Genomic DNA, 247,888 nt, shown 5'->3' on the forward strand with positions numbered 1-247,888 from the left:
TCCCCGTTCACAATGTATATCTAAAACCGATATGGTTAGGGTTCCGCTTATTATCCTCGATCCTTATCAGTGAGATCAGTCATCGGTCCTCGTGGTGAAGGATGATATCAGAAAATCATCAATCTGGGCCCTGCTCGGCTGCTGCATCCCTGGTACTGACTGTTGTCCTCTCCGCTCGCTTTAAATTGATCTCCTTTGATGGTTTCCAAAAAAAAAAAAAAAAAAGAAGCAGATTAGTTCTTATTGTTATGGAATCACTGGTGATGGTTAGGATGCTGGTGTTGAGGTCAGCACTGCTCCACCTCCCGCAGTCCTCCAGCCAGAATCAGGGCGGGGAAACAAACAGCCTCAACGCAGACATGTGCGGTTCCTCCGCAGCTCTAGTCCGTCCGACCTCCGAGCTGAGACCACCGGCAGAAGACCAGGCTCCACCTCCCCCCACAACAGCAGCCTGAAGGACGGGGTACAGGGCACAATAGCAGCAGTCCGGGTCTCACACTCTGTTCCCTGTGCTCGGTTCCCGTTATCCGGTTGTCCTACAGCGCCTCTGCAAACTGCGTAAAGGTGGACAATTTGAGAGCGCTGATATGAAACCTTCAAAATAAGAGAGGCAACCTACGATTAAATTCATGAACCCTAAATACAAAGCCACTCAGAATATTAAAATGGTAAACCCATATAAGCTGTACTGTAACATTCATTTTCATTATTTATTTCAAAAAAGCAAAACGAAATAACGTATTGAATTTTTGATCCTTCTATATATCTGCATCGCATTTGTACAAACCAACCGAGCGCCTAAGCCCCAAGGATGTTATTTGCAAAATAGAAATAACAACTAAAATAATACTAATAATAATAATAATAATAATAATAATAATAATAATAAAAATGGTAAGAGTATTTTTGAGTATATAAATACATTATGCACATAAATGTAACTGATGCGAACTTTTCAGCCATAAACATATGCATACATACACACACACACACACACACACACACACACACACACACAGAGAGATAGTGAGAACCAAAAAAAAAGAAAAAAATAACTGGTATTTTATTTTTTAAAAATGGATTATCATTGCTATTGTCATCTTTCCCCCAGCCACTCCACCCTACAATGTACAGGTTAATGTCATATTATTAATAATACTAGTGATAGTGAAATAATAACAATAAAAATAGCAATACTAAAAAATGATCATAATATAAACAAAGATAACAGCAAATGACAACATTTAAAGTGATCCTAAACAACAGAGGCAATCATAATAACCAGAATCATGTGCAAATGACAGCAAGGGAGATTGTGGAATAAGCATCTGTGCCATAAAAGAAATCAAATATATATATATATATAATTTTTTTTTTTTTTTTTGTAAAAATATATCAATGTTAAATTTAAATGTTATATATTAAATCATAAGATTACATCTAAATGCTAAATTTACTTCACTTAATTATGTATCTCTCTTTCTTTGTTTGGTGTTTATTCTTTTCATTTGTAATATTTCTCAAACCTCTGTGACATCAGTAATTTCCCCCTGGATAATTAAAATATTTCTGATTCTGACGCTGAATATAACCTTTTAATATTCAATACCTTTACAGTTTGAAAAAAGTTAGCCATTTGTTATTAGAATTCTGTTCTTTTGTAAAACAATATTTATTGACGCATTTAGATTTTTATCTGATAAGAACAATGCACATCTATGTAAGCAACAATAAATGTAAATATGACAAATCATAGCAAAATGCTATTTTGCATCTGCAGTGGTCCCATGGCAGGAAAGAAACAAACTTAGCACAAATAATAAAACAAGACAATAAATCCCAATGAAAACATTACAGTACATAAAGTAGTTAAAAGTCAGGGGAACAATAGATCATAATGAACACTTTGCAAAACAGTAGACGTACGCGTTATTGTCTTAACTGTAAGTTAAAGCTATCAACAGTGACACACATTCTCGACTTAATGATTCCAAAAAAATATTGGTTTTGCATCATTTATTTATCGTAAAATTCTGACAAATGAAAATAATTTTTGTCTTGCAATCTTTATACTTTGAGTGCTTCAGACTAATTCAGCTCATCCTTAGTCATTAGAACCTGCTCTTTAATTCATTCTTATTATTTTTACACATAAACCACAATCCCCTAGGCTTTAAACTGTTTAATATTCGTCCACGCTGTATGAATATGTTGTCCTTTTAACACTCTTTTGTGAGCTATTTCTTTTAAGTATGTTGGTCGAAACTTCTTTGAATGGATGGAATAAAATGATCATATTTCAGGATGAAAAAAAAAAGCTTTCAATCAAAAATTTCAACTTAAGAAAAATAAAAATCCAGCTCTCCTATTTTTCTCTAATTAACACTTCAAGCCACAGTTGGTATAGAGAGCCTTTAATTTACATAATTTAGCATATATGTACTGTGCTGGCTTGAGCACAGTCAATTACATATGGGGCGCAGATTCTAACGTTGCACATGCTAAAATAAACAGCCACTTTTTGCAACATTTAGCACCGAACCATGTTTAAAATACGTGTCATTTTTTAATGCTACCTTTGACCAGATTTACTGCAATACTAAAATTGTTCATATTCTTCTCTTGTAAAAATATGTCACTGGTAATTCTAAATCTAAATGTTAAATCTAAATGTTAAATGGTAAAGGTGCACTGTAACTTTTGGCCACTAGGGGCGTTAGAAGGGTATCTTTCACTCAAGCGTCCCTCGTGGCCACAAGCGCCGCAGCACGGTCGTAAAAATCAAGCCGGGAAATGCCCGTAAAGTTGCGACATCACGTTGGGAACTATATATATCCGAGCGTGTGGTCACGTGACTGTCGTAAAGTGAAACGTTCTCCAGGCATTCTCCAGGTCACATGAGCTGGCCAAAGATGGCCCGTCTCTCCAAACTTACATGGTTGGTATTTCAAGAAGGTAGAAGCATTGATACTGTCAAGCGCTGTATATTGGCCTGAGGAATCATTTAAAATAACTCATATGTGTCAACAGGTCAGAAAGCCCGCAGTGTGCCTTTAAATCTAATAATACAATTTTACATTTAGCATTTAGATTTAACATTTACATTTAAATGTAACTTTTAGATTTAACATTTAGATTTAATATTTAACGTTTAAGTTTAGATTTAACATCAACATATTTTTACGAGAAAAGTAAATATCACAAATTTCACAAATATTGCTGTAATCTGGTGTAGTTTGTATTAAATCTAAATGTTAAATTTGAATTCTAAATGTTAAATGTAAATATTAAATCTAAATCTTAATATTAAATCTAATAATTAAGAACATTTTCCGTTTAGATTTAACATTCATATTTAAATGTAACATTTATATTTAACAATTAGGTTTTGATTTGACATTTAGATTTAAACATGACATGTTTTAAATCCAATTAACGTTTAAGTTTAGATTTAACATCAACATGTTTTTACAAGAAAAGTAAATATCACAAATATTGCTGTGAATCTGGTGAAAAGTGACGTAAAAACGATTTTTAAACGTGGTTTGTCGCTAAATGATGCAAAAAGTAGCGAACTTAACTTTTCACTCGCCCCATAATTACGCACTATTGCATTGTTATATTTTGAAAGCACACACCGGATACAGATTTGTGTCATGTGCCCCAACTTCACAACACCTCCTGAACATAAAGGTGGTGCAAGGAGAGAGAGAGAGAGAGAGAGAGAGAGAGAGAGAGAGAGAGAGAGAGACTTCACTGCAGATGACGCTAGGAGAGATTTATTTATTTAAAAACATTTATTTGTGTGGACGGCCCTTGTGACGTGTGTGTGTGTGGGTGTGTGTTATTGTCACTTGTGCTGTGCGCGCACCTTTACGCGCTCTCCAAGTCGCACTTATAAACCCGCCTCTCACAGTCACAATCCCGTTGGAGGCTTCAGGACGCGTCAGTCGCAGTGCGAGTCCTCTTTATTGACGTCATGACGTCATTCAAACTCTGCCTGCTGCTGTGTCATAGGTGAGCTCCACCCGCGTGTGCCAAAGTATTAGCAGGGATGGCAAAAGTAAAAAGTATAGATACTTGAATAAAAAATAACTCTGGTAAAAGTATTGAAGTTCCTCCCTTACTTGAGTAAAAGTAAGAAAAAAATGCAAACTCACTCATTGTAGATCAAATTTGAAAATAAAATGTTTCAATATTCTCCTCCAGCTTCGCAATTGTTGGTTTGCGTCTTTTTACGTTGTGACGTCATCTTCAAAGGTCTCAATAGTAACAAGCTATTTATTTATTTATTTATTTTATTTTTTTTAATTGTAAGGAGTAGAAGAGAGCGCTAGCCCAATCACGTTTGTTTAAGTGAGACATAAAAAATAAAAAAAAAATACTACAAAACAAATGTATATCTGTATTTAGATATTCAACTTCATTTTTCACACCTGTTTTTATTTAATTACTTGTTTAACTAACTAAAACTGAGGGTAAAAAAAGGTGAAATCTGAAAAACAAAATTAAAAAAAACAAAAATTACATTTCAAGAAGTAGAATAACCCTGACACACACTCATTCACTTTACTGTATATAGCAGAGTTTCTCAAATTGGGGTACGTGTACCCCTAAGGGTACGTGATGGCACTACAGGAGCAACTTAACAAATGAGCGCATTAAAAATATGGGGTTTTATAATGTTTATTTATTTAGTTCACAACGATAATACCACTAAATATTACCAGCAATTCACAAAACGACAATAAAGAATAACCAAATAAAAGAAAAATATACTGAATGATAAAAAGAACAGACAACCAACAACAAAATGACACCAAAAACACACACTATGAGATTAAAATACTTACTATTACCCAGCAACACACAAAACGACAACAACGACACGTTGCTACAAGTTACACAAACATAACAGAGAAACATTGACAATGACATAAGAAACCACACACAAAAACAAAATACACAAAATTAAACCAAAAACACACACATTGACACAGAAAACCCACAAAATGATGATAGAAATGATCATGATTGGAAAAATAACTGAAAAAAACAATGATAATTCTCCTGGTCCTACATAAGGAGGGAAATGACCATAAATGATAAAAACTATAGAAATAATTCTATTCATGAGGCACTAAATCCTGCTTCTTTCCACTTATTTACAAAATGAGACGTGTGTTATCACTCATTCATTCCATCATTATGATCTATAGTTCTTTTTTCATTGTATTCTGAGCTAAATGTGGTAGTTGGACATAAGGGGGTACTTGGATTCAGAAATGGGGTACTTGAGCCCAAAAAGTTTGAGAACCACTGGTATACACTATACTACTATATACTCTATTTGTTTTTACTTGTTTATGGGTTCGATGACAATAAATGTGGTTAGTTTGAAAGCAGTTCTGTGACTGCAAGTCTTCTTACTTAGATGTTCAAAGCTACACAAAACCTGTTTTTGGTGTCTATCTATTTTGCCCCCCCGGAGTGATCCGTTCCATTTCTACACTCAACAGTTAATGAGTAAATTTTTTTTTTTTTTTTTTTTTTTTTTTTTTTTGGGGGGGGGGGTTAAAATGATAAACAGATATTGTGAAACTACAATAATAATAATAATAATAATAATAATAATAATAATGATAATAACGAAATGACCAGACAACAATTAAATGCATCACACCATAGCCGACCAACTACACTCCAAAACAATGAAATAAAATGAGTGACTATATGAACACAACTAAAATCCACCTAGAACTAAGAGGGAAAAGGATCAGCATTACTGTATAAACAACATATTAAAAATAAAATAAAAGTGTGACACTAACCTGTGAAATGATCTTAAGTTAAGCTACGTCCACTATGCATTGGCTGTGAGACCCTTATTGATTTCACCTGGCAGCAGGGAGGAGGAAGTGGGAGGAGCCAATTGTACTAATTACAATCATCATAGAAATCATCTTTAAACGGTTCAATAAATAACAGCATTTATGATATTTTGAAAGATGGAATATTCTTTGCTAATCTTACTTGCTTTTTTCCCCCCTTCCTAATCTTTTTTAAAAAATAAATAAATAAATAAAAATCCCCTGTGGATTTAAATCAAACAAAACACTTCACATTTGACGTGTTTACATTTCTATGTTTATTTCTGTCAGATGGAGGAAAAAACAGTGGAGGAGTGACACCCTGAGGATGCAAACAGTATTATATTAGTATCCAACAAATTTCACTCTTAACTGTAAATATGTACATTTTTCTTTCTTCATGAATATGTTCAACAGGACCAAATGGGAACTTTATAAATCTGGACAAAGATCTGAATTTTAATAAGGAATCTGTTGAAGGAGTCAAATGGACTTAGATCATCAAACATCCATTGGGATTAGTTAGTTTAGGTTTGTTTTAAATTGTTTTGTAGACACTGAGGTACAGCAATGCAACATGAACACGTTAGACAGCTCAAACACAAGAAGAACACTTTAAAAACTTCACAACTGTAACTGAAAGTGCTTTCGTGCAGGGATAAATAGAGATATTCTAACTACTGCCCAACTCATTTAAAAAGGAGATCGCTGTAGGCACAAAACCAAACTCTGTCTAAGGTTTGCCCTTTGGTAGAAAAGTGTCAATAAGTGCCTAGTAATAGCAATAGTAATGGTAATAGTAGTAGTAATAGTAGCTCCAGGAGGAGTGTGTTAAAGTTTGAGCTGACGATTTTCAAGATTTGGCCAATTTTCTATGAACACAAAATGGAGAGTATCTCGATACCAAATAACACAATAAAAAATAAAGCATGCGTCTCATTGACTTTTTTGATCGAGAGGCCAAAACAGAAGTTTGTGATAAATTCCAAACATTTTAGATTTTTTTTTTTCACCCCCCATATTAAATTGTCTTTGCTCTGTAGGAGTCGAGAGTTTAACAACTGAGTCACATTTGACGCAAATCAAAGTTTGTATGTGCAAATGGGAGAATTTTAAAAGGAAATTAAATTTCAAAAGGTTTTGGCCAAATTGCAAGTCATCAAAAATCTATAGATAACTTTTGATGTCCCACTTCTCGAGATGATCTCCAAGGATTTTGAGCCCGTCAGTGAAACGCCCTAGGAGGAGTGTGTTAAAATACTTTTGCACCATATTAAATTATCTTCACTCTGTAGGGGGCGCTAACGTGTCAATGTCCGTTTTTGCGCCTTGAGCTGGTTTAGGTCTGGGAGTTTAACAACTGAGTCACATTTGACGCAAATCGGAGTTTGTATGTGGAAATGGGGGCATTTTCCAAAAATTGAATATTTTGTCATTTTTGCCCGAAATTCACAGCTCCGCCCTGCAAACACCGTAACAGTGATCAAAAATCCATGGATAGCTTTCGGTGTCCCACTTCTCTTGATGATCTCCAGCGAGTTTGAACCCCGTCAGTAAAACGCCCTCGGAGAAATGCGTTAAAATACAACGCGAGCGAAAATAGCAATTTTCAATTTTCAATTCAAGATTTGGCGTGGTTTTAATATTTTTTACTTGCCCTGTCATGGTCTACTTCTGTGTCAATTTTCATGATTCTACGATGACATTTTTTTTTTGCCAATTCCTATCTCGTAATGCCTTTTTGGCTGGTGCGTCAAATTTTTGAAATTTTTGGAAATAGCCAGAAATTAGAGAAGCCCACGATTGAATTTTGTTTGAATTTTTGAGACTCTACATAACGGTTCAGTGGGTGAAAAGTAGGTGAGTTGGTTCAAACACTGGGACAAAAAGAAAGAAAGAATAATGATCCAATCCAATAACAATGTTGCCGCAACAATGCAAGTGGGAACGCGCAAGGATTGCCAACTCCTTTGGCAGTATGCGGTTATTGTCAGTTTTCCTAAAAGTTAATGACCTAATCGAGCATTCTGAGGCTTGCAAAAGCAGCTTAATTTGCCTAAAACATTAAATGACATTAAAAGTAAGAGTTAGCGTTTCAAAAATTACATATCACCGTCACACTGAGGAGCAGAACATTTTGATATCTGAATGGTGTATTTTTGATAGAATCTCAGCTATTACTTGAATAATAAAATCATGGTAAAAGATGACAATCCAACGACCAACAAACCCTAAACTTACATCATGTTCTATTAAACTTTTCAACATCATACATTTCAAACTAAACCTTTGTGCCACGATTAGAAGAGAAATAATACTTTATTCATCAAAAATAGCAAAACTCTAACTTCATCTATTCTGACCAAACAGAAATCACTTGAAGTTCTGGTCATTTATGCAAATACGGAACAAACAGCGTTCTGTTTTGGCTCAGTACGGGACGCACCATTTAATGGGCAAATAAGGAACGATTCTGTATTTTAAGGGACGGGTGGCACTGGCAACCCTACGTACGAGTCCAACAAACATGTGAACCAAAGCGAGTTCCTCTCGCTTTGAGAGCACACGACATTAGCCGGTCTGATTTGAGATCCAACAATTGATTTCATCAAGGTCTAAGGCCTCAGACAAGATGGGGTCGTCAGCACAATCATCCTGTAGCAGCACCAGTTGAGAGAATGGAAATAGGGCTTCATCTGAGGGAGTGGTCTGGGGGAGCAGAGCAGCAGGACTGGGCATCACTTCTTGGTTTGGTTTTTGGGCAAATAGCGGAACCATGCTCAGCTCAGGGCTTGTGGGAGGAGAACAAGTCGGCGGCTGTGGAACGGGGCTGAGAAAAAGCACTGGTGGGAGGGAAGCATGGGGAGTTTGACTCGGATGGTTCTTGGGACAAACTTGTGATGCTGCGGCTGTGTTTTGCGTCAGTGAATGCAGACTTGTCAAAGACGTGTCCCCGAAAAGGAAAGCGTCATCGGTTGACTGTGACGGGGTTTGGTTTGACTCAGATTGGAAGTGAGCAGATGTAGTAGAAGCAGAAACCAGACGTTGATCTGTGAATATGGAGTGAGGAGCTGTGGAGTAGATAGCTGAAGGGAAGGCCCCGTCGCTGGATGTGGACCCTCGAAGGCAACAGTTCGGCTCGTGATCCTTCAAAATCCTCTCGTATTTCTCCATTTCTCTTTTCAGCTCAGCGATCTCATTCTGAAGTGTGGAGTTGGATCGCTCCAAGGTTTGGAGTTCCTAAAATAAAGAGGAGGCAGAAAAATGTAAATAAACATAGATCGAAAAAAATGAGCGAGATTCAAGATTAACATCAGTGGAGATTTAACGGTCAAACAGGCTTGGGGTCAATTACATTTTTCAGTTACAAGTATGATTTCAATTACCCATGTTCAATTACAATTACAGTGACTAGCATTTTTCCAATCACAATTGAATTACAATTATTTTTTATCCTCAGACAGTCTATTTCAATTACGTTCTCAATTACTGAAGTTTAATTACAATTAATCACAATTACTGAGCCTGAAATAAACAACCTAATTAAAGTTAACCTTCCTCTTGTGTTAGCTTTCTGTTAGCATCTCAAATGATAACGGGTTCTAAATCAGCTAAAAACAAATATCTATGATCTAATTTCTTTCCTATCTATTGGTTACCTTGTTAGGCTTCCTAATCAATGAAAATATAGGTTTTAATATTTTTGGTGTGGGTGTCTGAGCCTTTTATGTGTCAGTATACCCCTCAATTTTTATTTTTTCAAATAATAAAACGTGGGAAAGCTTGATATGTAACATACGTTAATAATTGTTACCTACATATGTGTAGAACTGTACAAAAAACTATAACATGGTTCCCCACTTTAATGTTATTAAACCACCACCACCACATTAAAACCATCAAGAAAAAGTTTAGTTGGACAGGCAATTTTTGTTAAATTTACATTTTTCCATGTTATTTATACATTTAAAAAAACAAATGTTACCATTTTTTTTTTTTTTTTTTAATGTGAGACTAATTACAATCATAAAATCATACTTCTTATGTGTTAAAATGTAAAACTTCATTAAAACATTGATTTAAGACATTTTAATGACAATGAAGGCCTTATTTTTAAATTCAGGAATTTAATGCTTTTTAAGACTTTTTAAGGGTCCACTGGAACCCTGATGTTACATTTTGGGTTCATTATTACATTGTGGGACAAGCAAAATATTTTTCCCTTAATCGTGTAAACATTTTATTACATCATAGAGTGAGTCAATGATTTATGAATTATACACTGTTAAAGCCTTTTGGAGAACTCTGACATTTACTAAATCTTGACATTTTTGTAATTTTTTTTGCAAATTACTCTAATAGTGTACACAACATTACTGAATTGAACTGAATTAAATAAACATGATCTTTAAAAAAATTCAACAAAGAAAAGAGTCGCTGGTAAGAATAATTCACAGACCAAATTTGAAAAAAGTTGATTTTGAAGGGATTTTTAATTCTTCTCTATGGAATTGAATATGTATTTTTTTTTTTTTTTTTTTTTTTTTACATTCATGATCAACATTATCATGAATTAAAAGTCCTGCGTCAAGGGTACAGGGTTAACAACAATCACAAATGTAAGGGTATATGTAAGATATATTATGAATTGTAATTTGCTTGTGTTAGATAGATTATGAATATTAATGTACATTGATACAACTAAATATATTACCAAAACCAACAACAAGCAAACCACACAAAAATGATGTTAATCATGCAGACATGTTACAGTGGCAGACAGCATTCTACAGATAAGTTGGTACATTTAAATGATAATGATGCTCAATTCTTTGTCATCATTATCACGTATACCGGATTTTAACTTGGAAATGCATCATGCAAAAAAATAAGTGAGAAAATACAGGACATCATGCTAAGAAAAGTGCTACAAAATAGACAGAAGAAAAGCCACAATTACACTAATATAATGCACCAAAAGCCACAATATAGCATCATTTTTGCAAAGTTTTCTGGTGGGGGGACATGCCCCCCGACCCCCCTAGGTACCGCGCGTCATTGCCGTGCATCACCGGCAATTTGCAGCGAGTTTTAGCCTTTTACTTAATTTTTTAAGCCTACTACTACCTCTTTTTTTTTTTTTTCTGGACATCTCTGAGAAACCCAAAGGAGAACTGAAATATTTCAACAATGCAAGATCAGCGTGAAATGTATGGGCTTTTGAGGAGAAGGTATGAGAATCTAGTTCTGTGCTGATCAGTGCAGAAATAAAGCGGTTAATCCAGACAGGAACTGCCAAAACACGTCCCACAAATGGAGTGTCTAACATTTGTTTATTGCAGTGATAAAACTTCATCCTACAGCTTTAGTCAAATTAAATTCAAGACTTTTTAAGACTTTTTTTATTCCCACTAGAAACCAAATTTATCACCAACTTCACAATAAATATAATTCCACATCAATTACATAGGGTTAGGGTCATTTTACTAGTGTCTAGTGCAGACGTGCAACTGGCGGCCCCCCAAAGTAAACACACAAAAATACACAAAATGACAGTAAAATACACAAAAAAAACAGACAAAAACACATGATGACAAAAAAACAAAAAAAATAAAAAATTGCCAGAAATCTATAAAACAAAAACCAAAATCCCAAAAATAAAAGCCATTAAATTTTTTTTTTTTTGTTTTGTTTTTGTTGGACAGGCAATTTTTGTTACATTTACATTTTTCCATGTTATTTATACATTTAAAAAAACAAATGTTACCATTTTTTTTTTTTTAAATGTGAGACTAATTACAATCATAAAATCATACTTCTTATGTGTTAAAATGTAAAACTTGATTAAAACATTGATTTAAGACATTTTAATGACAATTAAGGCCTTATTTTTAAATTCAGGAATTTAATGCTTTTTAAGACTTTTTAAGGGTCCACTGGAACCCTGCTGTTACATTTTGGGTTCATTATTACATTGTGGGACAAGCAAAATATTTTTCCCTTAATCGTGTAAACATTTTATTACATCATAGAGTGAGTCAATGATTTATGGATTATACACTGTTAAAGCCTTTTGGAGAACTCTGACATTTACTAAATCTTGACATTTTTGTAATTTTTTTTGCAAATTACTCTAATAGTGTACACAACATTACTGAATTGAACTGAAATGTTACCATTTTTTTTTTTTGTTTTTTAAATGTGAGACTAATTACAATGATAAAATCAGTGTACTGCGACGTGTAGCCCAAGATGTAAGAGTAATTAACAGTATTTAGATCAGGTGTACAGTGGAGTGATATGATCCGTAAGACGTCCAAGTGCTGTTGTTGTGTTGCTGTATATCAGCACTCTTGGAATGTCTGTCGTTCAATCAAATCCCTTGGTGGGGACAAACTGTTGTAGCACTGTGAAGACACACACCTTTCTTTCACTAACCAGTAATTTACCGAACCGGTTACAACAGCTAGCGTGTCAACAACGGTTATGGTTTCATTCTTATAATGTGTCACCTTCAAGAACAAATTATATGTCTTCTACTCACACTGATATAATAGTATTAAAGTATAAAGTATTAAAAACCTAAAGCCATCAGTCAAAGACTATTGTATGACTCTAATATGCATTAAAAGTGCTGTGAGGATCTAATGTGATACGATGAAAAACAAACCTGGCAGAGCAAAATTAATTAAAACAAAATTAAATTAAATTAAATTGCAACATATAAGCATAAAATAATTTGATTTTTTTTTTTTTTATAATTATAATTTGTTCCAGACATGTCAAAACAAATACACGTACAAATAGAAAAATAAATAAATAAATATATAGAATATTTAATAGTTTTTCCATAAATAAATCTTTTCTAAATAAATCTAGATAAATAGTTAAATCTATTTTTTTTTTTACAAGTATACATCTAAAAACTTTAATGAATGCACACGCCCCAATCTATATATATATATATATATATATATATATATACAGTATATATATATATACATATATACATACACACACACACACGTATAACATCTATATCAAGTAGGGATGTAACGATTCACTCAACTCCCGATACGATTCGATTCGCGATACTGGGTTCAACGATACGATTCTCTCACGATTTATTTTACAAAATGGGACTGTAGACAAATTTTTTTATTGGGAAAAAAACTAGAAAATGCTGTATTATTTTATTTTTATTTTTCATTGTCAAAAGAATTCCTTGATAAACTATTCAAAACAATGCAATTTAACTATAAATAAATCTTGAATGAAATAAATAAAGGAATAATACAAATGAAAATGAAGCCTATTAATTTAAATTCTGGTTCTATAATAAACAATGCAAAACTGCATAATAGTTCTTTTTCTTTTAAAAGTGCAACTGAAAATGTATTTTGTGCCTTAACAAAAAAAATCGTGATTGCACTGATTTACGTCATATTAGTTTGGACCAGCAGAGGGCGCTGGTAACACAGTGGTCGGTTGGCATGCAGATATCTTGCAGTGAAGAAGAGAAGCTATGCTAGCAGACAGAGCTAATAGAAAAACGTGACTTTTACAGATATTCAAGTAATATTACAGATATTCTTTTGGTGCTAAAGGGGTAATGAATCATTTATTAACATATTTAAGAGTAGAAGGCGGCCAGAAAGAAAGTATTAGCAGACTCTGCCCACCGCCAAACTTGTAGATAGAAAAAGTACTGCGATTCAATTTTCAGAAAATCGATATCAACCGTGATACCTATGAATCAATTTTTAACTGCCTTACGATTAATCGTTACATCCCTAATATCAAGTATAACACGTTTAAAGATGAATGCACAATCAACCACTCTTTCATTGTCCCACCCATCCTAACTTCCTCTCCCCTGTTCCTTTCCCCCCATTCAGGTGTGTAACACTGTCCTCTTTTTATAAAATCTTCCCTTCTAATAAAGATTTTAATTTAAATGAATGTTTCCTTTTGTGTCATTGCAATAATAAAACATGCATAATAAATAAAAACATGTTTAACAGATTTAGAACATGATAGATGGAATATTGACCCCCTATATAAACATACATATATCAGGTTTGGAGTCAATTATATTTTTCAATTACAAATAGCATCTCTTATGATGAGGGGTCAGTTGGACCCATGTCTTAAATCAGCTGTAATATACTCTAAAAAATATTATCTATCATCCAATTTGTTTCTCATCTATTGGTAACCTTGTTAGGCTTCCTAATCAATGAAAATTTTGGTATTAATGTCTTTGGTGTGGGCGACTGAGACTTTTTTCTTGCTGTATACCCCTCAGTTTCAATTTAAAAAAGATAAAATGATACTCAAAAAGAAATGAAATGTAGTGGGAAAAGTTGATACGAAACATATTTTAATAATTATTAACGACATATGTGTAAGACATAGAACTGTATCATGATTCCCCAGTTTTGCGTTTTTATTAAATTGTAGTTTTTATAGAATTTTCACACCAAATAAGATTAAAAAGTCAATTATCTGAACTCAATTACGATTACAACAGCAACAGATATTTTCAATTACAGTTCCAATTATAACTACAACTGCAAGCAGTTATGAAAGGGGGCCAAGCCTTCCCGCGCGACTCGACCCCCAGGTTTCGCGGAGCCCGTGGAAGTACGTCACGAAGGATGACGGGCTCGGGACGAGCGTCAGGACACAGGCCAACGTGCCATTTGCTGTGAACAGGTGGATATGAAGTTTTGGAAGATGTTATTTAAAGTGTGAAAGTGACGAGCCAAAATGCGTTTGCACCCATTATAGCGCCACCTAGTGGTGCATTTTTTGGTATGGGTGATCTGTGTGCTCTTCTATAGTAAACCTGTAAATTTCACAGCCCTCAACATATTACTTAAGCTGAAATAAGGGTTTGTTTGTTTATGTGTTATGATGTAATAAGCCATGCTCACTTTGACCAATCGCGAATAAATTTGAGATAAGACCTCAGGAGGCACCCAAGATCATACCCACCAAATGTGGTAAAAATTGGTATTGCCATTTAAGAGATACAAATATTCCATTATTGCAGCGCCCCCTAGTGGCGTAATTTATTAAAGTTTTGCTGATACCCTTACAGTCACATGCCAACCAAGGATCTCAGATTTGGTGTTGTTAGCATTTATTTTGACCGAGATATGCAACAGTTAATCATTTTTATAGCTAGCTAGAAAACTTTACTCAATAATTATTCAGGCATATTTTGAGCCAACAACATTATTTTATCAACTTTAGATCAAGTCCAAATGAAGACTCTACGTGCCAAGTTTCATGCTAATTGGACAAAACCCCAGAGGAATTTGAAAAAGTAGGTTTTTAATATGTCGTGACTTACAAGAAGCAATATGCTGTGGGAGTGGGCGTGGCCTATGTCAGAAGATGCGACTCTATGTAGGGAACATGTGAATATGAATTTTTTGAAGATGTGAATTAAATTGTGAAAGTTAGAGGCCAAAATGCTTTTGCAAATATAGCGCCACCTAGTGGCACAATTTTTGGTATGGGTGGTCTGTGTGGTCTTCTATATCTACCCTGTAAATTTCACTGCCTTCAACATAATAATTCAACAGAAATAAATGTTTGTTTATTTATGTGTTATGATGTAATAAGCCACGCCCACTTTGACCAATCGCGAATAAATTTGAGATCTCACCTCAGGAGGGACCCAAGATCATACCCACCAAATCTGGTAAAAATTGGTCTTGCCATTTAAGAGATATGTATATTCGTTATTTGTAGCGCCCCCTAGTGTCCTACATTTTTCAAATTTGGCGCATACCCTCACAGTCACATGCCAACTAAGGACTTCAGATTTGGTGATGTTAGCATTTATTTTGACCGAGATATGCGCCAGTTCGCATTTTTATAGCTAGCTAGAAAACTTTACTCGTGAATAGTTTGCGCATAATTTACCAGAACAAACTCATTTTGATAACTGTATATCATGTTCAACTGAAGACTCTATGTGCCAAGTTTCACACTGATTGGACAAAACCACAAGGAGGAGATCGAAAAAGTAGGTTTTCCAGTTTTTGCGATTTTGCTCTGAGAAAAGTTCAGGCGGAAATGGGCGTGGCCTAGCCCAGGTGATTCAGTGCTATTCAAGGAATCTGTGGATATGAAGGTTTTAAATTTGCAACAAACGGTGTGGGAGTTATTGGCCAAAACGCGTTGACCTTTGTTATAGCGCCACCTGCTGGCGGACATATGTGAATTTTTGCGTCCAAGGTACGCGGGGTGGTCTGGACCCAACCCCCAAAGGACATCGCCCTACCTTGTACGGTTTAGCCTGCAGCACCACTTTTACCGGGGAAACATAATAAATAATAAAAATCCTTACGATTACAATAGGGTTCCTAGCACCGCTGGTCCTAGGAACCGCGTATGTAATTCCTGGCCATAATTGTAATTTAAAATAAAATATGCGATTAAAATTATAATTGACCCCAACCCTAATATTGATATATATATGTTGTATGTTATTTATCTTCAATTTTTAGATAAAATCATGTCTGTGTCAGAAAGGAAAAATGCACAGCGGGACCTGCGACGCTCCCTAGTAGCGCGTCCACCATGTATTGTGAATGTAAACCTGCCGCTTTCAACGCGTTTGGTGTGAACGCACCATTAGCTGAACATGTTAAAGGTTGAATGGTCAAAATCGGGATAAAAGTAACAAATTAACGGTATAAAAGGGATAGCATAAATATCGGGAACTTTCTGCATTTTTTTGATAGCTTGTTTGTCAAATTACTACAGTTTTATGCCTCCTGCCTCCTCACTAATAAAATACCTCTGCTGAAAATAGCTGACATTACCAACTAAAGCCATAAAGGCAGAGGAATGGTGTGTACTTCTATGGCTGTCTTATCTTAACTATGAGTGGTAACAACAGTGTGTCCTCACAAGATAAGGAAGGCCAGTGTTTGTGTGAGAGAGAGCGGTTGGGGAGGGTGAGAGGAAATAGCAGTGCAGAGCGTAAGCCCTTCTCCTAAGGCAGAGTATTTACAAGAAACAGCCCTGTGCCACACACACACACACACACACACACACACACACACACACACACACACACACACACACACACACACACACACACACACACACAGGTGACAAAGTGAATGTGTGAGACCTCGTGCAGCTCATCTGCTCTCTCCGTCTGCTTTCTGCGACTCTTCCTCGCTGCGTCTCTGTTCTTGTCTCGTCTCTTCTGTGGACAAACAACAAAAACGCACACAGTGGTACACATTGTGTGACGTTAGTGTAGGTGGGGGCCATTGAGCATGACCAGTTCACTGATGTTGCGTTATGCTGGACTATTTCACCAGGTCATGAGAGAACAGCATGTGGCATCTTACGGTAATTACTAAAGCAGTCCAACAAACATCAAAGTGTTCCACACTGAACTGATCCACAAAGTAAAACACAATTAATGCAGCTTAACAAACACACACACAGTCAATGCAATGGGTTTTTTTTTTTTTGTCATCATACTGGCAGAGTAGCCAGACTGAGCAGTTTGAAGCAGCTTTAATGTTGAATAGAATCAAGGATTACAATATTAAATCCCTATTTATTAGACCTGCAATGAATTAAGTTTCCAGCTCAAGTAAATATCTAATGAGTCTGAATTGATTTGTATTGTTGGATTTACGCTGTGCAAATCTATTAGGATTATTATTTTATTTTTCAATTTAAAAAAAAAAAAAAAAAAAATCTACTATTTTTATTATAATTTCTTTATTTTTCTGTGTTAATGAAATGTATTGATACCCACATAATGACATAATGGTGTTTATTAAAATTGGGTATCATTAAAAAAATGGCAGTTTTTGAGTGATTTCACTGGTATTAATTGTAATACTTAATGAAATGAAAATAGTTTTGAACTATTTTGGAGAACATCGTGTTATCCTGATTGGTACTGTTAATAATATTACCTGCTGTCCAAAGTAGCACCCCCAAGAATAAGGACTGGTGAGTTATCAAAATTAAATAGAATGGAAAAATATATTTCAAACTTTTGTTAAATAATTAGCCATTAAGGATTTTTTTATTTTATTTTGGGGGGGGGGGGGGGGGGGGGTGCTAAAATAAAAATATGAAATAGTGATAATTTGAGATTCACGAACATTAAAAGTAAAACCTTTAAAAAGTTGTAAGGATAACAATGACCGATAAAGTTAAATGTTCATAAGTAGGAACATTCATTAACAAGTATTATCGTCTTTTCGGTCCTATTTTGAACAGTTTTAAATAACTTAACATCCCTCCTCAACTATTCCCCACCCCTTCCATTGTCCTACCCTGACTCCCTCTTCCCTGTTCCTTTCCCCCTCTTTTAATATTCCCCCTTTAATCAAGTTATTCTTTCTTAATAAATTGTCTTCTCTATCCACAGCATATTTCTCTAAATTTGCAGCACTCAATTGATTTGAGTTCTGGACCAAGTGATGATAAGTCGAGACCCACAAATTGTTTAATACTATCATAACATGTTGCTCTTAGATGACATAAATCCATCATATTACCACAGTTCAACATCAAACCAAATGTTTATAATAACAATCATAATGCATTGGATTTTATATAGTGCTTTTCATTGACAAGCATTATTCTTTCACTCCACACACAGTGGTGGTAAGCTACTATTATAGCCACAGCTGCCCTGGGACTGAATGACAGAGGCGAGGCTGATAGTGCACCATCGGTGCCTCTGACTCACTCACACACCACATTCATAATAGGCAATGTGGGTAAAGTGCCTTGCCAAAGAAAACCACGAGAATGATTTGGCTAGAGCGGGATTCAAACCCCAAACCCTTCGGTTGTTGGACGACCCACTCTACCACTGATCCACGGTCAGCTTTTTATGCTGAGAAAACTCCTGGTTTCCTGTTTATTTGAGTGGGACAGTGTGTACTAATGGACAGCCAAAGTTATAAATACATCGGATTTAGCTCAACGCTCATTTGGCTAAACATACACAACTATATATTACAATACACAGCGATAGTGTTGTGCAAAACACAAAGACAGCAGACATAATCAGAGAATACGTTATATAAATACAATTATCCTATTTAAATGCTGGATTAAAATGCCTCAGCCTGTTCACTATAACAAGATACACACACACGCTAGTGCATGAAGAATAAATGGTAAGAATACACATATTTAAATGTACATAAATGGGGAACGTACAAATAAATTTGGTATTATTATTAATATTATTTGGTCACTCCCTGCTCTCTAATGTTTTGTATGTGCAATAGTTTAAAACTATGAAAACTAATTTAAAAAAAAGAATACACATATTTAGTGATCACCACACTTTCATTCACAACAACAAAGATTGCACCACATAAAAAAATTAAATATTATATTTTGAATGTTTTTTTTTTTGTAAATAATGAAAGAAGATGGAGTGTTACTCACAGGTCCATGGTGCAGGTCGCCGTTCACTGGAGACTCTGTCACGGTCTCCATACAGAGAGGGGACATGTCTCATGTGGACTATCCGTCTGCAGCAGGACCCAGGACACCCACACCAACACACCGAGTCTCCATCCTGCGCTGATGACGCAACACTGCTCAGCTTCTTTCACTTTCTCTTTATTTTAAAGCGCTCATTTCAGGTCAAAGAGAAGGGGGCTGTGCTGCCTTCAGGGGCCGTCAGTTATTTTCACATTGGACTGATTTTTTTTTTTTTTTTACCCGGAGAGAAAAAAGTCAATAAAATAAAATTCAAGCATTTCTAGAAGTGTTTTCGCTGTTATCACGCATAGTAGCTGACATATCTGTGAGACACATGTGTGAATATAAGTCATTTCCGATTATCTGTGAACGTGCCTCAGGGCAGGAAACCTGTTTGCACTCCTGACCTTATAAATAAACATGTTTCCAAACATGTAGGGAAGTTCTACTGTGTGTATTCCAAGAAATTTAGGAGGAGGATGGTTTATGCAACTGAGGAAGAAGAAACATTGCCAAATCATTAACATTTTAGCAGGCAGTACTTTTTTTAGCAACTCTTTTTTCCACCTTTCTTTCATTCCTTTTTGGCATTGTTAACATTAGTTGGTTTTGAATTCTTTATCAATTTGAGTGTATGTATGTATTTATGTTACTCGAAAAACATGGAGGTAGATTTGTGTCTTTATTATTCAATCTGAAAAAAAAAAAAAAAATTCAATTAAAAAAAGTTTAATACATGTTTTCAAGCAAAGAAAAAGTGTTAAAATAATTGCACTTGAAGACTTTTTTTTCTTTGATTAATTGATTTTGTAGATCCTTGCTTGTTCTATAATCTTTATTTCTGATCAAATAATTGTAATTCAAGTGTCACAGATGTATGGAGGTAGATTTGTGTCTTAACTATTAAATCTTTAAAAAGTAACTTTAATTTAAAAAACACATTTTCAATCAAAAACATTTTTTTTTTAATCAAAAAAGAAATATTTTCAAGCAAAGAAAAAAAGTTTACATATGCAAAAAAAAAAAAATTTGAGGCCCAAATAATTGCATTTCAAAAGTTTTTTTTTTTCTTAATTGAATTTTTTTTTTTCTTTGATTAAAATTATTTATTTTTTGATTGAAGTCATCTTTTTTGTATTTGGGTCATATTATGTGTAGTACATTTGTGTCCTTATTATTCAATTTTTAAAAAAAAGTTTTAAAAAAAATGGCAATCAAAGAAAAAAATGTCAATCAAAAGAATATTTTCAATTCAAGAAAAAAAAAAGCGTCTATTTTTGTTTTAACCCTTTTTTTCTGTGATTAAAAATATTTATTTTTGAGTGGAGTAAAACATTTTTGATTGAAAAGGTTGTTTTTTTATTAAAGTGATTTTTTTTTAATTTTTTTATTGAATAATAAAGACACAAATCTACAGCCTTAGAAAAAGAACATTTTTAGGCCTATCTGCATTTTCCATGTCGCTCTCATGTCGGCCACACGGAAGCGCTGTGAGTTCTTTCCACGCCATGCACTAGCCACACCTTTAAATGAGCTACAGCCAATCACTGATTAGCAACGCTAGTAACCAGCCAATCAACAGTCGTCTTACTCATCGTGTCCAATCAGCGCTGTTCTTACTGCGGAAATTCGGAATGTGGCTTCTTCCTGCATTACGTATTTCCCCTCAGATGGAATGCGTCTTTTGCCTTTAATTGCAGTTAATGGACGTTAGATATCTTAGAAACACACGTTGACAACTACAAGTGTGGATATTTATTTATACTAAAGCAGAGCCTGACGGTGTCGTGATGGGTTTACTTACCATTCTGAAACAGATGAAGCAGAAGGAGCGGGAGATTAGGCTGCTCATCTTGTATCCTTTTAACTCAGTGTTAGCCTGATTCAAAGCAATGTTAATGTGATAAAACGCTAATATTTGTCAGGAATAATAATATATAATAAGTGCCACCTGTGTTTGTAGTTCATTTGTGCTGTGTCACGTGTGGTGGTCGGTTTTTCTTTGATGTGCTGCGTTCAGGGGCCTGGATAACGCTGGGAAAACTACAATAGTGAAAAAGTTTAATGGGGAAGACGTGAGCACCATTTCTCCCACTTTGGGCTTCAACATTCAAACGCTGGAACATCGAGGGTAAACACTGCAATACACACCCGAACATGTTAGCCTGTCTGTTGAAAACACGTGTGGAGATTTCCTACACAAATTCAGATGTTTATATTTCCTACATTTAATGCAGCTACATCTGTGATACTTGAATTACAATTAATTATTTGATCAGATATATATTTTAAATTACATACATTTTCTTCTTATTTTAATTTTAAATATTTGTATGTTGTGTGTTTGATTTTAATTCTGTGTATTTGTTTTGTACATTTTGTTCACTTTATTTATACGTGTATTAGGGCTGGGAACAAAATCGATTTATCGAATTTGTAGCTAAAAACAAGTTTGAGTTTAAAAATTTGAGTTACCGTAGCGTGATGTGAGCTGCACTTTTGACAATAAATCTTTATTTTGTGATTATTCTATGCATTTTAACTCTTGAGGACAATCACAACAATAAAGTTGCACTTTTGACAATATGTCTGATGTCTGCAGTCATTTTTAAATGCATTGGAGAGGGAAAAAAATAATTGAAAATCGAAATATTAGTTTTTTAGCCAAAATCAATTAGCCCTGACATGTGTATATGTTTGTCTATATATATATGCATTCGTGATAAGTTTTGTTTTATTTAATGGGTATCATATCTATTGCGCTGCATGACTATTTGTTAAACACTACTGTTGCTACTATTCTATTACTATCATTGCCACTGTTGTTGACTTTTTTTTGGTTTATCCTTTATCCTGTTGTTTTTTAGGCACGTAATTACTGTACCAAATGTGGAAATGTTTGTTAATTGAGTGCCAAAAATGTGGAGTTTTGTAAAGATTATAGAATGAGCAAGCGTCTACACATCCTCATTTACTATACAAAAGGTGAAGAGCAGGAATATCATCCATGATGTCACTAGTAGGTTGTGTTTGGACTCTTGCAGATATAAACTGAACATTTGGGATGTAGGCGGTCAGAAGTCTCTGCGCTCGTACTGGAGGAACTACTTTGAGAGCACAGACGGGCTGGTGTGGGTGGTGGACAGTGCAGACAGACTCAGACTGGAGGACTGTCGACAGGAGCTGAACTCACTGCTGCTGGAGGAGGTACAGAGAACCACGCCAACAGCCGCCATAAACATTAACACTTGTGCGCGGACAGTTTCTACATCGTTTTCTTCCTGTTTGTGCAGAGACTGGCTGGAGCCACGCTGCTGGTTTTTGCCAATAAACAGGATTTACCTGGAGCGCTGACGAAAGAAGCTATACAAGAGGTGAGATGCAAAAACAAAAAAAAAAGGAAATGTTCTGGGGGGATTTTCAGTTGTGCATGAGCATCATTTCATGTGCGTGCAGGCGTTGGCCCTGGATGAGATCAAGAGTCATCACTGGAGCATCGTTGGCTGCAGTGCAGTGACGGGAGAGAACCTGCTAGTGGGTGTGGACTGGATCCTGGATGACATCTCAGCCAGGATTTTCTCTTGCGACTGAGGCTCCAAACACACAGAACGACATTAGATCGCCCTGTGTGAATTGGTTATTTAAATAAAAGAAATGGTGTGTGCTACTTTGCCTTCATTCCTTAACTGTCCACTGAACCAAATATAGAAACCAGTTTAAGTGTTTTTCACTGCTTTTAAGATATTCCTTAACATTTTATTCGTATATATTTAATCTGTGCTAAATCAACATTAATAGGAATAAGTGCATGGCAGTATGTTAAGGCTTTGAAAATATCTGGATTAACCATTTGTGGTCACCTTACATTAAGCAGCATTGTTTGCTTTTCATGGTTTCAGATGGTCATTAGTAGTTCTTTCAAATAAACAGACTGCTAGTATTTACTGTTCTTTAATCTGTACTTTCACTTCTGGAAGGATTTAAGTACCAACATGTTCTTCACTTAAACTATGGTCATTTACACTTCAGATTTAGCATATTAAATATTAGAAATAGTTTTATGAATTTAATCACTGTACAATTTGCACAGGGTTTTAACAGCTTGGGTCACCATTTCAAGACTTTTCCATTTAAATTTAATACAAACTTCACAGTCAACATAACAGGGGAGAGGCCACATTACATAAAGGTTTTTTTTTTTAGTGCAGATGTGCAACTGGTTGCCCCTAAAGTAAACAATCAAAATTCCAGGGAAATATGAATATATACAATAAAATTTTAAGAAAAATCTTCTGATAGGTAATTTTCCCATGTTGTTGATGCATTAAAAGATAAATGTCTTAATTTGAAAGGTGAGACTTAACTCTTTGGAAACATTTATCTTAGAATTTTATTGACAAGACCTTATTTTTACTTCCATGTAAGAACAGGTTAAGATTAAAAAAAAAAAAAAAAATTCAACCCACTGGCTTTTCATTGAACATATTTTATTTTGTTTACTCAATGTGAAAAGAAAGACAAAAATGACAAAGAAACTTCTAGAACTTAGACACAATCACCATAATAAGCAGATCAATTTGCTGGATCAGCGATTGATGTTTTTAAACTGTAAAAGAAAAAACAACATCTTAAAACATTACATTCTTACATTAAATTTATTTTTTAATCAGCTTTTTAAGATCAGAGGGGTACCAATCAGTCATGAATCTTCAGACTGGGGCGGTAATAATACACTCATCACGTCTAAAAATATAGAAGCTAACATCAAACACTGCACAAATACTCACCAACACAAAGAGTTGTAGTTTAATCCCATCGTTCCCTGAAGGTGAAAATTAAAACAAGTTACATAAAAACAGCGAAGAACCTTGTGCATTATTGTTATAAAGTGGATCAGTAGTGGAACACAAGTCATTACGTTGGCCAGTCCTTCATAAAGCTTCAGAAGATCACCTTACACCTGTGTTAGACATAGCAGCAGGGTTCTCAGTGTCTCACCGAGCCAATAAAAGAGCGGCCAAGGCAGGAGACAAATCTCCGACTAGAACAAACAGTCATCATCTCCCAGTGCGTGTCAATATACCCCATTAACACCGCTCCCAGTGAAGTCACTGATATACATACCGTTAGACCAGCTCAAGAGGTTGTGATGTCACTACAATGTTTCAGCTCCTGTAAGAAAACGAGACTGTTAGTTCAGATTGATGGAAAAAAGAACTGAATGTTTTCATAGGTATTTATCAGAGGGGTACCAATCAGTCATGAATTTTCAGACTGGGGCGGTAATAAGAAACTCATCACAGCATTTATATACTATGCACATGTTTCAGTTACAGATTAAATACTCACCAATCAGAGGCAGTGATGTCACACTGTAACAAAAATAAAAAGGTGGCTTAGAAAATATCCCAAGGATACACGTTCTAAAAAGGTTCTGAGATGTCGTCAGAGGGGGATACCAATCAGTCATGAATTTTCTGACTGGGGCGGTATTGGACAGTCATCAATGTAACATTAATGGCAAGGGGAACTTAATTTTTTGTTTTTTTAAACTTACCTACATTGTATTTTTAGTCACACCATGGATCAGATCCATCCTAGAACAAGAGATACACTGTTAACCATCTGAAGTATATAGCATAAAGCTAAACTTTCATCTAAAATAAACTCCACTCTTTCCATTCAGACAGTTGGTAACCCCAACAAGTTATCCTCTTGTTGCCAAGGCAACACCAGTGGGTTCACCTTTTCAGGTTCTGGCGTTGACACGAAGCATAAGACGTTTGCGGGAGTCATCATAAAGGAAACTAATGATTGCGCAGTGGCTGATTAAAAGCCTGCTGTACGTTTTAGGACACGATCTGGTCTCAGAGTCGTCGGGAAAACCTCCCGTCATTGGTCAGACGAAATGCTCTTTAAATGACACAGCATCAGACTTCAAAATAAAAGTCATTGGATTCAACTGCCTAGGGACGTAAAACACGACAAGATGAACTTTGAAGAAACTGGAAATACACACGTCAATATGTACAGCTTAGGATATAAGTCAATTGAAAGTGGTCATTTGTCAAATTTGAAGATATTAGTGCTTAATACATTAGTTTAACTGTATTTATTAAAATACATTATCTCAACTTTAAAAAAAAAAAAAAGGTGAAACTGTTTTTCATTTTACTTTGTAGTAAATGTACTACTTCTTGTACTTTCAAAATAAAAAACCATCTCACATTTTATGGCCAGAGGCTGTTATAAGTCTGATGACCTGTATTTTGAAGCTTTAGACCTGACCTTGATGGGGTTCAAACACATACTTAATGTCATGTTGAACTTGTCTTTTATTTTGAAAGAAACTTATCTTTAGACAGACATGCTTTGAAATTCATGTTCCACATGGGTTGTGATTTAATAGCTGTGGCATAATGTGGGTCCCGGGGGTGAGACCAGTGAAAAGCTTTGTCCTAAAATGTACACCGTACTGGTGTAACGTAAAAGTTCACTCACCTCCATGACAGATTTCATCCTTTAGTGAAACGTCTCACTACTGCAGTCGCCTGAAACACAAAAACCAACGTTTAAGGCACAAATCTTCCCTCGCGCTCTGCATTAAAGCGTGAACATTCACTGATGTCAGATAATGATAATTTCTCAGCAGGTGCTCAGACGAACGAGATTCCAAAATTATCTCATCATTATCAGGACGTCATTGACGGACAAGATGCGTCAGGGAGGACTCGTCACCTTTTTCTAATGCGGCACGAGAACAGGTTTCAACGCATCCCAGGACAACACCTGAAAAGTAAACAGTTTCCATTAGAAAAAGTGTTTATCTATTAATGACTAATATATTTCATTAGGCTACATTAACAGTGGCTCAGTTGTTCGTGTCGTTTCACATTGAATCAAAGTGAGCTAAGTTCATCATCATTGCCACTGCTGATGTTCATAGTGGGAACTCACCGAGGCTGAAGAGTCCATGACGTACTCCCACAGACCCTGCAGAGACCACCAGGTGTTAGACTAGATCACCACCACATGTGGTCACATGATAGTGACTCATGTTTGATCAGGGCTTTGGTGACAAGCTGCCATGAGACATTAGTCGTCCAGGTGTATAAAGGGTGCTAACCCATGTCATCCTCTCAAACAAACCACTACAGCCAGGGTTGGGGGTCATTTTAACAAGTTTATATAATTCACCCTGTAAGTCATAAAAATTTCACATTATAACTTAATGCGAAACTGGGTAACCACGTTATAGTTGCACATATGACATTTTCATTAATTAGTTATGCTATTTAATACCTTTTATATTTTATGTTGCCTTTTAAAAATCTGACAACACCAGATTAAAATGAGCCTCTTTTGGCTCATTTACAGCTGAGCATGTTTATTAATGTGCATCGTCTTTTTTAAATATCAATAAATATAAATGTTTCACATCAAGCTTCTACATTTTATTAATACACAAAATTGATATCTAGGGGTATACTGACAAAAAAGGTAAGATCATTTTTATTGATTAGAAGCTTAACAAAGCAACCAATAGATAAGAAATTAGATGATAAATATTTGTTTTTTTAGATTGTTTTAGAACCTGTTTTCATAAGAAATGTGAACAGAAAGCCAACACAAGTGCCAAGTTCACTAGTATTTTAAATTGACTTCAAGGACACTAAATCGTAACAAATGCTGGTCACTGATATTAACCAAACATGGGTAATTGTAATTAAAAAAGTAATTAACCCCCAACCCTGCCTATACTTCTCCTTAAAATTATTCTATACTTACAGAGTTACTTCCTCATGCCTCTCATACTGTCACCTAGAGGAAAAAAAAAAAAAAAAAAAACCATGTTAGCCACGTGATGTGCTTTTGATTTAGAATAAAAATAAATAGCGGGGTATCAGATTTAAAGTTGCATCACTATTTTCAGGCATATGCTTGTCATTAAATAATCATCATATCTGCACCCAAAAAAAAATAAAAGCTACACAATTGCTTACAACATCGATGCTCACCAGTTAGGATCAGTCACTGTCGTTAATCGCAGAGCGACGGTTACGCCTGTTGTAGAAAATGTTTCATTAGCAAAAATAGGTTTCCTCAAGGACAAAAACAAATAAAAATGCTCAACAATGCTGCTCAGAATCTGGTAAAGGAGTTTCTTCAAAGGCTGATTCAGTAAGAGAGAGTTCCTAGATCATCACTGCAGCATTAGAACCATCTACATACAGACATGGAGTTATAGATGGACCAGCGTCACAGTGAAATGTTCATGTAGACAGATTAACATAGCAGTGAGTGCAGACTTTAGAAGTAGCAACTGGATGAAATCTTAAATTAGGAAGGAACTTACAAAGCTGTTCAGTAACGAGACATAAACGGACAAATTATGGCTTTGTCAGGTAGTTTAATCATTTCTAAAACACTTACAGGATTAACTGATGGATTCAAGGAAATCTACATTTATTATGCACCGACTGTTAAACATTGGGGTTGTGAAATGATGTGGGGTCACCCGGAATTGAAATGGGGTTGTCTGAAATGTCTAGTATAACTTTCCATTATTTATCTCACAAATATAATTATAGTTCAAATAAAATATGAGCTTTGGTATTTGTCACTTACGCACAAATCCTGTATATGAAAAAAACCACTAATTCTAGAGAAACAATGTTTAATGTAACACTTTAAAAAAAACCATTTGTTTGTATTAAAAGTGATGTTAAACAACGATAAATAAACCAACCTAAAACAAAATAAGCACATTGATATTTTATTGAATCCAACCACAACTATTTTTATTTTTGGAAAGTAACCCATTAAAACAATTTATTGTGTGGAAGGTGGAACAATCATTGATATCATCCCATATTAGGTTAATAAGTGAATTAAGCTTTTGTCAAATACATCTGTAATGAGTCAGTTCACTAAAATATTAATGTCATTTATTGACTAAAACTAGACAAACTGAAGTAGTGCTGATTACTAAAACCAAGTTGCATTTTTAGTCAATATACCTAAAAAATAAAATTTTATCTGAAATAAACAGTTTAACCCCCCTGATCAAATTTAAAAGCTAATTTAATGTGGACACTTTATTTACCTCATGTGGGGTCCACCATCTGCATACCTGAAAGAAAAATAATCAAAGAAAACAGCTTGAGTTTTAAAAAAAATAGCTTCAGAGATGCATTATAAATAAACACTCTGCTACTCAGAATATAAATATTTAAGCTTCCACAAAAGGTTCATTCAGTGAGAGAGTTCAATGTATGCATCACAGTAGCATAACACTAAACTATAAATAACTACTAAACAGCTGCACGATCTTACCTTTGCAGGGCATTTTAAGGCATTTCACCATCTGATAAAAGAATAAAATACACCAAAGATGTTAGCATGCTAACCGTGCACACGTGCTCAACTGAGGCAAAGTGCTAAACATGGCTATTAATAATAATAATAATACTTTTACATCTCTCATCAGAATAAAAAGGTGCAGTCACAGTCATTCAGTACAGGTCTGTGAGTTTATCATCACTGAGAGACGCTGCTGAGAGCAGACATGCTACTGGCGGCCATGACAGCAACACGTGTGTGAGAAAATATCCAGTGCTACACCAAGAACACGTGTTGTAGAACAGGTTGCAGCGAGAATTTCACCAAAATGGAAAGTTTAAAAGAAGGATGGTTGAAGATTGTGTTCATCTAGAACCCCTGAGTCTAAGACGCATCGGAGCTAAAGCTAACAAACTACTTTAATATCTACATGAATAATAACACAGTTCTGCAAAACATTAAATTCAAACACGTGTCTATATGTCCTAGTTCGCATTAAAGGCTTAAGTTTGCAGCACTAACAGTAGCTCAAATGTGTGAATAGGTCTTACCTCGAAGAGAGAGAAAGAGGAAGCGGAAGATGGACGCGGTGCATCGCCTTTTTATGTCCGACTGGAACGCTCCTCCCACCGGCACGGCCCACCAAGAACCTCCGGAACAAAAACTTTATTTATTCCTAAATAAAAAAATAATAATAATTATAACATAAATACAATTATTATTATTATTATTATTATTATTGATTTTTAGTATTTATTTATTTGTGAACCGTTAACTAAAAAAACTGATAAACGGATTTTGACCAAATCTTCAGGAAATATCCGATATAAAATAAAGGAAAAATTGATTAAGTTTTGCGGATGATCCGGATCATTATACTGATTCTGAATCAGTTTAAAAAAAAAAAAAACAACTAAAATCCTCATCAATTAACATTGGCAAAATTCAATAAATTCATATTTCATTTCATAATCGACCGATGATGATGAAATTTGACTTACACACGTAGAGTTGGTTACTCTATCACCCGACTGAGTTTCACCCTGATCAAATAGGGCACCAGTGTCAAACTCAAGGCCAGGGGGTCAAATCTGGCCCTTTGGAGAATCCAATTCGGGCCACAGGGGAAAGTTAAAATGACAGAGAAAACACGAAACATTGTGTAAATAAAATTTAACACTTGCAGGGGCTCACAGTTTTCCCGGTGCTTATATCAAATGATTGCAGTCATTTGGAATGTGGAATGATTTCCTTAAATTTTCCTTAATTTATGACATATTTACTGAATAAAAATTGGTCACAAAATAAATGAAATTTAAAAGAGAAAACCCTGCAGGGACTGATATCTGTCACTTATTACCTGGTTATTGTCGGCACCGTACATAACCTATTTTATGTATCATTTATGCATTGTGTAAAGTGCAAACTTGGGGATAATAATGCTGAAATTGCACGTTTTCCCACCAAAAATCTGCGGCCCACTTAAAATTGAAATACTTGGTATTTGGAGTCGCTTCCTAGTAAGGAGTTAATACGAATGCCTTGCATGTGTTAATGACTCTATAGCACATCCACACACAGAGTAAACTGAATTTCACTGTTTTTTTATTTCAAATATTGCTTCAGTTTGGGCAAATGTCACGTCTTCTGCGCCCGCTTGCCTCGATACACAGCTGCTTTTTAAATAATCAAACCCAACATAAATAAAAGAAAGATACCAAGGGTGGAGGGCAGCTTAGTGGTGCAGTTAATTTCAGTATAATCACATTAAAATGAAATGTTGTTAGTTTTAATTTAACAGTAGAAAACACAGACGCCCTCTGTCCTGTTCCTTCAGGTTGATGAACAACCTTCACCAGAACACACACACACACACACACTCACTGATCAGTGATCATCACCATTCACTCCGACTCTTCCATTTGGTTGCACATCAACACATTGTCGGTCTCACAGCGCCAAACCAAAGGAAGCAAAGATCATTAGTGCTACGAGCTCAGAAACAGTGACAAAGCAGTAATAATCTGACAGTAACAACGAAAAGAAAAGAAGAAGTCAACACATTCATGTCTGTTTCAGAGACTTTTGCAATTTAAAATTCAAATCAACACCAAGGTTAGGCCATGATGCAGGGGTGGACTGGCCATCGTCAACCCGAAGTGGGCCGGTCCTCTACAGTTTTACAGTATGTTTGTTTTTTATGAGCGAGTGGAGGCAGATATGTTAGCAGGGGGCCAAAAATGGTCCAAAAGTGGCAAAAATGTGGCAAGACAAGAGGGAAAAGTGACTAAAATGGGCCAAAAGCAGTCAAGAGTGGGCAAAGAGTGGGCAAAAAATGGGCAAATAAAGAGGAACCAGGTGGGAGATAATGGCAAAGGGTCACTTAAATGGGGAAAATGTGGCAAACAATAGAGAAAAAGCACCAAATGTGGCAAACAGGAGTGAAAAAGGGCAAAAAATGTGGAACAGAAAGAGGCAAAATGTAGGGAAAAAAGAAAACAAGTCGTATTTATTGGGCAAAAGTTATCTTATTTGGATGAAATGTGGCCAAAAAAAATTAAAGAAAGGACAAAAATTGGATAAAAGTGTCAAAATAACTTGCAAAAATTGACAAAAATAGGAAAAAAGGGTTTTTTTATTGGCTAAAGGAAGCTATAATCTGAAAAAAAAAAAAGTCAGAACTTTTTGAAAAGGGGCCAAAATGGGACAAATGAAGTTGCAAAATGACCTAAAAAGAAAATAGGTAAAAAAGTTTCCTCCTTTTAAGGTTTTCTGGGGGAATAATAATTATAATGAAGACATAAGAAGCCACATGTTGAGCATCACTGACTTAACAACAGCTTCTACGTGGTGTCCTCTGATAATGTAGTGGACTGGATAGAAGATGCCAGTGTTGATTTTTTGTCCCAGTCCACCCCTGCCGTGATGCGATCAGGTTGTAAACAGTTCAGTGACAAAAGAGGAAGAAAAACACAAACATATGTTCATTTCTTGAAGTGTTTAAATAATAAAACTGTTTAATTTTATTGTCCATGTCTTCTTCCAATTCTACCGAAACTCAGCCAGCACCGCGCTGTGCTCCAGCTTCTTCTTGGACGATGGCGATGATGGTGATGATGAGGATGGTGTGGAGGAGGTGAAAGGTGTGAGTGTGACACTGTAGAGGTTAGTGATGAAGGCCTCCCAGCCACGACGAAACGCCTGTTGGGAAAGATGGGAGAACTCACATAAGACGTGCACAGTTATACAGTGTATTCGGCTTCTGAATAAATTCAAAGGAAAATGGCTGCAAAGTTACAATTGTAACTGCGGAAAGGCTCCTTATATTCCTATAAATTAGACATTGTTTTCACTGCTCAAGAGGTTTACTTTTTGGTCTTTAATTTACCCAATATCTTCACCACCTAGAACATTCTTTAATCCGCTGAGAGCCAAAGTTCACAAAAATCATATGTTGCAGCTGATTTTTATTCTTTATTTATTTTCTATTAACATGATATTGTATTTTTATTTCATTTTCAAAATTTTGACTTTAAAGGTGCAGTCTGCAACTCTTATAAAAGTGACTTTTTACCATATTTGCTAAAGCTGTCACTATGTAAGGACAGATTTACATCAAACAAGTAGTTTGTGTAAAAAACAGACTCATTGAGTCCCCCCTGCTGCTCCTGCTGCCTTTGGCAGATTGCCAGAATGCACCGGGACGGAGCAAAAAGAACCAATCAGAGCCAGGATTGTGTTTGATGGACTGTCTGACAGCTGTTGCTCACAGGCCCCACCCCTTTCCCGAAGCTAGAGCGCCATCTTTTTTACAGTGTATGGCCTGGAGGAGTAGAAGATGGAATTGGTGACTTTTCTGCTTGAAAGGTGTTTACTGCTGCTTACATTATGTTTTAATTGTAATTGTTACACTAGAACACTGTAGTGCATGTGTTGTTTGTGTGCGCAGCAGCCTCTGTGTGGGCTGCTGTAAGTGACACTGTGTTGTTGCTGCTGCTGCTGAGGTGTGTGCACATAGAGAGAGAGAAGCGCTGCAGTAATATGCTTTTAACAGAGCATGTTATATTACTGTGATGTAGCTGTCGGACTAACGTTAGCTTGTTAGCTCCTCTGAGGGAGGGACTTTGGAAAGTTTGGAGGCAGGGAAATAGAGCAGCGGGGAGGGAGGGGGGAGAGAGGGACCTGAGAGTTGCGGACTGCACCTTTAATCTCATTTTTGACTTCAATCTCAACCTTATATTTCAACTTTAATCTCAACATTTCAACTTAATTCTTGATTTGCCCAAAAATATTTTCTCCATCAAAATTGGCCGCTTCCGTAGTTTACACCTTTATGAAAGATTACATTTTTTTTTTTTTTTTTTTAATTTTCTGACTTTCATCAAACATCCCACTACTTTTTTTATTTTATTTTAATTTTATTTTTTAATGTAATTATACATTCACATGATCAATCAGTTATTTTTTCTATTTATTTTTGAATGATCTGTTAATGCAACACTAATGTGCTTTCTTATGCTTGGATTTAAAAAAAATAAAATATTATTTAAAAAGACTGAAAAAATGCATAAACACAGAGGTGACAGATTCATTAACTGAATTCCAACTGGAAATCACTAATTCTATAATGATCTATTATTATATACTGTGCTAAGCAGCAGGTACAGGATGTATGGAGTGACTCTAAAGGAGTTGTGGATGAAAATGTGAAATGTCCCTGCAGCACTGATTAACATCAGTGGAATGTTTTCATGGTGTGTGCTATGTCGCTTCGCTGATCAAAGGACATGATATGAAAGGCTGGAGAATGTCACGTACATGAGAGAGAGAGAGAGAGAGAGAGAGAGAGAGAGAGCAGCTGATCTTTACAGCACATGATTCATCTGAAGGAACAGGCTGGGAAAAAAAAGAAGTCCGTCCCAGATTATTTTTTCTTCCAGCTCATTCATTCATTGTGACGTGGAGGAAAATGCTCAATGTGCTGCTGACACGCACCGGTGCCCTCTGGACCTTGGCTAAAGTGGAAGTCCATTTAGGTGATGTGATAGTTTCCATGGTAACTAATCACCATGGTGTGCATTACTGGAGGAAGGACTTTAGCCCTTTGTTGAGCAAATGGAGCGGTGGTTACGTAACCGCCAGGGCTTTAAAGTTTAACCAGGTGAGGATCAGTGTGGAATTTATATAAATACAAGAAGTTATCGATAAACCAAGCCAGGGGTTCTCAACCTTGGGGTCGCCAGATACCTTCAAGAAACTAAGAATATTTTTTTTAACAATTTGAGCATATTTTTGCTTATTCTTTCCCTTTTTCTGCATCGACACCAAACTTGCCATATTTGAACCTTTTTTCTTCACTTTTTCTTGCCATATTTTTGCTCCTTTTAATGCATTTCTGCCACTTCTCCATTAAATTCCAATGCCTTTCTGCACATCTTTTCAACTTTTCAAGACATATTTGCCACTTTTAAACTATTCCCACTTTTCCCTCCTAATGTTGCATATGTTGACCCATTATTGTAACTTTTAACCTCTTTTTTACCATATTTCATGCTTATTTCTTTGCCAATTTAACAACATTCATGATTTGTCATGCCCATTATTTGTCAGTTTAAACTAATTGTTCCAGTATTGACACTTTTACTTTGAGCCCCTTTTGCCACTTTTTCCCATTTCACCACCTTTTCCACCATTTTTTGCAACTTTTAATCCATTTTATTTCTGTTTAAAACAAGAATTTACATCTTTAAGATGACTATATACTATGGTGCAAATAATTATACACTTCCTGGATAACAAAGGATATTAATCAGATCAATAAATTAATGTGTTTATCACACAGAACACATAGAACAATGGACCATCATTTTACTGACTTTATGGATGAGCCCCAAAATCTCTCCCCTTTATTCCCCCTTATAGATGACCCTGTCTCCACATGACTGTTCTTCAATGTTCATGTCTGTGTTCAACCACCTTCAGATACAGTGGTGGTCCCCGATTGCTGGAACCTTTATTATGGGGGTCCCTGGCCAAAAAGGTTGAGAACCACTGAACTAAGGCAACTGTTTTCCTCACCTTTTTGTAATTCTTCCTCTTTGCCATCTTCATGCCCTCCTCCTGCTCCCTCGTGGCCCTCCTCTCCTCCTCTCCTTCCTCATCTCGTACTCGCTTCTTGTCTCTGATCAGAACTTGGTCGTCTTCCTCCTCCCGAACATGAAAGTGGACAACCTGAGGCTCCTTTCCTACTTGCTGTACCTTCTCACATTCGTCCCCCAAACTCTTCACAGTCTCCACCTGAATCTTCACCATCACACCATCCTCTTCCTCCTTCTGCTTCCTCCTGGAGCTTCTCCTCCACCTGCTGCTGAGCCGGCTAGGCTTCCTGTGCAGGAGAGTCTCGCCGTCATCTTCCATCATGCCTTCATTGAACACAAACATCTCAACTTCTTCTCGTTCCTCAGCCTTGGAATTGTTGGCCACAGTTGAAGATGCGTTGGTTACGTTCTCCTTGTTGTCCACACTTTCTCCTCCATTCTTTCGCCCGTCCTCCCTGGCACACTCCGGCTCATCCAGGCGACCGTAGAAGCCGCTAGATTTGTCCAGAAATTTTGGAGCCCGGATGGAACTTCGTACCGAGCTCTTCCTGGAGTTGCGGCCGATTGTCATTTTCTTTTTTGCTTTATTGAGTTGCCACAAGTATGCTCTTCTCTTTTTTGGTTCCCTCTGAGAAGATGGGTGAGAGAGATTAATGCCAATTATTCTTCATTCTCACGTTACAAAATCACAAAAGCTTCCTATGGAACATAATCTGACATAAAAGACTGCATCACATTTTAAACCCTGAGCAACCTTGTCAAGATGTGCTCGTGACATTTATCCAAGACCAAGACTTGCCCAAGACTTTTGGGAGTCGAGACCAAGTCAAGACCAAGACCAAGACCGAGACAACTCAAGACCGAGGCCATAAACATCTATTTAAAAAACCATGACAAAAAATAAACAAAATAAAATAAAAATAATAAATAAATAAAAATAAAAATAAAAAAACCATGACAAGGTTGAACAGTTAAAGAACATTCTCTCTTTAGTTTTAGTTTCGTCAAAATACATTTGACAGACAAAAAAAACGGTAACGCATGAATCGAAAATATTTAGCGATTTACCAAATTCTTCTCCTCATTATCACATTACTAGAGATGAAGAATAGCAGAAATTAGTGCTGGTCTTGACAAAAAAAAAAAAAAAAAAATAACAGAGTTCGGGCACTCCGAGGCTGAGACAAGACCTTTAGAATCTGGTCTTAAGTACTACAACACTAAGATCTACTACTATGGCTGGTATTTATTATGCCATACATGTCCCTTATGCATGACCTTAGATGTTATTGAATAGAAAACATCTTTCGTCCTCACCGACAAATGCAGATGTAATTATCAGGGTAGGAGTCAGAGTCACTGTTATCTACTGCTGGACACAATGTTCCTGTAGCCAAATACAAACAGAGTTAAGCAGCAGGGACAGAACACAGTGACTACAGATTGATTTACCGTGAGTGTGACAAAAACAATAACAACAAGGGTGAGACCAGATACGTATGCTGTGTGCTTAAAAAACACGTGAGGAGTTGGATTTAAATTCCTCAGATTAAAGATGTCACAGTGATTAGGAAAACATCTTAAGCAACATCTTTTTTTACTCAGTCATTTTTCAGTTATGTAAGAAGAAGGAAAAACTCCAGCCAGACAAAATGAGTGGCTTAAAGCACGGTCATATCGCCCATGTATAATCTACAACTTTCTGTAATCTTATAGAAGCCCTGAAGCATGATAAAATAACACTTTAAATTCATTTGGACAAACAGATAACTCAGTGTTTATAGATTGTCAGTAAATGATTTGTTTTCTATAATTTGATCTCGGTGATACAGAATCAGAATCAGTAATACTTTATTCATTACAGGGGGAAATTACTTATGTCACAGAAAGAAAGAAAGAAAACATACATAACTAAGTAAAAAACTTAATTACATAAGGATTAAATACAAGTGTACACATTACAGTAGAAAATACCAATCAAATCAAGTTGAGTGGCTTTTGAGAAGCGATAACCTCTCATTGGTCAAAGCCACTAAACTTTTATATCATCTGAACTAAATCATTTTAATAAAATAAATAAATAAATACATCCTATATTCACATATGTTTCCTGAGTGCAGTCAAGTCCTCTACTCATAGAAGAACAAGTGTGCCAGATTCAGGACCTTCTTCACTACTACTTATAAATTACCTGGAATAATGAACTTAAAGAAAAATGAACAAACTATGAACACGGCGAGCAAAAAAAACAGACCAAACCTTGAGTCATTTAAATGGATACCAGATCAGAAATGCATTACAGAAGTGGAACTAACACACACACACACACACACACACACACACAGGATGTAGAAAAGTATGAGAAGCTCCAGATCTTACCGAGCTCCCAGTAGATGCTTGGCTCCCTCTGGCAGAGTGAATGAATGAATGAATGAGTGAGAGAGTGAGTGAGAACAGAGCTCTACATACTGTAACTCCACTAAACACACAGCGTCACACAGCAGCCCAACCCCAACCCCAACCTGCTGCACGTCTGTCGTCACCAAGGACACACACACACACACACACACACACACACGTGAGCTATAAAAGACCCAGAGTACCTGGAGAAAATTCTCTTAAGCATGAGAAGAACCTGCAAACTTCACAAAGCCACATATCTTGATACTGGAAGTCGCAACGAAACAAGCAAAAACCAGTAAGAAGTTAAAAGTGAAAACAGTAAAAGTTAAATTACAGATTGGTGGAAATCACAGTTTGTTTGATGGTTCATAGAGGTGAGACGATACACGGAGTTTATGATACGATATGATAGACCAGTGGTTCTTAAACTTTTTTGTGTATTCCCCACTTTGAACAAAGGTGAACTTTCAAGCTCCTCCTGTGCCCATTGCCCCCCCCCCCCCCCCAAATAATCCCTACAAAGAACACATTTTCAAACTTAATCAACTAACAGGGAACAATTAACATGTTTTTTTTTAATGAAATCAAAAACTTACTTAAAATAATCTCCTGCATGAAAAACTAATTTAAAAGTGTGGTAGTCAAAAATACAGGAAATAACGAAACATTGTTTGCAATCTGTGCCAAAAAGCTTAAGAAAACAAAAAAGGAAATTTATTTTTTATGTCAAGTTTGTTTGTTGTTCCATTCCACTTCATATGCCGACGTAAATCAATATTTTTGCACTTTAGTTCCACATTACATTTTGTTCCCAGTCACATATCTAATGCACTTTAATAATTTAAATGCCCTTGTCATTTCTGCTAAATTTTAAGGCTTCTTCTTATTGATTTAATTGTGTGTAGGCGTTTTGTTTTGTGTGAATGATCTTTATTGTCAATAAGAAAGGCATTTAAAGGTGCAGTCCGCAACTCTTATGAAAGTGACTTTTTGTCATATTTGCTAAAGCTGTCACTATGTAAGGACAGATTTACATGAAACTAGTAGTTTGTGTGAAAACCCCCCCCCCGCTGCTCCTGCAGCCTTTGGCAGATTGCCAGAATGCACTGTGACCGAGCAAAAAGAACAAATCAGAGCCAGAATTGTGTTTGATGGGCTGTCTGACTGCTGTTGCTCACAGGCCCCACCCCTTCCCCGGAGCTAGCGCGGTAATATGCTTTTAACAGAGCATGTTATATTACTGTGATTTTGCTGTCGAGCTAACGTTAGCTTGCTAGCTCCTCTGAGGGAGGGACTTTGGAAAGTTTGGAGGCAGGGCAAGAGAGCAGCAGGGAGAGAGGGATCTGAGAGTTGTGAACTGCACCTTTAAGAAGATTGGCATCAAATTGAAAGTGTCCTCCTGTTTGTCACGCCCCACCTGTCATACCTCCACACACTTTGAGAAGCACTGCGTTCGCCGATAATGAGCTTGCATTAACATACATACAATATTTTTGGAAATGGAAAAATAGACCCAAAAATTTACAGTTGGAAAAATAACCTTGCTTTAACTTCACTTTAACTCTGGACCAATTTACATACTTGTTCTAGGTCTTTAAATTCAATAAGAATATAAAAGTAAAAACAAACCACAAGAATATTGTGTGTAGTAGATCAAGAGGATTTTTTTTTTTTTTTAAATCTGCCACCTCCCACTCCCCCCATACCCTTAATGATACATTACAATTGATGTAAATATGATGTAAAAACACTTTGGAATAACGGCATTAGGCAATGGCGGAGGGAGAGGATAAGGGCCAGCGAGAGGTGTTTCCTCACGTGCGACAACTTTCGAGTTGATTGTGATTTATAAACGGAAAAAGGCGTGGGACGTACGTGCGCCCTTGTTTATAAATCGTAAAAAAAAAAAATTGAACGCACTTCCTGGTTTTTATCGTATGCCAGCTGAAGTGTGCTTACCTAGGCACACTTTTCTAAATGAGGCCCCTGGAGGTGAAGTAGAGACATGCAGTGTCGTTGCAAATGTAGCATCTTTGTTGTTACATGGAGCGAGTTTGCAGATTAGCAAGGCAAGGCAAGGCAAATTTATTTGTATAGCGCATTTCATACTCAAGGCAACTCAATGTGCTTTACATGATAAAACATTCAATTGTTTAAAATCAATAAGAACATTTAAAAGTAGTAGTAGTAACTCTTTCTGGTGTCACTGGAAACTTTTGCAGATGTTATAAATTTTTGGTTTTACCACCAAGCACCAATTTAAGACTGGGATACACTGTGCGATTTTTTCAACCGTTGCACTCAGCTCCAGCTCAAACTGTGCGACTCAGACGCAGAGCCCCAATGTGCGCAGCTCACGATGCATGTTCTCACACTGTACGGACCGACTCTCTGACACAATCTGACTGCTCACACTGTACGCTCATACACGACACGTCGGGGTCTTGTTTCCGTAAATGCAATGTACAAATTAGAAGAAGAAGAACCCTGAAGCGTAAACATTAAAACGGACGAAGAAGAAAAACCCAGAAGTGGAGAGACAAGAGCTTTACAAAAGAAAAGGTGGTGATGTGATGGACCAGGAGCTGGCTAGACAGAAGTGGGCACGACAGTCCGTCAATTTTACAGCGGTCCTACGATGTTCACGCATGCGCAGTGTGAGCGTTTACGGTAAGCCGGTCCGTCGCACTGCTTCAGTTGTGCGATACCCTCACGACCTGCGATTGCTGATCGAGAGCTGGTCGTGAGGTGCTAATCGCTTCTCGTGACCCCGTGTATACTACACGATGCACGACCTAGCAGAGACTCGCACGATCCCAAAAAATAGTCGCACGAGTCGAAAATCGGCTCAAAATGGGCCAAAAATCGCACAGTGTATGCCTGCCTTTAAAGGAATAAATGTAAAAAAAAACATATCTAGGAAAAAACGAACTATTTACCAGGTTTATAAAAACAAAAAACCAATTGGTAAAGTACGAGAATTTATTTCCTGATGAGAATAATATTAGGTTTATGTTTAACGCTGTAAAAAAACAGACTAAGGACTTTACACTGTATGTCTACACTGATAAGCAGGTACACCCTCTCCAAGGTGAAATAAATGTGGCTGGTCACTGAGCGTTGCCTCATTGTTTGGACAGTAAACACTCCATCTGGGTGGGAGCTGTGAAACTATGCATGTTGGGTAACTACCTTAGGGCCTGTTTTTCCTAACTCAGGATGCGAGGCACTCACTCACTGTGCAATGATCTGCATGTACACAAACATACTGCTGTGATCATACTTCACCCTCCAAAACCACACAAACAACACGCTCTGACGTGTGTTAATGTGTTAATCACGACTGAAAGTGTGACTGTGCAGCTGAGGTTGAAAACAGACGGAAAGAAACTCACGAGAAGACCCGTGTACAAGTTTGTGCATGTGTGTGTGAATATTTGGGATATAATACGATGTGCGTTGACTTCTATGACTTCAGTCTTTATGTGGCAAACTCACACCTCCATACATAGTCACACAGTCAGGGGTTTTCATGCAGAGAGGGCGTGAAAAGCTCTCAATCACACACCTGTACACGGCAGAGCTGAGCTGTGGTTGCTAATCACAGTCAGGATAAGTCATGTTCTGATGATGAAGACGATGATAAGCAGGTAAAAGAGAGGAATTCACTTTTGGTGCTTGAAGAGACGACTAAAAACCTGTCAGGTGTAGTGAGTGTGACTGTATTCAGGCAGCTGTGATGTGTGAGTGGACAGTCAGACAGAGAACAGATGTGCGGCTGAAACGTTTGATTCTCTAAAGTCAGCAGTTTTGGAAGAGTTCAGATCATGATCTGAAAGATGTTGCAGTAGAAAATGTCACACTGTGAGGACAATCTCTGGTTACTGTTCAGTTTCCTCCACATCGGACACCAGATTCAAAACTCGCAGATCTCATCCAACTCAAAAATTGTCCGCTTCCAGCGAGATCCTTTTTGTCTTCTTTTAGAAGACACTTGTGAAGGCACTAAGGAACAGTTGTCTGAATAAATGAAACCTTGACATACTATTAAAAAAAAGAATACAAAAAGAATGTTGCTGAAATTATGACACGAAAGTAAAGAAAACGTTCAAGGAAACATCAAAGGATACGTCAAAGGAAACATCAAAGCGATGAGCAGACACCTCTTTCCGAAGCAACAGTTGTCTGAATAAATGAAACATTAACATACTATTCAAAACTGTCCAAATGATATATAGAGCAAGCCATGGTGCACTTCCAAAATGGTGCAGAAATGATTTTTAGAGAGAGAAGGGGAATATAATTCAAGAGGAAGACTACATTTCAAGATGCAACACGCCAGAACAACAAGAATGAAAGAATAACAAGAGCAGGGGTTAAATTATGGAACATCTTAAAGGATTAAATAAAACAAAGCAGCAATATAAACCATTTTAAAAAGCTTTTCATGTCATATATCACGAGTAAGTATAAGAAAGAACAACAATTTTACCTAGGACAGCAATAATACAGAATATGTATATAATGGTATAAAATATATTAATATTTACTCAATAAACATAAAAGGTATATATTGTGATAGAGTATATTAATAATTGACATACTGCCACTCTATATTTAGTTTTATTTAAAATTATATTGATTACATTTGTGTAGTAGTGTATTAAATGATAAAATAATAATTATGTACATATATAGATGTGTGTGTGTGTACGACATAAATTCATATATGCTTGATGTGCATGGATATATATATATATATAATAATATATTGAATGTGTATTGTAAAAATAGTAAAATTAGTTTCCTAGTTATTTTTCAACCTACACCCTTTCGGCTGACAGTTGGACAATTGAGTGTTTGTTCTGGGGTTTTTTTTCTATGAAGAACGCCAAAATGAATTCAAAATTCAAATTCAAACATTAGGAGCAGTATTTATGCTTTTTAAAATCTGTTATTTTTTCTAAAAAAAAAAAGTTATTCTATGTGTTTGTTTTAATCCTTTCCCTGGTACTGTATGAGTTCTGTTTTACCCTTATGCAGCTTCTTTTTTTTTAATTTTTTTTTTTAATTGAAGCAATTTTTTTTTAATTTAACAATAAAGATACAAATCTGCCTCCATTTTCTTTTACTGTGTCTGCAAAAACAGTACTTGTTTTGTTGGTGATGGACAAAAAAATTGTGAAATTACAAGATAAGACATCAAACTGTTTCTGTCAGTTTATTTTTAAGGTTGGGTAGATGTATTTACAATGTAAAGAACAATATTACAGGAATAAATACATGATAGACCAGGAGCAAATATAACCACAGGCACTCATTACATTGAAGCAGGCATGAGCTGTTTTTACAGGCATTCAAGAACATCTGAGGAGTTATATCATTATTTTAAATATCATTACCATATTTCTACTTTAAAAAATAAATACAGGGAAGTACAGCTACATACAGTAAGTTAATAAACACTATAATTAATGAAACGCTCTAGCTGTGAAATACCTATCAGCATCAAGAGTTCCTCATTGATACATCGTGAAAATAAAAAATAAGTAAATAAATAATTGGTAATTATTTACCGATTTGAAAAAACCAGTTTGCATTAACTCCAATAGAGCGTCAACAACATTAGTTATGAAGCTGTGCACTCCTGTGTGCAACAGTTTACCTTGTCAGGATTAAAAAAACAAAACAAAAAAAAAAAACAACTAAACAGTACATCTTTATTGTCGTCGTCATGCTTCTATTTACACTAGAAAGACAGAATTGACTGTAATCCTACAGAGTCGTACCTTTGATGTAAAGACAAAGATGTGGGACTTGGAAAAAGATCTGTACACACTTGGCCATGCATAAGTAGTCATCCACAGAGCTGCTGTGATAAATAAGGGTAGTGATATCCACTAGATTTTACTGAAGAGAATTAGGGCCACTGGAAAAAAACCACAGTTCAATATTTTTTTTTATTATTATTAACTAGTTGCAGTGCCCATAGGAGGAAGTGTGTATTGCTATTTACAGGATTCAGTTTAATATTGGCGCACGCACACACACACACACACACACACACACACACACACACACACACACACACACACACACACACACACACACACACACACACACACACACACACACACACACACACACACACACACACACACACACACACACACACACACACACACACACACACACACACACACACACACACACACACACACACACACAGAACAGGCTTCATTGGGGCATGAAGCAGCAGAGCTTCACTAATGATGCGCTGATCATTATAAAGTTCATTTTTTCACTCAATGTCCTGAATAGTGGAGGTAAAACAGCTGTTGAATTAACCGCTGGCTTTGATTGACCAAAGTACGGACGTCTATCTTCTTTCTCCGCTGCTCTCTCTTCTGCAAAAGTGTGTTACTGTCGAACTGCTGCTTCAAAACTACAATCAAAATTAAAGCTGCAAGCAGCGTTGAATGGGCCCTCACAACCACACGCATGTCAGCACATGGCGCACTGTAATATAAGCTACATATATAGTGAAAGCCTATTTTTATTATTATTATTATTATTATTACTCACCTATACGTTATAAACATTACTCACTGAGGACACCTGCTGGTCAATATCTATGGGTTTTTATTTTATTTTTAGAATATTAGACCCACTTTAGTTGTTTTTAAAAGCCCTTTGTGCATTCACTCCTGTAAATTCTACGCAGCTTTCCAATTTATCCTGAGTTACCATGACTACCTGCTAGGCTTGAGCGGTATCCAAATTTTGATGCCAGTACACCGCCTTCCTTTTTTACCGCGGTATACAATATTCTTTTTTTTGCAGCCAGCACTCACTTAAACAGCTGTTGCTGCACATTTAATCATGTTTCGTCAATAAATAAATTCTATTTGATATTTAATCTTTATCTTCTATATAAGTTCTTTGCATTTTTTTTAAAAACGGTATTGAAACTGATACCGTTGCTCTTTCATGACACCGCGGTAAACAGTAATACTGTATTACCGCCCAAGCCTACTACCTGCCAACATTGAGCTGTTTGAACTTATCCTGAGTTACCATGACTACCTGTCAACATTGAGTTGTTCTGCAAAGCTGCAATTAAGACAATTTTATGAAATAATTAATGAACGGTATCATTCCAGTTCAAACAAATCCAACGTTGCACAACCAAGCAGCAGCCATGTTGAAAGTCTCAGGTCAATCTGAGCCTGATTCGCAAAGGGAGTGGTGACCTAGTGGTTAAGGATGCTGGGCTTGTAATCGGAGGGTTGCCGGTTCAAGCCTCACCTGGGCCATCACTGTGGGATGTTGAGCAAGTCCCTTAACCCCAAACTGCTCCCCAGGTGCCGCAAAAATGGCTGCCCACTGCTCCTCAGGAATGGGTTAAATGCAGAGGACGAATTCCATGTATGTAACAACATTACATGGCCAATTAAAGGCGAAAGCCCCGATTTAATTTTAAGATATTTGAGGAACAGACACAGACATTGATTAAAGATAGAATACTGACTTTAAACTCAAAATTCTGACCTTAAATTCAGAATTCTGAGTTTAAAGTCAGAATTCTGACTGTTTTCCTCATTATTTTGACGTTAATCTGATAATTCTGACTTTTTTCATCAGAAATGTGACTTTTCCCCTCATAATTCTGGCTTGAATCTCAGAATTCTGACCTTAAACTCCGAATTCAGACTTTAAATTCACAATTCTGACTTTTTCTCAGAACATTAATAATAAAAAAAAAGAAAATTAGGCCTTGGGTTTGTTTTTTTTCAGTGACCATAATCCTTTTCTGTATTCTGTATGATTCCATGAATGCTTTGTGTAACAGTGCATAAGTTAGAAAAAAACTGAAATGTACCTGTAGCGTCACTGGAAGCTTCTAAAATATATAAACTAGCGCCTCCATCAGCTGAACTATCATAATACTACAAGAGTCGAGTCAAATTTACCGAAGACAAAATAAAAACATCCTCAGATGACTCAGTCATACCAAGCGATAAGCAGGCAGTTGAACTCGGTTTCACAGCGTCATCATCACCATTATCAGCAGCAGCAGCAGCTCACACCTCCACCGCAGGATCAGAACCCAGTCCCTGAGCCTGGAGCGCGTCCTCCCGCTTCATCTTTGGCTTCTCTGTCCGAGTGTGCCACACCAGCACCTGTGAACACACGTAAACACACCGTCCATGCACATCAAGCACGTTAGAAAAGCTCAATCTCGATTGCGTGCGTACTTTAGTGCAGTCGTCTGCTTTGGGCTCCAGTTCGTCCATGGTGACCAAACCCTTGAGAAAGCTGCTTTCCAGGAACCCCATGGGAGCCTCTCCGTCAAAACAAGCCTCTGGGTTGGTCAGCACCAGCCTAAGCGACACGGCGAAGCCGGCCATGTCCATGGGAAAAGGGCGACTGGGGCGCCAGCCGGTGTGGAAACGAACCACCTTCAAAGGATTAAAAAAAAAAAAAAAAAGGAAATAATATGTTATGGGAGGGCAGGGAGAACTCAACCAAAACTCATATCTGGATATTTTTTTATGATACAAATGTTGATATTTTTAACTCAATACAGTTTGACCAGAAAGACAATTCTGGGTTAAATTTTCTGATACAAAATGCCACACAGGCACATTTATTAACAAACAGCTGCACAATATGCAACACTTTTGGCTTTTTCTCCAGTAAGGGACAGCGCCCTCTGCTGGTCCAAACAAATGTCTGACGTAAATCAGTGCAATGACGGTTTTTTTCTTTTAAGTCCAATTGTTTAGGCACAAAATACATCCCTAGTACACTATGAATAATATGAAATACTTGTATGATATGATTTGTAATGTGTGATTGTATTAAAAACAAACAAAAAAGAAAAAAGGTCCCATTTTCAATATTGCCAAAATAGAAAAGTTGATATATTTTGAATCTCAATATATTGCCCAGCTCTATGTTAACGTTTCATTTAGTCAGACAACTTTTTTTTTTTAGAAAATTTACTTTGATCTCCTGACATGTTTCGACTGCGCACTGTCAGTCTTCCTCAGAGGCATGGGAGCGTCGCGGCCAACCTGAGAGAACTCTGAAGTTGGCCACGCCCAGAAAGACACATAAAGCAGTGTTTTTCACTTGAATTGTCTAGTAATTGATAATAAAATATTGATTAAAATTCTATTTGTTTTTTTAATTATTAATAATAATAATAATAATATATTATTATACTTGATGAATAACAATGGGAAAAAAGTGGAAAAAATTAAAGAAAATGGAGGGAATATATATATATATATATATATGTATATATATATATATATATATATATCTTTGCCACACACAATCTCAAACAAAAATACAGGTATTCTATATTTTCACTTTCTCAAAAAACAAATGCAGTATAAAAATATGTGAGCTGGCGCATTGCATCACTTTGTGCACTAATCATGGCTACTTAGTGTTTGTAATACAGTATAACAAACATGATCCAAAACTAATCCTAGAGAAGAAAAGTCTCTAGGGTCGCCAGAAAGTTATGATATAAAAATGGGGTCACGACCCGAAAACGGTTCGGAACCACAGTCATAAGGATACATCAAAGCGATCAGTAGATGCCTCTGAGGAAGACAGACAGCTGGCAGTCGAAACATATCAGGAGATCAAAGTAAATTTCAAAGTAAAATCCCTGAAAAAGGTTGTCTGAATAAATTAAACCATAATATAATTTTTTTCAAGTGAACTTGCTGGAATTAAAAAAAAGAAATGTTTTCTCACTACAACCACAAATAAAAAAAAAAACAAGCACATGTTGATCCAGCATTACCTTTCCTCCTTCAACCACAGGCCTCTCATACTTCATCCCTCCGACCAGCCCCACGGGCCACACCGACACCCTCTGAGTGTTCCTCATCTGTAACACAACACCTTTCACTGTAGCTTCCAGCAAAAAACACACACACACACACACACACACACACACACACACACACACACACACACACACACACACACACACACACACACACACACACACACACACACACACACACACACACACACACACACACACACACACACACACACACACACACACACACACACACGGAATAGTAGTCACCTCTGTGAACAACTGCACGCTGTACGTGTTGTCGTCATCAGCGAAGTAAACCACACCCTGCTGGCCGTCCTCCCCAGGCGGGGCCCGTCTGTCCTCTCTGAGCCACCGTAGCCCCTCGTTTCTCTGCTCCACTCCGCGAGGCTTCAGCCAGCTGGGGTCGCCCTGAGGTGTGTGGGAGAGAGAGCTCAGAATACATCCTGTTCCTGTCTGTCTCTGCTTTTAGCTCTACTACTACAGTGTCTGTCGGAAGTATGTATTCATATAGTGGGAGGGGCTTATGTAGAGTTGTCAATTATGGCCAAATGAGTTTGTATTTGAAGGTTGAATGTACAAAGAGGTGTACATACTCTGTATTGTTATAAAGGGGTTTATTAGTCACAACTCTCTCTCTAAACGGCTCTGTGTGTATACCGTGTAGTAAGAACAGGCCAGCACTCTCGCACACATGCACGCGCATTAGCCGTGCGTGTGTGCGTGTCTCGCTACATGTCAGATGGAGGAGGAAGTGGACTCCGTGACCAGTACAAAGTTATATTCCTCTGTCTGAAGAACCAGAGAGTGGATATGAATATGGTCGGCTATTGGCCGTCAGCACAGCCGCCGCGCACAGTCATGGAGACGAAGAAGGATATGGACTCCGTGACCCGTGATTTAAAGGAAGTTTGGGCTCACGAGAATAACCGGTGACCCGGAACCGGAAGTAGCACGCTCAATACCGAGAGGGAGCTGTAATCTTGGAATGAAAATGAATGTTTTGAACATTTCGCAATACCAAATTACTCCAAAATAACGGATGCACACGCTTGGGGTATTTGGAAGCCGTTGACAAAGTTTCAAGTCAAACAGCCACTGAGCCGGGGAGATATTCACTCCACAAACACACACACACACACACGCACGAATACAGAACTTTCTTGCTTTTAGAGGTAGATTCCATATCCATTCCAAACACAGTTAAATCAAATGGCACCAGTTGATACAAAGTTACTCTAAGATTGCTCAGAGATACAGCAGAAATGAAATTTCCAGAATTTTAAAATTCCATTCCTACATTTTTGTGATTCAAAATGATTTCTTAAGTTATGTTTGCTTTCCAAAATTCTCATATTTTGGGATGAATTAAATAAATTATATTATTATATAATTATAATAATAAAATTATAATTGTCATGGCGTACTTAATAATTAATTACAATTATGGCGAAACAAGAATTGCAATTTCAAAAATGTGTTAATGTCATAATCGTAAATCAATTGTAATTAAGTTTAGATAATTAGTAATTGCCATGGAATGTTATAAAATGTGTCAATTGTAATTTAACGCTAAACAGGGAAACCACGTTACAGTTCTATGTACAGTATGTACAGATATGTAGTTAACAATTATTAAAATATGTTTCATATCAAGCTTTCCCTCATTTTACCCATAAAAAAACATTGAAATCGAGAGGTATACTGTTCATATCCCCACACCAAAAATATAAAAACTTATATTTCTATTGATTAGGAAGCCTAATAAGAAATGAGATGATAGATAAATGTTTTTATTGTATTTTACAGCTGATTTGGGAGCTGTTATCATAAGAGATGCTAACACAACAGGAAGGTTCACTTTTATTATATTATTTATTTCAGGCTCGATAATTGTGATTAATTGTAATTTAACTTCAGCAATTGGGAATGGAATTGTGATTTCCTTTTGAGGATTAAAAATAATTGTAATTTAATTGTAATTGGGAATAAATGCTGATCAACATAATCGTAATTGAATTGTGTTTGAACATGGATAATTGGAAATGTAATTGTAACTGAAAAATGTCATTGACCAGTATAATCATAGATATTTATATATTCTGAATGAAAAACAGCCCAAAAAACTAGAAAATGTAAAACATGAGTAAGTTGATCATAATAAATATTATGTTTTGAAAAATAAATGTTTTTCTGATGCAATGGTTATTGCATTTTTATGTTAATATAATAATAATAATATAAACTATAAAAAGTTGTAGTGGGATTGCTCAGGGATACGGCAGAAATGAAAGACAAGAAAAACAATAAGCCAATGAAAATTAATAAAAGTATTTTTTGGGATTTCAAGAGACTGTCACCCAAAAACCAATGCATATATGTGACTAATCATTAGTGATGTGAACAGTCTATGTTCATAGCTCAAAGCTGATAAAATTACAGAGAGATTAGACATATGCAAAGTAGTTTATTGAAGGCCTAAACATGTTAGAGCCTCAAACATGCCAGCCCCTCAAAACCCAATTTTGAGGGGCTGGCATGTCCACCAGATGAGATGTATAACAGACCTGTTTGTAGATTCTGAGAGAGTAGGTGGAGCTGTATTAATATACCAAATTTCACTTTTCTATGTGGTGTCATTTTTGAGATATTGGAAGCTGAAAATGGAAAAAAAAAAAAAAAAAAAAAAAACACAAATTGACATCACCCTCACTAAATTGTCTATGTCTCAAATAGTTTTCATCCCATCAAACTAAAAATGTACAGTGGACCTATTGAATGATCACAGAACAATTGGTAAGAATTTCAGACCGAAGTACGCGGGATGTCCTGAAAAATGATTGAAATGACATGGAATGACCCACACATGTTCCTCACTAAAGTAACCTAAAACACCTCTTGGTCAGTGACCCACCTCCTGGAGTTTGCGGTCCTTTGCAGTGAGAAAGTGCAGGTGTGTGTAGACGAGGCCACTCTTCTTCAGCAGGTCCGTCACTAGAGCCGTTTTGCGTGGCGAGTCCTCCACCACGATCCAGTGCAGCTGAGGAACATGGAGGAAGGTCTGCATCAGCCGAGTCAGCTCGGCCTTCTGCACCAGCCTGCACAGAGACGGAGAGGGTTAGGGTGTGTGTGTGTGTGTGTGTGTGTGTGTGTGATGATCAGGTTTACCTTGCATATGTAGGGGTGATGACAAAGATGGTGGGCAGGAAGGGCGCGGCAGGATTCTTCTCAGGTTGCTTGGTTGCCTCTAACTTTCTGGTCTGCTCCTGAAGGCTGTGCAGCTCTCCTCGCAGCCGGGAGATGATCCGGTCTTTAGGCATGTCGTGTTCTGTGCAGTCGCAGCGCTGGCCTTTGTGACACAAACACAAGTTTAGAGATTCAGTTTCCAAAAACTACAAAAATAAATGATCGCTTGTTTTACACTGTTGCATTTACCGACGAGTGGAGATTTCTTAATATAAACTACTGTAAAAGATCTGTTAAAGTTCCTGTGGAGCAGTGGTTTTTAACCATTTCAGTCCACAACCCCCAAAATAAAGGTGCCAGAGACCGGGGACCCCCACTGGTTGAACACAGACATGAACATTGAAGAACAGTGATGTGGAGACAGGGCCATCTATAAGGGAGAATAAAGGGGAGAGCTATTGGGGTCCATCCATAAAGTCAAAAAAATGATGGTCCATTGTTTTATGAATCTGTGATAACCACATTTATTTATTGATATGATTAATATCTACTGTTATCCAAGAAGTTTATTATTATTTGCACCATAGTATATAGTCATCTTAGAGATACAAATCATTGTTTTAATCACAAATAAAATGGGTTAAAAGTGACCCAGAATGGTGGAAAAAGGTGGTGAAATGTGAATTTAAAAACCACAGAAATTGGTTAAAGGTTGAAAATTTGAGCGACCAAAAATAGACAGAAAAAGTGGTAAAAAGAGTTCAAAGTGTCAATATTGGAACAATTAGTTTAAAGTGGCAAATAATGGGAATGACAAATCGTGAGTGTAGTTAAATTGGTTAATGTGACATTAGGTGGGAAAAGTGGTGGAAAGGGTTTAAATATGCTGAAAATGTCTTCAAAGAGGAGTAAAATGTGCAGAAAAGGCATTAAAATTTGATGAAGTGACAGAAATGAGAGTGCTGTAGCAAAAATGCACTCAAAGGAGCAAAAATATGGCAAGAAAACGTGATGAAAAAATGTGAAAATACAGCAAGTTTGGTGAAGTTGCAGAAAAAGAGTTAAAAAAAATGGCTCAAATATTCTTAGTTTATTAAAGGCATCTATCTTAAAGGCATCTGGAAAACCCCTCCCACCCCAAGGTTGAGAACCCCTACGGTGAAGGTAGCATCGATACCAGGGCATACGTAGATTCAGTTTACAATCAAGACATGAATCAAGATATGAAGGCGTCTCACCTGTGCAAACTATTGATTGGTTTGTGATTTATTAAGGAAAAAAACTTTCAGGTGCGCATAATTACTTTTATAAAAACAGAATATGTTTTGGCTCAGCACGTTTTCAGACACACCTTTAAAGCATGGATCCTTACATTTCCTCATAAATGAGGCATCAGATCTGTGTGCATTAGTGGACTGACCATCTGGCATACCGGGCATTGTCCCCAGTGGGCCGTCAACCCCAAGTGGGCCGGTCTGGTCCGCTATGTTTTTTTGTTTGATTTTATTTGACAATCAAGTAGAGGCAGATATGTTAACAGGTGGCCAAAAATGGTCCAAAAGTGGCAACGGCAAAGAAAGAGTGACTAAAATGTGCCAAAAACATTCAAGAATGGCCCAAAAATGGGCAAATAAAGAGGAACCAGGTGGTATGTAATGGCTAAAGGTAGCTTAAATGGGCAAAATGTGGCAAACAATAGTAAAAAACGGCAAAAATGTGGAACAAAAAGAGGCAAAATGTAGTGTAAACATTTATTGGGCAAAAGTTAGCTTATTTGGATGAAAAGTGGCCCAAAAAATCAAATAAAAGGACAAAATTTGGATAAAAGTGTCAAAAGAAACTTGCAAAATTTGACAAAAAACAGGAAAAAGGGGTATTTATTAGCAAAGGGTAGCTAAAGTCTGAAAAAAGTGTCAGAACTAGGGATGTAACGATTAATCGTAAGGCAGTTAAAAATCGATTCATAGGTATCACGGTTGATATCGATTTTCTGAAAATTGAATAGCAGTACTTTTTTTAACCAGCAGAGGGCGCTATCCACAAGTGTAGGCGGTGGGCGGAGTCTGCTAATACTTTCTTTCTGGCCGCCTTTTACTCTTAAATATGTTAATAAATGATTCATTACCCCTTAAGCACCGAAAGAATATCTGTAATATTACTTGAATATCTGTAAAAGTCATGTTTTTCTATTAGCTCTGTCTGCTAGCATAGCTTCTCTTCTTCACTGCAAGATATCTGCATGCCAAACGACCACTGTGTTACCAGCGCCCTCTGCTGGTCCAAACAAATATGACGTAAATCAGTGTAATCACGGTTTTTTTTTTTTTTTTTTTTAAAGTCCAATTGTTAAGGCACAAAATACATTTTCAGTTGCACTTTTAAAAGGAAAAGAACTATTATGCAGTTTTGCATTGTTTATTATAGAACCAGAATTTAAATTAATAGGCTTCATTTTCATTTGTATTATAACTTTATTTATTTCATTCAAGATTTATTTTTAGTTAAATTGCATTGTTTTGAATTGTTTATCAAGGAATTCTTTTGACAATGAAAAATAAAAGGAAAATAGTACAGTATGTTCTAGTTTTTTTCCCAAAAAAAAAATTGTTTACAGTCCCATTTTGTAAAATAAATCGTGAGAGAATCGTATCGTGAACACAGTATCGTGAATCGAATCGTATCGGGAGTTGGGTGAATCGTTACATCCCTAGTCAGAACTTTTTGAAAAGGGGCCAAAATTGGACAAAGGAAGTTGCGAAATGGAAATAGGTAAAAAGGGGTTCAAAAGTTTTCCCCCTTTTAAGGTTTTTTTTGGGGGGAATAATAATTACAGTAAAGACATAAAAAGCCACATGTTGAGCATCACTGACTTAATAACAGCTGCTACATGGTGTCCTCTGATAATGTAGTGTGTGTGTGTGTGTGTGTGTCACACTCACCGAGCTGCATCAGGGCGTAGATGAGGCCCATCAGGGACACCATGAAGTACAGCACAAACACAGTCTTCAGCTTTAACCGCATCCTGGTCGCCATGGCAACACCTGCGGAGAAACGCAAACATCTGCCGTTGATGACCCTGACACGATGACACCGCTCATTAATTAACACAAGTGTAACAGGCTTATTATTATTATTATTAAAGGCTCTAACGTGTACCATAAGTAGTAATAATACACATGCGGATAGTGAAGCACTACAATGCTAATTTTATGACAGTTTGCAGATGATGAAGATGACGAAGGTAAAGCTAAGCTACGTTTAGCCCCGACGGACAGTAAAACCAGTTGAACCAGTTCTCACACTGACCAGTGACGTAGGACACACGGAGAGCAGCAGAGGAGAGGAGCTCAGAGCTTCAGGTCACTTCGGACGAAAACCATCCATCCATTCATTCATTCATGACATCATTTATCTCTACATTCATTCAGAGCAGCTAGGTCACTATGCCGAGCAACAACTTCCGGTATCGGTGCAACCTTCTCAGGTCTCCCTCAAAAACATTGATAAATAAACAGTTCCACTAATGTATGACATTATCTTGGTTGTCAATAATGTGTATTGTGTTTTTTGATAAGTCAATGTAAAATTTATTTATGTGGTTGATATTTGTAGATCTTTTTTTTTTTTTTTTTTTTTTTTAAAAAAAAAAAGAAAAAAGGACGAATTCATTGAGAAATTGTTATTATTTTGGCCTGATTGGGAGGTTTGTTCTTCTCTATTAAACAACATATTGCACCAATATGTTTCTTAATAAAATGTTTCAAAATAGGTTATTCTTTTTTTTTTTTTTTTCATCAAATTTAAAAAAAAAAAATCTAAATAAGCAAATCTTAATAGATCAGTACAACGACTAGAATCTTATGGGCAGGTGGACATGTGGATGTTATGTAAGTAGGTACTGTAGGTATATGCATGCTTGTTTTTTTGGTTTTGGTTTATATTGGTGTGTATTTTGTTGCTTATTTATTAATGTTGTGCCGATACCGATACTAGTATCGGTAGGAGTCCCGATTATACACTAAGGCTGGCATCGTTATCGGCAAGTTACTAACTATAACCCCCCCCCGGTTCCATTTATAGCATCAAACTTTTCTTCAAACTACTATCGATAGTCTGCCAAACAGAAGAATAAGCCGCCGAACACCAACAAAGAAGTAGCCAACAAAAGTGTTTGCGTTTACCACGTAACTCGGTGGTGCCCTCCTCCTCACCCAGAGGTCAAGGGCCGCTCTGCTCCCTCATTGGGCGTCTGGGTCTCACCCTCTCCCTCTCGCAGTGGTGAGGGCATTAATCGGTATCGGCCGATACTACACAACTGGATGTTGGTATCGACATCGGGACCAAAAAAGGGCATTGAAAAAACACTGGTATTTATATATATGTATGTACATTAATTTGCTTAAATTTTAAGCTTCCTTCTGCTCCTTCTCAAACATTGCTGGCCGAGTTCTATTTAGTCCAGGCTACCGGACTCATGTTGTTGTTGTGTACACTAGCTAAAATTACTATTCCTCTGTTATTCATGAACGAATCGGGCTGAAATCTGGTAGGTATAATCTATGGATGTGTACACATCAATGCTCAGAGCCCGATTTTTAATTTGGGGCCCAGGGGGGCCCCAAAAGAAGAAAAAAAGAAATATATGTGGAATTATTTGCGGGCTAAATATTACAACAGTTGGTGGTACCGAATCATTGGCACATACCAATATATAAACGGAGACCATTACCCCGTGTGTATCACGGGAACGCCAGGGGGACCCCAGGGGCCCCTTTTTTCAAATCACTACTCCTCCGTTAGTTCTTGTGTGATTGGAATACAGTTTGGTATGAATACTCTATGAATGAATATGATGAGACACTCAAAGCCCTTTTTTGAAATGGGGCCCGGGGGACCACCCCCCATTTCCATTTATTTCCAAGTTTATGGGTACATAGTTGTGTGATATATCATTTCAAAGGTAATTCAACGTAGATTATGATTATGCCTCACACAATTCGATTAGTGGACTGGGCAATTTTCATTAAAGTTGTTTTCTCATTTATTTGTGAGTCAAATATTGCGACAGTTGGTGGTACCGAATCATTGACACATACCGATATATGAATGGGGCCCATTAGTACGTATGTGCCACGCGGGCCGCATTTTTCAAATGACTGTAATTTGACATGGACATTCTATGAGTGGATGTCAGGAGCCTCTTGGAGACCTTTTTGAAAGGGGGGTGGGGACAGGGGCCCACCCCTTTTCCGGTAGTTTTGAAAGTTTTATCGGAACATAGTCGGGTGATATATCGTTTAAAAGGCAATTCAACGTACATTACGATTTTACGTCGCACAACGTCATTTCACTGAAGTCTCGAGAACGTGGTACGTGCTATTCGGCACAGAGCCATTCCGTGGGCCCGGCTGTAGTTTATCAGAACTTGTTTTGTAAAGTGAGCAATGATTGCTCTATATTGTTTTTTAATGTTTGAGATAAATCAATAAATCCAAATCCAATTCTGTTAATGTGTGTATTTGCTTTTCATATTATTCTACTGTCAACTCAAGGAGTGAAAAATACAACCAAACCTCAGAATTGGCCACTCGGGTAAAATTCCAAACAAGGCTTCATAAATTTTGAGGCACATAAAACCCCCTTATATTAGTTCTAAGACTTCCTTGGTACATTTTACCCTCATAATGTTGATCTTATATTAATTGTGAAACTGTTGAGCATTATATTTTTTTACATGTGAGGTGAGCACACACTTTTTGGATTTATTCATTAGAGGACTGGATTTCTGGTTTAGCATCACTTGAGCTTGGTCAGATTAACTTTGGTTTAAAAATGACGAATAAACATTGAGATTTTTTTGTACAACTCCACTTTAATTTAGGCAGTTTTTTCCATTGATACATGTAAATATTTAAAAAAGGTGACCATGTTTTCCTATGAAATGTTGTCTTTTGAGTGACCTGCTTTATTTTTCTCTAGTTCTTGATGTGTTGTTGATCAGTTTTTGTACATTTGTTTAAAAAAAAAAAAAAAAATTCACCTTTTTTTTTTTTTTCTATCTCCTCTAATGACACTTACAAACTCTGACCAATTGAAGTTGTTCACAGTTTCATACATGGGGTTATAAAGACACACCAGTCCATTAAAAGTGATCACAAAAAAGTGAAGAAAATCCACATGAGAATTTATTGAAAAGTCAAATAACTTTCCTTTATTGGTAACATACAAATAAAACACTAACAAAGCAGAATGACTCAGTTTTCCCTTTCATTGTCATTAATGGTTGGGGGTTCAACATCACTCTCAACCACGGAGTTATCTTTCTTTTCTTCACCATATTTATAAAGTGTTTCACCTGTAAAAGGCTAAGAAATGAGGATAGAAAAACCACAGCTTATATATATGTATTTATATATGTACAGAAGGGGAGGATTTGTATCTGGTAGATCACTATTGGGTTTCCATTGAACTTATTACAATACCACATCAAACAAAGCGCCTTTCTTTGAATCAAAGCAGTGAGCAGATGCTAGGTCAGCTTTAAAAATCACCCTTACATTTTACTTCCTTTGTGTGCTTTTAAAACTGCCACATAAAAACAACAACTATCTCCAAGATCTCAACATTACTTAACAATTTAGTGTTTGTAATCCTAAGTGAGTCGAATAAAGCCGTCTGATCACTAGAGGGGAGAAAAAAAGTTTTGATCTTTGATTCACCTGAATGTCAGTTCTGTCCAGCATTCTATTGTAATGTAGCCAATGATAAACCTCAGCTGAAGTTCAGCACTAGTAGAAGATTAACTGTTTTCTTCACCAAACAAGCAGAAAACAAACATTTTCTCACAGCCGAGCTTGGGTTTTTGTGGTTAGCCAGTCAGGGAATTGTGTTTGTTGTGCAACAGTTTATTTCAGTAGTTTGATTGGATGAGAGTCCATCTGCTTCACGTTCCACTTCAACAAAGCAACGACCAACATCAAACTTTCACATCCTGCCTCAATACCACTGAGCTGAAACAAACCAGTTCAACAGAACCAGTTTGTAGTGGAGATGGTGATTGGAACAAAGGTACAAACCTAATGGAATAAGAATAATCACCATTGAAGATATTGATGATTACCCCCCAGAAAACTAATTTCAGACACTTATTACTCATAAAATTCAACACTCCATCAATGGTCTGATACTAAATTCACATTTTTCGTAGCTCTCGTGACATTTTTTAAAATACTTTTATCACTCAGTCAGCAAACAGTGGAGAAATCTAAAGAAAGATTAAAAACAATTTAAGAAAACTTATTTTAAGTGAATTTCATACAATATCGCTCAACTTAAACCTCAGCAAATTTGTTGTGTAACCTGATTACGCCTCAGATTATTGTACAAACTAATATCCTAATGAGGATGTTTTTCAAAAAAAAAAAAAAAAAAGAACAAAAAAAACCACACACATTTAATCAAAATAAAACGTTTTAGTTACATTTCAAATATGAGACGAGGCCCACCCACGTTTGATAATAGCACCTCAAATAGAAAGAAAGGTCACAGTAAATTCACAAACGTAAACTTTTATCTGAGAAATGGAATTGGTTCATCCTTAAAATCTTTAAACACAAAAATGATGATGCATTTATCATCACACAGCTTGATAAAACAAAAGGTGGAAGTATTTCAAATCTGTTTTTGATGCATTTTCAATTAGTAGGAAGGTATTGTACTGGAAAACTACTTATAAAGTAACTTATCACCATTTTTTTTTTTTTTTTTTTGGCATGCAAGTGCAGTTTGACGCTTTACATTATTTATTACACACAACTGTGCAATCCATTAGATGCATGAAGAATCCCCACAGGCACACTCAGACTGTTGAAATGAGCATCGGAATCATTTCCCTTCTTTTAAAAATTATGTTTTTTTTTTGTTTTGTACTTTTTTGCTGTTTTACTTACATTCTTCCCATTTACTTATTTCATTTTAGCTGAACCTTTGTGTTTACAGAGGACGTACAGTTTAAAGAACTGGAATGGACATGGAAAATGAGCCATTTTTCGAAATAAAATTATCAGCAACGTGTTAAAGGCCAGCGATAACTGGAGAAATTACACTTTAGAATGTGTCGTATGTGTCCAGAATCCTCTGAACTGGAGCAAAGTCCAGTACATTTTTGGCAATTCTCAATCATGCAGCTATGCAGAGGACCTGGTTACAGGCTCGTAAATAAAACAGCAAATAATAGAATTAATAAAACTTAGACATTAAAGATAGAGTACAGCAAACCTGCAGGATCAGAGCTGGACGAGATGAGTACATTAGTCGGGGGGATTTCAAGATTTCAAGGCTCCCTAAAACACTGAAAATCAGAACAAACAAATGAAGGAACAACATCAAAACAGCCATGTGCAATTTCTCAAATGAAAACAATGGTTTCAAACTGGCACCTCTGACACTGAGGGAGGAGGTAAGGCTTTTCTGAGATGGTGCAAATTTGAACTTCTTGATTATGTCATTGAGAAAAAAGTTACCACTGACATCTTTTCCATTTAACATATTTGGGTTTTGTATGTAAAGAGGGTGTAATGATAGTGACTGTAACCAAGTAACAGAGCATCAAAAAATATGTACAGAAGATGGTGGTCTGGTTAGAAATAATCTACAGGTGTAAATAACACACGTTTTTGTTTAGGACTCAATTCTACCATGATTTAATCACTTTGGACTGGAGGTAGGACTTCTAATGGTGCAGCAGCGGCCAACGGCTAGACACCAAACCGTAGATTGGGGAGCTTGAATCAAATGAAAACCCAAAAGCTATGGTTCGTAACTGGGAACCATTAGCTGTGTAGAAGAATAGAAAAAGAAGAAAAAATTTTGAATGGTGGCTCGTGAAGTTAAAAAACACTAAAACGGGAGCTGTGTGTGAAAGCTCATGCTGCGTTTGTAGCAGAAACACACAAACAGAAACACATCTCAATTTCTAATGCAACGTTGCTCTCTGCGGCTACGACTCCTCCACTGGTTCTTTTCTTTTTTTTTTTTCTTTTAGTTTTTTTTTTTTGTTAACGATGGTCGGCACAAGCTTTCATACACAGATGGAGGAAAAAGTCGCTGGCGTCCTCGTCACTATTTCTTTAACCAATCAGGCGCCAGATGGGCAACGTGCCATCAGTGGCAGCAGCCCCCACAGTGCCCGCCCCCGTGGGTGTGCCCCACAGAGGCCTCGCCGTGTTTGGTCCGCCTGCTGAGGATCTCGTAGGAGCAGTCGTCGCCGCAGCAACCAGACATGCTCGGTGAGGTCTCATCGATCTCAAACCTAAAGGTGGGAACGAGAAGAAGAAGAGGAACGACAAAACTGTCAGAGCACAGCGTTCCACACAAGCAGTATTTATAGTCTTCTAGTAAAACCAACTTTATGACAATTAATAAAATAAGGAAAGTCTGAATGTTTTTTAAACCACAGGAACCATTAAAGGAACCGAGCTGCAGGGAAAAGGTCTAAACTTAACACATTTTGTAATAAATAAATATTGTCTGTAGAGCTTTGGATCAGGGTGCGTGCGTGCGTGTGTGTAATTAAAGAATGACTGCAGCTGTGTTTTACTGTTCTTTGAGACTGAATAATTGCAGAGGAAAGAATGGGAAGAGAAGGATATCAGAGGGAACTGGAAACAGTAGTTCAACGGTTGAGGTGAAACTGCAAAATTTTAATGGTAAAGATGGTTTTTTTTAAAAAAAATAATAAAACAACTGTTAAATTTATCATATTGTCAGGTCATAGAGCGCTTGTGTAAACGCAAACAGGAACCTGATTAGTGAAAGGAGAACTGGGATCATGAATGATTTAATGTTAACGAGGAAAAAAGATGGGAAAAAAATGGAATTTACGTCCTGAAAACAAAAAAAAAAAAACAAAAACAAAAAATCAATCTGACGGAAAACGCAATATCACACATTTACACGCTATTTTTCACCAGAAAAAGGGAGATTGAAAGTCTTTAAAGTGTGACAAATGGACAGATGTGTCCATAATTCGATTAAAAACCTTGCGGACTAATAATAATGTTATCCTGTGTTTGAAAATGCACGTAGAGCAAATCTGAAGTGTGTTTTTAATGGGTTGTGACGAACAAGCGGTTCAGATTATTATAAATGCATTCAAATCTGAAAAGGCTCTGGTACAAAGACAGGTTTAGCTGATGGTGTATTAGCTTTAGTGGAGGTCATTTTACTTGGTGACACGTGACGCTGAAGCATCTCCAACCACACGCGTCTGAAGGGTTTCGTGAGTGTTTTTTTTTTTATGTTAATTGGTTGGCTGAGGGTCTAGCATTGTGGCTAACTTTGCTCTATTAACGCTATTTAGCACGATTTTGGGAAGTTTCATGCCCGTGTAAAGCAAATTCCAAATTCCACGCGTCCACTGGTGCTATATTTTCCATGAAACTAGTACTTTTTTTTGCCCCGCAAATTTGTTTTTTTCGCCTCTAGCAGGTGCAGTTCTGACTCTACCCGGGAGGGATCCGCTCACACCTCGTTTGGCCCGATCTGAGCACTTTTGGAAAACCGATGGGACAAGCACTATCAACACTGGAGCCACTTTCACACTGCTATCTCCCATAAACACACTACATGGAGGCGGCACCCTTCGCACGCAGGCGTGGTTCCAGCGCCTCTAATTGACACGCCCCCAGCGTTTAAGAGCAGAGAGAAGTGCTTCTTTTTATATAATTTTATATACTAAGCGATTTTTTTCATCTTTCAAATTTGGTTTCTGTGGTGTGACAAACTCATAACACAAATTTATTTCTGCTTTACACAAACTTTAATAGCCCGTTAAGTCATCTAAACTGGGAAAGAGGATGGAACGGAAAGAAAAGCGTGAAATGGATTCTGGGAAGCTGTGAAAGGGAAAATAGGAGGTCCTGTGAATGAATGCATGTGGTCAGCAGTAGGGAGGATACTTACTGTAAAGCGTCTCTGAAAAACTGGTACGCCCCGTGGTTGTGTTTGAAAACTGTGAGCATCACTTTCTTCATCTGTGTGCTGACAAAGAGGTTTTTCATGGGTTAACAGGAGTCAGGGAGGGCACGACAGACGGCTTTTCAGGAGATTTTCTGTTGTTGTGTTCACAATTTTACAACAAGTTGAACATGAGGGAAAAAGACTCAACTTCTCAACATGATGAGAGGATATCTCAGCACATGACCTACTGTCTCACAAGTTCAAAAGATAACAGCTCGAACAATTATTTACGTTTTAAAGCTAGGGTAAACGATTTTCTCCAGATACGCTTTTTAAGTTTTTGGTTGAAAGTGTCTTTATGTCCTGACAGAAATTAAGATCTTATGTGCTGTGAAAAAGGAGCGAAGAAAATCTGTCAACTGTAGCAACTGTGTTTTTACCTGTTAGCAATGAGCTGTAATATCTGGATGAGAAACTTGCCGAGGCCTTTCCTCCTCACTCTGCTCTCTAACTGCACCTCGTAGCTGCACGGACGTGAAAACCCCCCCCCCACACAAAATTACAAATGAAAAATCGGCCTGAAACTTCAAAACCTGAACTCTCACCAATATAAAACCTCCTCTCCACATTCTACATCAAATCTGAAGTGGGAGAACGCCACGGGGGCGGAGTCTGCGTCGCGAGCTAGCAGGTACCACGCCCTCTCGTCGTTCATCTCGTCCCTCTTTTCTCGCTCCTTCCAGCCCCACTCGCTCTGCTCGTACCTGCGAGAAGCAGAGGAAAGACTGCGACGTCAGCTTCCTTGTGTCATGGTATGTTTTTAAACCAAACTAAAAACGTTATCACGGACCAGCACACCATGTTCTCCCACTGCCAGACAATGCGAGTTTGACACAGAAATTACAATTACGTCTTCAATTATCCATGTTCAGTTACAACTCAATTATAATTACGTTGACCAACATTGTTTCCAATTAAAATTATGAATTCCCCTTAAAGTAAATTACAATTAACCACAATTACTGAGCCTGAAATAAATAACGCCAAAAAAATTTAATCTTCGTATTTGTGTTAGCATACCTTATGATAACAAATCAGTTTTGATAGATGTATTAATTCAGCTGTAAAATACACAAAACATATATGTAAGCCATAGCTCTAACATTTTCACCCCAGTTTAACTGTACTTATCATATTTGAACTAGTTTTTAGGGTCTTATGATAGCCAAATTTTTCCATTTTTACAATTACAAAGTCTAACTACCGTATTAACCCAGACTCTTGTCCGTGAAGTGAACATATATAGAGAAGACTGAACTTCCTCCTTACAGTGACTGCATGTTGGCTCTGGTAAGTTCAAAGGCCCACTCCACCGACAGCGGGTTGAGCGTGGTCACCCTCTTACACTCTATCTGAAGGTTGAGCCTGGATGGGAGAAGAGAACGAGGTCAGAGTGTGTGTGTGTGTGTGTGTGTGTGTGTGTGTGTGTGTGTGTGTGTGTGCCAAAGTTGACCTTCATTTCAAACAGTGGCATGTGTGTTTAAAGGGAAGACGTTAATGAAGCTTTTTATCAGCTGACCAAGCCTACGTACCCGTTTCTGTCGTACTTTTTGAAGGCTGGGAAAGTGGTCAGAGGGTCATCGAGCTGGGGGAGGGAAACACAAAAAAAAAAATAATAATAATGTTTCCATTAGAACCCACTGAGACAACATACGGTAGGTGCACAGATCATGCCACATGTAGACCACATCAAAGAACTGCAATACAATGTCAATTTGTTTGAGGGATTTACATCAGCTGGTCCACTTTAGCCACTTGATTAATTGCTATGAGTGTCAGTATAATCATGATCACAATCTAAAGCAGTGGTTCTCAACCTTTTCAGCCTGCGACCCCCAAAATAAAGGTGCCAGTGACCCCCGCTGTAGCTGAAGGTGGTTGAACACAGACATGAAGAAAATGATGGTCCATTGTTTTATGAATATGTAATATCGATAGGGATGTAACGATTCACTGAACTCTCAATACGATTTGATTCAGGATACTGAATTCGCGATACGATTCTCTCACGATTTATTTTACAAAATGAGAATGTAGAAAAATGACTGAAAAATATTCCTTTATTTTTTGGGGGGAAAAAACTATATATATATAAAAAAAAAGGTACTGTTTTCCTTTTATTTTTCATTGTCAAAAGAATCACTTGATAAACTATTCAAAACAATGCAATTTAACTAAAAATAAATCTTGAATGAAATAAATAAAGGAATAATACAAATGAAGAAGAAGCCTATTAATTTAAATTCTAGTTCTATAGTAAACAATGCAAAACTGCATAATAGTTCCTTTTCTTTTTAAAAGTGCAACTGATTTATTTTGTGCCTTAACAATTGGACTTAAAAAAAAATTCACTGTATTTAGGTCAGATATTTGTTTGGACCAGCAGAGGGCGCTGGTAACCTAGTGGTCGGTTGGCATGCAGCTATTCGGTGTGAAGAAGAGATGCTATGCTAGCAGACAGAGCTAATATAAAAACGTGACTTCTACAGATATTCAAGTAATATTACAGATATTTTTAGGTGCTAAAGGTGGAAGGAATCATTTATGAATATGTTTAAATGTAGAAGGCGGCCAGAAAGAAAGTATTAGCAGATTCCGCTCCGCCGCCAACACTTCTGGATGAGGATAAATATATACTGCGATTCAATTTTCACAGTGTCGATGTGAATCTTGATACCTATGAATCGATTTTTAACTGCCTTACGATTAATCGTTACATCCCTAAATATCGACATTTATTTATTTATCTGAATAATATCCACTGTTATCCAGGAAGTTTATTATTATTTACGCCATGGTATTTAGTCATCTTAAAGATGTAAATCCTTGTTTTTGAAATGAAAAAAAAAATGGGTTAAAAGTGTCCAAAAATTGAGGAAACGGTGGTGAATATGGGATTTTAAACAGCACAGAAATTGGTTAATAGTTGCAAATTAGAGTGGCCAAAAAAATGCAGAAAGTGTCCATGTAATTTAAAAAGTAGGAACAATTAGTTTAAACTGGAATAAATGGGCATAACAAATAGTGGATGTGGTTAAATAGGCAAAAGAAAAAGTGAAATAAGGTGAAAAGAGGTTAAAAGTGACAATAATGGTCAACATATGCGACAATTAGGGGTGTTGAAAAAAATTCGGTGATATATCGCGATATTTCATCACACGATTCTCGGATCGATTCAAAATGCATCCATTTGGATTTTTTTTTTTTTTTTGTTTAATGTAACTGCCAAAAACTTGTTTTTTTTTTTTTTTTTAATAAAATCTGAAAACTTTCTGCATTTATTTGTTGTTCTAGACATAAACCTCAGTTAAGTTGCACTAAAGTCATGTTGCACTAAAGTCAAAGTTGGTTTAAAAGCCACAGGCTGATTATGTGTTATTTTTTTATTTTAAGTTGTTGGCACATGGCATGTTAAAGCCAATGTTTTGAATGTAAAATATGGTAATAAAATGTATACCTAATGTTCTCACGAAGGTATACAAATTCACAGATTAGTTGTTTCTGAAGTCATATATATATACAGTATGTATATATATATATATATATGACATACATATATGTCATATATACATATATGTATATAAAAAAAAATCACAACAATCGCCTTATACTTTAATATCGAGATATATCGTATCGCCAGATGCCAGGCAATACACATCCCCAGTAACAATAGGTAATAAAAGTGGTGGAAGGTGCCAAATATGATATTAAATATTAAATATTAAATGGAAACTAATGTAGCAAAAATATGGCAAGAAAAGGTGATGAAAATAGGTTAAAATATGGCAAGTTTGGTGTAGTTGCAAAAAAAATAAAATGGTAAAAATAAGCGAAAATGGGCTCAAATTGTTCAAAAAAATATTTCTTAGTTTCTCGAAGGCATTTAGTGACCCCCTCCCAGCGATTTCAAATGGGATTCAACTCCTGACCCCAGGGTTGACAACCCCTGGTTTTGAGGACTAAATAAAACAGAAATAGGAGCAAACATTGGGTGTTTTTTTTTGGGCTGTAGGTGGCGAGTGTAGGCTGTAGTGCTGCATCAGCTGCTTTCCCTGATGTTTGGCTATTTTCTGACATGTTCTTTTGCTTTCTTTGTTCTCTCCAAAGTGCTGACCTACATTAGCTACATCTCACCGCTAAAAAAAACACTGATGGATGCTGTGGAAACACTTTTTCTCAGCTGATTACAGCACAAACCTTCAGGACGATACAGACTGAGCAAGGATAAAGTAATGAATGCCCCGTGTGTTACTTTTTTTAACAATAATACAAATCCTAATCATAGACATATATATGTGTGCCTGTGTCTATATATAAAAATGTTACAGTTCTATGTACATTTCTACACATGTCAACAATTATTAAAAAATGTTTCATATCAAGCTTTCCCACATTTTACCATTAAAAAAAAAAAAAAAAAATCTAGTGGTAAACTGGCACAAAAAGGCTCAGACACCCTCACCAAAAATATTAAAACCTATATTTTTATTGATTAGGAAGCCTAATAAGGTAACCAATAGATAGAAAAGAAATGAGATGATAGATGTTTGTTTTTAGTGTATTTTACAGCTGATTTAGGACCAGTTATCAGAAGAGATGCTAACAGAAAGCTAACACAAGTTAACTTTTATTAGCTTATTTATTTCAAGCTCAGTAATTGTAATTGATGGAATCAAAATGTAGTAATTGAGAATGTAATTGTTAATTGACTTTCTGAGGATAGAAAAATGATTGTAATTTAATTGTAATTGGAAAAAAATGCTGGTCGCTGTAGTTGTAAGTGAATTGTAATTTACCCTGGTTCACACGTATGTCTTTTTTCGGGGCAAATGTGAGTGAAAAGGCTCTGTCGATTGTTAGCTCACTGGTTCATCAGCAGCTACTGACGGTCACTGACCTTGTTGGCTGCGTCCACCTTAGCGCACACTGCGTCCATGGCCGCCCTCTCCTCCAGACGTCGGGCTTTCTTCTCCTTCGCTTTGTTGGACTTCCTCTGCACAGGGAATAATAAACTGATGTAAGCCACTTAAACATGAAAATGACAAAAGAGGACAGAAAGGGAAAAACAAAGACAGAAAACAGATGGCTCGGAGTCAGAATTTCACCCAGACATGCTATTAATGCCAGCAGTGACACATAGATGCAGAACGGTTAATTCACAAGACCAGAGCGCAATCGGAATCCATTATTTTTTTCCTGTCTTTTTAATCCATTCCCCTCCTGCTCTTCAATAAAACTGATTCTTATGGATCTTTTTCCTTCTCTATTTCCTATGCTTGGGTGCTAATATCCCTCTATCTTCAGCTCAAAGGATTTCAGCTGATCAAAGGGTGTAATTTCAGCTGATGGAAGAGGAAACAGACACATCCTAAGAAAATGGGCCGTCACAGAACAATGAGCAAAGACAGGATTGTAGCTGGTTTAACACAGTTTCAATTTAATGCAAAAAAGAAAAGAAAATGTGATTAAATGTGCCTACGAGCTTGAAGAGGAGCAGTGGTAAACCATCCCTTACTCCCTTTAACACCTCCTCACGGTTACAGGGGGATAAAATCAGCTGTAGATGAGGATTATCTACATACAGGTGTTCTGATTTCCTTTTCCAGCAGTAAAACCTTTACAACCAGGTTTTCAGTGAGTACAGAGTCTTATTCAGTGACCAGTGGTTCTCAACCTTTCCAGCCCACGACCCCCAAAATAAAGGTGCCAGAGACCGGGGACCCCCCAACTGTACCCGAAGGTGGTTTAACACAGACATGAACATTGAAGAACAGTCATGTGGACACAGGGTCATCTATAAGGGGGGGTAAAGCTTTTTGGGGTCAGTAAAATGATGGTCCATTGTTCTATGAATCTGTGATAACCACATTTATTTATTTATCTGAATAATATCCACTGTTATCCAGGAAGTTTATTATTATTTGTGCCATAGTTTATAGTCATTTTAAAGATGTAAATCCTATTTTTTTTTTTTTTTTTTTTAAAAATCAGAAATAAAATGGGTTAAAGGTGACCAAAAATTGAGGAAAAGGTTGTGAAATGGGATTTTAAAAACCACAGAAATTGGTTAAAAGGTGCAAATTAGAGTGGCCAAAAACAGACAGAAAAAATGGTTAAAAAGGGCTCAAAGTGTCAATATTGGCTTAAAAGTGGCAGAAATGGAGGGAGTTGGGGTTGGGGTAATGTCATTTAAAAAGTAGGAACAATTAGTTTAAACTGGGAAATAATGGACATGATCAATAGTGAATGTGATTAAAATTGGCAAAAATAGGCATGAAATATGGTGAAAAGAGGATAAAAGTGACAATAATGGGTGGAAAAAGCAGTGGAAATGGTTTAAAAGTGTGGAAAATGTACAGAAAAGGCATTGAAATTTGATGAAGTGGCAGGAATGAGAGTAATGTTACAGAAATGCATTAAAAGGAGCAAAAAATATAGCAAGAAAACATGACGAAAATAGGTTAAAATATGGCAAGTTTGATGTAGTTGCAGAAAAAAGGTAAAAATATGCAAAAATGGGCTCAAATTGTTCAAAAAAAATTCTTAGTTTCTTGAAGGCATCTGGCGACCCCCTCTTAGTGTCTCGCGGCCCCAAATGGTGTCCTGACCCCAAGGTTGATATCCCCTGTTGTACATAGTGGCGTGCTTTGTTTGGACTGCCGTAGACTGTGGCAGATTCCAAACCCATTGACTAAAAGTTGAAGTCAATGCAGGAAAAAAAAACGGGGCTAATGCATTAATGAGAACATTGTTTATCTGACATCATCTCTTTCTAGTTTACACCTTAAAATTCAAACATAAGTGAAGTTGTTGTGAGTAAAAAAAAAAATGGACTTTGATATTTGCCACTCATTAAAAAATGCAAAGCAGTCGACTCACAACAAGTCTATTCATTTCTGATCTAACTTGTTTTCCTTAATAAATCTGAATTAATACTAACAAGCTGCGTGAGTTTCTATACGCAGACCTCATTTGCAGCAGAATTATCCTCTCTGCACTCGAATATACCAGCATGACACGTGACCTGAACTTAAAAACATCCGATCAGGTGGTTAATAATCACACATTATACAGAAGCATGACTCTGATCAGCTACATGAGATTCTCTCATATTTGGGAAACACTGCGTCAGGGAGGTTCATTTGATCCAAGCGGCTTTTGCGACCATCATTACGCAGAGGGGTTTTTATTTATGCTGTAGTGTGGGGATTTCAGTATTGAGGCTGATTGTCTCATTAAGCTGGTTTGATGTCCTGTGCAAGCATCAACAATGATGCAGCCGTTAATCACAAAAAAGCGACAGCGAGCAGCATGCTGTGCAGAAAGAGATCACACCGTAGTCATCACCTTTGAAAGACAAAGTTTAATAACAATTTAGTAATCACGTGCAGTCAATTAAGCGTGTCATTTTGGTGGGCTACAAAATTTATGCAGGGAAATTAGTCATTTGGACAATATTGTGCCCCTAGTTTGCACTTGTATGTATACATAAAATACTAAATATGTAAGAAACAGACAATACCCAACCAATAAGTGACAGATAACAGCCTCAACAGGATCTTCCCTATACAATTCCTAGATTTTGTAAACAATTTATATTCAATTAAGGGAAATATATTGTAATAATTTGAGGAAATATGATTTTGTACAAATTTTGAGTTTTTTTTCAACTGTTTAACATTAAAAATGAGTTTCATTTACAAAATGATTCATGCTTTCTGTCATTTTTACTTTCTCCTGAAGGCCGAATTGGATGCTGTAAAGGGCCGGATTTCATGAGTTTGACACATGTGGTATACAGAAATAACAAACATTCATGCACAGCACAAATACACATATGAATGTACATTTAATGATTAAACTTATTGTGGGGCCCCAATTGTAAAAGTTGTACATGTCAAAATAAACAGCAACTTTTGGCAATAAACCACATTTAAAAAGGTATTTCAATCTTTTATTGTTACTTTGACCAGATTTACAGCAATACTTGTGAAATTAGTGTTTTTTTTCCTCATAAAATGTCAATGTAAAATCTAAATGTCACGGGTGAAACCAAATATTTAGCTAATATGCAAATTCACCGAAATGAGCTTTTATGTTGGTACTTCCTGTGAATTTGCACATTAGATAAATATTTAGTTTCACCCACTACATTTATATTTAACAGTAATATTTAGATTTCATATTTAAGATTTAGATTTACCGTGAACCTTTCTCACGAAAAAAGATACAAATTTTACAAATATTGCTGTAAATATAGGTCATAAGTTTTTTCTAAATGTGGTTTGTTGCTAAATGCAGCAACTCCATACACATGAACAAAATAAGTGTAAAATCAGTTATTAGATGACCCATCATGTTGTTGTACAATAAATATTCAGGCCTGGTTAGGTTATGCAGGGCTGGCTCTGGGCATAGGCGAACCAGGCGGGCAATCTGCTGGAGGGACGCAAAAAATTAATCCTTAAAGTGAAATTTAAAAAAATAAATAAATAAAACATATGCATAATACATTTCAACCCATTCTTCACATTCCCTTGACATGTTTTCTTTTAAACAAATAATAAAAAAGAACAGAAAAGCCCAATATGAAAAATCTATGTGCTTTATCTACTCTCTCCTGGAGCACCATACTACCTAGAGCTGGTCCTGAGGTTATGGTGCATGTTTCAGATTGTTTGTAAAGAAAGGAGTGGGACCAAGCAACAGAAATCCAACCCTGAATATTATTTCTTTTATATCACTTTTATAGCCAACTTTCTGTGTTGTTAAACTCGTGTGTTCATGTATTTATTGGGCAGATGAAGTGGTGGAATGCAGAGCAAGTTGACCTCACAGCATTAAAGCTGTACCACGCACTAACTTGGTCTTGGATCAACACGTGGGTCGGTTTATCTCGGGTGAAAGTGGGGTGATTTCAGGGTCTGTCTGCCAGGGTCTGGCAGCTTTTAGGAGTGCAGGGCCTGGACGGTGCTCCTGGTAACAATTTTACCAACATGATCCCAGCGATCACCTGGCAGCAGCATCCTAGTGTAGCCTGTCTGTGCACATCTTTTAGCTGCAGTGGGTCACACCATTGACTGTGCAGGCATTCCTGAGAGGCTAAAGCAGCTAGCATGCTAACAATGTCAGCTCACAGAAGTTACAGCAGCGGAGGAGGACAATGCAGGCTGCGGGCTTGACGTGCCACAGACGGCTAACGCACCGTGCTAACACACCGCATCCATCCTCAACCCGTCCACAGCTACAAACCCCCCTCCTTTAACCACACAGAGGTTCGCTGGAGCACTCACCCCCATGTTGAAACCTTGGTCCTTACTATCCCCAGCCGAAACACGCCTCTATTGTCCCGGTACCGAGCCGTGTTTTGTTCGGTGACGGCAGCCCCTGAGCCCGAGCACCGTGACAACAGGGCTAGCTAGCTGTAGCACAACCCTGCGGCGGAGAGAGGAGCGACAGCCCGGTGTGAAACACGAAGAATGTGTGAAGAAACGTCTCCTTAAAGTCCACAGTGACTCAGTTGGCGCCAAGACCGAGAGCAGCCTTCATCAGCTTCCTCTTCTTCACCACACAGCCCGACCGTGGAGCCTTCACGGACCACTCCGCAGCTCGGAAATGTGACCTCCAGTCCAAACCATTCCCAAAGGAAAATACACAGAACATTACAGGCGAAAAATAGATAACAAACCAAAGATTTCTGGTTGTTTAGAACTGTTCTGAAATTGGGCCCGGGTTTTATTATGCAGAACACCCCCGGAAATGTTCATGTTTAAAACATTTGACAACTATGTCGGGCGGAAAACTATGGAGCGCAGATTGTAAAATTGCGCTTGCTAAAATTAACATCTTTTTGCAACACTTAGCACCAAACCAGGTTTAAAAAACACGTGTGATTTTTTAAAATGTTACTTTTGACCAGGTTTACGGCAATATTTGTGAAATTTGTCATATTTACTTTATTGTACAGAAATATGTCAATGTTAAATCAAAGTCTAAATGTTAAATCTAAATGTCGTGGGTGAAACTTTATATTTAGCTAATATGCAAATTCCCTGAAAGTACCAACATAAGAGCTCATTTCGGTCAATTTGCATATTTGCTATATATTTAGTTACGCTTGTGACATTTAGATTTAACATAAAGATTTAGATTTAACATTAAGATTTACATTAAACGCTTAGGTTTAGATTAAACATTTAGCATTAAGATTTAACACTTTACATTTGACATTGACATTATATTTTCACAAGAAAAAAAATATCACAAATTTCACAAGTATTGCTGTAAATTTGGTCAAAAGTAAGATAAAAAAAAAAATCACGTTTTTAAGATGTGGTTTATTGCATAATGTTGCAAAAATGTGCAACTTTACAATTGGCGCCCCATAGAACACAATTAAATTAAATACATATTTTTTTTACAGTATCTTTCCAAAAAATAAACAATATATTTATGGAAAGGTTTATGATTAGATAAACATAGTCTGAATGTTTTTAGGTAGTTTTGGGGGTGAGAATAATTATTTATTACTATGATATTAAGGTCATTTATTTACAGCTACAGTATGAAACAGTTGTGTTTAGGGCTACAGAATGAAATGGTTATGAAATTGACCTGTTTTAGACCAATTTTAGTCGCTGCAGGATAATTCATAAAAATGAATAGAAACTAAATAAAATGTGCCAGTTATTGCTAAATAAATTCATACTTCGTTATTTGTTTTTTCCACCAAGGACGATGAAGCCATGACTTTAAAAATGAGGAATAAGGCAAAATAGGTTATGATAAAACTTAACATAAGGGGTCAGTTTTAAAGTGGTCCGTGTCTTTTTATTTAGTATTAGTATTTTTCCATTAAAGTTATGGCAGCGGTGGGATTCGAACCCACGCCTCCGAAGAGACTGGAGCCTTAATCCAGCGCCTTAGACCGCTCGGCCACGCTACCCATGAAATCGAACGTGGCGTCATAAGATAACAACTTTTACAGTTATTTCACAGAGCATCTATAATATTGCAACAAATGTAACTAACTAGGGTTACCTCACTATACGAAGCATTGCATGATACATTGTTCACGATACCGATATTTCTACTTTGCTGCTGTTCTACGATAATCAAAATATTGCAAGAACAGCAAATTATATATTCCAGTACCTGTCTTAAAGATGTTTTTTTTTTTTTTAAATGCTGCAGTTTCACATCATTTTAACATCAATTAACTCAGACTGAGATGAAACAACGCACAACAAAAAGTGCATAGATATACTGTATATTGAGCAGCAGCATATTGACAGTCAAATGACAGGCTAAAGTGCACAATTTTAGCTGAAAAACTAGATTAAGTTATTGCAAGTATTTTCTTTTAATTGAAAAAGTGAAAATAAATTTCCAGACTGGGAAAAAAGTGCAACTGCAAAGCTTTAACAAAGAATGATAAATCCTCTGTGGGATCAATAAAATAAGAAAGTGTCTATTCGTAAGGTTGCCGTACGGACAACCCCCGGTGCTATTGGCACGGTTACCAAAGTACAAGTACGTAGCTTCTTAGGTTTAGGCTTAGGTTATAACCCAATATCGCAACAATTTTTAGGGTTAGTAGGTTTAGGGTAAGGTTTAGTCTTAGTCACGCGACCTAAACCGGCCAATGACTGACCGATCACGTGACCTAAACTGGCCAACTACGGATAGAATGTCGGTATAAGGATACGGCAACCGTACGGATAGCCACTGCCATAAAATAACATGTCCAACCAAATATGAATCCCTCAGCATTTTTTAAAAGAGAACCTTGCATTAGAAAATAAAACTCACACAAACTTCACGTCTAAGAAAAAGAGGTTGTAGCGGGGGTCTATTGTAAAGAGAGACCATATCCTCCACATCTGTAAACCTTTTCCGCAAAAAAAAATCGACTTTCCGATTTCAATTTATTAAAAATCCCTGTCAATAAATAATCCAATTTCGATTTTATATCGATTAATCGTGCAGCCTTATCAGACATGCCGAAAAAAAACAGCCATGTTTTGTCAAATAATCTCGGGAAGTCATCTTGGATTGTGACAGGCTGAAATGACTGATGTGAACCGTGAAATCAATCTTTGACTCAATTATGGTTGACTGAAAATAAATAACTGGCAGCGGTGGGATTCGAACCCACGCCCCCGAAGAGACTGGAGCCTTAATCCAGCGCCTTAGACCGCTCGGCCACGCTACCGACTGGCTCAATGACCACTAGGTGGGAGTATAGTGATACTTTTTCTCTGAAAAAAAAAGTCCCCAGTCGTAGTAATATTAATAGTAGTAGTAGTAGTAATGGTAGTATCAGTACTTGCAATAGTATTAACAATAATAGTAGTAGTGGTGGTGGTAGTAATAGTAGTAGCAGTAGTAGTAATAGTATTAATAGCAGTAGTAATAGTAGTAGTAGTAATAATGGTCGTATCAGTAGTTGTAATAGTATTAATAATAGTAGTAGTATTAATAGTAGTAGTAATAATGGTCGTATCAGTAGTTGTAATAGTATAAACAATAATAGTAGTAGTATTAATAGTAGTAGTAGTAATAATGGTCGTATCAGTAGTTGTAATAGTATTAATAGTAGTAGTAATAATGGTCGTATCAGTAGTTGTAATAGTATAAACAATAATAGTAGTAGTATTAATAGTAGTAGTAGTAATAATGGTCGTATCAGTAGTTGTAATAGTATTAACAATAATAGTAGTAGTGGTGGTAGCAATAGTAGTATCAGTAGTAGTAATAGTATTAATAGCAGTAGTAATAGTAGTACTAATAGTAGTAGTAGTAATAATGGTCGTATCAGTAGTTGTAATAGTATTAATACCAGTAGTGGTGGTAGTAATAGTAGTATCAGAAACGGTAGTACCAGTAGTAGTACTAGTATTACTAATAGTAGTAGTGGTAGTATTAGTAGTATCAGTAATGGTAGAATCAGTAATAGTAATATTAGTAGTAGTAACAATGGTCGTATCAGTAGGAGTAATATTAATAGTAGTAGCAGTAGTAGTAGTAGTAACAGTAGTAGTGGTAATCATAGTAGTAATGCTAGTAGTAGTAGTAGTAGTATCAGAAGTAATAATAGAAGTAGTAATAGTAGTGGTAGCACCAGTATTAATATTAGCAGTAATATGAATAATAATGGTAGTAGTAATCTAAGTGGTAGCCTAAAGAGCAGAAGAACAACTCAGAATTCTCTTCAAAAGATGCCACTGTGCGGACAAGTCACTCAATAGCACCTTCATGTGGTACACAGTGGTATTACAAGCTGAATTTCTCTGTGATAAATATTCATCCATCTCTTTATCCTCGGAGAGCATGCTGACTCACAGAAGCCTGTCAAAAAATAACTCTGGGCACAAGGCGGGGTGCACCCTAACTAGGTTACCAGTTCGTCCCAGGGCTAACACACTGAGACAACGACCCAAACACTCACTTCACAGAATGCTATTCATACACATCTTCAGTGTGTGATGAAAGTGACAGAATGGGATTCAACACACCATAGGATACATGTGATTGAACACTCTGCATCACCTGGGATCAGGGCCATTAAATCACAAAGGATGGATAGAAAGTCAGGAGTAAAGATGAGAAAGGAGAAAAAGGAGAAGTATGAGAGGCACAGGACGCAGCAGACAAAATAGGAAGGAAGGAGACAGGTGGAGAGCAGAATAGAGGGGGAGGGGGTGAGGAAACAAGTGGAAACAGGACTGAGCTGAGGAGAGAAGGAGCCTCACTGTTCAGAGAGACTGAAGACAACTGAGCGAGAGAAGGTAAGGAGAAGAGAGAGCACTGAAGTGACACATGGAAAGAAAAGGAGGATTTGAAGGAGAATGAAAAGAGGAAGGTATAGAGTCGAGAGAGAGAGAAGACTCAGCATTTGTTCATTAGTGAGGATGTGTTAGAAGACACAGGATTGATGAGGAAAAGAAGAAGGGAGGAAGAGGAAGAAGAGGAGGAGGCGGCAATGGGGGGGAGCTAGAAGTGAGTGAGGCTAAACTAATGGGGGAGGGGAGGAATTTGCACATTTACACACGTACACACACACACACACACACGGTGTTGAAAACCACAGGAAAAAGAAAAAGACGTAATAGAAAGGAATGAGGAGAGAGCGGGAGGAGAACAGGTAGAAAAGAAAGGGAAGGACGATGAGCAAGGAGGAGGAAAAAAAAAGGACATAGAACCAGCAACCATAGGAGGTTCTCCAGAGGTCAAACACAGCACATCAGCACATTGCCAAAAGTATTGGGACACAGGTTTAGGTTTGATACATGGCTTAAACCTAAAGGTCACACTGGTTTCGGAGTGTGTCTGTGTTTGATGGTACTCAACGGTGCAAGTCATGCACTGATGTTGGATGAGAAGGCCTGGTTCCCAGTCTCAGTCATACCAGTATTATAGAAAACCATTTGAGCATACATTTGACATCAACCACAGTAAAGCTCTACCTGTACTCAAAATCTGGAGTATGTGTACTCAATTGTGCTTTACTAGTGCGCGAGTAGACGACATAAGAGTCACTACTAGTGAGCCTTATATGCTAATGAACAAGAAAAAGCTAATTCAGGCTTTCCATTGGCTTTCAAAAATATTACAACCAATCAAGGAGTTGTTTTAGCTATAATCACTCCGACTTCATTTTTATGAGGTCTACTAGTACGACTGGTGAATCTTATGGCTTTACTAGTACAACTATGAAACTAAAAACAGTCTACTAGTACTACTAGTGAGATTTTGAGTGTACTAGTAGTACACATCATTAATTTGGAACAGTAGTAAAGGCGTTTGGCACACTTGTAGACTTTACTAGTAAAGCATAATCATCTACTTATAGACAAGTGTGTTATTAGTAGTACTACTGGAGCTTTGAGTTTTTACTAGTAACATATTGTAAGTCTGTTATTACTACTAGTTACGCAAAATTGTCCACTAGTCGACGATTTAGCTAAGGTTTACTCTCACACTAGTGTGTCATAAACCTTCAGTAATAGAACAATTTTAGCGTTTACTAGTATAGTACAACTATGAAAAATCGCTTTAGTAGTACTAATAAAGCTAAAAGATTCCCCAGTAGCACTAGTAAGGAAAGACAAACATTAGATAAACATAGTAGAGTGAATGCAAATAAAGTAGGAGGGATTATAACTGCATTTAGCACCCTGATTGGTTGTAATGTTTTCAAAAGCCAATGGAAAACTTGGATTGGCCTTTCCCCGCCCCCTTTTTAGCATATCATTTACTAGTTTACTATCTTACTTTTGCCTCGCTAGCAGTGTTGGGAACGTTACTTTAAAAAAGTAATTAGCTATAGTTACTCACTACTTGTTCCAAAAAGTAACTGAGTTAGAAATTGAATTACTCCATAATAAAAGTAACTCATTACCAAGGAAAGTAACTATTTGCGTTACTGTTGCTATATGTCAAATAATTCAGATTATATAGATACGTGTGTCGTTGTGAGGTGCTTCATTAAATTTGAGTTTCTTACAACGGATGTGGACAAAGTCTTCACTCCTGGATATAATGAACACTTCACATACACGTTCTTGCATTTGACCACAATTAATTTAAAGTAGTGTTTGTATCGTCACCTTAAAAATGACAACTTTTCATCGGAATGCTCCACGCTCGCCATCTCTGCTGCTTCATCAAATCTGCTGTGTGTGTGTGTGTGCGTGTATGTGTGTGTGTGTGTCGCGTGTGCTGCCACGTCGCCTTAGCCTATCATAATCGCTCACCTTGTTTTTAACCCACCTCCTCACTACAGCTGAGTAAGAAGCCAGGGATGTAAATACCTTTCAAGCAGAAAAGTCACCAATTCCATCTTCTACTCCACCAGACCATACACTGTAAAAAAGACGGCATTACAGCCCTGGGAAAGGGGTGGGGCCTGTGAGCAACAGCTGTCAGACAGCCCGTCAGACACAATCCTGGCTCTGATTGGTTCTTTTTGCTCGGTCTCGTTGCATTCTAGCAATCTGCCAAAGGCTGCAGGAGCAGCAGGGGGGACTCAATGAGTCTGTTATTTCCACACAAACTACTAGTTTGATGTAAAGCTGTCCTTACATAGTGACAGCTTCAACAAATATGACAAAAAGTCACTTTTATAAGAGTTGCAGACTGCACCTTTAACTATGGCTGATATCTGTATCACTGATATATCTTTTGATTTACTGATTCAGTTACTAAATAGGATTTGTCCTATTGCTTCAATTTTGTCTTGATAGTGCTCAAACAAATTGAACAAATACCTAAAATGATTGTAAAACCAATGCTGTCACACTTAAATCCACAGAGATCGTGAGAGTCTGTTTACTTAGGATTTATTTTATACACATGTGGCCATGGAGAATATAGGGCCACCCTAGAATAACTCTTTGCGGGATTGAATTACAATACCTTTGTAACACACACACACACACACACACACACACACACACACACACACACACACACACACACACACACACACACACACACACACACACACACACACACACACACACACACACACACACACAGTTCAGTTGTTGGCCTTTTCTCCTGCACACACACCTGTACAAGTCTGGGCAGCTGGCCTGAGAACAGATGCATGGTTGATAGATCCCTCCGCGCACACTGGCAAGTAGTCCCTGGTATATGGGATTTTTGAAAAATCCCTTATTAAGATTGTCTAATAAATAAAGATCACAGATCTCTACTAGGTAGGAAAGGTGTATCAACAATTATAAACGTTTTGGACAATTTTGTACTCCCAACATTGAGTATTTTAGCTGAGGCAACTGGACTTGAAGTTGAGGGATGTTCTCTTTCTGTTACGAAACTATCAGGCACTAGTGCAGAGAAGGGCATTTTTTTTAATTTATTTATTTATTTTTTAAATCACAAACGTGTTTGTATCATGATCGCGATGACACATTATCAACATCCATGTTAGCTTTTAGAATAACCGGTGCATTAATACAGGAAAAATCAAAGGGTTTGTAGGTTTTTGTTGTCACTTTATATATTTTTGGAGTCATTTTGTATATTTTGCTCTCATTTTGTGTATTTTTGTTGTCATTTAATGTATTTGACGAGTCTTCCTGTCTCTTTGTTGTTGTTGTTTTTTTTTTAGTTTATTTCTGTATTTTTTTGTTTTGTTTTTAATTCGTTTATTTGGGCATTTTTGTTGTTTTGTTGAGTGTTCACTTTGGGGGCCGCACAAAAATAGACAGGGCCACATGAGGCCCATGGGCCCCCAGTTCCCCATGTGTGCGCTAGTACAACAAGCCTACAAAAATGTAGATTGACGAACTTGCACATAAACCTGAAGAAATGAAAGACACATTTGAGATGAATGAGCAGCTGTGAGCAAAGCCTTCTACTTCAGAATAAGGAAAATTAAACCAAAACGAATGCCAATTTATCCATGTGAAGCTCCCTGTAGCAACAAAAGCTCTTGTTTCTCCAAGAGTAAGTCCATTTTGCATTAATGTCCATAATGCTTGTGGTGCAGTCACCTCCACGTGTGCCAGATGTGGACATACTGCTTAGCTACTGGTGTAAGAACACGTGATATTTGCTTTGATAATGTTTTAACTATTTGAGGGCAACAACAATACAAATGTAAATGCAGGTAAAGCTTATGACTTTAAGATGACTTTGTTGTAATTTGCGCAGTAAAAATTAAGATGAATTGAATTGAAGTTAACAGTCGATCACGCACTAGTTTTTGTTAAACAGCAGGTTGGAAGAGTCCCTGTAGCGGATGCCCACGTCCTATCAGTGTGGGTGTAGTTCGCCTCGCCGGCTCTCTCTCTCTCTCTCTCTCTCTCTCCTGGCTGCTTCCATCGCTCCGTGCGGTTCACTTCATTGTATCGACTGTGCTCATCAATTAGGCATCGAATTAACCGCTTTTTTGGGGCGCAGTGCTGATCCGCAGGCGGCCTGAGGGGGATTAAAGGCCGCGGACGGAAGCTCGGAGAAGTTTGGAGCTCCGTGAAGCAGATTAAAAACTACCCTCAGGTACCGAGCTGCTCTTATCTGCACTTCCAACTGTTCGCGTTACTGATGTAACGCGGGGCGAGCTAAGGCTAACATTAGCATCCCTGCAAACAACTGGGCTCAGGCTCACTTTGGACTCCCAAGGACAAAAGGGAATATATTGTCATATTTCAGCCAATTTATCATTAATTGACTTACATTAGTAGTGTGGCAACATGCCGGTAGTTTGGGGGGTCCCGAATTAGTCCACTAAGTGGAGTTATTGAGCACTCGGAGCGAGTTTTCATCCCACGCAGCAGCAGCAGCAGCAGCAGCAGCGATACTATGAGCCAGCGTGGACTCAACAAAAGATGGAAAGTCACTCCCAGCTTTGCTCACATTGAATTCAAGTTTAACGCTTTAATAATCGGATCAGGTCCCCTCCGAGGCTCAATAATACACTTTGTTACAAGTTTACCCAGTAAAAGTGACGTAAGGGATACAATTAATAGCATGTCCAGAGGCAGATAGACTGAGGAATGGAATGACGAGAAAGGCTTTCCATATGGAGGCTGATGGAGCAGCAGGGGTTTGTGTGTGTGTGTGTGTGTGTTAACTCCCCATAGTCGATCGAGGCTATCGCGATCGAGGCTACTCCCCTTAACAAACTCTACCAAAGTGCTCCTCTTTTCCCGACTGTTTGCTAAACCCCCTTTTTTTTCATTTTTAAATACTATGTTGTTGTTTCCGATCAGTGTGTGTATGGTGTGTTTTACATGGAGGTTACAGTGGGCCGGATAATGTAGTTTTGAACGGGCATCGTCAGACAAAGACCCCCAGAGAGCCTCGGACACTTGTATTGTCTGCTCGGTAGTTTTAGTAGTAGATGTGCTTTAATCTGCCAGGCCCCTCCCCACACACACGCGCACTCACGCACGTAGACACACAGTGATGAATCGTGGGTGATATAAGTTGATGCAGCTCGTTCACATGAGTACACGCTTTGTTGTGGCTTCAGGTTCAACTTCGCTAAGTGAGAATGGAGAAGTTGGGAAGGGGGGGGGGGGGGGGTTGGCGGTTAATGCAAATGAGCTTTGCACCGTAATGTCTGCCGGGCCTTTGTTTTGGGGGCTCATGTGTTGTGGAGTTTGTCCTGGGCTGACCGTCTGTTCTCCTGCTGTTTGCAGTGAGACCGATCATTATTACACAGTCACACACTGATACTCATGCTCATGCTCGTTTCTCAGCTACATGTTTGTCAATGTGGACCAGTTTAACAGGCTCTGCAGCTCCCAACATCCATGAATGATGCTGCTGCACTGTAGTAGTCCTTTATAAGCAAAAAAAAAAATTAGGTCTTTTTAATGGGAATTTTCCAGCATGCTTCTGGAACCACAGTTTTAATTCCCAGTACTGGCGTGGATCTCTCTGACTCATGCTGTGTTCGAAATGGCACACTAGCGTACTATACACTACATACTCAATGGAGTATATACTGTCTACTACAGGGGTCTCCAACCCTTCTGAAACTGTACGTGAGCCACTTCATAGGTACTAGGGATGTAACGATTCACTCAATTCATTATACGATTTTCTCACGATTTATTTTACAAAATGAGACTGTAGACAAATGACTGAAAAATATTCCTTTATTTTTATTGGGGGGAAAAAACGAGAAAATACCGTACTATTTTCCTTTATCTTTCATTGTCAAAAGAATCGCTTGATAAACTATTCAAAACAATGCAATTTAACTAAAAATGAACCCTGAATGAAATAAATAATACACATGAAGAAGTAGCTTAATAATTTTAATTCTGGCTCTACAGTAAACTATGCAAAACTGCATACTAGTTTATCTTTTTAAAATTGCAAATGAAAATGTATTTTGTGCCTTAATAATTGGACTTTTAAACAAAAACAGTCAGTGTACTGTATTTACATCAGATATTTGGTTGGACCAGCAGAGGGCGCTGGTAATCCAGTGTTAGGTTGGCATGCAGCTATTCTCGCAGTGAAGAAGAGATGCTATGCGCTGGCAGACAGAGCTAATAGAAAAACCTGACTTTTACAGATATTAAAGTAATATTACATATATTCTTTCAGTGCTAAAGGAGTAAGGAATCATTTATGAACATGTTTAAGAGTAGTAGGTGATTGGGCTCGCCGCCTACGCTTCTGGACAGATAAATTATCTTTGACATGACGAGTGCTGTTGTTTGTATCAGGCATTTTCTTCCACGCTATTTGTTTACAATGAGCTGACCAATTGTGGCAAGGTCAGGACTAACATCACTCTCTAGGTTGCCAGTTTGTAATTCCAAACAAATGCATGGCTGGATAGATTACTGGAAATGCGCCCTGCAGTTTTGATGCGCGCAATGCACAGCAGTACCAGTAACACGCAAGTGGGGTTGCCAGGTTGGGGGCCCTACGCAGCCGCTTAGTCTGCATATAGGCTGGGCCGGCCATGCCTGGCGGCGACGCTCACGTCACGTGTGAGTGATGTAGTTCAAACAAGAGAATTATTATTAGATAGCGCCCTCTGCTGTTTAAAAAAGTACTGCGATTCAGTTTTCAGAGTACCAATATGAATCGTGACACCTATTAATCAATTAATAACTGCCTTACGATTAATCTTTACATCCCTAATAGGTACTGTATAGTCCAAAGGGCTACCAGTTTGAAAAGCTCTTCCTAAATACCAAATGTTCATGGTTTTACTTTAATTAGAAGATGTGACAGTTGGCAGTGGAAACGGAAACATGTCAGGAGATCAAAGTAAACTTCAAAGAAAGTTTCCTGAAAAAAGTTGTCTGAATAATGAAACCCTAGCATATCTTTTTTCCACATTTTTTCCATTTCAAGGTTTCCCCATTTCCGTGTCGCATCTGAGTAACATTGCACATTAACGTTTTATTTTTTTTAGTTGAATTTACTGTTATTAAGCTTCCCAAAATCGTACCAAACAGGCTAAATAGTGTTAATAGAGTCAACTACTGTTATTAATGTTACATTTTATTGCTGGAATTATTACCAGTACTATTGCTCAATATATATATATATAATATATACATTTTCTTGTAATTTATCTAAACAGGATTATTTTATAGTGTAGGGATCATTTTATCACACTTCTGGCAATATGAGACAATAATCAGCTCCATTTTACCAAGGAGACCATATTTACTTACTTTTGAAGTAATCACATTGAATTTGCATGGTATTTGAAAAACAATAATTCCACTTTAAATTCCACTCTTTGTTTTGTATTTGTAGATGAATCCTTATGGAACCAATGTTGGAGCCTGCTTTTCCACCAATGAAAAAGCAAATGAAATTATGGAGAGGGTACTAATGATATGAAGGGGATACACATGATTTGACAAAAATGCAAAAGGGGGTACAACAGGACATAAAAGATTGGGAAAATAATGTAATTGCAATTTTTTTTCCTCAATATCACGTTTTAATGCAATTTTTTTTTCAAGGGCCTCTTGTCATGTATTTTTCAATGAACTCAAGCAATAAATCAATCTGTTTCATAATAAACTATTTCAGATTTTTTTCAACTCTAAATAAATTTAAAATATAAAATTTAAAGCACAGATTACAACAATAAAGCAAACAAATCTGTGGTCTTACCTCATATCTAACTAACTTCACATTTCATGAAACATGTAAACATGTGGACTGCACTTCTTTAACACTGAACGTAACAGGACAGTACAAGACAGGACCAAAATAAAAAACAAAAATGTAAAAAATAAATAAATAAATAAATAAAATGCAGCCTTTGCCATCACAAAATCGCATTTTTTGATATCGTGATAATATTGCAAATGCAATTAATCATTCAGCTCTTGGAACCACTGACCTACGTGATCATTAAAGTGAGACATTTGGGGACTTCCTTCATTACTGGCTTTCAAAGCTTAAAATTAATATCTGCTGACTAAATCTGTGTTGAGTGACCTGTATGAATAAATCTTTATTTCAGAGCAAAAAACTCAAGCGTTGTAGCAAATGATTCAGAATCTGTGTGCGTAACGATGTGATCAGACTGGAAGTAACCTCTGTTTGTCATTTGAGCTTTTGCCTCACTGATAAGAACATTTTAATGAACTGAACCTAACAAAAGGAACACTGAGTGAATCACTCAAAGTCCTGATGATGATGATGATGATGACTAAGGCTTTATGTAGACACACATCAGGTCAGCAGAAGTGATGATCATCAGTGATTGCAATGGGGCCCAAAATCAAGCTACCAATATAAAAATCTACATTTGTCCCAATGACAGATTTCAATTTCACAAAGCTGTTGACATGGTTGCAGGTCATTTTGATTGGGAGAGATTCTCAGCAGTGAGGCTGTGCAGGGACTCATGGTGCAATAATGAGGGCAAGACAGAGGTAGCTCAGAGCTGTTGACTGTGAAATAGTCACTGTGCAGAAAATGAGCGTTTGGAAATTAAACCCAGCTCTAGAGTAATAATGGGATTGCATCCCAGTATCTCCATTTGTCAAAGTGTGAGCACGGTTGGAAGGTTTAAGAAATAATAAATATCAGGAATCAGGCAGCGCGGCAGTGAAATGAGGGAATCACTCACAGGGCTACTGGGAGGTTAATGGCCATTATGTTGCTGCATGGTACGGGAACCGCAGATTGAGGATCGTCTCTGTGTGTGTGTGTGTGTATCTTGCAGACATGCCCTCAGTGATGGAGCGCTCCGGGGCCGGCGTCCTGTCCAGGAGCAGAGCCAAAACTGTAACCAACGGCAACAGCCAACCTCATTCTGAGGAGGAGAGCAGTGATGAAGAGCACGCTCACGGTAACACACACACATGCATGCACAGGTGAAAGTAATGGATTACAAGTACTCACGTTACTGTAATTGATTTTCTTTTAGGAGTACTTGTTTTTTTTTAAAATATATTTCTAAATCAGCAATTTTATTTGTACTTACGTATGTTTTAAAAAAAAGTAATTTGTTACATTTCTACACCCAACCAATACCATGTAAATCACTATTTTATTGTTTTAAAATGACCAACGGATATTGGGAAACTACAAAAGATGAAATGACCATACAATCAAATGCATGACATCATAGCCAACCAACCAGATTAAACGTAATGCACAGCGCCAAAACAGCATTGAATGCTTGTTATTTTCTCAGTTTTAGAGTTAATAAATGTAGCTATCAGAATCAGAAATACTTTAATAATCCCAGGGGGAAATGGTTCTTGTTACAGCTCCAGATATACAACGTATAATACTATATAATATATATACTAACATAGTATACTTAGAGCCTGAGAATTTTTAAATTTTGAATTGAATTCACTGGTGTTATTTTATTTGAAGAAAAAATAAAAAAAATGTACATTTTGTGGAAGTTCCAGTTGTGCAACATTTTGTAATTCCTTTTATTTAACTGAGCTACTTTTTACTTGTATTTGATTATTTTATGTATGACTTACTTGTACTTGAGTACAATTTTAATCAAGTAACAGTACTTGTACTTGAGTATGATATATCAGTACTCTTTACACCTCTGCATGCACACACACTAAGGTGTGCCGTTCTAGTTTAGGAGGTGGTTCTTATGTACATAAAGGGTCCCGGGTCCCTGCATAAACACCGTCCATGCTGCTAGGTTGCATTGCTGCAGAGCTTCCCCCCTCCCTCTTTCCTTCCCATTCTCCTCCTTATCCTCCTCATCCTCGGCCCACATCTCTCCACCATCTCTTTCATCTTCTGACTTTCTGGTGATCTTTTAAGGAAATGGTTTCCAGCCTCAGCACTTCAGGAAAACCACAGTCACGGTTTCTGTCTTCTATACTGCTCGCCCTCCTGGCTCCTTCCACTCCTTTTATACATCTTCTCATATTTCTCCTCCTCACTTCCTGTCCTCTGTCCCCGAGGAAACTCTAATCCATCTCTTCCTCCTTCTGCCCCGCTTGCCTTTCTCTGCAGTACGCTATTGTCACGTCTCTTGCATCTCTTTCATCTCTCAGCATTAATTACTGAATGTACTTCATCTACTGTTGCTTTTTCCTGTTTTATTCCACCAGAATAAAATTATGAATGCCAAAAACAAAGGAAATATTGTTAAGAATTAAAATTATGAATGGTTTTAAATGTGCGTTAGGGAAAATGTAGAATTAGTCCCTGTAAAATGTAGGGATCTGTCATTTCCAATGTTCCCTGAGGCTGAATACCAGAGGTTCCCAACCCTTTTCAGGTCGTGACCCCATTTTGATATCACAAATGTCCAATGACCCCAGAGCCTTTTTTTTTTCTTTCCTTCTCCTAGAACACGTTTTTGATCAAGTTTATTAAAGTGTAATACAAATACAGAGTAGCCACCTCAGATATTTTTATACTGCATTTTATTGGAACTACATTTATATTTGAGAAAGTTTAGGGTGCAATTATTTGATATTTATGGTGTGATGTGTAAAAAAAAAAAAGTAAAAGTATATTTTTTATTAATTTTTTTTTACCTAATATATTTTTTTACTCACAATTACTAGACATTTCAGATGACCTCATTTATTTCCAAGCGATTGCACACAGGGTCCCGACCCCAAGGTTAACCCCCCCCCCAAAAAAAAAAAAAATCATGATCACAATTACATTTCGATTAGTTGTGCTGCATACTGTGTGCACTCTGGAACTCCTTCCTAAGTCATATTTGTAGCTGCAGTGACTTCCCATCTTTCAAATCACTTCTTAAAACTCACCCCTTCCACTCAGTTTTAACACTTAACCATTTACTCATTCATACTGGTTTCCTGCCTCTTCTTTACTGATGGTTTTTCTGATTTATATTTCTTTGTTTTAATCACCATTTTTGCTATTATTATTTCAACTTGTAAAGTGTATTTAAGTTTCTTGAACAGCGCTTTTGATTAAAATGTATTATTATTATTATTATTGTTAATAATAATATTATTATTATTGTGTTCAGGAAGCAGAGACTCACATTCACCTGATTTTTCTCCTTACAGACAGCATGATCAGAGTGGGCGGAGACTACCAGGCTCAGATCCCAGAGTTCAAACCAGGTAAGCTGATAGGAGAGATGAAGATAGCAGTGAGGACTTAAAACTGCAAACCAGCAGGAAAAACACTGACATGAAGAAGAGACAAATATGATATAAAAATCAAACTAGTGGAGTTATTACATCACAAAACTTTAAGTGAAGACGAGGGATACATTTGTCCTGTAGAGCAGAGCAGAAAGCATGGTGAGCTAATGGTTGAATGTTGTTCTGTGTTTCCAGACAGCCCTGCTCGCTACAATGAAAAGGATCAAAGGAGCATGTTGGTGTGGTGCCCAAACGGTCAGCTCTCCGACGCCATGTGTAAGCTCCACACTACAGTGCTTTTTTTACATTGTCACTTATCCATTTAAGGGACCAACGCTGCTATAATAGGATGACCAGTAAAACATGGGGATCAAACTGCTGGTATAAATAATGAAAATCACTTTTTGTTTAATTAAATTAAATCAAAGCAAAGTATTTAATAACTATTTACTTTTAAGCTTTTCTTTTTGTGGACCTCTGGGAAGAGACCAGTGCTGCAAGTGACCCCGACCAGTAGATTCCTGTATTTAACACTTTTTTTTTATTTATTTATTTATTTTTTTTATAATTTTATTTATGAAATGCAAGTCACAGATATAACTGTATACAAAAGCGTACAATTTCTTTTCTTTTTATACAATTGAACAATTTGGACAAAAAAGACAAAAACTTGATCCAAACAAAACAAAGAAAGCCCCGCCCTCCCCTCACCCCAAACCCCTGAGCCTCTTAAATAATTACCGTGCAAATATGACTAAAAAATAGATATGAAAAAGTACATACACATATATACACTTAGCTCTGCACAGCACATACACCCCCACATATACACATGTCCACACATATTTAAGTGCACATGTGCAGCTACACATCTACACATGAACCATGCATGTGCGCATCCTCATACCTGCCTGAATAGCTGTCAACAACAGTACAGAATGAATATCGATGGCTGCCCACTCCCTGGTTGTTGATGCGGAACCGCCATGCTGGCATATTTTATAATGAATATGTGCTGGGGGGGTCATCTGCCACCAGTGGACCGACACGTTTATTAGCCCAGATGAATGATGAAATAATACCATTTATGGCTGTGAAAAACGATTTCGGAAGAAACACCGGGAGGCATTGAAAAACATACAAATATCTCGGTAGTACATTCATTTTAATTATTTGTATCCTACCTGCTAAAGATAATGGCAGATAGTCCCATTTTTGTAAATCTGATTTAACTGCAGCTGTCAATGAGGTCAAATTCCTCTCACGCATAGTTCGTATAGAGTGTGTAATTGTAATGCCAAGGTAGTTAAATCCTGTGATGGCTGGTTTGAAAGGAATAGACGAGGGAGGTATGTCTTTGGCTGACTGGTTTATTGGGAAGTATTCACTTTTAGAGATGTTGTTTATATCCAGATATGCGACCGAAAGAGTTCAACAGTGTCAGGATATGAGGAATGCTTTTCAGAGGATTTTTGACATATAAAAGCAAGTCATCTGCATATAATGAGACCCGATGTTCTATGCCCCATCTTTCAATACCCTCAAATCCTGCTCTCCTCTTCAGAGCATCCGACAACGGCTCAATCGCCAGTGCAAACAGCAGTGGGGATAACGGGCACCCGAAAAAGTGAAAACGGCGTAGAGCGTTGATTATTTGTGCAGACTGAAGCATAAGGAGAAGAGTAAAGTAGTTTGACCCATGAGATAAGATTACTATTAAACCCAAACTGTTGCAGGGTAAAGAAAAGATATTCCCACTCCACCCTGTCAAATGCTTTCTCGGCGTCGAGAGATATTATGGCCTCTGGGACATTGGAGGGGGATGGTGAGAGGATGACGTTAAGGAGCGTTCTTATGTTAGAATATGAATGTCTTCCTCTTATAAATCCTGTCTGGTCATCTGAAATGATCAGGGGCATGACGGACTCTAATCGACGAGCTAATAGTTTTGCGAGTATTTTAACATCTACTGGAAGGAGTGATATTGGGCGGTAGGATGCACAGTTTAGTGGGTCTTTACCCTTCTTGAAAATTAAGGAGATGGAAGCTTGCATTAATGTGGGTGGCAGGGTGCCTTGTTGAAATGAATAAATAAACATGTCGAGTAAAAGTGGATCTAACTGATCTGAGAATTTTTTAAAGAATTCGACCGGGTATCCGTCAGGACCAGGTGATTTGCCACTGTTCATTAACTGTATCTCTTCCTTGATTTCGGACAGAGCGATAGCAGTGTCTAGTTTCAGATTATTTTCAGGTGAGACCTTGGGTAGGTCTAAATTTTCAAAAAAATTATTTAGTTGATTTCTATCCGTGTGAGATTCTGATGTGTATAGCTGGGAAAAGAATGACCTAAAAGTACTATTTATTTTGTCTATTGAGTCTGTCAGTACTCTATCTGGGTTAAAGTGTACATTTTTCCTGATCAATATAGCTGTACCCCTTGTTTTCACATTAAATTGAGAATGAAAACATTTGTCAATCCAAGGCCTATTTAATTTTCTGTGATCTGCGTTACATAGATGAGTCTCTTGAAGAAACATTATGTCGGCATTGAGGTTTTTGATATGGGTCATAATTTTCGTACGTTTGATCGCAGCGTTTAGCCCACCAGTATTTAGTGAAATGATCCTCACAGCCCGTCCACTAGCAGCACCCCCATTGACTACACTAGCCATGATCCAGCATCCAGCAGTAGATTGGTAGGTCAACTCCAGGGAGCAAGCAGCCAGAGGTGCATGTGAACCTCTGCACAGAGACAGCACAACATGAGATGAAGACAAACAAAAAACAAAATTCTAAGTAAACAGTTTCAGGTAAAGAGGTTCTTCCCCACCCCCCTTCCCCATCTCTCTGACCTTCCCTTTCTGTGTCATCTTTCCTCTTCTTCTGTCTGTCTCAGCTCTGCTGCTTCTTTATACTGTTTGAAACCCCCAAAGTCCTTTTGTACAACGCGTAGATAGAGATGGGAGAGGTTTTGAATGCTCAGTATAAATCAATAGCAACAATGAATTGAAAATTAAATAAAGTAAATAATGAAAAGAAAAATAAACAAGTAAAATTTAAAATAATAATAGTAAAGTAAAATAAATAAATAAAATAATCTTGTGCAATGTACGTATAAACATTTGAGAGGTATTGAATACCTGAAGCGATTAAATAGTCACAACATGGTGAAAACAAAGTAAAGCAAATTAAAAATACTAATAACAAAAAATAAAAATAATAATAATAAGAGATACTGAAATACAATACATTAAACACTTGGATTTGAAAATTAAATGGTCAATTGTAGTCACAATTCCTTCCTCATTATATACATAGAAAAATTATAGTAGTTTCCCACCATGTAGTAATTTAACAGCACAACATCATCCTATGAACTATTATCCGGCTACACATCAGAACAGTCAAACAGTGAGGCTTCAGGCCTGAGCTCCACAATGTCCAACACGACTCCAAACCTCTCCAAGCAAACAAGATAACCAAGTATATTGTCCAAATAGAGTAAAAAATAAATAAACACTGACTGGTGCTAAGGCACAAAAGGTTCCCGTTTGAAACAAGCAGCTTACCGATGTGTAATGTTAATTTTGCCCCCTCTTGTAAGGAGGCTAGGTTACCTTAGCCCACATCAACGGCCGGTGAGTTAGCACCTAAGCTAATTAGGCCTCGAGGTTTGTTGATAATCGGCCACGAAGACTGAGGCCTCCTCTGGAGATGAGAATCTCCTCCTCGCTCCGTTCTCTAGGGTAATCTGCAGTCGGGCCGGGAAAAGGAGTGCATGCTGAAGGTTGAGATTGTAGAGCTGGGCCATCACCACACGGTATTTAGCCCGTTCCTCGGCGACCTCTGGCGTGTAATCCTCGAAGATCTGAATTGGTGACCCCCGGCACTGGAGCTTCCCTCGGCTTTTACGGGCCTCTCGGATGATCAATTCCCTGGTCTGATAGCGATGGAGACGGACTATCACCGGTCTCGGTCGGGAGCCTGGTTGTGGTTTGGCGGTGAGCGTCCTGTGGGCCCTGTCCAACTCAGGAGGAGACTGTAGAATCTGGTCACCAAATATCTCTGCCAGAACGTCAGCGAAGAAACTTGTGGGTCTGGGGCCCTCGATGGATTCATGCAAGCCGATTATTCTGATGTTATTTCTGCGGCTGCGGCCCTCCAAATCAATAGCCTTAGCCGTTAGCTTGGTGTTGTTAGCCTCAAGTGCCACACACTTCTCCTCCAGTGCCTGGATCCGCTGGTCTTGCAGCTCGACATGGGATTCTAAAGAGTCTATACGTTGACCCTGCTCTGTCATCGTTGACTGTATTTTTTCAAGTCTCATTTCCAAAGCGGCAAATGAGGCTTTAAAGTCGGCTGCGAGGCTTGCTCTGTGGGCCTCCAGCATGGCGGCTATGCTAGTTAGCGCTGTGTCGCTATTAGTCGCAGAGGCATCCGCCTCTGTCTTTTTTGCCGACTTTGTAGCTTTCGACATCTCTCTGGGCTGGTTTAGGTTTAGATAATAGTTGTAACCCTCGAAGCTGGTTGGGGGTTTTAAGGAAAAAGTAGATTTTCAAAGTTGTAGCTGCGGGAGACAGAGACGACACACCCTATCCCATGTTCACCCAAACCGGAAGTCCATTTAACACTTTTTTAAAGTTTGTATTAAAGATGAGTGATGTTGTTGGTCATAGAATGTTATAAGTGTGTACGAAAAAAATCGATTCGCCGATATATCTCAATATTTCACCATTACCATATCAATCCAAAAAATGTCAAATTCAAAACAAGTTTTTTAATTAAAAAAAAAAAAAAAAAAAAAAAACTAATTTAATTGCGCTAACATAGGCATAGCATGTAAACGCCCAGTCAGTAGGTGTCAGTGATCCACATCAGACCTTGTTAAACTACCTCACTCAATGTATTTTAGCTTGGACATTGATTGCACTTTGATTTCATAAAACATACTTTTTTTTAAAAAACTTTTTCTTTTTTTAACCCCTTTACTATCTGGCTCCTACCAGTGTTTCCAAATAATCAAAATAACAGCGTTTATGTTTAATTAAATCAAAGCAAAGTATTTATTAACTGTATTTACTTTTAGTCAAAAGAAAATGCTTATTAACACTTTTTTATTAAAGTTATTTAATTTTAGTATCTGTTTTTTTAGCAATATTGAAAAATGTGCTGCTGTTTGAGTTAATAAAACCAAATAAGGCACTTTTTCCATTACTAAAGTTGAATAATTATTCCTATTTTGCACTGATGATGTTTATTTGTGGAATACACCCAGTGAAGCATCACATAAAAGAAGCCATAACCGGTTCGTTCAATGTAGATGTTATATATTATGTGCTCACCTTGTGGACTGATGACTTTCCCAGCTTCATGTGTTTAATTTCCTTTTCCAAACTATTTCTCTCTCCTCAGTGGACGAGTACATCCTGATGGCCAAAGAAAAACATGGTTACAACATGGAGCAGGTACAGGACACACACGCGCATGCACACACGCACGCATACCTGATGTGATCATGAAGTGACCCTGCGTCTCCTTCAGGCTCTGGGCATGTTACTGTGGCACAAACACGACGTGGAACGCTCTCTGGCCGACCTCGCCAACTTCACCCCGTTCCCAGACGAGTGGACGGTTGAGGACAAAGTGCTGTTCGAGCAGGCGTTCAGCTTCCACGGAAAAAGCTTCCATCGCATCCAGCAGATGGTGCGACACCGCAGTAGACGCTTGAACACACACACACACACACACACACACACACACACACTGTTTCCAAACAGCAGCTTCAAAGCTTTTTTTTTTTTTTTTTTTAAATCTTTTGTTTTTTGCCTCCAGCTTCCAGATAAACAGATCTCCAGCCTGGTGAAGTACTACTACGGCTGGAAAAAGACCCGGACCAGGACCTCCGTCATGGACCGACAGGCCAGGAGGCTGATTAACAAGAGAGAGAAAGATGACAGGTTTGAAATGCCATGAAATTCAATTTAGGCAAAACTGAGGTTAAGTCAAAGGTTTGGATTAAGACATTAGCTGCATTTCCATTACTCTTGGAAATTCACAAAATCTAAATAGCGCAATAAAAACTGGTAATGGAAACACCTGAATCAAAAAAAACATATCGCTTCAACGTTTTTCATATGTTTCAACAGTAGCTGGGTTTCCATTACAAAGTTTTGCAAAATAAAAGCGACTTTTCTAAATGTCATCCCGCGAGACTTTGCGGCAGAAAGACGGACGCTCAGAATCTCTGCATTCCTTTGTTGTTTTATTTTAAAGTATAATGCTGAGAAATGTCTCGTTCTCTTCTTTTTACACACCGCGCCATGTTTTGTCGGAGAGAAGTGGTCATGTGACCAGGCACCTCACAACATGTGACCATGTGCGTCACACTCTGTGATGTGTATTTGTGGAAAAAGTGTTTCCATTGCGCTTTTGCGACACGTTTCAATATCGAAACGCTTTTTTAAAAAATTCAGTTGTTTCCATTACCAGTTTTTATTGTGCCATTTAGATTTTGCGCGTTTACAAGGGTAATGAAAACGCAGCTATTGAAATGTATCACAAAAGTGATGTGGAAACACTTTTTCTGCAATTACATGTCACATAACATGTACAGTATATAGAAGAGGAGGTCGAGACAGTTCTTAGCATTATACTAAAATGATTAACTGTAATGGAAACACAGCTAATGAGTCAGATGGATTGTTACGTTAATTTAAAAATGTCTGGCATATTGTGTCCTGAAAATGAACACGCTCGAGTTGTAAATGAGACAGGAACTATTTAGCCTTTTTTTTTAAAATTATTTTTAATCTGATTTATTCATGCATCAATTTTAATTTTTGAACTGAGCGTGTTTCCTCGTTTCCCACAGTAACGATGAGCTGGAGGAAGCAGAACCAGGCAGTGACAGTGACTTTGACATGGAGTCAAAGAAGGAGGTGAGCCGCTGTCATGCTGTTTATGGCAGGGGTTCTCAACCTTGGGGTCACGAGACACTGGGAGGGGGCCTTTAAGAAACTAAGAAAACTTTTTTTTTTAATAATTTGAGCCCATTTTTCCTATTTTTATCCTATTTCTGCAACAACACAAAACATACCATATTTTAACCTTTTATAAGCATTTTTGCTCAATTGCTCCCATTTCTTCATCAAAGTTTAATGCCTTTCCTGCACATTTTTTCCTCCCACTTTTAAGACATCTTCGGCACTTATAAACCCTTACCACCACTTTTCCCACCCAATGTCACGTGTTTACACCCATATTGTCATTTTTCACATTTCACCATATTTCATGCTTATTCTTGCCAATTTAACCACGGCCATGATTTGTCATGCCCATTATTTGCCAGTTTAAACTAATTTTTACCACTCTCACTCATTTGGAACAATTTCTGTGGTTTTTAAAATCCCATTTTACCACTGTTAACACTATTTTTGGTCACTTTGCACCCATTTTATTTCTGATTAAAAATTATTTACATCTTTAAAATGATTATATACAATGCTGCAAATAATAATAATAAACGTATACAGTGGATACTAATGTGGTTATCACAGATTGATGAAAGGTTGAGAACCACTGGTTTATGAGGCCTGGGCTTCACTGTGACTAATGATCGTCTTTGTCTGCTCAGGCTGTGAAGCAGAACCCCAGCAGTGCCAGCAACGACAAAGCTGTCCAGAGTCGCTTTGGCCCCGTGAAGAAAGAGAGCATTGGGGCTCAGTACAGACACCACCCACTGCGGGCCCGTCGCAGACCCCCCAAAGGCATGCACCTGGAGCAACGAGACATCAAATCGCTGTCTGCCTCCCATGATGCCGGAGTACTCAGTATCCGTCAGCTGGACACACAACTGGTTTCTCTGAAAAGACAGGTATAGACTGGTCTCATATTGATGCCTTCAAGAAACTAGGATTTTTTTTTTTAACAATTTGAGGCCTTTTTTGCTTATTTTTAACATTTTTCTGCAACTACACCAAACTTGCCATATTTTTCCATCACTTTTTTGCCATATTTTTGCTCCTTTTAATGCATTTTTGCTACATTACTTCCAATTCTGACACTTCATCAAATTTTTCAACATATTTCATGCTCATTTTTGCCAATTTAACCTCATCCATGATTTTTCATGCCCATTATTTGCCAGTTTAAACTAATTGTTCCTTCTGTTTAATTTAAATTACCCCCCGGCCCCTGATTTCTGACACTTTTAAGCCAATATTGTCACTTTGAACCCTTTTTACCATTTTTCCTGTCTGTTTTTGGCCACTTTATATTGCAACTTAACCAATTTCTGTGTTTTTTTTAAAAAAATTCCATTTCCCCACCCTTTTCCACCATTTTTGGTCACTTTTAACATATTTCATTTCTGAGTAAAACATCTTATATGACTATATACTCTGGTGCAAATCATGATAATCTTCCTGGATAAAACTTTAAATTATTATTCAGATACATAGATAAATGTGGTTATCACAGATTCGTAGAACAATGGATCATCATTTTACTTGACAGTACAGTAAGCAGCATCTTTCCTTTCCTCCTCCCAGGTGCAGTCTATCAAACAGAACAACAGCATTCTGAAACAGAGCCTCAATGAAGGCATGGACTCGTTCAGACCCACCGAGGTAAAGTCAGAGTCTGATTTGCATTTCTAGTGTGTTCCGTCTTCGCTTTTTTACTCCTTAGACAGCCTTTCACTCCTGCTGGGACTCAGATTAGTCCTAATCTGCTCTTTGCTCTGCCTCCTCTTCGTTTCCCGCTAACCTCTCTGACTTTTATCTCTCCGTCCAGCCTGCTCCAAAGATGAACTCCCGCTGGACCACAGAGGAGCAGCTGCTGGCTGTGCAGGGTGAGTAAAGGGCTGAGACATCACCTCCACACCTGTCCTACAAAGTGGCTTCACACTCCTCCATACGTGCAAAAACACTAGATGTTTGCAGCCAATTATAAATAAAGCAGTGAAACAGTTAGTAGGAGGCAGGAAAAGTTTCAGATCTTTTAGAATTCTTTGTCACAAAACAATTATGAGATTTTTAACAAGAGAAAGAGACCAGTTAGTGCAGGGGTGTCTAACTCATTTCAGCTGGGGGGGTCAAAGAGGGATAAGTTTGATGTCAGAGGTGGGGAATCAAACAATTTCCACATTAGTGCTACTTTGCATTTCCATGAATAAATGATATTTAAGTATTAGGCTGCTGTACGTGAGCTGTATTGTTCAGTTTCGTTCAAACCAAACGGGGCACTACTTTTTTTTTTTTTCGCTCAATACGTTCAACGTTAATAAAAAGTATCCAAGCAAAAAGTTCTCCATGCATTATCCTGCAATTGATAAAATGAAAGAAGTGTAATTTATTGGCGCACTATATTGACTACGCATATTGCCAAAATTTCAAAGCTTAAGTTCTCGTGGAAATGAGCCAAATGTTTGACCCCCCTTTGCGACCCTACTGAGGTATCCACAATTATATTATTTGATCATTTACACAATGATTCATATATTTTCAGTCATTTATACTTTTCCCTGCAGTCCGATTTGGATGTTTTAAAGGGCCGGATTTGGCCCCTGGGCCTTGAGTTTGACACATGTAATTTAGTGGGTCATGGGAATGAAGTTCTTATTATGGTTAGATGCAACCTGTGTGCTTTTGTGTCATACAGTTGTGTTGAGGGAAGAAAGCTGCAGCTGTTAAAGTGTGTGAGTGTAGCAGGTCTAAACTAGAGCAGGTGTTTCCTGTAAAAACAAGCAGCGCTGCTCACACCCCCTGCCTTTGTGCCTCTGAGCTACGACACACAGAGGAGATTTTAAACTGCACTCTCTTTTGTAGCAATCCGTCGCTACGGTAAAGACTTCACCGCCATTGCTGAGGTGATTGGGACCAAGACTCCAGCCCAGGTGAGCATTTCATCTCCACTTTCTCTCTTATCCACCGTATCAACATTAGACCTGTGTTTCTTAGATTACACTGTGGGCCACATGCTGCCCCAAAGAAGTAAATGTACAAAATGACAGAAAAATGCACAAAACAAAGGCAATAGTACATAAAATAATCACAACATGGCAGGAAAATACACAAAAAGACAAGAAAAACACTACAACAAAAATGAACAAAACGACAACAGCAATACACAAAATTACTCCAAATAACAGAAAACAACAAAAATACAGAAAATGACAAAAGTGCACAAAAAGACAAGAAAAACACAAAAATGACAGTAGCGGTAGTACAAACCCACAGTGCTAACAAACACACTGTGAGAAAAGCAAAACAACCACAGAAATACTTAAAAATTACACCACAAATACACAATGTGACATTTTACAGGGAAAAATACACATAAGGAAAACAGAAACACACAAAATGCCTCATGCAATGCAAGACAACAACAAACATACACAGAATGACAAAAAAAACACACAATTACTGTTAAAACTCTTTGTTCTTTCCTGTGGTAATATCCTGTACATAATGTAGCCCTTCGATCAAACAAACACATTGTTGTGGCCCTCGCTGTGATATAAGTCGCCCACCTCTTCTCTACAACCCTGAACTCAGCTTGAATTCCTCTCTTATTCATTCTGTCTTTACGATCAGGTGAGCTCGTTCTTTGTGAGCTATCGGCGGCGCTTCAACCTGGACGAGGTGCTGAGGGAGTGGGCGGCCGAGCAGGTGGCCACGAACAGAGAGCAGAGGAGGAGCAGCGAGGAGATCACAGCCACAGAGGGAGGAGCTCAGGAGGACGAGGTGAGAGCAGACCAACGCTCAACTCCAATATCATTCAGGGAAAAAAAAAAACAAGTCCTACTAGAAGGGTCTTTGATTACAGGAAGTTATCCATGTGCTAGGGTCTGTTCTGTTTTCAACATTCTTAGATTATTTGTGTTTTAAGCACATTGTCATCAGATTTAATCCTGTGGAAGGGTGACCATATCACTCAATGTTTTCTTGAATATACCTTGTGACAGCAAAATACAATACAGTAGTCCCTCGCTATAACGTGGTTCACCTTTCGCAGCCTCTGTGTTTCGCTGATTTTTTTTTTTTACAATGCAATTTTGGATGCATTTCTTTTTATAGCGTATGAATGCGTATTGTGTTCTGCGTCCTGATTGGCTAATGGTGCGTTCACCCACCAACGACACATCCAACTCGGTGAGTTTCACTTACTGCTGAAGCGAGGAGCTGCACTCCTTTTTCTCCTCTCATAAACATAAACCACCAGTGAAAAAAGCCGGTGTGATTAGCGGCTAATGCTATCCTAGCTCAGTGCTACAGAGAGAACTTTTACCTGTTACTACCACCTCCTCGCTGATTCTCCTCCACGCCTAATCCTTCCCAGTCCGGTCCTGGTTATAAAGGTTGTGCCATACAGCTCCAGGTGGTCACACACAGCTTCTACTCCATGGTTGAATGGGTGAACAGACCGGTGTCCATGTTGACGTCATCATCAACAAAGACTCTGATTGCGTTCGCCATCAATGTCTGATCGCTAGCAGTGTGACTCTGAAGTGCTGTGTGTTTAAAAATAGGTTTATGTTTTAAAATATACAAAGGTTTTAACTTTAAGAGTGTTTAAACAAGAGAGAAATGTTAATTCATTTCTGAGAAAAGTGTATAGAGTGTGTGGTGAGGGGTTTTACAGCCTTAAAACATGTATAATAATTGTAAAAAATACAGCTGACTACTTCGCGGATTTCGCCTATTGCGGGTTATTTTTAGAACGTAACCCCCGCGATAAATGAGGGCCTACTGTATAGTAACAATCTGTCCTAGAAAAATCTCATATACAGTACACCGTCACAAAATCTCTCAATCATTGAAACAATGTGAGAAACATTGCCTCCTAGACATTAAAACTATAACAACAGAACAGTAACTAATCATTAAATATACACTTCAATCCACCACTATTTGGTCTCTTTCTCTTTTCCTCGTGTGTATAAACTGTCACGTGTGAGTAAAATTACAGTAATGAACCATAAAGAGCAACACTGAGGCTGTGTTCGAAATGGCATACTTCGCACTATACACTGCAAACTCAATGAGTATATGCTGTCTACTGTATACTATAAGTATGATAAGGAGCATTACGATGACGACTGAAGTATACAGAACTTCAAAGTAAAACTAAAAACCCTAAGGACGCTGAGGCTAAATATATCTGTTAAATGTTCTGAAAGCATTTTAAGCGAGAAATTGATCAAGTAAAATGTCAACATGTGGTCATTTGATCCATAAAACTCACGGAAACACATTTCAGGGATTTTCAGAGACCTGACATTGTGCTACTGGCAACTTCAAAACAAGAGCCCTATTTACAAAAGCATCACCTAATGGAAGACAAGAAGAGATGCTTTTGTTTTGAAAGGGAATGTTTGACTTTTAGCTCAAAGCTGGTCACAGGACGATTTTAAAATTCTGCTCGCAATGTGGTGAGTATGACTAGTGTGCCCACCATGCATACTTTAAAAATGTCCAAATATAGTATATACTGTACATCTGGGCATTTCTGGTGTTTTCCATCATCCCATACGATCTAATGTGAACGAACTACATATTAATTTTGACATCAGACTTAGGATAAGTAATACGTTAGGATGTCATTGTGAACACAGTCTCAGGATCACTTTCTATGCAATGAAGACTCATGGTGTTGTTTCAAGTTATTTTCTTATAAGGTTTTTCTTAACAGATTGAACCGTTATGAATAAAATGCACATTTGTAATAACATACTGTAATTTCCGGAATATAAGCCGCTACTTTTTTCTCACGCTTTGAACCCTGCGGCTTAAACAATGACGCGGCTACATTTTGGCTTTTTTCCGGTTTTATAAGCTTCATGTCGCCACAAAATTGAGCTCTGTCACATTAGACCAGGTGGAACAAGGAAATCGTTAACATTAAATCATTGTTGCTCGCACTGAATCATTCTGATCACTCATTTTGTCCTGATGCACACTGCCTCGTCATAGCAACACGTCATTTCCCTGCAGCCTAACGAGTACAGCAGCCCGCCTACCTGCCCGTTCTGATTGGCCGAGTTGTCACCCTCATCAGCCAATAGAGTGTGGCCTATGTTCTGCTGCGGCATTTGTGTGGATTTTTCTTTGAAAATTGCTAAATTATTGTAATGTGGCCAATAAAACAGTGCACTTTATAACCTGGTATAAAGTCTTAGTTTAGATGAGTAAGTTGTAACAAAATGTCTCCCTTCTTTAGGTCAAAATGGAAGACTCTCCTTCAGATTCACCTGAAGGTTCTTCTCCTCCCTCCTCCTCTTCCTCCCAAGCTCCTTCCTCCTCTCTGTCCCAGCCCCCTCCTCTGCTGCGTCCAGCGCCTCCATCAGCACCACCCAGTCTCCTCCGCCAGCCCCCTCCTCTACAGACACGCCCACTCCAGAACCGAGCGGCCCACAACCATCCGCCGCCTCCGCTCATCCGGCCTGCGGTCAACTCCTCCTCGTCCTCCTCCACTGGGAGCTCCAGCCTCAGAGGGTCTCCTCCCAGCTCTGCCTCGGGGCAGATGCCACCGTCACTGGTCGGGCTTAAAGTGGAGCAGACCAACTCACACTGATGCACACACACACAGTAGTGTGAGGAGTCACAGACACACACACACACACACACACACACACACACAATGCTGTCCTCCCTGCTCACATTTGACACCTCATGACCTACTGTGACCCTCCCACGGCCCCCTTTACTGTTCAAACAAACGCCTACCTCCACACACACAAAGATGTTCAACTAAGCAAACCCACCCTCTGGTCTCCATGGCAACAGCTGAACATCTGGATAGGAGAGGCTAAAACACACACATACACACTTGCTTCCTATAAATAAACTATGTATACTGTAGGTTCCACTGGGGCAGGTTTTTAGTAATATAAACAGTGAAATACCTTAAACCCTCAAATAAGGCAAAATAATAGTTTGGATTTGGAGTTACGAGTGTCAATAATGCTAAGAAGGATTATCGTTAGCCATGTATTTCTAATAATTACTGGAGTGTTCCCTTGTTTTGCCCCTCTACCTAAAGGCAGACACAGACTGTAGTATTTACATCATGAGCGACTAAGCATAAAGATTCCAAAACGTGTGGAGGATTGATCAAGAAAAACCTTCTGCCAAAGTCTTACTGCTTTAAATATGTCTTTATCAGAGTTGGAACAGTCACTGGTGAGCGTCAGAGAATATTAACGTAGAAAAGGAGAAAAACAGTGTAAACGGTTGAAGTTTGACTTTAGTGAAGGCAGCTGTCGGATGGAAATGATTTGCTATATCGTCAGCCAATGAACTGTCAGGATAGGCTGCGTCTTCTCAGCGGTGTTACTGGTTTCTCCTCCTACCGTGACTGAAAGGTTCTAGCTATTGTTTTTCTCTGTGTGTGCGAGCGTTATTATTGCCACCTTGTCTAATAACTGTTGAGACGAACGGTTCTTTTTGGAGAATCACCACAAACTGTATTCTGAGTGTGGATAGAGGCTTCATCACTGCAGCTTTAAATGACTCGCCTTGTGGTTTGTTTGTTTGTTTTTTCCTCCTTCCTTTTGTTCTGCCAGTGTGTACAGTAATGAAGATTTGTTTACATTGTGAGAACTGAAAAGTTGTGTTTGACACACGTTTTCTTAGAATAAAGTGTTGACCAAATATTCTGACGTCTGTCTTTTTTATGGCCTAAATTTCTCACCCAATCAGATGACTCCCCCTTTAAGGGGTGCCGATGGTCAAGTTACGCACGCTAACACAGACGGCAACCGTTTGCCACATTTAGCAACAAACCATATTTAAAAATAACTTCTCTCGTAAAAACATGTCAATGTTAAATCTAAATGTTACATCTAAATATAAATATTAAATCTAAATGATTACTAATACTTCAGGTGATAGCTACAGTAAATATTTAGTTTCACTTGTGAGATATTTAAATGTAACATTTAATATTTAGATTTAACATGGTCATTACATTTTACAAGAAAAGTAAATATCACAAATTTCACAAATAATGCTGTAAATCTGGTCAAAATTAACATTTAAAAATTCCCATACGTTTTTGCAGGTTCTCCTGTCCATAGCCTAGTGGAACAGAGCACAGCTTTCAAATTAATCTTAGTATTAAAGCACAGGTTTATATTAATTTCCTTAAACTTGATGATTGGTTAATTTTCTGACAAGACTTTCTGATTATTTCAGGCAGATATGAAGACCTAAGGATGCTCGAAGTCTAACTGAGTTAATATAAAAACTATCCAGGGGTCATTTTGTGTTTTAGACTAGAGGTCAATAGAGGTCAATTAGATTTTTTTACCCACAATTTACAGCTTTCAACAAACTAGCTACTCATTGGCTGCAGTCGCCCTGTTGATAGTTTTTAGATTGTGTTAAATGAACTAAAGCATTAATACAGAAAAGTATCAAAGGTTTTTCCTTTTGTTGTCTTTTTGTGTGTGTGTGTGTGTGTGTGTGTGTGTTTCCGGCTTCTATTTGTGTAATTTTCACTATGTAATTTGGTGTTTGGAGTCCTTACGTACACGCGTTGTTTTATGCACTCTTGTTGACATTTTGCATGTTTTGGAAGTTACATTTTTATATTTTCTAGTTGTACTGTTCTAACCCCTTCATTCCAGCCTGAGTAAGATGTGAAGGTTTCCACAAAAATCCAAGATTTTCACTGAGATCTCCTTCAACACCCAACATGAGAACCATAAAGCATTTACACACAAATCTGTTCCAGGCTCAGTTCAGTCGTACTTGAGAGTAAAGTGTATCTTTATAAATCACATCCATTAGCCAGAGGTTTCAAAGTTCAACTAAAAAAAAAAAAAATAGTAACTCTTCATCTGCCGTCAACTTTACGTTTAAAAAAAAATAAATAAATAAGCCTTGTGCAATCCACTTGTTCTAAAACATTTCTCATCTGTAAATATAAATACCAAAAAATAAGAAACCTTTTAAACACTTTGGATAGAAATGGATTACACACTTTACAGGCTTGATATTACCTCACACATGCAGACAACAGGATCTATTTATTTAGGTTTAAATGTGCACATTATTCCAAAAAACTCCTTTTGTACTTTTAAATCTATTTCATACTTACTAGGAATGTTCGATTTTAGCTTTTTGCAGATATTGTCTAACACTACATTTCCGATATCAACCGATACCAGTATTTTTTCCGGCTGAAAAAGTGTCACATCAGCAACACATTGGTTTTTTCAATACAAATACACTTCAAAGCCAATATCAGCCGATAGATTCAGCCATTCTTAGTTAATATTTTCTCTCTATTTGGTAAATATAACTGGTTTTGTTCCTCGTAGATTAAAACTTTAGTGGCTCATTCCAACTCTCCACATGCTTTGTGAAGAATCTGATATTTAAAGTATTTCTAACAAGTTTCTTTCTTCTGACACATTAATAACTTGTCACTATATCTAAAAAAGAAAGTTGTTAAAAAGCTGGGACTAACCTGTGATGAGTGCATGGGTTCACAAGCAGAGAAGACCAGGATGGAGGTGATTAATCACAGGTGTTCTGCATGTGATTAATCACACCTGTTTTAATTGTTCTAGGGAGCAGAAGCTATCGAGAGTGAAAACTGTACAAACTGAACCCGTACCTCAGTGGTTCCCAACCTTTTCTGGGTCTTGACCCCAATTTTCTGGAAATGCCCGAGACATTTTTTTTTTCCTCTATAAATGGGTTTTTGATCGCGTTTGTGACAAGATGCGCCGCCTCTGATATTTTTATTTATTTACATTTGATTTGAACTATATTTATATTTCAGAAAGTGTAGAACACAGTTGTTAGAGATGTTTTAATTTGGAAATAATCAGTATTTATATCAATCGCAAGACATTTCAGGTGACCTTATTTCTAGGGGTGTCCCGATTCGATATCAGCCAGAAAATGCATATTGGATTTTATCGGAGCGCTCCGATAAGTTTTTGTCCCCGCCCCCAGTAGTTCCCACCATATACTGACAGTAAAAAAATAACTGACGTAAACTTGAATTGCTGACTATTGTTCTCTGTTTGAGTGACATCACTTAATCAAGCCTTTTCTAACATTCCACACTACTAAATGAGTAATAAAAGTATGTATGCGCCGGCCAATAATCAAAGTTGTATCGGGACATCCCTACTTACTTAAAATCCAGGCGACCCCACATGGGGTCACAACCCCAAGGTTGAAAAACCCTGGCTTACCTGATCGAGAGACTTTTCACGCCTTCTTTGACCGACGAGTGACTGTGCAGAAAAGAAGCTGGTTTCTGATGCTGGACTACTCTCACACTTACACTGCATCTTTCCTCTGTATAACAAAGAACACAAACAACTAAAACCTGAGGGTTAATTAATAACTCTTATATTACATGCTATGATTCATTATATAATTAGTGTATTTGTCAGATGCTTGCGTCAATAAATGAACATAAACTTAGGTTACTTTTCTGACGTTTGTAAAACTGCTGTTATAGGACAGGAGCGTTCTTATTTATACATAAACCTGAAATCAACACAGTAAATAATAATAATAATAAAAAAAGTTTTTAACATTCCTATTACCCTTGGGGTCAATTTGATCCCATTCTATGTTTATCAATCAAAAAATACAAGTCGACTTTTCTTTTCTTTTGCTGGTTACAATTAAGCAAAAAAGTTATCACAATATTTATTCAATGTGCTCAACACATATTGCACGCGTTAGTGTTCCTCTGGGGTCAATTTGACCCCAAGCTGTTTTAGTGGTGTTAAACTTGTCCGTCTGTGTTTATTTACGGGTTATTTACATGTTCAACAAATACACAAAAGTGCCTGATACAAAAACTTGGTTAATAATTTTCTAGAGGCAACTATCCCTGGGGTCAGATTGACCCCAGGGATAAAATGTGTAATATTTGAGGATAATGGGAGGGTTGAATCAATAAACATGGACGATCAATCCTTCATCTCCTATAATGGACTTTAGAAGCAGGCAATCATTATATCATTGTTTTTATTACTATCATTGTAATTTTTCATCATTTTGTCTTTGCACAAAGAGAAAAAAAAAAAAAATTACATTTTTTTAGGGGATGATCACCCCTCCCAACCCCCCAAAAAGCCCACCACTACAGTTACAGTTTGCTCAAAACACATTTAAAATCAATGTAAATTACAGCAATGTAAAACGAAATAATGTCAAAATAAAATCAACCCTGAAAGAGATAATATAACAGCAACAGCCAGAATAATAATAATTAGAATCCAATACCCAGCACCTTAATACAATGATCAACTTTAAAAGGAAAATTTTGACAAAAGTAAAAACAAAGAGAACTAAAACGAGAGCGTGTCGTCTTGAGAATGAAAAAAAAAAGGGTTTGGTTGTGACCCTTGTGTTTGTTGTTGTTTTTCTCTCTTCTTCTTCTTCTGCGTCGACCAAAATTAGAGCATCCATCAAGATGATGACGAGGAGGAGGAGGGGCTTGTTCAGCTTGTGGCCAAGCACAAGCTCTGATTGGAGAACAGCTGGAGGAAAAAGGTCATTTATCGCTTTCTCTCAGTTTAAAACGACTTTTTAAAAACAAGGCCTTTAAAACATTAAAACAAACAAAATAAAAAGGGCGAGGGTGAACATGAACGAGCAGTCATCACCACCACCACCATTAAATGTAGTTAAACACATCAAGAGCTGCTGCACCTGGAAGGAGGAGGATGGTGTGTGTGTGTGTGTGTGTGTGTGTGGGGGGGGGGGGGGGGGGGGGGGGGGGAGCTGAAGGTGCAAGACACACCAAAATAAAAGAAAAGAAAAAAGGCAGCAATGATTTGACTTTTCTCCCCCTTTCTGCTGTGCCCCCCCACCCCACCCCACCCCCTCCCACATCTGTACAAACCCCCGAAAACTTTAACGACACAAAAATATACTATCGAATCGAAAGTAGAAGAAAATAATTCACCATTCGTCGTCGTCGTCGTCAACTGTTTGTTGTTGTTTTTTTTCCAGTGATCTTTGTGTAAATATACACACACAAACAATGTTTGTTAGAACACGTTTTTTTTTAGTTGTGTGTTTGCTCTTTGGGATGGGGACGTATTGACATTCTGGCTATGAAGGCGTGCTGCCAACTTTTCTTAGGGGGAGGGGGCGGGGTTTCAGGGGAGGGGTTCGTGCTCACAATGTGACAAAAACAAAAGGCAACGTAAAAATTGAGTAGCAGTGTCACCTGCTGCCCAGAGTCCCTTCCTCGGTTACCAGTACGACGCTCTGTTTCCAGTGCACAACTCTGCAAAACTAAAAAAAAAAAAAAAATAAAAGGCTAAAATTTGAAAGTGCAGACTTTGAATCGAAGCCGACAGGTTCGATGATGTCACCGAGGCTGTTTTGGCTGCTAATTTTTGAGGAATAAAAAATAAAGAGGAAGTGAGTTTTAACTGTGACATCACTGTGTGTATGTTTGTGTGCGGGGGGGAGGGAGGGGGGGGAGTTGGTTCATCTAAAGTCCGTCATTTGCATGTCTTCGTGTGTCAGTTGGTTTCAACATTTCCAGTCCTGTATCCGTTGGAGTCCGTTTCACGTTCAAAAGGAGAATCACAAGTTACTCAAAAAGGCTCAGAACTTCAATCTAAGCTTTCCATCCACTTCTTTTTAACGTGTGTGCCCTCCCCCCCTTCCCCCCCCCCCCAACTGACCACAAACGTCCCAAAGAAGCCCCTGGCAGCAGAACAGTGCAGAGAGACTGAATAAATAGCAGGAGGACATGACGGGAGTGGTTTAAAAAGTGATCAAACTGTGACTCCTGAAAACCAGAGAGAGAAGATCAGACATGCAGAAGAAGAGTGGAACGTCTAAGTAGAACATGACAGAAAAAAAATTAAAAAAATAAAAACCCAGCAGGGTCGAGTGTGGACTCCGGTCTGTGGGTACTTCAGAAGTCACAGGAAGTGAGTGTCTCTAATGGCGGGGGCCGAGTCCTAAACTTATTGAGCAAAAACTTCCAGAAAATCGTTTTCTAGTGTTCCCAGAACTGGGCAGTCCGACCCTCGGTCTGCGTGACAATCATGTTAAAGTGATCCCCTAACCCCTTCAGCTGACCCCCAACCCACCTACAGCACCATCCTCGCCCCCCCTCCCCCCCTCCACCCTCATCGAGGCTTCTCACAGTTTGAGCTCGTTGGCGATCTTTGAGGCAATGTTCTTGAAGGCGATGGACGTGCCCGAGATCCGCTTGAAGCGCACGCCGTTGAGGGAGAGGCGCGGCAGCTTGCATACCTCCATCTCCCACTGGACGAAGTCGTCCCCCGCCGGAATGCCGGACATGCACAGCAGCATGTAGCGCTCACGCAGCTCGTACTCGCAGCTGTTGGAGTCGAGTACTTTGCGGATCTCGCGCATCATCTCCATGGGCTCCATTGACGAGGTGGTCTTCATGGACCAGGTGAAGCGCAGCGAGCGCGGCTTGGCCGAGTCCTTCTGGCTGGCGATGGCTGGAGGAGTGCCCGTACCACCTGGACAAAGAGAACCACCTGTGACTGAATGATTGTGTCTGGAGCTACACTATAATACACTTCTATCACAGCGGGGGCCACAGAGCTGCACGTGTGCATTTGATTGAAGGGCCACATGTTGAATGATCAACATTCATGTCAGCATTTAGAATCAGGACCAATCTGAGCGCTAACACAGGAAACAACACAAGGTTGTTATAATAATAATAATTCATTCTCTGAATGTTTGTTGTTATCTTACTTGTTATGATTGCATTGTGTGCATTTATGTTGTCCTTTTGTGTATTTTTCCTGTAAAATGTATTCTTTTTGGAGTCAGTATTTATGTTGTCATCTTTTTTAAAAAGAAGTTTTTTAGTATTTCTCTTGTTTTTGCTTGTTTGTTAGTACTGTGGGTTTGCAGTTATTTTTTTTTTTCATTTTCTGTGTACTTTAGCCTTTATTTTCTTTAACTTTGTGTATTTTTTTGTCAATTTGTGTATTACTGTTGTCGGTTTGTTCAGTTTTGTGTGGTTTTTAAAGTATTTACTGTATTTTCCGACAATGTTGTAATCCTATTTTTTTTTTAATATATTCTTGCTTTTTTCTGCCATTTTGTGCATTTACTTTGGGAGCCGCATTAAAATTACACCAAGGGCCGCATGTGGCCCCCAGGCCGCCAGTTGCCCATGTCTGCTGTTATATGAGACTTTGAAGCAAGTGATACAATCTAATGTCATATTGTGAATTTATGTTGTTCATTTTGCATTTTTTGGAGTAATTTTTGTGCATTTCTGTTGTTTTTTTTGCTTGTTTGTTAGTTATTGTGGGTTTGCCGAGTAGTTTTTCTGGTCTTTTTCTGGTACTTTAGTGATTTTCTGTAATTATTTTTAATATATTTTTTTTTTTATTAATTTTGTGTATTACTGCTGTCATTTTGTCGATTTATGTCGTAGTTTTGGGAGTATTTTCTGTGTTTTTCTCGTCTTTTACTTTATTTTCCTTCACTGTTGTAATTCTTTGTATTTTTTAATGTATTCTGGCTTTTTTTTCTGTCATTTTGTACGTTTACTTTGGGGGCCACATAAAATTAGACCGTGGCCTTGCTTTGAGGTGTCCCTACAGGACCTGTATCACAGATATGCACTGAATGTCTATTCTTTTTTTCTGTTTTTACATGTACTAGAAGCTTAATTTTTTTTTATGGACCCCAGGAAGACTAACAACCACCATGGAGGAAGCTAATGGGCATCCAATGAACAAATAAACATAAGCACAGCCACAACATGATGGAAAGTGATGACATAACTGTGGAGGGCGTGATCTATGAAGTAAGGAGTATGTGGAACAAACTAAAAGTATCTGCCTCCAAATTGATCCGATAAGCAGGAAATAATTCTGTTGTGTGGTTGGAAAGTCTAAATACTTCCTGCTGCCTAGAAAACTGCGATCCAGAGGCTGCCACATTAACAACTGTCAGAGCCAAATGGGCAGACAGATCTTAAATCCACAACCAGCCACTTTCTTTTCCCCGTCAGCGCTGAGATTACACACATGAATCTATTCTCATCATTCATTGGACAGGTGGGTTTTTATTGTGGACATGTCTGTGGCTCTCGTTGCACTTTGACTCTTGGCAGGTGTAAAGCACAATCACCTATTGGACCACACCTTATTTTATATTCTCACAGTTGTCCATAGATATTGAGTGTTCACCACACTCTAGAACAGCCTGAACGATGTTTTATTTTGGAAAATGACCGGATTCTCTCTGCTACACCTGTCTATCCCTCACTCTTGACGCATGTCAAGGGGCCTTCCTCCAGAAAAACAAGCTCAGGGCTCCCACTGATTTAGCGTAATGGTTGTATTTTTAATGCACTTTATATTTGTTTTTGTGGCATATCTTATGTTGAAGGCATGTTTAACCATGACGCTGCAAATAAAGTTGTATACACAGTGGATCCATTCATTTATTATTATATTTAGAAAATGACAGGTTTTTTTTTTTTTGCCACATCTTAAAGGGCGGTCTGAGAAAATATTGTCCGACATCAAACCGATCCAGTAAAAACGATAGTGAAAATGTGAATTATTGTGTAAATTACAAAAGAATCCAGTTGTAGAAACTCAGTTTTTTAGGGGCTCGCATTTTCACACTTTTGTTTATATCACATGAATGCTGTCATATTTAATGTCAAATTGTGCGAAAAAAAACTCTTTATTTTGGCACAAATCTTACAATTTCTCAAACAATTCCACAAATTTACTCAGGGTTCCTATAGCTTTAGTCAAATTAAATTCAAGACTTTTTTAATTGCCATTTAAAATTAAATTTAAGACCAAATTCACAGTAAACATAATGGGGGGATGCCACATCAATTACATCGGGTTAGGGTAATTGTTTTCCAGTGTCTAGTGCAGCCCCCCAAAGTAAACACACAATATTACAGTAAAATACACAACAACAACAAAAACCAGACTGAAATAATCTAAATCACTCCAAAAACACAAGATGACTACAAAAATAGCTGGAAATCTATAAAACAACAAATATAAAAACCATTAGGAATTTTTTTTGCTGGACGGGCAATTTTTGTTAAAACATAAAATTATACTTGTGTGTTAAAATTTAAGACATTGGTAACAAAATCTAATTTTTTAGGGGAATTGGATGTAAAAATTGTTCTCTGACGTCATGACGTCACTGCCTTCTATAGAATTTCTCTGGAAAGCAATCTGATTCTATATTTAGTTTGATATTTCCTTCCAACTTAGATTCTAATTTTACGGTTACTATAAATAGTATCCGGTTAGTTGCTGTGGGCCATTGAGCAAAGCCCTTACCATAACTGCTTCTTAGTGCTGCAGCTTCAAGGGGTTAAACAAAGAAGACAGTATCAGGATAAAGAGGACCAGTAGTTTACTTTGGAGTTATACACATCAGTGAGTTGGAAAAACTGAAAAGTTTAAGTTGACTTTCCTACATTTTAAGTTGGAGGTGAGATCAGGAAGTGGAATTCCCTACCTGTTGATATCAGAGGGATTGACAACATTGTACCATTTAAAAAAAAAACGACTTAAACTTGGGTTAAAATCATCACATTATAACCATAACTAAATACCTGTACCTCAATTTGATTATTTTGCACCACCGTATCTTACTCATGAAATGATTTATAGAAAATGTTGATTTCAGAACAATTACAGTATTAAGTCCATGTAAATGAAACCAATTGTGTTGAACTTATTAACTTAAGTTCAAATAACTTCATTTAGGTTTTACCAATTCAAAAAAAAAAATCATTTAAGTTGGTAAAGCCATTTTCTTTTCAGTTCAGGATAACAAAGTACTATAATGGAATTATTTTACATTATAACAAAGGGAGAAAATGAAAACTTGAGCCTGGACTTACCAGTATTACCAGATCCTGGTGAGGAGTTGTTCTCATCATTGTTGGAAGAGGACGAAAGAACGCCACCAGATGTCTTCTCCGATTTATCAGCCGTGCCGCTCAGTACAGATCTACACGTGTCCACAAGAGGATGGAGGACGAGACAAGAGGACAGAAAGGGACGGTCATAGGAAGGTGAGCGTAAAGGACGGTGGAGACGAGGAGGAGGAGGAGGACAGATGAAGGAGAGGAGGAGCAGAGAGACAGGGTGAGAAATATGAGCATTGAGAGATTCATTCAAAAAGCAGAGACACAAAGGGGGAAATGGAGTGGAGAGAAAGAGGGAAATAATGAGGTTGTGGAAATGAATGAAAACAAAGAGATATATAGATATATATATATTTTTAAAGCAGCCAGATGTGCATCTCAGATGACAAATCAGTGAGTGTGTGTGTGTGTGTGTTCCTGATTATTGGCACACAAACACACACATGTGGGTGCTTGATTATCCTCTCACACTAACGTACTATCACCACCATGCAGGTCTGCATTCACACCGTCATTCAAACCGCTAAGCAGCTAACATTCACTGGTAATGATGCCAACCCCTGATTGGTTTAAATCCCCACCACCATCACCATCAATTACAGTCTTAATTCAGCTTCCCCCTCCCAGTCATTCACACCAAGCTCAGATCATCTACTGATTGGTCCCAGGCTAGTGATTGAAAGGCGGTTCTGGCAGAGCCAAGGTAAGGGTTTGGACTTTGGGCTGTTCTGTATTCTCACCTGCTCCCCTCATCCTGACCCTCTGACTCAAACGGACTCCTCGAGAAAAACCAACACAAGTTTAGTAACTTTTCAATGACTTGGGGGGGTGGGGGTGGGGTGGGGGTTCTATAGGTTCTTCAACAAAAAGCGAATCAGCCAGGTGAGCACAGTGTCGCTGCTCGCCATGCCGCCCTCAAACCTTCCAATCCACCCACTCAGTGACTTCAACTTCACAATTGCACGTCAACTATACATTTTAAGTACGTGGCCTTCTGACGGTACGCACTAGAATGAACTGCTGCAGCAGCTGCTTCAGGTTTTACCAGTTCACCCAGTGCAAACACTGATTCATAGATGACGCAGACACTATGTGAGGTTGGGTTAGTCGACAAAATTAGACGTTAGAAGTTTCCATCTTAAAAGGATTGAATGTGAAAAGCATCTTTAACACATTTATTACTGTTATTTATTTAATAATTGTACAAGCTTTAAGCTATATTGCATTAGTATATTTGTCTTTTAAGCTCTAAAATATAGTGGAAAAGACTACATATCTATTTAGGATGTGCATTACAACATCACGATACAATATATTTCAATATATAACAAAAATATGATAAATACTGTGATACTGCATATCGGTAATTACAATTTTTCCCTTTACAAGTACAATATACTATGAAATAAAATACATTTATTTGCTTTTAAATGTGTGAGAACAAGTAAATGTTAAATAACTCATTCAAGTACCGATATCAGTCTAAAAAAAACAAGCGATATCTTTATCAAACAAATGATATTTGCTCAGTATGTTTAATGACAATAAAGTGAGGTAGTTTAACAAGGTCTGATGTGGTTCACTGACACCTTGTGACCGGGCGTTTACTGCATAAGTTGGCGCAATTAAAAGGGTTTTTCCTTAAAAAAACACGATTTAAAAAAATCGACTTGGACATATTTTGGATTGATATGATAATCGCGTGGTGAAACATTGCGATATATCGCCAAAACGATTTTTTCTTACACCCTTAATATCTATGTATCTAAGCATGTTTATACGACAATGCGGTACTCTCGACAACCGTCATGAAGTAGCAACGTCATATGATCTAATAATAATAAATATGATTTATTCAAACTACAGGACACCAGTAGTGCTGTAATGAACAGTTAGTGCTGAAGTCATAAACAAGATTAGACCATAGACTATCTGGCTGAATGATGACGTAAAACTGTATGTATTCAGGTTAATGGGAATCGTGTAGTGGAATGCTTCACACCAGGAATGGGATGGATCGGAACAGAATGGTTCGACATGGTGAGGGCGAGTCCTGTGCCAAGGGAATGGTTAGGAGCAACAATGATCCCAGTACTGTTAAAAGCCGAGTTAGTAACACTGGACCTACACACAGACTCATGTCACTCAGTCAAACACACACGCACACACACACACACACACACATCTGATACTGTCGCTGTTAGAATAATGTTTTAAACACACATTCTACTCATATAAAGGCAGACATGAAGGTGAACATATCAAAGCAAGAAGAGCACTGACAGGAACCTGGCACACATGCAGACAGCAGGATGACAATAATACACATTATATACACACACATGAACTCAAATGTATATGCTCTTAATCTCAGACAGTCATCCCTGTGCTCACATTTCCTAGAACATGATAGAAATGACATCCTGGAACAAATGCATGGTTAAACATAGCACTGGATTGTGGAGAGAGATATGAGATGGGGGAAGAAAAAAAACGTCACAAATCATAATAAAAAGAGAAAGTGATGTTCAATGTGAACCCATCGATGCCATTTTGCATGCCCCTTGGACAACTTGGCTCAATATGAGGACATGCAGAATGGCTGAGAGCAGAGGGAAAGGGTGACATCAAGGATCGATGACTTGACACCTCAGGTTGTTATTTAGCCCCGCCACAGCCCATAACACATTTCAGATAAAATGATAATCATCAACTTTTGTACTCCAAAATCATAAATCTCAACCACCTATTTTGAAACAATGAAGACAAAACTGAAAGAAAAACACCTGACTTGAACCTCATTACAACACTGTGGCAAAGAAACATCTACAATTTCTCACCACCAGGTGGAGCAATAGTCCACACCAGGGAGGAAAACTGCTCAACCAGCTGGTGTTAAAAAAACAACAATAATGGCCTAAAAACAGTCAATGGTTGGAATCAGGGTTGGGGTCAATTACATTTTTCAATTACAATTATGTCTTCCATTACGTATGTTTAATTACAACTTGATTACGATGAGCGGCATTTTTCCAATTACAATTAAAATTTCAATTATTATTTCTCCAGTGAAAGTCATTTTTTTTACAATTGCATCCTCAATTACTTACTTTTTCAATTACAATTAATAACAATTACTGAGCCTTTGATAAATAACCCCACAAAACGTGACTTTCCTCTTGTGTTAGCTTGCTGTTAGCATCTCTTATGATAACGGGTCATGTCTTAAATCAGCTGTAAAATACACAAAAAAATATGATCATCTAATTTGTTTGTCATCTATTGGTTACGTTGTTAAGCTTTCTTATTCACCAAAATATTGGTTTTATTATTTTTGATGTGGACGTCTGAGCCTTTGTCAGTATACCCCTCGATTTAACGTATGTGTAAACCATGGAACTATAACAAGCTGGCGTTTAATTCGATTGTAAATGACAGTTTTTTTAATAGAATTTTCATGCCAATTACAGTCATTTATCTGAACTCAATTACAATCAATTATGATTACAACAACCCTAACCCTAAAATTGCACAATTATAATTATAATTCACCCCAACCCTGGTTGGAACACTTAAGTGTTAAATGTACATTAATGAAAGAAGTGTTGAAATTATTGTCCGTTTTTTCCCCATATTTAAAGAAAATGTGTCAAAGAATCTTTCAAACGTTTACTTTTATCAAAGGAAATGGAGCTGAATATGGAGTGTGTTTTTGTGCACGTGCGTGCGTTCACAGCGTAATGGTCTTTTCCAGTCAGAGAAGGTCAAAGCCATCCAGGTGTGTAGCCGCTGCTGTTAGAGAGCCAGTGCCAGACTGAGAACAGAGCAATGAATGAAGAAAACAGAAAGAGTGCAGCCCCCGTCCCTGCCTCCGTCCACAACCTAACCCGCTTCAGCGCATTCAGATCAGGGAACTCAGGTTTTCATGACCCAATTGATGAAAGCAGAAAGGTGAGATGGGTAATGGTTTAAATTGTTAGCTTGGGTAATTGTTAGCAATGTAAATATCTTTCAGGGTTTATGATATCTACAACTATAATAACTAAATCAGGACTCGCTGCCTTGAATGACCCGATTATTATCATCTGCTGTATCTCAGATTAGGAAAACTGGTTACACAAATTAGGTGTACGAACTCCTAGCAGGTTGACAGGCTTGACCTCATTTGAAGGACGCTGCAGCTCGCACACGATCTAAGTGCTAAATAAATGAGAGGAATGATTTGGAGGGTGAGGATGAGGTGATGGGAGGGACCACGAGGAAGAGGGATGAGATGTTATTGTAGTGCGTGATGGAAAAAAAGTGAGTGGGTTAGATGAGTGGGTGGTTGGGTGAGGGAGGGGAGGGGAGTTAGTAAAAATAAAATAAAATAAAATAAAAGTAGAAAAAATGGGCCAAAACACGGCACTCAAAATCAAAAAGGGGTTCAAAATAAGGGGCCGGATCACAGAAATTGAGGAGAGAAAATAAGGCTCCAGGCACAAAAGAAATATTTAAAAAAAAATAAATAAATAAAAAAAGCTGCACAATACACCAAATAAGGGAAGAAGTATATATATATGTGAAATATATATAAAGAAGAGAATATATGACATAAATCAAGGGGTTATATTTAACGTTGGGTATGTTGCCTACCTTCTGGGAAACCTGAACGAGAGATTTCTACAAAAACAAAAAGAGGGATAAAGAAAGAAAGAGAAAAAAAGTAACGTATGTGTAATACAACAAATGCGCCACAGCACACACACACACACACACACACACACACACACACACACACTATTCTCCGAGTCCCCTGCTAACTCCACTCTCACTTTGGGGTCAAACAGCAGACAAAAACCAAAACTAAGAAACAGTATCTGCTTCGGTGTTGACTCAGGCAAGAATAAATGAATGATATTTTAGAGTACGTTTAAAGCCCCTCCTCCCCCCACAAACATTAAAAACACATGCACAGCAGCCTGTGGTCCCCCTGAAAAGAAGATCTGCAAGGTGAAAAGTTCAGTTGTGTACCATAAAAAGAAAGAAGGAGAACAAACCACTTCCTATACGCTGACATACAAAGATGAACGCTAAAGTGCAGGTTAATCTTTAACACGCTCGCATTCACGCACGCGTAGCGTAACGGGACAGATGAGATATCACTCTCCGGCTGTAAAGTTATACGACACAAAACACACAACTCTGATATGTGTGTGTTTTAAAGCATACTGTGCAGATGCTACATCATCTCTATCTCCGCCACTCGTACTTCCCACAACACCAAGCTGTGTGTGCTTCAAGGTGTCTTAGCTCGAGGTATTTATAGTTGGGGGGTGATATCTCCATTGTAACCATGGATACTGTCGCCACGGAGCTACACTATCTCTGAGTGGGAGGCCTGGAGAGTGACTGTGCCTGTACTTCCGCCACACACACACACGCAAACACACACACTCCTTATCATTTTCAAGTTCCGTCTTTTTTATGATGACATAATAAACACCAATGTTCTCCCTAATAACTGGTATTGAAAACGAACCACAGTCCAATACTTACCTGATATTTACTCCATTCACATCACTTCCAGAACTGTGAACTTTAAACCACGTTGTGGACCTCTGCTCATACATCTTGCACTAGTCACTGGGCCTCAACAGCTTATTTACTTATTCAGTCTGCGTCAGTGGCATTAAAACCCGTCTCAGGTGTTGGTTCGTTTTCTTTGATTACGCATTATGGAGGTTAAGTGTGACCACTTTACTTCCTGGACTGTACCACTCCCAGGCTGACGTAGAATATTTAAAAGTTAGTTTTACTTAAAGCTGCTACTCCCAATATTTTTTCTGTTAGATAAAATCACATTGTATGTCTCAAAAATAATTTACTCTCTTCCCCCCAAAGTGCAAAAATGTCTACAAACGGAGTTATTATTTTAATCTAGTTATTATTATTTGTTTGTTTTTTTTAATTATATAACTTAAATTTTGTCGCCTTATTTTTATATTAAATATCAGTATGCCGTGTTTAATTTTTATTCTGTGTTGTTTATTTACTTTTAACTTATTTTGCAAATTTTATTTACTTTATACGTGTATACGTACATATATCTATGAGTATGTGGGTGTCTATATACATATATATGCAGACATTCTAATTTTGTGAGACCCTTTTTTTTTACCCCTTTTTGATTTCATAAGAATCTATTGCTCTGCTTGACTATTTGTGTAACACTATTGTTGCTATTATTCCCACTACTACCAGTACTATCACTGATACCGTTATTGACTTTTTTGGTTTATCCTTGATTTTGTCGTTTTACACGTTTTCACTATCAATTTTACATCTTTTTTGGAGCAATTTATGAATCTATCTGATAAAAATAATCTAGTGTGGCAGCTTTACGCTGGGAAACGCTGGTTTCATTCCTACAATGCTTCATTTCAAAGAAACCAGATTCATGATACACATTTTAACGTTAATTCTTTCTTTCTTCTTTGTTTAAGGTTTATTCTTTTTATTTGTAATGTTTGCTTGAGCGGCTGTAAGGAGATTAATTTCCCCCTGGGATGAAAAAAAGAATTCTGATAGTGATTGTGTGTCAATAGGAAATCGTTATTGGTGCCTCGCCAAAAGCATATATGTCTAATTTGTTTTTTCTTCTTCTAATCATGTAAAGATAAATGAACAAATCACAAAATCCTTCATATAAGGTTAGTAATGATCTTCAGTTATAGGCTTGGCACGCATTAGGAATTCTGACTATTTCAGAAACCATTTTTAGTTCCAGGTTTATAGAAAGTTTACAATGAACACAAGAACATCTGTTGACTTGGTCAGGCCTTCCATTAAATCTCTGAATTGCAGATAAGACTCTTTGAATTACTTCCTGATTACTGACTGAAAAGTTACCGATTCCAGCTTTGTTGGGAATATTACACGAGAAATTTCTGTGACCTACTTAAAAAGCTGTTTTTGTTAGTGTAACATTGAGTACTTCCAAACATGCTGAGTGCCAAATGGCACACAGAATGCACAAAGTGTACAAAAAAAAAAAAAAAACTCATGCTTTTGTTTGGACAAACATTCATCAATCCCGACTCATTACTCGCCAAAATGTTTTACCTAAGATCAGAGCTTAGGTCCTGTGATCATGTTTCTGTTTCTAACTTAACTACAATTGTCACATCTCTGCAAAAACCTAGGATCAAATAGTGAAAATTATCATTGCGCGTTGTATTCACTGAAATGGGAGACATCGACGATCACCCTGAGAAAAAGGATAGAAGGTATAAAAATAAACAGTGTTGGCTTTCATTAGCACCAGGTGCCCGCGACTTGTTAAACTGCCACAACCTGAACTTTAAAACTGAAATGAAAACTAGGCCAGACATGAAACCACGACCAAAATTACTCCTCCGTCACTGCTGAGTGAAGCTAAATTATAGAGAAGACGCAGCCGTTCCCTTCCTCTTCTATTTGACTCTCAGCAGAGGCACAAATCAGCAGGAGTTTGGTGATAGAAGAGACCAAACCCTTCAAACCAGCAATGATAAGAACCATAGAGCCTGAAGAAATGGGGACATAATGGACCAGTGACATAAACCCAGTCATCTTCTGCTTCAGAATAAAACCTCAACAGCTTTAATTACCACAGGGAAAGCGATATAATGAATAGACATTCATCTACGCACCAAATAGAGCCTATTTACATTCACATGTGTTTTTCTAATACTCACTTGCGAACAAACTTTGATGTGAACTTGCTGAAAATCCCTGTAGCTCCATGTGTCCTCCGGGCCTGGCTGTTGCCGTGCGACAGCGATGGGGATGCGGGCCCGCCGGGGTAGGCGGAGCCTTGCTGGTCCCTGGCACCCCGCTGCTGGCCTGAGTGGAACGTGTTGCGGATGCCCACCCCTCTGGAGAAGTTGGTACGGTCCGACACGGCAGCGCTGCTGATGTTGTGAGCAGATGGGGAGGCGCCGGGTGCTCGTTGTGCTGGGGCGCTACAGAGAGTGAAAGATAGAAACAAGAGCCAAAATGGAGGGAAGAATAGTGAGAAGAAGAAAAATAAAGAGGATAAAGAGCGGTAGAAGAGTTGGAACAATGTGGAGGAAAAAACATGAACGTTGGAAGGTGTGACGAGAGGTGGTGGTGGCGAGAAGGTGCAAATAAGACATGAATTTAAGGTGATAGAAAAGGGACAGTGGATGAAAAAGTGCAACGACAAAGGGAGACATGAAGCAGACAGAAGCAGGAGTGTAGGAGGTGTAGAGACGAATAAACAGCGAAGGGAGTAAAAAAAAAAAAAAAAGAAAAGAAAAAAAGATGGGGGTGGAAAGACAGACCAACGTAAAGTTAAAGACAAACAATAGCAGTTTACTTTAGAATGGTATAATCTGTTCACGGCCAGAATGTCTTCACGTCATCCCTAAACTCAGCCAAGACAGTTTGTTGGTCCACATCAGGTCAATGACACGTGTGTTTACAGTTAATTTTCCTTGGATTAAGAGAAAATTATCCCAAACCTCTTCATATGTGTCTGGAAAATCTGTACTTGCGTTGTATCTCTCATCTCTCAATAAAACCCCTGTAGGTCATTCTAAACATTAAAAAAATAACAGGCCGTACACAGCCGAGTGTAACACATAACAGTAGTCTATAGCAGAAATTTTCAACCTTGGGGTCAGGACCCCATTTGGGGACACTGGAAGGGGGTATCCAGATGCTTTCACGAAACTAAGAAAATTATTTTTAACAATTTGAGCCCATTTTTGTTTATTTTTTACTCCTTTTCTGCTACTACACCAAACTTGCCATATCTTAACCTGTTTTCATCACTTTTTCTTGCCATATGCTCCTTTTAATGCATTTTTTGCTACATTACTTACAGTATTTGTGCCACTTCAACCATTTTTAATGCCTTTCCTGCACATTTTTTTTACACTTCGACATTTTTGGCACTTATAAACCTTTTCCACCACTGTTCCCACCTGATGTCACGTAGATTGACCCTTTTAACCTCTTTTCACCGTATTCCATGCTTAATTGATACATGATATGTCATGCCCATTATTTGCCGGGGGAAACTAATTGTTCCAATATTGACACTTGGAAGCCTTTTTGCAACTCTAATTTCCAACTTTTAACCAATTTCTGTGGTTTTTAAATTCCCATTTCACCAACTCACACAATTTGTCACATTTGGTGATTTTTTTTCTGATTAAAACAAGGATTTACATCTTTAAGATGACTATATATTATGGCCCAAGTAATAATAAAATTCCTGGATCACAGTGGATATTATTCAGATAATTAAATAAATGTGTTTATCACAGATTCATAGAACAATGGACCATCATTTTGTTGACTTTATGGATGGGTCCCACAAATCTCTCCCCTTTATTCCCACTTATAGATGGCTCTGTCTCCACATGACTGTTCTTCAATGTTCATGTGGGGGTCCCCAGTCTCTGGCACCTTTGTTTTGGGGGTTGTGAGCTGAAAAGGTTGAGAACCACTGGTCTATGGAAAAGTGATGCACCCCAAACAGCCTTTTCGATAAGTTGAATTAATTGGAGGTAACAGTGGTAGTAAGCCTTTATGTAAACAGGTAAGCATTTAAAAACAAGCTTTTAATCCTAAAACCAACCCGATCAAAACAAATCTGACACTTTTCAGTTTAGATAAAAAGGAAAAGGTGTATTGAATGACCACAAACATGCTTATCAACTATATCTCTGCTACAGTGAAGTGCATCACTGCGTTTCACTGTTGCTGTGGGAAACAAACAGTATAAGTTTTGATCCGTCATGAGATTGTAACCAATTGGGTTCATACTTTTGTGGTCATTAATGTTGTCAGTAAATTGGAGAAGATTTGGATGAAAAGTATTCAAGATAAATTAATTCAGATTTAAAAGTTTGGTGCTAGAGAACATAATGTATTCAACAAATAAACAAAGTGCCTGACACAAAAACTTGGTCAACAGTTTTCCGGAAATTATTTCCTGGAGGCAAATATTCCTAAGATTGAACCCAAGGGTAAAACGTGTGAGTAATTTTTGAGGATAATAGGAGGGTTAATATCATCACGTTTTTTTTTAACAAAACAGCCATTATCAATTGTAAATTCTGAATGCTGCTACTTGCAGTTTTTTCTAAAGCAGTGAAAGTCTGCAATGACTGAAAAGAATTACCTGAGAATGCGTTTCTAAGAAAACTTCTATTATTAGTAGTAGTACACATACAGTAGGGGAAGTAAAGCTGGGTTCTCAAATAGGAGAATGTATACCCTTGGGACTCCAAAGGGGAAGTAACATTTTAAAATATGATATAAACTTTATAAAAGAAAAACAAAACAAAGCTGGAATCTTTTTATTGTCCACAGACAACATGAATTCACATTGGCGTTTCTCCACCTAAATTCATCTGCTTATTTTGAGAATAAACTTTTCTATGGCATCACTGAGAAGGTAGATATTACTATTAAAACGCAGAAGGCACACGTTGAGTTGTGATTAAAGGTGCATAATAATATTGATCAATGTCTAAGTGTTGAGGTACCTTCTCTCCAGTGTTCCCAACTAGATTCTGAACATCCCAATATCACAGTTAAAAGGATGCATGCAACAGAATGAGACTTTTTGCGTGAAACAAACAAGCACATACAGCCAGAGGGCCACCTTGACATTAACGCAGCTGGAGTTTCTGACATTTGGACAGGGTTTTTTTTTTTTTTTTTCCACCTTGTATACAACCATGACAGAAAGGACATTTGCTTATCTTTGTGCAAGCTTTAGCTAGCGTTTAAAAAACAACTGAGGGTTATATTAAAAAATCTATACAGGTATGTGTAGGTAAAAGGCAGGGTTGGGTTCAAATATAATTGTAATCGCGTAATTGATAATTACAATTATGATGTCATCGTAATTGTGATTGAGTTCATACAATTGACTTAGTAATTGTAATCAGCAAGGGAATTCCTTAAAATCGGTTATTTATAATTTAATTAAATGCAAACGATGGGGAACCATGTACTGTAGTTAACAGTTTCATATCAACTTTTCCAACTACCCGTCAGTTCTTTTAAGGATCATTTCACCATTTCTAAAAAAAATAAAGAAATACATCCAGGGGTATACTGACAAAAAAAAAAAAGGCACAGCAAAAATATTAATACCAATATTTTCATGGGTAAGGAAGCCCAACAAGGTAACCAAGTGATGAAAAACAAATCGCATGATAGATAATATAAAGAAATATCATTTAAACTTTATTTTACAGCTGATTTAAGACATGGGTCAAAACTGACCTGTTGTCATAAGACAGGGGTATCAAACTCATTTTAGTTAACGGACCAAAAATGGAGCAGTTTGATCTCAAGTGGGCAGCGGATTGTAGATGTAAAAATAATCACTTTTAACATTAACATACATGAGTTTGCACTTTTCCGTGTAACTGATATGAACAGTTTGTAAGACACCAATAATATTAATGCAATAAATGATAGATATCAGTCCAATGACAGAGACAGATATGTCCACTTCAAATTTTGTGGGAAGATTTTTGAGAAATTGCAGAATTTCAGAAAAACAAAATGGAGGGTTTTTGGTAATGAATGAATAACGGAGCAAATAGCGAGCCCTTGCAAATATCCCCACGTTTGAATGAATTTATGAATTTAAAAGATATCTACAACTGAATTATATGGTGATTTACACAAACACTAATGCGTTCTCTGTCATTTTGTTTTCTCCTGGGGGCCGATTTGAATGCTAAGAAGGGCCGGATTTGGCCCCCTGATAATGTTATGTAATTGACTTTTAGGGAAAAATAATAATTGTAAATTTAATTGTATTTGGGAAAAATGCTGGTCACCGTAATCGTAATTGAACATGTATAATTGAAGATGTAATTGCAATTGAAATAATGCATGTAATTGACCCCAACCCTGTTGATGGAAATATCGAAGTAGCTCCTGAAACATAAACAAACAGCTCGTCGACACACATGGTTTATCACCAAAGTTTAAGAATTAAGAGTTAACAGCAAACAGCTTTAGTCTTATTTTGAAGGAGAGCCATGGTAGGAACCACAAAGCTGACTTGCTTTCTGTCTTAACAGAATGTGTCAATCATTTTGAAATGACTTTTTAAGCTGCCAAAAAAAAAAAAAAAAAAAGCCTCTGTAAAAGCTGCTTCCCATGTGTTTCCCTGAAGTCAATCACTCCTGATTTACAAGTGTCTCTTGTCTGAGTAAAGTGTTTCTCTCTGAGCAGAACACAAACCTGAAGGAGGAAAACCCTTCCCCAGTAACGCAGAAACCTGCTCGTCCTGTTCCTGGGTTGACAGTTCAGCTTTGGTCCAGGGGGAGCAGCATGTGCGCTTTGAAACCTCACCGTGATTGGCCAACAACAAGTGATGTCATTGTTTTCACACTTACGAAACCTTTTCTAAAGAGCGCTCCTTGTCTTCTGGCTGTTGCCAAGCAAGTTTATGATTGTTAGTTAGCATTCTGGGGACATTTTGCTTTGGTGGCATTTTCTTAAATGTAAGTATATGAATGTAGGCGGCCTACCAATTATTTATCATCCATAGGATTAAAATAATCTGCTACAATAGTACATCAAGACCCTAAAACTTCATTGAATTGACTAAAACAATTAAATAAAGCTCATGGATTAATAGGTACTACAAATTGATTTATAATAGTATGAGAAACAAGGCAGAAGTTGACTTTTTAATGAGGTTTATTGTTCTAACAGCAGTGTGTGATTTATTCATCTTTGCTCATTTCAGCAAGGACAGAATTGAGCTCTGAGTGGAGTGTGAGTTTTGGAATGTGTGTGTTTGTGTGTGTGCGCGTGTGTGTGTCAGACTTGCCTGGGCCTTGGTGCGTGCAGGTCAGAGGGACATGGATGATTGGATGAGGACAAGGACTTGTGATGGCGGGGACGCGAGGAGGAGGAGGAGGAAGAGGAGAGGACGGCAGCGGCCGAAGCAGTGGAGGCGCGGGAGCCCGGAGTGTTTAGGCTGGGAGGGAGGATGAGGAGGGAGAGGTGGGAGGGAGGGAGGGTGCCCCGCCCGACACATACACGCACATATGCCAACACAACGTGAGCAACGCGGGACAAACACACACACACACACACACACAAACAAACAAAAATCACGTTCGCACAAACACAGCGGGCGGGGTTTGTGTGTGGGTGGGCAGGGAGGTGAGGTGTATGGTTAGAAGCAGCACTTATCAAACACAGTCAGGGGGAGGGGAGGGGAGGGGAGGGGTGGAGAGAGAGAGGGAGAGAAAAAAAAAGAGAATGGAGAGACACATAGGAGGAAGAAGAAGAAAAAGTACGCGCAAAGAGATAAAAAAAACAACCAGTTCTGCTTTCTGTGGTTTATTGGCACAAGATAAAAACCACAATGAAAAGCAGTCGCCAAAGAGGCAAAGCAGACCAACTATAACACACACACGCACACAATTCAATCTATATCATCACCTTGATCACTGGGTGGCGGCGGAGCAGGTGGGCGGGTTGGAGGCGGCCTGTTCACTTTTTGCTCGCTTTGGGTGAACTGTGTGCGCGCGTGTGTGTGTGTGTTTAATTCCAAATTACATTTACATTAGGAATTAAGTGTTTACAAGGTCAGTTTAAAGAGGATTCAACTTTTATTCTGTATTAAAGAGGAATTAAAGCTCCCATGTAAACTTGTGTCTCAAAGTGTTTCTCCAGGCATAACTCAATGCTGGTGCGTTGCTTTTTCCCCCAATTTATTCATTTAAATATATGAAAACACAATAGTTATCACTCTACACATTCCACAAAAAACTTAAATGTCCCTGACGTCCCACCTTCAAACACAACCTCATTTGGCCATCTCACTTTTATATAGCAATAAACACCTTAGTGTTCCTCTGGGGTCAATTTTACCCCAAGCTGTTTTAGCTGTTAAACTGTCTGTGTGTGACCCATGTGTGACCTTACATCCCTAGACCTGCAAATATCACTCAGGTCAGATTGACCCCAAAGGTAGAATTTGTCAGTAATATTTGAGAACATCATGAGGGTTAAATAAGCTTTTTGGAATATGTGCAAAAAAGTTTTCAGAGTGTCTTTGAATTTTTATTCTTGTAAAAAGCTAAAGTATCATTAGTATTTTGCCTCCTATTGATGTAAACTATAGATTTGTTTAATTATTGCCTACGAGACATTGAACTGCATGTTTTCAAAGGATACAGATGAAATATTTTAAAGCTAATTATTTTACATCTGATTTTACGCACATTTAAGACACAATCTCCACACCACTGTACATCTTAAAAGTGCTGAAATAAAAATAAAAATTAGAAACTGATTCATAGACTGACACGATGAAGATTTATGGAACACGTGTTTGAGTGACGTTTGCTTATATATGTACAATGATCTTGTTATTATAATACTATGATAGCTGTGAGTAGTGTGTACTTTACTGCACTTGTGTTACTCTGTAAAACCCTAATCATTGTAATGAGCACCACTTCAGAAAATCCTCTCTTTGGCTCACCTTGCATATATTAAACATAATGGATTATTATGTAATAATAATGTTTGCAACCCCCTTAAAAACTTATAACAGAATTTCTGGATGGTTGCACATTTTTGGAAAAAGTTATTTCACACGCATATATGCACTAATTTGAAAATAAACTAATACTAGTGAGCACAGTCAATTGACCCTTTAAAGAATATGCATGAAATCAAAACAGTGTTGTTTAGGTATTTTCCAAAATGTGCAAATGTTAATTCCAGCAAGGTCATTTTGTCTTGTTTTTTGAAATAACAATGTTATGGTTTCATTGATTCAAACAACTTTTTTCAGGAAATTTACTTTGATCTCCTGCTATGTTTCGACTGCCAACTGTCAGTCTTCCTCAGAGGCATCTAAGTACTGATTGCATTGATGTATCCTTACGTGTTTTTTCCAAGGAAAGCATCAAGCAAGTAAATTTCCTGAAAAAAGTTGTAGAACAAATGAAACCTGAACGTATTATTTGTAAATGTTGATTTATGACAAAATATAAAGTTTACAAAAGGCGGTGTGGTTGCTTTTCAGAGCGCACAAGTGGATATTATTTTGAAGTCTATGTATAAAAACTTTAATGAGTTCTTTTCGACAGCTACTGCTAATCAACAGGGTTACTGCAGGGCCTCTCGGCACAGCACATTACTACAGCCTAAACTGGACTATGCACAGACGCACACGACTCTCACACGCACTCACACGCACTCAGAGGAAATCAAAGCGAGGGCCAGCGGAGAGTGGTACCAGAGGCAGAGAGATATCTCAACAGAGAGCGCAAGACTGAGCAATGAAAGGACATTTACAGAGGTTGGCCCACAGCTGCAAAATTATACAGGAAACAGAGCTGAGAGCTAAACACACCATTTCTGACAGGGATAAGCAACGCTGGTGATGGAACAAATAACTGAATTCACCGGACAACCGGTGTGTAGCAAGACCGAGGGCCTAGCCATGTATGTTTAAACTTGTACACGTGTACGTGCGCGGCCAGCGTGTGCACGGATATTCCTGTGCATGAGTAAGCCTATTATGAGGCTTGTACAAGGGCCATATAGTGCAACTAAGAGTTAATATTCCATCACAAGTCTTTCTAATCTCCTTAGAGAGAGAGAGAGAGAAGGAAAGGGAAAAGAAAAAAGAGAGATTAATATACAGACAGGAAGGCGGGGAAAGAAGGCAGGAATTAAGCAAAGAAAAGAGGTGCCGAGGAATTGTGAGTGACCACGAATCCACAGGGAGGAAAAACTCAGATGCAGATAAACGAGCAAATTAGGTAAATTAGAAAAGAAAGGTGGGGTGGAAAGGAATAAACAGAGCTGGTGGGTGGGTGGGGGGGGGGATACAACAAAGTACAAAGCCCAAACTTCAAAGCATTAATGATGATCACACAAAGTCACTTTTAAAAATCAAAGCAAATGACAACAACTAAGTTAGCAGAGCCTAGCATCGCTAACAGACCCACATAACAAAAAAAACAAAAAGCAATGATGTCTTCAATGACCACTTCATGACCATTGCAGTGTTCACTGGTGAAGAAACTCAGACCAGTCTACATTAAGAGAACATTACTGGAGTTAATGCTGTAGGTTTAGTGCAACCACGTTGGGAATGAAGGGTCATCTGACACTTATGCATGAACAGGTCACAAAGCAATATATGAAACATTGCAACATATTAAGGATTAATGGCTGGCTTCATGTTTAATGCTCAGAAAAAGCACAAAGAGCGTATGGCTAGTAAAGCATGAGTAATGCAGTTGTATGTGAGGATGGGATGACACTCACGGGAATCAATGGATGGTAAATGTTTAGGAAAATTTTAACTTTGAGAAGGAGATTACGCAACTTTTTAACAGCTTTTAGCCTCATTGAATTGCTATTAATTTAATGTGACTCAGCACAAAACGGTGAGCTACGAAGATAAACTGAAACTGTGTCTATGCAGGTGTGCATGTTAAATCAAGCCGTCTGTGCTCTCCATCAGACCATCGAGGGTAATCTGTAATCTACTGGATGGAGGGTTTGGCCTAAATTCCCTGCGAGTCTGATTTCCACGTCCAGGAGTTGCTCGCCCCACCCTGGAGAGAGACGGCCGAAGGTCTGCCTCAGCCAGCTGGCAGAGCTTCTTCAGAGTACCAGCCAATGTCTGGGATTCAGTGCCTGACACAGATGTGAGACCGCTTCATTCAGAGATCGTAATAGATGAGCTTGCGTAATGACCGGTTTGGGTTTATGGCCCCAAAAATGCACCTGTGGGAGTTTTTTATGTGAATGTATTGGCCCTTGGTTGTTCTGTTCCCTCTCAAGAGCAAACGTGTACCTGTCCTTGCCGTTCTGTATGCCCTGGCCCAGCGTGGACCTCTCAGTGAGTGGAGAATTTCGACTGCGACCAGTACCAGTGGACAGGATGCTATTCTGAGAGTCAAAGGGAACAAAATGAATGTATAGATTACAGAGGGCCACAGGTTAAACATAAAAAACCATTTACAATGGGTAATCATTCAAGACCACATCTATTAAGTATGTCAACTTCTGAGAGAAAGAACTACAAACACTTTGTATATATATATATATATATATATATATATATATATATATATATATATATATATATATATATATATATATAAAATTTTTAGGATTATTCTTTTTCAAATTAACTGTGTTCTATACTTCCACCTTCTGAAATACAAAACTCGTTAAATTAAAATGTTAAATAATTAAAAATATCTGAGCTGGTGCATCTTCTTGTAGTCGTAAAAAATAATTCTAGAAAAAAATTCTGGGGTCGCCAGAAATTTGCAATATCAAAATGGAGTCACGACCCAAAAAAGGCTGGGAACCACTGAATTAAGTCGTTACATTCCTATGATAAATGTGTGATTTGGATGGTCAACACTGGTATGAGCCTGCTAATAAAGTTATAATATCATTTTGTATTTTTTGTTGTTACTTGTTGAGCAAGTGTAACAAGCCTAAATATCTGCTCTAATTGTAAATATGGATTAAATGCTCATTGTGACGGATTGTGTGTGGTTGCATAAAGGTTGATAACAGCCTGTTGCCCACAGCGAAAAAGTTTGGGTTTCTGTGCAGGTTTGACATCACTTTGACTTTGTTTTTGAAAACCGGTGATGTGACGATCACAATCAACATAGAAGTGTTGTGGAAGGGTGTTGGGTCTCACGGTGGAAGGCGTGGCGCTCTTCTTGCGGTCAGAGGTGACGAGAGGGCTGGCTGACACCTTGGTTGTAGAACTGCCTGATGAGCTCTTCCTCCCAGAATCATCCCCTGCAGAGCGGTTGTCTGCCTGTCCTCCCCTCTTAGAGTAGGAAGAACCTGGAAAATAAAGCGAGGGACACACCATCACTTAAGAATACTAATCCTTTGGCATCATCCACAACATTTTTTTCTCCTTTGTAAAGCGTCATTGATTTGTGTTTTGTAAAAAGCGCTATACAAAGCTGATGTATTATCAATATTCCAATAAAAAAAAAAACTCTCTTAGCATTCTCACATAAATCATTCACACCATCCTCCATAATGTCTTTTTTATTTTTTAGGCCCAGAATCAACCTTTAAAAACTCTTTAATCTGATAATTTCCATCTCCTCATAACTAAGTTGAAACCCATCAGTCTCACCCTGATCTCTGCGGTTTTGAGGCTTCTGGTTGGACGACACACTGCGTTGTACCTTAGGGGAGCAAGATTGGGATGGGGGGTGAAAAGAGAACAATTACAGCTGTATTCTTGATGTCAAAGAGTTTGAAATAGTAGAAATCAAAAAACAATGGATGTGTTCAAAATAGCATACTAACGTACTACTCATTCTTAGTTTGACGTCAAAATGACTATGTAGTGCGTTGACATTAGATAGCATGCACAGATTGAGTATGTGAGAAATACCAAGATATACACTATATCGGGACATGTTTTAAGTATGCACTTTTTAAGTATATAATAGTCATACTCCCCCATGATGCATTGCGAACGGAATGTAAAATCGTCCTGGGAAAGGCTTCAAGCTTAAAATCAAACCTCCCCTTTTCAAAATAAAGAGCGTCTCTTCTTGTCTTGAGATCTTGTTTTGAACTTAACCGGAGGTTTTGTCAGTAGCACAATGGCAGGTCTGCAAAAATCTCCAAAATGTCGGAATGGAATACGTTTCCGCAAGTTTTATGGATCAAATGACCACATGTTGGTCACTTGCTCGCTTAAAATGTTTCGAGAACTTTCAAAAATAGCGAATCAACAGAGAAATTTAGCCTCAGTGTGTTTCAGGTTTTTGTATCTTTTGAAACTTGGAAGTATACTTCAATGCGAACGGTCACCATCCTACTCATACTTATAGTATATAGTAGACAGAATATACTCATTGAGTTTGTGTATAGTACGTTAGTGTGCCATTTGGAACACAGCCAAGGTTTGTGGTTAAAAATGAAGAAACTAAAAAATGTCTAGTTTTATAGTCCGAGGGTATTTCCATGTTGCCAAGTTGGTTATCTTGGAGTGGAGAAACCTCCCTATGCATGAGCAGAGAAGCATTTTGTTGTCATTATACCTTGTGAGGCGGGGATGGGGCATTAATGTTGCTTACATCACTTCCTGGACGGGGCTTGATGCCGCCTTCATCCAGCTGCGGGGGAAAAAACACAACAGGACGTTTATACAAGACTCACGATGGTTCTTGCTGACAAGTAAGACCACATGGCGTGTCTTAAAGTTTAGAGAAAGCAAATGTGTACCTCAGAATTCCTATAGTCCAGAAGCAGGTATGTGGCCATCACATCATTGTACTTCTGGTTCACCAATGAGTCCGAGATCTCCTCCTGAGAGAATCCCATCTGCAGCATAATGTCTGCGCGAGCACAGCCAGCTTATAATTAGAATGATAAAGTGACTGTGTGCACACAGTTATCCTGAAGATCAATCATACTCCTTCCCCTGCCAAAAAAAAAAAAAAAAACCCAGCCATCTGCGCCGAACCGTGTTTCCGTGCCTACCTGTCCTCCTGGGGTCTTTATAATCTGGCTGAGGTTCGATGTAGGGTTTCAGTTCTTCGTCTTCGTGACCCACATTCATCCACCGGTCCCTCATAATCTGCTGCTGGGACGAAACCACAGAGAGAGACAGAAGCAGAATTAAAAAAGAAAGAAAAACTTCATTATGAGAGACGCTTTCCTTTTCTTCCTATTAAAGTCAAAAAGTTTCAATCAAAATTCCTACAAATAAAAATTACACTTGCCCCAAAATGTAAATTTTAGAAAAACAGGTGAATACCAATCTAAACAAGTGTAATATTGTATGCTTGAATATGTTTTACACTCTTTCTGGCAGACTAACAAGAGCAAGGATGGGCAACACTATCATAGTGGGGGTCACAAAAATGTGATTGTATATGATCTGAGGGCCACAACATCAACATTCATGCCAACATTTAGAATAATGACCAATCTGAGCATTAATACAGGGGGGGAAAAAGGATTTTGTCTTTTATTTGTCTGTAGTTTTGATGTTTTGTCAGTTTTTAGTCATTGTGTGTGTTTTTGGGGTCCTTATGTGTGTTTTTTGTTTTTGTTCTTGGTGTAAATTTTGTGTATCCTCTGTCAAATTCTGCATTTTTGTTGTCGATTTGTGCATTTCTGGGGTCACTTTCTGCATTCATCTTGTTGTTTTCTGTATTTTCCTGTCATTTTGTGTAATTTTGTTAACAGACAGTTTGTGTGTCTTTGGAGCTATTCTGTAAAATGTTGTTTTGTGTGTTTTTGTAGTCATTTTGTTTAAGTGGTTGTTGTGTCTGTCTTTGTCGTCATTTCATGTTTTATAAGTAATTTTGTGTATTTTTCTTTTTTGTGTGTGTGTGTGTGTGTTTTTGTGTACTTTGTACATGTTGGGCTTCATATTCATTCCAACTTCTGGAATTACTATTTTTGGGGATTTAATTCGGGGGGTGCAAAAAATTAGACTGAGGGCCACATGTGTCCCCCGGGCCACTAGTTGCCCATGTCTGAACAAGGGGGTCTTCATTTTCACAGAAAACCAACCTTCTTCGTTTCGTTGAGGTTAATTTAGTTGCTCCAATTTCAAACCTCCAACTAGCAAGTGTTTACCATGCCTTTAAAAAGCTTTTACACTCCAGCAACAAACTCACATATAGCTGCTGAAACTGCACCAGGTGTACAGTCCTGTGTTCTACACATGGACTTGTGACTGAGAAGAAAAAAAAAAGGCTGGAATTGTGCAACTTTTTGATCATCGAATTCTACATGAAAACGGGTGCAAACCGTGGCCTTGCAGCAGTTGATAGAGTTTGTGTGTGGAACAATGTACCTCGAGGCTGCCTCTTTTGGAAGGGTTCAAGATGAGGAACTTTTTGAGCAAGTTCTCGCAGTCAGTGGACATGTAGAAAGGAATCCTGTATTTTCCACGCAGCACACGCTCTCTCAGTTCCTGAGTTTGGACAACAGGTTATATGGTCAACTTTTGGCTCAAAGTATTGATACACAACACAAAGGGAACACTTGGTTTAAGTCTAACAATACCTTTTGCAAATGTACACTATTTAGCGGTAAAAAATAAATATAACAGATGTATGCAGTGATTTTACTGTCCTTCATTCTGGTGTGGGTTAAATAAACCGAGCCGAGATATTCTAATGTCTTAATTACAAAAGTAAATTTAACCTGCGGGAAAGTATGCTGAGCAATTAGAGGATAAGATTGTCAAAAAGCCACAATTCAAATACAACAGCCACACTAAATAACATTAATATCAGCAAAACAGATTAAATTAGCCAGATTTTATTAGATTTTTTTTAAATTTTTTTTAATTATTCAGTCAATTATTCAGACTTGGCCGCTAGTGAATACAATGGACCTGTTTATCTACAGACAGGCTGTGATAGAAGGTTACTATAATTAACCTTATAAGCTGGCTCCTACAAAATAAATCTTAATTAAAAAAAAAAAAAAAGCATTCAGGCACTGAATGTTGAGACTTTTGCAATGTGCAGAGTTTTTGATAAATCTTTAAAAATAATAATATTTTTTTAGTCTTGGTCTTTAACATTGGTTAGATTCAATCAACGAGAAAGATCTTTTAATATGACCCCAGTCAAGAATAGGAGTCTGTACAATGCCAAACACTGAAAAGTAAGAAGAGCTTTTCACATCTGATATCTTCATATCTAATGTTAGATCCTAAAATGTCTGCAGTAAAACAATGAGTCATATGGCGACAGACTGAATGCATGCTGTAAGCTGCAAGAACTTAGTGTTCATTTAGAAAGAGAACGGACCAATTATTGGTCCCACTCAATAACTATAAAAGAACTCATTCCTGAGTTCATTTTTATCCTGTGGCCCTTGGTTCAAAAGCAGCGATAACTGCCAACATCTACCTACGCAACAGACAAATGCACACACTCCCCTTCCCGACCTTGAGGTTTTGTCCATCGAAGGGCAGCGATCCGCTGACCAGCGTGTAGAGGATGACTCCCAGGCTCCAGACGTCCACCTCAGGCCCATCGTACTTTTTCCCCTGGAAGAGCTCTGGGGCTGCGTAGGGCGGAGAGCCGCAGAACGTGTCCAGTTTGTTCCCCAGTGTAAACTCGTTGCTAAAGCCAAAATCCGCTATCTTGATGTTCATGTCTGCGTCCAGCAGCAGGTTCTCTGCCTGCAGAGCGACAGCAGAAGAAATAAAGGAAAATTATTAGACAACAATATTAAAGAACATGTCAACTTAGTTAAATCCACCAAAAACTTAAGATTAGTTATTTGATAAAATCTAAAATTATATTTTTACATTTTTAATTAAACATTTAAAATTAAAAAATATTTTTTTTTTTAAATGTACATCACTTTGAATAATATCACATAAATAGTTAAACAGTGCAGGAAGAGGCAGAAAACTCAAAAAGCTTAAATAATATCAAATATATTAATAATAACTAATTTGTAAAGCACTTTACATTTAGTAATCTCAAAATTCTACAGAGACAAGGGCAGAAAAAAAAATCAACAGATAAAAGCAATAATAAAATCAACAGCGAATAAAATCAATCAAACATATTTTAGCAGAAAGCTTTTTAAAAAGCTCACTTTCTCATATATAACTGTAGTTAAAATAAAATGCGGTATAAAAATATCTGAGCTGGTGCTTATTGTTACTTTGTGCACTGACACTGGCTACTCTATATTTGTAACAGTATAACAAAAAGGATCAAAAAACTAATTTTAGAGAAATAAAAAATCTCTTGGGGCGCCAGAAATTAGTGATATAAAAATGGGGTCAAGACAAGAAAAAGGTCGGGAACCACTGCCCTTGTGTGTGTGACTACGTTTTCACTTGGCAAACCTGTTATTTCACTGTAAACACACAAAAAATAGGAGCAACAAAGCAAAAAGCAAGGTTGAAAAGCATAAATTCTGAAGCTTGAAAGATCATTTGAAGATGTTTACTATTGTATTTTACAGTCAGCTGTTTGTAATCCTCATTCTCAGGTGAGGAAAAGGTCATGAGCAATGACAGAAGCCTCAAACAGTAGCACACATTGGGATAAGTGAGCCACCAGTGTTTTTTCTCTGCATGCGTTTGTATCTTTAGGCCAGTGAGTAAGGAGGCTGCGGTTGCCTAGCAACAAGTGCGCCGTCATTTTCAATCGCATTGAATACTTTGTAGCTTTGCGAGTGAGCAAACGCGAGTGCATATTTGGTACAATGCTGGCATGATGTCTAATCATGAATCTACACGGAGGAATAAGAATAATCATCATCTGCTACATTAGGACTTTGCATGGATGCCAAAAACACAAAACTCAACTCTGGCTAGAACATTTTAAAAGAAATCCTACAATAATTACACTATATTTTACCGAGATAGAAGCTGTTCTGTTCTATACCATGCTATTGTTACCTGTTAAAGTTATTCTCATCACATTTTGCTATTGCACTGTGCACAAACTGCAGTGGTTTTTGCCTTATGACCCCTAAATCACAAGTGCTTAGGATTAAAGAGACAAATAGTAACCATCACTATGAGAAGTGTAAGTCTAGCATTTTCTAAAAAATAAAAATAAACATGTCATGAAATGATGAATGACAGCTAAAATGTGTTTGTAAAGAGAAAAAAAAAAAAGGGTCAAAAACAATGAGGTGGAAAAACAGGTTTGCCAATGGAAGCCGTGTTTATTCAGTAATCATGATAATGTGTTGTCTATAGGTCAGCCAGCTGGCACAATAAGAGGATTTTTAACTCTGCATAATACTAAAAAACCCAAATTTAACAGACTTTTCAATCTGGCTTTTTGCATGTCAGTACGAATAAATGTGAATAATAAACTAAATAAAGTATGCAGAGAGAAGATCCAACAGAAAACACACCTAGAGACATACAGTACATACATATATACAAACACTACCATCCTATTTGTATGCATGTAACAGGCTAGTAAACTGCAGCACTGCAATATAATTTATGTGATTAACCTCGGGGTTACCAGTTTGTGGGTGGGATTTCATTTCAAAAGGTTAAATCGCATGAAGATTAGTGTAGAGGGTTGGGGAGTAAGGTGCAGAAAGAGAGTACGGTGGGGGCTTTGTGTAATTCAATAACGTGTGTGTGCGTTCTCACCTTGAGGTCTCTGTGTACTATACACTTCTGATGGCAATACTGCACTGCTGACACAATCTAAAGAGTGAGAAATCAAGAGAGCAAAAGAAAAAACGGATAAATATAAGAGAGGAAGAAGATAACAGTCAGTAAGTTGATACAGCTGGAGAAAAAGAAGACACTGAGCTTCTTTTAGGGATTTTTATTTGGGAATAATATGCTAGATCTAAGCTGTTGCTGTTTCTTTTTTTTTTTTACAGAATACCTAATAAACCCAAAGGAATAATAATTGCTAATTAACATCATGCATAACAAAAAGCATCTTCCTCTCAATACAAACCTGTCTGAATTTGGCACGGGCCTCTTTCTCCTTCATCCTGCCGTGGGCCACCAAGTAATCAAAGACCTCTCCTGAGAGACAACAGAAGCAAGGGGGAGTAAGAGCTAAAACCTGATACTAGCCTTAGTCAGGGAAAAATGGGTCAAACACTGCAATGCTAGTTTTTATATCAACTATTAATGAACACAAGGGTTGAAAATTAGCTTTGGTTGCATGAAGCGCATCAGACTCAAGCTTTGCCATTAAATTGTACTATGTGCTTTGTCTTCATTGACAAAAATTAAGTCAAAAATATGTTAAGTTTGAAGAAAACCTTAAAAAAAAAAAAAAGGCTTTATTCAAAACCAAAAATAAAAACTTTTGCTAACGGAGTAGGAAAATTTGATGATTACAAGATGTACACTTTGCCTGCCCTTTATTTCACTAGGAAAATGGTGTATGGAGAGGCTTAGGACAGGTGTGTCAAACTCATTTTAGTTCAGGGGCCAAATACGGAGCAGTTCATCTCAAGTGGGCCAGAGGTTTTAGGGTGGGAAAAAAAGAGAATACGTAATAATTATTGTGCTCTAGTTTGCACTTCTACATATAAATAAATTATAAAATATGTACAGCACTGATAATATGAACGCAATACGTGACAGAATTCAGTCCCTGCAGGATCTTCAGTTTTATTTGATTTGATTTTGGGGCCAATTTTTATGTAATTTGGGAAATTTTTCCAGAATCATTTGAAGAAAATGGCAGGATTTTGTAAAAATTTTGAGTTCTTTTTAACAATTTCAGATTAAAAATGACTGCCGTCATGTGATATAAGCATGGGGAAAATGTGAGCCCTGCTTATATTGTGGCGTTTCACTGAATTTGTGTATTAATTTGAAGATATCTACAACTGAATTAGTTGGTAATTTACACAATGATTGATGGTTTCTCTTTTTTTTTTGCTTTCGTTTAGGAGGTAAGCTGAATAAATGTAAGGTCGTCCTTGTACACAATGTGCAATGCTTCATGTGGCGAGATCTCCCAGGGACAACACTTACCTCCACTAGCGTACTCCATTACCAGGTACAAAGTCTTCTCTGTCTCTATCACCTCAAAAAGCTTGACTGCAGGTGGAGAGAGAAACATGGAGGAGGTGAAAAGAGAAGCGAGGTGGAACAAAACGACAAGTGACGAAAAATCACAAATACGTCCGTGTGTTGAATGTAAAACATGATGGTTCTCATTGAGCGATCTGATGTTACGGCGTGACTCACCTATGTTGGGATGATTCAACATCTTCATGATCCTCACCTCTCGAAAGAGCTGAGAAGCAAACCACAGTCACAGACGGTGGTGAATATTTTTGTGTGTGCCTACATATGTGCCAGCTCATGAGATGGAGAAATAACTAAATATATATAAAATCCTCTAAGTGTTCCAGCTTCTTATTTATATAAGAGTGAAGTGTTTGTCGTGGGTGAAAACTCACTGAAAATACACACATTGTGGATCAATTTTAATGCAAAGGAAACAAAACCGCATTTTGCTGTACCAGCAAGGACTATGAAAAAAAACAGACTATATTTATACTTATTTCCATGTCTTTTAAGCAGGGTTGGCTTCAATTATAATTGCAATTGAGTAATTGATCATTACAATTGTGGCGTGATTATAATTGTAATTGAAAAAAATGTGTTGCTGTCATAGTCATAATTACATTGTAATTGAGTTTAGAAAATTGACTTTGTAATTGCCATGAAATGTATATAAAAATTATCAATTACAATTTAATGCAAAACTGTGGACCCATGTTACAGCTCTATGTACAGTTCTACACATATGTAGTTTTATTATTAAAATGTGTTTCATATCAAGCTTTTCCACATTAAATTGAAATCGAGAGGTATACAGACACAAAAAATACTCAGATTCCCACACCAAAAATATTAAAACCTATATTTTCATTGATTAGGAAACTTAACACGGGAATTAAAAGATAGGAAAGAAATTAGATGATAGATATTTGTTTAAATGCATTTTACAGCTGATATAGAACACGTTATCTTGACACAAAGCTAACACAAGAGGAAGGTTAACTTTTATTAGGTTATTTATTTCAGGCTCAGTAATTGTGATTAATTGTAATTGAACATGGGTAATAGAAAACGTAATTGTAACTGAAAAATGTAATTGACCCCAACCCTGCTATTAAGTACAACTAGTATTTATTAGCATTAACGAACATTGTGCTTTATTGAATTATTACTTCATCCACTGTTTTGCACTCTGTTGTAATTGAACTGTAAGGGATGAGATACGCTGTATTCAGCAGTAAAGAAAAAACCATTAAACCACTGGCACTGGGTATGTACGACAGTTGGTCTCAACACCCCCAATGAATCCATTGCATTTACATTGGATTTGCATTTACACAAGCCTTTAAGTTACCTCATTTGCATATTCACAAATGTAAATTCTGTGTGCATTTGTTCCGTGTACATGCAGCCATAGTTGGAGTTTGCGTGTAAGTGGACAGACCCCACCCTGCCACCATCAAAAGAAGTAATTGCAGCTTGTTTCCTGTAATTAAAACTCTCCCTAAAAACTAGACCACTTCACAGGGTCAGAGAGAGAGAGAGAGAGAGAGAGAGAGAGAGAGAGAGAGAGAGAGAGAGAGAGAGAGAGAGAGAGAGAGAGAGAGAGAGAGAGAGAGAGAGAGTGCACGCAAGGAAATGATGTGTTTAGTGCCAAAAAAATGACTTCTGAGGAAAGGAAAAGGGAAAGGAGGAAAAGACGTACAAATTTTCTCCCTGCATGAATGTGTGTGTTTGCATGTGTAATGTGTAGACACTCACCTTCTGCAAACTGGATGAGTTTAGCTGTGTCTTATCTATAATCTTTACAGCCACCTAAAAAAAACAAAAAAAAAACAATGACAGGTCCACTTATCTAAAACACTGAGCATTCATTTATTACACTTTGAGTTTGACTGCCTGTTCACACTAAACTTCCTTTGATGGCACGGCAGAAAGACGACACACACACATGCACACGCTCAACGGAACGTTACAATCTTGCAGCATTAAGTGACAAAAACGCAATCGCAGCAGGTGACGGTTGCATAACGGTACAAAATACAGTGGGAAAGACAAAAAGAGCTGAAGCAGAGTTTTTAGCCACGCTTTAATGAGGTCTAGAAGTGTCAAAAGGAAGAAGGACATGAACAAAAATAAATGACAACCTGAAAATAAAGGTGCACTAAGAAGGGACACTGAAAAGATGAGATGGAAGCAGAGGAACCCAAATGATCCCTTAACAATGAAACAGATTGAGTGGACCACTTTTGAAACACAAACAAACATTTTTCTTTCAGTCCTTTTCTGGTCGTGCTTGTCTGACTCTTTCGTGTCCTCTGACGAGCCCTTGTTTTCTCTGAGTGTGTATGAGTGCAAGCCAGAGTGTCACATGGAGTGTTATCAGGGTGTCAGGCACAGAGCTGTCACACATTGACAGAGCCTGCCCACCCAATCCAAAGGAAATCAGACAGAGACTCAGTGCGCACGCAGCCAATCTCTTAAAGGGAACTGACTGCTTTATTACATCACATCCTGTCTGCACTGAGCCACTTAGTTTCAGCCTTCCGTATTCCTACAGACAATGGTGTTTTAATCTCCTGTAGCAGATGTAGCATCTCTAAAGCCATGCAATCCAAACATGAGATATCTTTAACTGTCAGTAAACAGGGACCAGATTAACATTAGGCCAAGCACTGATGATCCTTTCAATCACACATTTAGGTCAATTACAGCACATCTACTTCATCTAGAGCAGGAATGGGCAACTCTATCACAGCGGGGGCCACAAACGATTGTATCTAATCCGAGGGCCACACGATCAATATTCATGTCAGCATTTAGAATAATGACCAATCAGAGAATAATTACGGGGGGGAAAAGGGTCTTATGGTTTTGATGTTTTGTCAGTTTGTGTGTTCAGTCATTGTGTGTTGTTTGAGTCATTGTGTGTTTTTGTTATTTTTTGTATTCTTTGTCTAATTTTGTGTATTTTTCTGCATTTTTGTCTTTGAGTACTGTAATGTCCTGTCATTTTGTTTGTCTGTATTCTGTAATGTGTTGTTTTGTGTGTTTTTGTAGTGGTTGTTGTGTCTTTCCTTGTTGTCATTTTATGTTTCATAAGTCATTTTGGAATTTTCTCTGTACTTTGTGCATTTGTGTACTTTGTGTATTAAGTTGGGCTTGATATTCCCTCCAATTTCTTGACTTACATTTTTGGGAATTTGCTTTGGGGGCTGCAAAAATTTAGACTGATGGCCACATGTTGCCCTCCCAACCGGCATGTTGCCCATGTCTGGTCTAGAGTGGCTTTACAATCTTGATGTCAACGAGAGAATTAGTGGACCCAGTGAAAGTCCAGCATGCGATGCAATCCTACCTCTTTTCCAGTGAGGACGTGTCGTGCCAGTTTGACTTTAGCAAAGTTTCCTTTGCCGATGGTTTTCAGTAACCGATAGTTTCCGATGTGCGGCTGTTCGTCTGAAGTGGTTGTGGCGACGGAGTTCCGACATCGCGGCATGCTGGAGCGGCTAGACGACTTGGGCTCCTGGAGAAGGAGGGACAGGCAGAGAGAGCAGTGTGTCAGTGGATCAGGACCAGATGATACGAAGGGAAAATGTTAGGGGGAAAATGACAAAGCAAAACTCAAACAAGTTGGCAAGGACTTAAAAAAAACTGTATGTACTGGACATAATGTTGCAGAATAGCACATTCTATGGTAGGGCAACAAAGTATTTTTTCTCCATTCTTATTTTCACATTTTTAACTGCTTTGCCCAAATAATTTGTAATTGTTTTGGTCTTGAAATCAATAAAAAAAAACAGTTACTGTAGAGTTGAGTTCTGAAATAAAAAAAAAAATGCAACACTAGGGCAAGGATTGGACGTTTTGCATGACTGAACAGAGCTCAATGACAAGGCAGAATAAATGGTTGGTGCTCAATGTTAAATAGAGAACTGGGTCGTGATAAAGTCACCAACAGATTGGAGCGAGTGCACAGCCAAACCTAATTTACCTGTAAAATTAAAAGGCAACTATATACTCTACCCCATCTTATTAGAAAAAGAAACGGTAATAACAGAGCTGTGCTGAGGTAACAGAGTGGAGCTATTGAAAAATGTATTACAACATTATTAAGTAGTAAGATGCTGTTGGTCAATTTTTTTAACTTAATTTTTTCTTAATTGAATCTACATATCTTGTGAAGTCTCATATATACTATCCTTGTTTTTACCCAGTATTATCTGGTATAATAACTACTGATGGGAGACTGATTGAAAAATTTGGGTGTGTCACAGTCGGATGGAAGGACAATTGCTTTCTGAAAATATCACTCAGATGTCAGACAACAACATCAAACAGACAAATATGGTGCCTGCCTGTATGATCATTAATAATAATAGGCAAACAATCTAAAACACGGTTACTGTGAACCAGCAGGGGAGAATTATTCTTTAAACAAATTAATATATTGCTAGCTCCATGGTTTTTCACCTGAAAACTTGTTTAAGATTACCTCGACCCCCTGTTCTTCCAGAACAATATACCTATACAGTAGCTACTTAATGACTAACTAGTAAGTATCTTGCCAAATGACAAATCTATCCAAGTTAATAAGAAAACACTGCCAGGAAAATACCTTTATGCAAAAAAACTGTGTACACATGCAGGCTGATCTAATCTGCAACACTAATCCAGTGACCACAGTTCAGGTCTACTGTGATTAATCTAAAGGTCAGGATTTATCATCATCAACCACCGTAGTACTAATATTAGGTTCATATTTAGTTTATGCCTAAATTTACTTAACACTAAGTTAACAATTTTAGTTATTTGGCAAATGACAACCACCATTGTAGAGATTCTAACTACTCACCAGATGACTCTTAACCCGGATGTGTATGATGACGTTATCAGTATTTTAAAGGTAACATAAAGGTAATGGGCTAAGGTTCATCTGATGCAACACATGCCCAATAAAGAATAGATAGCAACACCTTGCTATACTGAAAAGGGCTGTATGAAATCACTCAACATTGGGTAACAACTCAAGAAAAAGGTCAAATAAAAAGCTAAGTAAGTACCAGACATGCAAACTTAGGAGATGGACGAGTGGCTCAGAGTCTTGGAAGAAGTCTGGCTCCAGGGTGACGAGCCACAAACGCACAAATAGTAAAACACAAATGCACATGTGCAAGATTAATGCGTGCAGACACGTGCAAACCCAAAGCCACAAACTACACGCCTCTTAGAGATCTGATACTGTCAGTAGAGACATTCACACAGTAGGTGCCGAGTAAAGGGGGGCTCATAGTGTCTCCTTTTGTTCTTTTCTCCGAACACTTGTCTGTCATTTTGAGTCCCTAATTATCTCCCTGTACCTCAAACAAATTAGAGGCTCGCTCAGAATCATAATTTACACTTGGACCGCAGTTTAATTTACACTTTCCACTTTCCTGTCTGACAGGAAGCAGCACGTGAAGCTGGGAAAAACCATCTCTGCTCCCCGGACCATCAGCACTGGATCTCCTCAGGGCTGTGTTCTTTCTCCTCTGCTCTTCTCCCTGTACACCAACAGCTGCACCTCCTCTCACCAGTCGCTCAAACTCCTGAAGTTTGCAGATGACACGACCATCATCGGTCTCATCTCTGATGGAGACGAGCCTGACTACAGGTGGGAGACAGACCGGCTGGTGTCCTGTTGCAGCCAGAACAACCTGGAGCTCAACGCTTTAAAGACAGTGGAGATGATAGCAGACTTCAGGAAGAACCCAGCCCCCCTCACCCCCCTCACCCTGGGAGACTCTACAGTGAGCTCTGTGGAGTACTTCTGCTTCCTGGGGACCATCATCACTCAGGACCTCAAGTGGGAGCTGAACATCAGCTCCCTTATCAAAAAAGCTCAGCAGAGGATGTACTTCCTGCGGCAGCTGAAGAAGTTCAGTCTGCCAACAAAGATGATGGTGAACTTCTACAGCTCCATCATCCAGTCCATCCTCTGCTCCTCCATCACCATCTGGTATATATATATTTATTTATATTTATCCTATTTATACTTTATTCTCTATCTATCCTTTATTTATCCCTCATCCTTTATATTTATCATTATTATTATTATTATTATTGTTGCTGGGTTGTTCTTTGTTTTTTTTCTTTTTTTTTTTTTGTTGTATGTTTTGTGCACCAACTACCAAGACAAATTCCTTGTACTGTCCTTAAAACTGTACATGGCCATTAAAAACATTTCTGATTCTGATTTCTGATTCTGATTTTTAAAATCATGGTTATCATCATTGCAAAGAGAGAAAAAAAGCCATGATTGCTCTACTGGGTTTGTAAGCATCATCCTCCAGAGATGGTTCACTCAAACAGATGTTGAACATCTCCACAGCTCCTGATGCTGATAGCACTGACATGGGCCAACATAAAGTGCAGTATAACAGCCAGAGCGGGTCTAAACAAAATGAATTTTATAGCAAGAGCAACAGCTTTAAATCCAGAGGACATGAAAAGGGCCTTAAACAGTCTTGGGAGAAAGATCAAAGACAGGATTTTTAGTTTTGGAACATGTGGGAGAGAGATACAAACATCTTATGTGGACAGTTTTTAAGACAAAGACTACATGTGAGTGAACGATGCCATTTCTAGATGAATGGACTCAAGCATCCTCACTGAGGTCCATGTGTCTTAAGTGCTGCGGTTCCTAATTATCATGCCTAAAACTCACATTTTTGCTCTAACACTGAACGTCTTAGAAGTGCAATATATATTGTTTCACATAAAGCATGCACAATTATGTTGTGGTCAGAATGTACTTACAGGCCTATACATTGGCAATTAGAGAAAAGATAAAATTAGCTTAAATACCAGTGAACTACAGGAAAAACTTTGATTCCCTTTTAGCATTTTTTTTTATTTAGTAAAAAACATATTCATTATATGAACATAGCGCCAGTAACAATACAAGTTAACTCTTCTGTTTGCCCATTTATAAACATATTTGGTACAAAGTAGGACAGCTTGGTTGGGTATTTACTATTTATTCGCACAGAAAGACCTGGTGGTTAAGCCACAATCCCCAAATTAGCAAATTCTGAAAGTTAAGGGCGTCTCCCATAGGATCCTGTACCCACCCTATTTATGAATCTAATAAATAGATTGATAAAATACGCAGTTAAGTGCAGGAATTGCCTTTGACTGTTGGAACTGGAAAGAACCATTTCTCCTATAGGCTGGCACCAACAAAGATGCAGTTGTTTTAATGCATGGCATCGTCAGATGTACATAATCTCTATTTGTTCTACTGACATAACCACAAATGTTCAGTAAAAGCTTATTAACAGAATTTCCCATGGTAACTACTTCAAATGCTGCAACCTGAACGTGAAGGTGTGAAGTAGGTTAATTCAAATACAGAAAAAAAGACACAGCTGTCCAAAAATGAACAACTTTTCATCAGCAAAAGCTAAAAATAACTTTAGCTCGGGACGTTCCGGATACACCCTGTCCCCCCACCCTTCGAAATCATTTCCGCCCACATTACAGATTTTTTTCATATATTAAGATAAGAAAATAATGAAGCATCTCCCATCACAATGGCCATTTCAAACAAATCCTTTCTAGAAACAAATCAATAGAATTGAGCAGCAAACTCTGGTATGCACACTGGCTTTAGTCACTTCCACGGCTAAGGATAAAGAGAAGCTCTTATGTCCCTGTTCTTGATTCTTTTACACATCTGTCAGCATCAAATTTAAGTCTCCTAAGAATAGCAAGCTGCACTCAGGTTTTCTCATGTCGCTCAATAAGGCAATTTATCAACTGTAACTGGCATTATAAACTGGCCAGTACAAATGGAGCCTGCATCCGCTGAGTTCTTTCTTTCCCTTGTCCACAGCCCCTGGCTCTTTAGTCTTCTTCCTACCCTATCCTCTTTCATGTCCGACTATATTTATCTTCTAATTCTTTCTTCATTTTGGGCAGCTGCAGGCCAAGCGAACCCCCTCCCCCAGACACACACACACGCACGCACGCACGCACACTAACCCCTCTGTTTTAATTTTAGATGTGTTAGAAGACAATAAATGACATCATTGTTTTGTTCTTAGTCGTTTGTTGAGAATGACTCATTATTGCATACTTGATAGTGCCAACATACAGTTTAGAAGTGTCCCAATAATATTCCTATGCCAGGAAAAAAAATGTTTTATAAGTTGTCAATTGGTAAAATGAATAAAGAAAGTTCAAACAACTAAGGCTGTAATGATTAACAAGGAAATGGCGTTTGTTTTCAAGTTTGCTATCCACCAGATACCTTGGGTTGTTAATTTGCTGTAAAAAAAAAAAAAATTCAATTTTGGTGTCAATTTTGAAAAACAAACCTGGAATTAGACTAAATAGAGTATATTGTTTGTTTTTGTACAATGATTTATAATATATAAAAAAAATACCTTAAAATAAGAGCGGTGCTTCAGGAAAGGAAGGAGCACATTTTAAAATAAACAGCTACAGGTTAGCCTATAAGTGGATAAAATGTCCGATACCGATTATTATAAAAAATTGATTATTGGTGGATTCTTAGTCATCAATGAACGTTTAATGCAAAGGTATCAACAACAACAGTAATTGCATGTACTAAAGCAAAGAAATTAATCTAATGCAGTACCGGTTACGTTTTGAGACAAGGCTCATTATCTGCAACCCTTACTAATCTCAGCATTAGGAGGAAGCCACTCAGTGCCTTATGGAATTTTAAATGCTTCAAGTCAGGATATTACATCCATCACCTACAAAATGAGCGCAGCAAATGGCAGTCAAGAGATACTAGGTACTAACATACAGATAATATACTGAAGTTTAACTTGTCCTACTGTACAAACAATAGTCATCAAACACACAAACAAGTCATATTTCGCCTCTGTTTTTTATTATCACTGTAATAAACAAAACAAAACATTGCATGAGTGAACCTAAAATAGAATGATGAAGCCAGAAGGCGTGTTTCACCAATTCAACGAGCAGAAGTAAGAAAGCATGATCAGCCTGAAACAAACTGTACCAAAAAAAAAAACATTTTTTATAAGATGCCAACATTTAAAACATATACTCATGGATGCTGCAGCAATAACTCAAACTGGGTCAAAGTTGTCTTTTTTTCTAGTGCTGCATGTACATTGCTCTTTTTTGGAAAACACAGCAAACTAGCTAATATACAGCATGAGTACATCTACCCTAGCCTAACAAACTCACCATAGCATATGAGGTCAAGTGAATTTGAGCAAGGCCCCTACTTTAGCAAGGTGGTGTCACACTGGGTCTCAGATTGCTGTGAATGTACTATTGTGAGTGAGAAGTGTGTTCGCTTGAACTGGATTAACAGACCGCCTTGTGTCTGTGTGTCTGTGTGTCTGTGTGTGTGTGTTTCAAATCAATTCAGTGCTGTTTGCTGTGCTACTGTCACAGTAAGGACACATTGCATAGCACTTCCTTGTGTGCCCTTCTTTTGCTGCTACGCAACTTCAAGGGTGTGAGCGGTCCATGAGAGGGACTGGTGTAAACAGGTTGGGGAAGCTCTGACAACACCATTACAACCTTTATATAGCTTTTTAAAAAAAGAAGAGATGCCATATTCAGAACGTCTGGCTTCATCTTCAGACTTGAACATTTTCAGTTAACGCCGACACAACTTTGAGAGTACACAAAATGTATGATGCAATTGCTAGACAAGCTGAAGTTATACAGTATCTACAATACATTAAAATCAGTTTTTCTTTTTAAAAATGAACTTAAGTAAATGAGGTCAAGCTATAACATTAGGGAATTAAAAGAGAATTTAGGAATAATCAGGAAAGTTCACCATTTCTGCTGAACACTGGACGTCATCTGTCTTTTGACGTTGGCCTCCTTACTGCTCGTTTACCCTCAACATTTTGATCCCTCAAGAGGTCTAACCGGATTTCAGTCAGTTAACAGTGACTCGGCCTGAGCGGAAGATTTACTCCAACAGATGCTGCTCATCCTCAGTATGCAAATAGTAAATGAACACAGCAAATAAACAGCATGGAACAACTTATTAATTCAACTCAATTCCGCTACCGGTTCATATTATGAAATACAGTGTAGCTACTGGTAAAACCTTGAATTTTTATGATTAATATTACAGGGTTCTCACCAGGAATAATTCACATCGTAAGGGGGGGTCCGTAAAATTTTGAAATTTCTAACTCTCTGATGGCCAAATTTTGTGAAGTTAAGCTTAAGTTGTTGTTTGTGACTGCTTTACTTTAAAGCCAAAAGTTATTTGTTGTGTTGGTAAAGGGTCATGATGAATGGAGTTAGAGAGTTACTCACGCTTGGTATAGGTCCTCCACAAATAACTACTTAATAAAAACACTGTATAGACAAGAAACAACATTTTATTGAATTTTATTTAAAAGACTGATACCAAGACACACTTTTTAAATTTAAAGGGCCCATGTTACGCTAAATCAACTTTTCTGTGCTTTAAACATCCTCAAAGTGCTATTTGGGCATCATAAAACACATGCCCAAAGTGTTTTTTTCATTGATTCCCTCAATCGTTAGTTAGAGGGTGATTTGCTCCTTTCTTACTGCAGGGCGAGCCCAAACACCTCGCTCCAATTTGATGACAAATTTGACGCGGCACTGAGCTGGAGAAGCCGCGCCTCCAGGAAGCTCTCTGCCGTGATTGACATGTAAACAAACACGCCCACCAAGGTGAGCATTTCAGCGTCCTTCGCACAGTGTTATGTATGTATTTTCTATAGTCTATCGATGTACCGGTGAACGCCCCGCCCCCACACTCCGTCTTGTGTTTATAAAGCAGAATGAGCTTAGCTACGGAGTGGGTGGGAGGAAGGTGGGCTGTCCTCTGGCCCTACGTCACCATGCGGGGAGGATGAAGTCAGTGTCCCGTCTATAGACACAACCACTCATGAATATGCATAAATAGGCTGCAAATCAGCCTGTTTGTGTAGAGTTGATCAGAAAGTGACTTTTCAGAGGCTAAAACTCTGGAAAACAGGCGAGTTTGGGAAAATAAACCTCAAATACTATGTTTTTGGGGTTCTTAGAACAAATGGAGAAGGGTGAAAAATAGCATGACATGGGACCTTTAAATGAGGTATTACGTGGGACCCGCAGTAATATCGGGACTAATGTGCAACAAATATTACAACGGCATAGATTAAAAAAGGAAAAAACCACAAAAAAGCCTGTTTCAACCAGGGTAGGGGGCACCATCACATCGTAGGGGATCAAAATCACACCGTACGGGGCCCCTACGCTCAACAGAAACCTGAATATTGAAGTATAATATTAAAGTTTATCTTCCTTAAAACACAATGTCACCAAAAACAAAGCAAAAATGATCAGATATAACTTGTATCTGTACTGTACTATTGATTTCATTTATTTCTTTGCCTAATTTTTTTCCCTACAAAATAAACATCATCTACAGTACATCTGATCATTTATCATTTCAGGCAGGTAAGATCACAAAAGATCTTAGCATCATAATAATGACAAATGGCTTGACTCAGACTTAGAAAACACTGAAAGAAGTCCCCACTCCTTCACCTGGATGACGTCAGCTCCTTACAATAGGCCAAGTTTAGCTGCCACTTCTCGTCTGAACTGGAAAGGCCCGTTTTACCAAGCTCGTATCAGACACAATCCGACCAACACAAAAGCACTGGATTTTTACAGCATTGTTTATGCAAACACACTGACCAACCCAGCTTGTCCCACACCTTAGTGTCCAAGGACTTCCACCAACTTACAACTAAAAATACAAATTAAATCCAATTATCTTCAAGTATTTAAGTGTGAGAACGAGAAAAAGAAAAGAGGAACTAAGTGTGTGCATTTGTGTGTGAAGCATGCAAGCTCAAATCTGAGCGAGTAACCGTGTGTGTGTGTGTGCATGGCAGGTTCTCTGTTGCTAGGGCCTGGCGAGCTTTGTCTCTCTGTTCATCTGCCTAGTGACAGGTCTGGTCTAAGGAGAAAGGCATAATTTATGGGTTCCTGGATGTAACTACGATGTGCATGTACGTGTGCATGTGTGTGTGAGGCACTATGATGACTCATTCAAGCATGATTTAAGATGTGCAAAAAGGTAAGCATTAGATGTAATGTCAAAATGTGCTCCTTTGTCCACACACTCACATTAAGGGCTTCTTTCTCGTCTATATTACATTTTTAGCTTAGTGGCTCGCCGCAAAATGCTAGCTTTTTATATTTAGTTCTTCAGTGTCAGATGAAATGTATCAAACTGATATGCCACACTCATATATTCCAATTCTGTTTGCTTCGCTGCTCTTGGTTTTGATCTTCGCGCTGTCAACAGAAAGAGATCAGGAAGTTGCACGATATTAGGAATCTACATTATGACTGCAGATTTGTGATTCAATCAGAACAACTAGATTAATTCCTGCCTCTGTAATATGCAAGATTCCAAGATAAAACGTGTGATAAGATAGAAATACAGTAATATAATAAAGAAATATCAAAAACCAATGAGATGAATAGGAAATATTGAGTGAATCTTGTGGCATGTTTTACAGATCTCTTAGGTAAAACCACTGACTTTCAAAAATCAAAAAGAAAAAAAAGTAAGAGGGCAAACTACAGGCTAATTACAATCAACATCTTTTATTTAGGGCCTCCGATTTCTTGTGGTAGCAGACGGAACAGACGGAAAAAAGGAATTACCTTTATATAACAGAGAAAGAAATCTGATCCGTTTTTTCTTCTCTATTTCAAATCAGGCCCCAACATGACACAGAAGTGACTCATATGCATGTTTTGGGACAATATCACATGCTATATGATTGATTGTCCAGAGAATCTGACAAACACGAGCCATTCAGCCATTAATCGCGTTCAAAATCTCTGCTACCTGTTATGGTTAGAGTAGTGACAATGTTATCCAGTGACTGAAAACAAATTTACTACAATGAAGATCAACATCTGACTTTTTTTGTCCTAGTAAGTAAGTAAGATCTCATCTAAATGATTATGGTGATTAGTAGGGGTGCCTCGATCCGATATCAATATCGGTCCAATATTAGCCTGAAAAAGAATATCGGATTCAAATTTCCAGATTCTCCAATTTCTTATTTTTATTTCCCCAACCAATTAATTTTTTTTATTTATTTTATTCAATTGTAGAATACTGTACCAATTAACCAATTGGTTAATAATAAATGGGTCAGTTTTTCTTATACCTACTGTTGCTGACTATTGTTCTCTGATTGAGTAACATCACTTGATCAAGCCTTTTCTAACATTCCACACTACAAATCAAGTAACAACTATTTTTTTATTAAAAAAAAAAAAAAAAAAAAAAAAGTATGTATGATTCATGCTGATATTGGATCAATATTGGTATATCGGAAATGGAAAAGTTCCTAGTAACTAGTACATTTCTAAATTAGCTAAGCATGAATGTAATGAAACTCAATCAAAGTTGACAGAGAGGACAGCACTAGGGTTGGGTACTGAAACGCAGTACCAATAAGGCACCGGTTTGGACGTAAACTGTACTAACCAGACCAAATAAGAACGAACATTTCGGTGCACCGCCCACCCGGTTGTTGATGGTGACGTCAGTGCCACTACTCATCAGATTCAGCACACCTGTTGCTCATAACTGATAGCGAGTGGATAAAAGGCCACATGAAATTTACTTACAAGCCGAACAATGCACCTTCTTTGATAACCTAAGTTTTAACACCAGATATAGAAGGCACAGTTTTGCATTCACACAGGCTGAGCTTATACAGCCTTACAGGCTAGCTCAGGGGTCTGCTGCAACCTGTGGCTCTTTGACTCTTTTCCAATGACTCCCTATAGCTTTAAAAAACTATTGAAATAAAGCGTTATTTTCTTTTTTACAGAAGCTATTAATGTTTAATGACAAATAAAATCATGATATAACAATAATCATCTCCAGTATTATATTGTTTGATACAGTATTGTTTTATTTGATATTATTTAAATTGTGTTGTTTATTTATTCTTTCCACATGTTACTTGTAAATATATTATTTAAGATAATATTGTGTTTTAAGAACCCCATTTAAGCACCGGAACCGTTCACAAAATGCAGAGTAGGCACCGGTATACAACCCTAGACAGCACTGGTGGTCAGATTAGGTGCTCTGGATGCATTTGATTCTGAGTTGGCTGAGTAAAAAACAAGCCAGTTCCTTTTTGTACTGCTGTTGATGGATTTAAACAAACGTCAATATTTAGATAGAGGGTGCTTTTTGAGTCATTGTCCCTTTCTATTTCCTCGCTCAGATTTCTTTATTTATTAATTTTTTAATGCAACACCACTGAATCATTAACCATCTAAAGGATTATTATTCCTAGGCCTAGTGTTTCTCTTGTGACTGTAGGGCTTTTTATAACAAACTAAACCAACAGCTTCACTAATAGTCAATAAACATCAAGTGGCAAACCCACTAATCACAACTTTCCACTTTAAGCCTTTTAATTACAGAAGCAGCTTTAGCTGATACATGTATTATCAACTAATAACTTCAACTCCTGTTTACTTATATAACATTATTATTAAATATCTACCAGCATGATGAAAACCGACTAACAGGCAGGAATCCAGTCACCTCCCAAACCCAGGAGTCTGATTTTCCTAAATGCCAACCTGCTGTACAGACGTTTAACCAATGTTTGGATTGGCTGTTCTACACTTTTGTGCAGTGGTTTTCATTTAGAATGTTAAAAGCATGAATATGGTTTATAAATAATTCACAAAGTCTATCGTATTCACCTTCTACTTAACTGACAGTTTTCCCAAGGAGCACATGTGCTCCTCAAGTCAAATTCATTACTCAAAATAAATAAAGGGAACACAAACAACTCATCATTGATCTGAATGAATGAAATATTTTAGGTGAAAAATCTTCATTCATTACATAGTTGAATGATCAACAGAAATCAAAATCATGATCCCATGGAGGTCTGGATTCAGAATCATACTCCAAATAAAAGCGGAAAAATCTGATCACAGAATGATGCAACTCCTGTGGAAATTCCTCAAGACAAGTCAAAATGAGTAGTGTGTGTGTGGCCTCCACCTGCCTGTTTGTACTCCCTGGAATGCCTAGACATACTCCTAATGAGACGATGGGAGATGTCCACATGGTCCTTAGTTAAAATAAATATATATATATATATATATATATATAAAAATAAAGGTTTATTGACCATTATAAATCAAACAAATCAATTAATGTTTTTCCTACATTTTGGCTTATGACCGAGGGTAACCTAGAGCTGAACAAAATTTATTTCAACACGATCAACAAATTTCCACTTCTAAAACAAATACAAATGTATAATTTCCTCCCATTTCAAAGTTAATAAATCTATTAGTTTTCTTTATCAGAAATGAAAAAGGCGATGAACTAAGAACTGTAAACATTTTTCCCATCTAAATACATTTGTGTCCACTATCGTGTTAATAACCAAAAACAAAACTAATACAAAAATTAGATATATCACTGAACATGTTGAAAAAGTTTGGGTATCAGTACCAGTCCATGGACCACTTAGTACCAGGCCATGCACTTGCCAAAACTTCCGGTCCATGTAAAGAAACGACCAGTAATCAATCACAGGTTCAATGCAGAGGTGCGGTGCATGCAAAAAAACCCTTTCTGCATCCACCAACTCCCATCTAAGGACAGAAATGTCCAATATTATATAAAAAAAAGTGTATGGAAGCGCACCTCACTCTGCTCTTGACTCAGAAAAACTGTTTAAAAGTGGTCCATTGCTTTAGCTCACTAATATGTTTACAAGTGCGCCCTTGATTACCACTGGCTGCATTGACCGCACGCGCGCGCGCGCGCACACACACACACACACACACACACACACACACACACACACACACACACACACACACACACACACACACACACACACACACACACACACACACACACACACACACACACACACACACACACACACACACACACACACACACACACACACACACACACACACACACACACACACACACACACCCTCTGTCAGACAAGTTTTTCTGGTTGAGTTGGTGTCACAATAAAAGCGGTTGTCATATTCAGATCAGTTCCTTAAACTAACAGCCCTCACAAATTCATTGGAAAGCATGGCAACACGTCCATTCAAAGCCACTTAACATATCTGCCATTTCACACCATTAAAAAGATGTCACAAGTCACTCCTCTATATTTGACAGGTCTGCTTTGATACGTGCCAGGCAACTGTTCTTGATAATGGAGTGGTAGGCGGTCCTGGCCAGTAACTTTACCCATCCACCCCCACACACTTCTACGACCATTAACTCGACGCTTAGCTCCCTCTTTATGTGAAAATATTATGCTAATTTCAGTCTAGATAGCCTAAGATAAACATGTATACACCAAAGTAAATACCAGTTCTTCTGATACATCGCAAATTTTAGAAAATATCTACAGAACAAAGGACTGCATATTCACATCAAAATCCACACACAAGTCTCTGCTGAGCAATGCAGACTCATGTGAATGCTAAGCCCGGTTCCTACTGTTTGGTGCCACTTTGTCTTGTATGGTGAGACCTGACACCAAAGGCTTGCTATAGATGGCCTTTAAACCAACCGTGTTTGTGTGGAAGAAGCCACTGTTGACCTTTACCCTACAAACACAGTCAACAGTTTTCAATAACCCTAAATTTTATGTTTCAACCCTAAATTCTTAATGAGGGATTCCGACGAGTTTGGCTACGGTTGGTCGACTGCAGGTCACACAGCGTTGGAGGATTTATGTTGATGGTTTTATGATCACAATAATACTGACTGCTTAAATAGCAATATACATTTCACAATAAGTGTTTGAAGTAGGATGCAGATAAAAACAAAACTCCATGTGGTTTGTTGCTGAAAATAATCCCTACAAAGTAGGTGTGCTGACATGATGTCATCTGGCTAAAACGCAACCAACAGATTAACTATTTATTTAATTTTCTGCCTCACCGAAATTAGGAGAAAGTTGGTTATTAATGTAGGCTACACCTTTCATACCTGTGGGCTGAAAACGCACCTCACTTTACACACAGCTCAGTTCTACAGGACGTATTCTTAGATAAGGCTCTTTCTTGTATCTGTTTATGTCAGGCAGCAACAAATACTTACATAACCCTCTATTTCATCCTTGACCTCTGTTCCCATTAGGGTGTATCTATAAGAACACATTACGCTTTGCCCCAGGAGCAGATATTTATTTGTCTACACCTAAACCGTGCTGTTGTTGCCACTGACACTTTAACAGGAACCAACAGTTAGTTCTGTCAGAAATTTTAATTTTTATGAGAGGAGAAACACACAAAGACTTTGAACACTTGAGCGTCTTCCGACAAGAAGTGCTGGGATTGGCTGATAAGAGCAGGCCTGTCACGTGGTTGGCTATTTAACTACAGCACACACCTGCGTTTTTAACGTCTCACCTGTTTGACACAGGGCGCAGCTGTTGTGACAGACTCAAAAAGTTGCATATCACTTCCTTTAAACCACTTTGGCTTCACCAAAAAAAGAAGGACTTTGAACCTGAGTAACAACTTTGAAAAAGTGATTGATTGAAGAACATTGGCAAAATAAAATGTGTCCAATTTTCTGTTCCAAAATTGCCTGAATTCCTTTTCAGAATTTCCTCATTTCTGTATCCTAGGCTTTCCCTCATTAAATGTGATTACAGGCTATTGAACGTCCTGAACCCCAGCTACACATGTTTAACTCATTCAGTGCCAGCCATTTCAGAATCTCTACCACCCTCCGTGCCAGCCGTTTTAGAGCATTTTGACTGATTTTTAAAAACCCACAGAATATTTTGTACTATGACAATCTGAAATCTGACACCAGATTCTGAAAGACTAAAGTCTCTACTTTCATCAAGAATCCGGAGTTGAATCGAGCAAGTTTTACACAAATCGCCAGTTTCTGAGCAAAAAGCTGAGAAAACAGGCTTTTTCTAAATAAAAAATCTGTCAAAGACTTTGAAGCATTTTTTTTGCTTTATTGAAAACTATAACATCTGAACATTGGTTTCCTCCTAAAAAACAACAACACAGACAAGGCTTTTGATGGCAAAAATATTATTTTGCTATTTGGCTCACAGCTGAATGTTTTGCTTAGAGCATTTTGTATCTCCTCCCCCCATCAATCACACAGATGTAACTTCCTCTTCCTCCCGACACGCAGAGATGACCCGTTTGGCTCGGTTAGTTGATGGTTTTATCTCACGATCACAACATGATGAATAATCCACTCAGGTACACACATGCTTTGTGTTAGTATGTGGTGTTGTGAGCTGCTGGATACTTCACAATATCACTTCATAGCGCCATAATCTCCTTCGTCCCTGCTTTTCTCTCCTTTGCTAATGGTAGTATCAGTGGCTAATCTCACACTACAGCTTCGATATTGATGAAGGACCTACGCCAGGGTGTATTCTAGTAATCTTAATTGACGTAATATTACGTCAATGGCACTGAATGAGTTAATATACTTAATGGATAAATACAACCATTAATATACTTATTAATAGGCTTTACACCGATCTGAATGGCTATTTAGGATCAGCCAATATTTTGCATTTTATGCAATTAATGGGATCGGCTGTAATGTCTTAATTTGCCGAGCCGATCAATGATGCCATTGTCGTGATGAAACTTTCTGTAGATGCTCCCATTGCATTGTTTTATCTGTCTCATTTACATTGAAAAGAATTGTTTGATTTACGTGACATGGCTTTATTTCCCTCGCATTTACGCACAAGGGTGAAAACCTATGAGCGAATGACAAAAATGGCGATCGGTTGGAGCGGAGTGGCTGAGCGCTGGACTTCTTCCCCAGTCTACTGGCTCTGAAAGTGGGGGCAGTGTCTGCTGTTAGTGTATGTCTGTGTGCGTACATTTGTTTTGTTTATTCAGCCCGAACATGTCAAAAGAGAGAGTCCTATAGTGATGAGCTCCCATTTCCTTTCGCTTTCATACCGGAGACTTCTGTCTGTTTCAGGGCAGTAATGGTCACAGAAGCGCGTGTGTGCCCCATCTCCGCTGTGCACCTGTCAATATGGACTAAGCAACAGCAGATGTTGTGATGCCACAGTCAGGAAATATGCGTTTGCTCCTAATGCTGATGGAGGCTTTACGTAGTTCCAGTGTGGTCTGTCTCCGCAGCTTCATCTCCAACTCTCTTGTAGTTGAAGCTATCCTCAGCTTTGGGGTTAACTCCCTCGCTTCACAGCAGTCATTGACTGTGACATTGGGCTCTGGTTTAATACAACAGCTGCAACGTTTTTTTGCTGATTATTAAAAACAGCATACAGCTTATAATCAATCTGCTCCGTTCACACACACTCCCTCACTCCGCACACTGGTCGAGCGACTAGGGAATTCATTCGCAGTTAAAGGGCCACACACACGCACCAAATGTTATGTTCAAGTCCTGCATGGAAATTCTTCAACTCTTCCACTCCCTCACAGTCACAAGGCTGTGTTTAGGTCCAGAAACATGGTACCGTTTGATTTTCCATGAATCTGTATCAGGTAGTACCAAAGGAATTTGGTTGATACCTAAAAAAACAAACAACCTGAATTCATATGATCAGATCGGTGATCATTTTTCTTAAACTCATTGATCAGCCCAAAAATCCTAATGGTGTAAAGCCTACTTATTAATGGATAATTGATATGTAATTTGAATTAATTTCATATTTCTACACAGAAGAGGCACACACTGAGATCGAGCGAGATTTGACATTTTGTCGTTCGCTAAACTTGCTAAAGCTAGACATTAGGCTACCTGTTTAATGGTGCAAAATATTGTCGACATGCATGGTATTGTAACAAAACATGTTAGTGAGGGTTCAGTCCACGTCATAAAGTCATTTCCATTTCAGGAGCCATATTACGTCAAATTTTGGACAAGATTTGACATTTTCCCTCCCTTGCCCACTTTTCTACTTGAAAAGAAGTGTGTGTAATTGTGTGAATATTTCCAAAAATATGCATGCAAGGGTATATTTTGTGTAATAATGCAATTTCTGGTTGATTTTGTTTAAAATATAATTTGAAAAAAACTAAAAACAAAACAATATACCATTTTTATTTTTGAGGAATTCCATATTTTCTGCCCGTTTTTCGTGATCACGGAAGTCAGAAGCCCTATAACAGTCATCACTGAAGCTACTGCACTCTCACATGGACGGGTATACAGCCATAATTGAATTGCCTCACACCAAATCTATAATGGCTTGGCAGTGCAATACAGCTTATGGGTTTTGTTTGAATCCAAAACAGTTTAACATTTCCCTTTAATAACTGTGTCCGAAGGGGAATTTTAAAAAACAAAACAAACAAAAGCATGTGTTTTCAGCCAAAGAAAGAAAGAAAAACTTTGTTTTTCCGGGTAAAACAGTGACTTAAGTGTTATTCACTGAACTATTTAGGAAAAAGATGTCAACTTTAGTTGATATACCTGTGGGTACTGCCTGATAGCTGTCAATTCAACACTTATCCCAAAATTTACTTCAACAACTTACTATGAATGTTTCCAAATTCCTACATGTTAATCTGTGTGGATGTTAGATAGACCTATTTTGAATTAGACGAATTTGTTTGAAGTAGAAATAATCTACAGGTCTTTGCAGATGAAACTTCTCAAAAACACAGTGTCTTTATAAGTGTAATTACTGTGTGGGGTCTTTTCCATCAGATGATACAAACATAGAACAGCTGACAGTGAATTCTGACAGTCAAAAGGAGGCGGACATGCCTCAGAATACAGACTAAACAGAATAGGGCTACAGTAAACGATTCTTTGAGTGACCGCTTAATCTATTCATTGTTTAAATAATTAAGAAACTACCGGTACACATTTTGCAATCTTTATGCTTTTTGACCTTATTCCATCACTAACAAATCATTTTGAGCTCTCGTTATTGCACAAAAAACAAACATACACAAATCTAACAAAAATAATTTCACCCTTTAAACAGCTATTACTTTAAGGCCTGATATTGCTCAAATAAACAACCTCAATGCTAAATTGAGGTAAAACTTAAGTTCAACTATAAAATAATGTGCGTTTTACTTGCGTTTGAATTAAAAATACTTAAATTTGATATTTTTGGCTGTGGTAATGTGCAATGCTTGTAGCTACAGTATGTTTCAACACCAAAATCTGTTGTGTGTGTGTGTGTGTGTGTGTGTGAGTAGTGTCCAACCACAAAAAAAATTCAAAAAAATAAATAAAAATAAAGCCAAAATAACAGAACATTATTATTCGGTAATCATTGTTCTCAATTTTTAAACTTTTCATCAATATTTATAAAATTAATTTTCCAGTTTTGTAACATTTTTTTGTTGTTGTTGTTGTTGTATTAAATTAGACACTATGAAATTACAGAGGGTACATGTGATTTTATGCCTTTGAGCCAAATACTGCTGAAGTGTCCCTGGTTAAATGTCCTCGTCACTGAGGCGTCTCCATTTACTTGCTTTGGTTTTATACTGCAATTAAATCCACAAACTTGCGGCAAGAGCATTAACGTTTGACACGAAATTACACATTTCTCTGCCTTGATTTACAGTAAATGTGTTTTGCGGAGAAAATACACCTTTAATACACCATCAGTACTGTCAGCTGCTTTTAATGGATGCTAGCTGTTGAGGTGCTGCTATGAAAAGCTAACACACCGCACAGTGCTGTCTTTCCTATAGTGTGTATTGGTCCCACACTTAACACACACTGTCCTTTTTTTTTGCTAAACATTCACCGCTAGTTTTGCTATGCTCAGCTGACCACTCCAAGCTTCTTTGGGTAACCATGGCAATAGTTCAACAGCAAAAATAAGGGCAGCGGTGCTGAATAAAAGCCAGTCCGGGCAGACTGAGAAAATGAGACCCAGTGGTTCCGGTAACAACATCTAAACGAAGCATTGACTGCGACAGTTTGAATTGTCTATTTTTTTTTCTTTTTTCCCCCCATTTAATCAACAATTTTTTTCAGGAATAAGACAGAAAACTATGTTTGTTCTCCTTCTCTGCAAGGAGTGGGAGATCCAGTGCGAGTGCGTAGGCAAGTAGGTGAATCACTGCTGCAAAGACAACAGAAGCAACCAGAGACTGCACAAGGACACACATACACAGGGCCTATTTTTGCAGCACAAAAGAACTTTGCACTGAAGTAGATTGAAGAGAGCGTCTTCCATAGTCCATGTGTCTATTACACGAGACAGTCAGCGTGCACTAAAGAGATTATCCTTGTGATAGTGTAAAATGCAGCTCTATTGTCTAGGAGGGAATTTTTGACAATGCTTCAAGAAGCACTTTGGTGGGGTGGATCGCCGACGTTGGACAGGACACTGTGAAGCCAGCCAAGCTATTCCACCAAAATGCGCTCATCCATGTCATTATGCAACTTGTTTTTTTGCACTGCTGTGATTTTGGATCTTAAGGTGTACCCTGATGGTTAGGAGTATGAAATGTTCCAGGATGAGCTATCTTGTGATTTCATTGCTAAAATGAGACCAAACCCTGAAAGCGAATAACAATCCCACACTATAATACAAACTTAATGCTTGATACTATCTGTTCAGACAGAGTCCATAATAATAATAATAATAATAATCCAATAAACAAGTGGTTCCCAATCTTCTTTGGTCCCTTGTACGCAGTTTGCATTTTTGTCAAATCATGTGTACCCCTTCATATCATTAGTACCCTCACCATAATTTGTAGAACAGCAGGCTCTCCTAAATCCCTAACTGTTTCATGAACACTGGTTCCCTAAGGCTTAATCTACAATTTCAAAACAACGTGTAATTTAAAGCAGAATTTTAAAAAAGACAAAACTTTAATGTGATTACTTCAATAGTAGGTAAATACAGTCTCCTTTGTAAAATGTAGCTAATTGTTGTCCACTATAGTCAGAAGTATGATAAAATGGCCTCTACAGCATAAAATAATCATGTTTCAATAAATTACAAGAAAATATAGTATTTTACTGAGCAATAACACTGTTAATAATTCCAGCAAGTTCATTTTGTCTTCTTTTTTCAATAATATTTTAAGGTTTAAATGAAACCTCAACACATATATTACGCGGAAGTTATGGCCAAAACTTGATCAGCAGACGCATCTGAGGAAGACTGGCAGTTGACGGTCGAAACATATCAGGAGATCAACGTAAACTTCTTGAAAAAAAGTTGTCTGAATGAATGAAACCCTAACATATTAACAGCACTGGCACCACTGCAATAGACTGTTGGACAGATAAGTTTGTCCAGTCCAGTCCCCTGCATTCAACACTTTACATTGTGCTTTATAGTGCAATGTTTGGATATAGCTGCTCAGCCATGAAAAGTATGTGTTCTATGAAGGCTTCAATGCACCTGAGCTAATCTGAAGATCACACACACAAGTCAAGTCCATAACTACTGGTACTTACTTTGCAGGAAGTAGTTCACCTTCCAATGACCCTGCTCACTAAGTGTACCTACCTCCCTTAGCCTGTCTTTACTAAATGTTTACTCTTTGTTACTGCTCGACTGACAAATGATTATGGCTAATGTCACAGAAATCAGCTCATTCAGCAAACCACCTTTCTAAGTGACAATTTATGTTGTAGAGCAGGGGTGTCAAACTCATTTTAGTTCAGGGGCCAAATACGGACCAGTTTGATCTCAAGTGGGCCGCAGACTTTAGGTGGGGGTAAAACAGAAATATTCTAACATCATTGTGCCCTAGTTTTCACTATCAGCTCAATTCACTTCAAAAATAATTGTTTTTTGTTTCCAATGTTTGTGTAATTTAGAGTAAATTTGTGAAATTGTGAGAAATTGCAAAGTTTCTGGCAAAATTGAGAGTTCTTTCCACAATTTGCAATTAAATATTACTGCATTCATGTGATATAAATAGGGATGTAACGATTCACCCAACTCCCGATACGATTCGATTCACGCTACTGGGTTCACGATACGATTCTCTCACGATTTATTTTACAAAATGAGACTGTACATAAATGACTGAAAAAAATGTCTTTATTTAAACAATGCAATTTAACTAAAAATAAATCTTGAATTAAATAAATAAAGGAATAATACAAATGAAGAAGAAGCCTAATTCAAATTCTGGTTCTATAGGAAACAATACAAAACTGCATAATAGTTATTTTTCTTTTTAAAAGTGCAACTGAAAATGTATTTTGTACCTTAACAATTGGACTTTAACAAAAAACTGCATTGTATTTGCGTCATATATTTGTTTGGACCAGCAGAGGGCGCTGGTAACCCAGAGGTCGGTAGGCAAGCAGATATCTTGCAGTGAAGAAGAGATGCTAAGTACTGCGATTCAATTTTCACAGCATCGATGTGAACCTTGATACCTATGAATCGATTTTTACCTGCCTTACAATTAATCGTTACATCCCTAGATATAAACCAAGGATAAATGCAACCCCCTAAAAGTCCGGTCTCAGTGTTGTGTTTGTAGTTTTACAGAAGGAAACCAATGTTGAGGTTGTCACTAAAGCAAAAATAAATCAATAAGTTTCAAAGTCTTTTTTCTCAGCTTTTTGTCAGAAACTGGAGATTTGTGTGAAACTTGCCTCTATTCAACTGCTGATTATTAGAAACAAAAACAAAAATGTTGATGAAAGTAGAGACCAAATATTTCAGAGTCTGGTTTCAGATTGTCATAGTACAAAATATTCTGTGTGTCTTTAAAAATCAGTCAAAATGCTCTATAATGGCTGGCAGTGAGAGAGCGGGGGGGGGGGGGGGGGGGGGGGTCGCCATTGTGAAAATGGCTGGCAGTGAATGAGTTAATTCAATAGAAATTGGTCCCAAAACCTAGGAAATTTAAAGTGAAGATCCCATTGGGCCTGATATCTATCAGTTATTGCTTGGATATTGTCAGTTTTACATTTTATTTTTTTTATTTATTTCAGATATACATAGAAGTGTAAACTAGGGCACAATAATGTTGAAATTACCTACTTTCTCACGTAAGATCCATAATGATTTCAGATAAAACTGCTCCGTATTTGGCCCCTGAACTAAAATGACTTTAACACCGCTGATATAACATAATTTCAATTGTATTTTTCTTTAAATGGCTGGCTGAGGTGAAATACTTGTATGATTTCAGGGTGACCATGTTTTCATAAATCATCTAAACCATATAAAATGTAAGATTAATAACAGTATCCGTCTCTAACAACTAACCCTATTTAGCATGTTTGATAGGATTTAGGGAAGTTAAATAGCCAGTAAAGTTAATCTAAACATTGAAAGATGATGAAACGGAAACAAAAAAGTATAAAGTGACCCGGAAATGGGTAAACCCTGAAACGGAATTTGGGAAACTTTGAAAGTAAAAACGAGAGGCACTAATGTTACCACCGGGTATGAAGTCACCGAGCAGCGACCGCTTTATGGCTAGCCGTTTCAACATTAAAGAAGTAGCTGTACTTGTAATCGTAGAAATCCATAATTCAATTTTGACATGTTGTAATTCCAAGTCCTCATATCCATAACGAAACTTTATTTTGACTAGTTGCAATTCAAATTATTGATATGTAGAATTCTATTCTCACTACTTACACTAATAATTGTTGATATCAACAATTCAATTCTCACTAGTGGAAATTGCCATTGCAGATCTGAAACTTCATTACATCTATGTCATTACATTTTGACATGTCAAAACACACCTGTTACTATGAAAGTATTTAAACCAGTAATCTAGTCTATGATAATGCATTACTGAAATGACACTTAAAAATGCCATTTAGTGATAGCTCGAATAAGACATTAGAGCTGCTTCACATCATAATCAATGCTCATTAGTGGTTAGGGGCCGGAAATGGACCCTGACTGGGCAAATTTGACCCGCGGGCCTCGAGTTTGGCACACCTGTCCAATAATATATACACGACAGGGAATGTCCTATCAAACAAAAAACCACTATACACTCACTACAGTCCCTTAAGGTGGAAAACAGTAGTTTAGAATGCAAAGTTAAGTAAGATCCGCATCTTACCTGCCCAGTCGAGTTCTCGATGACTTGCACCAGCGGAATCCTTGTTGACATGGTTCAAAGAAATGGAAATTACAAAAGGAGAACTGGAGCAGGTGAGGGTTTTTTTTCCCCTCAGTGTCCCTGGATCATTTGAAACCAGTGTAGCTGACAGGCAGAGACTGGTCCTCAGACAGATGTCCAGTGCTAGCAAGCTAGCAGCACGACAAACAGTCCGTGAATCAACAAGTTGAATCCCACATCAGCCGCTAGCACAGTTAGCCTGCTAGCTAAAAACTAGCTAGCTAGCAGCCGCACGTCCCATGTTTGTCAACAAGCGCAAACAAGCAGAAGCAGTCGTTTTTCCAAAGCTGGGAAATACACTATTAAGTTCTTGTTTGAGGTGAAATAGCAGCACAAAACACGGACACCGCCGTGTGACGTTTGAGGCGGCGGCTAGCAGTTAGCGCTAGCTCGGTGGAAAAGTTGGGCAGCCGTTGATTTGAGTAGAGACTCAATCAGGAAGCTAGCATGCTAATTCACGTCAAATGAAGACCTGAGTGCAAAAAACACGTCAAATATGAATCCGGAGTAGTTTGGACCCGAGGCCTTTTCGTGTGTGTCTCTCCTTCAGTGCTACACGGGTCTCCTTTTAGCCGTGAAAACACCACCAAAGTTTCAGGCCAAACTTATTCCCGGCGAGGTCACACAATATAGGTCGAAATATTCCCAGAGAGAAATTCCGGGCTGCTGTGTGGGGAAAAATAAAAGCGTCGCCGTGTAAAATGGTCGCATGGCATGAAGTAAAAAGCAGAGATAATCTTGTTTTTCTTCTTCAGTGTAACCACAGTGAGTGAGCGTATTCCCAGCGACTGCCACCAAACTCCAAATCCACGGAAACCACCGGCGCGCTTCCTTGTGCTGCGTGATTGGAATAAGGTCGTTCACCACCAGTGCTGCACTGCAGTGTGACGATCCACCAGTCCGTCCTCCTGTCGCCACGCCGATGATGATGATCCCAGCCAGCAGCCCACTGTAGGGACGATGATCAGGGCGTAAGGTCCATCCTGGCTACAGACTAGAGGGGGGGTTACCGTGAGGAGCTAGCTGCGTGTCAAAGCCGAGGAACTGCGGTCTATGCGCACGATCGTGCCCTGATACCGGAACAGGCTCACAGCAACATGGCTGCTTGCACCACGACCGAACGAAACAGGGAGGGAGGGAGGGAGGGAGGGAGGGAGGGAGCTCAGTGTTCGGCTCCAGTCGATCTTTTCCGGGCTTTCGTAGTGTGACTGACCACCGTTCTCCCTCAGTGGTATACAACAAGTGCACAGTCCCAAAATATCTTCAGGTGTGGGCCCTGATCTCTGTAAATACATGTTACCATGTCAAGACTCCCTAAATCAGATATGGGCAACTGGCGGTGCGGGTCCCACATACGGCCGTTGCTCTAATTTTGTGCGACCCCCAATATGACTTTAAAAAAACTTACAACATTACAGAAAAATACTCTACACAACAAAACAACACAAAATTACTCCAAAAACATATGAGACGTCTACAAAGATACACTCAAGAGAAAAATGATCAAATATAAATCAACAAATATACACAGAAATGACTCAAAAACCTAAAATTGACGACAAATATACACATAAAAGACTCCAAACCCCCTGAATTGACTCCAAAAATACTAGGAATGTCCCGATACACCTCCAATACAAAACCGATATGGCAGCCTTGAGTATTAGTCGATACCGATATTGATCCGATACAATATCAGCACAAATCATACATACTTTTATTACTCGTTTTGTAGTGTGGAATGTCAGAAAAGGCTTGATCAGGTGTTGTTACTCAAACAGAGAACAATAGTCAGCAATAGTAGGTATGAGAAAAACTGACCCATTTATTATTAACCAATTGGTTACATTTTAACCTTCAACATAATATCTACAGTATTCTACAATTGAATAAATATAATATAATATAGATCGGAGATTTTAGATAAAATCTGATATTCGCTTTCAGGCTGATATCGGACTAATATCCGACATCAATATCGGATCGGGACAACCCTAATATGTACACAAGATGTCTTTATAGAAGAGAGAAAAATGATCAAATATAAAGAAACAAATATACACAGAAATGACCCAGAAAACCTCAAATTGACAACAAAAGACTCCAAAGCGCCCGAAATTATGACAAAAACACATTAAACGACAACAAAATAGCACAAAATGACAGAAAAATTTACAGAATGACACTGAAAACACACACAATGACAATATTAACACAAAAAACATTTGTTCTTGCTTGTAATAATGTTCAGGTTGGTCATTATTCTAACAAAACAACAATGAAAATACGGTGGAGACAAAACAAAACAAAAAATACACAGAACAAGAAGAAAAATGTACAAAAATGACAGAAAAACACAAAACAACAACAACAAAAACACACACAAAACATTTGTTGTTGCTTGTATTAATGCTCAGATTGGTCATTATCCTCAATTACAAATATTAATTATAATATTATAATTATTGATATTATGCTGTTTCTGGGTTTTTTTCCCCACACCAACCACAAAGTCAACTTCCTCGTATTGTCTAAAAACTCAACTTAGTCTGATTCTGATTCTAAATCCTAAGGTGAAATTTGTTTGATCTGAACTGACATTTTTAAAACCTTCCCTCATAGGTAGATGTGACATTCCACACTGCAACATACACCGTATCAGCAATATTTTAGGGACATCTTCCTTTACCCGCACATGAAACTTAACGACATCCCTATTCATCGTCGACTGGACATGGATTTTGTCCCTTTTACAGCTAAAACAGCTGTGACTTTAGATAAGCTTCCCATATTTGGCACAATAGGATTGTAACACATGGATTTGATTATTCTGAGGCATATCCTAAAGATTTGGCCAAAATTGTGCATTTCGGGGAAGCTCAGTCAAGAAAGTCTTGGCTTTAATGGTTTGCAGGTTCTCCATTTATTCCCCCCAGTTTCCATGTTTTCCTGATATTCCATACAATCATTTTTTTTTTTATCATCATTGCCCTTTATCTCTTATACAAGCACACACATTCACATACAGTAAGTTCATATAGGCATGTTTTGTGCTGTGGAATTGAACCTGAGCATTTGCATACACATGCAAATTTTCTTTTAAAATCTATCTAAATGTGTCAAACACGTAGTCGAGTATATCAAATCTAAATATTGACGGAGGACCATATCAACCTCAAGTGATTATGTAACTTTTTCTTTTCTTTTTGTGAATGGGGCCTGAATTCTTTCCTGAAACAGTTTAAAAAAAAAAAAAAAAAAAAGGTGTGGAAGTCATTCAGTGGTGCTTTACTTTATTACCAAACATGTTCATAGCCACACACCTTTCTTTTGTCTCACTGGAAAGTCTGGTTAGGCCGGAAAAATAGTTGTTGTTGTTCCCACAACAGCTTTCAGAGGTAGAGACACAGCTTTGAGATCACATGGGTTCTTTAGTCATGGGGCTTTTGATCAGTTTTTTTTATTGTTCAAGATCATTTTACTAAATAATTCCCAATAATAGTAATTGGGGAAATTTCCAAGGGGCGCTGATTGTAAAGTTGCGCAATGTTAAAATAAACAGCAACAAACCACATTTATAAAACGTATGTGAATTTTTTTTGTGTTGCTTTTTGACCAGATTTACAGCAATATTTGTCAAATTTGTGATTTTTTTTCTCTTTCTAAAAATGTCAACGTTAAATCTAAGTGTTAAATATTAATTCTAAATCTAAATGTTAAATATGCACTGTGTGCATGATAGTGTTCATACAGAGTATATAGACTTACATGTTGATGTTACTGGCTCTTTTCAAGTATTTTTTGATGCATATTTTATATTTTTTAATTTTTATATTTTCTATCTAATCTAGTTTTGTACTGAGTTTCTTCTGCTATCCTCCTTTGCTGCTGTAACACTGTAAATTTCTCCATTGCGAGATGAATAAAGGATTATCTTATATCTAAATATTCAATCTAAAGTGTAAATCTAAATGCTACAATTAAATATAAATGTTAAATCTAAATCTAAATGTTGAATGCAAATATTAAATGTCAAGGGTGAAACTAAATATTTAGCTAATAGGCTAATACACAATTTAGATGTAGATTTATTATTTACATTTAGATTTAACATTTATATTTAAATGTAACATTTAGGTATAAGATTTAAACATTGACATTGTATTTTTACGAGAGAGAAAAAATATCACAAATGTCTGTAAATCTGGTCAAAAGTAACATAAAAAAAATCAGGTTTTTTAAAATGTGGTTTGTTGCTAAATGTTGCACAAAGTTGCTGTTTATTTTAGCATGCACAACTTGTGCAAGATTTAAGGTTTAGATTTAATATCTAACATTTAGATTTAGATCTCAAATTTAGATATAACATTTAAATTTAATTGTAACATTTAGATTTAATATTTATATCTAATATTAAACATTTACAATCTGCGCCCCATAGCCTTTCACCTTGAATAGGCTCTGTCTTTAATCATGATGGGTATTTAAAATGAGGGTGAGTGCATGTGTGAAGAGAATCCATAATATTGGCTTAGCTGACTTGAATCACGCTCCTTCTGTTGCAACAGTTGTGTAAATAATCACTAAACTTATACCGGTGCTGCTAAGTGAGAAGGAGATGCTGACAGCATGAGGCACAGATATTTTCCAAGTTACTTAGCAACAGTCATGGACCAACTGGCTGCCATGAGTTTGAAAGTGGTTGATGTGTGACCTCAAGTCAATCTGGGGGGCTGCAGATTGAAAACAGCCAAATCAGTTTCAGCATCAACAACAATGCGAGGATGTTCCGGAGACAACAAAAGGAACATGTCAGGAAATAGGAGGAGAAGAGATGCTTATTTGGAAAAACTGGGAGCGCGTCCAACTGGCAGGATTTCCCGACAAATCTGGCCGGTGTAAAAAAAAAGTCACCTCTGTAATGATGGAGGGAGAGGATTAGAAGAGGAGACAAACACCCTGGCTTTGAACTGCTTTCTGGCTCTAACAATGGGCTTTGAGTCGGAGTGTAATAGATCTATGGAATATGACAATAATACAATCATAAAGCTGAAAGGAATAGGAATGATGAGCTAAATATGAACAGGGTTTGATTTCAAACAGGCCACACATTACTGTGTCCCACTATAAACCAGTGGATCCCAGCCTTTGATTATCACAAATTACTTTTTGATCATGTTTGTTACAAATAGAGTAGCCACGATTAGTGACATGTTGTGCCAGCTTAGATTATTCTTATTCTGCATTTTATTTGAACTTGATCTATGTATATTTGAGAAAGCGAAAGTATAGAACACAATTCTTTAAGATTCTATTGTGTTTTGGTTTAGGACAGAATAATAATTAAAGAATTCAAACAATATATTTTTAATAATCCGTATTTTACTCAACATTAAAATTTCAGGTGACCCAAAGGTTGAAAAACACTGCTATAAACTGTCTAAAATAGATTGCCTGCTTGATAATTAATAAAATGTTCAGTGAGAAAACATACTTTTGTTGATTCTTGTGTTCTTTAGTAATCAAGAACTATAAAGAAAAAGTGTTCAAATGCAATTTATTGGGCCTCCAATGTTTTGTTTTTTTTGCGTTTGAACAATTTTTTTCTTTGATTGAAATTTTGTGTGTTTCTTTTTATTGAAGTGATTTTTAATTGAGTTTTATTTTTTAATTCATTGAATAATAAAGACGCAAATCGACCTTCATACTTTACACTCCTTGAAATCACTTAGGATTGTTCATTTAAGACAGTGGTTCCCAACCTTTTTTTTGGATCGTGACCCCTCATTTTGTGCTCTCACAAATTCCTAGTGACCCCAAAGATATTTTACATGTTTTTCATACTTGCGTTACAAATGTTGAGTAGCTAGGATTAGTGCGCAAAGTGATTTTTGTACTCCATTTTTATTTTTTAAAGTACAGAATAATTTTTTAAGATTGTCTGGTGTGTTGTAATTTGAAAAAGAATAAAAACATTTCAGGTGACCCTAAGGTTGAAAAACACTGATTTAAGAGAAATTTAGATCAAACTTGACCCTGGTTTAAGCCTTGAAAAAAAAAAATAATAATAATAAATTTAAAAAGTCATTTGTGAACTCCAACTCCCAGAATCCTTCACTGCAGAACGTGGTCTTCTTCCTGCCTTGCTGTTTAGTGCTGAGAACATGCTTCAGTGTCGCCATCTGTAGGAGAACTCTATGTATTACACCATGTGTCTATTCATCCATAGAAGTAGACGGTAATGACTCATCCTCAGGTCAGAAGCGACATATAACCTAATATCATCTGAATGTGCAGAAAACAGTCGAATCAAAACACAGTTACAGGGAAAAATACTAATGAATGTAAAATAAAATAGGTTTTAAGTGGAAAAGGAGCATGAGAACATTAAGTGTCAACATCAGAGTGAGCAGATTGGACCTTCTGGCAGGCCCCTTTTACACCCGCAGGCCTCATGTTTGACACCCAGATGGAGGCTGAGTGTCCTATAAATATTTAGTCTTTAACACATTCATCTGAAAGGCTGCGCTCCACTTGTTTAGATGATGTGGTGAGCAGGAGGACGCTCTTATAGACGGTTAATAACAGCGTCTGATTTCACTTCATGCTGAAAAACAAAGCAGCCTTTTGCATGTCCATTCTGTCAATCTGTGGTGCCATATGGATCTGAGGCTGTGACAAAGTTATTATTAAATACGCAACGAGTCAATAACGTTTTGTACACGTCACACAGATACTCACACTTTAAATACTGTGTGCGCGCCAGGAATCTGAATGGCTTCAATACGATAAAAACAAAACGAAGCATTTTCATTCCCAAGCTAAAACAATTAGCTGACATCCATTGATTAATTGATAAGTAAAGTTGTGATTGTAAAATTTATTTCAGCTCCAAACAGTAATTTGCGTCGCAACAGTACAAAAAAAAATAAAGAAAGATCCTGCATGAAATTCACAATGTGGAATCTGCTGACTCACTGCAATGCGAACCAGGAGCAGACTTTTGGACGGACTGTGCAACAATTACAGCCACATAATGTCCCCACCCACCTATCATAATACCTACTTATCCTGTGTAATGTTAGTGGATGCTAGAGCCTGTCCCCGTCTACTCCTGGTGTAAAGTCACTAGTCCATCACTTTATAGATAAAACTTAAACACAGCCTTTATGAAATTTAGGTCTTTTTTTTATTGAGTAAAAGGCAGAAACTGTCAAGGACATTTTGGGAAATGACCAATACAAACAAAAGCATGACTCGGCATTTAAAAAAAAAAAAGCCAGTTTGCATCAGTTTGAAGGTAATAAAATAAAAATACTTTTTTTTTTTTTTTTAAAACCTGAGAATAAAAATGTATCATTCAAAACAGTGGCATTCACCTTGGATTATAAATACACGTCCTTGTGTGTGGGAGGAGCCAGGATTCTTCTTGTTCTTTGGTGTTTGCTCTTCAAGAAGCAGCGAGCACGTCCTCCACGCTGACCGTGGTCAGGTCGCAGTAGAAGCTGCCCTCGTTGTCTCCGCCGCCGAAAACCAGCAGCGTCTTTCTGGTGCCTCCGTCTTCCTCCGAGCGATGCCGACTATTCGTCTCCATGGTGATGATGGAGTGTCCCGCCCGGGGGGCGGAGAGCTGAGGCAGTGTCACCTCTGTCCAGCTGCTGGAGTCTGAAACAGTGAAGAAGAACATTACAACCTAAATAGACAAAAGAACAATGAAAAATACACAAAAGAACAATGAAAAATACACAAAAAACAACAAAATTAAACACAAAGACAAAAAATACACAAAAGAGCAACAAAAATAGAAAAAAAAGCAACAAAATACACAAAAGGACAACAAAAATACACAAAAACAGACAAAACAACAAAATTAAACAAAAATCAACAAAAACAGACAAAAGAACACAAAAGAACAATAAATATACACAAAAAGGACAACAAAATTAAACAAAGGGACAAGAAAAATAGACAAAAGAAAAGAACAAAAATACACAAAAGGATGACAAAATAACACAAAATGACTATCATACACAAAAATAAGGAAAACATCAACAAAAAAACTCAAAATGACAAACAAAACAACAAAAAAAATGACAAAATGTGAAAAAGATACACAAAATGGGAGATTAATAAACAAAATGACTCAAAAACACACAACACGACAACAAAAATATAGAAAAAATGACAAAAAAAAAAAAAAAAAAAAACATCAACAAAAACCAAAACAAACCCCACACAACCTGCTCAGATTGGTTATTTTTCTAAATGCTGACATGAGTGTTGACAATGACATGAACGTTTTAGAATACATTTATCAGAGTTTAAAAGCTCTTCATTTGACAGGCAAAGCACAAAAACGTTCATATTTAACATCTCACCTGTGTCGAAGATAAAGGCGTCACTGAGGGCGTTGTTCCCATTATAACCACCATGAATCAGGAACTTTGTGTCCGACAGTGCAGCGCTCCCATGCCAACTACAACACACACAAACTCTATGATTAAAAAAAAAAACAGACGATATGCTCTCGTCCCAATTAATTATAATCGCGATACTTTGTTTGGTGCCGATGCGATTTACATTGGGATTCTTGATCTATTCGGTATTGGGATGCGATGGTAACGATTATCACAATCTTAATTATCTTATTAAAAAACAAAATACGAGTCATAGTTATGATTATTGCAATTTTAATTACATTAATGTCTTTATCCAACAATGAAAGTTTAATCATACACTTCATATAAGTTATTTTAACGTCCCATGAAATAGCACTACACTACATGTAGTGTTAACCTATATCGACATTTGCTGACATGGTAAAAAATTTTTAGAAAAATAAAATGTATATATATTTTTAAATGAAATTTAAAAAACAAAAGATTCTGGGGTAGGGAGAAACATTGATTTTTAATATCATCACAAAAATGTAAAAGTAAAAAAAAGTGACATATTTGCCACTTCCATGATGCACATTGACTACTGGCTTTTATTTTGAAAACAACATAGTATTACAGCAGAAAAATTTGATTTTTTTTTTAAGCATGACGTATCATGACAAATGAAGAAGAGTTGAGTTAAAATAGGTGTTTTGCTCAGGAAGTCTAAATTCCTGGAGAGCTACAGTCCTGCATGTTTAGTCACTGCTCTTATGGAGGAGAACCTTGTTACCAGACTGTCTTCAGCGCTGCCTGATGAAAACTCACGTGATGAGTGTTGGAGCAAGATGACGTCTAAAACATGCAGGAGCAAATTCTGACACCTACATTTCCTTTCTTTTCACGCATATCTCTAAATAAACCTGACTAAACAACAAGATTATCTGTATACTTGGTGCTCCAGGTTCAGGAATTGTGTTGTTTTTCTCCCTAATGAAGGAACTTTCGCATGAGTGTCGTTACCTTCGAGGGGAGGGGGCCGTCCCACTCGTTTTGACGACACAAAACTCCATCAGACCTGTAAAAAAACACGTCACACGCGGTGTTCAGGGGTGCATTGTTTGATTCAAGCAGCATGTGTGTATGTGTGTGTCTGACTCACCCAGGTCCAACATGTACATGTCATTGTAGCAGATGGGCGTGTCCCACCCTCCGAACATGTAGATCTTTCTCTCCTGCATCACACACGCAGAGTGGCTACGGGCAGAGGGAAGGAGGGGGGAGGAGACTAGAAGCATTAAACCTTCTTCTTTTAAATATATATATATATATATATGTATATATATATATATATATAGACAAATTGCAGTAATTTACAAATCAGTAAAACAACAAGGAACAAAGATCAAAGTCGGGGAAAACGTCATTAATAAAGAATAAAGCACAGTACATGTCACTTAGGAACAGGAAATAATTATTTCACCTTTTTTTTGTTTTTCAAAAACTTCAGAGTATTCATATTATATTTAAACCTGATTAAGAAAAAATGAAAAATTTGGAAGGGATTTTTGTGAATTTAGATATCTGAATATGGACTTTTGCTCGACTAATGATGAAAGATAATGATTTATTTTTGTTTTCAAAAATAAAAGCAATGTGTTTTGGCAATATTTGGTTCTGTTGTATACAAAAATCCTTCACCGTATTCCAGAATAATAACGTATATATTCATTTAAACAAAAAGGGCATTTTTGACTCTTATCAACATGTTTGGAAATTAATAAGTTACGGGGATAAATTTTGTGTAACTTTTCAAAATGGGAGTTCCAAATTGCTTTTACCTCTGGGTGTCATTTTATTGTGAAAAAGAATTTATTTTCTTTTATGTTTAATATGACTCTTTTTAGTTTTACTCTACTTAAAATGAAACATTATGAAGCATCACAGGAACCCTGCATTAGATCATCATCACCTCACCCTGAGCGGGGGGAGGGTCGGCTCCCTGTGACAATGGGCTGGTACCAGATGGAGAGGTGGGGGTCGAAGATATACAGGGAGTCGCTGCAACCGTCAGGCTCAGGGTTCGGGCACGGAAACACTCCCCCAAGAACGAAAAGCTCTCCTCTGAACATGCTGCATGTGTGGTACGCCAGCGGGGGGACCTTCCCCTGAGCCTGCAGGAGATAGAGGTTAAAGCAGCGATTCTCAACTGGTGGGTCGCGGACAGCTAGTCAAAAATAAATAAATACTTAATGTCTCTAATGTTGGACTTGTCTTTTATTGTGAAAGAAACTATTCCTCTGACAGGGATGTGGGGAAATGCATGTTGCACAGGAAAATATATAGATTTATATTTTAAAAAAGATTATATAGCTTTTAAAAAACTAAATATGGTTGTCTGAATTCTAAAAAAAAAAAAGGTGGGTCACAATTTAATGACCGTGGCAAAATGTGGGTCCCAGAGTGAGAGCAGTTGAGGACCCCTGAGGTAAAGAACCCTCCCACAGTGACGGTTCCTTCCTACATGCACAGCACACACCTCCACCATGCTCCACCTCCAGCTCTGCGTGTCCAGGATGTGAACGTCGTTGAACCACTTCTTGTTCTTGGAGCCTCCGAACACAAAGATCCGCTTCGAGTCGGGATCGTAGACGGCGGTGTGGCCCATCCGCGAGTCAGGGGTCGGACCTTCAGCCAGAGTCTCAGCAGGAACCCAGGACAAGTCCTCTGTGGGACAGAGAGCAGGACACTCATCAGTTTTGTCTTGGAGATTATTTTATGGATTAAAATTTGTGATATTGTCATGTTTGTTCTAGTTCAGGGGCCAAATACGGAGCAGTTTGAGTTTCAGTGGGCCACAGATTTTAAGTGGGGACAAAAAAAAAAAAGCAAATTCAACATTAATGTGCCCTGATTTGCACTTCCATGTGTTCTAGATAATCACTAGGTTTTTAAAAGTTGCTCTTAGGCTTGTTTCTGAATTAATTCTTCATCGTTTATTAGGTTGATCACCAGGATAGTGATCAAAAATGGTGGTGAAATAGGATTTTAAAAACCACAGAAATTGGTTAAAAGTTGCAAATGAGAGTGGTCAAAAATAGACAGAAAAAGTGTCAATAATGGCTTAAAAGTGGCAAAAAAAAGGAACAGTTAGTTTAAACTGGAAAATAATGGGCATGACAAGTTGTGAATGTGGTTAAATTGGCAAAAAATAAGCATGAAATATGGTGAAAAGAGGTTAAAAGTGACAATAATGGGTCAACATATGTGACAGGTTAAAAAAAAGTGCCAAAAATGTCTTGCAAGTAAAAAATGGGCAGAAAAAAACACTGAAATTAGATGGAGAAGTGGCAGGAAAGGGAGTAATGTAGCAATAATGTATTAAAAAGAGCAAAAATATGGCAAGAAAAAGTGATATATGGCAAGTTTGGTGTATTTGCAGAAAAATGGTAAAAAATAAGCAAAAATGGGAACAAATTGTTCAGTTTGATAAGGCACCTCTACCCCCCCCCAGATGGAGTCCTGACTCCTGACCCCAAGGTTGAGAACCCCTGCTCTTAACAATATGTGACTTTTTCATCATAAACTATGAGTTTAAAAATGCATTTGAAGTAGGGTTTTACAATCATTAGATGATGAGAAACATCACCTGTGCATAGCTTCCACATGGGATCCTTGCAAAACTGTGTCCGAGCTCCTTGTCCTCCAATCAGGATCGCAGTCTGTGCGTCGATCGCACACAGAGTCTGACCCCAGCGTCCTGAGGGGCTGACGGCTGCAGGAAAAACATCAGTGTCACACGAAACCCATGCAAAACAGCTACGTCATCATCATGTATCCAAAAACACCTTCATTGTTATTGCTGTGGTTCTCTGTGCTGCTGGTAAACAGACTCTGACTGCGTTTGGTTTGACCTCTGACCCTCCTCACAGGTGTAGTCTTCTCCACATTTGGACAGATGTTCTCATCCTGTCCTGCTTTTGTCTCCTTCTTGACATCACCATCTCTTTTTCTCTTGTTGTTGGGCTCCCTGACGGAGAGGGGGGGCACTGATGCCTTTAACGACACGGAACAGGAAGTGATCACCAAGGGGGAGAAAAAACATCCAAACAGTAGAGAAAAGTAGTTAACATGGACAGCCATCTACGATGGCGTACTCGGGCCACATTAAAATAAAAAGAAATGTGAGCACTACCAGAATAAAATCATAATATTTTGAGAATAGTCATAATTTTATGAGAATAAAGACGTATCTATGAAAACTCATAGTGGTATAGCGCTTCAGAATTACCTGTTCAACTGAACACAACTAACACCAATAGCCCTGAAATCAACTACTTCCAGCCAGTTCCTCCTCCACTAAAGAGGCCATTAACTGCAAATCAGGCCGTTTTCTTTGTCGGAACCATCGCAAAGCTGCGTTATAGTCCTTAAAGTGATAACAGTGTGGTAATGATGGGCCAAAAAGATCAGGATTTCACCATCATCATGAAACCTAACGAGAAGTATAATCTCACTAAAATAAATGCTTCACATTATCCATAACAAGTGACCACAACACAGACAAGACTCTATTCATATTTCGATTTTGTTCTCATAAAATTATGATTTTATTCTTGAAATATTACAACTTTAATCTTGAAATATTATAACTTTAATCTAATAAATTAGAATTTTATTCTCAAAATATTACAACTTTAATCTAGAAATATAATGACTTTAAATATTATGACTTTTATTTCATAAAATTACAATTTTATTCTTGAAATTTTACGACTTTAATCTTGAAACATTATGACGTTAATCTCATAAAATTACAATTTTATGCTCGAAATATTACAACTTTAATCTTAAAATATTATGACTTTAATAAAATTACAATTTTATTATCAAAATATTACAAATTTAATCTTGAAATAGGATGACTTTAATCTCATAAAATTACAATATTATTCTTGAAATATTATGACTTTAATCTCATAAAAATACAATTTTATTGTCGAAATATTACGACTTTAATCTTGAACTATTACGACTTAATCTTTAAATATTACGACTTTAATCTAATAAGATTACAACTTTATTCTCAAAATATTACAACATTAATCTTGAATATAATCACTTTAATCTCATAAAATTACAATTTTATTCTCGAAATATTACAACTTTAATCTCAAAATATTACGATTTTAATCTTGAAATTTTACGACATTAATCTCAAAATATTATGACTTTAATCTCATAAAATTACAATTTTATTCTCAAAATATTACAATTTATTATTATTTTTTATTATTACTTTAATAAAATAACAACTTTAATCTAGAAATATAATTACTTTAATCTTTAAATATTATGACTTCAATCTCATAAAATTACAATTTTATTCTCAAAATATTACGACTTTAATCTCGAAATATGACTAATCTAATAAAATTAAAACTTGAAATATTATGACTTTAATAAAATTACAATTTTATTCTCGAAATATTACAAATTTAATCTTGAAATAGGATGACTAGTCTCATAAAGTTACAATATTATTCTTGAAATATTACGACTTTAATCTCATAAAATTACAATTTTATTCTCGAAATATTACAACTTTAATCTCAAAATATTACAACTTTAATCTCAAAATATTACGACTTTAATCTCGAAATATTACGACTTTAATCTCGAAATATTACAACTTTAATCTCGAAATATTATGACTTTAATCTTATAAAGTTACAATTTTATTCTCAAAATATTACAATTTATTATTATTTTTTATTATTACTTTAATAAAATAATATTATTCTTGAAATGTTACGACTTTAATCTTGAAATATTATGATGTTAATCTCATGAAATTACAATTTTATTCTCGAAATATTACAACTTTAATCTTGAAATATTATGACTTTAATCTCATAAAATTACAATTTTATTCTTGAAATATTATGACTTTAATCTCATAAAATGACAATTTTATTGTTGGAATATTACGACTTTAATCTTGAAATATTATGACTTTAATCTCATAAAATTACGATTTTATTCTTGAAATATTATGACTTTAATCTCATAAAATGACAATTTTATTGTTGGAATATTACGACTTTAATCTTGAAATATTATGACTTTAATCTCATAAAATTACGATTTTATTCTTGAAATATTATGACTTTAATCTCATAAAATTACAATTTTATTGTTGGAATGTTACGACTTTAATCTCATAAAATTACAATTTTATTGTTGGAATATTATGACTTTAATCTTGAAATATTATGACTTTAATCTCATAAAATTACGATTTTATTCTTGAAATATTATGACTTTAATCTCATAAAATTACAATTTTATTGTTGGAATATTATGACTTTAATCTTGAAATATTATGACTTTAATCTCATAAAATTACAATTTTATTGTTGGAATATTATGACTTTAATCTTGAAATATTATGACTTTAATCTCATAAAATTACGATTTTATTCTTGAAATATTATGACTTTAATTTTATTGTTGGAATATTACGACTTTAATCTTGAAATATTATGACTTTAATCTCATAAAATTACGATTTTATTCTTGAAATATTATGACTTTAATCTCATAAAATGACAATTTTATTGTTGGAATATTACGACTTTAATCTTGAAATATTACGACTTTAATCTAATAAAATTCAAATGTTGTTCTTAAAATAATAGGACTTTAGTCTCGTCGTGCCCAAATGTTTTATTTTATTTGAATGTGGTCCTAATAAGCTGTAATAGGTGTGTTACCTTTGGTGTGCACTCTTTCACAGTCAGAAGCTCTGGTTCCAGCCATTCTTCTGTTGACTGAAGAATACAAGGATTTAATCACCAAGGTTTTCATCATTTCATTACAAATAACAAACATTGCACATTTCTAGTCAAAGCAGCCCTTTCATTTTGTATTATGGCAGAAATGTAATAGATTAATGTGTCATTTTATTACCACCACGTTTCCACCTTCCAGGCTCAGACTGATGGTGACGTTGTCCTTCCACGTGTCCTCCTCCCACTGCTCCCAACACAGACACCTGAAAACAAATCAAACTACAGATTTTTTTTTTTTTTTTGCACACAAGCAAAACATGAATACATTTTTTTTGTATGAATCTACTTGTTATATGGTGTCAGTTTTCCGATGGTGATAGGGAAGCGATCGGCGTCGTTCAGCTGAGCGTTGACACAGATCCGCTGCTCCCATTGGCCGCTGCTGAAAAGCACCACCTGGCGGACATCCGATGGAACTGCAACACACACCCTGCTAGCCCCGTTGGCACTGACGGTAGAGAAAACACTTCATTTATTTATTGTTTGCCAAAAGTGTAATATGCACACTGACATAATAATAATAGAAAAAAATACATGTAACCAACTAGGAAAGAAGAAAAAATACGAATAATCCCATAATAACAAGGACATTAATTAATTAATTCATGCGTTAGGCCTATAGTTTAAAGTCCATTTAATTTTATTGAAGTGACAAACCAAAAAAGTGCTAAAATAACTACAGAATATCTAAATATTTTACACGCTAACCTTACCTAAGCAGTTTCTGCGGAGGACCATTCAAACCAAAAACCGCGTAAACACCAAACTCCTCCATTTCTGCGATTGCTCCCTTCAAATAAAATTATCGCCAACCTTTAGCCTCTGATTTAGTTCATAAAGACGACCTTTGAAGGACAAAAACGACAGTTTCTTCTTGTTTCTCTCTCGTTTTCTCCCGCCGTCGTTGTGTATGCTGTTAAAACTCCGCGCGCCTGTACGGGCTAGGCGGTTGGGTGTGCTTGTTTTGGGGAGCGGCGCAGCCCCGGAGGGGAACTACACGCTGCAAACAACGGAGACTGGGGCGCTCCGCCTCTGCGGAAGATTCTAATACTCACATCAAGCACCAATAAGGGTTATGGTAACCAATCACAGATCAGCAGCCCGGACGCAGGGTGTGTTAGAAGTTGTGTTCAATAACGCAATTGGTCTATTTGTAGATAAAGCGTTTACAATAAAAAAGTGTTTTATAATAAAAGTATTAACCTAAAAAAATAAAACTGAACACAACCCGCAGTTATTCTGATAGAATTCTTTATTTCAGACCAATTCGGTACATTATAGAACTCAGATTGTTTGATTTTTATTTGTTTGGACATTAACAATGTGTATTTAATATTTCAACGAAGTCGAACTATAACCCTTTTATGAATAAATAAAAAATACATATATAAATTAGATTAAAAAATAAGTAAGTAAACAATGCAGTTACTTATCCTTTGCAAATAATGCGGTAATAAAACAAAACAAAAAAAGAAGGTCTTTAAAATATATATTGTTTTTGATAGCATGTTTTATTGAATTTATTTACTCTCTTTAATATAAATACATTATTTTTTCCCAAACCGAACACAACACACTTGCACATAAAACGTTTGTTGTTAATTAGAAATGATTAGAACAGGCTGCTCCTCGCGTTCGAATACACCCTGTCAGCCGAAATGCATTGTGGGATTGATCGCCAGTAGGAGCTTTTCGAAGGAACTGGAAACATGATGGTGAGTCAGCTAGCATGTGTGCTTCAGCTACTAACCAACAATCCACCTCCATCCTTTACTCCATCAGTTACGATGACTCCGGTATCGGAACCATCTCACACAACACGCCTGCTGCAGTGCTCTAAAGCCGCCATTTACCATAAATATGCGTTTAAAACACGTTTGATATGAGTGTTAGCATCATGCTAGCTCTTACGAATGGGCGTAATCGAAGCTGTGGTTGGATGGATGGATGCTATATAGTAGCATTTTGTTCACTGGTGTTGATTAATCACGGATTTTGACTGAGTTATTTACACAGATGTTGAGCGTTAATGGCTGGTGTTTGAGGATATTTGCACTCAGGTGAATTTATTCCAGTGTGTGCAGTTCGTAGTGATGATTCTCTTTGTGTGTCTAACGAGGAGCAGCAGCTTTTAATACACAATATTGTGTTTCAGACTTTAATATCGTCATGTTTATGACCGTGTAATGTGTTTGTGTTATTTTAAATGATATTCTAACAATAATGAAGGCGTCTGATGGACAGCCTTTGAACGTCACTGGATTTCACAAACTGTTTTTTTCATTTATAAAATGTCCTAAGATAAAGTTTCCTATGTAATATCTTGTAATAATAGACAGTAAAATATTTCCCAAAATTAAATTAATAAATATCATTTTAAGTATGTGTTTGCCACAATTATTCGAAAATTGCTTTGAGGTTGTCATTTATCCCATTTGTTTTTCCCTGTATTATTTTTAATGGTGATCATTTTGAACAATTTTAATTTATGAGTTGATGAGGTAAAAAAAAAAAAAAAAAAACACGATAATTTCAACTTCCTTTCCATACAGTCTAATTTAATCAGCGTGTGCATTAAAAACTGCAGTTTTTTTCTGTCATTAAATCAATTTTTTTAATTTTTTTTTTTTTTTAATTTCTTTATTTAAGTAGGGACAATACATATTAATGAACATTCAAAAAAATGTAAATATGCCAGATTGTAGCCAACGGCTAATTTCCATCTGCTGTCCCTAGACAGGCTGATGTAATAAAATGTTACACTTAACAATAAGACATGGCAAGACACAAAACAATATATAAAAAGATTGCATACAGGACAAAAAAAAAAACAAAACATAGGGATCATAGAATACAGCAACATTACATGTTAAATGGAACACTGGGACCAGAACAACTACACACAAGAGAAAAGACAGGATGCTGTGGGGCCAAGAAATGTACAGGGGAAAGAAAAGCAGTTCACTTCCACATAGTCCACATTTAATGCTTCCCTGCTGTAATAATCATTATTTCAGTCTTAAAGATCAGGTTTGTTTAAAATCAAATCAAAGGGTCAAATATGTAAATTTTACAATATAAATATGTCTCACCATATTGTCCTCCTTCCCTCCTGCAGCACACACCAGTTATCCTGCTGAAGGAGGGGACAGACACGTCTCAGGGCATCCCTCAGCTCATCAGCAACATCAATGCGTGCCAGGTCAGAGCTCCTCCTCCTTACATTATACCCGTGTTTGCCTCCAGTGTGATCTTCTAACTGTGCAGCATGTGCTTTGTGCTACAGGTGATTTCTGAGGCGGTCCGGACCACTCTGGGTCCCAGAGGAATGGACAAGCTGATGGTCGATAGCAGAGGTGAGAAGGAAACATTAGGGTGTAAAGTTTGGTTTTATGTGCAGTGGACTAGAAAAAAAGTGTTTTTCCAGGAAAGGCCACGATCTCCAACGATGGAGCCACCATCCTGAAGCTCCTGGACGTGGTTCACCCAGCGGCCAAGACTCTGGTGGACATCGCACGCTCCCAGGATGCAGAGGTGCTACAATTTGATTATTTAACGGTTATTACAATATTTACACGATATCACGATTTCTGAAGCATTTTTTTCCCCTCACTTTGTGGCTACTTCATAGGGTATATGTGTCACTATTAATTGATTAAAGTATCCACACAAATGTATCTCCATTATCTTATTTATGTTAAATCACCAAATCCAAATGTAATATTACAATAGATTATTACGATATTACAACATTAGCTTTTTCAGACTTCCCAACAAAATCCTCAAAGAGCAGCATAGATCCCACAAGAAACTAAACATATATACTTATATGTTGCTGTGAACAATCAAAGAAGCTTTAAAAACATAAAACCTACAACATCAGCTCTCATAACACAATGAATTATTAAATCATGCCAGGGACTGTAAGGGTAAAGGCAAATGTGCAGCTATTCATCATCGGTGCTGTCTTCAGTCTCAGGATTTTAACCTTTGAAGTTCTTGTGTAAGAAAAGGAGCTGTTCAACATGGTGGAGAACGTTCTCTCCGCTTAGACATGTGTGCCAGGAATGCACCGGTACCTCTTGGTCAACTTTGAAATCATCGGAAACAGCGCTTGGTTCTTTCAAACGCTAGTTTTTAATCCAGATGAGTGAATTTCACGCTCAGTAACTGTAGCCAAAGGCTCGCTCAAACATCCACAAGTCCAGGGAAGTTAGCTGCTGTCTTCACCTGGTCCGTTCCTTCAGGTGTTCTGGGCGGCCTCCGCCACTTTAACTTTTGTTCCTCATGCAGCGGTCGTGTTCCTGTCAATTAGTTATTTTGAAAAACAATCGTTTTTTGAACATTTATGAATACATATATGAATATTGAATCGTCAGGTGTTTAATTGCGATTAATCTAATAATTGATGTATTGGAACACTTCTAGACATGCCGTGGTAAAGCAGGCCGTGAATCTGTCGCAAGATTTAAAGTGACACCTTTATTCTGTCGTCAGGTGGGAGACGGCACCACCTCGGTGACCCTCCTGGCCGCTGAGTTCCTGAAGCAGCTGAAGTCGTACGTGGAGGACGGCCTCCACCCTCAGACCATCATCAGAGCTTTCCGCACCGCTACCAACCTGGCAGTCAGCAAGACCAAGGAGATCGCAGTCTCTGTGAAGAAAGATGATAAGCAGTAAGTGCAGCATTCTGTCTGAAGTCTCCACATGTGTGATGATGTTCCTGTGAGATGATGATGGTCTTCCTCAGAGAGCAGAGGAAGCTGCTGGAGAAGTGTGCAGCCACAGCTCTGAACTCCAAGCTCATCGCTGGTCAGAAGGACTTCTTTGCTAAGATGGTGGTGGACGCCGTAATGTCTCTGGATGAGCTGCTGCCTCTGAAGATGATCGGCATCAAGAAGGTTCAGGGAGGAGCCCTCGAGGTGGGTGAAGACTTCCTGGACTTCTCCTTTGCTCTTTGGCTTTGTTTTGTAATATTTCCTGTGCTCCATCCGTGCAGGACTCCCAGCTGATTTCTGGAGTCGCGTTTAAAAAGACCTTCTCATACGCCGGCTTTGAGATGCAGCCTAAACGCTACGAGAACCTGAAGATTGCCCTTCTTAACGTGGAGCTGGAGTTGAAGGCTGAGAAGGACAACGCAGAGGTCCGCGTCAAGTCTGTGGAGGTGAGATGTTACCCAAGACAACTGCTTTAATTTCTGAATGCTCCTCTGGACTTGACGCTAAACTTGTTTTCCAATTCCTTTGTCTTCCAGGACTACCAGGCCATTGTGGACGCGGAGTGGAACATCCTCTACGACAAACTGGAGAAGATCTACCAGTCTGGAGCCAAAGTGGTTCTGTCTAAGTTACCCATCGGGGATGTGGCCACGCAGTACTTTGCAGACAGAGACCTGTTCTGTGCTGGGAGAGTCCAGGAGGAGGACCTGAAGAGAACCATGATGGTGACTCTCACTCAAACACTATCGTTGAGCTTCTTTCAGGACTCGTGTTGAAGCCTCTCAACATTCAGTGTGCGTTGTCTCCTCCAGGCCTGCGGGGGCTCCATCCAGACCTCAGTGGGAGCCATGACGGAGGACACGTTGGGACAGTGTGAACTGTTTGAGGAGGTCCAGATTGGAGGAGAAAGGTGAAGATCTTACTCACTGCAGGCTGTGTGGATAAGGATTGTACTCATTTGTTTCCACAACATAGTTTATTTATTTCCTCTATAGCACGTGTCAAAATCAAGGCCCGGGGGGCCAAATCCGGCCCTTTAGAGCATTCGATTTGGCCCACAGGAGAAAATAAAATGACTGAACACGTGAATCATTGTGTAAATTACTAAATAATTCAGTTGTAAATTTTTAAAAGAACTACACATTTTTTCAAAATCCTGCTTTTTTTTTCTTAAATTATTCCATAAAATTAAAGAAATATTGGTCAAAAAATCTAAAATGAAAGGACATTTAAGTATCTGTCACTTATTGCTTATATATTGTTGATGCGTTCCACACTTTGTCGAATTTATAACCGGAAGTACAAACGTCAGCACTTTAATGTAGAAATTGTTCCTATAACCTGTGGCCCACTGATGATCAAACTGGTCCGTATTTGGCCATTGAACTAAATTGAGTTTGACATCCCTGTTCTATAGATTTCACCCAATTCATGTTTGATAATGATCTGATTTAAATACATTTCTGCTCAGGTACAACTTGTTCAAAGGCTGCCCAAAGGCCAAGACTTGCACCATCATCCTGAGAGGTGGAGCCGAACAGTTCACAGAAGAGACGGAGCGCTCGCTGCACGACGCCATCATGATTGTCCGCAGAGCCATAAAGGTAACAAAGGAAGAACAATATTAAGACTCCACATGTTCACTCCTCCTCCAATCTATTCTGACTGGTGATAATACAGATTCGGGACGGTTGCTCTTAATGTTTGATTAGGTTTTTGTTTTGGCCAGGCTGAAAGAAAGAACTGTTCACCATGAGCTCAATGTCCAATTGTGAACTTTATCCTTCCATTCACTTTGTCATTATCAAATCTAAAAACAGCCTTAGTGGCTTGGTTTTAAACCCATATCATATGATGGAGCACTGAAGGAATTAGACGTTACCTGTTCCGTTAGTTCAGTACATTTGAAAATGTGTAATTTGTCAGGATTATTTTTTTGAGGGGGCTATGGGCACAGGTGGGGCTTGAAAGTTCACCTTCTTTCAAAGTGGGGGAAATACCCCAAAAAACCAATTAACCACACCCATCTATTTCCAGAACGACTCCATCGTAGCAGGGGGAGGAGCCATTGAGATGGAGCTGTCCAAGTATCTCCGGGACTATTCCAGAACCATCCCAGGAAAACAGCAGCTGCTGATCGGCGCCTACGCCAAGGCCCTGGAGATCATCCCCCGCCAGCTGTGCGACAACGCCGGCTTTGACGCCACCAACATCCTGAACAAGCTGCGGGCCAAACACGCGCAGGTACAGAACACACACACACACAGTCCTGATTTAGGGTGTAAGAAAAAACTTGACTTGATAGATTTTTAAAATCATGTTTTTGAATGAAAAACACACATAATTGAGCAAACATATACATAGCACGTAAATGCCTGGTCACTAGGTGTCAGTGAATCACATCAGACCTTGTTAAACTACCTCACTACTCAATGCATTTTAGCTTTGGAAGTTGATTGCACTTAATTTTTATAAAACATACTGGACACTTATATAGATGTATGTGGTTGTAGATGCAAGAGTTTAACCTTTTTGAAAAATGTAATTTGACAGTTTGATGAACATACCACTTGTTTTTTTTATGTTGGTACTTGAATTACTGTGAGTTACCATTTACTTGTTCTCGCAAGTTTAAAAAAAAAATTAAATAAATGGTATTTCATACCATGGCAATGCACGCCCTAGTCCTGATGATAAATAACAAATACTCACCATGTGCTCCACCCCCCAACCCCCCCTCTCTCTCAGGGCGGCACGTGGTACGGCGTGGACATCAACAACGAGGACATCACAGACAACTTTGTTGCCTGCGTGTGGGAGCCCTCCATCGTACGGATCAACGCTCTGACGGCAGCGTCGGAGGCAGCCTGTCTCATTCTGTCTGTGGACGAGACCATCAAGAACCCCCGCGGCTCCGTGGACGGACCACCAGGAGGTGGCAGAGGGCGAGGGCGAGCTCACGCTCACTAAGGAGCAGCAGGAAGGAAGGAAAGAAGCCTCAAAGTCTAAATGCAAATCAAAGAGCTGGATCCTGCTGAGCCGCTGCTTGATGTGCATTCAGATTTGAACTCTTAACTTTAAATGTGGTTTGTTTTGGAAAGCACTGGGATGGATGTGAAACAGATCCATGATTAAAGAAACTGTGGACTTAGGTCTAACATAGCAGCATTTCTCTACTTAAATGTCTGTCTATAAAAACATCTGATTTACATTTCAAGCATTGTCTCATTCCACCGTTTGTTTCACTGAGAGCAGTTCCTTTAATGTTGAAACACGTAGTAAGGCGATGTCCGTAAACCTGTGATCTGCTTTAGGGCAGCAGGGAAGAAGGATTAGCACAGTTCTCAACCATCACACTGTCAAACTATTTATTGGACCATTCTTATCAATAAATTCACCGCTAAAGTCAGATCGTCTGCTGTGCTTAATGTAAACATTTGGTTTAAAATCTTATGCACAAGCTTGACTAAGTCAGGTTTCATGACTATTTTCTAATCCTAACATTTTCCATAAATGCAGGGGTGTCTAACTCATTCTAACTCAGGGGGCAAATATAAAGTAGTTTGATCTTAAGTAGGCTGTAGATTTTAGGTGGGAAAATGAGCAATTTCAACAGTATTTCCCCCAAATTAGCACTTTGAAGTATAAATGATACATAAAGTATAACAATAAGTGACAGATATTAGTCCCTGTAGGGTGTTCTCTTAAATTTAATTGATTTTTTTTTTTTTTTTGGTGACAAAGTTATGTAATTTTGGGAAATCATTTCTGGAAAATTGAGTTTTTTTAACAATTTGATATTTACAATGACTGAAGTCGTGACTAAAAAAACATGAGGAAATTGTGATCCTCCAAATATTGTGAAGTTTCATTGAATTAGTGTATTGAGAAGGGCTGAGCTAAATTATTTAGTAATTTACACAATAATTTCAGTTTTTTGTCTTTTTTTTTTTACTTTCTCCTGTGGGTCAAATTGAATAGTCTAAAGGGACTATATTTGGAACCCGGGCCTTGAGTTTGACCCGTGGTATAAAGTGTAGAATATTAATCTACTTCCTATCATGGTTTGGTTGTGTATTTAGAAATGTTAACAAACCTATAATAAGTCACCACATCTGTTTTATCATGGAGTGAATAAAATAACCTCTTAGAGCCAACATTACAATTACAAATGTGATGTAGTAAAAATAATAAAAAGTAGTAAAAACTAATAATACAGTAAAAATAAAAGCCTTATTCTCAGGACAACTACTTAAAGCTACAACCATCATTTTAAAAAACAAGACAAACAAAAATAAACTAGAATCAGTTAAACATGAATAACTTTTTTCCATTTTTTTTTTTTTTTAACATACAATAAGCATACTGTAGCTTATACACAACAAATCATTTCTGTTCTTATTCCTGTCCACTATTACATTGTAACATCTTCATACATTACTTTTACTGTTATTGATTAGCCTGCTGCCACACAAGTTATCTACAGTAGCGCCTCCAAGAATGGGTTGTTTGGGCATCAGAGATTCACATTTTTTTTTACCTTTACAATGGATTGCACCATGGTGTTATTCTGTTTCCCCACTAAGTGGCGCCCTGTTGGAGAACAGAACCAGAGTTCAGGTAGTGATGACTATATTTCCTATAATAATAAGGTAATACCAGGTATAATGCAGGTAAAGGTGCTTGTACTAAAGGGAATGATGGTGGTTATTCATGAACTAGGTAGTATGATGATAGTAAACGTCTAGTTGAGGATGATTCCTGAGGCTTGTGTTTGTTCCGTTGAGTCTCAAAATGAGGTTTCTTCAGTTCTGAGGACAGGAACCGTTCCAGCATCATGTGATAATCTCCTCTTCAGATGCTTGTTTATGAGGATGTGTCTGTAAAAGTCAGAAAGGTGTTCAAAGGCCAAATGTCTCACGAAGTGTGCTAAGCTAACGTTGCTGCTCATGGTGATGGCCCGCTCCCAAAGTACCGCTTTATCCAGAATTATCATCCCTGGCATCAGTTCTGTGTTTTCTCACCCTTCCTGCTCCTCCTCAGTTGGACAGGAAGTCTATGGAAGCGCGGACAGAGCGGCTGGACGTGACATCTACAGCTGTGACTTTGATCTCCGTGTCTCCAAACTGCATGGTGGCCCTGATCTCCCGTCTTTCCGGGCTTCCTCCTCCCGCTGCTCCGGTTCCTCCTTCTGCCCCTGCCTCTGGCAGGTCTAAAGTTATGGTCCCGCACTTCCTCACGCCGGGGTCTGAGATGTAGACCACGTCGTCTGTGGTGCTGCAGTAGATGTTGATGATGATCTTGCGTTGGCCCGTGCGTGCGGGCGTGTAGCTGCGCTTCACCACCTCGCCCAGGGCCACCGACTGATCCACGGACACAAAGCGGTCGAAGATGTCCGTGCACCACTCACGTCCTTCTTTGATGAGGAGTTTGTCTCGAGGGTGGCGTCCGTTGACAAAGCGGTTGAGGACGCCGACGCCATAAGTAACAGGACACCGCCGCACTCTGACCTGGAAGAAAAACTTCTCGTTAGATGCTTAATGTACAAGGCCATGGTTGGGGTCAATTACATTTTTCAATTACTATTAGAGGTAAAAGTAATAGATTACAAGTACTCATGTTACTGTAATTGATATGCTTTTATGGGTACTTGTACTTTTTTGAGTATATTTCTTAATCAGTCATTTTACTTGTATTTTAGTACATTTTAAAAGAAGAAAGTAATTCATTACATTTCTACACCCAACTGTTACTGAATGATTTTATCTCTTCCTTTTTATAGTTTATACACGAGATGCTTACTGTATCCAAGGAAACCGTGGCAAGATTTATTACCAACAATAAACAAAAGTAACTAGTACATTTTACTTTGAGTACTTTTTAATTGAGCTACTTTTTACTTGTACTTGAGTAATTTATGTATGACTTACTTTTACTTGTGTTCAAATTCAATCAAATAACAGTACTTCTACTTTACTAGGATACATCAGTACTCTTTACACCTCTGCCATTACGTCTTCAATTAACCAATGTTGAATTACAATTAAATTACGTTAGCCTGTATTTTTTCAAAATACAATTAAAATGTAAATGATCATTTTTCCCCAGAGAGTCAATTACAATCACACTCCCAATTATTAAAGTTTAATTCAAATTAATCAATTAATTACAAAAAAACATGAAACTGAACCTTCCTCTTGTGTAAGCTTTTTGTTACTATCGTTTATGACAGAGATGGGCAAGTTTTATCACAGCGGGGGCCACAAAAATGTAAATGTCAGATGTGAGGGCCACGTTATTAACATTCATGTCAGCATTTCGAATAATGACCTAATCTGATCATTAATACAAGAAAAACAAAGGGTTTGTGTGTTTTTTGTATTGTATATTTTCTTGGGTTTTTTTTTGTAATCACGTGTTTGTGGAGTCCTTTTGTGTATTTTCGTTGTTGTTTTTTTTTTTTTTTAAACAGGAAGATCTTACATGGTCCAACATCTTAGCAATTTCCAAACATTACAGCACAACATATATCTGTATACACATATATACAAATAACCCAACAGTGCAAGATGTGGTTCCTCAAGTTGAAACTTCAGCCATTCCTTCCTCTCATTTTCAAAAACATTTTAAACAAATGTATACATTTCAAAACCCAAAAGTAAAATAAAATAAAATAAAGTAAAATAAATGAACAAGAACAAAAAGCTGTCACCTTCACTCGTCCATTTATAAGTATATACTCACATCTCTATTGAGTAGTCCAGTAAGTTTTATATTCTATAGGTGGGTCATCAAATCAAGTCTGGCCTCCGAGGGCCAATGTACCCAATCCACTTTGACCACCATCTTTGAAATTTCTCCGATTGCACTTTAATAGAAAAGGTCAATCTTTCCATAATGTAGATGTCATAAATAATTTTATACCAATCGTCAATTGTTGGTGCATCCGGTTGTAACCACTTTCGTTGTTGTTTTGAGTGTTATTCTGTGTGTTTTTGGAGTGTTTTAGTGTTTTTGCATAATTTTGTTGTTGTAGGAGTCATTTTTGATGTAGTTTTGGACACTTTTTTGGGGGGTATTTTTGCATTTTTGGCCTACATTTTGTGTATTTTTCAGTCATTTTGTGTGTTTTTTTTTAATCAGTTTGAGCAGTTACTTGTGGGATTGCACAAAATTAGATCGAGGGCCGCATGTGGTCCCCACATTTGACCCCAACCCTGGTACAAGCACCAGATTACTGTGTGAGCCCACCCCCCTCACCACGGTGGGATCCAGCCCAAACAGCACTGCGCCTTTAAGGATGGTCAGACCGACATCATGAGGGATGATGATGCGACACGTCCTGCCCAGTGACTTCTGCACTGCTTTCTGTAGCATGGGCGACTCAGCAAAACCACCAACCAGGAAGACAAAACGCACACCTCGCACCTCTGGCTTGGACATCAACTCCTCTGTCAACAAAAGCACAAACACAGCCATCAGTTAACACATATGTGTCACACTCATTTTAGTTCAGGGGCCAAATACGGAGCAGCTGTATCTCCAGAGGGCCACAGATTTGCTGCAAGAAAATGAGTAATTTCAACAACATTGTGCCATAGTTTGCACTTGTACATATACATAAAATACAAAATATGTTTGAAAACGACAATATCCAAGCAATAAGTGACAGATATCAGTCCCAACAGGATCTTCTACTTTAATTAAGGGAAATATTATGTCTTAATTTAAGCTTTTTCCACTGTTTAACATTAAAAATTACTGCATCATGCACCGGGAGTGTTGTGTTTTGATTACACAATAATTCATGTTTTCTCTGTCTTTTTTACTTTCTCCTGTGGGTCAAATTATAGGCTCCAAAGGGCCGGATTTGGCCCCCGGGCCATGAGTTTGACACTTGTGAGCCAACAGAAACATTTGAGCAATCGGGATAGATCTGGATTTTCCAAAACGTCCTCTTACAAGCCAAGAGGATATATATATATGGCGCATAGTGGAGGTTTGCGTTCTCTGAGTGCTCTTATTTCTATTAAAGGGGACATATTATGAAAAAAACACTTTTGCAGTTTTTTTGATCACATATGAGGTAACTTGAGTGTCCACCGGCACACAAAATGTGAAATAAATCCATCCAGTTGTTTTTTTGTGGTCTTTGTAAGTCTTACAACAGAGAAAATTGCTCCGTTTCAAATTTTCCAGATTTGTGATGTCACAAGTCAAATCGGGAAAGAAAAGCCCCTCCCCTCCGCTGGTAACTCCACCTCCAACATGATGAAAACTTTTGCGAGCGTCCACCATTGTTGTTCTCACGAGTGAAGGAGTGATGGCTACCAGTAAAACTAAATACAGAACTGTCCTGGTGCCGTGCCTCCACAGTGAACGTCGTACACTCTAGTGTAAGCACTATTTATTCATTCGGAAATGTACGCCGCTCGTGTTATTTCGTCTTGTATCACTGATCTAACGTGTTTGTGACACAATGCGTTGCAGCGGTTGGAGAAAACACATGATTATCACCTTAAATGCTCTATTCCTGTAGTTAGAAGAGCAATAGAGGAGGAGAAAGTGACTTAGCAGAGTTTGAATGACTGCTGCTGCTGAGATGCACGGACCCTGAAGTGCTGAGACGAACTCAAAATAACAATAGCCGCTTAAATAGCCATGTATTTTACTGTAATGTGCAGTTTTTTTGGCATGACATGAAGTGAGTGAGCATCTATAGACACGCCCACTCATGAACATGCATAGGAAGGCCCCAAAACGGCCCGATTTCAGAACTGCTCAGAAAGTGACTTTTCAGAGGCTAAAACTCTGGAAAACAGGTGAGTTTGGGAAAATAAACCTCAAATAATGTTTTTGGGGTTCTTGTGAAAAATTGCATAATATGTCCCCTTTATGACATTTTTACTTCAGGTTGTAACACATATTTAAAATCCTACAGGGTGGCTCCTATTTAAAGGGTCCATGTTAAGCTAAATGTTATATCAACTTTTCTGTGCTTTAAACATGATAAAGTGCTATTTGGGCTTCATACACATGCCCAAAGTGTTTTTTTTATTGATTCCCTCAATCGTTAGTTAAAGGGTGATTTGCTCCTTTCTTACTGCATGGTGAGCCCAAACACCTCGCTCCAATTTGATGACACGTTCCCACTTTGATGACGAATTTCACGCGGCACTGAGCTGGAGAAGCCGCGCCTCCAGGAAGCTCTCTGCCGTGATTGACATGTAAACAGACACGCCCACGAAGGTGAGCGTGTCAGTCAGCGTCCTTCACACAGTGTTATGTATGTTATCTATGTATGTACCGGCGAACACCCCGCCCCTACGTTCTGTCTCGTGTTTATAAAGCAGCATGAGCTCGGCTACGGAGTGGATGGGAGGAGGTGGGCCGTCCTCTGGCGACCTCTGGGAGGAGGAAGTCCGTGTCCCGTCTATAGACACGCCCACTCACTCAAATCAGCCTGTTTTGTGTAGAGTTGCTCAGAAAGTGACTTTTCAGACTAAAACTCTGGAAAACAGGCGAGTTTGGGAAAATAAACCTCAAATACTATGTTTTGGGTGAAAAATAGCATGACATAAGGCCTTTAAGTGATTTGTCTCTGTGTGTTTCTCACCAATGTGTTGAACAATGTTGATGATGGTGGGCTGGAAAAGCTCATTCATGGCCTCTTGAGTCAGCCGCAGCATCCCCTGAGACGACCACTTCACAATGTTCATGCTGAGACACACACACACACACACAGGAGAAAATGGTTCACCATGGATGTCACACATCATCACTGACGCACTTCTTCCCTCACACTCACTTGCTCCTCCGCAGAGCCGCCTCCACACTCTGCCCTCGGTGCCTCTTGTAGAAGTCGATGAAAGAGAAAGGCAGGGAGATGTTGAGGGCGTTGGTCCTGCCCGGCGACGCCGTTCGCTTCCTGGCCTCAAAGGCAATGGTGAGGTCCACCCAGGCCGCAGGTCGCTTGGCTTTGAAGCTCTGGATGAAGTCCTCGCCAAAGATCTGACACAGCATGGCTTCAAAGGCTAGGTCTACACCCACAGCACCGTAGGGACCACCTGGATTAAAAAAAAAGATCTATTAAAAGCCCAACACACTGCAAAGAAGATCCAAAATATCAGGATTTCATGTGCTGAATGGGGAGGATAATCATACAATTGAAAAACGACAATTCTTAATTATAATGTACATAATTTACAAATATTTTAAGTGCCATAAAAAACAGTGACTGTACAAAATATATATGAAAATTTAGTTAATTTGTTGTTCTTTTAAAAATACAAGTTAATTTTTGGTGACTCAGCAATTCTTCTTCACAATGTTAATGGACCCAGCAGTTCTGGCTTCATCACGAATTTATAACATTAATCTAAAAATGAGGATTTTTAATGACACAGTCAGCTTCACAGAGCTGAGAAATTAGGAGTGAAATAGGATGTTACATTTAATTTCTTAACAGCAGTTTTACTGTGTTTTTGACAAATTTCTGGGATTTATTGAATTTTTGAATGTCTTAGGAAGATTTTGAGACCATGGAACATGGATTCAGTAAGACATGGCATCGCTTTAAAGGTGAGGAGTGATGGCTTGTTTATGTCGCCATTTTTTTTCCAAGTTTGACAAAATAACTGACTGTGTTTGCGTGATATTCTAAGCTTTCAAAAGGTATCTGATACTTGTGATATGCTGCAGTATTTGAGAAGCATTTAATCCCTTAATAAGTGAGAACATGCATTTTGACCCGTACTGGGGACGGTGGACGTCACAATGTGTCGACGCAAATTTTTGTATTTAACATTATCAATTATGTTACTAATCATTTTTGCTTTACTGTCCTGTATATGTTACACGGGAATAACGAGACGGTCTATACATTTATTCCCCCCCTCAAAAAAAACAAAAAAAAAATCTCAAATTCCGCATACGACAATATTTACCTGAAGCCTTGTAGAGCTCTTTGAGGGTCCCCTGTGGTTGTTCTATCTGATGAACTGTCAGATCAACTGTTCCTCCTCCACAGTCTGCAACGACGTACCGATCCCCTGCAAGGAAAGAAATCAGAAACACACACGTGATCTATTGTGTTTATCAGTAGGATTAGAGATATTGTTTAAGTAACCGAGTGCAATGGGAGCTTGTGAAATAGCAGTAAATGATCCTAATGTTGTGAAATGTGTGTGTGTCTGTTTCCCCTGTGGGGCGCCGATTTTTAAGTTGAGCATGCTAAAATAAACTGCATCTTTTTGCAACATTTAGCAACAAAACACGTTTAAAAATTAAATGTGAATTTTTTTTAATGTTACTTTTGACCAGATTTACAGTGATACTTATGAGCTTTTATTTTAACACTTCCTGGTGAATTTGTTTATATAAGCTAAATATTTATTTTCTCCTGTGACATTTAGATTTAACATTCAACATTTAGATATAACACTTAGATTTCATGTTTAAAATTTAAATTTAACATTTATATTTATATTTCACATTTATATTTAATTGTAAAATTTTGATTTAATATTTAAAATTTAAATCTAACATTTAGATTTAACATTTAGATATAACATTTAGATTTAGATTAAACATTTAGGATTTTAATTTAAAATTTAGATTTAATATTTCACATTTAGATGTAATATTTACATTTAAATTAAACATTTAAGATTTAAATGTAACATTTAGATTTAACTTTCAGCATTTACATTTAACATTTCTATTTAAATGTAACATTTAGAATTCACATTTTAGATTTAGATTAAATATTTAACATTATGATTTAGCATTTATATTTCATATTTAACATTTAGATATAACATTTAGATTAAATATAACATTTAATTTCAACATTTAGATTTAACATTCAGCTTTTAAATTTAACATTCAGCATTTAGATTTAACATTTAGATTTCATATTTAACATTTAGATTTATCACTGGCATTACATTTTCACTAGAAAAAAATATCACAAATTTTACATGTATTGCTGTAAATCTGGTCAAAAGTAACCTAAAAACGTGATTTGTTGCAAGATGTTGCCGTTTATTTTTGCCTGTGCAACTTTACAATTAAACCAGCAGCAGCCTCTGAAATGTAAATATTTCCCTGGCCTCCCTCTGCAATAGCTTACAGTCTATGCACGGTGCAGCGATAAGAGTTGTTTAAATTAACCCTCTCATTATCTCAGCATACAGCTGGAACACAGGACGAGTGAAGGAAGAAAGCGAAGATGAAGTTCAGCAAATAGCTCAAAAAATTGTGGTTTAGAAGGAAAAAAATAAGAGGGAGTAGAGAGTCCCATGGGCTGGGTCCTTCCTCTCTCTCTCTGTGTGTGCGTGTGGTGTGCGTGTGTGTGTGGACAGGAAAGGGAGTAGAAAGGGTCGGTTGGGGCACGTGGCTCCAAAGAATTGTGTCATAGATCAAGACCAAGACCAAGACTTTTGGGAGTCGAGTCAAGTGTATTGAATTCACTCTGAATAATTATTTTTTTTTGGTTTGTTTTTTCAGTTTTTCATACTAAATTTTTTCAGTTTTTTGGACACATTTTTTTCCCTGTTTTCCGGCCTATTTATTTTTATTTTTTCTAAGCTTAAAGGTGCAATCCATAACTCTTAAAAAGTGACTTTTTGTCATGTGTGCTAGTAGTTTGTGTGAAAAAAAAACGGTTCATTGAGTCCCGCCTGCTGCCTTTGGCAGATTGCCAGAATACACCGCGGCCGGGCAAAAAGAACCAATCAAAACCTGGATTGTGTTTGATGCAGGGCTCGACACTGCGACTAAATTGGTCGCATATGCGACTATTTCTTCAGTGTGTGCGAGTGAAAAATTGGTCGCATCCGTGCAAGTGCGTATGGGTGACCTTATTTTGGACAGAGTAGCTGAGCGCTTTGTCACGTCCCACAGAGTGGCACCTCTCTCTCTTGCTACGCACTGTGGATTTGTCAGGTGAATGAGGCCTAAAGTGAAGGTTTCAGGAGGTATTTCCGATATATTCCTATAAATAAGATTGGTTTATTTTGTTTATATAGGATCCCCATTACCTCCCATGGTAGTGGTTGCTAATCTTCCTGGAGTCCATTTAAAAAAAAAAAAAAAATCAAGATTCGAGTGCATGTAAGAACAGAAAAAAATTAAAGACTGTTAAAAATATACAGAAATATTACATGAAAAGGTAAATCAAGATAAAAAAAATACATGATATGAATGTGTATTAAGAATGGTAAAACAATTATTTTAAAGCATTTTTAAATATGCGTAAAGTTGACATGTCTTTCAGGTCCCGAGGTAATTTTTTCCATAAGTGAAAAGCTCTAAAAAAAGACATTATTAGGACAGTTGGTGACTAAGATGGACTAATGTGTTTTTGCAGGCGTCTGACACATAAGACAGTAGAAAACAAAACGATCTGTGAGCTAAAGTTAAATGTTTGAAGCCAAATGACAAAATTAATTAATCAGGAACAGATCCAAGTGCTTATCCTTATTATCACATTAATGAAGTTGAAAAATAGCCTATCAGTGCTGGTGTTGACGGAAAATCCAAAGTCTGGCCAGTCTGCGACCGGGACAAAAAGCTGAATAAAAATGCACTTGAGACCAAGGCCAGTCTCGATTAGTACAACACTAGAGTGTACTGTGTGGAAGCAAACTTAAAAAAATACATTCAAATTTTCAAAAATTCATCAATACATCTATAAACAAAGTTTAGCGACATTTAAGTGACGGAGATTATAAATGCTTTTTTTTTTTTTTTTTAGACATCTATGGTCACATGCTGCTCAATAAACAGTTTGTGCAGATGTGGATATTAGACTGTAAAAAACAACGCAGCCTAATTTACACTCACTGACTTCTTTAATAGGTACAACTAACAAATGCAGATGAAGATCCTCATTTTTTTCTCTGCAAACAATGAAAATAAAGTCCCTCGCTCTGTACCTTCAGAGCTGATCTAATATTCTAATGACGTGAATTCAACATATAAATATTTATTTGATTTCATGCTTCTTCTATGGCATAGTCTTGCCCTCAGGCAACACATTTTGATGTTGGCCCCTTTATCAGTGCTCACACTGGCAACCAGTGCCGTTCCTAACCAGCTCTGTGCATGTGTGAAACCATGGGGGACCATTGTCTGGCCTGCGTAGGTGTGAACTGCACTGCAGGGGGGGGTAATGGCCCGATGGTCCTGCTGGAAGAGATGGTCCAAACAGCGTGCCAGACTGGCACGGTGGACCGCGCATGCAAATGTATGAAACATTACTGGTATATATAGGACACATGTGGTTGCTATTATATAACCCAGAAAAAAATGGAAATTGGACATTGTACTGCTGCTAATGTATAAATAATGTATATATATATAAAGCAGGTATATCTATATGGTGTTTCAGTGTTCTGGGACACATACTCACAAACTCTGTAGAATCACAACAAACAAAGTGTCTTGGGGAGCAAAGTGTAGTGTATTAATTTATCCATCCAAATGTAACCAAAAACAGAACATCACAAATACAAGCCCAAATAAATGAAACGTCAGAAAGAAAGTGTAATAATTTGCCAAACAAAAATCAATAAGCCAGAAATAAAGTGTAACCTTTTGCAAAATTTAACATGGACCTTAAAAACAAAACATTTAAACATTGGGAGTACAACAAAATTTGATATCTTTGTCACACAATATCTAAGCTTCCAGTGAATAATAATGTGCAGTTGTTGTTGTTATTATTATTATTGTATGAAGCCAACATTACTGCAGCCCTGCACACCATCGTTGTCCTTTTAAAGTCTCTTTATACAAAGACATAAAAACAATCTGAAATTAGTGGTGACTCAAGTCAATCACCTTTATTATGCATTATAACAATCTGTTCTTGAAACATATCATATAAACCTCCCTTAAGTCTCTAAATTATTGAAACAATGAAAAACATCTCCTAAAAAACAAAATTACAGAACATTAAATAATCATTGAATATACATTTCAATAAATAAGTGCATCCCATGGTCCCATGTTGACTCTGAACTTTATTCTGTCTTTTGTCTGTGGAAGTGATGGGTCGAGACCAGATGATGGAAACTAGGGTCAGCTCATGGTTTTGATGTCCAGGGAGGGGCGTGGCCACTGTGCATGGACTTAAAGAAGAAGAAATAAAAGAAGAGTTAGATATTGTCATGTTCATCGAAAGGAAAACTGAAAGTGATGGAGATAAATATGCTCATATGGACACACACACGCACACACACAAAGTTTAAACAAACTGTCCTAAACTGTCTCACACATTAAAAGCATCTATTTACACTTTATTACACTTTGTACATTAATGTACACAAAGACTAGCGCCACAAAAGCAGAATGATTTATTGATCTAGAAATTAAACTGATCTTACCTTCATAGGCTCAATTTCCTCCTTTGTTTTTAAATCCCTTTGAACCTCCATCCATGGTGGTTTTCATCGTCAGAGAGTCTTTCATTTTCAATAAATCCACTAACATTTGGTCTGTTTTAATCTCTCTCTCTTTCTTTCTCTCTCACTTGGTTCTCTCTATGTTCCTCGTGTCGATTTCGTCAAAACAAAGCGCCATCTTTAATGTTTCCGTTACGCGTGAGTAAAATTACCGTAATTTACACTGGCTGTAAAGAGCAACTTCTTATCTTTCATAAACTGGTGGAATTTCTCCGATAAAGCAAATATGAGCTGATTTACGATCATTTAAATTAACATGATGCGTTCAGGGGCCCTGGGAAACTCAGTTCGTTCGTATAATCCAGCCGTGAAAAGAGCACGTGTCTGGGTAAATCTTGATTTATAATTACACTACGCAACAGAAAATGTAAAATTAACAGCATGTACTGTCAACAACAAACCCAGGGTCACTTAATGGTGACGTAACGCCATACGTGTGTCATAAATTAATCTCTGTGGGAACCGAGTGGAGCTGGTGATCACGTCCGTTCTACCGTGCCAGAAAAGGGACAGGGAGGGGGGATTCCTGCTGTGAGCTTGGAACGGCCCTGGTTGCCAGTGTGAGCATTGTGTGCTCAGTTACAGTAAGAAAAAAAACATTTACAGTTAAAAACAAAAACGCCAGAATTTAAGTGAAAATGTGTTTTTTACATCTAACATGAAAACTGTAAGCCCCCTAGTTCAAGAAGAGTTGACCCCTTACTTATTGTTTTTGTTTTGTGTTGATGTATATAGGCCCACGAAAAAAAAAAAAAAAAAAAGCAAAAGAAAAACAAAAAAAAAACCTTGAGTGTTCATAAAAACTGTGCATTTATAAAGTACAAATTACAATATACTGTGTTTATTAGGCTTTAGGACAGCAATGAAATCAGTACAAAAGAACATAACAGGAAAGAACATCTAAGAAACACCATGTGGCAGAGGGAAAACCACAAAAGATCCGTCCCACTGAATCTCATCCTACCCCCTGCAGTGGTCATCACAGAGGCAAAGGAAAGAACGGCAAAAGAAGAACTGTTTACAACCATGAACAGCAAGAAAAGAAAAGCTGTCAAAGAGCTGTAGGATGAAAGACCAAGCAAACAGAGCTGCTTGGCCCGCAATGACCTTGAGGAGAAGAAAACAAGTAAAATCATCAAAGCCAAAACAAGGTTAGTACTAAAAGTGGAGCAGTGTGTGAGCAGTAAGGAGTACCACACATGCAAGTCCAGCACTGACTTACCGTTCTCCTCAGCAACAAATCAATCATCTAAACTTGAGCCACGCCAACCAGACAAAGAAGCCGGCCCTTCCAAGTCTAGCCCAGACATGATGTCCCTAAACTATTCTGTCCCCGAAATCTTCTATGAAAAGTCATTGTCCTCGAAACCTAAAATTAGACCGTTTGACAACCGTGTAGTTGTCCGAAAATCAAAAAAGGAATTTAAAGAGAAATATTTTGAATTCGAAACAATTGGTCAAGGATGCTTCGGAATAGTCACCGCAGGAGTACGCCGTTCTGACTCAAGACCCGTGGCAATAAAGCACATTCCATTAAACTTGGTCAAATACATGTGGGCAAAAACCCAGAATGACAATTACAAAACGATAACTGAGGTCGTCCTCATGGCCCAGGCAGCCCGCCTCCTCTACAATGGCAGTGAAATAAACCACGCGGTCATCGGCTTATTGGATGTCTTCTAGCTAAACGAGGAAGTCCTCATAGTTATGGAGCGCCCCTTAAAATCGATGAACATCAAGGAGTTATTTAAATGGAGAGGGGGAAATATCCCACAGCACGAGGTCAAGAGCATCTTCAAACAGCTCGTGGACGCTGCCGTGCTAATGCATAAGAATGGGATTTTTCACCGTGATATAAAGGGAGAGAACATCCTGGTTTTTCGGGTCCAAGAAGAGCTCTCAATCAAGATCATTGATTTTGGCTGTGGCGATATTTTACAAAAAAAGCCCTACACGACTTTTCGAGGCAGTTTAGCCAATGCACCACCTGAGCAGCATCTGCTGAATCTGTGCTATGCAGAGCAAACTACAGTGTGGCAGATAGGGGCCCTGCTGTGGAACCTCTACAGTGACAGACCGTTCCACACCAAAGAATATATGAATGGACTAAACCCCCCCTTTGATAGGCTGTCTCGTAAATGCAAAGACTTCATGAACCAGTGCTTGACCATTTGCCCAAAGCAGCGATCACGATTGGTGAAGCTACAGTGTCATGCCTGGCTGGTGCAAAAATCTCGCCCAACCTCTCCACACTCCTCCAACGCCGCACGTGGTGAGAAAGCACAATAAGGAAATGGATTCTCTCAGTTGGAGATAGGCACCAGCTAGAGAGGTCATTCCAGGCCCACAAGTGCTGGGGAGTATGGTGAAAAAAGCAGAAAAGAACCCAAGACACCCATTCTTTCTAATCCCTGATGACGTACTGCATGGTAATGGTCAAAAAGAACGGGAGCTGCAGGGTACGAGGAGGAAAACAGGACATGGATTTATCGCCCACCTCTGTTTCACATCCACCACTACTTCCTGAGGTTCCATACTTAAGCAATATCACACGAGAGGAAGTGTCGTGTTGATATTTGGCGTGATTCGGTTGCAGGCTCGCGCCGTATATTGTCACACCAGTATTATTTGGTCAGAACTAACTGTTGTATAAAGTATAATACAGACTGGCTCATATCTACCGCAATGAATGATAAACCTGTAGCTGATATCTGTTTAAAAGTTTAAATAAACTGCCTTGAAATAAAAAATGTCCACATTGTTGAAAATAAAATTATTCTGACCACACACACACATAATTAATTTATTAAAAATCTCTAGTATTATTTTCATCATCATAATTGTAAATAAGAAAACACTGATGCACTATCTGTTACATGTTTATAGTACGACTGAATAACCCTGTGTCGTGTTTCAATAACTACTATAACCATAATAAAACCACATCAAACCAACAGAAATCCCATTATTCACAGAAAGAACAAAGTGCTGTTCAATAGGCTCAACATTGTGCGCAAATAAAAATAAGAAGTCTAAGTTTACAAACTCAGCTGCATTCATCAGTACAAACAGTTTTATTTGCCAAAAAACCAACACCTCTATTATTAACAAGAAAAACAACATATTTCTGTCACTTGTAATATTGGAGCATCATTGAGTTATATTTAACAAATGCTAAAAACTTAATAAAATGCAGTGCAACCAGACTTTATATTGCCAGCTTTAAAATGCTTTTTTTAATGATACATTAAATAGAAATACATTATGTCCATCGATTCTCAGAATGAGTATATTTGTCCTTCTCACTGCCAAACAACAACACTATTAGACATGACTCGCCTCTCTCTGATTGGCTCTTGCATTGATGAGCCTGACATATTAAAGGTTTGGCAAGGCTGGAACAACCCGTATGAGGACCGACAGAAACTCTACTATCAAAACTGAAGCAATGAAAAAAGAAAAAACAAGCTGACAGGAGAGAAAAAGTACTGAGTAACAAGAGTATCCAACAAAATGTGTCAAACTCAAGGCCTGGGGGCCAAACCTGATCCTTTAAAGCATGCAGGGGTCACCAACCTTTCTGAAACTGAGCTAAGGTACTTTATAGTCCGTAGGGTTCCCAGTTAGAAAAGTACTTCTTAAGTACTACATTTTCCACAATTTCACTTTTTTTTTCGATGGTAGGATAATAAGGATGGCTAAAAAGGTAGAAAATGTTGAGGATTCAACATGAAATGCTTTATTTGTCTTAATGTATGCAATTGTTTCATTGTCATCACGTCATAAAAAAATCCACTTGCTTTTTAAAAAAACATATTTCATATAAATCTTATTTTATACAACACAACACTGACCATACACCAGATCTGCAAAACTTAAAAACATTTTATACAATTTTTCAGTGAAAAAACCCATTTAAAGAAGGTTCATTCAATACTAAAACTTTATCACATGCAGCAGTATTTAACTCTACTAAGTACTAACTACATCTCCCATCTGTATTTATCTTTGTGAGTTTGAATCCTGGAAAGTAAATCGGATTTTAGATGGAGCTCATTGGTGACTAGAGCTCCTGAGGGCACCTCACATGGTCCATGCGGTCTACCTGGTGCCCCAGGCAGGGTTTGGAGGAAGACGGGTGAGGAACAGAACCCAAGCTGCTTCAGGTCCAGTGTGAAATATCCACAGTCAGTCATGATTTGGGGTGCAATGTTCTGTTCTGTTCCTCACCCGTCTTCCTCCAAACCCTTGGACCTTGATTCCTGAATGACAGACACTTTACTTTCATCAGAAAAGAGCAGCTTAGACCACTGGCCAACAGCCCAGTCCTTCTTCTCTCCTTTTTTTCTGCAAAAACTGAAAAGTAAATGGTGATTTCTTCACAGTATTCTAATTTTTTGAAATCCTGTTTTTGTGGGTTTTATGAGCTGGAAGCTCAAATTATGTTAAAATAAACAAATAAATACTTGAAATCGTTTAAATTGTGGGCCCTGAATCTATGATCTATGAAAGTTTAACTTTTTGAATGGAATTATGGAAATTAAACAACTTTTCCATGATATTCTGATTTTTTGGAAAGGGTCTGTATACTAAAAGAGGGCACGTTCATACTCACTGATTCATTTGCATGTTGGTTGGAAACAAACACTGGCATTGAAATAAGCAGCAGGGTAAAAACAGAGTCTTTCAAGTGTGTGATGATTGTTTCCCCATTAAAGTCAGCGCATCTGCTGCGTACAGCTAGTGTGTGCAGGGTTAAAGGTCAAAGTCATCATTAGGCCCCGATTGTGGTGGAAGCTGTGAAACTCATAAACGCACACATCTGTTCTGTTCTCACCCGTCTGCAGCTCGGACCACAGCTCTCCAGTTCCACTCTCCACCAGGAAGGTCCGGCTGTGTCTGGACCGCCTCAGCTGCTCCCTCGCTGCAACACAGTCATTTTACATCTTGATAAATGGAGGTTCTCTGTATTGTCCAACAATTGGTAATATTTATTATTCTTTTTTAAATGTAAACACCACACACAATCTCAGACACCTGTATTCTATACTTTCTCAAATATATATCTAGTTGAAATAAATTGCAGTATAAAAATATCTGAGCTGGTGCTCATTGTCACTCTGTGCACTAGTTCTTACTACTATGTGTTTGCAACACGGTATAACAAATATGATAGAAAAAACTAATTTTAGAAGAAAGAAGGTCTCTGGGGTCGCCAGAAATGTGTAGTATAAAAATGGGGTCACGACCCAAAAAAGGTTGCGAACCACTGCCTTAAAAACTCTTTACCTTCATTATTTTTTTCAGCACAACCTGTGCGAACTTACAATTTTACATTTAATTTCCTTAACCTTTATTTAAACAGGAGAACCATATTGAGATAAACAATGTCTTTCAAAAGTGTTTCCTGGTTAAGTTAAGCAGCAGTACATGAAACAAGTTACAGTGTTAAAGTAAAAGTAAAATGTTCTTAAAACAAATAAAAAAACAAGTACATGAAAAACAGTAGAAAGCACAGTGACAGAATAAGAGCTAATGAAAAATAAAACTGTAAATAGTCAAAGATAACTGAGATAAAAGAAGAAAATGGTGAAGATTTTGTCCCATTGAGACCAAGTCTGTGAGATTAAAGTATTTTTCCAAAGCATTCCATAAACATGGAGCAGAACACATAAGGCTTTTTTCCCCCTGTTCAGTACAAACAATTGGAACGGTGAGTAAAAATAAGCCTTTAGTGTGCAGACTGGTTACATCTAGTTTCTTGGATCACATAACTACAAAGGTAGGGTTAGGGAGGCAGCAAACCAAGAATTGCCTTGTAGATAAAACCAAACCAGTAGATATGCCAGCGTAATGATATAAATAAAGAGCGTCCATCCAACCCTTTGCTTTGCAGTTAGTGATACATCTCAGTGCAGTGTGATAAACAGTGTCCAGCAATGAAGACACTGAGAGGAAGCATTCATTTTTTTTTTTTTTTTTTAAAGGATTTTTTTGGCTCTAGTGGCCTTTATATGACAGTTGCTTGACAGGAAGGGGGTCAGAGAAAGCAGGGAATGACACGCAGGAAAGGGTCCCAGGCCGGGAATCGAACCTGGACCTGCTGCAGGTGAGGAGCTATAGCCTCTGTACATGGGGCGGGGGCTCAACCCACTGAGCTAAACACCACCCCGAGAGGAAGCATTCATGTAAACAAGGTCACCGTAGTCCAACATGGACATAAAAGTAGCCTCAACAAGGCGCGTTTTAGTCTCAAATAAGAAGCATGATCTATCCCTCCCTCTAAAAAAAAGACCTTATTAGAGGGAAGATATGAAAAGAGAGGGCAAGTGTTACTCTAATTACTTTATTAACAAATTGGACCTAAAATCACATAAAAACCGCATAATCTAGTAGAAAAAAAAGTTTGTTTTTTTACTGTGAAAACCACTGATATCTTTAAAGATAAAAAAAAACAAAAAACTCACCAATGTTCATATTTTTTTAATGCAATACATTGAAGTACGACTGTGGAATACATTTAATCTAATAATAATAATAATGGCTTGGATTTATGGAGCGCTTTTCTCAACGAGACTCAAAGCGCGTTACAGAAACCATTATTCATTCACACCAGTCACTCACAGATTCATACCGGTGGTGGTAAGCTACAATGTAGCCACAGCTGCCCTGGGGCCGACTGACAGAAGCGCGGCTGCCATTTTGCACCTACGGCCCTTCTGACCACCACCAACATTCATGCACAAGGCATACCCATTGATATGAGGCAATGTGGGTAAAGTGCCTTGTAGTGTTACACTTTGGTGAGGGGGAAAGGAACAGAGAAGAGGGAGTTAGGGTGAGACAATGGAAAGGGTGGGAAAGAGTCAATTATTTTGGTTGTGCTGAAAGTGTAATGTGATGCTATTGTGCATATTGTGTTGTGGGGTCTAATTTATCTAACCAGTCTGGTGACAAATGTGGAGAAATTAAAGAGGGGGACACAACAACCGGTTTAAATGTAACGATGATTGGTGGCGTAATCTATTTCTGAAATAAAAACCCAATTTCAATACATACGTTATTAACAAATTGGACCTAAAATAACGTAAAAACCATCAATATGTTTAAAGCTAAAAGAAGAAAAAAAACCCACACACTCATTTTTAAAAAATTTATTTTCTATATAGATTATAATGCAATAAATTGAAGTATGAATGTGGATGATGATCCCTGGATAAATTACATCTAAATGCCCAGAAAATAAAGGTTAAACTTTAGGAAGAAATTCAGAAATCTGTTTCTCACATTTGCAATTTTGAAACGGGCATCTAAACATAATAATTTGTGTTTACTGTAGTGAAACATTTAAGTGTTTCAGGTTATGAAGAACGTTCAAATCAAATAATTAGCCTGGGATTTGCATGAGATGGTTAGGGTGGCTCACAATATAAAATAATAAATAAAAACATGTTTTCCAAATTTTGCCAGATCACATTTTGCCTTGTTCTTATTGATATTTTGAATATTTGTACCAAAAATTGGGCCAGTATAATGTCAATAAAAGGGTAGCACACGTTTTCCACAATTTTTTATTGCTCAACCAAAGAATGCGTAACTTTCACAGATATCGGAGACTTTAACGATATAAAGGTACGTATGGTCATTAATCGCTTATAAAGTACCCTAAAAGTTTGTGATCTTTCTTAATAAAACACAAGACAAATGCAAACTAAAGCCCCAATGTTTGCATGATGGGGTAATTTGTTGAAAATGAAAAGATCTCACAGATTTGCTGTGTTTGCTCGTGCTGTGAACTGCGTGACTGGCAGGTTTGGAGTGTGGACAGATGCCAGTAAAAACAGAGCGCTCTCATGCACCGAAGGTAGAAATACAACCAAGCTGCCAGCATGTTAGACGGAGCACATACACTTCAGATGCCTCCACACACATACAAGACGTAAAAAGGCTGTGAGACCTGTATAATTCTGTTTTTAATAAGTAAAAAAAAAACAATTATTTAATTTCCTCTGAATTAATGTGGCAGGTTTTAAAAGGTTTGAAAATAGCCAAAGATGTGTGTTGTGATTGGCTCAAACTGCAGAACTACACACAAATACAAAAAAATACTGTAACGGGAAAGTAAACTCAGTGATCGGGCGACGACAAAGAAACAGAACGTCTGACTTTCTGTGCAGCAAAGAGCAGAAAGCAAAAGCTGTAGCAAAGTTTGTTCAAAGGACTATAAATATGCGTGTGCATCAGCGTGTGTGTGCACGAGTGCGTGCCCATGTGTGTGTGTGTGTGTGTAGTCAGTGAAGCTTAACAGAACATTACAACCATACAGGTCTCGATTTCATCTCTGTGTTTGGAAAGGGGTGATGCACAGAACTTCAGTCTGGAAATAATCAACATGAAATAGACGAAAAGAAAAGAAGTGTGTGTGCATGTGTAATAGTTCAATAGTGGCTATCTTTGGAAATTAAGTTAAAGAAAAGTTAATGTTAGTACAAACAATGAAAGTGAAGCAAAGTGTGTGTGTGTGTGTGCAGATATCTGTCTTTGTGAGGACGGAAGTCTAAGATTTGTTGAGGGAAGGAACAACTTGGCCAAAATAAAATGTGTAGAAAAAAAGGCAGGGACAGAGGGAGGGGAGAGTGAAATATGAAAGTAAGAAGGAGAGGGAGAATGACGGGAGGGGGTGAGATCATGGTCTCACTGCACCTTGTTCCAATTACAATATCCTGTGTTTGGGGTGTCTGTGTGTGTGCCTCTCTCTCTCTCTCTCTCTCTCTCTGTGTGTGTGTGTCACTGAGTGCATATGTATTTAAGCAGGCCTTTGCAGGGGATTTTGGACGGCATGTTCACTGACCAAATTATACAACAGTCATCTTATACAACAATCCCTTTTCTCTGTTGCTGCTAAAAGATGGGCATGTTTTATTTTTGTGCGGCATAATTGCACACACGTCTGCTTGACTGACCTCACTTTTGTTTGAGTTGCTTGTAAATTGCATTCTACGTAATTCGTTGCTTTTTATCTTTGTGCCCAGACGTTTCACCCCAATAAGTTTTTTCTTTGTGCCAAGTTCTGGATCTTAACAATAGATTGAATTCATATTTGTCATTTAAAGCTGCTGGAGACATTTTATTTGTATTTTATCTGATTAAGACAGTATAGTTCTCAGACCAACAAATTTGCTAAAAAAAAAAAAAAAAAAAAAAAAAAAAAAACAGATGTAAAAGGTTGAAATTACAGCTTGAAAGTTTGTTTTGTTTCTTAGGTTTTCCAAAAAATAACTCTGCCAAAGTGACTTCCCAACACATTTCTGGTGTTTTCACAAACCGAAAGTTGTGGCAAAAACAATGGTGGATGTTTATTTTGGGGTTTATGCGGAAAAACAACACTTATTTTTGCATTTGTTTGTGCTGCTACTTAAAGCTGCGGTATGTAGAATCTTGTCTCTGCTCCGTTTTGAAACCGAAAACAAAACTCAACCTCTCTTACTGATACTTTTTTCTCCTTAGAGACTAGTGACAATTGTATGGACTTTATCTTGTGTTGGTGTAGATTTTTCTGGTGTTTTAGAGACTCTGACATGGTTGTACGTATCACTCTAGTTACTGTCCCGAGCAGCGGCTGAGGACACAAAGTGATCCGCTCCTCCTCAGTGTTTGTGCCTCTTAAACTGTTGCTTCTCTACCTCGGTCTGCCTTATTCCTCTTGATTTGCTGTGTAACGGCGGTGTCTAATGCTATTATGGAGACTTCTGCTGGGACGTCCGTCATTACACTTTTACTACCGATGTACAGCTCATGGAGCACACGTGTTTGTAGAAAGATCTCTGATTGGCTGACATCCAGCGTCACGCTCCTGGATTTCTAAACTTCATTTACAGGGACAGGAGAAAGAAAATATGTTCACTGTCCACTCAGAACACTATGGATTACAATATGCTCAAAGATGATTATGGATTTTTCACCAACTGATGCCAAAAAAAATGACATATTGCAGTTTTAACAAGAGATTTTGTGATAGATGAAATCTAACGTTCACAAAGGAATGAATGGCCACGTTTACATGGGAGCTTTAATTCCTCTTTAAAGCAGAATAAAAGTTAATTCCTCTTTAAACTGACCATTTACACACTTAATTCCTAATGCTAATTTAATTCCAAATTAAACTTAAATCCTAATTAGGTGGCTGGTTTATTGTGATTTTAATTCTGAATTAAATAGTTCCTCTGTCTTGTAAACACTAAACCTGCTTAATTTTGCTTTAAGTTAATTTGGGTCGTTCTGCGTTTGCGCGACTTGCGGCGATGACGCGCTGGTGACGACATAATCCAAGATGGCGGTGGCCCGAACTCCAGCCAATACTATTTAAAAAACATGGATATAATGAAAAGAGTGGATGGACGAAAGCATAAACATGGACACACACGAACTTATTGACACACACAGACCTTGGTAAACGTGGTAAACGGAACAAGCTTCACCGGACGGCTGGTACTAGGACACGGAGGCTGTAATATCACCAGTTTATCATTTTATCTGTTGTTTTAGCTACTATCTTTACCAGGGAGCAAATATTTATTCCTGGTGATCGTTTTCCGGAGTTTTAGTGAGCTTTTTCCCTACCGTGAAAGGTGAAAACAGTTCTCATGGGTGGTCTTCTGTGTTATAGCTGACAATAAAAGGTTTGTTGTGTGTTTTTCCTGATGGACGTGATACTTCACATTCGTCCCCTGTCCAATCAGAACCATTTCCAACCCCCAGACCTAAAGCAGAATGAACTAAAGCCAAATAAACCGGTTTTCCATGTAAAGCTCAATTCGGGAATTACTATTTCCATGTAAACACGAAGCATAACACTTTATTTCCAAATGATTTAATTCAAAATAACTAATTCCGAATTAAAAAAAAGAGCATGTAACCGTGGCCATTGTAAAAAAAAATGAGTAGGGGACAAAGCTTCTTTGGATGGCTTCTGTCTGGCTCTAAATCCCACTCTCCTCTCTTCCTCCGCTCATGTTTCAAGCTCTCCTGCTTCGTTGTGTGCTCGACACAACACATATGGGCTGTGTAGAGTTGTGTGTAAAGTCATCTGAGGCAAATTCATCATCCGATCTGTAACCTTATCCCTGCCTTCAGTGCCCTACCTGGTTGTAACTTGTTACCCCCCCTTAGGGAAACCAAATAACACTTCCAGGAACAGAGTGTGGTTCTCTGCTTATGCTGCTGCTGAAAGATAAAACACAAACACACACACATTCACACTACCTTGTCTAAAGCTTGAGTCGAATGGCCTGGAACCGTCCAGATCGAGCCCGTTTGTGATTGGCTGCACACTCAGATCTATCACCTGGTGGAGGCGGAGCTTTCGACAGTAGATGGACGCCGCCTCGGGTTCCAAGGCGATGAGGAGATGCTCAGGACAGTCAGGAGACACCAGTCCAGCCTGGAAGACACAGAGAAACACAGGCTTTACCCTTCAAACAAACACACGTTTTAGATTAAATAAGTACGTATATAGCAGAGGTGAAAGTAATGGATTAAGTACTCACATTATTTTAATTGAGTTACTTTTATGGCTCTTTTGAGTATATTTCTAAATCAGTATTTTTACTAGAAGTAAAGTAATTGTTACATTTCTACACCAAACCATAACTGAGTAAATTATTATGTTTTAGTTTTAAAATGACATTAACGGACATTGTGAAACTACAAAAAAATGAAATGACCATACAACAATCAAATGCATCACATCATAGCCGACCAATCAGATTAAACGTAATGCACGGAGCCAAAACAGTGTTGAATGGAGATTATTTTCTCAGATTTAGATTTCATAAATTTAGCTATACTTAGAGCCTGAGAATTTTCTAATTTTGAATTTAATTCATTGGTGTGACTTCATTTAAAATATAATAATAATAATAATAATAATAATAATAATAATAATAATACATTTTGACAAAAGTTGAATTTTATACAGATGCCTTTTGTGGAAAAAAATGAAGTTCAAATTGTGCAAGATTTATACATGAGATGTTTACTATATGCAAAGGAACCGTGGCAAGATTTATTACCAAAAATAAATGTGGGGGTTGAAAGTAATGAGTATGTTGAGTAACTTTTTCCAAGAGGCTTAGAAACTTATGCAAGGACACTCACACAAATTCACACACACTTGTGCCCTAAGAGACAGCTGTACAACGTAAACATCCAGAGAGATGTAAACACAGTGAATGGTGGCGATGGGAGCATGTTTGACCTAAAAGTCAGTTTTCTTTGATGAGATCAGAGTCAGACTAAAGAAAAGAGACGTTTAATAAGCATCGCTCATGATGGATTAGAAGCAAAGTTAAGGGCAGTAATCATCTGTAAGTGTGTGTGTGTGTGTGTGTGTGTGTGTGTGTGTGGGTGCGCGCAGGGTGGGGGTCTGATGTCGACTTCCTGTGTTTGTACGCCGGTCTCCCGTATTGTTCGATCGTCATGACATCATCATCAGGAAGCACCCACGCCCCAACGAGTGTGAGTGTTAGTGCAATATGTCTAGTATAGTGTACATCTGGAAGTGCACATGATGTTTCATGGGTGAATAGCAGACTGCTGACTGTGACTTTGTCCACATGAAACTCTCCACACGTCCATGTTTACAACTTCTGGACCTTTTTACAGCATAATATTCATCTTTGCCAACTGTGCATATTAAAAGTACAGTTGGTAATTTTGGAATTGATTTTAAAATCTGAAAAATCGGATTGGTTGAATTAAACACATTTACCTATTTAAAATGTGCACCCACTTTAATCCTGTGCGCGCCACTTGAGTAAACATTAGCAGAAGTAGCGGTTAGCAACTGGCTAATTCATAATAATGGCAGGAAATCAGGAAGTAGCAGCTCCAGGATTGGGGTGAATTAAAACACAATTTTTTTTTAAAAGTAAATACAATAAAACGTTTTTCCTCCTGGGATAACATGTATACTTAATACTAGGGGCGTCCCAAATCCTGATACAACTTTTTTATTTTCAATACAATACCGATATTAAGACCAGGATATTTCCAACCTAACAGCGTTTGTCATTTTATTCCATGTTCAGACTTGAGTGGAGACCAGGGACATCCGCTGAAGTCATTTTTGGCCGATCTGAGAACTTTTAAAAACCAATGGGAGCAGCTTAGCAGCATTATCAAAGCAAGGCATTCCACTCGCTTCTGCGCAAATTACACCTGGTGAACGAAAACACCAACAACCTGTGTCCCCAGCGGGCGGAATTCGGACTCCTGGGAATGATGCACATATCTGAGCACTTTTGTAAAACCGATGAGAGAAACAGTATTTATTTATTCAGTTTATTTCCGACATGGTTGCATTCACAGAAGTTTTGTTATTTCTTTTTTGTTTTGTTTTGTACATGTCGAAAAAGGAGACGAGAGAAGCAGTTTGCTTATCTAGGTCCCGTCCCCAGTATCAAAGCGACAGACCTCCTGTTTCCACACTCCTTCTCCCAAGCTTTTAACTTGAGATTGTTATGTATTTTTTTTGGTATTTACCTTTATTATTGTTAGTTTCTTTTTTTTTAATTTGTGTAATTGTTTTAAGAACTGTAAAGTGTCTTTGAGTTTTTGAAAAGCGCTTATAAATAAAATGTATCATTATTATTGATGGGACAAGCGGGATTTCCGAGTATGAAAAGTATGAGTTCTCACTTTGAAAAGGTAAATTTATGAGGAATACCATTCCCAAACCAGGTCCATAATTATTTGTTATTAAACTATTATTTTAATTCAATGGAAGTTGTTACGGCAACTATTATATCAATCATCATATCATCAAATGAGTGTTCATGTGCACAATTTTTCATGTGTTTATACACGATGAACGTTGTTCCTTTGCTGAGTCATGTTAGATTAGATTCACAGTGCCAGCAAAAACCAGTCTCTACTCAAGGTCTCAACAAAGCGAGAATTGAAGAAGAGCGAGATTTCCGAGAGTGTGAAAAGGCTTATTGGACAATACCGATATCGATCCGTTATCTGAAATAAAAAAAGAAAAAAAAAATAAAGAAAAAAAAAATCACACTCCATTTTAACCTTAAACATGAAAGTATTCTACAACAAAATATATTTAATAAAAAAATATATTAAAGACCCAGAAAATTAGCCTTTATACATCCAATAAAAACTAATTAAAGTTTTAAACTGCAAAATAACAATTCCAGTTAATTTCAGTTTTTTTTACTCACTATGGTGGGAACAACTGAGGGCAGGAAAAAATCCAAGACACAATATTGTCAATTTTCTATGCTTGTATTGGAGTGCTTGTATTCAAGATTTTAGACAATAATAATAACAAAACAATCTTCATCCCCTGCATAATAAAAAAATGGAACAAAGGCAATAACTCCGTAAAAAAATAACTCGAATGGACGGAACCACGGACGGACGGAGCTCAAATCTAAATCCCCCTTCCACACTTTGTGGTGGGGGATAATAACTTTATTTGATTTGTAAAGCACTTTACATTTAATAATCTCAAAGTGCCACAGAGACAAAATGCAAGATACAGGCAGATACAATCTGATACCTGTTGTTTACTGATATCGGATGGATATACGATATTGATAACGGATCGGGACATCCTTACATTATACTGTAATATTTTTGTGATTTTCATTTAATATATATTCATTATAAATGCAAAAATATTCTAAAATGTGCATATTTGTCGCTGCCTTTGTGTGTGGTATATATTTAAAATGTCCTACCAGGTATGCAGCCTCTCTCATGAACTGTTTGGCAGGCTGTCTCCACACTGCAGGGACCGTAATGACCCATCTGATCTCCTCTCCTTCGAGCACGGAAGACGATTGATCCTTCACCTCCTAAACACCCAAAAAGCAAAACTCTTCTGTGGTCAAACAAGCTCAAGTATCCATTTTCTGACAATAAAAGCACTTGAAAAACTTCTCTCCATCGCGTAACAATGGATGGAAACATACCTTCAGAGCATGTTCCCGGAAGAAGCGAAGAGCATGAACAAACACCTCAATGGCTCTGACCCTCCTCCCATTAACAGCCTCCAGCTCCGTCTCCATGGTGAGGTCCTGCAGCAGAAACAAGTCTTCACAGAGGACTGTTTTATACGGTAACATGAAGTACGCCTGAGTATACCTGACATAATGAATATGCCTTGTTGCAGTATTAATATAGTTTATTTTGGTGATCTTCAGTTACAGTGGAAAAGCATACTGTATATATTAAAAGTGGAAGAAAAATTGATTTATATCGCGATATTTCATTGCGTGATTATTGTATCGATCCAAAAAATGTCCAAATCGATTTTTTTTTAATCATTTTTTTTAACAAAAAATCCATTTAACATATGCATAGCACGTAACCGCCTGGTCACTAGTTGTCAGTGAACAACATCAAACCTTATTAAACTACTTCACTCCTCAATGCATTTCAGCTTTGGGAGCTGATTGCACTTTATTTTCATAAAACATACTGGGCACTTTTATAGATGTATGTGGTAACTTTTTATTCTAACACTTTTATAACTTAACAGAATCAGAATCTGTTCTAGAAGCAAAAGTTAAACTTTTTAGAAAAATGTAATTGGACAGTTTTCAAAACATACCACTTCTTTTTGATATTGGTAGTTGAATTACAGTGAGTTACCATATACTTGTTCCTGCAAGTTTAAAAAAAAAAATGAAATAAATTGCATTCCATCCCCTTTTGTACTTGTAAAGGTGAAATGTCTAATTATTATTGATATTGCGATATATCCCGATGTATATCGTATTGTTTAGTATTGGGATATATACTGTAGTATTGTGACACACAAATCGTGGATCGTATGGTCAGATTCATGGTAATGCACACCCTTAATATATATATCTATGATTGCCATAGACTACTTTTAAGCTACACAAACTCTATGGCTGTGTTCGAAATGTCATACTAACGTACTACTCATACTCAGACGTTATAATTAGTATGTAGTGAGTTCACAAAAGATACCATAGTATGTGAGAAATTTTTGACAAAGTTTTGTCAGTAGCATAATGGCGGGTCTCTGGAAATCTCCGAAATGTCGGCATGAAATGTGTTTCTGCGAGTTTTATGGATCAAATGACCACTTTCTAGCTTGAAAGGATATATTTAGCCTCAGTGTGCTTCAGGTGTTTGTCGTTGTAGGTTCGAAATGCATCTTGGGAAACTTGGAAGTATACTTCAGTGGGAATGCTCATCATTCAAACCATATTTATAGTATATAGCAGACAGTATATACTTATTGAGTTTGTAGCGCATAATACGGACAGAGTATGCCATTTTGAACACAAACTCTACATCTTTGTTATGTCTTTCTTACACTAGTGCTGTGGATCTTCATTTTAAATTTATCAAAGTACAGCCAGTGCCGGGCCTCCTCTGGATCCAAGTCGTGGTAGAAGTCTCGCGCGGCAAAACCAAAACTGTGGAACCGCAGATGGGGAGTTAGCAGCAGACACGTTGGGCTCTTCTGATTGGCCACTCCGGGGTCTCCACCTTCCCAGCGTCTGCATGCATCAGAGGAAAAGCTGTCATCGAGGCAGAAAATAACCTAAACAGGATAAGACAGGGACAGGAATACACACACACACACACACACACACACACACACACACACACACACACACACACACACACACACACACACACACACACACACACACACACACACACACACACACACACACACACACACACACACACACACACACACACACACACACACGCGCGCACACACACACACACGCGCACACACACACACACGGATGCTCACTTCATCATGTGTATGGCCTCTGAGTCCTGTGTGAAGCTGAAAGCGTAACCGCTGGAGGTGGTGCCAAAATCTATCGCCACGACGACTGAGAACAGGCAGGCCGCCTTTGGTCTGATCTCCACCCTCTGATAAAAAGACAAAATATCCAGGTTGAAACTATTATTTCTCCCCTTTTTTTAAGTATTTTTTTCTTTGTTTTTCCCTCTTCTCTCTAAATTTGATCGTAATATCTCATATATACTGTATATACATATATATATATGTTGTTCCTTTCCACCTCGTACTAGCACAATACCATTATTATAATTATTAGAGTATCACACACCAGGGTTGGGGTCAATTACATTTTTCAGTTACACTTACGTTTTCAATTACAATTACAGTGACCAGCATTTTTTAAATAAATAAAAAATATTTTTTATCTTCAGAAAGTCAATTACAATTACGTTATCAATCACCAAAGTGAAATTACAATAAATCACAATTACGGAGCTTGAAATAAATAACCTAATACAAGTTAAAAGTGAGAGTGTACCTCTGAATTTATCTATTTTTTTTAATGGTAAAATGTGGGAAAGCTTGATATGAAACATATTTCAATAATTGTTAACTACGTATGTGTAGAACTGTACATAGAGCTGTAACATGGTTCCCCAGTTTAGCATTAAATCATAACAGACAATTTTTTAATAGGCAATTAAAATTAGAAAGTAAATTATCTTAACTCAATTACAGTTTAATTACGATTACGACAGCAACAGTCATTTCTATCATGAATTAATGTTAATGGACATAAAAACATGACTATTCACCAACAATAAGAGTTTTCTGTTGGAATGCTTGAAATTTACTGAAAACATCTAATGTTTCTATAATAACTTGTTTCTATGAGTGGAAACAGCACCACATACTGTAATAGTGACTTGCTGGACGAGCCAAAAGTCATTTTTATGTCCTTGCCAAAAATGTAGTCTTTCTTTCTTTAGTGCCGGCTCTAAAATGTACACCTCACTTTAAAATGTCAGTCTTAAGTGTGAAAATAAACCACTAATAACAGTCGGCGGTGGATGTGGCTGTGCAGCTCTTGTTTAGGAGCTCCATATATAGAAGAATAAGTAGCCAGAGGAAAAGGGTGTGTAGGAGTGTGTGTGTGTGTGGCTGCAGTTACAGGAGAGGGCGAGGGCGTGAGGGGAGCGATGCCGCAGTCGTTTCTGCCCATTGTGGGAGAAGAAGGTGTTGATACGTTTTCATCTGAAGAAAGAAAAAGCGTCACAAAAAAAAATGTGTTTACACAACGCTTAGTTTTTCTCTGAAGATTGGTGTGTAAGTCAGGTTGTTGTTATGAACTGGTGTGACTAACATTACTAAGTGGGAAAAGGACATGGAAAGATGGACTTGTCCAATTACCAAAAGAAAACAGAGAAGAAGTGCGTCATTTATACCAGTGGTTCTCAACCTTTGCAGAACGCAACACCCCAAAATAAAGGTGCCAGAGCGGGGACCCCCACTGTACCCGAAGGTGGTTGAACACAGACATGAACATTGAAAAACAGTCATGTGGTGAACAGGGCCATCTATAAGGGGGAATAAAGGGGAGAGATTTTTGGGGTCCATCCATAAAGTCAGCAAAATGATGGTCCATTGTTCTATGAATCTGTGATAACCACATTTATTTATTTATCTGAATAATATCCACTTTTATCCAGGAACTTAACTATTATTTGTGCTATAGTATATAGTCATCTTAAAGATGTAAATCCTTGTTTTAATCAAAATTAAAATGGGTTAAAAATGACCAAAAATGGTGGAAATGGTGGTGAAAAGGGATTTTAAAAACCACAGAAATTGGCTAAAAGTTGCAAATTAGAAACAGAGAAAGAAGTTAAAAGGATTCAAAATGTCAATATGGGAACAATTAGTTTAAATTGGCAAATAATGGGCATGACCAATCATGAATGTGGTTAAATTGGCAAAAATAAGGATGAAATATGGAGAAAAGAGGTTAAAAGTGACATTAATGGGTCAAAATATGCAACATTAGGTGGGAAATGTGGTGGAAAGGGTTTATAAGTGCTGAAAATGTGCAGAAAAGGCATTCAAATTTGATGGAGAAGTGGCAGAAATGGGAGTAATGTAGCAAAAATGTATTAAAAGGAACAAAAATATGACAAGAAAAAGTGATGAAGATAGGTTAAAATATGGCACGTTTGGTGTAGTTGCAGAAAAAGGTTATAAAAAGGCAAAAATTGTTCAAAAACAATTCTTAGTTTCTTGAAGGTATCTGGTGACCCCCTCCCAGTGTCTCGCGACCCCAAGATTGAGAAGCCCTGATTTACACAACTGCACAATCATGGATGTGCGTGCATATCTTACCCAGGAACTGTTGGCTGTTGAGATGTGGCTGTCCGTCGTCGGCCATCTTGACAGGAGCCAGAGTCTATAGAAACATGGATACAATTATAATGAAACCCTCCTGATCTTCAGTTTGATCCAAAGGCAGCGTGAACTTAAATTTCTAAGTTTGCCCCAAACTCATTCATTCAATGAAAGACGGTTTGTCGTTATATCCCAATCTCTGCTATCATGTGGTTGATAGTTGAATTCCTATGGGCAGGCCACCCAGGAAAGATGTAGCTTTAGACGACTTTGGTTTGACTAAATAATGGCTTTGAATATTATCATACTACTACAGTATTATCAGAATGGAATGTCTGGAGTCAAATTTAGAGCTGCTTAACCACAAAACTAACAGTTTTTAAAAACTGCACCATCCACCATAAATAATCGGTTTGTTGACAACTGTTCATGTGACTTTGGAGGAGTTTCGCGCATTGCATTGTGGGATTTAGAGTCCCGTAGACGAATGCAAACACTGGAAGCATAAGTTTCTTAAAGAAGTGTTTTTCCTCCATTCTTACCGAGATTTCTTGTGTTTCCTCCCTAGACAATACAGTGATTCGCTTCAAGTCATTTTTGTTCTGGTTTGTTCATTGCGTTGCCAGTAAAATATCGTCTGATTTCAGCCATAATTTGGATGTTTCCGTGAAAAGCCAACATATCAACATTCGCGATTGGTTTTTCAACAACTTTGAATCTGTGTACACACCAGAAAAGTCCGTTTGGCAGCGTTTTTGAGGTCACATTAGCACCAGTAGTGGATGAGAACCACTTTTGGATGAAATACAGGTATAGTTAGGCTAGTTGTGAGGTTAAGCAGCTTTAAAGTACAATGAGTGTTGAAGTTCATTTAAAGGAGGAATAACTATTAAAAGCCTTTTCTCTCCAATTACAAAAATCAGTTTTTTTCCGTACACCATAACAAACTATTATTTAATTATTTTAAAATTGTATTATTTCATTTTATACCCTTGCACATGGGACCATGACATATTAATCTAATTGGTTAATTTGCTCAAAACTAACTCATGATCATTCCAGCAGGATAAGTTTGTCTTCTTTTTCAATAATATGTTGAGGTTTCATTTATTCAGACAACTTTTTTCAGGGAATCCACTTTAACCTCCTGACATGTTTCAACTGACAATTGTCAGTCTTCGTCAGGGGCGTCTGCTGATCGCTTTGATATTTCTATCGAAGTTTCCTTGACTTTCGCGTAATATTCCAGCAAGATTCTGGAAGAAGGAGACAAAAAGAATCTTGCTGGATTTATTTTTTATTAATATGTTAAGGTTTCATTTATTCAGACAACTTTCTTTTCAGAAAATTTACTTTGATCATGAGGGCTGGAATTTACTTTGATCTCTTTAAGATAAAAAAAACTGTTGTCTGAATAAATTAATCCTTAACATATAACCCAAGCACATTTAAGTGATAAAGCCATATCACGCTCAAATACCTAACAGGAAATAGAAACGCTTCTAGAAAATGTGTTCCTAAGATTTTTTCCTGGCCTGATAAATACACTTAAATTATACGAGAGCTTTTATAATGATGATCTTCACATACTTGTAAAAGCATAATAATCGAGTTAAGCTGATAACAAGGATGTAATAAACGTTTAATAAATTATTTGATCTATTGTGTACTTTGTATATCTGTTTTTAATTTTTTTTTAAAGATTTTTCTCATGTCAGTCTTTCCACAAGTGGCACAGAGTTCAAACTGTTCTTGCTGGGTCTGCATGAGCTCTGTGTTTTTCTTTAACAAAACCGTGTGTGTGCGTGTGTGCGTGTGCGTGTGTGTGTATGCATTGGTTCCAGCAACAAACTGTGATCTGAACCAGAAACAAACTGAACCCCTGAATCCAACGAGACAAAGATGTGTTTGTGTTTCTCCTGCGAGCGAATGTTTGAGAAAAAAACAAAATGAGATTAAAGAGAGCCGACATTAACTAGTCATTGTTTCTTTACATTCATGCGTGCAACAACATCTGCGTGCATTTTTCCATGCATCTGTCAGAGATGTTTGAATTTAACTGAGTGCATCATCAGCAGTGGTCGACCGTCCTGTTTGATGGTGAAACTAGAGAAACGAGCTCTGCGAACACTTCTCTGCAGACTGTTGCTCGCACGGACTTTTCTCTCTGGCTTAGATTTACATGTTTCTCATTATCTTGTCATTAAACTCAATGCACATCAGGAGAACAAGGCAACTCATGATATTTTACGAGGGAAAGACTCGATAAAATAGCTCAACAGGTTTGAGGTCTGGGGTTAAACTCTGCAAAAGTGATGTAAAATCACTGACAAAGACAGGATAAACTTTATATTCATTGCAAAAATGCAAAATTTTGCATTGTAAAAGAAAGTGTCCTGCATGTTGAACAGTTTATTCCTGAAAAGATTAACTCACCTCTTCGTGAGTTGCTCAGCTTTGCCCTTATCCTTTTCGTCTTTCCTGACTGCTGCACAAAAGCAATCTCAAATTCTGGAATTTGGCAAAGCGTGGAGCGTGTCCTCAGGGGAAGGCAGATGGAGAGACGAAGAGGAATGAGAGACGGTGGCTGAATACAAGAGGATGCTTTTAAGAGAAATCCCAGGTTAACTCTACCTGCTGACTGCAGGCACTTTTTCCAAAACAAAACAAGAAACCCTACTCCTGTCAAAAATCTATGAAATCTACTACAGAGTTGTGCCTCTTAGCAGCTCAGTGCACGTCTTTTTGCTCTGCCCGGGAATGTCCAAGAAATACGGGACACAGACACACACACACACACACACACCAGTTGTAGAAGTGGGAGGGGTGTGACAGCATATTAAGGGGGGATGCTGGGGGATTTACTTCACATGTAAATTGCAGAGTTTGTGTTGGAGACTCTGAGGGCGGAGCCATTTGGAGCCTGGTTAAGTCATCTCTCTCCACCTACTCCTCCACATCCACTCCTCCTCAGTTTAATTAACTCCTCCTGATGTCCTCCATCAACTTGTTCTACACTTGTTGTTTATGTTAATACCATTCTCTCATTCTTCGCTTAATTTGGTCGCATTTTTTCTTTTTCTTTCTCTGACCGTAGCCAAAAGATCTTTGCCACACAAAAACACAATTACATTAGTTGATGACCATGCTTCCAGGGTTGGGGGTCAATTATAATTGTACTTGCGTAATTAATTACAATTATGATATAACTATAAGTGTAAATGTAATAGTAAAAAATATGTTTCTGTTGTAATCGGAACTGAGTTCATAGAATTTCCATACCAATTACAAAGTCAATTACATGTAAAAAAAAAAAATCTTGTCATTTACAATTTAATCAAACACAAACCACAAACACATACATAGTTAACAACGATTAAAATATGTTTCATGTGAAGTTTTCATGTCAGTTCTCTTGAGGATCATTTTTTTAAAAAACAATTTTAAATCGAGTGGTATACTGACAAAAAAAAGGGCTCAGACGCCCACACTAAAAATATTAAAATCTATATTTTCATGGGTAAATAAGCCTAATAAGGTGACCAATAGATGAGAAACACATTGGATGATAGATATTATTTGTCAGTGTATTTTACAGCTGATTTAAGACATGGGTCAAAACTGACCTGTTATCATAGGAATGCTAACAGAAAGCTAACACAAGAGGAAGGATAGGTTTTATGGAATTATTTATTAAAGGCTCAGTAATTTTGATGAATTGTAATTTTACTTTAGTAATTGAGAAACATAATTGTAATTGACTCTCAGGAGAAACATAATAATTGTCATTTTAATTGTAATTAGGGAAAAATGCAAGTCAATGTAAGCTTAATTGAACATGGATAATTGAAGACGAAATAGTAATTTAAAAACTTAATTGACCCCAACCCTGCATGCTTCTATATATTTAAGAAAGATGCACAAAAAAAAGCCTATTTTGAGAATACATTACTTTTGTTTACAATGTTTTGGCGAGACTTGAGGAAAACTGCTAGTTTTTGTCAGTTTTATATGTGATTGGTGGGTTTTAAGACCCAGTAGCAGAGATCATACAGACTAACAGGCCAATACCATTGCTTGTTTAACACCAAAGTAGTTTTAACCAAGAAATTGGTATAAAAGAACAGAAGTAAAAAAAAATATATATATATATATATATACAAATTTAAAAAATCTGAATCCAGACTAAAATGATGTAAAACCCTTTAGAACCCAGTTCGGCCCGCGGGAGAAAGTAAAAACAACAGAGAAAACATAACTCTTTGTTTAAATTACTAACTAATTCAGTTGTAGATACCTCAGTTCCTCCAAATATACAAATTCAATTCAACTCTCTGGTCACTTATTGCTTGGACATTGTTGGTTCCCTACATACCATTTATATGTGGAAGTGGGCAGATTAACGTTGGAATTGCTGGTTTTCCCACCTATATTCCTATGAACAGACACTATTTTGGTGCAACATTTCTGTAAATAAGTGTCAACATACCAATGTAAACGAACTAGTATCTCCAATATTGCTTTCTGTAAACAAAAAATAGGGTCTTTCTTACCAGTGACATCATTATAGTGCAATATTCCAGTAAACAATATATTGGTTCCTTCAACAAACAGTGACAACATTTCTGTGAAAACGTACCAGCACATTTTCGTGAAAGCAGAAAAGGTATAAAAATAAAAATATAAATTAAAAAAAAATCAATACATAGCGCGAGCATATTGATAATCGATCGTGCAAAAAAAATATTGCGATATATCGCCGTATCGAGATATCGTCACACTCCTAGTCGATTGTCCACTACAATCACTTATGGACCGCTGTCTGTGCTAGCTGCTACATATTTAGCGCTGAGAGAGAAGGAAGGAGGAGGAGCTCTCGTGATCCACAAACTCTTTCTTGCACAATCTGCACACAACTGGGCTTTTGATTTCATTTCTGGTGTGTGGTTTTTTAAACTAAAATTAAGGCGCACGAAGCCGTTGTAGCCGGTGCATCGGTATTATGGGTAAATGGAAAGGTTCTGCGCTGTTTGGGTGGCGTTCATTTTTTTAGTGCGCTATCTTTTCCTGTAATTAATTAATCGCAATTAACGTGTTAGTGATAGCCCTAGTAAATATACACATCCACAGATGCTTGCACATGCACACACACACAAATGAAATGAAATGTGTGTGTGTGTATCTGGAAGCTATTACCTGGCATGTGTCCAATTGTTGCCCCAAAAACCAAGAGGCCCCTATGGATTTTGCCATCACCTCTTTATTTGCCTTTTTTTGCTCTCTTTGTATTATTAAAATGGGGCAGGGGTTGACAAATGGAGGAATTATTCAAGTGATGTACCTCTTGTCTTTATTATTAACAACAGAAGAACCTCTTATGTTATATTTTATCCATCATGTTTCAAGTTTTAAATTATAAATAGTCACTCTCCTGGGTTGCAGGAAATTTAGCACAGGAAATGATGGAGTCAGGTGACAGGAAAGGACCCCTGTGTAGCATTCCTCTCCTATACTTCACTTTATCTTGGTGACCATGGGAGTCCTCGAGCAACGGAAACACACCCATAACAAACGAGACACACACACTCTCCAAGAGGCTTTTGTCATACCCGCAGCTCATCTGAGTGGCTCATATTCTCAGATGGAGCATGAATCTGATTTCCTGGAGAGTAAAAGTGACCCTGCATGAGTTCATAAGCACCAGATGTGAGTTTATAGAACTTTTAAAGGTAGATTTTCTTCTACGGATTTGGCACAAAAGAGAAGTTAAGTGTTTTCCAATGATGGTATGAACTATAAAAGTATCATCATTTGCTTTTATTGACTTTGTTTTTTAGGATGCACTGTATTTCCAGGTTTTGCATTCTGCCCACATGCCAAATCAGAGGACATTCTAAAACTAGCAATGCATGGTTCAGTTTAAAAAGCTATAATGCTAACGCATCCCCCCACTCTACATGTGTTGTGAGGCTATCGCGAGAAACCTGTCACTTTAAAAAGGTCAAATATATGTACACGTTTACATTTGAAACATGGCTGTCCACAGAAGTGTAAGCCATCGGAAGATTTAAAAAAGAAAAGGGAGTGAGAGGTGATGAAGGGCAGGGAGGAAATTTATGATTTATTATTCAATAGCGAGGATGGAAAGGGAAATTTACAGCTGAGGGGACCGAGGGAACGTAAAAGAAGGGCGGGGGATGTTCAAAAAAAAAAAAAAAAAAAAAAAAAAATGGGGAAAGGGTGAGAGGGGAATACCACACATGAAAATATAAACTCCAATAAGAGTATACGTCAAACTGCAATAAATGTGAGAATTTGTGGAAACAATCTAGCAGGATCAGAGAACCATCACAGACCCTTTCCACTCACATCACTTTATTATGGTGGTTCGTTAATCTAACACGTGTTTTTGGACTGTGGAAACAAGAGCACTAAAACAAAACATGCAAATTCCGTATGGGATTATATTGGCCAGCGTCTAAAACAGTGGTTCCCAACCTTTATTGGGCAGTGACCCCATTCTGATATCACTCATTTAGGGAGACCTAAGAGACATTTGTTTTTCTAGAACTAGTTTGTTTACATTGTGTTAAAAATACAGAGTACGCCAGGATTAGTGACGAGATGTGAGATATTTCTTTTATTGGAAGAAGATTTATATTTGACGAAAGGAAAGTATAAAATACAGTTTTTTAAGACTGAGTGTGGTGTTATAATTTGAGAAAGAATGATTAAATTATTGTAAAATATGTAATTTTGATCAATTTTTGTTCATTTCAGGTGACCCAATTTGATTCCCAGGCGACCCCATGTGGGGTCACGACCCCAAGGTTTCCTAGTGGAATCCAGTGGCTGTTGTTCAAGTGTTGGTCTAATCATGAGGAAATAAGCCGCGTTCCTGTGTGCTTCCCAAGCACTTCCATCAGCTGCATTTAAATCAAAGCGGACACAGGGGGGAACATCTGGAGCTATTGGATTGGACAAAAGAAATATGTTGCACTCAATACGAGTTTGAATTATTTAGAATTTATTTGACCAATATTATTTTGAGTTTTATTATGTTTTAAATATTTGTTGGAGAGAAAGAAAAAAAAACCCCACAAAAAACATAATGTGAAACAAACACAAGCCCTCTGTTAGACCTCAGTCGCCCTCCACTGGAACATTAGAGTAATTCACCTTCATGCTGCTTTTATAAAACACCATATTCTGTTTTAACTCACAATACACACAGTCAGAAATGTTTCAACTCCTTTGACAGAATCTGACATAAATAAAATACACCTATTTGTTATTTCACTCACACCTGGCAGCAAGATAAAAAAAAATAGACTATCAGGGCATCACATGATAAGATAAAATGTTAATAGCAGTGATGGGGAACTTTTATTACAGCAAGGGCCACAAAAATGTCATTGTTCAATCTGAAGACCACAGAATAGATTAATGACCATTTATTATAGGACAGAACAACAGTTTCTGTGTATTTTTGTTGCTATTTAAGCATTTTAGTAGTCATTTCATGTCTATTTTTAGTCAATTTGTGTGTTTTTCCAAGTTATTTTATGTATTTTTTTATGTCAGTGTGTTTCTGAGTAACTTGTGTATTTTTTTTTTTTTTTTTGCCTTTGTGTGTATTTTTGAAGTCATTTTGGGTATTTTCCTGTCTTTTTGTGTAATTTTCTACCTTTATGTATATTTTGCTTGTTGATTTGAGTGTTTTTGTTGTCATTTTCTGTGTTTTAGTCATTTTGTGTATTTTTGTTGTTATTGATGTTATTTTATGCTTTTTTGATGCAAATGTGTGTGCTTTTAGTAATTTTCCACCTTTGTGTTTTTGTTGTTGATTTGTATGTTTTTGGAAACATTTTTGGTAAATTTGTGTAATTCTCTACCTTTTTGTAAATTTTCGTGGTCGTTTTGAGTGTTGATCTGTCATTTTGTGTATTTTGGCCATTATTTTATGTGGGTTTTTTTTTTAGCCATGTCACGTAGGCTATTTGTTTTTGGGAGCTGCACAAAATTAGAGCGGGAGACACACGCTGCCCGTTTCCCATGTCTGGTTTTTCGTAGAGATGTTTGATTGCATTTAGTGGGTTGTCTAAAGGGGATTGTTAAACAAAACAACACAAAAGACTCTGCATGTTCCTAGAATAGGATATGGTTTACATGGTCATTGTTGAAGGAACACATGTTAGTGGCAGAAAGAGGAAACTAGTGGCTCCAGTGTGTTGATCTGCTCTTGTTTGAATCATTGATCAATAACAGCTGGAACTTTGCACAATTTGCAAACAAAGCTGATTTGATATGAGGTTGTAAGATGTTAAGACCAACTGCAAGTGATTACCCTTTTGGACAACCTTGTCTCTGTCAGGCCCTGTGATAGATCCAGCATCCACAGCTACCTGCACGGGAAGTTTTGAAAATATATTTTATGCATACTCCCTTATTGCGAAGCATTGACAACATACAGTACACATCATGCCAGAGAACGTTCCTGATTTAAATATTCTGTTTTAACCACAAAAAGTGATGTGATGGAAAGCATATAAAGCTTTGTTGTTGACTTCGCATGAATGAAAAAAGTTTCTGCTTTTATGAACAAAATAGATCCTGTTTTTATGAGTAAAGTTTCTATTTTTATGAGTAAAGTTTCTGTTTTTATGAGTAAAATAAATCCTGTTTTTATTAGTAAAGTTTCTATTTTCATGACAGCCACCTACTACAGTATGATCACAGCTTGATGTTGAGCACTGCGCCATGCCTCGATTATTCAATTTATTCCGCTTTTATTTTACTCATAAAAACAGAAACTTTACACATAAAAACACAATTTATTTTACTCATAAAAACAGGATTTATTTTACTCATAAAAACAGGATTTATTTTACTCATAAAAACAGAAACTTTACACATAAAAACAGGATTTATTTTACTCATAAAAACAGGATTTATTTTACTCATAAAAACAGAAACTTTACACATAAAAACAGGATTTATTTTACTCATAAAACAGGATTTATTTTACTCATAAAAACAGAAACTTTACACATAAAAACAGGATTTATTTTACTCATAAAAACAGAAACTTTACACATAAAAATAGGATTTATTTTACTCATAAAAACAGAAACTTTACACATAAAAACAGGATTTATTTTACTCATAAAAACAGGATTTATTTTACTCATAAAAAAGGATTTATTTTACTCATAAAAACAGGATTTATTTTACTCATAAAAACAGGATTTATTTTACTCATAAAAAAAGGATTTATTTTACTCATAAAAACAGAAACTTTCTTGTATTCAAGTAAATACAATAAGCTTCTGTAGCATACGAGGTAAAATCTTAACAAAATCCTCTTGCAAGCATTTATGTTTGAAGGTTGTTTGTTCCGTTTACTTTTGCTATTCTATGGTGTTGCTGCAATGTGTGAATTTCCCCTATGGGAATCAATAAAGGTTTATTCTATTCTATTTTTAATAAAATAATTTAAAAAATGGGTTCATGTGCAGTTTTACAGTATAAATCAACATTTAAACTCATCCCTTGTGCTCTAATCGGACGCAATATCTCAGGTAAACGTATAATTTTCTCTGGAGGTTAGAACACCACTGCAATTTAGAAGAAATAAAGGTCTTTCCAGAGCACAAATGGTTACCTTTAAAAGCGAGGACTGTCGCTCAGCTGCAGATTGCTCTCCTTGTCTTTTTCTCCCCAATAGCTTCATCATCCTGCACCCAAACACTGGCATTCCCTCCTAGAAGTGATGGGATGGAAAATTGGAAATGCGCAAACAAACATCGTTTTTTGTTTTGTTTTTGGAGCTTCTTTTACAGGTTCTACAACAGGATGCTTTGAAAACCACTTGATGCTGATGTGAAAATGCTTTATTATTCCATTAATCTAAAGGCAGGGGGATTTATTTGCAAAGTAGTTTTAGTTGTCAATTTTTAAATGATAAAAACTAGTATGAACTACTCTGGACTTTATTTTTCAATAGCTTCAATATTCATATTTGTCCATATAATTAGCATATTGTGCCTGATTCCATATAATTAACGTAATAGCTACATTGTAACATTTTTTAGTTTGTAAATGTACCAAATTTGTGTGCAAATGTACTAAAGCAATGAAAATTTTACTTTTCTTTCACTGTGTTAAAAAAAAAACATTACAAAGTAACCAAAAATGTCCATATATATATTTACCAATATTTTTCATAAACCACAACAAATATTTACACCACCCGTGTAGTTTTTCTTCTTCTAAAGTGTGCCATACATCTGTAATTGTTTATATATATATATATATGCTCATGCAAATTGACACAACACTGTAAATGGTGAAGCCTGGACCATTTACATAATATTATGGGCCATTTTCATGTTGCTCTGAATATAAAATAAAATAAAACATAATCTATATAAAACAAAAAAAAAAAAACAATGAAAAATAGATTTTCTTTTTGCCACAATAATGTAGCAAAAATAAATTAAAAATCTATATTTTTGCTGCAAAATTTCAAACTTGTGGTCAGCTAATGCAAAATATTTTTAAAATATTCTCTGTGTGTGTGTGTGTGTAATGTAAATATTTGCTACTTTTTCCACCTATTTTACACAGTAATATTGTCACTGCGTACACAGTGACCTCAAAACAAACTCTTTTTACATTTAATATTGGACACTGGGCTTTATAAGTTCATGTTTTACAGAAAATTTACTTTAAAGGTTTGAATATAAGTGAAAAACAAAAATAGAACTTCAGTGTAGTGGGAAGACAACAAAGCATACAGCCAATAAACACGTGCCGGCTACATACCACTGCTTGCTTTGACAGTTTTCTTCTGTTTTCCAATTTCCTTTTCACTATAAACACCTGTAAAAACGTGAAACTAGCACTTTACCAGTAAGTTACGAGTCAAACAAGTTGAAACGACCCTTCGGTCAATAATTAACGCGTAATGTCGACTAAAAAGAAGGATGGAGGGGGAGAAAAGGTGTAAATCGTTTATCTTGAGAGATTTGAGTGAATGGGCGGGGATTGTGGGAGTTTAGGCCAATCGCATTACAGGAATGGTCTTGATTGACGTGGGCTCCAACCAATGGTGGAATCATACAGCTGGACCATATCGACCACCACACACGGCTTTCCTTGTCACCGTTGGGGCAAAAATAACAGTGGACTTTATCCGATTTTCGACCAAACAACCTGATTAAGGCTAATCTGTCGCTCGAGCAGTTTGGAGATCTGAAGAGGGATTTCTTTACTTTTTGGATCCGTGTCCCCCTTCGACAGCTGGTTGGCGGATCCCCCGCATATTGTTGTTGAAGTTGAGTGGTGAGTCTGTTGTTGTTGTTGTTAGTATTGGTGCTGTGAAAAGAACACAGGCTACTTCCGTTTGCTTCTCACAGACTTCAATGAGCTGCAGAAAGTTGGGAAAAATTAAAACTACATCCCAGCTGTGTTTAACTTCATTCATCTCTGTTCAAATGATACTTTAAAAGAGGTGAGAGAGCAGAGAAAAGGGTAATAATATAAAATAAAATAGGTTGCACAAGGTGATTAAGCTCTTAAAACATGTAGATTGTATTTATTTTTTATAATTAAAATTGTGTCTTTGTGTTAAGGTTTTTCATTGATTCCCATGCAGCCACGCAGGCATTGTGTGAGGTGTGTGTGTGTGTGTGTGTGTTGCAGGGTTTACCACCGGCCACTAGGGGCCACTGTAGGCCTCTGCTTTATTGGTGTCTGAGTTAGTCAGGAGGCATCCTTGTTTTCTGCTGCTTCCCTCCTGCTAAGACGTGTTTGTGAGCTGTTCCACTTATTTCATGCGAGAGTTATAAGCTCCTGCTTAGCTGCACTTTTGTATTTGCAGGTCTCATTCATCTCTGTCATTAAAGAAAACCATTTGACATAGAGGAGTGTGTTTCTTCACGTGTGTGTGTTTGTTTTAGCTCAAGGGGATGGGTTTTTTTTTTTTTCACATGCTGCATTCACCCATTATAAACTCTGACTTTAGAGTTTGCATTTCAACTGTCCCATCGAGTTGTAAAGAAGGGTGTAACCAAGGGCTTTTCAACCTTGGCGTCGGGACCCCATGTGAACCGGGTCACCTGAACTGCGGCCCTCTGTCTATGTTTGTGCAGGCCCCCCCCCAAAGTAAATGCACAAAATGACTCCAAAAACATATATGACAGAAGACTACACAAGATTTACTGCAAAAACACACAAGACGACCAAATAAATGACAGGAAAATAAACAAAATTACATTTAAAATACACAAAAATGTCTCCCAAAATACAAAAATCACCAATAACAACATAAATTGACTCCAAAAACACTAAAGATATTCTAAAAAACATACAAACGACATTTAAAATCAACAAAAATTGGCTCTCAAAACACAAAATCACCAAAAACACATAAAATAAGAGAAATATAGACCAGTTTTACATCAAAAACACACCAGACGATAACAAAAATACAGAATTTTTTAAAAACTACATTTAAAATACAAAACAATCTCTCCTAAAACAGGAAATCCCTCTTAACAACAAAAATAAACTAAAAAAAACACACAAAATGAGAGAGAAATACACAAGGTTTACTCCAAGAATACTCAAAAAATCACATAGAGTAAAATATAAAAATGCTAAATCTCTAAAATATCATAACAAATTAACTCTAAAAACACACAAGATGAGGGACAAAATTCACAAAATCACAAGAACAAAATAACAGAAAATCATCATACAAATAACAAATAAAATACATAAAATGACTCCCAAAAAAACCCCACACAGAAATAACACAAAAACACACAAGACAACTAAGGAAGAATATACAAAATGACATTTAAAATCCACAAAAATGACTCTCTAAACACATAATCCCTCAAACCAACATAAATAGACTCCAAAAACACAAAATCACAACACATATTAAGTCTAAAAACATGCAAAATGAGACAAATCCACAAAATCACAACAAAAATACAAAAAAAAACCAACAAATATATACAAACAAAAAATAAAATACACAAAAATAACAGAAAAACACATAAAAATGGTGGTGCCAGTAATGAAGGTTTTTCTTTGGTGTTGGAAGAAAAGGCCAGAGGCTTTACAGGGACATTAAGGTGTTTAACTTACATTCATGTGACACAGAAATATCGTAAATAGAGGCAGAGCACTTACTGTGGAGACCCCCAACGCAGGAATCCTGGTCCTGGAGACCAACTGTCCAGCTTATTTATAATGTCTCCCATCAGATTGTGTTGTGTAGCACTTTCAGCAGAGCACAGCTTTTAACAAAATAGAAAACCATTTATTTTTTCATAATCGTATTAAAGTAGCTCCCTGTGATGGACTGGCGCCCTGCCTAACGCCCAATGAGAGCTGGAGATAGGCACCAGCAGGACCCCCGCGACCCTGAAAAAAGGAACAAGTGGGTCAAAGATGCACAATTTGTCTCATTTTTTCAAAACAGCTTTTCTAAGAAATAAAATACTGTAATTCAGCATTAATTTTCAGTTGTGGACTAATACTAAGTCACAGACAATAATTGCTCTCTTCTACTAGATGGAGGAGGTTTTATCTAAATGGATGATGAAGAGATGAGCCTTTATTTCAGATGGCGTTCTATTGTGTCTATTATTATTATTAGTATTATTAATAAGAGTTTATGACGAATTTGGCCATACTAAATACCCAATTCAAAATACTTGATAAAAGGGTCATCCTTTCCCTGAATTGGTAAATAAATGCCATCAGTAATGAAGGCAATGGTGAGAAAATGTCATTCAGATTCAGATCATATCACAGTTTTGTGTCACAAATTGGGACATTTTTCAGCTCAGCAAAACAATAAAGGGAAAGAAAGAAGACAAGACAAAAATAAATTCATAAATTCACTTTTTCCCGATAAACTAAAAACAACACAACTCAAAATGTCCAGTATAGCCATTTAAATTATATGAGAAAAAGCAGCATAAGGCATATAACCACCTTTTTTTTTTTTAAACATGGAGTGTGAATAATAAATAACTTCAAGAACCGTTGAAGACATATTTTCTTCCTTTCAATATAGTAAGTGAAGTAACAACTAGCCTGTGTCCATATTATTTAAAAAGATTTAAATAAATCAAAGCACACCTGAGCTTATGATTTGAAATTCTTTCTCATAAAGATAAGAATGTCCACGTTGTCACGGGTAGCATGACTAGTATTTAACATTTTAATGATGCTGTACTCATTTGGCACTTATTACTGGCACAAATACTATGACTAATGTTAACAAATGAAGTCATAAGACAATAAAAGTACAATATAATATAATCTCCACTTAAAAAGAATAATAAAAAAAATAAAAATCAATTGTGAGATATACAAAGTAAATTATTCAAATTACATTTTTCATAAAATATGAGTGCACCAAAGCTAAAAACTTGGCTGTGAATAATTCTTGAGCACTTTGTTTGGATCACAAAACATTAAACAACTGCAATTTGGAGATTTAAACGTCAACACTGTTGAAGAGCAGCAGATGAATGACCCAGTGAATAAATGCATTATTTCCAAATAACGCCACATGACATTTTACGTAAAAGAGCCCATATTTCTCACATTATTGGCAGCACTTGAACGCCCCAGCAGACCGCATGATCCACGGCTTTCTACCACTGCCCGATCCTTTCAACGCATGCGCGTAAACTACGTCACTTCCTTCACTTGCAATCCTGGGACGTGATATTTGAACGTAATCAGATCATACGACGTGTGTTAAATATATTTATAGTACATATGTAAATATGTAACTTTTGTGTGGTGTGTTTAATTGTTCATTTATTTTTATTTAATTTTTTTAAAGAAATTGAAAAACTACCATTGGAGGAGTGCTTTGTTGTAGGGTATTAACTCCCCCTGGGGGCACAAATGCTTCATGTGCTGATTTGTGTAACTACACACCCTGCTGCATCACATTCAATATATATTTACTGTATGTATTATTTGAATTGTACTTAAAGCATTGTTATTTTCTGAGCAGTTGGTGACGTCATATAGTATTTCAATTCTGAAATAAATGCTTGGGAAACAGGTTTTTGAGTCGGTATAAATAAAAGATTAATAAGAAACATTTTATCTCTGCCCTGTGTCTGTAATTTAAAAATACCAAATGACATGCTTTTCAAGATTGATTTGTCTGTGTACAAGCAGCAACGAAGTCATAATTTAATGAAATACTGAGATACTAAAGTAATAATAATATGCTAATAAAAAATAATACAACGTATACGTAATATTAGTACAAACTGAAATGATGCAGCCAACGAGTCCATTTTTATGACATTATAATTCATCCAACCAGACACTTAAATCCATATCTGCAGGCTAACACAAAAGCTCGAGATCGAAATTGGCGGTACTGTGAATTGATGTAAATAAAGCAGTATAAAAAGATAAGATTAGATTGTTTAGGGAAAAAAAAAAAAAGGTACAAAAACTGATCAAAACACACCACATTGGCAATCAAAAACCAGAAATAGAAAATAAAATAAAAACCAAAATAAAACGGAATTCACTTAAAACATACATTTCCAATTATTTGGGAAATTTTGGCAGCAGGTTTGGAATATTTAACTCATTCAAAAAACAAAGTGACAAACATGGCTTTGTTTTTTTATTACTGTATAATTATATTTATAAAAGCAAGGAATCTCTGTCTCTCTCTCTGTGTGTGTGTGTGTGTGTGTTCTTCAAATACCTCTGCGAATCAGGCTCAGATTGGCCTGAGACTTCCAACATGGACTGCAATGATACCGTTCATAAATTATTTCATAAAATTGTCTTAAATGCAGCTTTGCAGAACAGGTCAACGTTGACAGGTAGTCATGGTAACTCGGTATAAGCGCTTGAAAGGTAGTCATAACTCAGGATGAATTGAAAGCTGCGTAGAATCTACAGGAGTGACTGCACAAAGAGCTTTTAAAAACGACTAAAGTGGGGTTAATATCCTAAAATCCCATAAATATTGACCAGCAGGTGTTCAGAGTGAGCAACATTTGTAACTAAGGTGAGTAATAATAATAATAATCATCATCATAAATGTGTCAAACTCATGGCCCGGGGGGAAAATCCAACCCTTTGGAGCATCCTATTTGGCCCGCAGGAGAAAGTAAAAATTACAGAGAAAACATGAATCATTGTGTAAATGAAAATCAAGACTCCTTGTGCTTATATTGCATGATTGTAGCATTTTTTTTTTATGTTAAACTGTTGAAACAACTCAAAATTCTGACAAAATCCTTCAATTTTCCACATTATTTCCCTTAATTAAACAGAAATTGGTCACAAAATCAAGATCTTGTTGGGACTGATATATATTCCTTATTGCTTGGATATTATGGGTTTCTTACATTATTTTATAGAAGTGCATACTAGGGCACAATAATGTTTAAATGACTAGTTTTGGTCCGTTTGGCCCCTGAACTAAAATAAGTTTGACATCCCTGGTTTAGGCTGACCATGTCGCCATGGTGGCCGTCAACCCCGATCCGTAAAATAACACACCAACTGCATATGTGACGTGAAGGCGTTTCGCGCATGCGTAGAAAAAATCGAACAGTTGAAAACATCGGGCAGTGGCACTACTTTTAGCATTGTGGCTAACGGGATTTAGCTGATTACAGCAACGTCGCGTCGCTGCGCAGAAGAAACGTCGAGCTCACACTTCTCGCATTAACTCTGAGTAAAGCTTCGTGTTGGGACTGATCGTGAGAGCACCATGCCAGGTAACTTTATTCCATCCGGACGCCGACTGCGAGGCCGTGAGAGTGTGTGTCTGTGAGCGGGTTGTAATCCCGGAGCGAAGCTTGTTGTGTTGACCTGCCTTTTAGTGATGCTGCCATGCTGTAGCAGCGTGCTAGCAGCTAGCAGCTAGCCCACTTTGTTGTTTGGCCTTAAGCCTCCGTTCAAGGATTTATCTTTTACTCGTGCATTACACGCCGCCGTGTTTTTCCACTCGACTTTGTACTTGCATGTAGGCCTTTCTAACGCTAGTGAGTATTTGCGTTTCGGTTTAAATGCCATGTTAACCAGCCGCCTGCTCTTTGTTGTGAGTGTGATACTGTGTGTACGATCGGGCCCGTCCACTGACAGTGCAGCTGCTAGCATCCTAGCTTCACTGCGGCTCAGAGCCTCCAATCCTGTTAACGGTGTTTTCCAGGTTAGGCCCCGGACACCTGCTTTAGCCTGTGAGCAGAGCAGACTCTGAGCGACGACACGTTCCCCGTTACATAGCCAGTACTCACTGTTTCATTACATAAGCTCCCTATGAGAGCCAGAGCAGACCAGTCACGGCTTCACTCCCTGTGTATCTTCATTTATCAGCTTACCATCGTGTTACACATTTTTAAACTTTACACCTTCCTACATCACATGTATCAAACTCATGGCCCAGGGGCCAAAAACGGCCGTTTGGAACATCCAAAGTAAAAAAATAAATAAATAAATACAGAGAAAACATGAATGATTATGTAAATTAAACTTTATCGCTCCTGGTGCTTTTATCACATGATGGCAGTTTTTTTTTTTATTGTTAGACAGTTTGGAAAAAAAAAAAAAAAAAACCCAACATTCTTATGACATCCTTTAATTTTCCTCAAATTATGATAGTATTACCTTAATTAAATAGAAATTTGTCACAAAATCTAGGAAAAGTGATGATCCTGTTGGGCTGATATCTGTCACTTATTGCTTGGGTTTTGTTGGTTTTGTTTGCATATTTAGTAGGTCGTGGCTATGGATACGTTAAATATATGAAGTGGTCTAAGCGCCTGACTCAAGAATTATTCCTTTCACTGCCATGGGTTCAAATCCCGCTTTTGTCATAACTATTTTTTCATTTTAACATATTTCATATTTGACATGGCAAAATCCACCTTTAAGAATACATATACGAAAGATATTAACGCTTTAGGGTATTTCGTGACCTATAGTACGTGACTTAAAGTTTTGCCAGTTGTATTTTAGCTCATAATTATTTTTAGCTACCCCGCTAACCCTTTTACCTTAGCTCTAACCCAGGAAATACCCTAAAATGTTTATTTTTGTCGTATATGTCATTTTAAAGGTGGAATTTGCTGTGTTAAAATTAAAAAATATATATGACAAAAGGTGGATTCGAACCCACGGCAGCGCAAAGGAAGAATCCTTGAGAAAACACAGGCACATGTAGAAATGGTCCGGTAATGTCATCGGTTGTACCCATAGTCCTGGAGGCTATGGCTACTTTTAACGTATCTCTAGACACGTTCTATTTTGTATTTTATTTATGCGTAGAAGTGCAAACTAGGGCACAATAATGTTGAAATTTCTCATTTTTTTCCCCCCCCCGCATTAAATCTGTGGTCCACTTCAGATCACACTGCTCCATGTTTGGCCCCTGAACCAAAAAGAGTTACATGATGTCTGGAGAATGAAAAGCAACAAAAAAAAATAGCAAAAACACTGGGTTGTGGGCCGCGAACAGATTGTGGACGTTTTTTTTTCCTCTGGTTCTTCTAATAATCACCCAATGTGTTTGAAAACGACAGCCTGTCAATGCATGTTCTACATGATTGTATCCGCCATAAACAAACATTTAGGTAGAAAACTACTGAACTCATTGATTATTAGACTGAAACTTCTAAACTACAGACACACAAAAGCAGCATCGTAAAAAGCAATGTGTGAACAATCAAACTCTAAACCACCCATTTTAATTACCAGTAACCAGGACGAGAAAAACTCACTAATACCCATTATCACTCAATAACGGTACTAAAATCTGTAATCTTAAAAACACTGCAGTCAATAAAATCTAACAAGAGCACAAACATCCACCAAATCTTTTTGCCTGATATTGGCAGATTATTCACATTTTGAATACTTGTAATACATTTCTATCTCCATGGACATTAGGGCCAAATTTTGTTGTTGTTGTTGAAAAATCGCGGAGAAAAAAAATGCGCAATCCAGATCAGATTCGGATGAAACTTGGTGGAACAATTGAGAAATGTAGTCAAATTTCATGAAGATTGGTAAATAAGAAACCGAGATTATTATTTTTGAAAGGGATTCAGAATCAATACATAAATCTGGACTCCATCCAAAATGAAATGGAAACTTCCATGGTGTACGGTCTATGTTTAGTTAACATTTTGTAAACATCTGTTAAGTACTTTTCATGTAATCATGCTAGCAAACTCATAAATAATAAACACATATAATAATAATAATAAAAAAAATCAAACCGTAGATTATAATAGAATTAGAAATAAAGTTAAAATAACAGTTAGGCAGCAACCAATTTCAAACTTGTGCTATTATGGTATTAAAACTAAACAATCAGAGTGCTGAGTTATGACTAATGTGCTACAGTACTTTATATGAGAGGCTCTGGTTTCTCTTTGGCTTTACATCACTGAGTATTCAGTCAGCTGACATGATTCGGTTGCTCAGCTCCGTCATGCTAACTGTTATTTAGCTTCCGTGCTATTTTATTTCCATGTCCTGGGTTCTTAACAAGTGTGATCAAATGTCTGTTATCTTGCACTCGTCCAGTCTTTGGCTAACTATATATGACATGGTGACCAAACACATGGTTATGTAACAGGAACATAGCTTGCTGTCCTCTCCCTTTAAAAAAAGGTTTGTTTGGTTTTCTCATTTGGGCAATGAGCCTGACAATCTGTTGGATATGAAAGTTTAGAACTAAAACTAAATAAAGGATTTTGGAATCAATGGTACATGATCATTTTTTTTAGATATTTTGAATGATTTTAATCTGATTGTAGTTAAAATGTCACAATAATTTAAATCTAATCCAACAAATATTGTTCAACAGCCTGGGAATGTACATTTTTATTTTTTGTAGTGTTTTTTTTTTTCATTTAAAAAAAAAAAAAGTAGAGCTTTACATCTGAGAAAGTAGGGCTTCATGATTATAGCCAAAATAATAATCATGATTATTGTGATCAATACTGTAATCACAATATTATTTATCATGTTGGGGACAAAAAATGTGTTTTTATTACACGACTTTTAAACTAACAATATGTATTAGGGGTGTCCCGATCCGATATAGGTCCAATATCAGCCAGGTCAGTTTTTTTCATCCCTACTTTTGCCGACTATTGTTCTCTGAGTAATAGCACATGATCAAACCTTTTCTAACATTCCACACTATAAAATAAGTAATAAAAGTATGTATGATTCGTGCTGATATCGTATCGGATCGATATCGGCCAATACTCAAGGCTGCAATATCGGTATTGTATCGGAAGTGAAAGAGTTGTATCGGGACATCCCTAATAGGTGTACAGTTTACAGTGCAAAATTAGGCTTTAAATGAGAATTAAATATATATATATATATATATATATATATATATATATATTAACCCAATAATTAGAAAATGTACCAAAGGCAAACAAAATAATTGCATTATTACAGATTGCAGAGTCCAAATTTTAAATGTAAATATTGCAGACGATCAGATTTATTTAATGACGGCAACCAATATCGTGATCGCGATTGATTAAGATTCGATTAATTGTGCAGCCCTAGAACAAAGCTATATACATCAATCTAGCTCGTTCTGCTGTCAGCTTATTTCTCTCACGTTTGTTTTCTTTATAGCTCTGGTTCACTGGATGTTATCATTGATTATTTAATTTTTTTGATGGGCTATAGTAGAAAGTTGGATCTTTTTTTTTTTTTTTTTTACTTGACTGCCAATAGCTTCAATCATATGTTCTCTTCCTTACTTTCCCTGCTTGTTTGCCTTGTGTAAACAGATGTAATCTTTATAGACTGAGACCAAACTCATTCCAGTCTACTAACCTTAGACGCCTGTTTGCTTTTTAAAATTGTTTTATTTTTAATCTCTGAGACAACACCGTTGTCCTGATGGTGGAGTTAAGCATGAGGGAAAAGTCTTTAGCAAACAGCAATGACAGTGTTAGAAAGTCAACATTGCTACACTGCTAACCTGCACTATTTTTCACTCTCACTTTAAGTCTGACGGTGAGTCAGCTCTGCTGCTGCTGCGGATTGAGAGCTTTGATATTATGACATCACAGTAATCAGACATTATGTCATGTTAAGGTTTCATGTGTTGTCTGTAGGGATGTAACGATTCACTCAACTCCCGATACGATTCGATTCACGATACTGGGTTCACGATACGATTCTCTCACCATTTATTTTACAAAATGGGACTGTAGGCAAATTTTTTTTTTTTGGGAAAAAAACTAGAAAATACTGGACTATTTTCCTTTTATTTTTCATTGTCAAAAGAATATATATATATATATATATCCTCTATTCTTTATTTATCCCTCATCCTTTATATTTATCATTATTATTATTATTGTTGCTGGGTTGTTTCTTTGTTTTTTGTTTCGTGCACCGACTACCAAGACAAATTCCTTGTACTGTCCTAAAAACATTAAAATACTGTATTTCTGATTCTAAAGATGAACAAAAGAGAGGCTACGACTTGGAAAATTATGTTCGGTAATTTTAATTCATGTTTCAGGCTCCAATAGTCTGATTATGGGATTCCTTTACATTTATTGCGATGCCTCTCTTTTTTTTTTTAAACAGCAAACTCTAGCATTATGTATAAAAACAGGATTCCCAGTATCACCTAGGGGTGGGAACCTCTGGGTACCTCGCGATGCATAGCACATGATAACAATTATCTCACAATATGACGATACTGCAATTATCAATATAGTGGCCAGAAATCAATCTACGCTAATCTATGACATAACAAGAAAAAAAAAGATTAAGTGGAAAAAATACTTTTTTTTATTTAATATCTTTGAAAGACAATAAATTGAAAAAGTGTCCTATGAACAGTGGCACCATTTTAGTGCAACATTTATGTAAATAAGTGTTAACATACCAATGTAAACGAGTATATAACAATATATTGGTTCCTTCAACAAACAGTGACAACATTTCTGTGAAGACGTACCTGCACTTTTTAGTGAAAAAGCAGAAAAGGTTTTAAAAAAATAAATAAATAAATAAAAATCGATACTTAGCGCGAGCATATCGATAATCGATCGTGCGAAGAAAAAAAATTGTGATATATCGCCGTATCGAGATATTGTCACACTCCTACTATCACCTGCTATCTAACTCAATACTTACAGAGTATTTTTATGGATATTCCAGACAGGAAGTATCATCAAATAGTAGGGATACGCATACCAAAATAAATGATTATAACCATTGTATTTATGAGTATAAATGTGTACGACTCACTAAAGCGAAAACATTGCAATTGTATAAATTAACATTAATGCTTCAAAGAATAAATCAACTAAAAATATGTATTTAACACTGATATTCCAACATAAAATGTTTGATTTGATATTTACAGAGTATAGTTGCAGTTCTAAGTAAGTGACGTATATTTTTTCCATCGTCACTAATTGGTGGTTACCTAGAAAGCCAGGGATCACTCGGTACGGTAATTAAAACTAAAATCAGCTGTCTTCCTGAATGGTAGCTTATTGTCTAGTTTATTTTAAAAAGCCATTGTTAAAAGTGTGTGATGTGTGAAGCCTGCAGTTTTTGGATTCGTGCGGTGAGTCATGTGCAGTCATCTGCGTGCACAGACACTACTACACATTAGCCACACAGTGATTGTGCTGCGAGTCACAATAAATCAAAGCATTTTAATAAGGATCAGAAATCATGTGTAATTTGATGCATCAGGTTGCATTGTATTCTGTTTATCACCAAACAGTTCTGACAGTAAAGGATTTAAAGACAATAAATTCATGGGGAATGTTGTTTTGTGGCTTTTATCTTAACGTTCCTGAAGTAATAATGTAATTATTTCTGTGTTCTGCTGTTTTTGCTCCACGTGCTGGGTTTGAACTTTGAATTAAAGTCAATCGCTGCACACATCTTCAAAGTAGAGAAGCAAAGCTTTTTAAAAAAAAAAAAAAAAAAAAATTGTGACTATAAAGATGTATTTTTTGTGATTGCAGTTTCCAAGCATTAGCTAAAATGTATTTAGGATGCGTAGAATAGGTAGATGATGTGATTTGACATTATATAAAGATATTTAGTAATTGTGTTTTTACAGTTTTGTGGTTGTGTCTCTGCACAGAGCCAGCAGAGATGAGTGGTCCAGAGGTGGCCAAAACACCAGGAGGTGGAGCTCCAGGCAAGGAGGGAAAGGATCCCGTGGCCAACGGGCACATGGGAGAAGGCGGCGATGCCAACCCATTTGCCGAGTACATGTGGATGGAGAATGAAGAAGAGTACAACCGACAGGTCCGTGCACACATTTGATCCGTTCAAATTAGAGCTTTTAATGGGGCCAGTTTTAGCACGCACCGATTAAATGGCTATCGTTAAATAGCTCGACGGGAAATCTGTGGCTCTGCATTAATAGCTGGCACTTTTGAATCACTGGGAGAAGTGGACGAGTTCATTGTTTAGTTACATTTTGCCTCTTTTTTGTGTTTATCAAACATTTAATTTTTGAATATATTTTTTTAGACCATATTCCAGAAATACAGCTTACACAAGTTTGCCTTTTCTCCTTTATCAGTGGTTTTAAATGTCCTTATGTTGACAGTGTTACTAATTAAGGATATGTTTTTGCCAGCGTTTTTTTTTTTTTTTTGGTCTGTGAAGTCTTAACTCAAAAACAAAAGTACTAATTTTTAGGAAATATTTGGGACAATATGCAAACTGGGATAAGAAACAAGTGATTTGATCTGAATCAATAAATCCCTCTGTTTAGCTCTTTGAGCTGGTTCTACACCACCCCCTGCTGGTGACTTTGCACATTACACACTATTCATTTCATTTATTAATTTATTAGGATGGTGTACAAGTACATAACACTATAAAAACAGATGTTTGTACCAGACTCTGCGTCAAAAGCTCAATTCCATCTGTACTCCTTGATGTAATATATACATTGCAAGTTATGTTGAAAAAAAATAATAAAATTACGACCATGATAAATATCACTAACAGATTTAGTAAAACTACCAGTTGGAATTTCACTGTCATACAGCAATAATCATATTAAACAATCATTCATTAGTTATTTTTCACTTTCTGTTTTGAGCAAACACCGCCACGTGCTAGAAATGTTTTCAAAGTCTTTAAAGTGTGAATGATCAGGATCACCGATCCAGATAACTGGCAGTATTTGGCAAACCGGATATTCAGTGCTTGGCTGAAGGTTTGCGCTCTTCGTCTTGAATCATATTTTGGATATTACAGGAACTTGTGTTTATGTGCAGTTTATAATCCTGTGTATATCAATGTTCCTATTTCATATATCGCTATGAAAAGATACATCAGATTTTGCCTTTATAAAACCTCCAATATTGGTATCGGCAGTGAAAATTCCACATCAAATCAAACAAAGCACTAGAAAACATGTTCACTTTCCTCTCCATGTTAGTCTTTTTTTTTATTTTATTTATTTTTTTATCCACACCCTAAGCCTTAAAAAATCAAACACTAAGTAATAAGTATTATGGGTAAGAATATTTTTATAATTTAACAGGGTCCCCACGGTCATGAAATTGCTGGAATAGTTCTGGAAATTGAAAAAACAATTTTCCATTCTTGAAAAGTCATGGAATAATTTCACTGTTTTGGAAATATAACCTATTTTAAAGCTAGGGTAGGCGATTTTCTCCAAATATACTTTTTAAGTATTTGGTTGAAATTGTCTTTGTCCTAACAGAAGTTTAGATCTTATGCGTTCTGAAAAAGCAACGAAGAAAGTCAGTCATCTGTAGCAGCTGTAAATCTGTAATAACTTTGACCAATGGGGGAAAAAAAAAAACTGTTTTTTTTTTTTGTTTGTTTTTTAACCAATTGCGTCTCCCTGTCTCCCTGCTCGTTCTCGACCCCTCACATGCACGAGCTCACACTGAAAGCACGTCACCGCTGACTGAGTTAAAACTGAGTTTTTTAACATATGTGATGTTAAAGTTTATTGTTTATTTACTGCTGAATGAGACATGAGACAACGTCGTTTCTACACAATACAAGCGATGAGCTGAGGTCCTCTACTGCAGCAGCTGTGCATGTGAGTGAGAGAGAGAGCACAGAGGGGAGGTGCGAGGGGGGTAAAGGCGGAGCCATTGGGGGAGGCTACATTCAAAGTTATGCTAGCTTTTGAAAATGGCCTACCCTACCTTAAGTTTTTTTTTTTTGAAGTTTGATTATTTGTATTCCAACCATTGAACTTTGTTGTGTCGCAGTTCTTGACTTACTCGTTACTTTTTTCTTCCTCTTCCTCTGTTAGGTGGAGGAAGAGCTCCAGGAGCAGGAGTTCTTGGAGCGCTGTTTCCAGGAAATGCTCGAGGAGGAGGACCAGGAATGGTTCATCCCATCACGGGACCTCAACAACCAGGGTGTGAGCCAGCTGCAGCAGCAGCTCAACGGCCTCTCGGTCAACGACAACCAACACAACCTGGAGGAAGTGGCAGTAAGTCACACATTCAGAATGGAAACTCAGTGGCAGTTTTCTATTGGTTCCATCGGCGTTAATTCTGTGTCTGCTTTCTCTCTCTTGCAGAGGAAGAGTGTCTTGAATCCTGAAGCAAAGGAGTTCGTCCCGGGGAAGAAATACTAGGGGTCCCCCTCACCCCCGTGGAGCCTTTACGCGCGCGCACACATACACACGCACACACACACTCTCAGAGACTCTGGCAGCCAATACTGCAAACATCACACGCACTCGAGCATACACAGACAACAAATACATTTTAAGTCCACGTCGTGCTGGCAGGCCCAGTCGGGGGGTGGGGGGAATCCTTTTTTTTTTTTTCTTTTTTTTTTTCTTTGTTTTCCGTTATTCTTTTTGTTTCCTATTTCTTGTAAACTGAGGGGGAAAAAAGGGGGTGGGGTAGGGGTGTAGTACCAGCACCGCCCTTCTACGGGCGCAAAGCTCATCACAGCAAGTGAGAAGGCTCAGATGGTATTTATGGAGTATTGCAGAACTCATTCTAGTTCCTTTGGGAAGTAAAGGCAGCTACCCAGGAGTGATGCCATGACTGAAGTTTAAACCAAAAAATAAACCTCAAACGTCGATTTTCCAAAATCTTTTAAATTGGGTATTAACCAATAGATCTGGGTCGGTCTCCACAGGAGTGAGGTTTAGAGAAGGATTGACATTTCTGGGGGACTTGATGCATTTCTGCTGCTGCTCCATAAACTCATCGGCCAGTCAAAATCCGTTACTATTTTTGTCCTATGATGTTACAGTGGCTGTGACGTTGCTAATTCATGTGAATCAGAAAACGCAAGGTGGCGATATGTACCTGCAGCGGCTTCGTTCCAAGACAAGTGCTGACCCACCCCCCTCTCCCGTCCTCCTTGATTTGTTTGAAGGAAAAAGAAAAAAGACAAGGGCAGCTGTGGACTGGTGCGATCGTGGGTCAAATTTTATCTACAAATACTCATTTAAATGTATGTTGTCTTTGGTTAAAAGCAGAAGTCCAGTTAAAAAAACTATCAATTGTCAGTCTTTTGCGTTAATTAGCATCCGTTATTAGATCTTGAGGGAGCGTTTGGCCTGGAGCGCAGCCGCTGTTTCCGTTACGCCACACAAGCTTGTTTTTTGTCACTCAGCATTAGATCACGTCCATATCGAAATCAGGTTTTCAAGTCTCTCCTCAGTTATTTTCTCGTCGTTTTTGAGGAGGAGGCGTATTGTCTATACTGGGTATAGTAGCCCGTGGTGTCCATTCAGTCCCATCTGTAATAGAAAACCCATGAAGAGGGGGAAAAGTATGGCCATGGTTTTTGTCGGAGGAACAGGTAGTAGATAGTATCGCCTCTTTTGCCGTTTCATCTCGTTTTGAGGAATTGAACCCTCACACATTGAAAACTTAGCAGTGCTTTGGGTTTCCTTAAGGCATTCCCTCCAAGACTAATATCCGTTAAAATGCTACAGCCAGTAGATTAAGTCTCTTTGTGAAGATGCTTTATCAGGAAAATCCCGATTTGATATTGGCAGTCATGATGAAATATTCTGTTTTCTCTATAGATTGCATCCGTTCAGCATGAAAATGCAGAGTCAGTATTGTCATAGGAAATCCTTGTAGTCTGATCATCAGTGGTCTGTTTGTTGTATCAACAGTGATGATATCTCGTGTATTTTACGCTGAGTGGAAAGCAGCAGCAGCAGACTGTGGTGGGATGGTTTAAAGGAGGCCTTCCTCAAAGTGTTTGGTCCATAGCTGTCCAATGGCGCCCTGGTGAAGCCTCTAGAAATGTCCGCCAGGTGGATTGTACAACATGAAATCATTTTTGGTGATTTGTTTTGAGTTGATCGACAGAAGCCATCGAGGACACAGATTATGAATTTCAATACAAATAAAATTGATGAAAAAAAGATGAATAAACATGTTAAAGACAAAATCCATGGTTTTTGGCTTGATTTTGTTGTGCTGAATACTTTATTTTTTGTTTTATATCCCTTATGCTTGCATAGTTTACCAAAAATATCTGGATGGTTATCGGTTAGATACTTAAAACCTAAAAATAGGACCCTAGTTTTCTAACAAATTTATAAAAATGTCTGGCAAAAAACATGTGACTATCCACTTTTGGATAAATGCTGGCATTGTTTAATCACATCCTACCCAAGTTGGTGAGATCCAAGTTGCACATTTAAGCAATATGAGACGTTCTATAATCACATAGATGAGGGACTGCTAAGGATGACAGTTATTAGGCTTCACAAAACTTTTCTAGATGTGCACTTCTTGAGTGGAAGAGTCGTAGAAAAATTGGAGAACTTATGGAAATTATTCTTAAGCAGTCAGTGCAGACTGCTCTAGACGACATGTGAAACTCAAGACCCACGTGTCAAGTTGGCCCGCCAGATCATCTATTCCGGCCCACAGGAAGATTTTGTCCAAAGTGTAAATTACAGGAAAAACAGGACTTTTTATAAATTACCATATAAGTTGGAGATAAAATACGATAGGGCTTGAATACTGCACACAAAGTGGAAGGGGGATATAGGTTTGAGCTCCCTCCAAGTTAAAGGAGACAGCTTTTCTTAGAAACCGTCATTTTATATTCTGATGTGATAATATTTTCTCATGTATACATCTCAGTTCTTAGATTTAGGACATTTAGGAAAAGGTTGCGAGTTTTGAAGACTGTCTTCTTGTTTAGAGTAATATTTTTGTTTAAAAAGCTGAAAAATTCTCTGAAATTTTCCCACATAATTATGGCAAATTGCATGTTGCAAAGTCAAGGAATCGCCAATAGCTTAAGATTCTGGATTATGTTTGAATTGGTGCCTTTTCTCCTTCACAAAAACACCCACTTGAGGTCAAACTGGGTCGTACTGTATGTGGCCCTTGAACTAAAATGAGCTCTAGACTATTTGAACTAAAAACATAAATATGCCAAGCAAGACTTTTTATTAAAGTATTAGTACAGAAACTGACTTTTTAGTATCATTAATTAATTCAGTAAATAATAACTTTAATTCTGCTATTAGAAAAGCGGGGAAAATTGTTTTAAACTTTGCCTACCTGTGAGGGTCCATGCTTCAACTGCAGGGCTGCGTCACTGTTAAAGCCAACCTGTGGGGGCCAAAACAGAGTATTTGGTGTCAGTGTTCAATGTGTAGAGAGATGCTTACTGAGCAATCACTGATCACTTTGTCTCACTGCTTTTGGACTCGACACAAGGTAATTGATGTAATTATTCTTATTATTTGTAACCAAGGTAAAACTTTAATTTCCACATCACTCACCAACTATTTCAGGTGCTGGGACTCTGTTGTCATTTGTCCATTCACACAAAACTCAAAAGAGTGCGAGAGCAGACCACAGAAAGGGTGTTGAGCCTTCAAAAAAAAAAAACAATATTAGTTATACTAGTTGGATAAAGGATTCATGGTAAATACGTCTGGTGATGGTGTGTCTCCTCTGGTTGACTGCCAGCAGATTGTGATTATGACTCATCTTCAGCTTCTGTGTCCTAAGGCAACCGCAAATATCAGACGTAAGCGTTGTCCCGATGAGCAGGTGAGGTGACATAATGAATACACTGTGTGTTTAACTCACGCGCTTGTCATGTTGGACACAACAAGGACAAATGACCCATTGGCTTGCTGTATTTGTCGTGTGTTCAGACAAATGTCCAGCTTCACAGTGAAATGGAGGAAGATGATGGTCTATTGGCCGAGCACACTGGGTGAAGACAGAGCCATTGAAACAGAGAGTTGCGTCAACTCCGTTCACTCCAATGGTTCAGTTGTTTTCACAGCAATGGCGGCTCATGCAGACTCGCATTCGTTCCCCGGAAGTAAGCGGTTCACTGACGAAGCCAAAGCAGAGAGAGAGTTTGTGATGCATTTTTGAACGGTAAGACGTTTAAATAATCATATTGGATATTATCATTATTATTATTATCAACGTATATAAACTCATTAATGTGTGCATTAAAGCATGTTAGTGGATTATCCCCCACTAAACTAGTAGATTAAGGGATAAATAGCAGATAACAAGCAAGGATATGCTCACGTTACTGGATAAAGTAATGTCAAGGTTCAATTATATTAATGCCATTATGTGGAATTAGAGAAAATAAATTTGAAATAAAAGTGAAATAAATAAATAAAATACTTTTACACTAAAAGTATTTTTGCTGTCGTAATTTCAATTCATGAATGAAATATAACTTTAGGACATATGATTGTACAGTGATGAGTGAAAAATGATTTTTGGAGTAGGAGCAAGGATGGTAAATTTAACGTTAAACAGCAACAATGAAGAAAGCTCATTTTGTGATATTGCTATGAATTTATAATGCATATTTGAGATTTCTAAACAGCAAGCTTAAGCATAAAGGTAACTTATGGATTGAATATTTGAAGCTTTGAGTTTCTCCTAGCTGTAAATATCATGCATAAACTCAGCTAATTATGATCATGGCAGAGGGAAAGGGAAGCTAGAAGCCCTGAGTGACATTGAAAGCACACAGAAGTTTAAAATAGGCCAACAATGTTGAAAATATTGTCAAAAATGGTTATTGACGCCAAATTACCGAAAATTACAGTGATGTCAATTGATTTGAATCGGCCGCCAGTGACTTCCAGGGTATGAATTCAGTCTTACGTGAATCACGTGACGGTGAAGGAATTTGGACTCTCTCTCTATACGGCTCTGGGTAAAGACACAGATGATATCTGTCATGTGATCAGCACATTTGGTACAAGTGAAAAGAAGTAAAAAAAAATTAAAATAAATAGCCTACAAACTTTTCTTTAAAATGTTTTTGTGACTATAGCTACAGCCACAGGAAAAAAATAAAAAGGCTTCTTTGAAGTTGTTGTGACTAAAACCATCACCTACTAATAGTTTTAGACATTATACACAAGGTTCCCATCCTAGAATTAGTTTAATCATGCTTATTTAAGTTTATAACAAATACAGAGTAGCCAGGATGACTGCACCTCACATATTTTTATACTGCATTTTATTTCAACTTGATTTATATTCCAGAAAGTTTAAGTATAGGATACAGTTATTTGATATTTATTGTATCATAACTATAATTCAAAACACTTTAAAATAGAATTTTAAACCGTTTTTACCATTTACTAGACATTTTAGGTGACCCCATTTTAATTCTAAGCGACCCCACATGGGGTCCTGACCCCAAGGTTGAAAAACAGACCTTCAGAAAAGTTCTTACACAGGCAGTGTAGAGAGTAGAAACACGCCCCCTAGTGTCTACAGACAATTATGAGAAAATAACAGTAGAAACTGTTGTGCGAGTAGGGCTGGGGAATGTATCGAGTTTTCTATTTTGGCGATATAAAAAAAACTACAATATCGCCTGTATTAAAATACACATTATATAGATTGTTTTGTATTAAAATACAGCATGAAAAGCTCAAATGGATTTTCGAGTGTGTCCTAACCCAGACCTTTCCCTAAACAAGCCTCACGACAGAACTCACTCACACATGCTGTCCCGTAATAGGAGAAAAAGCCCAAAGTGTCACATAGTGTGTAATTCACCGCATCAAAAAGCACGCGCTCTAATTTAATCATGGCTGGAAAACAAATATTTCAGAATTTCACTTTAACAAGTGGAAACTTAAAGTTACCTTTATTCTACTCATCCAATCCAAGCATTCCAGGAAGCCTTTGATTCTTGTAT

General features: G+C 37.5%; 12 protein-coding genes, 1 long non-coding RNA gene and 6 other non-coding genes across 36 annotated transcripts in view; 4 read left to right on the forward strand and 15 right to left on the reverse strand.

Annotated features, from left to right (window-relative positions):
* The window catches only part of LOC114480827 (serine/threonine-protein phosphatase 2A 56 kDa regulatory subunit beta isoform-like), a 51,377-nt gene extending 50,834 nt beyond the window's left edge, over positions 1-543 (reverse strand). Inside the window, exon 1 of the mRNA XM_028475248.1 lies at positions 1-543. This exon is cut by the window's left edge and continues 662 nt beyond it. The gene's annotated coding sequence lies outside the window, so the exon portion shown is untranslated.
* Positions 544-6,901: 6,358 nt separating this feature from the next.
* Positions 6,902-19,474, reverse strand: batf2 (basic leucine zipper ATF-like transcription factor 2). 2 transcript variants are annotated; one of them, XM_028473870.1, is made up of 3 exons: positions 19,335-19,474; positions 17,029-17,103; positions 6,902-9,110 (listed from the first exon to the last, which is right to left on the reverse strand). In XM_028473870.1, exons 1-3 carry the CDS (start codon positions 19,398-19,400, stop codon positions 8,442-8,444), a joined length of 810 nt encoding a protein of 269 aa, XP_028329671.1. In that variant the 5' UTR covers positions 19,401-19,474; the 3' UTR covers positions 6,902-8,441. The 2 variants fall into 2 exon arrangements, with proteins under 2 accessions (XP_028329671.1, XP_028329670.1); XM_028473869.1 differs by having other exon boundaries at positions 17,029-17,106.
* Positions 19,475-20,986: 1,512 nt separating this feature from the next.
* On the forward strand, positions 20,987-23,040 carry arl2 (ADP-ribosylation factor-like 2). Its single transcript, XM_028473874.1, has 5 exons — positions 20,987-21,228; positions 21,394-21,504; positions 22,418-22,580; positions 22,667-22,747; positions 22,830-23,040. The coding sequence occupies exons 1-5, from the start codon at positions 21,164-21,166 to the stop codon at positions 22,962-22,964; spliced, it is 555 nt and encodes a 184-aa protein (XP_028329675.1). The 5' UTR covers positions 20,987-21,163; the 3' UTR covers positions 22,965-23,040.
* Positions 23,041-23,839: 799 nt separating this feature from the next.
* On the reverse strand, positions 23,840-29,317 carry LOC114480073 (uncharacterized). Of its 4 annotated transcripts, none has more exons than XR_003676052.1 (13): positions 29,267-29,317; positions 28,710-28,740; positions 28,480-28,506; positions 27,392-27,437; positions 27,162-27,194; positions 26,331-26,366; positions 26,112-26,162; positions 25,875-25,924; positions 24,935-24,970; positions 24,723-24,854; positions 24,498-24,545; positions 24,161-24,195; positions 23,840-23,979 (listed from the first exon to the last, which is right to left on the reverse strand). It is a non-coding gene; the product is annotated as an uncharacterized LOC114480073 (long non-coding RNA). The 4 variants fall into 4 exon arrangements; XR_003676051.1 differs by having other exon boundaries at positions 24,931-24,970; XR_003676050.1 differs by having other exon boundaries at positions 24,723-24,745; positions 29,267-29,315.
* On the reverse strand, positions 24,048-24,121 carry LOC114480916 (small nucleolar RNA SNORD31). Its single transcript, XR_003676196.1, has one exon. It is a non-coding gene; the product is annotated as a small nucleolar RNA SNORD31 (small nucleolar RNA).
* Positions 24,608-24,681, reverse strand: LOC114480917 (small nucleolar RNA SNORD31). Its single transcript, XR_003676197.1, has one exon. It is a non-coding gene; the product is annotated as a small nucleolar RNA SNORD31 (small nucleolar RNA).
* On the reverse strand, positions 25,051-25,177 carry LOC114480920 (small nucleolar RNA SNORD22). Its single transcript, XR_003676198.1, has one exon. It is a non-coding gene; the product is annotated as a small nucleolar RNA SNORD22 (small nucleolar RNA).
* Positions 26,240-26,303, reverse strand: LOC114480915 (small nucleolar RNA SNORD29). Its single transcript, XR_003676195.1, has one exon. It is a non-coding gene; the product is annotated as a small nucleolar RNA SNORD29 (small nucleolar RNA).
* Positions 29,318-31,714: 2,397 nt separating the features above from the next.
* On the reverse strand, positions 31,715-37,328 carry LOC114480071 (uncharacterized). Of its 2 annotated transcripts, XM_028473871.1 has the most exons (4): positions 37,193-37,328; positions 36,131-36,200; positions 34,794-35,441; positions 31,715-31,916 (listed from the first exon to the last, which is right to left on the reverse strand). In XM_028473871.1, the coding sequence occupies exons 3-4, from the start codon at positions 35,382-35,384 to the stop codon at positions 31,764-31,766; spliced, it is 744 nt and encodes a 247-aa protein (XP_028329672.1). In that variant the 5' UTR covers positions 35,385-35,441; positions 36,131-36,200; positions 37,193-37,328; the 3' UTR covers positions 31,715-31,763. The 2 variants fall into 2 exon arrangements, with proteins under 2 accessions (XP_028329672.1, XP_028329673.1); XM_028473872.1 differs by lacking the exon at positions 36,131-36,200.
* A 7,262-nt stretch (positions 37,329-44,590) lies between these two features.
* On the reverse strand, positions 44,591-53,753 carry b3gat3 (beta-1,3-glucuronyltransferase 3 (glucuronosyltransferase I)). The gene is made up of 8 exons (XM_028473868.1): positions 53,580-53,753; positions 53,213-53,314; positions 50,256-50,436; positions 50,002-50,185; positions 47,337-47,498; positions 47,043-47,129; positions 45,475-45,678; positions 44,591-45,399 (listed from the first exon to the last, which is right to left on the reverse strand). The coding sequence occupies exons 2-8, from the start codon at positions 53,304-53,306 to the stop codon at positions 45,301-45,303; spliced, it is 1,011 nt and encodes a 336-aa protein (XP_028329669.1). The 5' UTR covers positions 53,307-53,314; positions 53,580-53,753; the 3' UTR covers positions 44,591-45,300.
* A 2,708-nt stretch (positions 53,754-56,461) lies between these two features.
* On the reverse strand, positions 56,462-70,903 carry naa40 (N-alpha-acetyltransferase 40, NatD catalytic subunit). The gene is made up of 8 exons (XM_028475179.1): positions 70,586-70,903; positions 66,190-66,285; positions 62,825-62,877; positions 62,562-62,657; positions 61,838-61,996; positions 61,673-61,756; positions 61,236-61,313; positions 56,462-59,583 (listed from the first exon to the last, which is right to left on the reverse strand). Exons 1-8 carry the CDS (start codon positions 70,589-70,591, stop codon positions 59,436-59,438), a joined length of 720 nt encoding a protein of 239 aa, XP_028330980.1. The 5' UTR covers positions 70,592-70,903; the 3' UTR covers positions 56,462-59,435.
* Positions 70,904-72,155: 1,252 nt separating this feature from the next.
* Positions 72,156-72,237, reverse strand: trnal-aag (transfer RNA leucine (anticodon AAG)). The gene has a single exon. It is a non-coding gene; the product is annotated as a tRNA-Leu (tRNA).
* A 1,187-nt stretch (positions 72,238-73,424) lies between these two features.
* On the reverse strand, positions 73,425-73,506 carry trnal-aag (transfer RNA leucine (anticodon AAG)). Its single transcript has one exon. It is a non-coding gene; the product is annotated as a tRNA-Leu (tRNA).
* Positions 73,507-79,134: 5,628 nt separating this feature from the next.
* Positions 79,135-101,024, forward strand: rcor2 (REST corepressor 2). Its single transcript, XM_028475180.1, has 14 exons — positions 79,135-79,319; positions 83,986-84,111; positions 86,297-86,353; positions 86,573-86,653; positions 91,793-91,845; positions 91,922-92,083; positions 92,213-92,337; positions 93,252-93,318; positions 94,014-94,253; positions 94,930-95,007; positions 95,174-95,231; positions 96,208-96,275; positions 96,976-97,125; positions 99,602-101,024. Exons 2-14 carry the CDS (start codon positions 83,988-83,990, stop codon positions 99,953-99,955), a joined length of 1,617 nt encoding a protein of 538 aa, XP_028330981.1. The 5' UTR covers positions 79,135-79,319; positions 83,986-83,987; the 3' UTR covers positions 99,956-101,024.
* Positions 101,025-105,448: 4,424 nt separating this feature from the next.
* mark2b (MAP/microtubule affinity-regulating kinase 2b) lies at positions 105,449-163,269 on the reverse strand. 10 transcript variants are annotated; one of them, XM_028474941.1, is made up of 21 exons: positions 161,966-163,268; positions 139,228-139,395; positions 137,631-137,684; positions 136,050-136,098; positions 135,834-135,899; positions 134,797-134,867; positions 134,478-134,534; positions 132,285-132,521; positions 131,178-131,297; positions 129,851-129,953; positions 129,593-129,705; positions 129,409-129,483; positions 128,490-128,541; positions 128,034-128,185; positions 127,167-127,261; positions 123,162-123,311; positions 118,018-118,284; positions 114,935-114,961; positions 111,040-111,075; positions 110,273-110,382; positions 105,449-106,877 (listed from the first exon to the last, which is right to left on the reverse strand). In XM_028474941.1, the coding sequence occupies exons 1-21, from the start codon at positions 162,014-162,016 to the stop codon at positions 106,528-106,530; spliced, it is 2,403 nt and encodes an 800-aa protein (XP_028330742.1). In that variant the 5' UTR covers positions 162,017-163,268; the 3' UTR covers positions 105,449-106,527. The 10 variants fall into 10 exon arrangements, with proteins under 10 accessions (XP_028330742.1, XP_028330739.1, XP_028330745.1 ...); XM_028474938.1 differs by having other exon boundaries at positions 111,040-111,078; XM_028474944.1 differs by having other exon boundaries at positions 111,040-111,078; positions 129,445-129,483; positions 161,966-163,267.
* A 6,057-nt stretch (positions 163,270-169,326) lies between these two features.
* On the reverse strand, positions 169,327-178,252 carry krcp (kelch repeat-containing protein). The gene is made up of 12 exons (XM_028474902.1): positions 177,971-178,252; positions 177,544-177,705; positions 177,376-177,460; positions 177,180-177,236; positions 174,252-174,459; positions 174,053-174,178; positions 172,943-173,130; positions 172,381-172,577; positions 171,566-171,660; positions 171,427-171,481; positions 170,404-170,501; positions 169,327-169,690 (listed from the first exon to the last, which is right to left on the reverse strand). Exons 1-12 carry the CDS (start codon positions 178,030-178,032, stop codon positions 169,476-169,478), a joined length of 1,548 nt encoding a protein of 515 aa, XP_028330703.1. The 5' UTR covers positions 178,033-178,252; the 3' UTR covers positions 169,327-169,475.
* Positions 178,253-178,896: 644 nt separating this feature from the next.
* cct7 (chaperonin containing TCP1, subunit 7 (eta)) lies at positions 178,897-185,192 on the forward strand. The gene is made up of 12 exons (XM_028473885.1): positions 178,897-178,972; positions 180,376-180,459; positions 180,544-180,613; positions 180,685-180,791; positions 181,755-181,933; positions 182,008-182,179; positions 182,257-182,421; positions 182,512-182,700; positions 182,788-182,885; positions 183,447-183,579; positions 184,013-184,219; positions 184,724-185,192. Exons 1-12 carry the CDS (start codon positions 178,967-178,969, stop codon positions 184,943-184,945), a joined length of 1,632 nt encoding a protein of 543 aa, XP_028329686.1. The 5' UTR covers positions 178,897-178,966; the 3' UTR covers positions 184,946-185,192.
* Positions 185,193-186,957: 1,765 nt separating this feature from the next.
* Positions 186,958-229,925, reverse strand: hspa12b (heat shock protein 12B). Of its 3 annotated transcripts, XM_028473882.1 has the most exons (17): positions 229,850-229,925; positions 227,471-227,527; positions 226,308-226,406; positions 219,080-219,154; positions 216,641-216,704; positions 215,436-215,518; positions 214,268-214,392; positions 213,815-214,001; positions 212,436-212,540; positions 212,202-212,318; positions 208,708-208,885; positions 202,283-202,369; positions 192,922-193,026; positions 191,784-192,042; positions 191,592-191,695; positions 189,236-189,426; positions 186,958-187,485 (listed from the first exon to the last, which is right to left on the reverse strand). In XM_028473882.1, exons 5-17 carry the CDS (start codon positions 216,684-216,686, stop codon positions 187,015-187,017), a joined length of 2,058 nt encoding a protein of 685 aa, XP_028329683.1. In that variant the 5' UTR covers positions 216,687-216,704; positions 219,080-219,154; positions 226,308-226,406; positions 227,471-227,527; positions 229,850-229,925; the 3' UTR covers positions 186,958-187,014. The 3 variants fall into 3 exon arrangements, with proteins under 3 accessions (XP_028329683.1, XP_028329682.1, XP_028329685.1); XM_028473881.1 differs by lacking the exon at positions 229,850-229,925 and having other exon boundaries at positions 227,471-227,781; XM_028473884.1 differs by lacking the exons at positions 226,308-226,406; positions 227,471-227,527; positions 229,850-229,925 and adding an exon at positions 219,278-219,433.
* On the forward strand, positions 227,836-242,766 carry paip2b (poly(A) binding protein interacting protein 2B). 2 transcript variants are annotated; one of them, XM_028473887.1, is made up of 4 exons: positions 227,836-227,989; positions 239,826-239,992; positions 241,998-242,180; positions 242,271-242,766. In XM_028473887.1, the coding sequence occupies exons 2-4, from the start codon at positions 239,837-239,839 to the stop codon at positions 242,325-242,327; spliced, it is 396 nt and encodes a 131-aa protein (XP_028329688.1). In that variant the 5' UTR covers positions 227,836-227,989; positions 239,826-239,836; the 3' UTR covers positions 242,328-242,766. The 2 variants fall into 2 exon arrangements, with proteins under 2 accessions (XP_028329688.1, XP_028329687.1); XM_028473886.1 differs by lacking the exon at positions 227,836-227,989 and adding an exon at positions 233,275-233,442.
* Positions 242,767-247,888: the final 5,122 nt, after the last annotated feature.

Source organism: Gouania willdenowi, chromosome 18 (genome assembly GCF_900634775.1).
Source record: "Gouania willdenowi chromosome 18, fGouWil2.1, whole genome shotgun sequence".
Lineage (NCBI taxonomy): Eukaryota > Metazoa > Chordata > Actinopteri > Blenniiformes > Gobiesocidae > Gouania > Gouania willdenowi.

What these genes read in the sequence shown, in the direction of transcription:
- batf2 (XM_028473869.1), bottom strand. Translation starts at nt 19,400, where the DNA reads ATGTCCCCTCTCTGTATGGAGACCGTGACAGAGTCTCCAGTGAACGGC. An exon ending in GCGACCTGCACCATGGACCT is followed by an intron (nt 17,107 to 19,334) that starts GTGAGTAACACT and finishes GTTTGTCCACAG; the next exon opens with AAGAGACGAGACAAGAACAG. An exon ending in GAGCAGATGAGCTGCACGAG is followed by an intron (nt 9,111 to 17,028) that starts GTCTCACACATT and finishes TCTTTATTTTAG; the next exon opens with GAACTCCAAACCTTGGAGCG.
- arl2 (XM_028473874.1), top strand. Translation starts at nt 21,164, where the DNA reads ATGGGTTTACTTACCATTCTGAAACAGATGAAGCAGAAGGAGCGGGAG. An exon ending in GAGATTAGGCTGCTCATCTT is followed by an intron (nt 21,229 to 21,393) that starts GTATCCTTTTAA and finishes TGCTGCGTTCAG; the next exon opens with GGGCCTGGATAACGCTGGGA. An exon ending in CGAAAGAAGCTATACAAGAG is followed by an intron (nt 22,748 to 22,829) that starts GTGAGATGCAAA and finishes ATGTGCGTGCAG; the next exon opens with GCGTTGGCCCTGGATGAGAT.
- LOC114480071 (XM_028473872.1), bottom strand. Translation starts at nt 35,384, where the DNA reads ATGACAATCGGCCGCAACTCCAGGAAGAGCTCGGTACGAAGTTCCATC. An exon ending in AGAGGAAGAATTACAAAAAG is followed by an intron (nt 31,917 to 34,793) that starts GTGAGGAAAACA and finishes CTTTCCCAACAG; the next exon opens with GCGTTTCGTCGTGGCTGGGA.
- b3gat3 (XM_028473868.1), bottom strand. Translation starts at nt 53,306, where the DNA reads ATGGCGACCAGGATGCGGTTAAAGCTGAAGACTGTGTTTGTGCTGTAC. An exon ending in CTACGCCCTGATGCAGCTCG is followed by an intron (nt 50,437 to 53,212) that starts GTGAGTGTGACA and finishes TGTGTCACAAAG; the next exon opens with GCCAGCGCTGCGACTGCACA. An exon ending in AAGCAGACGACTGCACTAAA is followed by an intron (nt 45,400 to 45,474) that starts GTACGCACGCAA and finishes GTGTGTTCACAG; the next exon opens with GTGCTGGTGTGGCACACTCG.
- naa40 (XM_028475179.1), bottom strand. An exon ending in AGGTGGACGCAGCCAACAAG is followed by an intron (nt 62,878 to 66,189) that starts GTCAGTGACCGT and finishes TCCCTCCCCCAG; the next exon opens with CTCGATGACCCTCTGACCAC. An exon ending in AGAGCCAACATGCAGTCACT is followed by an intron (nt 61,997 to 62,561) that starts GTAAGGAGGAAG and finishes TGCTTCTCGCAG; the next exon opens with GTACGAGCAGAGCGAGTGGG.
- rcor2 (XM_028475180.1), top strand. Translation starts at nt 83,988, where the DNA reads ATGCCCTCAGTGATGGAGCGCTCCGGGGCCGGCGTCCTGTCCAGGAGC. An exon ending in GATCCCAGAGTTCAAACCAG is followed by an intron (nt 86,354 to 86,572) that starts GTAAGCTGATAG and finishes CTGTGTTTCCAG; the next exon opens with ACAGCCCTGCTCGCTACAAT. An exon ending in GCAGCTGCTGGCTGTGCAGG is followed by an intron (nt 95,232 to 96,207) that starts GTGAGTAAAGGG and finishes TCTCTTTTGTAG; the next exon opens with CAATCCGTCGCTACGGTAAA.
- mark2b (XM_028474938.1), bottom strand. Translation starts at nt 162,016, where the DNA reads ATGTCAACAAGGATTCCGCTGGTGCAAGTCATCGAGAACTCGACTGGG. An exon ending in TCGATGGACAAAACCTCAAG is followed by an intron (nt 131,298 to 132,284) that starts GTCGGGAAGGGG and finishes GTCCAAACTCAG; the next exon opens with GAACTGAGAGAGCGTGTGCT. An exon ending in CCCCATCCCCGCCTCACAAG is followed by an intron (nt 128,542 to 129,408) that starts GTATAATGACAA and finishes TGCTCCCCTAAG; the next exon opens with GTACAACGCAGTGTGTCGTC.
- krcp (XM_028474902.1), bottom strand. Translation starts at nt 178,032, where the DNA reads ATGGAGGAGTTTGGTGTTTACGCGGTTTTTGGTTTGAATGGTCCTCCG. An exon ending in TGGAAGGTGGAAACGTGGTG is followed by an intron (nt 177,237 to 177,375) that starts GTAATAAAATGA and finishes TGTATTCTTCAG; the next exon opens with TCAACAGAAGAATGGCTGGA. An exon ending in CGACCCTCCCCCCGCTCAGG is followed by an intron (nt 171,661 to 172,380) that starts GTGAGGTGATGA and finishes CTCTGCCCGTAG; the next exon opens with CCACTCTGCGTGTGTGATGC.
- cct7 (XM_028473885.1), top strand. An exon ending in GTGAAGAAAGATGATAAGCA is followed by an intron (nt 181,934 to 182,007) that starts GTAAGTGCAGCA and finishes GGTCTTCCTCAG; the next exon opens with AGAGCAGAGGAAGCTGCTGG. An exon ending in TCCGCGTCAAGTCTGTGGAG is followed by an intron (nt 182,422 to 182,511) that starts GTGAGATGTTAC and finishes TTTGTCTTCCAG; the next exon opens with GACTACCAGGCCATTGTGGA.
- hspa12b (XM_028473882.1), bottom strand. Translation starts at nt 216,686, where the DNA reads ATGGCCGACGACGGACAGCCACATCTCAACAGCCAACAGTTCCTGG. An exon ending in CAACATTGTTCAACACATTG is followed by an intron (nt 189,427 to 191,591) that starts GTGAGAAACACA and finishes TTTTGTTGACAG; the next exon opens with AGGAGTTGATGTCCAAGCCA. An exon ending in TTGGGCTGGATCCCACCGTG is followed by an intron (nt 187,486 to 189,235) that starts GTGAGGGGGGTG and finishes TTTTTCTTCCAG; the next exon opens with GTCAGAGTGCGGCGGTGTCC.
- paip2b (XM_028473886.1), top strand. An exon ending in AAGAAGAGTACAACCGACAG is followed by an intron (nt 239,993 to 241,997) that starts GTCCGTGCACAC and finishes TTCCTCTGTTAG; the next exon opens with GTGGAGGAAGAGCTCCAGGA. An exon ending in ACAACCTGGAGGAAGTGGCA is followed by an intron (nt 242,181 to 242,270) that starts GTAAGTCACACA and finishes TCTCTCTTGCAG; the next exon opens with AGGAAGAGTGTCTTGAATCC.